The 288358-nt window shown below is 43.3% G+C and overlaps 1 protein-coding gene and 2 non-coding genes across 3 annotated transcripts; 2 read left to right on the top strand and 1 right to left on the bottom strand.

The window, feature by feature from the left end:
* The first annotated feature begins 72437 nt into the window (after positions 1-72437).
* Positions 72438-273961, top strand: klf12b (Kruppel-like factor 12b). The gene is made up of 6 exons (XM_041844004.2): positions 72438-72656; positions 153851-153932; positions 193858-194437; positions 230218-230353; positions 257123-257280; positions 271633-273961. Exons 2-6 carry the CDS (start codon positions 153867-153869, stop codon positions 271812-271814), a joined length of 1122 nt encoding a protein of 373 aa, XP_041699938.2. The 5' UTR covers positions 72438-72656; positions 153851-153866; the 3' UTR covers positions 271815-273961.
* Positions 171865-171937, bottom strand: trnaa-ugc. Its single transcript has one exon. It is a non-coding gene; the product is annotated as a tRNA-Ala (tRNA).
* On the top strand, positions 185222-185296 carry trnas-gga. Its single transcript has one exon. It is a non-coding gene; the product is annotated as a tRNA-Ser (tRNA).
* Positions 273962-288358: the final 14397 nt, after the last annotated feature.

The raw sequence follows: 288358 nt of genomic DNA, 5'->3' as shown, positions 1-288358 counted from the left end.
GCAACTGCTCGGCGTCCGACCGTAAGGCGCTACAGAGGGTAGTGCGTACGGCCCAGTACATCACTGGGGCCAAGCTTCTTGCCATCCAGGACTCCAAAGACTCCAGTCACGCAAGTCATAGACTGTTCTCTCTGCTACCGCACGGCAAGTGGTACCGGAGCGCCAATTCTAGGTCCAAAAGGCTCCTTAACAGCTTCTACCCCCAAGCCATAAGACTGCTGAACAATTAATCAAATGGCCACCCGGAATATTTACATTGATTTTTACACTGCTGCCACCCGCTGTTTATTATCTATACATAGTCACTTTACCCCTACCTACATGTACAAATTACCTCAACTAACCTGTACCCGCACACATTGACTCGGTACCGGTACCCCCTGTATATAGCCTCATTATTGTTATTTTGTTACTTTTTATTTTATTTTTTACTTTTGTTTATTTACTAAATATTTTCTTAACTCTATTTCTTGAACTGCATTGTTAGTTAAGGGCTTGTAAGTAAGCATTTCACGGTAAGGTCTACACCTGTTGTATTTGGCGCATGTGACAAATATAATTTGATTTGATTTGATTTTCCTCAACAGTTATTGCATGTTTATTTTTAACGTTTGTCGCTTTCATTTTTGTAGCTCTGGCTTTTGTTATATTTTTTCTTTTGTACAGGGCACACTGAAAGTTATTTTTGTGATTTTGATTGAGCATTCTCCATGCCTGCAGCTTGTTTATCCAACATCTCTTGTGCCCTGTGTCACGGTTTCGGCCGAGGCTGCTCCTCCTCCTGGTTCGAGCAGGCATCGGCGTTCGCCGTCCCCGGAGTACTAGCTGCCACCGTTGGATGTTTCGTGTGTGATTGCTTTTGTCTGTCATGCACACCTGTGTCTGTTTGTGTCTTGATTACCTGTCCTATTTAGTTTCCTGTTTTGTTTGAGTAGATTGTGTGTTGTTGTTCGCCTGTCGTTGTGCTGCGTGTTTTGTTTCTTGTTTACTGTTTTAGTGTTTTACGCAGTGTGCGTAAATGCTCGCCTCTGTATATTTTCGAGGTAGTTTGTTTACTGTTTCCTTGTTGGATTTTTTTGAGTAAACTCTGTTGGACTGAGCCTCGGTGTCCTGCGCCTGACTTCCACACCACATACACCTCACCTCATGACAGAACAACACACCGAAATGGAGTCAGCAGGAGCAGTGGCGGCACCCAGGTCGTTGGAGGAGAGGATAAACGACCAAGACACCATGATCCAGCGACTTGGGTCCGCCATGAATGAGGTGTCCAACATGCTGTGCCGGTTGATGACTAGGGAGGAGCCCACGCCTTCGCACACCATCCCATCACCAACGGCCAGTCCTCCTCTCTCAGCACCGGAACCCAGTGGTATTCGGCTCTCGCTCCCGAGGGCATATGACGGTTCTGCAGCCGGGTGTCAGGGATTTCTGCTACAGGTGGAACTTTACCTGGCTACTATACACCCGGCGCCCTCGGGATACGAGAGCGTCTCCGCCCTCATCTCCTGTCTATCCGGCAAGGCGTTGGAATGGGCCAACGCCGTATGGAGGGGAATAGACGCCGCAACCATCACCTACGCGGAGTTCTCCCGCCGCTTCAGGACTGTCTTTGATCATCCACCTGAGGGTAAAGCGGCGGGAGAGCGTCTGTTCCACCTCCGACAGGAGAAGAGGAGCGCCCAGGAGTTCGCACTGGAGTTCCGGACACTAGCAGCGGATGCGGGGTGGAATGAGAGGGCCCTCATCGACCACTACAGGTGTAGTCTACGAGAGGACGTTCGTCGTGAGCTGGCCTGCAGGGACACCAACTTGTCATTTGACCAGTTGGTGGACATTTCCATCCGTCTAGACACCCTGCTGGCTACCCGCGGACGTCCCGAGTGGGGGTCGTCCATTCCGCCCTCCAGCACCTCCGATCCGATTCCTATGGAGATCGGGGGTGCTGGCGCTAGAGAGAGGAGGAGAGGGAACCCGAGGGGAGCCATCCCCTGCACCACCTGCGGTCGTGGAGGGCACACCGCGGCCAGGTGCTGGGGAGGGTCTCTTGGGAGAGGTGACAACAGGCCACGCACTGGGGAGTCATTTCAGGTGAGCAGGCGCCCCACTTACCCAGAGCTTTCTGTTGGTCACATGAGTATTCCTGTGAGATTTCCACAGGTGGCACCTCATTCCCAGCATAAGGCGCTAGTAGATTCAGGCGCTGCTGGGAACTTTATTGATCGGGCATTTTGTAGTAGGTTAAGGATTCCCCTTCGGCCGGTAGAAACTCCATTTCCTGTCCACGCCTTAGACAGCCGGCCGTTGGGGTCGGGTCTGATCAGGGAGGTCACAGCACCACTGACGATGACAACGCAGGGGGGTCACGAGGAGATCATTCAGTTTTATCTGATTGACTCTCCTGCGTACCCTGTGGTGTTGGGACTTCCCTGGTTAAGCACCCATGATCCTACCATAGCGTGGCAACAGAGGGCTCTTATGGAGTGGTCTTCCCAGTGTGTAGGGAGATGTCTAGGTGTTTCCTTAGGGGCGACCTCGGTAGAGAGTCCGAACCAAGTGCCCGCACTGCGCATTCCCCCTGAGTATGAGGATTTAGCACTGGCGTTTAGTAAATCGAGGGCAGCACGGCTACCTCCTCATAGACAGGGGGACTGTGCGATAAATCTCCAAACAGGAGCGGCTCTGCCACGGAGTCATGTGTATCCCCTGTCTCAAGAGGAGACAGCGGCTATGGAGACGTACATAGCCGAGTCCTTGGCACAGGGATACATACGGCCTTCTACTTCCCCGGTCTCCTCGAGTTTCTTCTTTGTGAAGAAGAAGGATGGGGGATTGCGCCCGTGTATTGACTACCGTAGTCTCAATCAGATCACAGTTAAATACAGCTACCCACTTCCACTGATTGCGACGATGACGGAGTCATTACGCGCGCGCGCTTCTTCACAAAGTTAGATCTCAGGAGCGCGTATAATCTGGTGCGCATTAGGGGGGGGGATGAATGGAAGACAGCATTTAGCACAACCTCGGGTCATTACGAGTATCTCGTCATGCCATACGGGTTAATGAATGCTCCTTCAGTCTTCCAATCCTTCGTTGACGAGATTTTCCGGGACATGCATGGGCAGGGTGTAGTAGTTTACATCGACGACATTCTAGTGTACTCTGCTACACGAGCCGAGCATGTAGCCCAGGTGCGCCGAGTGTTGAGAAGACTGTTGGAGCATGACTTGTATGTCAAGGCAGAGAAATGCCTGTTCTTCCAGGAGTCCGTCTCCTTTTTGGGTTATCGGTTGTCCGCGTCTGGTGTGGAGATAGAGGTAGACCGGGTATCGGCCGTGCGTAATTGGCAAACTCCAACTACTGTAAAAGAGGTGCAGCGGTTCTTGGGTTTTGCTAATTACTACCGGAGGTTTATTCGGGGTTTTGGACAGGTTGCAGCTCCCATTACATCTCTACTAAAGGGGGGTCCGGTTCGTTTGCAGTGGTCGGCTGAGGCGGACAGGGCATTTGTTAAACTTAAGAACCTGTTCACCTCGGCTCCTGTGCTGGCGCACCCGGATCCCTCTTTACCCTTCCAAGTAGAGGTGGACGCGTCAGAGACCGGTATTGGGGCAGTCCTGTCACAACGGTCCGGCGCGCCACCTAAACTCCGCCCCTGTGCCTTCTACTCTAAGAAGCTCAGCTCGGCGGAGAGCAACTATGACGTTGGGGACAGGGAGCTGTTAGCCGTAGTCCAGGCTCTAAAGGTGTGGAGGCATTGGCTTGAGGGGGCTCAACACCCTTTCCTCATTCTGACAGATCACCGTAACCTGGAGTACATCCGGGCAGCTAGGAGATTGAACCCTCGTCAGGCTAGGTGGAACATGTTCCTAACCCGGTTTGTTTTCAAGATCACATACATCCCAGGGTCCCAGAATGCTAAGGCAGACGCCCTGTCCCGGCGGTATGACACAGAGGAGAGGTCCAACGAGCCTACTTCCATATTGCCGGAGTCTTGTTTGGTGGCTCCGGTGGTTTGGGAGGTCGATGCGGAAATCGAGCGGGCACTGCGTACCGACCCTACTCCCCCCGAGTGTCCTGTGGGGCGGACGTACGTTCCGCTCGAGGTTCGTGATCGACTTATTTATTGGGCTCATACATCACCCTCCTCTGGACATCCAGGCATTGGCCTGGATGTCTTAGCATGAAATACTGGTGGCCAACGTTAGCTAGGGATGTGAGGGTTTATGTCTCCTCCTGCTCGGTGTGTGCCCAGTGTAAGGCGCCTAGACATTTGCCCAGGGGTAAGCTACATCCCCTGCCTGTTCCACAACGACCATGGTCCCACCTCTCGGTAGATTTCGTTACCGATCTACCCCCCTCCCAGGGGAATACCACCATTTTGGTCGTTGTGGATCGGTTTTCTAAGGCCTGTCGTCTCCTTCCTATGCCGGGTCTCCCTTCTGCCCTACAAACCGCTGAGGCCCTGTTCACCCATGTGTTCCGGCACTATGGGGTCCCCGAGGATATAGTGTCTGACCGAGGTCCCCAGTTCACCTCCAGAGTTTGGGGGCGTTTATGGAACGGTTGGGGGTCTCGGTGAGCCTTACCTCGGGGTACCATCCAGAGAGCAATGGGCAGGTGGAACGTGTCAACCAGGATGTGGGTAGGTTTTTGAGGTCCTATTGCCGGGACCGGCCGGAGGAGTGGTCTAGGTTCCTTCCTGGGCAGAAATAGCCCAGAACTCTCTACGCCACTCCTCCACCAATTTAACACCTTTCCAGTGTATTCTAGGTTATCAGCCGGTCCTGGCACCTTGGCACGAGAGCCAGATCGAGGCCCCTGCTGTGGACGAGTGGATTCGGCGCTCGGAGGAGACGTTGGGACGCTGCCCATGTCCATCTGCAGCGTGCCATACGTCAACAAAAGGCGAGCGCCGATCGCCACCGCAGTGAGGGGCCGGTGTACGCACCGGGAGATCGAGTCTGGCTCTCGACTCGAAACCTGCCCCTCCGCCTGCCCTGCCGGAAGCTGGGTCGGCGGTTTGTGGGGCCCTTCAAAGTCCTGAGAAGATTGAACGAGGTGTGTTACAGGTTACAACTGCCTATAGAGTACAAAAATATTAACCCCTCGTTCCATGTGTCTCTTCTCAGGCCGGTGGTAGCTGGCCCACTCCAAGAAGTTGAGATAGGAGAGACCCCTCCGCCCCCTTTGGACATCGAGGGGGTCCCGGCGTACAGGGTCCGGACTATCTTGGACTCGAGGCGCCGGATGAGTGGTCTCCAGTATCTCGTGGAGTGGGAGGGGTACGGTCCGGAGGAACGGTGCTGGGTGCCCAGGAGGGACATTCTCGATCCATCCCTCCTGACGGAGTTCCACCGTGGGCATCCCACACGCCCGGGTCCGCGTCCTCCTGGCCGTCCCCGAGGCCGGGTCGGCGCACGGCTGGAGCCGCGCGTCAAGGGGGGTACTGTCACGGTTTCGGCCGAGGCTGCTCCTCCTCCTGGTTCGAGCAGGCATCGGCGTTCGCCGTCCCCCCGAGTACTAGCTGCCACCGTTGGATGTTTCGTGTGTGATTGCTTTTGTCTGTCATGCACACCTGTGTCTGTTTGTGTCTTGATTACCTGTCCTATTTAGTTTCCTGTTTTGTTTGAGTAGATTGTGTGTTGTTGTTCGTCTGTCGTTGTGCTGCGTGTTTTGTTTCTTGTTTACTGTTTTAGTGTTTTACGCAGTGTGCGTAAATGCTCGCCTCTGTATATTTTCGAGGTAGTTTGTTTACTGTTTCCTTGTTGGATTTTTTGAGTAAACTCTGTTGGACTGAGCCTCGGTGTCCTGCGCCTGACTTCCACACCACATACACCTCACCTCATGACACCCTGCCTGTATCAAGTAGTTGTTGGAGAGCCATTGAACCATCTTTTACCGCCATCCGGCGGAGGCGCGCAGAACTGCAGCTTAGTATTATCTGTGACTTGATTTCTCGCATGTGGATGCTAATTGCCTCAATCTTGTGTGGTAAGCATCCAAGGTTTCGTTTTCATTTTGTCTTGCTTGTCTGAAACGTAGGTTTCATATTCTGTGTTGACATTTGGACAGAAATATGCATTGTGCTTAGCTACAGCTGGTTCATAGTCATCAGCTGCTCCGGTATCTTGCAGTGTATCAAATATATCGTACACATCCGACCCTGCATAGAGTAACATTAAGCCCTTTTCTGGTGTTATCTGGGATGTCTAATGCCACTAGAAAGTTATTGAATCTGTTGATCCATTTTTTCCACCTCAAGCCAATTGAGCTGGGTCCTTTGTGCACATCAAACATCTGAAAGTTTGGTAAACAAGCCATCTTGGTAATGTACCGTAATGTGCGATGTTAGCTAGCTGATTCCGACGTTAGCTAGGCTGTTGTTGATATCTGCGTTTACACACATAGGCACGTAGTTCGTCTTGTAAATTGCATTCTTCTCTTGTGTGTTTCACTCGTTGCCAACTGTGACGTCCCACTGTTTAGATTGATTATGTTTATAGGAACTGAGGTCGGGGCGTTCATATACTTTAGTTTAACTTTACTCAGAAGTATGCTGGCATTACATGGTTCACATGGCATATCACTTCCACTGTCTGGCTACTGTATAACATGGTACTGGAATACCACGGTACGAATACACAGACATAACTATGACATAATGTTCGCTACATTACAGAGGGGAATTGTTTTAAGATGGTCAAACCATGGATCATTTAGCTATTTGATTTTAAACCCTTGTAGCACAGGAGGTTGGTGGCACCTTAATTCGGGAGGACGGGCTCGTTGGAATACCTGCAGCTGAATTAGTGGACTGGTATAAAATATGTCAAACACATGCTTTCCATGTGTTTGATGCCATTCCATTTATGTTCCAGCCATTTCTATGAGCCGTCCTCCCCTTAGCATCCTCCACTGCCTTGTAGGTATCAACATACAGTACCAGTTAAAATTTTGGACACACCTACTCATTCAAGGGTTTTTCCTTATTTTTCCTATTTTCTACATTGTAGAATAATAGTGAAGACATCAAAACTATGAAATAACACATATGGAATCATATAGTAACCAACAAAGTGTTAAACAAATCAAAATATATTTTATGTTTGAGATTCTTCAAATAGCCACCCTTTGCCTTGATGGCAGCTTTGCACACTCTTGGCATTCTCTCAACCAGCTTCCTGTTGTTTTCTAGCGCCGACGAAGATGGCGGCCTCGCGACTAGCTCTTTGCAGTATTTCGTTTTTTCATGTATTATTTTTTACATTATTAGCTCAGAAAGTGTTTGGTATCATTACATACAGCCGGGGAATACTATTGGATATCGGAGCGGCGGTAACTCACCAGCATTACGACCAGGAGGACGACTTTCCCGAAGCAGATCCTTTGTTTGCTCTCCCCAGGGCAACTGAACTGATTCTAGTGGCTGACCCAAAACATCGCAGGCGGAGAAGAGGCACTTGGAGCGGCCTGCTGGTTGAACTTAGGAGGCGCGCACACCACCCACCGCTTCCAAGTATACTACTCGCTAATGTTCAGTCTTTGGTTAACAAGATCGAACTCCACATTATCCACATCAACAGGACCGAAGTGGAGAAGGTGGAAAGCTTCAAGTTCCTTGGCGTACACATAACCGACAAACTGAAATGGTACACCCACGCAGACAGTGTGGTGAAGACGGCGCAACAGAGCCTCTTCAACCTCAGGAGGCTGAAGACATTCGGCTTGGCACCTAAAACCCTCACAAACTTTTACAGATGCACAATTGAGAGCATCCTGTTGGGCTGTATCACCACCTTATTATGGCAAGAACAGCTCAAATAAGCAAAGAGAAACTACAGTCCATCATTACTTTAAGACATGAAGGTCAGACAATACAGAACATTTCAAGAACTTTGAAAGTTTCTTCAAGTGCAGTCGCTAAAACCATGAAGCGTTATGATGAAACTGGCTCTCATGAGGACCGCCACAGGAATGGAAGACCCAGAGTTACCTTTGCTGCAGAGCATAAGTTCATTAGAGTTACCAGCTCAGAAATTGCAGCCTAAATAAATGCTTCACAGAGTTCAAGTAACAGACATATCTCAACATCAACTGTTCAGAGAGGACTGTGTGAATCAGGCCTTCATGGTCAAATTGCTGCAAAGAAACCACTACTAAAGGACACCAATAAGAAGAACAGACCTGTTTGGGTCAAGTAACACAAGCAATGGACATTAGACCGGTGGAAATGTGTCCTTTGGTCTGGAGTCGAAATTTGAGATTTTTGGTTCCAACTGCCATGGCTTTGTGAGATGCGGTGTGGGTGAACGGATGATCTCTGCATGTGTATTTCCCACCGTAAAGCATGGAGGAGGAGGTAATATGGTGTGGGGGTGCTTTGCTGGTGACACTGTCTGTGATTTATTTAGAATTCAATGCACACTTAACCAGCATTGCTACCACAGCACTCTACGTTGATACGCCATCCCATCTGGTTTGGGCTTAGTGTGACTAACTATTGTTTTTCAACAGGACAATATAATATAATAATAATAATAATATGCCATTTAGCAGACGCTTTTATCCAAAGCGACTTACAGTCATGTGTGCATACATTTTTATGTATGGGTGGTCCCGGGGATCGAACCCACTACCCTGGCATTACAAGCTACAGAGGACCACAACACACCACCAAGCTGTGTAAGGGCTATTTTACGAAGAAGGAGAGTGATGGAGCGCTGCATCAGATGACCTGGCCTCCACAATCCCCCAACCTCAACCCAATTGCGATGGTTTGGGATGAGTCGGACGGCAGAGTGAAGGAAAAGCAGCCAACAAGTGCTCAGCATTTGTGGGAACTCCTTCAAGACTGTTGGAAAAGCATTCCAGGTGAAGCTGGTTGAGAGAATGCCAAGAGTGTGCAAAGCTGTAATCAAGGCAAAGGGTGGCTATTTGAAAAATCTCAAATATAAAATATTTTTTGATTTGTTTAACACTTTTTTGTTTACTACATGATACCATATGTGTATTTCATAGTTTGATATCTTCACTATTATTCTAAAATGTAGAAAAATAGTAAAAATAAAGAAAAACCTTGAATGAGTAAGTGTGTCCAAACTTTTGTCTGGTACTGTATATATATATTTTTTAGGTATGTAATTGTTTTAATATGGTCATAGCATGGATCATCTAGCTATTTGATTTTAGGGCCCTTGTAGGTATGACCATATATATTTTGGGGGATAAAATATTGAATTTGGGCTTTACTAATATAGCTCATAGAAACGCATTGAATAACACATTCATAAAAGGAAAATCAGAAGGAATAAGGTTTTGAAGTGTCTGTCCTATATCTAGGAGATATAAGAAAGCTAAGGACAAAAGTATTTAACCCCTTTTTTTTGTTGCCACAAAACTACGTCCATAATTCCATTCATTTTTTTAAGCGGTACTGAGTTACTTTCAGACGAGTGCCATGACAGTTCTGGGGGTTGTAGAGCAAAACAGAAGACCATCATGTTCGTGAGAGTCTAATCTTTCCATAGAGTGGTCATATAAGTTAATAGGCCAAACTGTTCGAATGCTACAGACGTTTTCCTGGTCTGACAAACAGTGCTGTAGCTCTGCCACTTTCCACCGCAGATGCAGAAGTCCAACATCTCTCTACCTTAAACTGATTTTAAGGGATTTTTTAATGATGTTAATTAGATTGACGCATGGGTGCGTCAATATACTCTTAAGGATTTTAACTAGCCTGTCAAAGCACTTCATGATGACAGAAGTGTGTGCCACAGGGCATTTAGATCAGTTACCTTCGCTTTCTTGGGTACAGGAACAATGGAGGACACCTTGAAGCAAGTGGGGACAACAGACTGGGATATGGAGAGATTGAATATGTCCATAAACTCTCCAGCCAGTTGATCTGCACATGCTCTGAGGACCGGGATGGGAGGTCGTCTGGGCCGGCAACCTTGCAAGGGTTAACTTGATTAAATGACTTGCTCACGTCAGCCATGGAGAACGAGAGCACACAGTCCTCATGAACGTCGGGGGCTCACGTCGACGGCTCGATGTTGTTTTCCTTGAAGCAGGCGAAGAAGGAGTCAGTGTCCGTGACGTGGCTGGCTTTCCCTTTATAATCTGTTATTGTCTGGATACCCTGCCAAATACATCTTGTGTCTGAGCCGTTTAATTGCTACTCCACTTTGTCCCTGTACTGTCGTTTTGCCTATGTGATTGCCTTACAGAGGTCGTAGCTGGTCTGTGTGTACACGTCCATGTTACCAGTCACCTTGCCATGGTTAAATGCGATGGTTCGTACTTTCAGTTTGTGCGAATCTTGCCATTTATCCATGTTTTTTGGTATGGATAAGTTCTAATCGTCACAGTTGAAACAACATTCTCTATGCACTTCCTGATGAACCCAGTCAGGTAATGTGGTCGGCATTTGATGGTAAGGTATTCCAGATCAGGAGAACAAAGGGACTAGAGTTCCTGTGCGTTACCACAATCACACTGTGAATTGTTAATCATCAAATAAAATAAAAAGTTATTTGTCACATGAGCCGGATACAACAGGTGTAGACCTTACCGTGAAATGCTCACTTAGTTACACAATAAAATAACAATAACGAGGCTATATAGAGGGGGTACCGGTACCGAGTCAATGTGCGGGGCTACAGGTTAGTCGAGGTAATTTGTACATGTAGGAAGGGGTAAAGTTACTATGCAAAGATAATTAACAGCGAGTAGCAGCAGTGTAAAAACAAAGGTGGAGGGTCAATGCAAATAGTTCGGGTGGCCATTTTATTAATTGTTCAGCAGTCTTATGGCTTGGGGGTAGAAGCTGTTAAGGAGCCTTTTGGACCTAGACTTGGTGCTCCGGTACCGCTTGCAGTGTGGTAAGAGAGAGAACAGTCTATGACTTGGGTGACTGGAGTTGTTGAAAAAATGTTGGGCCTTCCTCTGACACTGCCTAGCATAGAGGGTCCTGGATGGCAGGAAGCTTGGCCCCAGTGATGTACTGGGCCGTACACACTACCCTCTGTTGTGCCTTACGGTCGGATGCCAAGCAGTTGCCATACCAGGCAGCGATGCTCTCGATGGTGCAGCTGTAGAACGTTTTGAGGATCTGTGGACCTATGCCAAATCTTTTCAGTCTCTTGAGGGGGAATAGGCGTTGTCGAACCCTCTTCACGACTGTCTTGGTGTGTTTGGACCATGATAGTTTGTTGGTGATTTGGACACCAAGGAACTTGAAGCTCTCTACCCGCTCCACTACAGCCCCGTCGATGTGAATGGGGGCATGTTTGGTCTTCCTTTTCCTGTAGTTCACGATCAGCTCCTTTGTCTTGCTCACGTAGAGGGAGAGGTTGGTGTCCTGGCACCGCAGTGCCAGGTCTCTGACCTCCTCCCTATAGGCTGTATCATCGTTGTCGGTGATCAGGCCTACCACCGTTTTGTCATCAGCAAACTTAATGTTGGTGTTGGAGTCGTGCTTGTCCCACGCAGTCGTGGGTGAACAGGGAGTACAGGAGGGGACTAAGCACGCAACCCTGAGGGGCCCCTGTGTTGTGGATCAGCGTGGCAGATGTGTTGTTGACTACCCTTTTACCACCTGGGGGCGGCCCGTCAGGAAGTCCAGGATCCAGTTGCAGAGGGAGGTGTTTAGTCCCAGGGTCCTTAGCTTAGTGATGAGCTTTGTGGGCATTATGGTGTTGAACGCTGAGCTGTAGCCAATGAATAGCATTCTCAGCATTCTCACATGAAATAAACTGCTCCGCCTTTGTATTTCCCTGAGAGTCACTTCTTCCTGTCCGCACAACGGATGGAGAACCCCACTGACGGAATGGATGGGTTACAATATATCCAGAGAGAGCCATGATTCCGTAAATCAGAGTATGTTACAGTCTCTGATGTTTCTCTGGAAAGAGACCCTCGCCCTGAGCCCGTCTACTTTATTGTCCAGGGACTGAACGTTAGCGAGTAATATTCTCGGAAACTGTGGATTGTATGCACGCTGCATGAGTCTGACTAGGACCCCACTCCTTCTACCTCTTCTCCGGAGTCTGCATTTTGGTGAATAGAGCTTCCTCGGGAAGTTCAAACAAAAGGATCCAGGTCAGGGAAGTCGAATTTCTGTTCTACTTTTTGGTCAGTGATCACCAATCTAATATCCGTTCGTAGGCAAAAATACAAGAAACATTATGAGCAAATAAATGGCAAATCAGCTCCAAATGATTTTTATGTGGGAAGTCTGTTCCAAAGTATTCCCACGCATAATAGACAGAGAGAGAGAGATACATGTATGTAATCATATACAAATGTTCAGTAAGCAAGGTTTTAAATAATTATGTTTTAGTCATATATTATATCTGTTTTGGCTTCTTGCGGTCAGTTGGCAGTCTACAAATTACTTGTAATTATGTTCTGGCCCCCTGACCAACCGCTCAAGAAATAAATTGGCCCGTGGCTGAATCTAGTTGATAATCCCTGCTCTAAACAGACAATACACGGTGGCAGACTATCTGACCACCACTAAAAAACTGAGAAAAACATAGACTATGTACAGACTCAGTGAGCACAGCCTGGCCATAGAAACCTTCTGTCACAGGCAGATCTGGCTACCCAGAGAGGGCAGGTTGTGCTCACTCTGCCCTCAGAGAGGTCAAGATAAAAAGCTGCATTTTCTCATACACTGAACAATGCAGACTTATGGGCAATTTTCATCCCCAAAATTGAAAACCAATACAAAGATTTGAAACAGAAAAGGAGAAAATCCAATATCTAACCCCTTTGTGCCATATTAGCTGCAAAATATGTAGCTTCCTGCCACACCCGTAGGGACAGCCAGAGGAACGACCAACCAGGACAATAACATTGCTACCTGTGTCTTTCTCACTATTTAATTATTGTCCTAATTAATTTCTTACTCTGTTGTCCTGTTAATTGTTATTACTCATTGAGTATTATTATTTTTCATATTATTATCCATCTGCGTCATCATTGATTTGATATGTGTCTAAAGGTTTGCTTTGTCAATGTATGTGGTACCACTTTCCATGCCAATAAAGCTTTTTGGATTCAATTGAATTAAGAGAACGAGAGAAACAAATAAAGATAAAGAATGAGAGATAGCGAGAGAGCGAGTGAGAGAGAGAAGAGAGAGAGAGTGTGTGAGGAGCCCTGCAATTCTCCACACTCCCTTTATTTCTAGCGAGCGAGGCCAGGGGAAGTGGCGGGCGAGAGAGAAGCTGCTGCCATGACTACCCGCTGGCAACTTCTCTCCCCGTGTGTTCCTAGAGCACTGGCTGTTCCCTCTCTACCCAACGCCTGGGAGTGAGGGAGGGGAGGTATGGAGTGAGGGAGGGGAGGAGTGGAGCTGCGAAGGGAACAAGGAGAGGTCTTTCTTCCACAAAACTGAAGGGTTGCCGGCTGGGGAAAGAGCAACAAAAGAGGAACAACAGGGGCTCCGATGTCAGATCAGCCCACGGCCCATACAGCCCAGCGTCCCCGGCAGACCCTGCCAGCCGAAGGGGGAGGAGGTGGTCGGAGGAGGTTGGGGAGTGACAGGGGATAATTGGTTCAATGCTGCTATAGGATTGAGGTGGCTGGTGGCTGGTGGCTCCGACGCTCTCAGAGAAATTCTTCAGTATTTGGTGCTTAGTTAGTTGAGAGATTGTAGGTGGTTGCCACTACATACAGTATATACATATTATCTATACACACAGGGTTGGGTAGTAACAGAAAAATGAAGTAATAGCCCAGATTACTTAAAAGGAATTGTAAACGGGATTACAGTTACATTCTTAAAAACAGCTGATTACATTTAGAATTTCTTCATCTAATATCAATAGAAACATTTGATAAAACTTTCCCACACCCTCAACACTTCTAACATGCTCTTAACACGGCAAGATTCTATTGTCCTGCTGATCGCCCATGAATGGCTTCTTTTGTATTCCAATTGTTTGAATGAATAGGTAAGTTAATTATTTTTGATATTGCTACTATGTTTATTTGTCACATGCACAGGATACAGAAGGTGTAAACGGTACAATGAAATGGTTACTTGCATAGTAGCAATATAAAAAATAGAATGTGTCCAGATAAAAATATTGTGTAAATATTTGATGATGCTTACCCAGACACACTTGTCTAAATTGATGGGTCATGTGAAAGAAATGCTATAACCACCCCCCAGCTAAGTGGATGTGTAAAAATATGTACCCATGTTTATGAAATACAATAGATGGCCGTAATCACCTTCATACACACCTGGCTAACTTGATCTGGTGAAGTGGAGTATTTTGTTTAGACATGTAGCTAGCTATCTAGCAGGCTAGCTAAACAATGAACCATAATCCCAACCCATAGCTACAGTACAAACGGATTGTCATAGCTAACCGCCATGCATGAAATGCTGTTGTATGAATCTGCAGGTAGCTAAAGCTAACCAACTAGGTTCAATTTTAGCTAGCTAGCTAACATTAGGCTATAACTAGCAATGCAAATGGTTTTCTGAGATACAAATAATATTACTGCACAGATCATATACGCAACATTCGCTAGCTAACAGTACGCTTTAACTTGCAATGAAAACAACTTCCTGATAAACTTTCAAACGTATAATGTCTGAACATTTAGCTAGACTCTTACCCGTATGCATGGATAAACGCTTGTTTGGCCCGTTGGGTCAAGTCACTCCGGTTCACACTGACCTTGTTCAAAAAGTAGTCCATCACAACTTTTTCCCACTGATCTTTGTCGATAGCGCCTGCTAAATTCAGGGCAGCAATGTTGTTGAGAGCAGTAGCAACAATTTTGCAGTTCTCCATGGCTAATGTTATATCTTTCAAAAAAGCAGTGGTAGCAAGGATTATCTACACATACTGAACAGCTCATGTTATAGACAGAAGCATGCTACATGGCAGACCAATCTGAACTCATCTCTCGGCATGTCCAGCCCATTCATTATCTCAGCCAATCATGGCTAGCGGGAAGGTTCCTGTCTTTTTCCGTGGCTAAACCAACCATGGCATATAAGTTTGTTATTAAGGCATATGAAAGTTCAGATGTTCCAGAATTTTGATTTAAAATAAATATATATATATTTACTTTCAAATGCCTCTCCTGTGAAGTAGTGACATGCGACATACGCCTAGGTTCCTGAAACGGGTCACATTTACACCTGGCCCACTGGTCAATCAGACAGTCGTCTGGACTCCATAGAGTTGCTGCTTGGTGCTCTGTAGCCTATTTACAGTTCACCTTCACTCTGTCTCTGAGTATAGGGAAAGAGAAAGCTTTTTGATTGCGGAACATTTTCGCAAACCGCGAATGCAGGAAAAACACTGTTTGGACACCGTTGTTAATGTTGAAAAGAAGAGGGTCCCAATTTTTCTGTAGGTCGACATTTTATTTCACAACTCAATAAATTGAGCGAAGGGCACTCACTTCGGCCAATCACAGTGAGTGCATAGGCCTAAACATTAAATGTACTTTTAGGCCTATCAATTACACAGCAAACTATCAGCAATAATTAGGCTATATTTAGAGTTGGCGAACTAACCACTTCCTCAATTGGAGAACTAGCACCACATGAATTAGCTTATCTTATGTGAAAGTAGTGCCCAAAACATATGTAGGCAAATGGATCTCTATATTGAAAAACAATCTGAACATTCTGGAACCCTATTTTGACTTGTATGACTATTGTCAAACCCAAAATTCATGACAATCACTGGTTAAGGTTGCACATCAAAGTATCTTGAATCATGCATTGCTGCTTGGACATGCCTGCTTGGAATCATACCATTTTAGTACTCTAATACACTTAGAATGAAACACTTTGAATGGGTTTAGATAAGATCGTTAGACTACTTATTTTTTCTATTGCCTGAACTTGCAACAAAATGTGCCACCAACTGAAAACGTTAGGAAAAGAAGTTAGTATGGAGCCCTATGTATGCTCTCATAATATAATATAAAATGTAAATTATAGGATCTGTATGCTTTCACACTAGTCCACAAATTGGACATAGTCATGTTACTAAATGAAATAATTAGTTGCATGTTTAAATTTTTTTTTAAACATATGCCTGGGTGTTAGAAGTGAAAGTCGGGCCTCCCGAGTGGCACAGTGGTCTAAGGCACTGCATCACAGTGCTTGAAGCGTTACTACAGCCTGGGGTTCGATCCCAGGCTGTGTCACAACCGGCCGTGACCGGGACTCCCATTGGGCAGCGCACAATTGGCCCAGCGTCGTCCGGGTTAGGGGAGGGTTTGGCCGGGGGGTTTTTACTTGACTCATTGCACTCTAGAGACTCCTTGTGGCGGGCCAGGCGCCTGCAGGCTGACTGCGGTAATCAGTTGAGTGTTTTTTAGAAGATACAACTGTCCTGTATAGCCTGATGAACATGCATGACATGAGCCGTCCTAGCGCTCTCTCCCAGAAAAACTGAAAGTTGTGGATAAAACCAGTCTATTAATGCCAAATAATACAGTCCGTCCACCCTCAAAGCAATAGCTTACTGTGGATTGTTTCATTATGCAGTGTAGCCTACTATCGATAGCAGTGGAGGCTGCTGAGGGGAAGACGGCTCATAATAATGGCTGGAACTGAGCAAATTAAATGGCATCAAACACATGGAAACCATGTGTTTGATGTATTTGATACCATTCCCCTATTCCGCTAAAGCCATTATTATGACCCCGTTCTCCCCAATTAAGGTGCCACCAACCTCCTGTGATCTATAGCTATATACAGTATTTAACTGCTATTTAGCTTTTATGAAAATTACAATCAAATAGCCTAACAATTAGGGAAAAAGGAGGATAAATTCAGCCACTATTTATTGTTTAACTCTGTTTTGTCTGACTAATAGCCTACATAAATGGGCTGCAATCAAGGTACATTTAATTAAATCCAACCTGAGAGACTCCCCTGGTCTTCTGAAGTCCTCCTTGCTGCTTCTCTCTCTGTGTCTCTTTTTCAATTTGTTCACTTAGAAACACTCTCTGTGTCTGTGCTTGTCTCTCTCTGTTTTTTCTATGTAGAGGCCTGCAGTAGCTACAGTATGTGTGGTGAATGACTGACGGAGTCAGGCGCAGAAGTAAAATAACCGGATGCAGATTTATTCCTTCCAGACATACAATGCGCCTACAACGGCAATCGAAACAGGTACAGGGGAAACAATCCTCCCTGACCAAACACAGTCTCAGAAAATACAATACATGTAATGACACAGGGGAAAATCAACCCTGGCAAAATAAATGAGAGAGTATCTCAACCGAGCTACTCTCCTCCCACATAGAACAATCACTCACAAAGACAAGGGGGCAGAGGGAACACTTAATAATAATAATAATAATATGCCATTTATCCAAAGCGACTTACAGTCATGCGTGCATACATTTTTTTTTGTGTATGGGTGGTCCTGGGGATCGAAGCCACTACCTTGGCATAACAAGCGCCGTGCTCTACCAGCTGAGCTACCAGCTGAGCTACAGAGGACCACTTATACACAGACTAATTAGGGGATGAGCACCAGGTGTGTGTGATTGACAAGACAAGACAAGTGGAGTGATGAGAATGGGAGGGGCAGTAGCTAGTAAGCCGGTGACGACGAACGCCGAAACCTGCCCGAACAAGGAGGGGAGGCAGCCTCGGCGGAAGTCGTGACAGTATCCCCCCCTTGATGCGCGGCTCCAGCAGCGCGCCGACCCCGGCCTCGGGGACGGTCAGGAGGACGCGGAGCAGGGCGAGCCGGATTGCGACGTTGGAAATCCCGCAACAGGGAGGGATCGAGTATGTCCCTCTACGGGACCCAGCACCTTTCCTCTGGACCGTACCCCTCCCACTCCACGAGGTACTGAAGGCCCCCCACCCGATGCCTCAAATCCAGGATGGAACGGACCAAGTACGCCGGGGCCCCCTCGATATCCAGAGGAGGTGGAGGGACCTCATGCACCTCAGACTCCTGGAGCGGACCAACCACCACCGGCCTGAGGAGAGACACATGAAACGAGGGGTTAATACGGTTATCAGGGGGAAGTAATAACCTGTATGTGATCTCGTTTATCCTCCTCAGGACTTTAAACGGCCCCACAAACCGCAGGCTCAGCTTCCGGCAGGGCAGGCGGAGGGGCAGATTCCGGGTCAAAAGCCAGACCCGATCCCTCGGTACGAAGACCGGGGCCTCCCTGCGGTGGCGGTCAGCATTGGCCTTCTGACGACGCACGGCGCGCTGGAGGTGAACGTGGGCAGCATCCCAAGTCTCCTCTGCGTGCCGAAACCAGTCATCCACCGCAGGAGCCTCGGTCTGGCTCTCGTGCCACGATGCCAGAACCGGTTCGTAACCTAAAACACATTGGAAGGGCGTTAGGTTAGTGGAGGAATGGCGGAGAGAGTTCTGAGCGTATTCTGCCCATGGCAAGAACACAGACCACTCCCCCGGCCGTTCCTGGCAGTAGGTCCGCAGGAACCTACCCACATCTTGATTAACCCTTTCCACCTGCCCATTACTCTCGGGGTGGAATCCAGAGGTCAGGCTGACCGAGACCCCCAGACATTCAATGAACGCCTTCACGACCCTAGACGTGAACTGGGGACCTCGGTCGGACACTATATCCTCTGGTACCCTGTAGTGCCGGAAGACGTGAGTAAACAGGGCCTCCACAGTTTGTAGGGCCGTGGGTAGACCGGGCAGAGGAAGGAGGCGGCAGGACTTCGTAAAGTGGTCCACAATGACTAGGATGGTAGTGTTACCTTGGGAGAGGGGAAGATCAATAAGAAAATCAATACTTAGATGAGACCATGGTAGTTGTGGAACTGGTAATGGTTGCAACTTACCTGCTGGGAGGTGCCTAGGTGCCTTTCTCTGGGTGCACACCGAGCAGGAGGAGACGTACACCCTCACGTCCTTAGCCAAGGTAGGCCACCAGTATTTATCGGTCAGTAAGCACACTGTACGACCGATACCTGGGTGACCAGAGGAGGGTGACGTGTGTGCCCAGTAGATCAAACGATCACGGAAAAGAGCAGGCACGTACTGCAGCCCAGCTGGACACTGAGGTGGAGATGGATCTGTGCGTAATGCCCGCTCTATATCCGCGTCCATCGCCCATACTACCGGCGCCACGATGCAGGAGGCCGGGAGTATGGGGGTGTTGTCTCTGGGCCTCTCCTCTGTGTCATACAGCCGGGACAGTGCGTCTACCTTTACGTTCTTCATACCCGGAATGTATGATAGTGTGAAATCAAACCGGGTGAAGAAGAGGGCCCACCTGGCCTGGCGAGGATAAAGCCTCCTCGCTGCCCGGATGTACTCCAGGTTACGGTGGTCTGTCCAGATGAGGAAAGGATGTTTCGCCCCTCTGAGCCAATGCCTCTACACGGTCAAAGCTCGGACAACAGCCAGCAGCTCCCGATCACCAACGCCGTAGTTCTGCTCCGTCGAGCTGAGCGTCTTAGAAAAGAAGACACAGGGGCGGAGCTTGGGTGGTGTGCCCGAGCGTTGAGACAGGACAGCGCCTATCCCTACCTCGGACGCATCCACCTCCACTACGAACGGTATTGATGGATCGGGGTGGGCCAGTACCGGGGCTGAGGTGAACAGACCCCGCAGTCTACTGAAGGCCAGGTCAGCCTCAGCAGACCAGCGGAGCCGGGACGGCCCACCCTTCAACAAGGAGGCAATGGAAGCTGCAACCTTGCCAAAGCCCCGGATAAACCTCAGATAGTAGTTGGCAAAGCCAAGGAAGCGCTGCACCTCCTTTACCGTGGTTGGAGTCGGCCAATTACGCACAGCTGAAATTCAATCTCCCTCCATCTCCACACCTGAGGTAGTAATGCGGTATCCGAGGAAAGAGACTGACTGTTGGAAAAACTCACACTTTTCTGCCTTGGCATAAAGGTCATTCTCCAGCAGTCGGACCAATACCTTGCGACCAGACACATGCTCGGCACGCGTAGCGGAATACACCAGGATGTCATCAATGTAGACCACCACACCGTGACCAAGCATGTCCCGAAACACCTCGTTCACAAAGGACTGGAAGACGGATGGAGCATTCATCAAACCGTAGGGCATCACCAGGTATTCATAATGCCCTGAGGTTGTGCTGAATGCTGTTTTCCACTCATCCCCTTCCCGAATATGCCCCAGGTTGTAGGCACTCCTGAGATCTAATTTGGTGAAGAAGCAGGCCCCATGCATTGACTCAATCACTGAAGGAATGAGGGGAAAAGATAACTAAATCGTATTGTCACCTTGTTCAGTGGTCGATAATCAATACACGGGCGTAAAACACCATCTTTCTTCTTCACAAAGAAGAAACTCGAGGAAGCAGGTGATGTGGAGGGACGTATATACCCCTGGCCCAGGGACTCGGTGACGTATGTCTCCATAGCCTCATTTCAGCCTGCGACAGGGGATACACATGACTCCTGGGAGGTACAACGTCTACCAGAAGGTTTATCGCGCAATGCTCCCGATGAGGTGGTAATTTAGTTGCCTGCGTCTTGGAAAACGCGAGCGCCAGATCATGGTATTCGGGGGGAATGCGCACGGTGAGGGTACCGTCTGGACTTTCCACTGTGGTTGCACCAATGGAAACACTTAGACACCTACCCCGGACACTCTCGCGAGGGGGTTGTGAAGGGCTAACCACGGGATACCTAATACTACAGGGTAAGCAGGAGATTCAATAATCAAAAAGGTGAATGCTCAAAATGAGTCTCTTGGGTGATCATGGTGACTGGTACAGTAGCCTCCTTAACTATCTCGGACCCTAATGGTTTACTATCAAGGGCTCTGATGGGGAGTGGAATGGATAGGGGAACCAATGAAATGCCTTGACGGCGTGCAAATGCCCATAAAGTTTCCAGCTGCGCCTGAATCGACTAGCGCCTTACACTGGGGAACTACCATGTGATCGGGAAAGGAGATAGATAGGGTACAGCTCCTCCTTCGTTACACACCGTGCTGGCCCACTCCAGGGCTTTCCCACAGAGGCAGGAAACGAGGACGGATACCTTCTCCCGCTCCAATGGCGCCGGCCTGATGCTGGAGAAATACAGCTCCAGTTGGAGAAGGAATCCTTTACAGCGCGCTGCCTTCCCATCAAACGCTGGTGGCCGGGATATCTGGATCCCTCCGGGTGCTGGGGTGTAGGTGGCTGGATCCGGTTGGCCAGCTGGTCTCGACAGGTCAGGTCCTCTCCTCTCCATGCGTTGGACGACCTGAAGAACCCGATCCATCGCTTCCCCCAAGCTGGCCAGCATCGTGGAATGCTTCTGGACCCTTGCCACGACTCCAGGCATGCAGTCTTCTCCTGCTGACTCCATATCAGTGGGTGAGTGATTCTGTGGTGAATGATGGAGTCAGGCGTAGGAGTAAAATAACCGGATGCAGATGTATTCCTTCCAGACATAAATTGCACCTACAACGGCAATCGAAACAGGTACAGGGGAAACAATCCTCCCTGACCAAACACAGTCTCAGAAAATACAATACATGTAATGACACAGGGGAAAATCAACTCAACCGAGCTACTCTCCTCCCACATAGAACAATCACTCACAAAGACAAGGGGGCAGAGGGACCACTTATACACAGACTAATTAGGGGATGAGCACCAGGTGTGTGTGATTGACAACACAAGACAAGTGGAGTGATGAGAATGGGAGCGGCAGTAGCTAGTAAGCCGGTGACAATGAACGCCGAAACCTGCCCGAACAAGGAGGGGAGGCAGCCTCGGAGGAAGTCGTGACAGTATGCGACTGCGTCGCCTTGCATTTTTGTGTGCAAATGTTTTCACCACAGCCTGTAGGTCCCGGTTGCGGGCCCGGCTGTTTTCTATATACTGATTATTGACAACCCAGACAGTTGCGCTGCACACAATTTCAACTTAGTCTTGAATGATGCATGCCAAGATAAACCAGAGATAAGGGACTGTTGATATTGAAACCACACAACTCAAACGCTGGTTCACCAATGTGAACAAAATTGCAAACTGCTTTTTTTGTTTGAGCCCTCAAGAAGAACTGTTGTCCACTAAAGATGATAATCTGCCTAGTGGGTACACACTGTTTGAACCAACGTGGAATAGATGTCTGTGCCCAGTGGGTGTTTGCATCTGCCAATTTATTGGCTGTCCAGTATACATGCGACATGTCAAAGAGCTTTCTATACATTTAATCTCTTTCCATAATGTGTTGTGGCCGGCAATTCAGGAGAATGCGAGAGGCTCAATTAAAGATGTTGCGGAACTGCTGTATTTGAAACACCACTCCCTTCTGCCCCGTTTCCCTGATGTTTGTGTTTGTATTTATTATGGATCCCCATTAATTGCTGCCAAGGCAACAGCTACTCTTCCTGGGGTCCAGCAAAATTAAGGCATTTGTACAATATTAAAAACATTTCAAATATTTCAAAAACTAAAAGCATTGCATTTGGGACAAATCGTTCACTAAACCCTAAACCTCAACTAAATCTTGTAATAAATAATGTGGAAATTGAGCAAGTTGATGTGACTAAACTGCTTGGAGTAACCCTGGCTTGTAAACTGTCATGGTCAAAACATATTGATACAACAGTAGCTAAGAAGGGGAGAAGTCTGTCCATAATAAAGCCCGGCTCTACCTTCTTAACAGCACTATCAACAAGACAGGTCCTACAGGCTCTAGTTTTGTCACACCTGGACTAGTGTTAAGTTGTGTGGTCAGGTGCCACAAAGAGGGACTTAGGAAAATTGCAATTGGCTCAGAACAGGGCAGCACGGCTGGCCCTTGGATGTACACAGAGAGCAAACATGAATAACATGCATGTCAATCTCTCCTGGCTCAAAGTGGAGGAGAGATTGACTTCATCACTACTTGTATTTGTGAGAGGTATTGACATGTTGAAAACACTGAGCTGTCTGTTTAAACGACTGGCACACAGCTCAGACACCGATGCATACCCTACAAGACATGCCACCAGATGTCTCTTCACAGTACCCAAGTCCAGAACAGACTATGGGAGGCGCACAGTACTACATAGAGCCATGACTACAAGGAACTCTATTCCACATCAGGTAACTGATGCAAGCAGTAGAATCAGATTTACAAAACAGATAGAAATACACCTTAGTGAACAGCGGGGACTGTGAAGCAACACAAACATAGGCACAGACACATGCATACACACACATGATAACATACACACTATACACACACGTACACATGGATTTTGTGTTGTAAATATGTGGTAGTGGAGTAGGGGCCTGAGGGCACACACTTAGTGTGTTGTGAAATCTGTTATGAATGTATTGTAATGTTTTAAAAATTGTATAACTGCCTTAATTTTGCCGGACCCCAGGAAGAGTAGCTGATGCCTTGGCAGCAGCTAATGGGAATCCATAATAAATACAAATACAAATACATGAAAGAACACCCTCTGTGTTCTGTTAGACAGGTAACGCTTAATCCACAATATAGCAGGGGGTGTAAAGCCATAACACCAGTGGAGGCTCGTCAGAGGAGGAACAGGAGGACCATCCTCATCAGCGAATTTCATAACAATTAAAATGGTAAAACATTTAAAAAGTTATACATTTTAGATAAAACTATACTAAATATGATCATGTCACCAAATAACTGATTAAAACACACTATTTTGCTAATAAGGTCTACAGTAGCCTCAACAGCACTCTGTAGTGCAGCACTATGGTGTAGCTGGAGGACAGCTAGCTTTCGTCCTCTTCTGGGTATATTGACTTCAATACAAAACCTAGGAACAAATTAATTTCTTCCAAAATGAAGGAGAAGCTAGCAAATGCAGCTACTTAGTTTAGCCTACTGAAACACCCTGCTCAGACAGAGGGATGCTATGTTAGCTAGCAGGCTATGACTTTCCAACACAACACTGGAACTCTTCCAAGTCAAGGTAAGCTTTTGTTATTATAAATGTATTGCCACCGGAGCCCGCTGGTGTAACTGCTAACTGACTGTACACTAACATTACTGCATGATTGTAGCGGGTTTACAAATGCATTAGTTCTATTAGCAATGCTGACTATGATGTTACTTTAGCTTATATGGTGAAAATAGTGTAGGCTATGTGTAGCGGTTTGGCTTGGAAAGGTTTTTTCACCTGGTCACATAGAGCTGATGTGTTGTGCATTGAAGTCCACAAGCGAAGGGAAGAGAAGGAATACAACGTGGCTGTTATGAGAGTGAACTCTGTTTACGCGTGATCAGGGGTGTATTCATTCCACCGATTCTATTGAAAAAGGTTTCTTAAACGGAAGCAAACGTAACAAAACAGGGATGAACATACCTGAATTTCTCCAACAGAAACTCTCGTTTGCAATTGTTGGACTAATGATTACACCCTACATCAGCTAGCAAGGAGGTATTGAATGTCACTGTCTGTCACCTTAAATTTGTCTCTCAACCTGTGTGCACCTACAATGTCAACATAGGGAACATTTGAGTATCATGTAGTAGCCTAAACCTATCGCTGTTGCATTGAACTGGGTGAATGGAATATGAATGAGAGTCATCCGATATGCTGTAATAGAAATAAGGCCATGCTCATGGAAAAAAAATAGCCTCCCTCATCTTAAACGACACTGACCGCCACTGCATAACACATACGTTTTTCCAGCAGCAGACTATGATTGATAATGTCAAAAGCCGCGCTGAAGTCTAACAAAACAGCCCCCCAATTTTTTTTATCATACATTTCTCTCAGTCAATCATCAGTCATTTGTGTAAGTACTGTGCTTGTTGAATGTCCTTCCCTATAACCGCGTTGAAAGTCTGTTGTCAATTTATTTACTGTAAAATAGCATTGTATCTGGTTGAGAACAGGCTGATTGGTAGACTATTTGAGCCAGTGAAGGGGGCTTTACTATTATTAGGTAGCGAAAATATTTTTGCTTCCCTCTAGGTGTGAGGGCACACGCTTTCTAGTAGGCTTAAATTGAAGATATGGCAAATAGGAGTGGCAATATCGTCCACTATTATCCTCAGTAATATTCCATCCAAGTTGTCAGACCCCGGTGGCTTGTCATTTTTGATAGACAACCAAATGTTTTTCACCTCTTCCACACTCACTTTACGGAATTCAAAATTACAATGCTTGTCTTTCCTAATTTGGTCAGATATACTTGCATGTGTAGTGTCAGCGTTTGTTGCTGGCATGTCATGCATAAGTTTGCTAAGTTTGCATAAGTTTGAGTGGAGTTTGCCTTTTTGCAGGCACTAGTTACAGTTTGAAGCTTTCTCTTGAGTGGGCAGCTTGATGAAAGCCAGTCAATATTTAAATCACCCAGAATATATACAGTGGGGAAAAAAGTATTTAGTCAGCCACCAATTGTGCATGTTCTCCCACTTAAAAAGATGAGAGAGGCCTGTAATTTTCATCATAGGTACACGTCAAATATGACAGACAAAATGAGGAAAAAAAATCCAGAAAATCACATTGTAGGATTTTTAATGAATTTATTTGCAAATTATGGTGGAAAATAAGTATTTGGTCAATAACAAAAGTTTCTCAATACTTTGTTATATACCCTTTGTTGGCAATGACACAGGTCAAACTTTTTCTGTAAGTCTTCACAAGGTTTTCACACACTGTTGCTGGTATTTTGGCCCATTCCTCCATGCAGATCTCCTCTAGAGCAGTGATGTTTTGGGGCTGTCGCTGGGCAACACGGACTTCCAACTTGTGATCTGGGGACTGGCTAGGCCACTCCAGGACCTTGAAATGCTTCTTACGAAGCCACTCCTTCGTTGCCCGGGCGGTGTGTTTCGGATCATTGTCATGCTGAAAGACCCAGCCACGTTTCATCTTCAATGCCCTTGCTGATGGAAGGAGGTTTTCACTCAAAATCTCACGATACATGGCCCCATTCATTCTTTCCTTTACACGGATCAGTCGTCCTGGTCCCTTTGCAGAAAAACAGCCCCAAAGCATGATGTTTCCACCCCCATGCTTCACAGTAGGTATGGTGTTCTTTGGATGCAACTCAGCATTCTTTGTCCTCCAAACACGACGAGTTGAGTTTTTACCAAAAAGTTATATTTTGGTTTCATCTGACCATATGACATTCTCCCAATCCTCTTCTGGATCATCCAAATGCACTCTAGCAAACTTCAGACGGGCCTGGACATAAGCAGGGGCACTGGCACTGCAGGATTTGAGTCCCTGGCGGCGTAGTGTGTTACTGATGGTAGGCTTTGTTACTTTGGTCCCAGCTCTCTGCAGGTCATTCACTAGGTCCCCCCGTGTGGTTCTGGGATTTTTGCTCACCGTTCTTGTGATCATTTTGACCCCACGGGGTGAGATCTTGCGTGGAGCCCCAGATCGAGGGAGATTATCAGTGGTCTTGTATGTCTTCCATTTCCTAATAATTGCTCCCACAGTTGATTTCTTCAAACCAAGCTGCTTACCTATTGCAGATTCAGTCTTCCCAGCCTGGTGCAGGTCTACAATTTTGTTTCTGGTGTCCTTTGACAGCTCTTTGGTCTTGGCCATAGTGGAGTTTGGAGTGTGACTGTTTGAGGTTGTGGACAGGTGTCTTTTATACTGATAACAAGTTCAAACAGGTGCCATTAATACAGGTAACGAGTGGAGGACAGAGGAGCCTCTTAAAGAAGAAGTTACAGGTCTGTGAGAGCCAGAAACCTTGCTTGTTTGTAGGTGACCAAATACTTATTTTCCACCATAATTTGCAAATAAATTCATTAAAAATCCTACAATGATATTTTCTGGAAAAAAAAATCTCAATTTGTCTGTCATAGTTGACGTGTACCTATGATGAAAATTACAGGCCTCTCTCATCTTTTTAAGTGGGAGAACTTGCACAATTGGTGGCTGACTAAATACTTTTTTCCCCACTGTACCTCTCTGTTGATATCACATACATTATCAAGCATTTAACACATGTTATCCAGATTCTGACTTTTAGCACTTGGTGGTCTATAGCAGCTTCCTACCAGAATGGGATTTAGGTGAGGCAGATGAACCTGTAGCCATATTACTTCAACAGTATTTGACATGAGATCCTCTCTAAGCTTTACAGGAATGTGGTTCTGAAATTAAACGGCCACACCTCCACCTTTGGCTTTTCTGTATTTTCTGTAGATCTTATAACCATGTATTGCTACCACTGTATCATCAAAGGCATTAGATAAGTGAGTTTCAGAGATTATCAGAACATGAATGTAATCTGTTACTAGCAAATTATTGATTTCATGAACCTTGTTTCTTAATTTAAATATGTTAACGTGGGCTATTCTTAGCACTTTTCTGGGATATTTTATTGTTTTTATTGCTTTACTGGGAAGCTTAGCAGAGGTAGACATGCTCAGGTTATTTATGTTAGTGCAGGGTGAGCTGCACACAGTGGACTTCCTGCTAGGGCACACCACCTCAGTGTTAACAGTATAACTCTGGTTCATAGGCACATGATTACTGCATACAATAGCTGTAGGAGTAGCAGAGGTATTCAGGGCAGTAAGAGGGACATACATTAGGTTACTTACATTGTGTCTTCCAACGCCCCTGGGATAATGTACATTTGCTGAAGCATTATGCCAACTCAGCGACACAATGGTAGGGATTAAATGAGCTGGGCTTGGGTCATTGATAAGTCATTGTCTCAATGCAGCCTTATAATGCTGTGAAAGGATCCAGGAACCCAAGTGATTTGGGTGGATCCCATCCTCCTTATAATACGAGCTTTGTTTCCAGAAGGTATCAAAATTGTCAATAAATGTTACACCTACAGAGCTGCAATAGTCACGTAGCCAGTTATGGAGAGCTAAAAGTCTGCTGAATCATTCAATGCCACGATCTAGGGGGGGCAGAGGGCCAGATATATGGTTGTGTGTTGGTGTCAAGTAGTGACCCCAATCAGTTCTTTAAAATCCATCTTCAGCTGCTCTGAGCTGCCCTTCATAATGTCATTGAATCCCACATGAACTATGATAGACTCAATTTCCTGATGCTGGTTTAAAATGTTTGGGAGCAGCTTATTGATGTCCTGTACTCGTGCTCCTGGATAGCACAACATTTTTGCTCCAGGGATTGAGACATTTCTCACCATTGAACTGCCCAATACAACGGTCGGAGAAGGGAATTGAGAAATCCACCCATTCCCACCCTTCACACAATTTTTTGAGCCTTTCATGGACCCACAAGAAGCAGGATAGTGTATGCCTGCTGCTCCCAGCAATAAGTCCAGACCTCCCAAAGCAGGCAGTGCCCTGTCAGATCCAGAGAGAGGGAAAGGAGCCGAACTCGACGACGAAGCTGCTGCTGGAGTCAGCGTAGTTGGAGTTAGCACCGCCGTCACAGACACAGGCAGTCCCAGCGATGAAGGTGCAGGTAGATCAGGCACCAGTGCAGTGAAGCCTTCCTTATGTCAATCTGCTCCGAACCTCTCGCAGTCACTCCCGTCCACTTAGCAGCATGCCGCTGCCTTCGGTTTCCACAACTTGTGACATGGGACCAGCGCTGTTTGGAACACTCTTCTTGCTGTTCTCTGTCTACTTCACTACAGGATGGACGAGGGGAAGCAGATGGAGATGACTTCCTTGGCAGGCAAGTTCCAGGTAGCACAGGACATTCGGATAGGGACAGATGACAAGGCGGGGAAACTAGCTGGCTAGTTGGGAGCAGGTGTTGACACAGGTATCCGAGTTCTTGAGTTCCGAAGTTTTCGTCGTTGAGTAGGAGTCTCTCAAATGCAGCTGGCGGGGAAACTGATCACAATTTAAAAACTCACTCACTCACACTCACTCACACACTGGAAATAAGCACTTTCTTTTAGCTAGTGCTATTGCGAGCGTTGTTTGGGTGTTTGAGGGTGAGGGTGTAGCCTAGTTAGCCTTCTGCAGTCATAAATCTATTATCTATTAGATAGATGGCTCTGAATCCATGATATGGCAGAGGTTGAAAAGCCATAACACATATGTTTTCTCAACAACTGGTTATGGTCAGTAATATCAAAGGCAGCACCGAAATCTAACAGTACAGCTCCCACAATCTTCTTATTATCCATTTCTTTCAACCAATCATCAGTCATTTGTGTCAGTCATTTATGTTGCTATGGCAATCAAGCTGTTTTTAACCATCCCTGTAACTGTCGCTTCTGCGGAGAGATCGTCTTCTAAACTAAAACTCAAAAAGAACTACTTAAGCTCTCGGTCTGATATGGACCTTTGAATACCTGAGTAAGCTCCACTCATTGCACTGCCGCAATAGTAGGCTTGACCACGGCATTATTAATTTTTCAAGGCCTGAGGCACTTTGATCAGTCACATTCTAGAAACACAATAAATAATTGCTTCGCTTCATAGTTAATTTGGAAAATAAAAAGGTTTATGAATGACTTTTTGGAGGGTTCCTGTCAAAATGATGCATTCAATTAAAAGAAATAGAAATCGATGACAGGCACATGGGCCCCCAGAGCTCGTAGGCCGCCCTCCTTGCAGGAGCTGCGGGGGTGTCCAGTACGCCAGTGGCTACACAGTAGTGAGATTCTAGTGGTACAATGTCTTTGAGTGATGCAATGTCTTTGAGTTTGAGAAGTGCTGTATTAATCCAAATCATTATTATCAGGTAACTCCACAGTTTGTTACTTTATTAACTTTTGAGGTTATGGTTGCACCCACATGATTGAGGAGAAAAAAGTTATGTTCACTCACTTTTTGCTGCTCCCATCAAGGGATGTTCTAATATTGGTGACACAGCTAACATGCACCCACAAGACTGACATCAACAATTCCCCTACTTCACCATTACTCCTTTATCAAGCCAGTATCATTTTTCACATTCCAAAGTGCCACTTACAGTAACTTGTAACTTGTACTCCATATGTCTCCTCTATTTCACGCTGGTTATTACCTTAACAATCAGAATGTAATGGTTTTGTTTCAATCCCCTGTAGCTTTTAATGTGACTCAGGTATTTCAGAATAACAGTGGGTGCGTGTGTAGGTAAGATGATCTAGGTAATGGATACAGGTGAAATGGACATAATACACCAGCCAACAGTTTTACAGTTCTGCTTATTATGATCCTAGCTGTCCATCTCCTCGTCTTAAATACTCAGTGTATAGTTTCTTTGTCTGCGAATCCACAGCATTTCTGAATCATTGTATTGGCCTTTTGTTCTGTTATATTATATGTGATAAGTGTGTGTGTGTGTGTGTGTGTGTGTGTGTGTGTGTGTGTGTGTGTGTGTGTGTGTGTGTGTGTGTGTGTGTGTGTGTGTGTGTGCGTGTGTGTGTGTGTGTGAACTGAATGTGTGTATGTGTGTGTGTGTTTGTGCGTGTATACATTTGTGTACAGTGCCTTTGGGAAAGTATTCAGACCCCTTGACATTTTCCACATTTTGATACGTTACAGCCTTATTCTAAAATTGATTAAATTGTTTTTTTTCTCATCCATCTACACACAATATCCCATAATGACAAATCAAAACATTTTTTTTTTTTAATGTTTGCTAATTTATAAAAAAAATACAAAATTGAAATATACCATTTACATACATATTCAGAACCTTTACTCAGTACTTTGTTGAAGCACCTTTGGCAACGATTACAGCATCGAGTCTTCTTGGGTATAACGCTACAAGCTTGGCACATCTGTATTTGGGGAGTTTCTCCCATTCTTCTCTGCAGATCCTTTCAAGCTCTGTCAGGTTGGATGGGGAGCGTCGCTGCACAGCTATTTTCAGGTCTCTCCAGAGATGTTCAATCGGGTTCAAGTCCGGGCTCTGGCTAGGCCACTCAAGGACATTCAGAGACTTGTTCCGAAGCCACTCCTGCGTTGTCTTGGCTGTGTGCTTAGGGTCGTTGTCCTGTTGGAAGGTGAACCTTCGCCCCAGTCTGAGGTCCAGAGCGCTCTGGAGCAGGTTTTCATCAAGGATCTCTCTGTACTTTGCTCCGTTCATCTTTGCCTCGATCCTGACTAGTCTCCCAGTCCCTGCCGCTGAAAAACATCCCCACAGCATGATGCTGCCACCACCATGCTTCACCGTAGGGATGGTGCCAGGTTTCCTCCAGACATAGTTAGATTGTAGTTAGGTATTGTAGGTAGTTATCGTGGGTTATTGTATGTAATTATTGTAGGTAAGTATTGTATTCGACTGAGCCCGGTGAAGCACGAGGCTAGCTAACCCACTACCTGGACTAGCTAGCGGGTAGCTACTGGTAACTATTAGCAACTGTGGATAGTTGTTTCACACCTGAGAGTACCTGTAATTACGCCAGCTAGCTGCCTACAATAATTACATACAATAATGCCTACCATTCAGCTGTTTTTCTAACCTCATTGTCTGAAGCGTTAACGTTAGGTAGTAAGTAGCTACTGTGCTTGAAATGTAGCTAGCTTGTTGCTACCTGGATAGTTACTAGACAATAGCTGGAACGACCTAGCGAACAGACGCGAACTGGCTGAATCGATTCAGTGGCTAGCTTTGCACTTGGCTTGCTAACAGTAGCTGCTAGGGGTAAGTTATAACCTACATTTGTGTTTTGTTTTTACATACTGGTAACCAGAGTCGTTCAAGGGAATTCGGGACATGGGTGACTAGTTAACGTTAGCTTGGCTCTCTCTGTGTGTTCGTGCCGTGGGAGGAGGGGTTTCTTCGTTGGCAGAAAGCAATGGCTAGCTATTTTGCTAACTATTCTAGCTAACTAACTGGCTGAATAAGTTGACGACGGACTCGCTCAAGCTGTCGGGACTAACCCACAACGTTAGACACCGACACGTATGATCTGCTTGGCATGTTGACACACTGGTGGTTTGTTGTGGCCGAGTATTGGTGCTAAACCGTGTTGTTGGAGGCTGGCATGCTAGTTGGCTGTGGCGTCATAGGACTAGGTGCCCTGGACGGTTTTCACTGAAGAATACTGTACCAAGTTAGCTAGCTGAATAAACTAAATTAGTCTATTCCTAGAAAACATTGAACCACTGCAGATTACAACAATTATAGTTTCTGAGGTGGAAGTTGGGAGAGTTATGTTTGGGTGTTTCAGTGAAATGTAAGTGAGGGAGGCCCCGCTCTCTCGCTTTCCCAGATGTTTAGTTCATTTCATTCCGATCTCTTTTGCATTATTGTAGCCATTTTCTGTAGCCTGTCAACTATGCCTCTGTCTATCCCTGTTCTCTCCTCTCCGCACAGGCTATAAAAACGCCTCACACCGCATGGCTGCTGCCTCTCTAACCTGGTGGTCCCTGCACGCATGACCCACATGGAGTTCCAGGTCTCAGGCAGCCTCTGGAACTGCCGTTCTGCGGCCAACAAGGCAGAGTTCATCTCAGCTTATGCTATCCTCCAGTCCCTCGACTTCTTGGCGCTGACGGAAACATGGATAACCACTGACAACACTGCTACTCCTACTGCTCTCTCCTCGTCTGATCATGTGTTCTCACATACCCCGAGAGCATCTGGTCAGCAGGGTGGTGGCACAGGAATCCTCATCTCTCCCAAGTGGATATTCTCTCTTTTTCTCCTGACCCATCTGTCTATCTCCTCATTTGAATTCCATGCTGTCACAGTCACTAGCCCATTCAAGCTTAACATCCTTGTCATTTCTCGCCCTCTAGGTTCCCTTGGAGAGTTCATCAATGAGCTTGATGCCTTGATAAGTTCCTTTCCTGAGGATGGCTCACCCCTCACAGTTCTGGGTGACTTTAACCTCCTTACGTCTACCTTTGACTAATTTCTCTCTGCCTCCTTCTTTCCACTCCTCTCCTCTTTTGACCTCACCCTCTCACCGTCCCCCCCTACTCACAAGGCAGGCAATATGCTTGACCTCATCTTTACTAGATGCTGTTCTTCTACTTATCTCACTGCAACTCCCCTCCATGTCTCCGACCACTACTTTGTATCCTTTTCTCTCTCGCTCTCCTCCAACACTACTCATTCTACCCCTACTCAGATGGTAATGCGCCGTCGCAACCTTCGCTCTCTCTCTGCCACTACTCTCTCCTCTTCTATCCTATCATCTCTTCCTTCTGCTCAATCCTTCTCCCTCCAATCTCTTGATTCTGCCTCCTCAACCCTCCTCTCCTCCCTTTCTGCATTCTTTGACTCTCTATGTCCCCTATCCTCCCGGCCGGCTCGGTCCTCCCCTCCTGCACCGTGGCTTGACGACTCATTGCGAGCTCACAGAACAGGGCTCCGGGCAGCCGAGCGGAAATGGAGGAATACTAGACTCCCTGCGGACCTGGCATCTTTTCACTCCCTCCTCTCTACATTTTCTTCCTCTGTTTCTGCTGCTAAAGCCACTTTCTACCACTCTAAATTCCAAGCATCTGCCTCTAACCCTAGGAAGCTCTTTGCCACCTTCTCCTCCCTGCTGAACCCACCCCCCTCCCTCTCTGTGGATGACTTCGTCAACCATTTTGAAAAGAAGGTTGATGACATCCGATCCTCGTTTGTTAAGTCATATGACACTGCTGGTCCTGCTCACACTGCCCTACCCTATGCTTTGACTTCTTTCTCCCCTCTCTCTCCAGATGAAATCTTGCGACTTGTGACGGCCGGCCACCCGACAACCTGCCCGCTTGACCCTATCCCCTCCTCTCTTCTCCAGACCATCTCCGGTGACCTTCTCCCTTACCTCACCTCACTCATCAACTCATCCTTGACCGCTGGCTATGTCCCTTCCGTCTTCAAGAGAGCGAGAGTTGCACCCCTTCTCAAAAAACCTACATTCGATCCCTCCGGTGTCAAGAACTACAGACCAGTATCCCTTCTTTCTTTTCTCTCCAAAACTCTTGAGCGTGCCGTCTTTAGCCAACTCTCTTGCTATCTCTCTCAGAATGACCTTCTTGATCCAAACCAGTCAGGTTTCAAGACTGGTCATTCAACTGAGACTGCTCTTCTCTGTGTCACGGAGGCTCTCGGCACTGCTAAAGCTAACTCTCTCTCCTCTGCTCTTGTCCTTCTAGACCTGTCTGCTGCCTTTGATACTGTGAACCATCAGATCATCCTCTCCACCCTCTCCGAGTTGGGCATCTCCGGCGCGGCTCACTCTTGGATTGCGTCCTACCTGACCGGTCGCTCCTACCAAGTAGCGTGGTGAGAATCTGTCTCCGCACCACGTGCTCTCACCACTGGTGTCCCCCAGGGCCCAGTTCTAGGCCCTCTCCTATTCTCGCTATAGACCAAGTCACTTGGCTCTGTCATATCCTCACATGGCCTCTCCTATCATTGCTACGCAGACGACACACAACTAATCTTCTCGATTGCCCCTTCTGATAACCAGGTGGCGAATTGCATCTCTGCATGTCTGGCAGACATATCAGTGTGGATGACGGATCACCACCTCAAGCTGAACCTCGGCAAGACCGAGCTGCTCTTCCTTTCGGGGAAGGACTGCCCGTTCCATGATCTCGCCATCACGGTTGACAACTCTGTTGTGTCCTCCTCCCAGAGTGCAAAGAGCCTTGGCGTGACCCTGGACAACAACCTGTCATTCTCCGCTAACATCAAGGCGGTGACCCGATCCTGTAGGTTCATGCTCTACAACATTCGGAGAGTGCGACCCTGCCTTACACAGGAAGCGGCACAGGTCCTAATCCAGGTACTTGTCATCTCCCGTCTGGATTACTGCAACTCGCTATTGGCTGGGCTCCCTGCCTGTGCCATCCAGAATGCCGCAGCCCGTCTGGTGTTCAACCGTCCCAAGTTCTCTCACGTCACCCCGCTCCTCCGCACACTCCACTGGCTTCCAGTTGAAGCTCACATCTGCTACAAGACCATGGTGCTTGCCTACGGAGCTGTGAGGGGAACGGCACCTCCGTACCTTCAGGCTCTGATCAGTCCCTACACCCAAACGAGGGCATTGCGTTCATCCACCTCTGGCCTGCTGGCCCCCCTACCGCTGCGGAAGCACAGTTCCCGCTCAGCCCAGTCAAAACTGTTCGCTGCTCTGGCACCCCAATGGTGGAACAAGCTCCCTCACGACGCCAGGACAGCGAGGTCACTCACCACCTTCCGGAGACACTTGAAACCCCACCTCTTTAAGGAATAACTGGGATATGATAAAGTAATCCTTCTACCCCCCTTACCCCACCCCAAAGAAAGAGAAAAATAAACATATTGTAAAGTGGTTATCCCACTGGCTATAAGGTGAATGCACCAATTTGTAAGTCGCTCTGGATAAGAGCGTCTGCTAAATGACATAAATGTAAACGTAAATGTAATGACGCTTGGCATTCAGGCCAAAGAGTTCAATCTTGGGTTCATCATACCAGATAATCTTGTTTCTTATGCTTTGAGAGTCTTTAGGTGCCTTTTGGCAAACTCCAAGTGGGCTGTCATGTGCCTTTTACTGAGGATTGGCTTCGTTCTGGCAACTCTATGATAAATGATTGATTGGTGGAGTGCTGCAGAGATGGTTGTCCTTCTGGAAGGTTCTCCCATCTCCACAGAGGAACTCTAGAGCTCTGTCAGAGTGACCATCGGGTTCTTGGTTACCTCCCTGACCAAGGCCTTCTCCCCCAATTGCTCAGTTTGGCTGGGCGGCCAGCTCTAGGAAGAGTATTGGTGGTTCCAAACTTCCATTTAAGAATTGATGGAGGCCACTCTGTTCTTGGGGACCTTCAATGCTGCAGACATTCTTTGGTACCCTTCCCCAGATCTGTGCCTCGACACAATCCTGTCTCGGACCTCTACGGAAAATTCCTTCGACCTCATGGCATGGTTTTTGCTCTGACATGCACTGTCAACTGTGGGACCTTATATAAACAGGTGTGTGCCTTTCCAAATCATGTCCAATCAATTGAATTTACCACAGGTGGACTCCAATGAAGTTGTAGAAACATTTTTGCAAACATTTCTACAAACCTGTTTTCGCTTTGTCTTTATGGGGTATTGTGTCTAGATTGCTGATTTTTATTATTTAATCCATTTTAGAATAAGTAACGTAACAAAATTTGGAAAAAATCAAGGGGTCTGAATACATTCCGAAGGCACTGTGTGTGTGCTGGCCTGTGAGTATGATTATTTGTCTATGAGTGGTCTACTCTCCACTTGCCTCTCTCTATGTGTCTGAAACGCTTTGCCTCTCCAGATGCAGTTGCTATTGGACACTGCACGCAGAGTCCCTGGTGGTCATGACTGAGCCTCCACCCCCACCTCCGCCCCCGCTCTTTCCCTCTCCAGCCACCAGCTAGAGGCTGACCTTGGCGGGGCCTGACAGGGGGGGGATCTCCACATCAGCCCACTGAGCCAACCTACTCACCCAGTGCAGGTTCACTGATGCCTGGAAACACACACACACACAGGACAGAAACACAGACACACACGTGTACACACAGACAGGCACACACACAGAACAGACACAGACACATAAGGCACATGCACACACACACGCACAGCCCTTGGACCAGCCCCCCCCGAGCTAGCAGATGTCCGGTCTCTCTCTCCCTCTCTCTCTGTTTCTCTTTTCTTTCTCTCTCTCTTAATTCCTCTTCCTCTCTTTCTCCATCTCTCACTGTTTTGTTCTCATCCCTTCCTCTCTCTCTCTTTCTGCGCCGATCTCTCTCTCTTTTCCTCCTCTTCTCTTCCCCTCTGTCTTTTTTCTTTCTTTCTCTGCAGGTCTTTGCCCTGCCTCTCCCTTTTTACTCACTGAAAACAAATTACATCTTTAGAACAGAGAACATAAGTTGAAGAATGGTCGAATCACGTATCATTTAGGTCTTGTGTTTTAATTGCAAGGACATTTCAAGTAAGTCTTTCAATATTCCTTAGGATAAATATTGAAGTGATATGGACTAAAAGAGGGTATGTATGCATACACTGAGTGTACATGACATTAAGAACACCTGATTTTTCATGACATAGACTGACAAGTGAATCCAGGTGAAAGATATGATCCCTTATTGATGTCACTTGTTAAATCCACTTCAATCAGTGTAGATGATGGGGAGGAGACAGGTTATAGAATGATTTTTAAGCCTTTAGACAATTGAGACATGGATTGTGTATGTGTGTCATTCAGAGGGTGAATTGGCAAGACACAAGATTTAAGTGACTTAAAATGGGGTATGGTAGTAGGTGCAAGGCGCACCGGTTTGTGTCAAGAACTGCAATGCTGCTGGGTTTTTCATGCTCAGCAGTTTCCTGTGTGTACAGTATCAAGAATGGTCCACCACCCTAAGGACAGCCAGCCAACTTTAAACAACTGTGGGAAGTATTGCAGTCAACATGGGCTAGCATCCCTGTGGAACGCTTTTGACATTTTGTAGAGTCCATGCCATGTAGAGTCCATGCCCCGACGAATTGAGGCTGTTCTGAGGGCAAAAGGGGCAGGTGCAAATCAATATTAGGAAGGTGTCCTTAATGTTTTGTACACTCAGCGTATATGATTACTATAGGCAATAACAGATGTACTTGCATAAGTACATATACCTATACTTACACTCTAGCTACTCATTAGGTAGAGCAGAGAACATTGTTGGAACTTCAATGGAAGTAATCCACTGGGGACTTCCCATACATCCGATAACCTGCCTAAAATACATAAATATAGTCCTAATAGAGTTATAGACACAAACCTTGGATAAGGAACGACATAGAGATACACCCAGCATTGAGCGAAGGTAAGTTATACAGCTGCACCATCGAGAGCATCCTGACTGGTTGTATCACTGCCTGGAATGGCAACTGCTCAGCCTCCGACTTCAAGGTACTACAGAGGATAGTGCGTACGGCCCAGTTCATCACTGGGGCCAAGCTTCCTGTGCCATCCAGGACCTCTACACCAGGCGGTGTCAGAGGAAGGCCTTAAAAATTGGCAAAGACTCCAGCCACCCTAGTCATAGACTGTTCTCTCTGCTACCGCATGGCAAGCGGTACCGGAGCGCCAAGTCTAGGTCCAAAAGGCTTCTTAACAGCTTCTACCCCCAAGCCATAAGATTCCTGAACAGCTAACCAAATGGCTACCCGGACTATTTGCATTGACCCCCCCATTTTTACGCTGCTGCTACTCTCTGTTTATTATCTATGCATTGTCACTTTACCTCTACCTACATGTACATATTACCTCAATTACCTCGACTAACCTGTAGCCCCGCACATTCACTCTGTACCGGTACCCGCTGTATATAGCCTCGTTACTGTTATTTTATTGTTGCTCTTTAATTATTTGTTATTTGTTCTTTTTGTTATTTACTTTATTTATTGTTTACTTCAGTTTATTTAGTAAATACTTTCACACTTATTTTTTTCTTAAAACTGTATTGTTGGTTAAGGGCTTGTAAGTAAACATTTCACTGTAAGGTCTACACCTGGTTTATTCGGCGCATGTGACAAATAAAATCTGATTTGATTTGGATGATTCCCTCATCCTAGGCCTGGACCAATCAATGAGTTGCCTCAAGTACGTAAATCTGGTCCATTGAAGTTCCAGACACAAACCTTGGATAAGGAACCACTTAGAGATACACCCAGCATGGAGTGAGATGATTTTATTGATTTATTTTTATTTTACCTTTATTTAACTAGGCAAGTCAGTTAAGAACAAATTCTTATTTACAATGACGGCCTACACCGGCCAAACCCAGACGACGCTGAGCCAATTGTGCGCCGCCCTATGGGACTCCCAATCACGGCCGGTTGTGATCCAGCCTGGAATTGAACCAGGGGGTCTGTAGTGACGCCTCAAGCACTGAGATGCAGTGCCTTAGACCGCTGCGCCACTCGGGAGCCCTAATGCCCATCATATCCCTTAATTAACTCAGGGGACTTCCTTGAGTCTTCCCTACACTCCAGAGAGGGACGTCATCGTTTATATAGATCCCCCTAATTGCTCATGTAAAATATATTTAATTAGTTGGAATTTGAGGTTGTTGCATCATATAAAGAATCATCCCACAGGATCAGCTGCAATTAAAGAGAAATATAAGTTATACTTTACATGGTTGAGGCTCACCAAAACTGTGTGAGGCTACAACATTTATCAGCATTGTTTTGTGTAAAGATATTATGAATTTTAACTAAATAATCACCCTATTACTTAGTGGACCTATTTGTGGTTACTTAAAGTGATTACATTAAATAAAAAATGTTGAGTAATGACATGTCTTAGTCGTCATGTCCGTGTGCTTTGAAAGTTGATAAACTTGTAACCCCACTTTTGAGAAAATTGACCCTTGAATGTTTTGGTACAGCTACTGGAGAGCTCTTCTTTGTCTACACCCATTCAGCATTGTTCACACCCTCTTAAGCCTTAGTCCCATCCATCTCTTTAAGGATTCACATGTTAGGCCATGTGCTAAACAGAGTGAGTAAGCTAGTGTAGTAAAAAACCAAAGATTTCAAGACTAAAAGTGGTGAAAGTAGTAGCAAAAATACACTATCTAGTCCTTGGCCTATATCCTAATATGACTTTGGTGCAGGTCATGTTGTTCTTCACATTACCGTCTCTAGTAAACACACACTATATCAAATAAAATCAATGTTTTAAACTGATTGTCATAGCTAGCCACCATGCATGAATCTGCAGGTAGCTAAAGCTAACCAACTAGGATCAATGTTAGCTAGCTAGCTAACATTAGGCTATAACAAGCAATGTAAATGGATTTCTGATATGAATAATATTACTACACAGATCCTACATGTAACGTTAGCTAGTGCGCCAGCAAGCTAACGTTCGCTAGCTAGTATGCTTTAACTTGCAATGAAACTTGCTTCAATCTGGTCACTCTACCATAAAGGCCTGAATGGTGGAGTGCTGCAGAGATGGTTGTCCTTCTGGAAAGTTCTCCCATCTCCACAGAGGAACTCTAGAGCTCTGTCAGAGTGACCATCGGGTTCTTGGTCACCTCCCTGACTAAGGCCCTTCTACCCCTATTGCTCAGTTTGACAGGCGGCCAGCTCTAGGAAGAGTCTTGGTGGTTCCTTCTTCCATTTAAGAATGATGGAGACCACTCTGTTCTTGGGGACCTTCAATGCTGCAGACATTCTTTGGTACCCTTCCCCAGATCTGTGCCTCGACACAATCCTGTCTCGGACCTCTACGGACAATTCCTTCGACCTCTTGGCTTGTTTTTTGCTCTGACATGCACTGTCAACTGTGGGACCTTATAGAGACAGGTGTGTGCCTTTCCAAATCATGTCCAATCAATTGAATTTACCACAGGTGGACTCCAATCAAGTTGTAGAAACATCTCAAGGATGATCAATGGAAACAGGATGCACCTGAGCTCAATTTCGGGTCTTAAAGCAAAGGGTCTGAATACTTATGTAAATAAATGTTTATGTTTATATATTTAATACATTTGTAAACATTTCTAAAAACCTGTTTACACTTTGTCATTATGGGGTATTGTGTGTAGATTGCTGAGGATTCTTTTTTTGAAGATCCATTTTAGAATAAGGCTGTAAAGTAACAAAATGTGGAAAAAGTCAATGGGTCTGAATACTTTCCGAAGGTACTGTATAACTACACTGAACAAAAATACAGACGCAATATGTAAAGTGTTGGTCCCATGTTTCATGAGCTAAAATAAAGGATCCCAGAAATGTTCCATTCACAAAAAAGCTTATTTCTCTAAAATTGTGTTCACAAATGTGTTTATACTGTGCCTGCCAAAAGTATTCATCCCCTTGGCATTTTTCCTATTTTGTTGCATTACAACCTGTAATTTAAATTGATTTTTATTTGGATTTCATGTAATGGACATACACAAAATAGTACAAATTGGTGAAGTGAAATGAAAAAAATAAATGTTTTCAAAAACATTTTAAAAATAAATAACGGAAAAGTGGTGTGTGCATATGTATTTGCTATGAAGCCCCTAAATGATTACAATTACCTTCAGAAGTCTCATAATTAGTTAAATAAAGTCCACCTGTGTGCAATCTAAGGGTCACATGATCTCAGTATATATACACCTGTTCTGAAAGGCCCCAAAGTCTGCAACACCAATAAGCAAGGGACACCACCAAGCAAGTGGCACCATGAAGACCAAGGAGCTCTCCAAACAGGTCAGGGACAAAGTTGTGGAAAAGTACAGATCAGGGTTGGGTTATAAAAAAATATCAGAAACTTTGAACATCCCACGGAGCACCATTAAATCCATTATTAAAAAATTAAAAGAATATGGCACCACAACAAACCTGCCAAGAGAGGGCCGCCTACCAAAACTCACGGACCAGGCAAAGAGGGCATTAATCAGAGAGGCAACAAAGAGACCAAACATAACCCTGAAGGAGCTGCAAAGCTCCACAGCGGAGATTGAAGTATCTGTCCATAGGACCACTTTAAGCCATACACTCCACATAGCTGGGCTTTATGGAAGAGTGGCCAGAAAAAAGCCATTGCTTAAAGAAAAAAATAAGCAAACACGTTTGGTGTTCGCCAAAAGTCATGTGGGAGACTCCCCAAACATATGGAAGAAGGTACTCTGGTCAGATGAGACTAAAATTGAGGTTTTTGGCCATCAAGGAAAACGCTATAACTGGCGTAAACCCAACACCTCTCATCACCCCAAGAACACCATCCCCACAGTGAAGTATGGTGGTGGCAGCATCATGCTGTGGGGATGTTTTTCATCGGCAGGGACTGGCAAACTGGACAGAATTGAAGGAATGATGGATGGCGCTAAATACAGGGAAATTCTTGAGGGAAACCTGTTTCAGTCTTCCAGAGATTTGAGACTGGGATGGAGGTTCACCTTCCAGCAGGAAGGAACATACTGCTAAAGCAACACTCAATTGGTTTAAGGGGAAACATTTAAATGTCTTGGAATGGCCTAGTCCAAGCCCTTAATCCAATTGAGAATATGTGGTACGACTTAAAGATTGCTGTACACCAGTGGAACCCTCCAACATCAAGGAGCTGGAGCAGTTTAGCCTTGAAGAATGGGCAACAATCCCAGTGGCTAGATGTGCCTAGCTTATAGAGACTTACCCCAAGAGACTTGCAGCTGTAATTGCTTCAAAAGGTGGCTCTACAAAGTATTGACTTTGGGGGAGGGGGGGGGGTTAGAAGTTTTCTGTTTTTTTGTCTTCTTTTTTGTTTGTTTCACAATAAAAAATATTTTGCATAATCAAAGTGGTAGGCATGTTGTGTAAATCAATTGATACAAACCCCCCCAAAATCCATTTTAATTCCGGGTTGTAAGGCAACAAAATAAGAAAAATGCCAATGGGGGTGAATACTTTCGCAAGCCGCTGTATGCCTGTTAGTGAGCATTTCTCCTTTGCCAAGAAAATCCATCCACCTGACCAATGTGGCATATCAAGAAGTTGTTTAAACGGCATGATCATTACACAGGTGCACCTTGTGCTGGGGAAAATAAAAGGCCACTCTAAAATGTGCAGTTTTCTCACTCAACACAATGCCACAGATGCTCAAGTTTTGAGGGAGCATGCAATTGGCTGTTGCCAGATAATTTAATGTTCATTTCTCTGCCATAAGCTGCCTCCAACGTATTTTTATAGAAGTTGGCAATACGTCCAACCAGCCTCACAACTGCAGACAACGTCTAACCACACCAGCCAAGGACCTCCACATCCGGCTTCTTCACCTGCGGGATCGTCTGAGACCAGCCACCCGGACAGCTGATGAAACTGTGGGCAAGCACAACCGAATAATTTCTGCACAAACTGTCATAAACCGTCTCAGGGAAGCTCATCTGCGTGCTCGTCATCCTCACCAGGGTCTTGACCTGACTGCAGTTTGGCGTCGTAACCGACATCAGTGGGCAAATGCTCACCTTCAATGGCCACTGGCACACTGGAGAAGTGTGCTCTTCATGGATGAATCCCGATTTCAACTGTACCTGGCAGATAGCAGACAGCATATATGACGTTGTGTGGGCGAGCGGTTTGCTGATGTCATCGTTGTGAACAGAGTGCCACATGGTGACGTTGGGTTTATGGCAGTGGTGGAAAAAGTACCCAATTTTCATACTTGGGTAAAAGTAAAGATACCTTAATAGAAAATGACTCAAGTAAAAGTGAAAGTCACCCAGTAAAATACTACTTGATTAAAAGTCTAAAAGTATTTGGTTTTAAAGATACTTAAGTATCAAAAGTAAATGTAATTGCTAAAATTTACTTAAGTATCAAAAGTAAAAGTAAAAGTATTTTCTAATTTTAAAATTCCTTACATAAAGCAAACCAGACGGCATAATTGTCCATTTTCTTTTACATTTACGGATAGCCAGGGGCATGCTCCAACACTCAGACATAATTTACAAACAAAGCCTGTGTTTAGTGAGTCCGCCAGATCATTGGCAGTAGGGATGACCAGGGATGTTCTCTTGATAAGTGTGTGAATTAGACAATTTTTCTGTCCTGCTAAGCATTCAAAATGTAACGAGTACTTTTGGGTGTCAAGGAAAATGTATGGAATACAAAGTACATAATTTTCTCCCAAAAAAACATTTCCACTGCATTTCAGCCCTGACACAAAAGGACCAGCTGCCATCATGTCAGTGATTCTCTCGTTAACACAGGTGAGAGTGTTGACGAGGACAAGCCTGGAGATCACTCTGTCACGCTGAAGCTTTGAAAGGAGGGTGGTGCTTGAAATCATTGTTCTTCCTCTGTTAACCATGGTTACCTGCAAGGAAACACGTGCCGTCATCATTGCTTTGCACAAAAAGGGCTTCACAGGCAAGGATATTGCTGCTAGTAAGATTGCACCTAAATCAACCATTTATCGGATCATCAAGAACTTCAAGGAGAGAGGTGCAATTGTTGTGAAGAAGGCTTCAGGGCGCCCAAGAAAGTCCAGCAAACGCCAGGACCGTCTCCTAAAGTTGATTCAGCTGCGGGATCGGGGCACCACCAGTGCAGAGCTTGCTCAGGAATGGCAGCAGGCAGATGTGAGTGCATCTGCACGCACAGTGAGGCAAAGACTTTTGGAGGATGGCCTGGTGTCAAGAAGGGCAGCAAAGAAGCCACTTCTCTCCAGGAAAAACATCAGGGACAGACTGATATCCTGCAAAAGGTACAGGGATTGGACTGCTGAGGACTGGGGTAAAGTTATTTTCTCTGATGAATCCCCTTTCCAATTGTTTGGGGCATCCGGAAAACACCTTGTCCGGAGAAGACAAGGTGAGCGCTACCATCAGTCCTGTGTCATGCCAACAGTAAAGCATCCTGAGACCATTCATGTGTGGGGTTGGTTCTCAGCCAAGGGAATGGGCTCACTCACATTTTTGCCTAAGAACACAGCCATGAATAAAGAACGGTACCAACACATCCTCTGAGAGCAACTTCTCCCAACCATCCAAGAACAGTATGGTGACGACCAATGCCTTTTCCATCATGATGGAGCACCTTGACATAAGGCAAAAGTGATAACTAAGTGGCTCGGGGAACAAAACATCGACATTTTGGGTCCATGTCCAGGAAACTCCCCAGACCTTAATCCCATTGAGAACGTGTGGTCGATCCTCAAGAGGCGGGTGGATAAACAAAAACCCACAAATTCTGACACTCCAAGCATTGATTATGCAAGAATGGGCTGCCATCAGTCAGGATGTGGCCCAGAAGTAAAATGACAGCATGCCAGGGCGGATTGCAGAGGTCTTGAAAAAGAAGGGTCAACGCTGCAAATATTGACTCTTTGCATAAACTTAATGTAATTGTCATTAAAAGCCTTTGACACTTATGGAATGCTTGTAATTATACTTCAGTATACCATAGTAACATCTGACAAAAATATCTCATAACACTGAAGCAGCGAACTTTGTGAAGACCAATATTTGTGTCATTCTCAAAACTTTTGACCACGACTGTAGATTTGCCATGGTAAATGAGGAAATATTTTATTTATATTGTATAGAATGTTTGTGAAATAGACTAATCGACCTTAGTCTGGTCAAAAGGACAAAGTTGTTCCGATGATAATACCAACCAGAGGGCGAACATATCTTGAAAGACTGGTTGCAAGCATCACTAAGGTACACAACCGGTCAAAAGTTTTAGAACACCTACTCATTCAAGGGTTTTCTTTATTTCTTACTGTTTTATACATTGAGGAATAACAGTGAAGTTTTTTTTTTAACCTTTATTTAACCAGGTAAACCAGTTGAGAACAAGTTATCATTTACAACTGCGACCTGGCCAAGATAAAGCAAAGCAGTGCGATAAAAAACAACACAGAGTTACATATGGGGTAAACAAAACATAAAGTCAAAAATACAACAGAAAATGTATAACACATATGGAATCATGTAGTAACCAAAAAAGTGTTAAACAAATCAAAATATATTTTATATTTTTTATTCTTCAAATAGCCACCCTTGATGACAGCTTTGCACATTCTTGGCATTCTCTCAACCAGCTTAACCTGGAATGCTTTTCCAACAGTCTTGAAGGAGTTCCCACATATGCTGAGCACTTATTGGCTGCTTTTCCTTCACTCTGGGTTCCGACTATTCCCAAACCATCTCAATTTGGTTGAGGTCAGGGGATTGTGGAGGCCATCTGATGCAGCACTCCACCACTCTCCTTCTTGGTAAAATAGCCTTTACACAGCCTGGAGGTGTGTTGGGTCATTGTCCTGTTGAAAAACAAATGATAGTCCCACTAAGACCAAACCAGATGGGATGGCGTATCGCTGCAGAATGATGTGGTAGCCATGCTGGTTAAGTTTGCCTTGAATTCTAAATAAATCACAGACAGTTTCACCAGCAAAGCACCCCAACACCATAAAACCTCCTACTCCATGCTTTACGGTGGGAAATACACATGTGGAGATCATCCGTTCACCCACACCGCGTCTCACAAAGCCACGGCAGTTGGAACCAAAAATCTTCAATTTGGACTCCAGACCAAAGGACACATTTCCACCGGTCTATTGTCCATTGCTCGTGTTTCTTGCAAGCAAGTCTCTTCTTCTTATTGGTGTCCTTTAGTAATGGTTTCTTTGCAGCAATTCGACCATGAAGGCCTGATTCACACAGTCTCCTCTGAACAGTTGATGTTGAGATGTGTCTGTTACTTGAACTCCGTGAAGCATTTATTTGGGCTGAAATTTCTGAGGCTGGTAACTCTAATGAACTTATCCTCTGCATCAGAGGTAACTCTGGGTCTTCCATTCCTGTGGCGGTCCTCATGAGAGCCAGTTTCATCATAGCGCTTGATTGTTTTTGTGACTGCACTCAAAGACACTTTCAAAGTTCTTGAAATGTTCTGTATTGACTGACCTTCATGTCTTGGCGTACACAACACTGACAAACTGAAATGGTCCACCCACGCAGACAGTGTGGTGAAAAAGGCGCAACAGAGCCTCTTTAACCTCAGGAGGCTGAATAAATCTGGCTTGGCACCTAAAACCCTCACAAAATTTTACAGATGCACAATTGAGAGCATCCTGTCGGGCTGTATCACCGCCTGTTATGGCAACTGCACCGCCCACAACCACAGGGCTCTCCAGAGGGTGGTGCTGTCTGCCGACCGCATTACCAGGGACAAACTACCCGCCCTCCAGGACACCTACAGCACCCGATGTCACAGGGACATCAACCACCCGAGCCACTGCCTGTTCACCCCGCTATCATCCAGAAGGCGAGGTCAGTGCAGGTGCATCAAAGATGGGACCGAGAGAATGAAAAACAGCTTCTATCTCAAGTCCATCAGACTATTAAATAGCCATAACTAGCACATTAGAGGCTGCTGCCTATTGAAATCACTGACCACTTTAAGAAATTGAACACTGGTCACTTTAATATTGTTTACATTACTCATCTCATATGTATATACTGTATTCTATAATATTCAACTGTATCTTTTATATAATTTATTTTTAGGGGGTCGATCAGCTTTGATATTTCAGATAGATTGTAACTTCCATCAATGTAATTGTCTGCATCACTTCCAATCCCCCATATGTTTTTTTTCTCGCAAATATATATATATACAGTGGGGAGAACAAGTATTTGATACACTGCCGATTTTGCAGGTTTTCCTACTTACAAAGCATGTAGAGGTCTGTAATTTTTTATCATAGGTACACTTCAACTGTGAGAAACAGAATCTAAAACAAAAATCCAGAAAATCACATTGTATGATTTTTAAGTAATTCATTTGCATTTTATTGCATGACATAAGTATTTGATCACCTACCAACCAGTAAGAATTCCGGCTCTCACATACCTGTTCGTTTTTGTTTAAGAAGCCCTCCTGTTCTCCACTCATTACCTGTATTAACTGCACCTGTTTGAACTCGTTACCTGTATAAAAGACACCTGTCCACACACTCAATCAAATAGACTCCAACCTCTCCACAATGGCCAAGACCAGAGAGCTGTGTAAGGACATCAGGGATAAAATTGTAGACCTGCACAAGGCTGGGATGGGCTACAGGACAATAGGCAAGCAGCTTGGTGAGAAGGCAACAACTGTTGGCGCAATTATTAGAAAAAGGAAGAAGTTCAAGATGACGGTCAATCACCCTCGGTCTGGGGCTCCATGCAAGATCTCACCTCGTGGGGCATCAATGATCATGAGGAAGGTCAGGGAACAGCCCAGAACTACACGGCAGGACCTGGTCAATGACCTGAAGAGAGCTGGGACCACAGTCTCAAAGAAAACCATTAGTAACACACTACGCCGTCATGGATTAAAATCCTGCAGCGCACGCAAGGTCCCCCTGCTCAAGCCAGCGCATGTCCAGGCCCATCTGAAGTTTGCCAATGACCATCTGGATGATCCAGAGGAGGAATGGGAGAAGGTCATGTGGTGTGATGAGACAAAAATAGAGCTTTTTGGTCTAAACTCCACTCGCCGTGTTTGGAGGAAGAAGAAGGATGAGTACAACCCCAAGAACACCATCCCAACCGTGAAGCATGGAGGTGGAAACCTCATTCTTTGGGGATGCTTTTCTGCAAAGGGGACAGGACGACTGCACCGTATTGAGGGGAGGATGGATGGGGCCATGTATCGCGAGATCTTGGCCAACAACCTTCTTCCCTCAGTAAGAGCATTGAAGATGGGTCGTGGCTGGGTCTACCAGCATGACAACGACCCGAAACACACAGCCAGGGCAACTAAGGAGTGGTTCCGTTAGAAGCATCTCAAGGTCCTGGAGTGGCCTAGCCAGTCTCCAGACCTGAACCCAATAGAAAATCTTTGGAGGGAGCTGAAAGTCCGTATTGCCCAGCGACAGCCCCGAAACCTGACGGATCTGGAGAAGGTCTGTATCGAGGAGTGGGCCAAAATACCTGCTGCAGTGTGTGCAAACCTGGTCAAGACCTACAGGAAACATATGATCTCTGTAATTGCAAACAAAGGTTTTTGTACCAAATATTAAGTTCTGCTTTTCTGATGTATCAAATACTTATGTCATGCAATAAAAATGCAAATTAATTACTTAAAAATCATACAATGTGATTTTATGGATTTTTGTTTTAGATTCTGTTTCTCACAGTTGAAGTGTACCTATGATAAAAATTACAGACCTCTACATGCTTTGTAAGTAGGAAAACCTGCAAAATCGGCAGTGTATCAAATACTTGTTCTCCCCACTGTACATACATACACACATATATACATATACACATACATACACACACACATATATACATACAGACATACATACAGTGGGGGAAAAAAGTATTTAGTCAGCCACCAATTGTGCAAGTTCTCCCACTTAAAAAGATGAGAGAGGCCTGTAATTTTCATCATAGGTACACGTCAACTATGACAGACAAAATGAGATTTTCTTTCTCCAGAAAATCACATTGTAGGATTTTTAATGAATTTATTTGCAAATGATCGTGGATTTTCTGTATATACATTAATCCATACACACACACATATCCTTTTAAAAATTATATTTCCCTTCAAAACAAATGATCTAATGATTCTCTCTTCGTAGCAAAATCTGCAGAGCTGGGAAGATTGTATCCCCCATATAAATAACATTCTATTGTTAGCAAGAATTGTATATAATAATTTAAATAAAAAAATTATAAGTTTTGATTCCGGCGTCGTTTTGCGTATCAATTCATAAACACTATGCCATGGAATCGGTACGTCAAAAATCTCTTCCCAAATATTTTGCAATCTATATGGGACGGCTGTCAATCCTTTGGTCCTTACATTAAACTGGTATACTTTTTTATTTATCAAAATTTTCTTTAACCAATTATATTATTTAATGCAAGGCCGACAGACGAGTTCCTTACTTTTTCCCCCTTCCACTTTCCTTTTCCATTTTTGCGGTAATGCTGCAATTATTTGGTTGTAAGTTTGGGTAGAGCAGACATTTTCATATGTTTTTGTTAGTTGCATGTGCGACATAACTCCACCAGTCCTACCAATAATATCATTTACAAAGATTATACCTTTTTTAAACATTTTGTCAAAAAATATAGTTTTTTTTATCAATTAGTATATTTGAGTTTAACCACAATATTTGTTGCATTATTTGTTCTGTCGTTTCTGGAGGATTAAATTGAAATTGCAACCAACTTTCTATGGCTTGTTTTAGAAATAGTGATATTTGGGAGATACTATAGGTAAACTGGGATAATACTAAAGACTTAATCAGGGTGATTTTTCCACAAATTGACAGGTATTTACCTTGCCATGGTAGCAAGATCTTATCTATTTTTGCTAACTTTCTATAAAAATGTATTGGAGTGAGATCATTTATTTCATTTGGGATATTTATTCAGAGTATATCCACATCACCATCAGACCATTTTATTGGTAAACTACATGGTAATGTAAAATTGTATTTTTTAGTGATCCAATACGTAATATAGTACATTTATCATAATTTGGTTGTAATCCAGAGAGGTTAGAAAATGTATCTAGATCCTCTATGAGGCTGTGGAGGGATTCAAGTTGTGCATTTAAAAGAAAACATGAATCATCAGCGTACAATGACACCTTTGTTTTTAAGCCCTGGATTTCTAATCCCTTGATATTATTGTTGGATCTGATTTTAATAGCTAAAATCTCGATGGCCATAATAAATAGATATGCTGACAGTGGACAACCTTGTTTCACTCCTCTTGACAGTTTAAAACTTTCAGAGAAATAGCCTTTATTTACTATTTTACACCTAGGTTTACTATACATGATTTCAACCCAATTTATAAGAGATTGTCCAAAATTGAAATGCTCCAGGCATTTGTATATAAACCCCAGTCGTACTTTTTTCAAATTTCCTTTTCTAAGTCTGCTATGAATAGTAGGCCTGGTTTCCCAGATTTTTCATAGTGTACTATTGTTTCCAGTACTTGCCTTGTATTATCTCCAATGTATCGCCCATATAAAAAACCTGTCTGATTAGAATGAATAATGTCCGACAATACCTTTTTAATTCTATGCGCTATACATTTTGCTAGAATTTTTGCATCACAACACTGAAGTGTAAGGGGCCTCCAATTTTTTTTATGGACTGGATCTTTATATTTTCCACTTGTATCCTGTTTCAGTAATAATGAAATCAGACCTTCTTCTTGAGTGTCTGATAATCTACCATTTACATAGGAGTGGTTAAAACATGCTAATAACGGTCCTCTGAGTATATCAAAAAAGGTTTGGTATACCTCGACTGGTATGTCATCCAACCCTGGAGTTTTCCCAGACTTAAAGTCTTTAATTGCATCCAGAAGTTCCTCCTCTGTAATTTCACCTTCAGATGAGTCTTTCTGCATGGCTGTTAATTTTACATTATCAATAGAAAAAAAATATTTGTTTCCTCCTTCAAAATATCATTTGGTGAATCATGGGTGACTCCGTCATTTCTAACCAGTTTCAATACATTCTTTTTGATAGCATTCCTATGTCCATATTCCATCCAGTTTGCTTTATTTTTATAAGATATTACACTTGATCTTTCTTGAATAAGTTTCTCAATTTATTTTTGTTTTTCCTCTAATTTATTCTGAGCCTCTATGTTACAGTTTCTATTGCTATCTATCTGTTCTGTTAGACCTTCTATTTCCTTTGTTAGTGTGGACTCTTTTGACCTAAATTGCTTTTGTTTTTGAGATGAGTACTGTATTGCATGGCCTCTAAAGGCACATTTAAAGATCTCCCATACAATAAGGGGATTAGCTGTACCTATGTACCTATGTTAATCAGTTATAAATTCCTCTGTCCTAGTTAAAAAACAAGTTATCATCCAATAGGCTTTGATTAAATTTCCAATATCCTCGCCCACGTGGAAATTCAGTAAGAGTAATGTATATGCCAATTATATGATGGTCTGACTGCATTCTGTCCCCTATCAACACTTTTTAACTTTTGGTGGTAACGAAAATGACATAAGAAAGAAGTCAAGACGACTAGCTTGATTGAGTCTCCGCCATGTATATCTCACTAGATCAGGATATTTAATCCTCCATATATCTACTAGTTCTAATGTATCCATGACATTCATGATTTCCTTAACAGCATGAGGGTGATTGTTTGTAGTGTGATTTCCTTTACGGTCCATTGAGCTATTTAAAACGGTATTATAATCTCCCACCATAATAATAGAGTCTTGAATTGCTTGCAGAGTTGATAATCTATCATACATATTGTCAAAGAAGTGTGGATCATTTTCTACTGTATATTAGTCCATGCCGCTCTGTCATTGCTTGTCCATATATGTATATATTCTTAAATTCCATTCCTTACTTAGATTTGTGTGTATTGGGTGTATGTTGTGAAATTGTTAGATATTACTGCACTGCTGGAGCTAGAAGCACAAGCATTTCGCTACACCCGTAATAACATCTGCTAAACACGTGTATGTGACAAATGATGGACTGTCGTTTCTCTTTGCTTATTTGAGCTGTTCTTGTCATAATATGGACTTGTTTTTTTACCAAATAGGGCTATCTTCTGTATACCCCCCTACCTTGTCACAACACAACTGATTAGCTCAAACGTATTAAAAAGGAAAGAAATTCCACAAATCAACTTTTAAGAAGGCACACCTATTAATTGAAATGCATTCCTCATGAAGCTGCTTGAGAGAATGCCAAGCATGTGCAAAGATGTCATCAAGGCAAATGGTGGCTATTTGAAGAATCTAAATTTTAAAATATATTTTGATTTGTGTAACACTTTTTTCATTACTACATGATTCCATATCTGTTATTTCAGAGTTTTGATGTCTTCACTATTATTCTACAATGTAAAAAATAGTAAAAATAAAGAAAAACCCTTGAATGAGTAGGTGTGTCCAAACTTTCGACTGGTACTGTAAATACATACACATTTCAATTGATTTTTATTTGGATTTCATGTAATGGATATACACAAAATAGTCCAAATTGGTGAAGTGAAATTAAAAAAAAAACGTATTTCAAAAAATTCTAGAAAATATATCTAAAACAAATAGCAGACCTTACATGATTATACCTGATTATTCCATTTGAAAACCTTGACTGTCCATTAGTGATACATATTGTCACTGAACAGTGTTGGAGAAATGGAGAATGTCCTTCCGGGGAGGAAAGGTAATTGGCTCTAATGTGCATCCCTGTCAAGTACCTCAATCATAGATTCTGCTCCCACTCTGTGACATTTTTCATCCATTACTACTGTTTCCTCTCTTTTGGTACTGTTGATCTCTGAGTTCTGCTCCTTCTCTCTCTCTCTCTCTCTCTCTCTCTCTCTCTCTCTCTCTCTCTCTCTCTCTCTCTCTCTCTCTCTCTCTCTCTCTCTCTCTCTCTCTCTCTCTCTCTCTCTCTCTCTCTCTCTCTCTCTCTCTCTCTGTATTTCTCATTGTCTATCACTGCCCCCTTTTCTGCCTGCCCTGGCCATATCCCTTTCTCTCAGGGCGTTGTGTAGGAATCTTGCCCAGTCGGAATTACCTCGGGAGGGGCCCTCGTGGCTGTGGTCTTTCATAAGCTCTGCTGGGGAGACAGGAAGAGTGCTCTGTCCCTGGCTCTGTTCCACAACCATCCCATCCCACCTCCCCCAGCCCCTGCCTGTAACCACTCCAGCCCCAAACCTCTCATCCTCCTATCCTCCCTCTATCTCATTCAACCTTCCCCATCCATCTCCCCTTCACCTCCACCCACCTCCTTTCCCCACCTCCCAATAGCACTTCCACCCTCTCCATTACCCACCTCCACACCTCCCCAAACTCCTTCCACCATCCCCCCTCCATCCCTTCCCACCTTCTACAACCTCTCATCCTCCCTCACCCCTCCCAACCTCTCCCTCAAACCTTGTCTCTGTCTCCTCCCTCATTCTCTTTCTGACTCCCTTTAACCACGTGCCAGGGGTTTGTTGTGTGTGTGTGTGTGTGAGTGTGTGTGTGTGTGCATGTGTGTGTGTGCAGTTTAAGTCTGGTCTCCTCCCCGGCATCTGACAGTGGCTTCCTCGATATGTCATTATTTTGTGAGATCACCAGCCATCATCGCGGCCACAGCTGCTTTACCGACCCTATAGAGAGGACCGTCAGACATCGTTAACTTTGGAGTCCCTCAGATCATACAATTTACCACCGGTATTATCACAGGAATAAATGATGGCACAAATATGGAATGGCACAAAGGTTTAAGTGTTAAGTGCTACATTATCTTGTAGATTATTTAGATATTGGAAGACCTGGTGATATTATTGTACATCCTCTTCGTGAACTCATTTATAGATGCATATTTCCACCCAATAATTTATTTGCATAGGGACAGATACAATAAAACATTGGCACATTGAATTCACAACAGTCAGATACATTGCACTATCTAGTCACTAGTGCTGAGCGATTAGTGCTTTATGAGATCGGTTCGGTTTCGATTCGATTACAACAAACGAATCAATATTAATTTTTTTACATTAAATGCACTATGCATTATGTGGGTTGAATGTTGTAACAACACAGAATAAAACAATTAATAAAAGTCCCATGATGATATTGACTGCCCATTACTGCTTATCACTTATTAAATCAAATCAAATCAAATTGTATTTGTCACATGCGCCGACCTTACTGTGAAATGCTTACTCACAAGCCCTTAACCAACAATGCAGTTTTAAGAAAATAGAGTTAAGAAAATATTTACTAAATAAACCGAATCAATGTGCGGTTACAAGGTTACAGGTTAGTCGAGGTAATTTGTACATGTAGGTAGTTGTAAAGTGACTATGCATACTGTAGATAATAAACAGCGAGCAGCAGCACTGTAAAAACAAAGCAGGGAGGTCCTGGATGGCAAGAAGCTTGGCCCCAGTGATGTACTTGTCACGATCGTCTGAAGAAGCGGACCAATACGCAGCGCGTGGAGTGAACATGATGACTTTATTTAATAAAGCAACCACGAAAAACAACAAATGACGATAGTGAAGTCCTCTGTAACACTGACAGAAACATGGAACATCTATCCACAAACACACAGTGAAACCACAACAGTTTAAATATGGCTCCCAATCAGAGATAACGAGCCGACAGCTGACACTCGTTACCTCCGATTGGGAGTCATTGACCAAACATAGAAAAAACAACCTAGACTAACCAACATAGAAATACACCCAAGTGAAATGAACAACCCTGGCTCAAAATCAAAGTCCATAGAGCCAGAGTGTCACAGTACCCCCCCCTAAAGGTGCGAACTCCGGGCGCACCAGCAAACAGTCTAGGGGAGGGTCTGGGTGGGCGTCTGTCTATGGTGGCGGCTCAGGCACTGGTCGTGGTCCCCACCCCACCATAGTCACTACCCGCTTGTGTAACCTCCTCCACATGACCACCCCCCAACTAAACCCCACAGGATTAAGGGGCAGCACTGGACCAAGAGGCATCACCGGACTCAGGGGCAGCACCGGACTAAGGGGCAGCACCGGGCTAAGGGGCAGCACCGGGCTAAGGGGCAGCACCGGACTAAGGGGCAGCACCGGGCTAAGGGGCAGCACCGGACTAAGGGGCAGCACCGGCCTAAGGGGCAGCACCGGACTAAGGGGCAGCACCGGGCTAAGGGGCAGCACCGGGCTAAGGAGCAGCACCGGGCTAAGGGGCAGCACCGGACTGAATGGCGGATCCTGGCTGGCTGGCTCTGGCGGATCCTGGCTGGACGGCTCTGGCGGATCCTTGCTGGATGGCTCTGGCGGATCCTGGCTGGACGGCTCTGGCGGATCCTGGCTGGACGGCTCATGGCTGGCTGACGGATCTGGCTGCTCATGGCTGGCTGACGGATCTGGCTGCTCATGGCTGGCTGACGGATCTGGCTGATCCTGTCTGGCGGAAGGCTCTGGCTGATCCTGTCTGGCGGAAGGCTCTGGCTGATCCTGTCTGGCGGAAGGCTCTGGCTGATCCTGTCTGGCGGAAGGCTCTGGCTGATCCTGTCTGGCGGAAGGCTCTGGCTGATCCTGTCTGGCGGAAGGCTCTAGCGGCTCCTGTCTGGCGGAAGGCTCTAGCGGCTCCGGTCTGGCGGACGGCTCTGAAGGCTCATGGCAGACGGGCGGCTTTGCAGGTTCAGTACAGACGGGCGGCTTTAGCGCCGTTGGGCAGACGGGCAGTCCAGGTGCCGTTGGGCAGACGGGCAGTTCAGGCGCCGTTGGTTAGACGGGCAGTTCAGGCGCCGTTGGGCAGACGGGCAGTTCAGGCGCCGTTGGGCAGACGGCAGACTCTGGCCGTCTGAGGCGCACCTTAGGCCTGGCGCGTAGTGCCGGAACTGGAGGTACCGGGCTGAGGACACGCATCTCAGGGCTAGTGCAGGGAGAAGGAACAGGCCGGACCGGGCTGGCGACGCGCCCCGTAGACTTGGTGCGGGTGGCAGGAACAGGCCGGGTCGGGCTGGCGACGCGCACCGTAGACTTGGTGCGGGTGGCAGGAACAGGCCGGGCCGGGCTGTCGACGCACACCGTATCCTTGGTGCGTGGAGCAGGAACAGGCCGGGCAGGGCTGTCGACGCACACCGTATCCTTGGTGCGTGGAGCAGGAACAGGCCGGGCAGGGCTGTCGACGCACACCGTATCCTTGGTGCGTGGAGCAGGAACAGGCCGGTCCGTACTGGCGACGCACACCATAGGGTCTGTGCGTGGAGCAGGAACAGGCCGGGCTGGGCTGGCGACGCACACCGTAGGTTCTGTGCGTGGAGCAGGAACAGGCCGGACTGGGCTGGCGACGCACACCGTAGGTTCTGTGCGTGGAGCAGGAACAGACCGGGCTGGGCTGGCGACGCACACCGCGGGCCTGGTGCGTGGAGCAGGAACAGGCCGGGCAGGGCTGTCGACGCACACCGTATCCTTGGTGCGTGGAGCAGGAACAGGCCGGGCTGGGCTGGCGACGCACACCGTAGGTTCTGTGCGTGGAGCAGGAACAGGCCGGGCTGGGCTGGCGACGCACACCGTGGGCTTGATGCGTGGAGTAGGAACAGGCCGGTCCGTACTGGGAACACACACCACTGGCTTTAACTGGGGATCAGGAACGGGCCGGACCGGACTGGTAACACACATCAGTCTCTCACGCCGTGCCGCAACAACTTCCCTTCCTCTACTCGCCAATGGCTCCCGTAATCCGATAGCCTTCTCTCCACGTCTCCCTGTAGCAGCCTCCTGCTGCCCAGCCGCCCAAGCCATGTGCCCCCCCCCCAAAAAACTTTTTGGGGTTGCCTCTCGTCCTTCCAACGATGATGGCCCTGCTGACGCCGTTGCTCCTCTCTCGCCAGGGCCTTGATCTTCCCCCAAGGTCCCTTGCCCCCGAGCATGTCCTCCCAGGACCACGATTTGCCCACCTGGGCCATCGCCAGCCTCTCGAGCTCCTTACCAGGCGCTTCCTCCCATGTCCAGCTGTCTTGCTCCTGGACACGCTGCTTGGTCCTTCTATGGTGGGTTTTTCTGTCACGATCGTCTGAGGAAGCGGACCAATACGCAGCGCGTTGAGTGAACATGATGACTTTATTTATTAAAGCAACCACGAAAAACAACAAATGACGATAGTGAAGTCCTCTGTAACACTGACAGAAACATGGAACATCTATCCACCAACACACAGTGAAACCACAACAGTTTAAATATGGCTCCCAATCAGAGATAACGAGCCGACAGCTGACACTCGTTACCTCCGATTGGGAGTCATTGACCAAACATAGAAAAAACAACCTAGACTAACCAACATAGAAATACACCCAAGTGAAATGAACAACCCTGGCTCAAAATCAAAGTCCATAGAGCCAGAGTGTCACAGTACTGGGCTGTACGCATTACCCTCTGTAGCACCTTACGGTCGGATGCCAAGCAGTTGCCATACCAGGCGGTGAATCGAATTAGCATAATAACAAAAAACCCATACAAATCTGTTAAGCTAGAGATACTGTATCTGTTTGTTTTTTTGCATTGGATGCATCTCAATACACCGCATGCGCCTTTGTAACACTTCAGCATCTGCGGTGAAAGGTGACAGAGCTAGAGCTGGGTCTTCTCACAAAATCGTCTGTAGCGTCTGAAAGGTTTGGCCTAGAAAACTATTATGACCCCTCTATGGAAAGCTGAGACTTTCACGAATACGATGGTTTGCTCCGTTTGTTTTGCTCTACGACCCCCACATGCGTCTTGGGACCCCCACATGCGTCTTGGGACCCCCACATGCGTCTCGGTACAGCCGATCTGCCAACATCTGTCTGTAGCGTCCGAACAGTTTGGGCTACACACATACTAACTTCCTTTAGAATGTTTTGGGGACTGTTGTTCCATGTAGTGAATGTGTAATTCAATGTGTTTGTATGGGCTAATAGCAGTAAGGACCAAACTATTTTTTTGTCAAATAATGTTTACACATATTTTTGGGATACTTCAAGGTGTCTTAAAAGTCCAAATCAAATAGCAAAATGATCCTGTATGACCTCCTTAAAACATTCCGTACAGCTTAGTAGTACCCCCCCACCTGCTTGGACAGGTCTTAGTCTCTTATGGGTTAACCATGATTTATTCACATTACTTTACTAAAATATTTGTTTTATTTGATGACTTTATTATTCATTCCAAGTCATCATCTCATCTCTATAGAGCTGCTACCTAATGTTGTCTGACAAAAATCATTATTTTAGTAGTTCTTCAAAGTAAATAAGGCAGGAAGATGGAGTGCAGGTCAAAACCGCTGGAAACCAGGTGCGGAGGCTGAGGCCTGAGCGAGGGGGGTTGAGACAGGGTGAGCAGGTCCGGAGGGGAATCCAAGGGAGTAGTAGAGTGGGGAATCCAGGACAGAGTAGCAGGATGACGAGACGTGGGACTGGAGACAGGGACCAGAGTCAGAGCGGGCAGAACTGTAGCGGAGAGGAAAACAGCGTAAGGCAAGGAAAACAGGCACAACAGGATCTGAATACTAACAAACGGCTAGAACCATAGACTGACTGAGATTACGATCTGGCAGTGTGGAAGTGGCAGGACTGAGTATTTGTAGAGGTCTTGATTATGGAACAGGTTGCAGCTGGTGGGGATCTGCTCTGACTCCAGCACACCTGTCTCCACACACACACACACACACACACACACACACACACACACACACACACACACACACACACACACACACACACACACACACACACACACACACACACACACACACACACACACACACACACACACAGAGAGAGAGAGAGGGAGAGAGTACTGGGGGAGTGGCGGCAGGTCAAGGAGACACTGGATGAGCAGTAGAGGGCGTTGCAGGAGCAGATGTGACAGTACCCCCCCGACGGGCACCAAACTGGAGGCTTATCTGGCTGTGAGGTATAGAAATTCCGTAAGAGGGAGGGGTTCAGAATGTGACGGCGGGGCACCCAGCAGCACTCCTCAGGCCCGTATCCCTCCCAGTCCACCAGGTACTGCCAGACACGACCCCGATGGTGCACGTCCAGAAGCCGCCGGACGGTATAAGCAGGATGGTCATCGATGAGCCGAGGGGATGGAGGAGCTGCTGCAGGAGGAGACCGGGGACTGGAGCAGACAGGTTTAATCAGGGATACATGGAAGGTAGGATGGATCCTGAGAGAGGCTGGGAGTTTCAGGCGCACCGCAGAGGGGTTAATGACACAGTCAATTTCAAAGGGACCAATGAATCGGGGGGGAAAGTTTATTGGATGCCACCTTCAATGGCAGGTCCTTCGATGAGAGCCATACCTTTTGACCCGGGGTGTAGACTGGAGCTGAGGCCCAGCGACGGTTGGCTTGGGACTGGGTCCTGTCGGAGGCACGAAGAAGGGCAGCCGGGCCTTCCTCCAGGTACGGTGACAACGGCGCTGATGGTCCTGGACAGAGGGAACCGCAACCTCAACCTCTTGGGCGGGGAACAAGGGGGGTTGGTAACCCAGAGCACACTTGAAGGGTGACATACCTGACGAGGCGTTGGTGAGGGTGTTGTGGGTATATTCAAACCAGGGTAGCTGAGCGCTCCAGGAGGAAGGGTTAGCAGAAGTCATCTCTTGGTTGGCCCGTTCGGTCTGGCCGAACTGACATTGAAACAAAGAGCTTGACAGAAGGATCTCCGTTCCTGGGAGGTAAACTGGGGTCCTCTGTCGGAAATGATGTCAGTGGGGATGCCATGCAGACGAAACACATGGGATACTAACAGGTCCACTGTCTCCCAGGAGGATGGTAGCTTGGAGAGGGGAATGAAGTAAGCCATTTTGGAAAACCTGTCAATAATGGTGAGGATGACGGAGTTACCGTTAGATGGGGGAAGGCCAGTGACGAAGTCCAGAGCTATGTGTGACCAGGGGCGACTGGGTATGGGAAGAGGGCGGAGCAGACCGGAAGTGGGTTTAGTGGAGGTTTTGTTCCGGGCACAAACCGAACAGGCTGAGACAAACTCCCGGACACTCTCCATGGTGGGCCACCAAAAGCGCTGACGCAGGAAGGTGAGGGTCCAGTTCATACCAGGGTGACATGTGAGGTGGGTAGAATGGCCCCACTGAAAAACATCAGAGCGAACACAATCTGGGACAAACAGAGCATTACTAAGACCATTACCCGGATCAGGCTGGTTCTGCTGAGCCTGGCGGATACGGGACTTGATCTTCCAGGTGACAGCGGCAACGATGGAGGTGGATGTCACAATGGCTTCTGGCTTGGTACCCATGTTGTCGGTGGTGAACTGGCGAGAGAGGGCATCAGGCTTGGTATTCTTCGAACTGGGACAATAAGTGAGAGTGAAATTGAATCTACTGAAGAACAAGGCCCACCTGGCTTGCCGGGACTTCAGACGTTTGGCGGTCTGGATGTAGGACAGATTTTTATGGTCTGTCCACATGATGAAGGGGGTTACAGAGCCCTCCAGCCAGTGACGCCATTCCTCCAGAGCCAGTTCCCGGTTTCCGATGTCAAAATTATTCTCTGCAGGTGAGAGCTTACGGGAAAAGAATGCACATGGGTGGACCTTGAGTAACGTTGAGACAGAACAGCACCTACCCCGGTGTCAGAGGCATCCACCTCCACAATGAACTGGAGTTCTGGGTCGGGCAGAGTTAGGACCGGAGCGGAGGTGAAGCGACGCTTGAGTTCCAGGAATGCTGCCTCTGCCTCAGGAGTCCAGTGGAATGGAGTGGAGGTGGAGGTGAGAGTGGTGAGAGGTGCTGCCAGAGGGCTGTAGTTGCAGATGAAAACCCCAAGAAACGCTGTAGCTGCTTCAGGTTGGAGGGCGCAGGCCACTCTGTGACTGCCATGACCTTGGCAGGGTCCATACGTAACTGTCCCTGTGCAATAATATAACCCAGGAAAGACTGTGGCAGCATGGAACTCACATTTTTCAGCTTTAACAAAAAGCTTATTCTCCAACAGCCGTTGAAGAACTTGGTGAACGTGTTGCTGGTGAGTCTCAGGGTCCTTGGGAAAAATCAGGATATCATCTAAATAGACAAAAACGAAGCGTCCAATCACATCCCTCAGCACGTCATTGACGAGGTTCTGGAAAACAGCAGGGGCATTAGTAAGACCAAAAGGCATGACCAAATACTCAAAGTGACCAAGTGGTGTGTTGAATGCAGTCTTCCACTCGTCCCCCTCTCTTATGCGGACAAGGTGGTAGGCATTCTGGAGGTCGAGTTTGGTAAACACCGTGGCACCATGGAGGGGGACAAAAGCAGAGCTGATGAGTGGAAATGGGTACTTGTTCTTAATTGTGATATTATTCAGACCACAGAAGTCTATGCACGGCCTCAGTGACCCATCCTTGTTCTTCACAAAGAAAAACCCAGCACCCACCGGGGAGGAAGATGGCTTGATAAGTCCTGCAGCCAGAAAATCCTGGATGTACCTTGCCATAGTCTCTTGCTCGGGACGAGGAGAGGTTAAACAACCGGCTACTGGGGAGAGGAGCGCCAGGCTGGAGGTCAATGGCGCAGTCATACGACCGATGAGGCGGCAGTGACCGGGCGTGGTGCTTGCTGAACACAAGAGCTAGATCGTGATACTCGGGAGGAACTGATGACCGATCCGGAAGTTCTGGAATGAACTGGGACACAGACAAGGCAGGGGGAAGGGCAGAATGTAAACAATTGTGTGACAAAATGAAGTGATTACCTTTCCGGCGGTCCAGTCAATCTGTGGGTTGTGTAGCTTTAATCATGGATGGCCAAGAACCAGGGGAGAGTAAGGACAGTCGATTATGTGGAAACTGATATTTTCCTGGTGATTTCCAGAGAGACGCAGGTTGACAGGGACAGTTCTCTCACAGACACGAGTGAGAAGCTGTCCATTGAGAGCGTTGGCATCGAGGGGTGAAGCGAGTGGGACAGTGTCCAGGCCCAACTGGGTAATGATACCTCGGTCCAGGAAGCTCTCGTCGGCGCCTGAATCGATGAGAGCAGACAGAGGAAAAGCCTTGCTCTGCCACACAAGGTTGCCTTCAAGCAGGGGTCTGGGGGAAGGCTCAACAGTAGATCCCCCACTACTGCCGAACCTCCTATTTTGCTGGACGCAGGGAAAAGTGGAGACGAAGTGACCAACCTGGCCCCAGTACAGGCAGCTCCTAGCACCGATTTGTCGTTGCCTCTCCTCTGGAGAGAGACAGGCCCGGCCGAGCTGCATGGGTTCAGGATCTGGACGAGCCTGGGGATGGGATGCATTCGGAGAAGGAGGACAAGGCACTGAAGCCGATGTTATGGGACATGCAACCCTACCTACCCTCTCCCTCCGACACTCACGGAGACGGTTGTCGATGCGGATAGCGAGAGAGATGAGTCCATCAAGCTCATCCCTGGACACCAACTCGTCCTTGAGGGTCTCAGTGAGCGCGTTCCGGAATGCTCCCTGAAGGGCCTCCTCCCTGAAGTGTTGTTGTAGGCTACATGTTGTAGGCTACATTTATCCAAGCAGCCCATGCAGCAGTAAACGCCTGTAATTATAACCCATTACAATTAACACAACTCACAGAGCGCATCCTACCTCTCCTCCCTTCCTTCTGTCCGTCCATCCCCTCTCCCTCCATCTGTCACCTCCTTCTATCCATCCCTTGACATCTCTCCTTGCACCTCTATCCTTCCATCAATCAATCTCTTCCCTCTTTCAATCCATCCTGCGTTTCCCTCCATCCAGCCTCATCCTTTCATCCATCCCCCATCCCTCCTTTCCCACCATTATTCCCCTCCTTCCATTTGCTGTATCCATCCATCCATTCCCTCTATTCATGTGGAGATCATTATTCAGTGACGAAGAGAGTGTTAAGTGAAAAGACCGTAAATCTACAGTAAAACATTTGGGATATTAAATACGGAGCAGGTGGGCCAAGCTCGCTACACTACTACATTACAATAATCTCTCTCTCTCTCTCACTACAGTGTATAATAATTTGTGTGTGTGTGTGGGCGTGTGTTTGTGTGTGTGTGTGTGTGTGGGCGTGTGTTTGTGTGTGTGTGTGTGTGTGTGTGTGTGTGCGCAAGTGTGTTTGTGAATCAGTGTGTGTGTGTATGAGTGTGTCTGTGTGTCTATGTTAGTGTCTGCGTGTTTGTGAATCATCAGAGTAGTCTGTGATCCTATAGCGCTAGCTAGCTCCAGGGTCTATCAGCCATGCAAATGAGCCCTGGTTCCTCTACCTTAATTAACAGTCCCAGGGGACAGGCTGAGTATGTTGAATACCATGAGCTCTCCTCCACTCTCCACTCTCCAGTCTCCACAGCACAGCACAGCACAGCACAACACAACACAATGTTTCATTCAGACTAAAAATTGTGGGGAGAAAACAGAGATGGGTATGTGGTGGTGATATTTGATAGTGGGTACCTAAATGCAGGGATATCTAACAGTGGATGGGCCAAATAACATTATGAGCATCAGAAAAAGAATACAAAAATACCATTTATACAAGTAAATACAATGATAAGGATTGTGTTACTTACTCCTGCAAATTTTCACAAAAATATAATCGGTATCCTACAACTACATGTTCTTGGTATCTCAGGAGCATAATTTATACTTTGATAAATTAATGATATTCCACATTTCCTACAGTATATCTCTTTTTGTATCACCTGTATACCTCATTATGCCTATTCTCTTTCCCCTTTGAATGTTCTTCCCCAGCACTGAGAGGCAGAAAGAGAGAGAGAGAGAGAGAAACAAATAAACCGAAATAAAAACAAAGTCTTCTCATACCTTGTTGATAAAAAAATAAGCTTTGACCCAATTTGGCATGAGGGTCTGCTATATAAATTTATGGAAAGCGGTGTTGGGGGAAAAACATATGACATTATAAAATCAACAGTTGAAGTCGGAAGTTTACATACACTTAGGTTGGACTCATTAAAATTCGTTTTTCAACCACTCCACAAATTTCTTGTTAACAAACTATAGTTTTGGCAAGTCCGTTAGGTACTTTGTGCATGACACAAGTAATTTTTCCAACAATTGTTTACAGACAGATTATTTCACTTATAATTCACTGTATCACAATTCCAGTGGGTCAGAAGTTTACAAACACTAAGTTAACTGTGCCTTTAAACAGCTTGGAAAATTCCAGAAAATGATGTCATGGCTTTAGAAGCTTCTGATAGGCTAACTGACATCATTTGAGTCAATTAGAGGTGTACCTGTGGATGTATTTCAAGGCCTACCTTCAAACTCAGCGCCTCTTTGCTTGACATCATGGGAAAATCAAAAGAAATCAGCCAAGACCTCAGAAAAAAGACTGTAGACCTTCACAAGTCTGGTTCATCCTTGGGAGCAATTTCCAAACGCCTGAAGGTACCACGTTCATCTGTACAAACAATAGTACGCAAGTATAAACACCATGGGAACACGCAGCCGTCATACCGCTCAGGAAGGAGATGCGTTCTGTCTCCAAGAGATGAACGTGCTTTGGTGCGAAAGTGCAAATCAATCCCAGAACAACAGCAAAGGACCATGTGAAGATACTGGAGGAAACAGGTACAAAAAGATCTATATCCACAGTAAAAAGAGTCCTATATCGACATAACCTGAAAGGCCGCTCAGCAAGGAAGAAGCCACTGCTCCAAAACCACCATAAAAAAGTCAGACTACGGTTTGCAACTGCACATGAGGACAAAGATCGTACTTTTTGGAGAAATGTCCTCTGGTCTGATGAAACAAAATTAGAACTGTTTGGCCATAATGACCATCGTTATGTTTGGAGGAAAAAGGGGGACGGCTTGCAAGCCGAAGAACACCATACCAACCGTGAAGCACGGGGGTGGCAGCATCATGCTGTGGGGGTGCTTTGCTGCAGGAGGGACTGGTGAACTTCACAAAATAGATGGCATCATAAGGAAGGAAAATTATGTGGATATAATGAAGCAACATCTCAAGACATCAGTCAGGAAGTTAAAGCTTGGTTGCAAATGGGTCTTCCAAATGGACAATGACCCCAAGCATACTTCCAAAGTTGTGGAAAAATGGCTTAAGGACAACAAAGTCAAGGTATTGGAGTGACCATCACAAATCCCTGACCTCAATCCTATAGAAAATTTGTGGGCAGAACTGTAAAAGCATGTGCGAGCAAGGAGGCCAACAAACCTGACTCAATTACACCAGCTCTGTCAGGAGGAATGGGCCAAAATTTACCCAACTTATTGTGGGAAGCTTGTGGAAGGCTACCCGAAACGTATGACTCAAGTAAAAAAAATTAAAGGCAATGCTACCAAATACTAATTGAGTGTATGTAAATTTCTGACCCAATGGGAATGTGATGAAAGAAATAAAAGCTGCAAGAAATCATTCTCTCTGTTATTATTCTGACATTTCAAATTCTTAAAATAAAGTGGTGATCCTAACTGACCTAAGACAGGGAATTTTTTCTACGATTAAATGTCAGGAATGGTGAAAAACTGAGTTTAAATGTATTTGGCTAAGGTGTATGTAAACTTTTGACTTCAACTGTATGTACACAAAGAAGAAATGTGCGGTTAAAATTAGCAAAAAACACACAGATTTATTTCCACAGGGCCGTTGGGTGAAACAGGGATGGAACTTGAGACACACCCTCTTCGACATACAGTGGCTTGCGAATTTATTCACCCCCTTGTCATTATTCTTATTTTGTTGCCTTACAACCTGGAATAAAAAAAAAAATAGGGTTTGTATCATTTGATTTACACGACATGCCTACCATTTTGAAGATGCAAAATATTTTTCTTGTGAAACAAACAAGAAATGAGACAAAAAAACTGAAAACTTGAGCGTGCATAACTATTCACCCCCCCAAAGTCAACACTTTGTAGAGCCACTTTTTGCAGCAATTACAGCTGCAAGTCTCTTGGGGTATGTCTGTATAAGCTTGGCACATCTAGCCACTGGGATTTTTGCCCATTCTTCAAGGCAAAACTGCTCCAGCTCCTACAAGTTGGATGGGTTCCGCTGGTGTACAGCAATCTTTAAGTCATACCACAGATTCTCAATTAGATTGAGGTCTGGGCTTTGACTAGGCCATTCCAAGACATTAAAATGTTTCCTCTTAAACCACTTGAGTGTTGCTTTAGCAGTATGCTTAGGGTCATTGTCCTGCTGGAAGGTGAACCTCCGTTCCAGTCTCAAATCTCTTGTTTCCCTTAAGAATTTCCCTGTATTTAGTGCCATCCATCATTCCTTCAATTCTGAACAGTTTCCCAGTCCCTGCCGAAGAAAAACATCCCCACAGCATAATGCTGCCACCACCATGCTTCACTGTGGGGATGGTGTTCTCGGGGTGATGAGAGGTGTTGGGTTTGCGCCAGACATAGCATTTTCCTTGATGGCCAAAAAGCTTAATTTGAGTCTCATCTGACCAGAGTACCTTCTTCCATATGTTTGGGGAGTCTCCCACATGCCTTTTGGCGAACACCAAAAGTGCTTATTTTTTTCGTGAAGCAATGGCTTTTTTCTGGCCAGTCTTCCGTAAAGCCCAGCTCTGTGGAGTGTATGGCTTAAAGTGGTCCTATGGACAGATACTCCAATCTCCGCTGTGGAGCTTTGCAGCTCCTTCAGGGTTATCTTTGGTCTCTTTGTTGCCTCTCTGATTAATGCCCTCTTTGCCTGGTCCATGAGTTTTGGTGGGCGGCCCTCTCTTGGCAGGTTTGTTGTGGTGCCATAGTCTTTCCATTTTTTAATAATGGATTTAATGTTGCTCCGTGGGATGTTCAAAGTTTCTGATATTTTTTTATAACCCAACCCTGATCTGTACTTCTCCACAACTTTGTCCCTGACCTGTTTGGAGAGCTCCTTGGTCTTCATGGTGCCGCTTGCTTGGTGGTGCCCCTTGCTTAGTGGTGTTGCAGACTCTGGGGCCTTTCAGAACAGGTGTATATATACTGAGCTCATGTGACACTTAGATTGCACACAGGTGGACTTTATTTAACTAATTATCAGACTTCTGAAGGTAATTGGTTGCACCAGATCTTATTTAGGGGCTTCATAGCAAAGGGGGTGAATACATATGCACACACCACTTTTCCGTTTTTTTTAATTTTTTTATTTCACCAATGTGGACTATTTTGTGTATGTCCATTATATGAAATCCAAATAAAAATCCATTTCAATTACAGGTTGTAATGCAACAAAATAGGAGAAACGCCAAGGGGGATAAATACTTTTGCAAGGCACTGTATACAGTATATTAATGAATTGGCAAAGGCACTAGAACAGTCATCACCCGGCCGCACCCTACTAGAATCTGAAGTCAAATGTCTACTGTTTGCTGATGACCTGGTGCTTCTGGGAGGGCATATAGCAGCACTTACAGTGAGGGAAAAAAGTATTTGATCCCCTGCTGATTTTGTACGTTTGCCCACTGACAAAGACATGATCAGTCTATAATTTTAATGGTAGGTTTATTTGAACAGTAAGAGACAGAATAACAACAAATAAAATCCAGAAAAACACATGTCAAAAATGTTATGAATTGATTTGCATTTTAATGAGGGAATTAAGTATTTGACCCCTCTGCAAAACATGACTTAGTACTTGGTGGCAAAACCCTTGTTGGCAATCACAGAGGTCAGACGTTTCTTGTAGTTGGCCACCAGGTTTGCACACATCTCAGGAGGGATTTTGTCCCACTCCTCTTTGCAGATCTTCTCCAAGTCATTAAGGTTTCGAGCCTGACATTTGGCAACTCGAACATTCAGCTCCCTCCACAGATTTTCTATGGGATTAAGGTCTGGAGACTGGCTAGGCCACTCCAGGACCTTAATGTGCTTCTTCTTGAGCCACTCCTTTGTTGCCTTGGCCGTATGTTTTGGGTCATTGTCATGCTGGAATACCTATCCACGACCCATTTTCAATGCCCTGGCTGAGGGAAGGAGGTTCTCACCCAAGATTTGACAGTACATGGCCCCGTCCATCGTCCCTTTGATGCGGTGAAGTTGTCCTGTCCCCTTAGCAGAAAAACACCCCCAAAGCATAATGATTCCACCTCCATGTTTGACGGTGGGGATGGCGTTCTTGGGGTCATAGGCAGCATTCCTCCTCCTCCAAACACGGCGAGTTGAATTGATGCCAAAGAGTTCGATTTTGGTCTCATCTGACCACAACACTTTCACCCAGTTCTCCTCTGAATCATTCAGATGTTCATTGGCAAACTTCAGACGGGCCTGTGTATGTGCTTTCTTGAGCAGGGGGACCTTGCGGGCGCTGCAGGATTTCAGTCCTTCACAGCGTAGTGTGTTACCAATTGTTTTCTTGGTGACTATGGTCCCAGCAGTTTTGAGATCATTGACAAGATCATCCCGTGTAGTTCTGGGCTGATTCCTCACCGTTCTCATGATCATTGCAACTCCACGAGGTGAGATCTTGCATGGAGCCCCAGGCCGAGGGAGATTGACAGTTCTTTTGTGTTTCTTCCATTTGCGAATAATCACACCAACTGTTGTCAACTTCTCACCAAGCTGCTTGGCGATGGTCTTGTAGCCCATTCCAGCCTTGTGTAGGTCTACAGTCTCGTCCCTGACATCCTTGGAGAGCTCTTTGGTCTTGGCCATGGTGGAGAGTTTGGAATCTGATTAATTGATTGCTTCTGTGGACAGGTGTCTTTTATACAGGTAACAAGCTGAGATTAGGAGCACTCCCTTTTAAGAGTGTGCTCCTAATCTCAGCTCGTTACCTGTATAAAAGACACCTGGGAGCCAGAAATCTTTCTGATTGAGAGGGGGTCAAATACTTATTTCCCTCATTAAAATGCAAAATCAATTTATAACATTTTTGACATGCGTTTTTCTGGATTTTTTTGTTGTTATTCTGTCTCCCACTGTTCAAATAAACCTACCATTAAAATTATAGACTGATCATTTCTTTGTCAGTGGGCAAACGTACAAAATCAGCAGGGGATCAAATACTTTTTTCTCTCACTGTATATATTCTGCACAGATTCTGTCAGACCTGGGCCATGACAGTGAATCTCAGTAAGACAAGAATAATGGTGTTCCAAAAAAGGTCCAGTTGCTAGGACCACAAATTAAAATTCCATCTAGACACCCTTGCCCTAGAGCACATAACAAACTATACCTACCTCGGCCTAAACATCAGCACAACAGGTAACTTCCACAAAGCTGTGAACAATCTGAGAGACAAGGCAAGAAGGGCCTTCTATGCCATCAAAAGGAACATAAAATTCGACTTCCCAATTAGGATCTGGCTAAAAAATACTTGAATCAGTTATAGAACCCATTGCCCTATATGGTTGTGAGGTCTGGGGTCGGCTTACCAACCAACAATTCACAAATTGGAACAAACAGTAAATTGAGACTCTGCATGCAGAATTTTGCAAAAACATATTCTGTGTACAACATAAAATATTGAATAATGCATGCAGAGCAGAATTAGGACAACACCCGCTAATGATCAAAATCCATAAAAGAGCCATTAAATTCTACAACCACCTAAAAGGAAGTGATTCCCAAACCTTCCATAACAAAGCCATCACCTACAGAGATATGAGCCTAGAAAAGAGTCCCCTCAGCAAGCTGGTCATGGGTCTCTGTTCACAAACACAAACAGACCCCACAGAGCCCCAGGACAGCAACACAGTTAGACCCAACTAAATCATGAGAAAACAAAAAGAGAATTACTTGACACATTTGAACAAATTTACCAAAAAAACTGACCAAACTGGAATGCTATTTGACCCTAAAGAGAGAGTACACAATGCCAGAATAGCTGACCACTGTGACTGACCCATAATTAACTTTGACTTTGATTATGTAGAGACTCAGTGAGCCTTGCTATTGAAAGAGGCCACCGTAGGCAGACCTGACAGTCGACAGAAAACAGGCTATGTGCACACTGCCTACAAAATGAGGTTGTAACTGAGCTGCACCTCCTAACCTCCAGCCAAATGTATGACCATATTGGTGACAAATAGAGTGCATTCGGAAAGTATTCAGACCCCTTGACTTTTCCCCATTTTGTTACGTTACACCCTTAATTCTAAAATTGATTTTAATTTAATAAAAATAATTTATAACTCTACAGTCGTGGTCAAAAGTTTTGAGAATGACACAAATATTAATTTTCACAAAGTCTGCTGCCTCAGTTTTTATGATGGCAATTTTCATGTACTCCAGAATGTTATGAAGAGTGATCAGATGAATTGCAATTAATTGCAAAGTCCCTGTTTGCCATGAAAATGAACTTAATCCCCCCAAAACATTTCTACTGCATTTCAGCCCTGCCACAAAAGGACCAGCTGCCATCATTCAGTGATTATCTTGTTAACACAGGTGAGAGTGTTGACGAGGACAAGGCTGGAGATCACTCTGTCATGCTGATTGAGTTAGAATAACAGACTGGAAGCTTTAAAAGGAGGGTGGTGCTTGAAATCATTGTTATTCTCTGTTAACCATGGTTACCTGCAAGGAAACACGTGCCGTCATTATTGCTTTGCACAAAAAGGGCTTCACAGGCAAGGATATTGCTGCTAGTAAGATTGCACCTAAATCAACCATTTATCGGATCATCAAGAACTTCAAGGAGTCCAAGAACAGTTTGGTGACGAACAATGCCTTTTCCAGCATGATGGAGCACCTTGCCATAAGGAAAAACTGATAACTAAGTGGCTCGGGGAACAAAACAACAAAATGTGAAAAACATTCCCACAGCATGATGTTGCCTCCACCATGCTTCATCGTAGGGATGGTGCCAGGTTTCCTCCAGACGTGATGCTTGGCATTCAGGCCAAATAGTTCAATCTTGGTTTCATCAGATCAGAGAATCTTGTTTCTCATGGTCTGAGAGTCTTTAAGTGCCTTTTGGCAAACTCCAAGCAGGCTGTCATGTGCCTTTTACTGAGGAGTGGCTTCCGTCTAGCCACTCTACCATAAAGGCCTGATTGGTGGAGTGCTGCAGGGATGATTGTCCTTCTGGAAGGTTCTCCCATCTCAGCAGAGGAACTCTGGAGCTCTGTCAGAGTGACCATCAGGTTCTTGGTCACGTCCCTGACCAAGGCCCTTCTCCCCCGATTGCTCACTTTGGCCGGGCGGCCAGCTCTAGGTAGAGTCTTGCTGGTTCCAAACTTCTTCCATTTAAGAATGATGGAGACCACTGTGTTCTTGGGGACCTTCAGTGCTGCAGAAACGTTTAGGTACCCTTCCTCAAATCTGTGTCTCGACACAATCCTGTCTCGGAGCTCTACGGACAATTCCTTCGACCTCATGGCTTGGTTTTTGATCTGACATGCACTGTCAACTGTGGGACCTTATATACAGGTGTGTGCCTTTCCAAATCATGTCCAATCAATTGAATGTACCACAGGTGGACTCCAGTCAAGTTGTAGAAACATCTTAAGGATGATCAATGGAAATAGGATGCACCTGAGCTCAATTTCAAGTCTCATAGCAAAGGGTCTGAATACTTATGTAAATAAGGTATTTCAGTTTTTTATCTGTAAACCTGCTTTCACTTTTGTCATAATGGGGTATTGTTTGTAGATGTGATGAGGAAAACGTTTCAATTTATCCATTTGAGAATAACGCTGTGAAATAACAAAATGTGAAAAAAGGGAAGAGGTCTGAATACTTTCCTATTGCACTGTATTTCCCTCAGATTACACAGACCCACAAAGAACTTGAAAACAAATCAAATTTTGATAAACTCCCATATCTATTAGGTGAAAAAACACAGTGTGCCATCACAGCACCAAGATGTATGACCTGTTGCCACAAGAAAAGGGCAACCAGTGAAGCACAAACACCATTGTAAATACAAACCATATTTATGTTTATTTATTTTCCCTTTTGTACTTAAACTATTTGCACATTTTTACAACGCTGTACATAGACATAATATCAAACAGCTCTCACAGTCTCACTGCAGAATTAGACGTTCATCAACGTTCTCCAAACGCCACATTTCTAATTTCTTCCAAAAGTCAAATTTCTAAGTGTATTTGTTGCCTCCTGCTGCTCTGTATCATTCCATTTCTCTAAACGTCAAATTTACAAAGTTAAGAGTTAAGTTTAGACAATCATTCCAAATGGTAAAGGTAAAGCTTAAAGTTTGGAATACGGTTATAACATTAAGTTTAGTCACTCAATTGGAATGGTTAAGGTAGGCTTAAGGTTTGGGATAGGGTTAAAACAAAAAATACAAAAGCAGTGTCCACGACTGGGATCGAACACACATCCTTCTGATCCAGAGTCATGGGATTACCCAAGCCTACTTGACGGTAATGGCACTCCCTGTTGCCCCTAGTGGCCGGTTTTTGAAGACATTTGCCGACGTCCTCAGGATATCCGTAGATGTCCAATTTCGACGTCAATCTTAAACGATCTCCCTGATTAATATATCATTTGAATTGTCTCTATTCTTTTCAAACGTTTGTGAGTGTAATGTGTATTTTTTATTTATTTTGTTTATTATCTATTTCACTTGCTTTGGCAATGTAAACATATGTTTCCCATGCCAATAAAGCCCTTTCAATGGAATTAAATTGAGAGAGAGAACGCTAGCTGCCTGAGTGGACCACGGAAGCGTCGGAAACCTCCCACGAGGGGCCCTGTGTAATTCGACGCATGCTGTTCAAGCTTAGAGTATATTGTCTTCCCATTGCTTATGAAGCCTCCACCCACTGGCCCACCCTACATTTAGCCGATCATGTGACACGGGCGGGCAGGCTAAGTCATTTGCAAGTAGCACAGTTCTCTGTGCAGCTCCCCATTCATTTCCTGAGAACTGCGAGAGCTCAGCAGCTGAGAGACAGAAGGGGAGGGAGCTGCGCACACAGAGAGAGAAAGAGAGCGAGCGAGAGAGAGAGGGAAGCGAGAGAGAGAGCGAGAGATAGGACTGGAGAAGAGAACTGTTTCCTACGGCTCTGCAGCTTCTGACAAGGTCTGTGCAAATTTTTCCTCCTGTTCTGCTCATGCTGTGGTTCTCATTTGTCATGTTTGTGAGATTGTGTATGTGTGTTTGTGTGTGTGGTTCAGCTGTCATGGCTGAACCACATATGACAACTCCTGGTCACCTAGGTACCTACCGCACACTGGCTGGCTGTCCGTGCATGCCATTGTGTTGGGTTGCAGTCAGAACGAAACTGACTAGGGACTGGACTTGTAACACCTATTTCGAACAAGCTGTAATAGCATGAAAGGATTATACTGAGGAGTACTGTAGACATTATCAGCATAGCTATAGCTTGTGGTGCCTTTAAAAACTGCTTACACCTCTGTCATGTTTTCTTGGCAATGCTTTAGCTTGTTTTAAGGCAAGAGTGGTGTATAGTTTGAAGTCATTGTTCTTTTGTCTTTGAGAAACAGTTTTTGCTAAATTAGTTGGTGAAGATTTGGGTATAGTAGGAATCTGTACGGGGGAAACAGTGCAGGATCCAAACTCCTCAGGAATAGCCCAAAAAGTTTGCTGGTTGTCACAGCTGTTTGTGGATGTGATAGCTGCTTGTGTGTTTCTGTGAGTGAGTGTGTTTGTGTGTGTGTATGACAGCCTTGTTTGCCACTGTAAAGAAGCAGCAGAGACACAGAGAGCGACAGGGCTGTTAGCAATGGGTTAAACATTCAGAAGCTCGGGTAGCAGAGGAAGGACACCGAGGGGGAGGTGTGTGCGTTAGTATGTGTGTGTGCATTTGTGTGTGTGTATATGCGTTGGGTGGGTGTTGCATGGCTGGTGTCTTGGATGTCATCGGCAGTGGCTCTGACTTCCAGAGGGGTAATAGTCATTGGTATTGATGGGTGTCTGTCACTGGGCTCAGAGGCTCAACTCAACCCAGGCAGGGCTACGGGAGGGTGGATGAGTGGGGGCTGTGTGGTGGGGGTGGCTGGGGGCTGGCCCTGGCCTGTTCTTTTCAATTACAGAGGACCGGGCCAGAGCTGTCAGCAAAGGCATTTGTACACCGGGGGTTGGGGGTCGGGGAGAGGCAGGGAGGGGAGGGGCCCCCCAGGGGACTGGGGAGGGTGGGAGGGAGGTGGAGACTCTGGCCCCTGTTCCTGGGTCTGATGTGGAAACTGAGTACTGACCTGCGTGACTTTACCCCTGTGCTGGAGAGAGGCCCCATCCCTGCCTTCAACACTGTGACAGCCACGGGGTGTGTGTGTGTGTGTGTGTGTGTGTGTGTTTGTGTGTGTGAGTGAGTGTGTGTGTGTATGCGCTGCTCAAGGGTGTTCATGGAGCCAGATTAGTGCTCATTTAAACTCTCACTTTAATTCCATTTACCATGGGCCCCTTTCCCTCAGCATTAGTACATTTTAGAAGGGGTCAATTATGTGCCTTAGCATTTACACTGAACATAATTCTCAAATTCATTAAAAGCCATATTTATACAATATACTGTTATTGCAAATATAAAAAACATTAATAGACAATGTAGTCTTGGGCAAAGATTTAGCCTAGTCCTGGACTAAAAAGCACGCCCAATGGAGATTTCCATTGAAATACCTTTTTAGTCCAGAAAATGGCTGAATCTCTGTCTGGGAAACTGGCCCAAAGTTATATATTTCACGTAGGTTACTGAATTTTATGGAAGAAAGACATAGATCACGTTCGATGATTTGGAGAAAACATATTGAAGATGATGAGAAAAGGTTGAAATTAGGTTTCTGACCAAGGTTGTAATCCCGCCATCAATCTATAACTTTCAGGACATTTCGATTTCCTTTCTAGGCAGCTATTAGTAGTTCCACACCAGATAGATATAGATCAGCCTAGATAGTCAATTACAAATGACCAATCAGTAACAAACACAGTCTATCTGTCTAATCAGCAATGGACCTAGTCTATCTGTCCAATCAATTAAAAAGTACCAATCAGCAATGGACACAGTCAAATCTAACCAATCAGCAGTCTACTTGTCCAGTCAGCAACAGACTTTTGCTGTGTTCACGTGCTATCAGAGTTATCGGGAGCGCTTACTTCCCAGTGGGACATGGGAAGTTTGGAGGGTCACTTGAATGACCCTCCAAAATCAGAATTACAAGTGGGAAACTCTTGAGTACATTTTGATACCAGAGTTGCGGTGTTGTGATGTTTCACCACTGACCTTTCACCTTTTCAACCAAAAGATGACAACAAATCGGTTTTTGACAATTACAACCTTATCAATATGGATAACATAGCTAGTCTGTTCGTATTGTCAATGTTAAGCAAGCTAGCAAAGCTTATCAAGCTTATCAAGCTAGCTAAAATGTTATTGGTTGAATAATTGTTCCATCTTCAAAAGCAGTTGAACACAATCCCTATGTCCCACTAGAACATGAAGCCAGCAACAGTGTACATGTCCACAGCGTTCATTCCAGTCCAATTATAGTTGCTCTACAGGATCCTGCCACCTATGGCATCATCTGCCTGACACAGTATAATAACAGCGACACAAATTGGAACAGTTGTTGACAGATGTAATCTTATGGAATGCGACACGTATTCTAAGAAAACATATACTGAACAAAAATATAAACGCAACAAGTACAGTGTTGGTCCCATATTTCATGAGCTGAAATAAAAGATCATAGACATTCTCCATACGCACAAAAAGCTTATTTCTCTCAAATGTGCACACATTTGCTTACATCCCTGTTAGTGAGCATTTCTCATTTGCCAAGATAATCCATCCACCTGACAGGTGTGGCATATCAAGAAGCTGATACAATGCCACAGATGTCTCAAGTTTTGAGGGAGTGTGCAATTGGCATACTGACTGCAGGAATGTCCACCAGAGCTGTTTCCAGAGAACTGAATGTTAATTTCTCTACGTTAAGCTGCCTCCAACATCGTTTTAGAGAATTTGGCATTACGTCCAACCGGCCACACAACCGCAAACCACGTGTAACCACGCCAGCCCAGGACCTCCACATTCAGCTTCTTCACCTGCGGGATCATCTGAGACCAGCCACCTGAACAGTTGATAAAACTGTGGGTTGGCACAACCAAATAGTTTCTGGACAAACTGTCAGAAACCGTCTCAGGGAAGCTTATCTGCGTGCTAGTCATCCTCACCAGGGTCTTGACCTGACTGCAGTTTGGAGTCGTAACCGACTTCAGTGGTCAAATGCTCACCTTCGATGGCCGCCATCACCTCATGTTCCAGCATGATCTGTACACAATTCCTGGAAGCTGAAAATGTCCCAGTTCTTCCATTGTGCATGTTTGGGATGTTTGGATTGACGTGTACGACAGCGTGTTCCAGTTCCCGCCAATATCCACCAACTTCGCACAGCTATTGAAGAGGAGTGAGACAATATTCCACACGCCACAATCAACAGCCGGATCAACTCTATGCGAAGGAGATGTGTCGCGCTACATGAGGCAAATGGTGGTCACACCAGATACTGACTGGTTTTCTGATCCACGCCCCTACCTTTTTTTAAGGTATATTTGACCAACAGATGCATATCTGTATTCCAGTCATGTAAAATACATGAATAAGGGCCTAATGAATGTATTTCAATATACTGATTTCCTTGTATGAACTGAAACTCAGTAAAATCTTTGTTGCATTTATATTTTTGTTCTGTGTACATTGTCATAATAGGCTGGACAGATTACGTTTTTTCTGATGAAAATTACTTATTTGCATCCGCCATGGAGTCCAGTTTCATAATATTACCATATGTTCCAGCTGCTTGCCATAGTTTTGAAGTAAAAGGGGAAACAGGCCTTATTTTAGGCAATTTTTCACCCTGTGGGTTCCTATTAGTTCTATTGAGCACCGTGGCACCAACTCTCCTTCCGAACGTTCTATTCCCAGCCCATTGTTCTGCATCACAATGCAAGCTTCACTGGTGTTAGCAATGAGCTCTACCCACCTAAACCCATGGGGTTACCTCAGGTAACTTGATATTAACAAGGTTACGGCTACTTGGTGAGCACCTCCTATGTGTGCACGCGCTTGCGTGGTCACAATTATTTTAATGAGTGTAATAGTAAAGAGTTTAATGAGTGTAATCGTGAGTTTCAAGTTTGGGGAAGCTTACAATTTATCCTACGATTTCTACCGATCTACATGCCAGTTCTGATTTATTTTTGACATTTTCATGGAACAGTTTCATTTCAATAATAATGTTTTTGTTTCTCAAAATCATTGTCAAGTGGTTAATCATACAAATCTGAAGTAAAATGATAAAAATCTCAAAGTTAAAATTCAACTATGGTGAGAGCACTAGCCTCTGCCATATGGACACATTGATACACTGTGATTCATTTGCGGCTAAAGAAATGAGAGCATAGAACTCAGATATAGCCTATAGGCCAATGCAGCAGTAGGCCTTCCATCATCAACTAAGTAAAATACATAGGCCTAAAGCTGACAAATAAAAACAGTAGAAAATATCCTGATGAAAATTAAGATTCTTTCAATCACATTGATTTCTCTTCTCCGCCTGTCTGCCTCCCTTTCTATCTGTCTTGACTTGAGCTATTGCTAGTGAAGTTCAACATTGTATCAAATCATCTCAGGGTTCGGACTGAAGCTATCGCTAATGAATTTGCAACATTGTATCAATTAGCCTGATCCGGGCCCTCAAAGTTTCCTGCGCCAGTGCGCTTGGGACAGTAAGCTTTTATGATGTTTCCACTGGATATATGGGATCATCAGATCATGATATTTTCCTCTTTTACACCGAGGCTTGGTGATTATCGAGGCCAGATTTTTTTATACTGAGGAACTATCATTTGCAATGGATGTTAAAAAAACAGACTTTGTTGACTTGTGTGAGGCGAAGAAAACATGAGTGGTGTACGTGGTGAGTTAAGACGATTAGAAATAAGACATTGACAAATGGGCATTTTCCTACATATGCATGGATTCTGGAGAGAGACGCACAATATCTTCGCCACACTCCCCTCCCCTTCTTCTTGATGCAACATTTTAAATTATACTCAAGACACATTATCTTCACACATATTTTAGACACTTTTCACTGACAGCCGCAACTCAGTCAGCTAGACCTATTGCCAGGCGCACTACCCAAATTGCGGGCTTCCCAAACACACTTGTGATTTGAAACAATCCACAGCTATTTTTTTTTAAAGAAGCTCATGCTCCCTGGTGAAGTATTTTGAATGATTCTATTTAGAGTAATTCTATAACTTTGGCGAAACATCAATTTACTTTCAGCCAATCCAGCATCCTAACAGTGAACTGTGCACCCGCCAACTTTCCTTTCCAATTCGCAAGAGGCTGAAACCAGAGATCTGTATATAATGATGAGATGCTCATGTCTCCGCCCTAACAATAGGAGTCTTTGTCCCAAAAGCGGGGAGGATTATTTCCATAGAGAAGCATTGGGCTTACACTAGACTGATTTTGGCGAGAGTGAGCCCTCTCGCTTCGTCTCTTCTTCTATGCTGAAACTATATCACCGGAGAGAAAGCATCCGAGCAAGCGAAACAGCGCCCCTCTATATGTAGCTCATTGATCTGATGCTGTCTGGACAGAAATAGTATGACATGCCATACTCTTTTGGTCCAGACAGCATCAGACACATGGTCTTGTGGTCCTCTGTAGCTCAGCTGGTAGAACACGGCACTTGTAACGCTAAGGTAGTGGGTTCGATCCCCGGGACCACCCATACAGAAAAAAATAAAACATATGTATGCACGCATGACTGTAAGTCGCTTTGGATAAAAGCGTCTGCTAAATTGCATATAAATAAATACATATAAAATAAATACATATACTGAGACAGAGGGGCGCTGTTTCGCTCGCTCGGATGCTTTTACAGAGATTTATGTTTATTTTTGTCGGCGCACGTCTCGGTCAAATAAATTATTAATATTTCAATATTTTATTTGGACAGGCAAGGAGGTTTGATAGGGCGGGCCATGTGAAAAATGTTCTGGTCGTGGTTGACAAATATTTTGGGGAAAAAGGTGTAAAACCTCATCAAAACGCATGTCACCGTCTTCTTTTTTTGCAAAGAAATACACTATCTTTACGATTTTGTTGTTTCTAAATGGCTGCTGGGTAATTTGATACGCGTGAAATCTGTACATTTGTAGGCTTTGAATTGAGCATATGCTGCACAGGTTCACTGAGTTGCAAACCACATGAATGGGTCTAGCTCATTGCTTAGCAGCTAATGGTGATTTGTAGATCTGACGCAGTTGCTACCTCAGATTATCAGCCAAGCAAGGTATGTAGTACCCGTACATGGCCACAGGGAGGCTCAAAAGAGCAGGAGAGTTATAAATCCATACTGTTTTTTTTTTCTCCAGAAAAACAAACAAACCTTCAACCCTAACCCTAGGTCCATCCCTTAAAAAAGTTAGTTCTAACCCCTATTTTAACCCTAACCCTGAACAGACAGTAATCCTAACCCTAATTCTTGGGTATGGTAGCTTACAAAACTTTTAGAAACTAGTATTTTTAGTAATAATGTTTTGTTGTATTAAATAGCATTTTCATTGTTATTTTTTTCTCAAAACCTATAACTATTTGCTGGTTTTTAAAATATGTTTTGTTTTATGGTATTTATTGTCGCAAGGCAGATCACTTCTGATAAACGAGCAACATTAAATTTTTAGTGATTTTATTATTTTATAGACTAATCTCTCTAATTAATAAGAAAAATATACTTTATTTCTCAGCTGCCTCTCCGATGTATTTAGTCTTCTGTGAATTAATAACTTTTCAATATTCACAGGTTCACTCCTCTGACGGCAGGCATTGCAGACAGCAAACAGATCAGCAGAAGCAAAGGCTATTTTTTGAGAATCCCCATATTTATTAAACAACTCATTTCCTGTGTCTGTTTATATGTTAAAGCTAGAATCCTTAGTTGCTACATACATTTTTGCAATTATAAATTCATGACGAATACCCATTGATCCCATAAAAAATTTAAGAATATAACCCCTTTAGAACCCAAAATACAAGCTTGTTTTACTCCAATGTTTGTAAATAATATACAGTACCAGTCAAAAGTTTGGACACATCTACTCATTCCAGGGTTTTTCTTATTTTTTAAAAAGTGGCGCAGTGGTCTAAGGCACTGCATCGCAGTGCTAACTGTGTCACTAGAGATCCTGGTTCGAATCCAGGCTCTGTCGCAGCCGGCCGCGACCGGGAGACTCATGGGTGGCGCACAATTGGCCCAGCGTCGTCCAGGGTAGGGTAGGGGAGGGGAGGGGAGGGAATGGCCGGCAGGGATATAGCTCAGTTGATAGAGCATGGCGTTTGCAACGCCAGGGTTGTGGGTTCGATTCCCACGGGGGGCCAGTATAAAAATGAAAAAATGTATTCACTAACTGTAAGTCGCTCTGGATAAGAGCGTCTGCTAAATGACTAAAATGTAAATGTAAAATGTAAAAACTATTTTCTACATTGTAGAATAATAGTGAAGACATCAAAACTATGAAATAGCATATGGAATCATGCAGTAACCAAAAAAGTGTTAAACAAATCAAAATATATTTTATATTTGAGATTCTTCAAATAGCCACCCTTTGCCTTGATGACAGCTTTGCAAACTCTTGGCATTCTCTCAACCAGCTTCACCTGGAATGCTTTTCCAACTGTCTTGAAGGAGTTCCCACATACTGTATGCTGAGCACTTGTTGGCTGCTTTTCCTTCACTCTGCGGTCCGACTCATCCCAAACCATCTCAATTGGGTTAAGGTCGGGGGATTGTGGAGGCCAGGTCATCTGATGCAGCACTCCATCACTCTCCTTCTTGGTAAAATAGCCCTTACACAGCCTGGAGGTGTGTTGGGTCCTTGTCCTGTTGAAAAACAAATGATAGTCCCACTAAGCCCAAACCAGATGGGATGGCGTATCGCTGTAGAATGCTGTGGTATCCATGCTGTTAAGTGTGCCTTGAATTCTAAATAAATCACAGACAGTGTCACCAGAAAAGCACCTCCACACCATAACACCTCCTCCTCCGTGCTTTACGGTGGGAACTACACATGCGGAGATCACCCGTTCACCCACACCGCGTCTCACAAAGACACAGCAGTTGGAACAAAAAATCTCACATTTGGACTCCAGACCAAAGGACAAATGTCCACCGGTCTAATGTCCATTGCGCATGTTTCTTGGCCCAAGCAAGTCTCTTCTTCTTATTGGTGTCCTTTAGTAGTGGTTTCTTAGCAGCAATTCGACCATGAAGGCCTGATTCACACAGTCCCCTCTGAACAGTTGATGTTGAGATGTGTCTGTGACTTGAACTCTGTGAAGAATTTATTTGGGCTTTAATTTCTAAGGCTGTTAACTCTAATGAACTTATCCTCTGCAGCAGAGGTAACTCTGGGTCTTCCATTCCTGTGGCAGTCCTCATGAGAGCCAGTTTTATCATAGCGCTTGATGGTTTTTGCTACTGCACCAATATGGAACAGTTCTTGAAATGTTCCATATTGACTGACCTTCTTGTCTTAAAGTAATGATGGACTGTCATTTCTCTTTGCTTATTTGAGCTGTTCTTGCCATAATACGGACTTGGTCTATTACCAAATAGGGCTATCCTCTGTATACCCCCCCTACCTTGTCACAAAACAACCATTTGGCTCAAACGCATTAAGAAGGAAAGAAATTCCACACATTTAACTTTTAAGAAGGCACAGCTGTTAATTGAAATGCATTCCAGGTGACTACCTCATGAAGCTGGTTGAGAGAATGCCAAGAGTGCAAAGCTGTCATCAAGGCGAAAGTTGGCTACTTTGAAGAATCTCAAATATTAAATATATTTTGATTTGTTTAACACCTTATTGGTTACTACATGATTCCACATGTGTTATTTCATTGTTTTGATGTCTTCACTATTATTCTACAATGTAGAAAATAGTAAAAATAAAGAAAAACCCTGGAATGAGTAGGTGTGTCCAAACTTTTGACTGGTAATGTATGACTACTATAGTTTTGATATCATGGATGGTCAGTCCTTGCATCCATAGCTCTGTCTATTAATTTGAGAGTGGTTGTCACGCCTGCTCCTATTCCCCCTCCCTGGCGCTCGAGGGCGATGGGCTGCCCACCATTACGGACACCTGTCATCGTCGTTACGCTCATCAGTGCTCATTGGACTCACCTGCACTCCTTCCCTTTGTTAATTAACTCCCCTACATCTGTCTGTTCCTCTGTTTGATCCCCGTGTCAGCATTGATGTTGTTTCGTTTCCCCTGTCCAGACGCTGTCCGTGTTTTGCTCCATGTCTTTTATTGATTAAATCATCACCCTGCACTTGCTTCCCGTCTCCCAGCGTTTGTCGAACCGAGATCGTCACAGAATGCAGACTCCAATATTGGAAGCATCAGGAAGTTTCTTTTTTGTTGGGTTTGGTGACGTCGGGTCCGGGTGCCGTGGCCGAAGGAACCGGGGGTGCCTCAGCCAGCTGGTTCATCGGGCTCCCGTGCCTTAGCTGGCTCGAAAGGTTTCCTTGCCTCGGTTGGCTCGGCAGGCTCCCATCCCACGTCACGCCTCAGCCGTCTCGTCAGGCTCCCACGCCTCGACCGGCCCGTCAGGCTCGACCAGGTGGGACGCCGGGTGGCGTCCCTAGAGTGGGGGGGGGTACTGTCACGCCTGCTCCCGCACCCCCTCCCTGGTGCACACCTGTCACCATCGTTACACGCATCAGCGCTCATTGGACTCACCTGGACTCATTCCCTTTGTTAATTAACTCCCCTATATCTGTATGTTCCTCTGTATGATCCCCATGTCAGCATTGATGTTGTATCGTTTCCCCTGGCCAGACGCTGTCCGTGTTTTGTTCCATGTCTTTTATTTATTAAATCAACACCCTGTACTTGCTTCCCGTCTCACAGCATCTGTCGAACCGAGATCGTCACAGTGGTTACATTTACCCCAGGCCCATCCTTCAGCTTTTTACCATCAAGAGATTACATCATGCAACCCTCGCGGCTAGCAAATTACGTCAACATGCCCTTCAATTGAGCAAGAAGGCTGAGTGCTCGCTGCCAGCACGAGCTTGTGGCGGGGCTTGTTTAGTTGGCTAACCGTGCCCTCTTGAAAGTGTCAACAATATGAGTCGCCTGCACATTACAGCATAGATAATATTGTAGCGTAGCGGATTTGCTCACATGACTCGTGATACTTACTTCACAAGTTCGGATCTTGCATGCAGCAGGCTTGCTTTTTCACATTTTAATCATTTTACATTGGATTTTTCAGGCAATGGCATACCCTTCCAATGTTATTGATGAAGTGAAATATATAAATTAGATCAGCACTCTATTTTCAGTAGCACGCATCTGAAATCTGGTTTCCACTACATAGCACAGCCATAAAGTAAATCTCAAGGAAACGTCAGAAAATGTCATTAGTTGTCTTGCTGCCAGTTTATGGTATAATTGATAATTGCAGTACCTGGTTGATGAATTTGTCAATTAATGTATTTACTAGGGAAATGCTTTTTCTTGACCAGAGGTAACTGAATTAACGTTCAGGATTATTGATAAAAGTTATTGAAATAGTAATCAAGTATAATTTCAAAATATGAGCATAAAAACAGGTAATAATAAACATGAATCATCATTATATTAATTCACAGTAATCTGTTAAAATACGCTTTTAAACACTTTCTGTAGCTGTGTAATATCTCAAATGTAACACACAAACACGTAATTGTCAAAGAAAAGTATGTTTAAGATTGTTGTACCTACACTGAGAGTACAAAACCCCTTCCTAATATTGTTGCATCCCCATTTGCCCTCAGAACAGCCTCAATTCGTTGGGTCATGGACTCTACAAGGTGTCAAAAGCATTCCACAGGGATGCTGGCCCATCTTGATACACACAAGAAACTGTTGAGCGTGAAAAACCCAGCAGCATTGCAGTTCTTGACACAAACCGTTGCGCCGTTCAATGGCACTTAAATCTTTTGTCTTGCCCATTCACCCTCTGAATGGCACACATACACAATCCATGTCTCAATTGTCTCAAGCCTTAAAAATCCTTCTTTAACCTGTCTCCTTCTCATCATCTGCACTGACTGAAGTGGATTTAACAAGTGAAATCAATAAGAGATTTTGGCTTGGATTCACCTGGATTCACGGTCAGTCTATGTCATGGAAAGAGCAGGTGTTCATAATGTTTTATACACTCATATTCTAGTGAAATATAATCACAAGAACAACACGTTTTTTGGTGCATTTTATTATAGCCCGCAGTAGAGATGGTGAGAGGCAGACATTCAAAACAATATACAAAGAAGCAAAGAATAATTCACCAATATTAACCATCATTAATTTGATGATTGCATATGCCCGATAGTGTCTCCCAATCCTGGCCCTGGGGGACCAGAAGGACACACACCCACATCCCCTTCGATTGGCTGACTCAAGTGTGTCAGTACTAGGACAGAAACACAAATGCAGTCCCCCTGGGCCCCCAGGACAAGAACTGGGAGACACCGGCCCAGTACAAATAGGCCTAATGTTATGGAACTGATTAGACTGTTACTGTTACGCTTTACTCGCTGGGCCTTTCTAATTGTTCTGTAACCTGACTACAGTACCTTGCAAAAGTATTCATCCCCCTTGGCGTTTTTCCTATTGTGTTGCATTACAACCTGTAATTGAAATGGATTTTTATTTAGATTTCATGCAATGGACATACACAAAATAGTCCAATACAGGGAAATTCTTGAGGGAAACCTGTTTCAGTCTTCCAGAGATTTGAGACTGGGACGGAGGTTCACCTTCCAGCAGGACAATGACCCTAAGCATACTGCTGAAGCAACACTCGAGTGGTTTTAAGGGGAAACATTTAAATGTCTTGGAATGGCCTAGTCAAAGCCCAGACCTCAATCCAATTGAGAATCTGTGGTATGACTTAAAGATTGCTGTACACAAGCGGAACCCATCCAACTTGAAGGAGCTGGAACAGTTTTGCCTTGAAGAATGGGCAAAAATCCCAGTGGCTAGATATGCCAAGCTTGTAGAGACATACCCCAAGAGACTTGCAGCTGTAATTGCTGCAAAAGGTAGGCATGTTGTGTAAATCAAATGATACAAACCCCCCAAAAATCAATTTTAATTCCAGGTTGTAAGGCAACAAAATAGGACAAATACCAAGGGGGATGAATACTTTCGCAAGGCACTGTACATGTGTGCATTAACGTGAAAGTATTAGTATGCAGTCCGTGTTGGGTGTACGTGTGGGAATGGAGTGTGTCTCACTAGCTGTGGCCTGACACCACTTACCTACCTATTACCTACACTACATACTATTCAAACCCCTGGACAGAATAACAGTAAGCTCCCCCGGAATGTGGTCGATAAGTCCTCTACAGATCTCCGAATGTCAAGAAGTCAATATCTGAAGAAAACTATAGAGGAGATAAAATTATGAATTTGTAGATACCAAATGATAGTTGTTAGATGGGATATAATTTTTGGTTTGAATGTGTTCAAAATACACTTTTTCATGGAATAGTTCATGCATCAAAAGTGTGCTGCCTGCCTGTCTGCCTGCCATGCCATCAGAGGAGTAGACCTGTGAATAATAAAAAGCTATGTTACTGCCACACTTTCACATAGAGGCGTAGTTCAAACCACAAAATGTAAACTACAAAAAAGGCCAATAAATAAGCCAAATTGTAGCAGAGAAATAGTAAGCTGGTTAAATAAAAGACTTCGAACTCTGAAGTCGTCCCATTGTTTCATATAGAGGAAATAGGGGTATGTCTATTTCGCCAAATATCTCAAAATGTGTGTCTTGATTTTTTTCAAGTCATACACCATTTTAATCAGGAGAATCTCCTCTTTCTAATGATGTAAGACTGGGCAGCGAGCTCTGCTGACATCAAATGCTAGCCTTTAAAATGTTCGAAATTACACATTACTATTGAACTCTGAAGCTGCCTCATTGTTTCCCCTATGTGGAAATCCTACACGGACGTCTGTCTATTTCGCAAAATATCTCACAATGTGTATATTTTTTCAAGTCGGACACCATTTTAATCAGGAAACTATCCTTTTTGTAATGATGTTAGGCTGGGCAGTGAGCTCTGTTGTGATCAAACGCTAGCCCCGAAATAGTCAGAAGTTGCCATTTATTCCCCTACTTCCTCGTTACGCAGATGGCAGCACACTTGACCACATCGAGTTGCGGATGTTTACTTTCTACACAAGTTGTAATTTTTCAGTTTCGTCCTATGAACAGATTGTAGTGGTAAAATAAAAAGGGATAAATGTTTTGGTGCCATTTAGGTGAAATGGAATGATAAGCATCACTCCAGTTAGCAGAGGCTCAGCGAAGGTTTGTTTCAATTAATTTGCTATGGCCTCGTGCTGGCTTTCCAGTTCAGCCAATGTTTTTGGCCGTTTTTCAGCCTTGGGTGAATTTGTACTCGTTCTATTGTTCAGCCTAGTCATAGTCTCGAAATATGGATTTCCCAGATAACAACACATAATTAGGTGGACTAGCTATTTTGTATTTTATCATCAATAATTTTTCAAACTAATATGGAATAATATTGAATAAACTGAGCAGGTCTGGAAAAAGGTTGTAAAATAATCAGTTGGATATAAAGCAACCTTTCGAGTGCTCAGAGGGCTTTTATATTGTAAAGGGGGTTCATTAACCTCATTCAATAGCAGACACCTGTCAATTAATGTAATCTGGATTAATTCATGATTGTATACTCTAGAGTACAGTATTTAGTCGATTATCTCATCTGCTGGTAGCAAGAATCCGGCAACTCTGAGCGGAGGGCAGAGGCATTAGGGGAGAGGCAAGAGGGGAGTGCTCCCCCCTCACGTAGGGTGCATTGTGGGATGGCCCTGGCCTGTTCCCATCTTGTGTATGTGATGGTAGAGGAAGGGGACAAAGTAGAGGGTCTGGTTATAGTTGTTGACACAGCCAGAAACATTAGTATCATCTGACACCATTGACAAACACTGTAAATAGCACATTGGACTTTCTTCTGATTCTCTTGTCAAAAAAGTATGAAATCCTCTAATTTTCTGGGCCCGTGTGTTAGCTATGAGCTATTGGACTGAGGAAGAGTGAGAGTGCTAGCCCACATTTTGTGCAATCAGACATAGATAAGCCTGTCTTTCTTGAGGAAAGACAGAAAATGCATCATGGAACTCTGCAGCAAAGTGACAATCAATGACAAACAACAGAGCATACATTGAGCGACAGTGCACACATTGTTGTTACCTCAGTCTAGCCATGGTGCATGGAATAAAAAGAAAACAACTTCTACAAAAGATATTCAGCCACTCTGAGAAAAACTGAATGACATAAAAAGGACTGCAGAACTACATAAAAAAGGACCTGGGTGAAAAACATAGCATATTACGTCCTCATTCATTCCCCAAAAATCTTCATGGTTTGGGTATAAAAGTTAGGGGCTTACTGCTTAATAAGGATCCTCGGCCTGGCCTGGGCCCGGTTTCCAAAAAGTTTTCCCAAACTAAGCCTGAAGATGCTTTTGGGAAACCTGTCCCTGTTTGATAACATGAGGTGACTCACTAGGAATGATGACACCCATGGAGCTATGGGACCTGGGCCGTGTTCCAATACTGTGGAAGTAATCACAGATGTTATCACAGATCTGACATGACTATATTGGTCAAAGTTATATGAATGGAACTCTTCCTTCAAAAAATAATATATATATATTATTATTTTATTTTACCCCCTTTTTTCTCCCCAATTTCATGATATCCAATTACAATCTTGTCTCATTGCTGCAACTCCCCAACGGGCTCGGGAGAGGCGAAGGTCGAGTCATGCGTGTTCCGAAACATGACCCACCAAACCGCGCTTCTTAACACCAGCCCGCTTAACGCTTTGATGCGTATGATCACGTATTTGTGATCATTGTACGCTGCAGGGACCACTCAACAATCTCAAATATGTGATTGGAACAGTAGCAACAGAACCTATGATGCAACAAACGCGTCTAAACAGCATTGCTGTCTGAACAGCATCTAAATATGTTTTTATAAAGCTCTTAAAATGTGTTCCTCAATTTGACCTTTTATTGTAAAAGATAAATGCGAACTTCATCATCCAAGCATCACACGGAACACAACAATCAGCCAAAGTCATTCCATAAACCAGTCTAAATAACAGGTTGCGCTGACAAAAAACAAAACATAAGTTAGAGACTTCACAGCTAGACTAGTTTACAATGTACCACATCTCTTGTGAGCACAAGAGACTAATGTAATGTTGTTTAGAAAATAAATGCGTGTCAGCTAAGCTAACAGCAGCTAAATTCTTTATGATGGCAGCCATGTTTGTTTATGTTTGACTTGGCGAAAACTCCCTAATCCCAGAATGCCATTCACTATAACATGCAAATAAACAAAGTCAAAGATGGCTGCTCTCATTGCCTGAGAAATATTAACTTAGTTTAGTCACTTTTCAGCATATTACATATCGTTGACGTACTTGTTACAGTGTACACAAGAACCAGAGCAAATAAAATGTTTTCACCTCACAGATCATCACACCAAATACAAGCCTACTGCCTAGCCTAACCATAGCGCGGAAGCTAAACAGTGATGAACCCATTTTAGGGGGGTTTGTGGGGGGGGTTCATTTCCTTTGTGGGGGGTTTTCAAGTCCATGGGGGGTAGAAATGGGGGAAGGTATCGTGGGGGGATATGATGCAGGAAATATCACTATGATGGGATTTATCAATAAATGGGGGGCAAACACAAAAGAAGTTCATACACAAAATAAAAATAAAACCCCTGGAAAGGGGGGTCTGAGTTGGCAACCCTGAGGTACCAAAATTACAATCTGATGCCGCGTTCAAAACAACTGGGAACTGGGAAATCTCCGACTTCAGTGCGTTCAACACAACTGGCAACTCGGAAAAAAACGAGCTCCGACAGGGAAAAATCGTTTTGGATGGTCATCCAACTCGGAATTCCAACTCGGGAACTCGGGCCTCTTTCTAGAGCTCCGACTTTCCAACCTGAAGATCATTCACATCATGATTTTAGCTAGTATTTTTCTGAGTTCACAGTTGTCTTGAAAGCACCATAAGTCAGTCAAGTGAACTATCCCTTGTTATAACATCTTTGGTCTGACAGACGTGACAATCAGAATGCATTGTATAATGTCAACAAACATAGCGCCACACATAGCCGGCAAATAGCTTAGCATTAGCTCATCATAATCAGTACAACATTCCAAAAAGTATTTTACACACATCATATGTGTCCATTACAATCTATGCAAGAATCGGAATGCATGATTTGTCACCAGTACTTGAACACATGTGAATAAAACAGTAAATACATTATGATCCATACATTCATACGGTGTGCTACAGCAGAAACAACAACACGATTTACAGAAAATAAGCCACTTACTTTGATAGGAACGCACACAATGCGGGCACCAGCCAGAAAATGTGCTGGAGGAAACGTTTGTGCAAGGCCTGTTCTGACTAGAGATGCGCAATGTCTTCATACTTGATCTGGGGAAACACTAGGGAAGTACTTGGGCTCTCATTGAAGAGAGAGTTTGTCCGGCTCAGTAAAGCCTCAAACATAAATTGTCTGCAACAGTGAAATGGGCTACTTGTTATGTGAATTACCGAGGAGGCGGAACACAGCTCAATTCAATTCTACTCAATTTGAAAATAAAACTTATTAGAAAATCATTTGAAATAGACAAGTTGAAACAGCCTATAGATAATTAGCAGGCAGCGTGCACTGGTTTGAGGGCAGCGCGGGTAACTGTCCTGTTGCGTAACAATCACATTTTGGAACAGTGAGAAATTCTGACATCACGCGCATGATAAAACTCACGCAGGGGCAACGGTTGGAGATATTTGGAACTCACGTGTGAGAAGGTTAACCCGGAAGCCAGCTGCACCAATGTGTCAGAAGAAACACTATTCACCTGACGACCGAGGTCAGCCTGCAGGCACCCGGCCCGCCACAAGGAGTCGCTAGAGCAGGGACGGACGGACGGACGGAGGGAGGGAGGGACCTTCATTTAGAAGATTATTCGAACAGGGCCTAGTTATTCACGTTCATTCTACGAAACTGCTTGTCACTCTGCTGTATTTTTCGGAAACCTAGGTACATACATACTGTACAGCTAGCTTCAGCAGCCTTGTGCGTACAGATCAGTGTGAACTTTGTTTCCAGTTGTAGGTCAAGCGTTAGGGGGGGAAATTATGCAAACAACATGTGGAATCCATTTGGAGGGCCTTTGGCATTCCAGAGCTTGTCGATCAAAAGTAGTGCACTATAAAGGGAATAGGGTACCATTTGGGACGTAGCCCTGGTTCAGTTTTAACAAGGCCACAGCCATGTTAATGTATGTTCACGTTATGGACCATAACTCCTTCAATTAGCTCGCTAAACCACAGCGCTTAGCAGAGACTGTATTAGCTGAAAACGAAATGAGAATAACAACGGTTAAAGAGAAGCTGTGTGTGTGTGTGTGGAGGGGCGAGGGAGAGGGGGAAAAAGCGGGAGTGAGCGAGAAAGAGAGTGAGATAACGAGAGAGAGAAAGAGTACAAAAGTAACTGAAGTAAACACAGCTGCTAGTTTTATTAAGTGGAGTATGAGTGCTGGAATGGGTCAAATTTAGGGGAAAATGATTTTTTCACCTTTTTAAAAATAGGCACAGTAAGATTTAATATAATGAGAGTCAGTGATTAGGAATGTTTTCCTTGGTACAGTATTGTCTGTTTTCATGCACTCAGTCAGTCTGAGTGTGTGTGTGCGTTAGAGTGAATGTGCTAACTTGAGTAAGCGTTTGAGTGTATGAGTCTGTTTGCATGTGTGTATACATACTTGAGCATGTGTTATTGTATACCAAGGTGATTATAGTTTTGTGCTTTTCTATTCATTTTTAGATTTGTATTAGAAATTCAGTTTACCTTCAGATAGTTTTCAGACTTGATTTACTCATTTTGATATAGTTTTAGTTTGATAATATATTTTCTATTTAAAAAAAATATATTATTTAATTTAAGTGTTAGTGACACTAATACATAAGGGGATGGGTCAGGTAATAGGTTTGGTTATGTTTAAATTATAAATCAATCTTAATGTGACTTGGATTTAAAATGATAATCGTCGGTGTCCAACTCAGATTAAGACATTTTTGACACGCAGTTGAACGCTATGGCCAGCTCAGGTTGTTATGGATGCCAAATCTGATGGAGGTTGAGCAACGCATGCTGTGCCTTGTTGGAGGAGGGGTGATAGAAGTAGGCTGATATGCCCATAAATGACGCAGTCCTTTCTTGCTCCATCCATCTACACACAGGGTTATTTTTCATGCCTCTTTCAGAATCTCCTTAACTTTCTGGGTTGCTGTATCCATCCATGGACATGCCAGACTGGATGAATAAATGAACCAGTGCTTCTTCTCTCTTTTATTTACTCATTTGAATTAGGTTGCCAACGGCTAAAGTTGGTTATCCTAATGTTGACGTGCAACTCCTACTTAATTTTTATGTCCTTATTTTTGCCAATCTTCATTCACTTTCCTTAACATCCTAAAGCTTCCCATTGTGACATCATCACTTCCAACTTCCATTCACTGTCAATTCAACAATACAACTTTTGACACAAATCAGCTACTTTCGGCAATTTTCTAACAACTTAGACAAAAGGTTAGAGGGTATGATATCTTGGTCTACTTCTCTGCTACAAAAATCAGAAAAAATTATAGAAATATCCGGTATGGATCTATCAATACAACTGTTTTATTAACCACATCAACAACATTTTCAGTAACTTTCTTTGCAAACAAATGTGGTGTTGACCACTACCACAACAAATTAGACAAAACGTTAGAGGGTATGCATCTTCGCCTACTTCTCTGCTATTCAAATCTGTTTGTGGAACCAAAATATCCGGTACGGATCTAACAATACAGCTGTTTTAGTAACCACATCAACAACATTTTCTGTAACTTTTTTGCAAACAACTACCGTTTTGACCACTCCCCCAACAAGTCAGAAAACATTTTAAAAAATTAAAAAACATTTAAGTCATTTAACAGACGCTCTTATCCAGTGCGACTTACAAATTGGTGCATTCAATTTAGGATAGCCAGTGGGACAACCACCCTTTTTCTTTTTTTTTCTTTTTTTATGGGGGGTGTAGAAGGATTACTGTTATACTATTCCAGGTATTCCTTAAAGAGGTAGGGTTTCAAGTGTCTCCGGAAGGTGGTCAGTGACTCCGCTGTCCTGGCGTCGTGGGGGAGCTTGTTCCACCATTGGGGTGCCAGAGCAGCGAATAGCTTTGACTGGGCTGAGTGGGAACTGTGCTTCCGTAGAGGTAGGGGGGCTAGCAGTCCAGAGGTGGATGAACGTAGTGCCCTTGTTTGGGTGTAAGTTCTGATCAGAACCTGAAGGTAAGGAGGTGCCGTTCCCCTCACAGCTCCGTAGACAAAAACAAATAGGGTACGAAATCTTCCTCTACTTCTCTGCTTTTCAAAACGGAATAGGAATAGCTTTTACCAATCAATAGAACAAGCTATTTTAGTAACCCATCAACTGCTCTGTTTCTAGATGCAGTAAGTAATGCCAGAAGCTAGCAGATTCAGTACTTACCAACAACAGCTGCAAATTCCAATAAAACTACATCACACTTTGAAGTTCACTTTCCTTGCTTTGTCTATCAACACTATCATGAATCTAGCAAATAGGTTTTGTGGGTCAGAGTGCAGTATTTCTTCAGATTCATAGAAAAACTTTTGTTGTTAGCATGGTTCTCACACTAGCTTTAGCCATAAGGGAGCAGTGTTGCCACGGCAACTGTTGCCTAGCAACGCTAGACTCATAGGGAGAGAATGTCTTCATAGCTCTACAAATTCCCATGATTTGTGAATCTGTTTCGGACCAAACAGCTAGAGTTACGATTTTGAATGCTTCCCTGGTCTGGACGAACTGGAATGATAAAGATAATATTTCTAATGCTCACTAAGTTTGTCCTCCTTCTCAGGATCATGCTTTGTGCTCTAAATAACTCAACTGTTTAGTTTGCCTGTCTCTAAAGAGAAGGGCAGGCGAATGCCTCTGATTGGATAGAGCAGATTAGAAATAGCTTCTACTAATAAAAAGGTTGTCGGAGTTTAGAGTGAGGAAAAGTGGCTAGCTAACGTAAGCTGCTGTGAAAGCATCAGCTACTCTTCCTGGGGTACACACAAAACATGTAATACTTTACGCTTTCTTGAATGTATTCTGGATTTGGGGACTGTGAAAAGACCCCTGGTGGCATGTCTGGTGGGGTAAGTGTGTCTCAGAGCTGTGTGTAAGTTGACTATGCAAACAATTAGGAATTTTCAACACATTAATGTTTCTTATGAAAAGAAGAAGTGATGCAGTCAGTCTCTCCTCAATTCTTAGCAAAGAGAGACTGGCATGCATAGTATTTATATTAGCCCTCTGATTACAATGAAGATCAAGATGTGATGCTCTGTTCTGGGCCAGCAGCAACTTAACTAGGTCTTTCTTTGCAGTACTTGACCACATAGCTGGACAATAATCAAGATAAGACAAAACTGCCTGCAGGTCTTGCATTTTGGAGTGTGGTGTCAAAAAAAAAAAGTAGAGCATCTCTTTATTATGGACAGACCTCTCCCCATCTTTACAACCATTTAATATATGTTTTGACCATGACAGTTTACAATCTAACATAACACCAAGTAATTTAACTTTTTCAACAGCCACACCATTATTTGAACAGTGAGAGACAGAATAACAACAAAAAAATCCAGAAAAACGCATGTCAAAAATGTTTTAAATTGATTTGCATTTTAATGAGGGAAATAAGTATTTGACCCCTCTGCAAAACATGACTTTGTACTTGGTGGCAAAACCCTTGTTGGCAATCACAGAGGTCAGACGTTTCTTGTAGTTGGCCACCAGGTTTGCACACATCTCAGGAGGGATTTTGTCCCACTCATCTTTGCAGATCTTCTCCAAGTCATTACGGTTTCGAGGCTGACGTTTGGCAACTCGAACCTTCAGCTCCCTCCACAGATGTTCTATTGGATTAAGGTCTGGGAACTGGCTAGGCCACTCCAGGACGTTAATGTGCTTCTTCTTGAGCCACTCCTTTGTTGCCTTGGCCGTGTGTTTTCGGTCATTGTCATGCTGGAATACCCATCCACGACCCATTTTCAATGGCCTGGCTGAGGGAATGAGTTTCCCACCCAAGATTTGACGGTACATGGCCCCGTCCATTGTCCCTTTGATGAGGTGAAGTTGTCTTGTCCCCTTAGCAGAAAAACACCCCCAAAGCATAATGTTTCCACCTCCATGTTTGACGGTGGGGATGGTGTTCTTGGGGTCATAGGCAGCATTCTTACTCCTCCAAACACGGCGAGTTTAGTTGATGCCAAAGAGCTCAATTTTGGTCTCATCTGACCACAACACTTTCACCCAGTTCTCCTCTGAATCATTCAGATGTTCATTGGCAAACTTCAGACGGGCCTGTATATGTGCTTTCTTGAGCAGGGGGACCTTGCGGGCGCTGCTGGATTTCAGTCCTTCACGGCGTAGTGTGTTACCAATTGTTTTCTTGGTGACTATGGTCCCAGCTGCCTTGAGATCATTGACAAGATCCTCCTGTGTAGTTCTGGGCTGATTCCTCACCGTTCTCATGATCATTGCAACTCCACGAGGTGAGATCTTGCATGGAGCCCCAGGCCGAGGGAGATTGACAGTTCTTTTGTGTTTCTTCCACTTGCGAATAATTGCACCAACTGTTGTCACCTTCTCACCAAGCTGCTTGGCGATGGTCTTGTAGCCCATTCCAGCTTTGTGTAGGTCTACAATCTTGTCCCTGACATCCCTGGAGAGCTCTTTGGTCTTGGCCATGGTGGAGAGTTTGGAATCTGATTGATTGATTGCTTCTGTGGACAGGTGTCTTTTTATACAGGTAACAAACTGAGATTAGGAGCACTTCCTTTAAGAGTGTGCTCCTAATCTCAGCTCGCTACCTGTATAAAAGACACCTGGGAACCAGAAATCTTTCTGATTGAGAGGGGGTCAAATACTTATTTCCCTCATTTAAAATGCAAATCAATTTATAACATTTTTGACATGCGTTTTTCTGGATTTTTTTGTTGTTGTTATTCTGTCTCTCACTGTTCAAATAACCCTACCATTAAAATTATAGACTGATCATTTCTTTGTCAGTGGGCAAACGTACAAAATCAGCAGGGGATCAAATTCTTTTTCCCCTCACTGTAGGTCTCCTGTTAGAACCAGTAAAGGCTGCTTTACCACTCTTGGGTAGCGGAATTACTTTGGCTTCCCTCCAGCCTTGAGGACAAATACCTTCCTCTAGACTAACGATATGACAGATAGGAGTGGCCAAAGAGTCAACTACCATCCTCAGTAGCGTTCCATCTAAGTTGTCAATGCCAGGAGGTTTGTCATTATTGATTAATAGCAATATTTGTTCCACCTATTCCACACTAACATTTACAAAATTCAAACTTACAATGCTTTTCTTTCATAATTTGTGTTTTTATGCATGAATATGATGGCTCACTGTTCATTGTTGGCATTTCCTGCGTAAGTTTGCCCACTTTGCTAACGAAGTAATCATTAAAATACACTACATGACAAAAAGTTTGTGGACACCTGCTCATCAAACATCTAATTCCAAAATCATGGGCATTAATATGGAGTTGGTCCCCCCTTTGCTGCTATAACAGCCTCCACTCTTCTGGGAAGGCGTTCCACTAGATGTTGGACATTGCTGCGGGGACTTGCTTCCATTCAGCCACAAGAGCATTAGTGAGGCCTGGCTTGCTGTCAGCGTTCCAATTCATCCCAAAGGTGTTCGATGCGGTTGAGGTAAGGGCTCTGTCCAGGCTAGTCAACTTCTTCTACACCGATCTCGACAAACCATTTCTGTATGGACCTCGCTTTGTGCATGGGGGCATTGGCATGCTGAAACAGGAAAGGACCTTCCCCAAACTGTTGCCACAAAGTTGTAAGCACAGAATCATCTAGAATGTCATTGTATGCTGTAATGTTAAGATTTCCCTTCACTGGAACTAAGGGGCCTAGCCCGAACCATGAAGAACAGCCCCAAATCCTAATCCCTCCTCCACAAAACTTTACAGTTGGCATTATGCATTTTTTTTATTTTATTTTTTTATTTAACCTTTATTTAACCAGGTAAACCAGTTGAGAACAAGTTCTCATTTACAACTGCGACCTGGCCAAGATAAAGCAAAGCAGTGCGATAAAAACAACACAGAGTTACATATGGGGTAAAACAAAACAAAGTCAAAAATACAACAGAAATACATATAATATACAGTGTGCAAATTTAGCAAGTTATGGTGGTAAGGCACCATAACTTGTTTTGTTTTGTAAGTCGCTCTGGATAAGAGCGTCTGCTAAATGACTAAAATGTAAAATGTAAATGTAATAAAATAGGCTATAGTGCAAAATAATTACAATTAGTATTAACACTGGAATGATAGATGTGCAAGAGATGATGTGCAAATAGAGATACTGGGGTACAAATGAGCAAAATAAATAACAATATAGGTAATTGGGCGGGCTAATTTCAGATGAGCTGTGTACAGGTGCAGTGATCGGTAAGGTGCTCTGACAACTGATGCTTAAAGTTAGTGAGGGAGATAAGTGTCTCCAGCTTCAGAGATTTTTGCAATTTGTTCCAGTCATTGGCAGCAGAGAACTGGAAGGAATGGCGGCCAAAGGAGGTGTTTGCTTTGGGGATGACCAGTGAGATATACCTGCTGGAGCGCAGACTACGGGTGGGTGTTGCTATGGTGACCAATGAGCTAAGATAAGGCGGGGATTTGCCTAGCAGTGATTTATAGATGGCCTGGAGCCAGTGGGTTTGGCGACGAATATGTAGTGAGGACCAGCCAACAAGAGCGTCACAGGTCACAGTGGTGGGTATTATATGGGGCTTTGGAGACAAAACGGATGGCACTGTGATAGACAACATCCAATTTGCTGAGTAGAGTGTTGGAGGCTATTTTGTAAATGACATCGCGAAGTCAAGGATCGGTAGGATAGTCAGTTTTACGAGGGCATGTTTGGCAGCATGAGTGAAGGAGGCTTTGTTGCGAAATAGGAAACCGATTCTAGATTTAACTTTGGATTGGAGATTCTTAATGTGAGTCTGGAAGGAGAGTTTACAGTCTAACCAGACACCTAGATATTTGTAGTTGTCCACATACTCTAGGTCAGACCTGTCGAGAGTAGTGATTCTAGTCGGGTGGGCGGGTGCAAGCAGCGTTCGGTTGAAGAGCATGCATTTAGTTTTACTAGTGTTTAAGAGCAGTTGGAGGCTACTGAAGGAGTGTTGTATGGAATTGAAGCTCGTTTGGAGGTTTGTTAACACAGTGTCCAATGAAGGGCCAGATGTATACAAAATGGTGTCGTCTGCGTAGAGGTGGATCTGAGAGTCACCAGCAGCAAGAGCGACGTCATTGATATACACAAAGAAAAGAGTCGGCCCAAGAATTGAACCCTGTGGCACCCCCATAGAGACTGCCATAGGTCCAGACAACAGGCCCTCCCGATTTGACACATTGAACTCTATCTGAGAAGTAGTTGGTGAACCAGGCGAGGCAGTCATTTGAGAAACCAAGGCTATTTAGTCTGCCAATAAGAATGCGGTGGTTGACAGAGTCGAAAGCCTTGGCCAGGTCAATGAAAACGGCTGCACAGTACTGTCTATTATCGATCGCGGTTATAATATCGTTTAGGACCTTGAGCGTGGCTGAAGTGCACCCATGACCAGCTCGGAAACCGGATTGCATAGCGGAGAAGGTACGGTGGGATTCGAAATGGTCGGTGATCTGTTTGTTGACTTGGCTTTCAAAAACTTTTGAAGGGCAGGATGGATATGGGTCTGTAACAGTTTGGATCTAGAGTGTCTCAGACGTTACGAAAGAGAGGTTGAACAGGCTAGTAATAGGGGTTGCGACAATTTCGGCGGCTAGTTTTAGAAAGAAAGGGTCCAGATTGTCTAGCCCAGATGATTTGTAGGGGTCCAGATTTTGCAGCTCTTTTAGAACATCAGCTGTCTGGATTTGTGTGAAGGAGAAGCGGGGGGGGCACGGGCAAGTTGCAGCGGAGGGTGCAGAGCTGGTGGCCGGGGTAGTGGTATGCAGGTGGAAAGCATGGCCAGCCGTAGCAAAATGATTGTTGAAATTCTCGATTATTGTAGATTTATCGGTGGTGATAGTGTTTCCTAGCCTCAGTGCAGTGGGCAGCTGGGAGGAAGTGCTCTTATTTTCCATGGACTTTACAGTGTCCCAAAACTTTTTGGAGTTAGTGCTACAGGATGCAAATTTCTGTTTGAAAAAGTTAGCCTTTGCTTTCCTAACTGCTTGTGTATATTGGTTCCTAACTTCCCTGAAAAATTGCATATCGCGGGGGCTATTTGATGCTAATGCAGTACGCCACAGGATGTTTTTGTGCTGGTCAAGGGCATTGGGGCAGGGAGCGTTCTGCCGGCATCCGCCAAACCCAGATTCATCCTTCGGATTGCCAGATGGTAAAGCGTGATTCATCACTCCAGAGAAAGCATTTCCAATGCTCCAGAGTCCAATGGAGGCGAGCTTTATACCACTCCAGCCGACGCTTAGCAATGCGCATGGTGATCTTAGGCTTGTGTGTGGCTGCTCGGCCATGGAATCCCAATTCATTAAGCTCCCGACTAACAGTTATTTTGCTGACGTTGCATCCAGAGGCAGTTTGTAACTCGATAGGGAGTGTTGCAAATGAGGACAGACGGTTTTTACGCAATACGCGGTTCAGCACTGGGTGGTACCGTTCTGTAAGCTTGTGTGGCCTACCACTTCGCAGCTGAGCCGTTCTTACTCCTAGACATTTCCACTTCACAATAACAGCACTTACAGTTGACCGGGGCAGCTCTAGCAGGGCAGAAATTTGACAAACTGACTTGTTGGAAAGGTGGCATCCAATGACGGTGCCACATTGAAAGTCACTGAGCTCTTCAGTAAGGCCATTCTACTGCCAATGTTTGTCTGTGGAGATTGCATGGCGGTGTGCTCGATTTTATACACCTGTCAGCAACGGGTGTGGCTGAAGTAGCTGAATCAACTAATTTGAAGGGGTGTCCACATACTTTTGTATATATAGTGTAATTTGCAACATCAAATGGTTTTGTGATAAATAAGCCATTGATTCAATGAGACTGAGTTTAATTTGTCTTTCTGCCCATCATTTCAATTAGAGTACTCCAAAGTTGTTTTCTATCATTCTTCATATCATTGATCTTGGCTTCATAATACAGTTTCTTCTTATTTTTGTTGAGTTTAGTGACATCATTTCTGAATTCGCAGTAAGTCAGATGTGCAGCCAGATTCATTAGCCACTCCTTTTAGCCCATCTCTTTCAACCATACAGATTTTCAATTCCTCATCAATCCATGGAGCCTTAACAGTTCTAATAGTTTCTTAACAGATGTATGATTATCAATAATTGGAAGAAGCAATTTCATAAATTCACCAAGTGCAGCGTCTGGATGCTCCTTATTAATCACATCACACCAACAAATGTTTTTTTAGCATCATCCACATAAGAGTCACAGCTAAACCTGATCACTTATACACTATTTTAGGCCCAGCCTTTGGAACTTTGTAATTCCTGGATATAGCCACTGTGATCACTGCATCCAATGGGTACAGATACAGCTTTAGAACAAAGTTCTACAGTATTAGTAAACATGTGATCAATACATGTGGATGATCTTGTTCCTTCATATTGTGACGTCACGAGAGGCTACACAGCTTTCAGCGGGATTGCTCAAGTAGTGCAAGGAGACAAGGTTCAAACAAAACAAGGATTTTATTATAGGTCTTGGGAAATTAACGAAAATATAACAAAATTCTGTTCTCTTGTGGCTCTTTAAGGGTTAACAGTTCAGGGATGTCTCTTCCACATCCAAAATCATAATTCTCACTCGCTCAGATAACTTTTCCCCAGCCTTACTGTAGTCCACGTTGCAGCTAGTGGCCAACCCAGCAAAAAGTCCTTCCAAATGTCTCTCACGTATTTCCACAGGTGCATATATCCAAAGGTGAGTATTTCCCAAAGGTAAGTATCTCCAAATCCTTATATTCCTCATGGAAGTGGACGTGCAGCACTCTTGTCCTCCAGAGAGCCCAGGTTGGAGACTGTGTCTCTTCCCTTCCCAAACCTTCAGCTCATCAGCTCCTCATTTGTTTCAGCTGCGTGGGAAGATTGGCCATAGAGGGGTGGAGTTCCCGACCATACCAGCAGATGGAGCCATAGCTGTCTGGGTTTGCAGCCACCTCAGGGGGATGTAACGTCCCTCCAGGACACAGCCTCTCGTGACATCACAATATATTACTTTTACAAGTAACAGATTAATATAACGAGTTACTATCTTCAAATATTGTAATATTATTAAAGTTGCTTTTTCAAGTAACCCTTGTATTACTTTTAAAAGCACATCTCTACCGGTGTGTTTATATACAGTTGAAGTTGGAAGTTTACATAAACTTAGGTTGGAGTCATTAAAACTCTTTTTTCAACCATTCCATGTTTCTTGTTAACAAGCTATAGTTTTGGCAAGTCGGTTAAGACATCTACTTTGTGCATGACACAAGTAATTTTTCCAACAATTGTTTACAGATTATTTCACTTATAATTCACTGTATCACAATTCCAGTGGGTCAGAAGTTTACATACACTAAGCCTTTAAAGAACTTGGAAAATTCCAGAAAATGATGTCATGGCTTTAGAAGCTTCTGATTGGCTAATTGACATAATTTGAGTAAATTGGAGGTGTAACTGTGGATGTATTTCAAGGCCTACCTTCAAACTCAGTGCCTTTTTGCTTGACATCATGGGAAGATCAAAAGAAATCAGCCAAGACCTCAGAAAAAAAATTGTAGAGCTCCACAACTCTGGTTCATCCTTGGGAGCAATTTCCAAATGCCTGAAGGTACCACGTTCAGCTGTACAAACAATAGTGCCCAAGTATAAACACCATGGGACCACGCAGCCGTCATACCGCTCAGGAATGAGACGCGTTTTGTCTCTTAGAGATTAACGTACTTTGGTGCGAAAAGTGCAAATCAATCCCAAAACAACAGCAAAGGACTTTGTGAAGATTAGCAAGGAAGAAGCCACTGCTCCAAAACCGCCATAAAAAACCCAGACTACAGTTTGCAACAGCACATGGGGACAAAGATCATACTTTTTGGAGAAATGTCCTCTGGTCTGATGAAACAAAAATAGAACTGTTTGGCCATAATGACCATCGTTATGTTTGGAGGAAAAAGGGGGCCGCTTGCAAGCCGAAGAACACCATCCCAACCGTGAAGCACGGGGGTGGCAGCATCATGCTGTGGGTGTGCTTTACTGCAGGAGGGACTGGTGAACTTCACAAAATAGATGGCATCATGAGGAAGGAAAATTATGTGGATATATTGAAACAACATCTCAAGACATCAGTAGGAAGTTAAAGCTTGGTCACAAATGTGTCTTCCAAATGGACAATGACCCCAAGCATACTTCAAAAGTTGTGGCAAAATGGCTTAAGGACAACAAAGTCAAGTTATTGGAGTGGCCATCACAAAGCCCTGACCTCAATCCTATAGAACATTTGTGGGCAGAACTGAAAAAGCATGTGCGAGCAAGGAGGCCTACAAACCTGACTCAGTTACACCAGCTCTGTCAGGAGGAATGGGCCAAAATACACCCAACTTATTGTGGGACGGCTGTGGAAGGCTACCCGAAACGTTTGACCCAAGTTAAACAATTTAAAGGCAATGCTACGAAATACTAATTGAGTGTATGTAAACTTCTGACCCACTGGGAATGTGATGAAAGAAATACAATATGAAATGAATCATTCTCTCTACTATTATTCTGACATTTCACATTCTTAAAATAAAGTGGTGATCCTAACTGACCTAAGACAGGGAATTTTTACTAGGATTTAATGTCAGGAATTGTGAAAAACTGAGTTTAAATGTATTTGGCTAAGGTGTATGTAAACTTCCGACTTCAACTGTGTATATATATATATATATATATATATATATATATATATATATATATATATATATATATATATATATATATATATATATAGCTATAGGCTAACGCGTTTCCAATATGCTATTGTAAACCCGAAAATCTAAGAAACATGGCAGCTGTGTTGTTACCCTGCTAACCTTTTCCTTGTGCAAATGCTCCCATTATTTTGAGTTAATCGAGAAAGAGAACAACATTTAGTCAAATGCAAACCCTGCAAAGGCAGCATTGATCTCGTCGTCCAGAAACACCACATCAAACCTGAAAAGCATCTGGAGGTTGTGCACAAAAGCACAAAGCTGGTAGCCAAATTTCCAGAAATGAGTGAAAGAGGAGAAATATATACACATTATGATAATAAACAAAGATGCATAAATATTAAATCCAATCGTTCTAACGAAATGTCCGTATAAACAATCAAAATCTCAGCTCTGTTAAAAGTACAATGAAGAAAATATTTTATTGATCATAGTGATTCAGGAGTATCATTAAAACAGGTTAACATGCCCCAACAATGTTAGACAAAGTACAGAAAGCGCTTAAGTTGCTGAAAAAAGTAAATCAAATAAATGATGAGAGAGTAGTCACATTAACTGATACCTGACATGGATATGGTGGCATAGCAGGAAGATCCGAGTACCGTAAACCTAGACCTTGTGAGTTCAAATCCCAGGTGATGACATGTTGAATAATAATTACTTTATAAATGAGCATGCACAACGTAATCATTTATTTCAAAGTGTATCAAATATTTAATCAGAAAAGTGTGTGTGTGTGTCCCTAACCTTGTCAACAGACAAAGAGCCACGAATGGATCAGTGGTTCACCAATCAGGGCCTTGATTGGTTCGGCAACGTGATGTGTAATACAAATATATGTGGACACACAAATGTTATTGCAACGTTTCCATGAAACGTGTCTACAACATGATTATCTTATGTCCTGAGAAAATGGCTACCATGTTCTCTGTATATTCGCTCGAATATTCTCCTAACCCACAGAAAACTGGATGCATGAATGTTCTTGCAACGTTCTCATTTAACATGTCTAGAACATGAATATCTTATCTTCTGAGAACATGGCAATCATATTATGTGTATGGTTGGTGAGATGTAGATGGAATATTCTCTTAACCCACAGAAAACTGGACACATGAATGTTCTTGCAACATTCCCATGATATGTCTAGAACATGAATATCTTACATTCTTAGAACATTGTTCTATTTAACATTAAGGGAATGGTCTCTTGGAAACTTTTCTTGCACATCATGGGAACATTCCTATGAAAACGTTAGTTATTGCCCTAATGAGACTTTTAAGGGCACGTTCTCTAAAGTTGTGGGAACGTTTGTTGTTAGCTGGGAACCACCCCTAAATGTAGAAACAGAACCTAAACCCCCTCCCACCCACATACATGTGGACAAAAACGAGCAATTTCGAATGTGAGGCAGTTCTACATATTGAAAACTGATTTACAGTTATCTTTTTTACCAAACGTAAAGAAGACATATGGCATTAATTTAGCACTGATAAATTGGTCGACATAGTCATCAAACTGGCCCCCCCAAAAATAAGAATTTTTCTATCATAAAAACAATTAACAATTCCAAATAATGTTAAACTGCAAGAAAACAACTAGGACGTTTGTCAAACCAAAAACACAGAGACCCTGTAAACCAGGAGACACATCTCATTTACCAACAGGCTAATATAAGAAGTTATTACGAAGGGGGAAATCCCTCTATATGACCAATGAGCTTGAAAAAATATAGGATGCAATCAATCCAAATTCATTTTGGGAATTAAGGACGAAATTAGATACCTGTTAAAAAGAAAGACCTCCCAATCAAAGATGGGAATATCTGGAAACAGCATTTTGAAATCCTCTATCAATTCCAAGAAAAATAACATTTTCACCCAAATAGCAGTAATAGAACAATTTTAAAATAATTAGAATTAACAGTAAAAAACCAACAAAACCAGCTGGACAATCCTATTAAATTGTCTAAACTAAATAATAAAGGTAAAGCCTGTGGGCCAGACAACATTCGAACAGAGATGTTGAAACCTAGCAGGGCAATTCCACGGAGACTCAGATTTCTCACATAAAATGTATGCCAAACAAAAACCATTGATTTCAAAGTTTAACAAACCATACAACTCTATGCACAAGGACTACTTTTAGCAATTAACACTGAACATTTTACAAAAATACTGTGCAGATGCAAAGTTTAGTAATACGTGGTAATATATCCTAAATAGGTACAAAAAGGTATAAATATGCAATATCCTCCTTTGCATATTTGGGTATTACTCTACACACTATTATTTTAATGAGCTCTGCCCCCAAACAAGACCAAATTTGGTTTGTCCGGACCAAATCTGAACCATTCATAGACATCTATGTTTCACAAGATTGGACATCAAAGTAGAGCTCAGTATAGTAGAGTAGAGTACAGTACAGCACAGAACAGAACAGTAGACTAGAGTTCAGTACAGTAAAGTAGAGCAGAGTTCAGTACGGTAGAGTTCAGTACAGTAAAGTAGAGCAGTGGTTCTCAACTGGTTTGCCTCGTGACCCAAATTGAACCAGGTTGTCTCAGTCTCGACCCAATACAATTCATAAACATAAATGATATCCGTACAAAAAAAACTAACTACTTGATAGGTCTACCTCCTACTTATTACTTCTGCGAACTTTCATTATCCTCCCTTCTCAAGAGAGAGACAAATTAGAAAATATTTAAAATTAATGTGACTCCAAAATGACACAATACATTATTTACCATTCATTTCTATTGGGCACAAAATAATCTGAAACACAACCAAAACGAACTGCAAATGCATCCAACAAGTTTGTAGTGTCACGAACTTGATGTAGTCATTGCGTGCTAGGAATATGGGACCAAATACCACACTTTTGACTACTTTATAAGAATCTGTGGGGGTGTCAATAATTTTGATCCCTACCTTTTTGAGAGAAAAAAATACTGTTACCTGTTAAACAAAATCTCTTTCTCTGAGCAATTGTATTAGTATAAAATGATATCATTTTCAAAGTTTGAACACACCTACTCATTCAAGGGTTTTTCTTTATTTTTACTAATTTCTACATTGTAGAATAATAGTGAAGACATCAAAACTATGAAATAACACATATGGAATTATGTAGTAACCAAAAAAGTGTTACACAAATAAACAGATATGTTATATTTTAGATTCTTCAAATTAGCCACCCTTTGCCTTGACAACAGCTTTGCACACTCTTGGCATTTTCTCAACCAGCTTCATGAAGAATGCTTTTCCAACAGTCTTGAAGGAGTTCCCACATATGCTGAGCACTTGTTGGCTGCTTTTCCTTCACTCTTCGGTCCAACTCATCCCAAACCATCTCAAATGGGTTGAGGTCGGGTGATGGTGGAGGCCAGGTCATCTGATGCAGCACTCCATCACTCTCCTTCTTGGTCAAATAGCCCTTACACAGCCTGGAGGTGTGTTGGGTCATTGTCCTGTTGAAAAACAAATGATAGTCCCCCTAAGCCCAAACCAGATGGGATGGCGTATCGCTGCAGAATGCTGTGGTAGCCATGCTGGTTAAGTGTGCCTTGAATTCTAAATACATCACCGACAGTGTCAGCAAAGCACCATCACACCTCCTCCTCCATGCTTCACGGTGGGAACCACACATGTGGAGATCATCCGTTCACCTACTCTGCGCCTCACAAAGACACAGCGGTTAGAACCAAAATCTCAAATTTGGGCTCATCAGACCAAAGGACAGATTTACACCGGTCTAATGTCCATTGCTCGTGTTTCTTGGCCCGAGCAAGTCTCTTCTTATTATTCTTGTCCTTTAGTAGAGTTTTTTTTGCAGCAATTCGACCATGAAGGCCTGATTCACGCAGTCTCCTCTGAACAGTTGATGTTGAGATGTGATACTTGAACTCTGTGAAGCATTTATTTGGGCTGCAATCTGAGGTGCAGTTAACTCTAATGATCTTATCCTTAATTTCCTGTGGCGGTCCTCATGAGAGCCAGTTTCATCATAGCACTTGATGGTTTTTGCGACTGCACTTGAAGAAACGTTCGAAAAGTTCTTGACATTTTCCGGATTGACTGACCTTCATGTCTTAAAGTAATGATGGACTGTCGTTTCTCTTTGCTTATATGAGCTATTCTTGCCATATTATGGATTTGGTCTTTTACCAAATAGGGCTATCTTCTGTATACCATCCCTACCTTGTCACTACACAACTGATTTGCTGAAATGCATTAAGAAGGAAATAAATTCCACAAATTAGCTTTTAACAAAGCACACCTGTTCATTGAAATGCATTCCAGGGAACACTTTTTTGGTTACTATTTGATTCCATGTGTGGTATTTCATAATTTTGATGTCTTCACTATTATTCTACAATGTAGAAAATAGTAAAAATAAAGAAAATCCCTTGAATGAGTAGGTGTGTCCAAACTTTTGACTGGTACTGTATATAATAAATACACAAGGAGTAACAATAACTTGGCTATATATACGGGGTACCAGTACCGAGTCGAGCTAATTGAGGTAGATACAGTATGTAAATAGGAACAGAGTAACTAGGCAACAGGATAGATAATAAACAGTAGCAGCAGTGTATGTGGTGAGTCAAAAAAGTTAGTGCAAAAGGGTCAATGCAGATACCCCGGGTAGATATTTGGTTAACTATTTAACTAACTATTTAGCAGTCTTATGGCTTTGGGGTAGAAGCTGTTCAGGGTCCTGATGCTTCCAGACTTGGTGCATCGGTACTGTTTGCTGTGCGGTAGCAGAGAGTACAGTCAGACATTTTTTAGGGCTTTCCTTTGACACCACTTGGTATAGAGGTCCTGGGTGGCAGGAAGCTTGGCCCAAGTGATGTACTGGGCCATATGCACTACCCTCTGTAGTGCCTTGCGGTCGGATACCAAGCAGTTGCCATACCAAGCGGTGATGAAACCAGTCAAGATACTCTCAATATAACTTTTTGAGGATCTGAAGGCCCATGCCAAATCATTTCAGCCTCCTGAGGGGGAAGAGGCATTGTCGTTTCCTCTTCACGACTCTGTTGGTGTGTGTGGGCCATGATAGATCCATAGTGATGTGGACACTGAGGAACTTGAAGCTCTCGACCTGCTCCACTACAGCCCTGTCGATGTGAATGGGGGTGTGCTCGGCCCTCCATTTCCTGTAGTCCACGTTCAGCTCCTTTGTCTTGCTCACGTTGAGGGAGGGGTTGTTTTCCTGGCACCACACTGCCAGGTCTCTGACCCCTCCCTATAGGCTGTCTCATCGGTTATCAGGCCTACCACCGTCGTGTCATTAGCAAACGTAATGATGGTGTTGGAGTCGTGCGCAGCGACGCAGTCGTGGGTGAACAGGGAGTAGAGGAGGGGACTAAGCACTCACTCCTGAGGGGCCCCGTGTTGATGGTCAGCGTGGCGGATGTGTTGTTGACTACCCTCACCACCTGGGGGTGGCCCGTCAGGAAGTCCAGGATCCAGCTGCCGAGGGAGATGTTCAGTCCCAGGGTCCTGAGCTTAGTGATGAGCTTGTAGGGCGCTATGGTCTTGAACGTTGAGCTATAGTCAATGCATTCTCACGTAGGTGTTCCTCTTGTCCAGGTGAGACAGGGCAGTGTGTGGAGTGCAATAGAGCTTGCATCATCTGTGGATCTGTTGGGGTGGTATGCGAATTGGAGTGGGTCCAGGACCAGCCTTTCAAAGCATTTCATGGCTACATTTGTGAGTGCTATGGGGCGATAGTCATTTAGACAGGTTACCTTGGCGTTCTTGGTTACAGGGACTATGGTGGTTGCTTGAAACAAGTAGGTATTACAGACTGGGTCAGGAAGAGGTTGAAATGTCAATGAAGACACTTTCTAGCTGGTCAGCGCATGCTCTGAGTACGCGTCCTGGTAATCCGTCTGGCCCTGTGGCCTTGTGAATGTTAACCTGTTTAAAAGTCTTACTAATATCGGCTACAGAGAGTGTGATCACACAGTCGTCCAGAACAGCTGGTGCTCTCATGCATGGTCATTGTTGCTTGCCTCAAAACGAGCATAGAAGGCATTTAGCACGTCTGGTAGGCTCGCATCACTGGGCAGCTCGTGGCTGGGTTCCCTTTGTAATCCGTGATAATTTGCAAGCCCTGCCACATCCAATGAGGGTCCGAGCCGGCATTGTAGGATTTGATCTTAGTCCTGTGTTGGCGCTTGCCTGTTTGATGGCTCGTCAGAGGTCGTAGCGGGATTTTTTATACGTTTCCAGATTAGTGTCCCCTCTTTAAAAGCGCCAGCTCTAGCCTTTAGTTCAGTGTGGATGATGCCTGTAATCCTTGGCTTCTGGCTGGGATTTGTACGTACAGTCACTGTGTGGACGAAAACAGTCCCGCTTCATCGGGCCACAGTTTTTGCTTGTAAGCTGGAATCATGAGGATAGAGTTATGTTCAGATTTGCCAAATGGAGGGTGAGGGAGAGCTTTTTATGCATCTCTGTGTGTGGAGTAAAGGTGGTCTAGAGTTTTTTTCCCTCTGGTTGCACATTTAACATGCTGGTAGAAATTAGGTAGAACGGATTTATGTTTCCCTGCATTAAAGTCCCCGGCCACTAGGAGCGCTGCCTCTGGATGAGCGTTTTCCTGTTCACTTATGGCCTTATACAGCTCATTCAGCGCAATCTTAATGCCAGCATTGGTTTGTGGTGGTAAATAGACAGCTATGAAAAATATAGATGAAAACTCTCTGGGTAAATAGGGTAGTCTACAGCTTATCATGAGATACTCTACCTCAGGCGAGCAAAACCTAGAGACTTCCTTGGTATTTGATTTTGTGCACCAGCTGTTGTTTACAAATATACACAGACCGCCACCCCTTGTCTTACCGTTCTATCCTCTTGATGTAGCGTATAGCCCGCTAGCTGTATGTTGTCCATGTCGTCATTCAGCCACGACTTGGTGAAACATAAGATATTACAGTTTTTAATGTACCGTTGGTAGGATAACCGTAATCTAACGTCATCTAATTTATTCTCAAATGATTGAACATTGGCTAATATGATTGATTGAAGTTTACTCGCGCGCCGTCGGATGCTTACAAGGCACCCCGACCTATGTCCACGATATCTCTGTCTCTTTCTCATGCGAATGACAGGGATTTGGGCCTTGTCGGGTGTCTGTAGGATATCCTTCGTGTCCGACTTGTTGAAGAAAAAATCTTCGTCCAATACGAGGTGAGTAATTGCTGTCCTGATATCCAGAAGCTCTTTTTGGTTATAAGAGACGATGGCAGAAACATTATGTACATTTACACATAATGTGTGTACAAACACACATAATAGTACAGTTGGTTAGAGGGCTGTAAAATGGCAGCCAACCTCTCCGGCGCCATTCTTTCCTAGAACCAGCGACTTTTCAGTTACTGGCACAACGCTCTTAACCACTAAGCTACCTGCCGCCCCATCACGTCACGTAGCCTAGTTTAGTTGTCTCTCTACTGAATTTGAATCGTGGTAAAGCCAAATAAAAAATTGATAAGTAAAGGCAATCGAGTTTGATATTTTTCAAGTCCAAAAATCCAGAGAAAGATGGTGAATCGAACCCAGAAAGAGCCAGAGAACTGTCAGTGCTGGAGGAGAGGAGAGAGGGGCAAACTGTTCCTGATGGTGATGCTAATCCCGCCAGTTCAGCATCACCACCGGCACCTAGTAGGCCTACTAGCGAGTCAGACTCAGCGGGAGAGGGAGATGGGGAGTTGGGGGAGGTGGGCAGTGCATCCACCTACGAAGTGCTCGGAGCAGGTACAATTTGCAGTTCAAGAACAAGCAAACGTATAACCCCTGGCTTGCCGTGTTGAATTCAAAGTTAGGCTGTACAACATGCAAAAAGGTTGGGAGCTTCAGTCTAGAAACGACTGGAGGGATTAAATTAGCAAAAGAGTGGGTGGAATGTACAGTAAATTAACATCCTATGCATCAGACGTAACTAAACAACAACAAAGAGCCCTCAGAAAAAGGTTTTTGAACATGCCTGAACTAGGTGCATTTGGTGGCAGCAAGCCTTGTAGACAAGGCTAAAGAGAATCCCCAGGTTAACACTCAGCCAAAGTCTTCAGAACAGCCTTAGAAGGAGGCTGAACATCACAGCCACATGCCCGCTCATGGCTTTGAGCAAGAAGTTGACTCTCAGGAGTTAAATGGACTTGACATGGGGAGAGTCATTGTGGGAGGTTTCGAAAACTAAGTAAGGATTTTTTGTTTCTTTACCTTCACATAACAGAACAAGTTTGTAATCTGAATATGTGCTTCATATTATCACATAGGAGGCCTATATATATTCTCATATGTGTGTTTTGCTGTAGCCTACATTGATTTATTTTATTTCAAGTTATATTCCGATATTGTGATATTTGTTCTACTGCTACATTGATGTTTTGAAAATATATATGAAATTCAGATCTTGTAAATTCGGGTCTGAGTATGTGTGCATATGGCGGGTGTTCTACAGTGTCGTCTAAAAATTTTGCTGTACATTGATGTCTAGAAAATTAAGCTATAAGAAATTCAGACTTAAGCCCCACAGCTATACTCAAGTATTGGGCATACTGTAGTGACGTCTAAAATGCATTGAATTAATTCGCACCTTGGAGAGTGCTGTCAATTTCACCACCATAGATAGTAGGCTACTTGGCTGCTACGTTGTGTTTGACACTTTTTTTCTCAATGTGCTCCGGATACCCAGATCTGAGGCACATGATGCAATCAGACATCAGGCTTCTACCTCTTTCAGGAGTGCTGTGTATGTGTGTGTGTCGGTGTGTTGAGAGTATTCACTTAGTGGTTAAACAGGAGTTTCCCATGGTGCTACTTGGTATGAGGTGTGTGTACAGCGTGTGTGTGTGTGTGTGTGTGTGTATGTGTGTGTTGAGCGTAGTGCACATTGTTCTACTCACCCAGGGGATCTCTGATGTCAAGAGACAGCAGCACGTATGTGTGTGAGTGCAGCACAGCGCAGGGCAGCACAGTGTGGGTGCAGGCAGAGGTCACAGGAGTGTGTGTATACTGTAGCAGACAGATTTAGATGGGGAACCGAAGATTGGGGCCCAGGAAGCCAGACTGACTTAACAAGAAGTGGGTAAAACCTACAACACATACATGTAGATGTAATTGAAATGCACGTACGCACTCTCACACACACTCACACACACTCACACACACACACTCACACACACTCACACACACACACTCACACACACACACACACACACACACACAGGACAGAAAAACACTTTACTCCTACTTTCACTCTGACTTTGTTGGGTCGTTCCACGAAATGGGTGCCCTTTGATATTTTAAGTAGAAATTATGAACCAACATTTAATTTTAAAAGCCTGTTATATTAAGTGAAGTGCACTTTCAGATAGACCACATGGAGTACTCAATAAATCCGATTTTTTTATCTTAAATATAGGCTTGCTAAAGTGCAAAAATGTTGAATTTTGTCTTGTCCCTGTGTCACTTCTAGGAAGATTTCAACCCACTTAATTAAAAAAATATTTAAGTTTCACCATCATTGTAAAAGCCTAGTTATTTTGCTACTTTGAAAAAGTCATTTCTGATTATTATTTATATTAATGTGATTAGTGATGCATTTATATCTGTCCTTCATTTTAAGGTCAACCCAGTTATGCAAACAATTTACCCCTTTCAAATAATGTACCATTCCACCAAGTTAAATGATTCACAGCATGTGACATCGTTTGGGACTTCTGAACATCTTTGACTGAGGTGGTGGAGCTCGACACGTCATCCCTGTTCGCTGAATTAATCTTTGGAAAACTTGAATTTGATTAAACTTTCATTGTGTGGTACATACTGTATGTATAATTCCTCATTTCATGAACACCATGTGGTCCCATGCTCTTCACCACGAGGAGTAATGGCCGATCTTCACTTAGAATCTCACCCCTGTTAGCGTCAAACATTTTAGAGGCCCAATAGTAACTTTATCTGTTTGATATTATACAGTATGTGTGTTTATTTGTACAAGGGATACTTAAACAATGAGAAAATGTTGTATTTATCTCAAACATGCTTTTAAATAATAGTTATGAATGGTTAACCCTAACCTTAACCCTAAACATATCCTCCATGCAATTGAATGTTGAAAGAAGAGATATTTTAATGTCAATTTCTTAAAAGTTTGCATGTCCAAAAGGCACCCATTTCATGGAACGACCCAGTTACCCTCAAATCTGAAGCGGAGTTCTCTATTTCCCACTGTTTGACAAGACATGAGAGGTAGAGGAGTTTGATATCCATAGCAGGCTGCACTGCTACTAAACACAGTCTGACCTTTGTAAGTGAAAGATAATTGTTGTTATTCTATTCTTACCGGGCACATAAGTGTTTTGATGCATGGATACCTTGTGTTGCAGACAGTAAAGGACTGAATATGGCTGAAAATACAGGGGTTGTTTGGGATGTTGTGAGTAGTAGCATATAATGAAAAGGCAATCAACATTTAAAAACAGCTTATAGATAACGTGTGGTTACATTCTGATGACAACATTACTAATGGCAACAGCAGACCCTTGGCTTGCACTGAGTAAGTTCTGTTTAGAAGTATGTGTGTGCTTGTGTGAGGTTGTGTGTCTGTCTGTGTGCACACTCATTGGACTTGAGCTGCATCCGGCGACCTCATCAACCCCATCCCGGCAGCATTACTGACACAGGATACCCCTTGCAGAAATAGACCAGGCGTTGAGGACATGAGCTTCTCTGTGTGTGTGTGTGCACATGTTTTTAGCATGCATGTGTGTATGTCTGTCTGTGTGTGTGTGTGTGTGTGCGTGCGTGCCCGCCCGCCCGCCCGCCTGCCCAATGAACTATCATGTCCTGCCTGTCAACAGTATGATCAAATCAGGCTGTTCTTCTTGGCTTTGGTGCATCTCTCATCATTTTACAGAAAATAACTTTCCTAGAACGTGGTTACCATGGGGTCACACTTTATTTGGACATTCCGGATTTTCCATCTGTAGATGCTCTACAGATGGTCATACTATCAACAGACTATCTGTTGATAAACAACTGCTTGCTAAGGTTACAGTTAGGGTTAGGTTTAGAATAAGGGTTAGGGTAAGGTTTAAGGTTAGGATTAGGGATAGGGTTACGGTAAGGGTTAAGTTTATGGTTAGGATAAGGGTTAAGGTTAGAGCTAGGGTTAGTAGATAGTTGAAATGTTATTAATAGTCTGTAGATAGTCCATCTGTAGATGCTCTATGGACTATCCAAATAAAGTGTTACCTTACCTTGTTCTCTAATTAGACATGTTTCATGGGACGTTGCAAGAAAATTCATGTGTCCAGTTTTCTGAGGATTTGCAGAATATTCCATCAACGTCACACCAAACATACACAGAACATGGTTGCCATGTTCTCAAAATATAAGATATTAATGTTCCAGACACATTTCATTGGAACATTGCAAGAACATTTCTGTTTCCAAGAACGTTTAAAACAGGACATTCTGTCATGGTCTCCTGGAGTTTTTTGTGTAGCTCCCGGCTTGTTCCGGGACATCCCTAAAGACGTTTTTAGGACGTCGCCTGATGAGCCCAAATAAATGTTCTCCATAAAATAAAACTTGTTTCATTACACATCACCCGTTGTTACTGTTGCCGAGCCCATAATTGGTGAACCAATGATCCATTCACAGCTCTTTGTGTGGTTTGCAAGCTTAGAGACACCCACACACAGTGCTTTTAACTTATATATCTGACACACTTTACTACATTGTGCATGTTCATTTATACAGTAATATTGTTCAACCTGACGTCCCTTGGGATTTGAACTCACAACCTCTTGGTTTACCGCATTCCAATCTTGCCGCTACACCACCATGTCTGTGTCGATGACTGATTTCACCTGTATTGCTACACTTTGCACTTCAAAGTAAATCTCAGCTCTGTTAAAAGGACACTCAAGAAAAACGTTTTTTTTGTTACCATAGTGATTAAGGAGTCACATTAAAACGGAGTAATATACCCCACCAACGTTATACACTATACAGAAACCCCTAACATTTATGAAACAAGTAAATCAAATCAATGATGAGAGAATAGTCAGGTTAACTGACACCGACATAGTGGGTCCACCTGAACCCAGATACCCGAGACCCGAGCGGGTCCAAAATTCCCTCTTTCCTGTTTGATTGTCATCGGTTCTTGGGTCTATGTAACTACAGCTAATAGACCCGTATGGACCCGACTACGGCTCTGCATAGCCTATAGCATATTTATTTTACGCCAATACAGCACATTTATTGACTTATAGAAGGCCTAGCCAACATGTAAGGACCTATTCGTTAACCGAAAGAGCTCAGGTCCAATCGGGGTCTGATTGTAGTCGGGTCAATTTGGGTTCGGGACTGATCGTTCTTGGGTCCGTTCGGGTCCGGATCACCCTTTTATTTTAATGATCGGATCCGTTCAGGTCCGGGTCTTATTGTCCTCGGGTCCATTCGGGTCCAACTTTTTGGACCCGAGAAGACCTCTAATGGTGGTGTAGCAGGAAGATTGGCATTCGGTGAACCAAGAGGTTGTGAGTTCAAATCCCAGGTGAGGACATGTTGAGTATTAATTACTGTATAAATGAATAAATGAACATGCAGAATGTAATCATGGGTGTCAAATATGTAAGTTGAAAACGTTGTATATTAGAAGCACTGTGTGTGGATGTCCCTAACATTGCCAACAGACAAACAGCTGTAAATAGATCAGTGGTACAACAATCACGGCCTTGATGGGCTCAGCAACAATAACAAGTGGTGGGGGGGGGGGACGTTTCTTTAGGGACGTCCTCGGAACATGCTGGGAAGTATAGAAAAACCTATGTTTTAAATGACATTGGACACAGGAATGTTTTTTGCAACGTTAACATGAAACGTGTCTAGAACATTAATATCTTATATTCTGAGAACATGGCAACCACGTTCTGTATATGTTTGGTGTGACGTTGATGGAATATTCTCCTAATAAATAGGTTTACAATAATAACAAGAATTAATAATAATAACAATAAATAATTGTAAGTTCCAAAATTGCATCCTACCTAAATAGCGAGTTGCACAGTAGCCTGCATTTGGCCACGCCAATGTTCTTCTTATCTTAGTCCACTACAATAATACAACTTATAATAAATTCCCCTGGTAGGCTTTTCAAGGCATACTCTTTTTCCTCTACTTCAATGAAAAAGGCCTCCATCTTCGCAATCAACAGTAGCCTAAGACAAGACTCCTCTCATGCGCTCTCTCTCCGCAACAGCAGGCACACCGGGAGTGAGAGAATGATGGTGCTGAAGCGCGAATTCAAGGTGTAGGCTATGATAGAGAGCCTCTCCTGGACAATTTGGCACACTACAATTTTATTTATCAGCTTTTCAATTTTTTATCAGCCAAAAGCTGGCAATTATCGCTAACGGAAACCCTGGCGCTTTTTCCCATCAGAGTTGTTTCCATCAAATTGACTTGTTGCAGATAAAAGTCTGTGCGTAAATAAGTAGTGCACATCAAAATAACTTCTGTGGTTAAATTCCAGTTAAATGGGTTTCCATCGGATTTTCAACTCTAGGGCTACTGATGTTTTTGTCACCCAAAATCTTTTGTAGGTATAGCGAATGTGCCCACTCTGGTATTGACACATGCTCTAGCCAACAGCTTGCAGATACAGTGCAGGTAAGCCTACTTACATGATTAAATTATTATGGACAAAAGTGCGAGAATTTTTATTTGTCAAATCAAATTAAAAATATGTCACCTGCGCTGAATACAACAGTCCTTTAACCAACAATGCAGTTTTAAGAAAAAATAAGTGTTAAGTAAACAATGCCAACAGTCCGGTTAGCCATTTGATTAGCTGTTCAGGAGTCTTACGGCTTGGGGGTAAAAGCTGTTAAGAAGGCTTTTGGACCTAGAATTGGCGCTCCGGTACCACTTGCCGTGCGGTAGCTGAGAGAATGGTCTGCATGATGTCACTATAGGCTATTGATGATTTGAGAAAGTCGCAAAAATATATTGCGCTCTGTTTCTTGTCTCAGGCTGCACAGCTGTTTTCTCATCAAGTGATCATATTTTCACCCATCAGACTATTCTCAATGCAAACTTGTCTTTACTAATATGTAAAATTAGTTTTGATGTAGAATGGCCCATTATCAAATGGGCAGGAACAAGGGCAGGGGAAAAATATGTCATCTGTATGAACTCCAATAGCAAATGGAGGCTGGGCACTTTCCCCCGGTCCATTTTTCAATTATGTGGGTAGGCTCCTTCAGTTTTATAGTGGAGCATGTGGTTAATATGAGCATCTGAGAAATAAAGAGCACTTATTTCACTCCACCATGCATCAACCACTGTTTGAGGAGCATGCTCTTGCTGTGCGACAGGTGATATTCCGCCCAAACTCTGTATGCCATGGGCTCGCCAACCCTGTTCCTGCAGCTACTCAGTGCTTAATTTGGGAAACCAAGTGAAATCTGTTCGGGAACATCGATAGTAAAATGTTCTCAACTAAACACATTTCACTAAACTGTTGACAGCCCCTCTGCACGCTCAATAAATAAATAAAGGAGCGAGAGGAGGAGCTGGAAATGCATGGTGGTGAGATTAGCTATAGCAGAATCTGTAACAATGACGTTGTGAGTCGAGAAGCAGGTGCAGGTGAAACGTTTAATAAAACAACAAACATGAAACGAGACAGCATAAACACAGGAACAATACTGACTGAGGGACATATAAAGGGGAGGTAATGAGGAAGGTAATGGAGTCCAGGTGTGAATCATAATGATCTGCAGGTACGCGTAATGATGGATGCAAGGTGTGCGTAATGATGAATCCCAGCACCAATGGTTAGTATTCCGGCGACGTCGCACGCCAGAGGGGAGGAGCAAGAGTAGACGTGACAGAATCAGCAGAATAAGGTAATGTGTCACCCAATTAATTGTGAAAATATAAAAAATGCCCTATTACTAGGCTATTCAAAATCAAATACTAATTCAATATAATTTTAGGCTAACTGTAAGCCACCCTGCACAATCAATGAACCAACAGCATCGCCTAGGGCTGTACGTTCTCTCCCAGACTCATGGATAGGCATTTTGGAGTGTAGCTTAAGGTAACCGTCCATCCAGTGTGCATAATAATACAGTCCACACTCAAAGGTGATTACTATAATTTGTTTAATTTTGGAGTATAGGCTAGACCAATTATGTACCAATGACATCTTAATTCAGTTTTGTTTGATGTTTTTCTGCCATGCGTAATATGCGGTAGGCTATGTCTTGTATAACAGCACATTCATAATTTTAACTCAGGTTTTTTTGTTTGGGCTTGGGCTCATAAATGCCTATGCATATGGGTGTTTTGAATTAATCATCACCTTAGAAAGCGCTTTCCTTGTGTTAGGCTTTGAAACAACATCCACAACGACCATGTTTTACACTCAGTTTCAACCTGCTGTTGAACTTCTTTCTTCAAATTGATCATCACAGTTTTGATGATACTGTAAGTGTTTGATGTGATTTACGATTGCATTTGCATTGATGTCAGAGTGGTTAGAGTGACAATAGAGCCCTGATGACTAGGCCATTAGGACCTGATGGTCGTTAGCAAGTTGGGTACTAACAAAGCATGTCCAGAGTGCATAAGAGGAGATTACCGTGACTCAACGGTTACGTGGAATTTTACTGCAGTCATGACTCATGACTGCCAGTGTGTTGGTAATATTGTCGCCGCAGCAGCCCTAGCTTTTCTTCAAATAACATTTTCACTGCAGCCTAGAGTAGAATGTTGTACATTTACATTTAAGTCATTTAGCAGTTAGTGCATACATTATATATATTTTTTCCCTGTGGGAATCGAACCCACAACCCTGGCGTTGCAAACGCCATGCTCTACCATCTGAGCTACATCCCTGCCAGCCGTCCCCTACCCTGGACCAATTGTGCACCGCCCCATGGGTCTCCCGGTCGCGGCCGGCTACGATAGAGCCTGGATTCGAACCAGGATCTCTAGTGGCACAGCTCGCACTGCGATGCAGTGCCTTAGACCACTGCGCCACTCGGGAGAACAGTCACTTGTACTCACTTGAAAACAATAATGCAATTATTAATTGCATTGTGGTGTAATAGGCTAGTCTAGGTAGGATAATTGTATTGTCCCTAAACAGGATCAATAGGGGAGCTTTTTGAGCTGTGTTTCTCATGTCTTCACTGTTATTTCATGCGCAATGATGCACCTGGCTACTCCGCTGCCTATCAGCTATTCCTATTAGTTATTCTGGATTCATATTGGAAATTGATGCAGCTTTGAATGCTTGTATGTGTGATATGATTGCTAGTTAGCCTATTGCAGATATTGTCACTATGAATGGTGGATAGAGGGAAGGACATATGTTAGACTGGTAGACTATATTGACCTGTGGTATAGTAAAAGTTAGCACACGGATAAGCGTAGTGCATAAGGGAAGTACCCTATATCAAGGTGTTTTGGTATGCTCATGCAAGCAGATGCATTTGGCTACGATGGAAGAAATTATATAGTAAAACCTGCAAAACAGCGAATGTAAACCAGGGAAAAAAACACTACCCTCCCCTGTGCCCGATAAAAAACCACACAACCCTCCCCAAAGCAAAAAAGAAAGTTTGACAACCCTATTTTGGACCACCCCTTCCCCCCAGTAAATTTTGATCTGTCCCTAAGTAGAATTTCTGAGTCTGAGTATTGAGCTATACTGTATGTTAATGTTTGTTCCTCTCACCCAGCAGTGCCCGCCCATTAGGGCGTTAGGGGCAGTGCCCCACTTGTGATTGGTAAAAAAACAAACACTAAAAATATTTGTATACAAATAAAATATATATATTATACAAATAATTAAGTATGTTTTAAATGCTCTTAAAAGTGTGGTAAATGTTACTTACTACTCTGCCCCTCAGTGACTGCCAGCAGCTCTGCCTCCACGGGCGCATAGGCCATTCGAACATTGCTTTGATTGTTTTGCCAGCCATTTGCTATGAGGGGAAACTGCCCCAATGAAATCTCAGGATTTCATAGCATAAATTATAACAGCACAAAGTAAAAGAACTGTCCTGGGGCGCTCAAATGTGCGTTCAGTCAGAACTTCTGGGTCTGCTCTAGTATCCCTCCCAATATGTCTCTCGCGCCAGACAGCTTACTTCTGCACGTGAGACTAGGTCTGCTCTATCAGGTACAGATGTCGCTAAAGCAAAAAGCAAATTGTAATTAACTTATGATAAATGATAAACCGGACATGATAAACCGGACATCTACATCCAACAAGAGTCGAAGGACAGAGGGATACACTAGCTAGAACCTTCTCATCGTGGATCTGGTAGGACAAACAAGCATGAAAAAACATTGAGAAATAGTTTTGGGTCAAATTAACCAGTTATCTGCCTTTGATAAGCAGCTAGCTAGCTATAGCTAGCTGGTAGCTTGCTAGAAAGTTAGCTCCCATGCCAATTTCAAGTCATTCTGACTAACTCGGAAATATTAACTGGCTATCGCATCATGCTTTGTGACATTATGTTAGCTAGGTATCCCCAGTTAGATAATGTGTTTTCACTTATTGCAACTGCATGCTTGTTGCGTTTTTCCTTGTGCACTCGTTCATTTGTGAGCTGGCTGTTCGTTCTAAATGGTATAATCTAATCTGTTCAAAACAGTGGCAGCATGTGCAGCAGTGGTCATTCGGTTTTTGACATGCAAAAGTGAAAGCTGTATTTATGCTCTTGCTCAAATGCACAGATCCCTTTATATATCTTCTCAAAGAGACGACATGCTGCTTTGTTGACAACTCCAACCACCTTGTGCCCCGGGTACTTAGCCAATCAGTGGCCGCCACTGCTCTCACCTTTGGCCTTTACCTCTCCCCTTGATCCAATTGTCTACTTTACCTGAGTTGTTGTTAATTATCAGTAAAAGCTCTCTCACACACCAGAGGAGGACGTAGGTGTGAAGAGTCTTTCTGATAGAGTGTAGATATGAATGTTTTTGATGCTTTTTGCTGATGGAGGCTGGGTAAGTTAGGATGACACTTGAAGTGAAATTACAGCACATTAAGCAGCCTGGCCTCAAAGACTAGAAGTAACATAGTAAATGTACATTTGTTTCCCTCCAGTTAGTATGATGTGTTAGTTTTGGTATGGTTACATAAGACATAAGGTTTTAAGCCAAAAACAAAAGGAGGGAGATCGGTCAAGGAGGATGGGATATAACGCGAACGTCTAGCAACCCGAAGGTTGCATGTTTGAATCACATCACGAACAACTTTAGCATTATAGCTAATTAGCAACTTAGCAACTACTTTTTAGCTACTTTGCAACTACTTAGCATGTTAGCTAACTCTTCCCCTAACCTAACCCCTAACCTTAACTCCTAACCCTAACCTTTAATAATAGTCGTTCTGACGGGGGGCAAAAATCTGTCTTTCTGTCTGTGGATTTGATTTGTGCTCTTTGACAAAGGCTGGATGTGGGTGTTTTGAGGTAAAGAAGACAGTTTGACAGTTTGAACCCTATGACGATCACTTTTATTGTTTTACTCAGACAGTGTACAGTTCAACAAATGATAACCAGCCAATTGTGAAATCATCCATTGAAAGCCGTACGCTAGGAGAGAAAATATTTGTTGATACCTGGTGATCCGTAACAGTTGTACGTACTACGTGTATACCATTATTGTATTATGTATCATGGATATGATTAATTTCATTACTATGGAATAAGAACTATGCATTGCAAATTGGGACTGTTGTTTTCTGCTCCTGACAACTGCTTTCATTGCATCAAGAAAAATCTGCAATGCGTGGTAAATGTTGTTTGTGCTCCTGAAATGGAAAAAAATAAATAAAAATGGTGCTGGGCACTGAGGTAGCAGCACTCTGCTTTCTTGAGTCCAGTTCAAAAATGTCCCAGAAGCATCCAAAAGACTTTGCCGGCCGCGCCTGCCAAGGAAAATACGCCTTATGAAATGGAAATTCTGAGGCCATTCACAGAGTGCCAGAAAATATTACACACCCCCCCACCCCCCCCACCCCCCGCTCCAAAAAAACGGTGTCCATCTGAGTACATCCAGGTCTGAGGAAAGAGTCCACACACACACACACTTACACACACACACACAGGTTGTTTAGAGTTCTGTTTTTTTTGTCAGTGTGAGAATGGAGGATAGAAAGAGAGCGCTTTTTGACAGCCATTTTTGGTGATGTTGATGTACTCCTGGAATATGATCATCGACAGGGAGCTAGTTAGATGGACACTCTAGGTTGGAATAAATACCAAGAGGGATAGATGAGGTCATTGCAGAGACATAGAACTATGACACAGGCCTTGTGTGGATACCCATACTTGCATTGTAAATATATGAGTTTGCTTTAAATGCAAACTTGTAGAATTTGCTGCACACTATTGAGGAAGATAATCATTTTTCCAGTCCCACGTGTGTTTTTCAACAGCTGAAAATCAGGTATGGGGCCAGCTGTCCCACAATGAATGAATGGCGGGGAACAAGCGTGATTGCACATTAGAAGACACCTTCTCAGAATGGATGATTTTTTTGCTTAGTGCAGATGTTTTTACTAAACAGTACATTCTAAATAGTGTGTAGTACAATTAGTACAGTAGTAGGCAAGACAGTTTTCGGACGTTGCCATACTTCCATTTAAAGTATTAGAAATTCATAATAACAGGTCTTCCATACAACTTCATGGTTTGTGTTAGTCAGTTAAGGGTCTAATGTCTTGTCTGCTGGTGGAGTGTCTGGATGTCTGTCTGTTTTCCTACCTGCCAGTCTGATTCTCTGTCCGTCCGCACGTCCATCACCCATCCGTCCGCATGTCTGTTCCGTCGTCTGTCTGTCTGAGCTTGCGGTGGCTGACTCGTCACATTGGTCTGTTCGAGGGCAGAGAAAAGGGAACTGAACGCAAGGGGGAAGAACGGCTATAGACATAATAGGAGCAGAACACAAGCAGCCCTCTGTCACGGTCGTCTATGTCGTCCAAGTATGACCAAGGCGCAACGTGTCCAAGAAACATGACTTTATTTAGCAAAGTAACCAAAATCCAAAACAAAAGACGACTCAATGAAGTCCACGGTACACAGACCGAAAACGGAACAAAAACCCACAAAAACAAGGTGAAAACACACAGTTTAAATATGGCTCCCAATCAGAGATAACGAGCCGACAGCTGACACTCGTTACCTCCGATTGGGAGTCATATGACTAATACAAACAAGGAAGACAACCACCTAGACACCCCAACCAAACAGCACACAACAAAACGAACATACCCTAAACCCAACCTAACCCACACAACACCCAACAATACAAACACACCCTGGTTCAATAACAACGTCCCGGAACCAGAGCGTGACAGTACCCCCCCCTAAAGGTGCGAACCCCGGGCGCACCAACATAAGGACTAGGGGAGGGTCTGGGTGGGCGTCTGTCCACGGTGGCGGCTCTGGCCCCGGTCGTGATCCCCACCCCACCACAGTCACAACCTGCTTCAGTAGCCTCCTCCCAATGACCACCCTCCAACTAACCCCACCTAGACTAAGGGGCAACACCGGACTAAGGGGCAGCACCGGACTAAGGGGCAGCACCGGGATAAGGGGCAGCACCGGGATAAGGGGCAGCACCGGGCTAAGGGACAGCACCGGACTAAGGGGCAGCACCGGGCTAAGGGACAGTACCTGACTAAGGGGCAGCACCGGACTGAGGGGCAGCTCCGGACTGAATGGCGGATCCTGGCTGGCTGGCTCTGGCGGATCCTGGCTGGCTGGCGGATCCGGGCTGGACGGCTCTGGCGGATCCTGGCTGGACGGCTCATGGCTGGCTGACGGATCTGGCTGCTCATGGCTGGCTGACGGATCTGGCTGCTCATGGCTGGCTGACGGATCTGGCTGCTCATGGCTGGCTGACGGATCTGGCTGCTCATGGCTGGCGGAAGGCTCTGGCTGATCCTGTCTGGCGGACGGCTCTGGCTGATCCTGTCTGGCGGAAGGCTCTGGCTGATCCTGTCTGGCGGAAGGCTCTGGCTGATCCTGTCTGGCGGAAGGCTCTGGCTGATCCTGTCTGGCGGAAGGCTCTGGCTGATCCTGTCTGGCGGAAGGCTCTGGCTGCTCCTGTCTGGCGGAAGGCTCTGGCTGCTCCTGTCTGGCGGAAGGCTCTAGCGGCTCCGGTCTGGCGGACGGCTCTGAAGGCTCATGGCAGACGGGCGGCTTTGCAGGCTCAGTACAGACGGGCGGCTTATGCAACGCTTGGCAGACGGGTAGTTCAGGCGCCATAGGGCAGACGGGCAGTTCAAGCGCCGTTGGGCAGACGGGCAGTTCAGGCGCCGTTGGGCAGACGGGCAGTTCAGGCGCCGTTGGGCAGACGGGCAGTTCAGGCGCCGTTGGGCAGACGGCAGACTCTGGCCGGCTGAGACGCACTGTAGGCCTGATGCGTGGTGCCGGAACTGGAGGTACCGGGCTGATGACACGCATCTCAGGGCTAGTGCGGGAAGCAGCAACAGGGCATGCTTGGCCCTGGGGACGCACCGTAGGCCTGATGCGTGGTGCCGGAACTGGAGGTACCGGGCTGAGGACACGCATCTCAGGGCTAGTGCGGGGAGCAGGAACAGGGCATACTGGACCCTGGGGGACGCACCGTAGGCCTGATGCGTGGTGCCGGAACTGGAGGTACCGGGCTGAGGACACGCATCTCAGGGCTAGTGCGGGAAGCAGGAACAGGACGCACAGGACTCGGGAACACACAGGAGGCTTAGTGCGTGGTGTAGGCACTGGTGGTACTGGACTGGAGACAGGAGGTGGCGCCGGAAATACCGGACCGTGCAGGCGTACTGGCTCCCTTGAGCACTGAGCCTGACCAACCTTACCTGGTTGTATGCTCCCCGTCGCCTGACCAGTACAGGGAGGTGGAATAACCCGCACCGGGCTATGTAGGCGAACCGGGGACACCATGCGTAAGGCTGGTGCCATGTAAGCCGGCCCGAGGAGACGCACTGGTGACCGGATGCGTGGGGCCGGCTTCATGACATCCGGCTCAACGCTCAAACTAGCCCGGCCGATACGTGGAGCTGGAATGTACCGAACCGGGCTATGCACGCGTACAGGAGACACCATGCGCTCTACTGCGTAACACGGTGTCTGCCCGTACTCTCGCTCTCCACGGTAAGTACAGGGAGTAGGCGCAGGTCTCCTACCTGACTTCGCCACACTCCCTTTTAGCCCCCCCCCAAGAAATTTTTGGGTAGTACTCTCGGGCTTCCAGCATTGCCTCCGTGCTGCCTCCTCATATCGCCGCCTCTCGGCTTTAGCTGCCTCCCGCTCTTCACGAGGACGGCAATATTCTCCCGGTTGATCCCAAGGCCCCTCACCATCCAGAATCTCCTCCCATGTCCATGAATCCTTTATGGGAGTCCATAAATCCTGTGTAGGTAGGTCCTGTTGCCGCTTGACACGCTGCTTGGTCTTTTTGTGGTGGGTTTTTCTGTCACGGTCGTCTATGTCGTCCAAGTATGACCAAGGCGCAACGTGTCCAAGAAACATGACTTTATTTAGCAAAGTAACCAAAATCCAAAACAAAAGACGACTCAATGAAGTCCACGGTACACAGACCGAAAACGGAACAAAAACCCACAAAAACAAGGTGAAAACACACAGTTTAAATATGGCTCCCAATCAGAGATAACGAGCCGACAGCTGACACTCGTTACCTCCGATTGGGAGTCATATGACTAATACAAACAAGGAAGACAACCACCTAGACACCCCAACCAAACAGCACACAACAAAACGAACATACCCTAAACCCAACCTAACCCACACAACACCCAACAATACAAACACACCCTGGTTCAATAACAACGTCCCGGAACCAGAGCGTGACACCCTCTATCTCTCTCTACTCACATCGCTACATAAGACCCCTCTGCTTCTCACAAGGACTGGCTGTTCTACTGTTGCATTCTCACATCATAAAACTTTTTTTATATATATACTTTCGGTTATTGTGTCATGATCACACATCAAATGGGGTTTCAACTATTTTAACACGTATGAATCATTCTTTTTGATACAGAAAAATGTGTAGTCAAGCACAGTTCGGCCAGGTTTTGCGTTTTCATTGGCAATATCAGCTGATGTGCTTCAATTTTCCATTAGTACTGATTGGTAATAAAGCTCATTTATATTTTATTTCACACAGTAATAGCTGAGGTTTTAATGACACATTAGTAGCTGAAATCTGTTGATACTGTAGATGTTAAAATACTGTTCATGTTGAGTGTATTTTTACTATTGTAGCAGTCTCGTAGCAGTCTCTCTGTCTCTCTCTTTCCCTATCTGCCCCCCCCCCCCCACCCCCTCTCTGTGGCTGTGGTGGTGGAGGGTCTGTTGGCATGCTTCTTCGCTGTGCTCTGAGCTAGGCTGGGCATTCGGCCCCCTCGTTCGCCCTCCTCTCTCCTACACCTCTCCGCTGTGCTTTCCCAACCACCCCCCTAGCAAACAGCTCCTCTGTTCTTCCCCTCATTCAACCCTCTGTCACCCTCCCTCACCCCCTTGTTCCTCTCTCTCTCTCTCTCTCTCTCACACACACATAGACATACGCACGCACACACACACACACACACACAGTTGCTCTGGGCGCTCGACATGGGAACAAAGCATTGGCGTTGTTGTTGTTTTGTTCGTTTTTTCCCCTTGCTTTGGCAATGTAAACACGTTTCCCATGCCAATAAAGCCACTTTGAATGGAATTGAATTGAGAGAGAGAGAGTGTGTGTGTTTACTCCTCTCCTGAAAATACAGTATAAGCAGATAACAGAAGAGAGCAGAGGAGAAAAGACTGTCCTCTCTGGTTTAAGATATATCATTCTATTCCAGTTCTAGGTCCCATATACGTCATTCCACATTTACATTTACATTTACATTTTAGTCATTTAGCAGACGCTCTTATCCAGAGCGACTTACAAATTGGTGCATTCACCCTATAGCCAGTGGGATAACCACTTTCCAATTTATTTATTTATTTATTTTTTTGGGGGGGTAGAAGGATTACTTTATCCTATCCCAGGTATTCCTTAAAGAGGTGGGGTTTCAAATGTCTCCGGAAGGTGGTGAGTGACTCCGCTGTCCTGGCGTCGTGAGGGAGCTTGTTCCACCATTGGGGTGCCAGAGCAGCGAACAGTTTTGACTGGGCTGAGCGGGAACTATGCTTCCGCAGAGGAAGGGAGCCAGCAGGCCAGAGGTGGATGAACGCAATGCCCTCGTTTGGGTGTAGGGACTGATCAGAGCCTGAAGGTACGGAGGTGCCGTTCCCCTCACTGCTCCATAGGCAAGCACCATGGTCTTGTAACGGATGCGAGCTTCAACTGGAAGCCAGTGGAGTGTGCGGAGGAGGGGGGTGACGTGAGAGAACTTGGGAAGGTTGAACACCAGACGGGCTGCGGCATTCTGGATGAGTTGTAGGGGTTTAATGGCACAGGCAGGGAGCCCAGCCAACAGCGAGTTGCAGTAATCCAGACGGGGAGATGACAAGTGCCTGGATTAGGACCTGTGCCGCTTCCTGTGTAAGGCAGGGTCGTACTCTCCGAATGTTGTAGAGCATGAACCTGCAGGATCGGGTCACCGCCTTGATGTTAGCGGAGAACGACAGGGTGTTGTCCAGGGTCACGCCAAGGCTCTTCGCACTCTGGGAGGAGGACACAACGGAGTTGTCAACCGTGATGGCGAGATCATGGAACGGGCAGTCCTTCCCCGGGGAGGAAGAGCAGCTCCGTCTTGCCAGGGTTCAGCTTGAGGTGGTGATCCGTCATCCATACTGATATGTCTGCCAGACATGCAGAGATGCGATTCGCCACCTGGTTATCAGAAGGGGGGAAAGGAGAAGATTAGTTGTGTATCGTCAGCGTAGCAATGATAGGAGAGGCCATGTGAGGATATGACAGAGCCAAGTGACTTGGTGTATAGGGAGAAAAGGAGAGGGCCTAGAACTGAGCCCTGGGGGACACCAGTGGTGAGAGCACGTGGTGCGGAGACAGCTTCTCGCCACGCCCCTTGGTAGGAGCGACCGGTCAGGTAGGACGCAATCCAGGAGTGAGCCGCGCCGGAGATGCCCAGCTCGGAGAGGGTGGAGAGGGAGGATCTGATGGTTCACAGTATCAAAGGCAGCAGACAGGTCTAGAAGGACAAGAGCAGAGGAGAGAGAGTTAGCTTTAGCAGTGCGGAGAGCCTCCGTGACACAGAGAAGAGCAGTCTCAGTTGAATGACCAGTCCTGAAACCTGACTGGTTTGGATCAAGAAGGTCATTCTGAGAGAGATAGCAAGAGAGTTGGCTAAAGACGGCACGCTCAATAGTTTGGGAAAGAAAAGAAAGAAGGGATACTGGTCTGTAGTTGTTGACATCAGTGGGATCGAGTGCTGGTTTTTTGAGAAGGGGTGCAACTCTCGCTCTCTTGAAGACTGAAGGGACATAGCCAGCGGTCAAGGATGAGTTGATCAGCGAGGTGAGGTAGGGGAGAAGGTCACCGGAGATGGTCTGGAGAAGAGAGGAGGGGATGGGGTCAAGCGGGCAGGTTGTTGGGCGGCCTGCAGTCACTAGTCGCAAGATTTTATCTGGAGAGAGAGGGGAGAAAGAAGTCAAAGCATAGGGTAGGGCAGTGTGAGCAGGACCAGCAGTGTCATTAGACTTAACAAACGAGGATCGGATGTCGTCAACCTTCTTTTCAAAGTGGTTGACGAAGTCATCCACAGAGAGGGAGGAGGGGGGAGGATTCAGCAGTGAGGAGAATGTGGCAAAGAGCTTCCCTAGGGTTAGAGGCAGATGCTTGGAATTTAGAGTGGTAGAAAGTGGCCTTAGCAGCAGAAACAGATGAAGAAAATGTAGAGAGGAGGGAGTGAAAAGATGCCAGGTCGGCAGGGAGTTTAGTTTTCTTCCATTTCCGCTCAGCTGCCCGGAGCTCTGTTCTGTGAGCTCGCAATGAGTCGTCAAGCCACGGAGCTGGAGGGGAGGACCGAGCCGGCCGGGAGGATAGGGGACACAGGGAGTCAAAGGATGCAGAAAGGGAGGAGAGGAGGGTTGAGGAGGCAGAATCAGGAGATTGGAGGGAGAAGGATTGAGCAGAGGGAAGAGATGATAGGATGGAAGAGGAGAGAGTAGTGGGAGAGAGAGAGCGAAGGTTGCGGCGGCGCGTTACCATCTGTGTAGGGGCAGAGTGAGTAGTGTTGGAGGAGAGCGAGAGAGAAAAGGATACAAAGTAGTGGTCGGAGACATGGAGGGGAGTTGCAGTGAGATTAGTAGAAGAGCAACATCTAGTAAAGATGAAGTCAAGCGTATTGCCTGCCTTGTGAGTAGGGGGGACGGTGAGAGGGTGAGGTCAAAAGAGGAGAGGAGTGGAAAGAAGGAGGCAGAGAGAAATGAGTCAAATGTAGACGTAGGGAGGTTGAAATCCCCCAAAACTGTGAAGGGTGAGCCATCCTCAGGAAAGGAACTTATCAAGGCGTCAAGCTCATTGATGAACTCTCCAAGGGAACCTGGAGGGCGATAGATGACAAGGATATTAAGCTTAAATGGGCTAGTGACTGTGACAGCGTGGAATTCAAATGAGGAGATAGACAGATGGGTTAGGGGAAAAATTGAGAATGACCACTTGGGAGAGATGAGGATTCCTGTGCCACCACCCCTCTGACCAGATGCTCTCGGGGTATGCGAGAACACATGGTTAGACGAGGAGAGAGCAGTAGGAGTAGCAGTGTTTTCAGTGGTAATCCATGTTTCAGTCAGCGCCAGGAAGTCGAGGGACTGGAGGGTAGCATAGGCTGGGATGAAGTCAGCCTTGTTGGCAGCAGAACGGCAGTTCCAGAGGCTGCCTGAGACCTGGAACTCCAGGTGTGTGGTGCATGCAGGGACCACCAGGTTAGAGAGGCAGCAGCCACGCGGTGTGAGGCGTTTGTGTAGCCTGTGCGGAGAGGAGAGAACAGGGATAGGCAGAGGCATAGTTGACAGGCTGTAGCAGATGGCTACAATAATGCAGAGGAGATCGGAATGAAATGAACTAAACATCTGGGAAAGGAGAGAGCAAGGCCTCCCTCACCAAAAAAAATATAACTCTCCCAACTTCCACCTCAGAAACTATAATTGTTTCACTGAACCACCCGAATAAAACTCTCCCAACTTCCACTTTAGAAATTAGAATAGTTGTAAACTACAGCGGTTCAATGTTTCAAGGACTAGACTCGACTTACTTTATTCAGCTAGCTAACTATGACGCCATAGCTACCTAGCATGCTAGCATCCAATAACACACAGTTTAGCACCAATACTTGGTTACAACAAACTACCAATAGTGTGTTAACACACTAAACAGATAATTCGTGTCCGTGTCTAGTTCTTTCATAACGCAGCAATGATTAAACGTTGGCTAGCTAGCACAAAGATATTGTATTTAGCTACCACAGTACAGCCAGCTGGTAGTGTTGGCTAGCTAGCAATGGCTGCTGTGTTGACTTTGTTTGAAAAACGGCGTCGCTGCGAACGAATGTAGCTGGCTAAAAGGATATTGTATTTAGTTGCTACCGTTGCTAATAGCTACTAGCCAGCTAGTCCAGGAGGTGAGTTAGCTAGCTAGCTTCGTGCTACACCCGGCACCGCCGAATACAAAAGTAACCTACAATAACTACATACAACAACTACCCACAACAGCCCACGATGCCTACCTATAATACCTAATAATATACAGCCCACGATGCCTACCTATAATACCTAACTACAATCTAAATACATAGTTTAAGCCTTACTCGACAAAGCCCAAGCTATGTATAAAGCCAAACTTACCCAACGCCAGCTAACTGGGTGGCAGACTGCAATCAGTAGCTGTAATTAAGTACAGCAGTTACCAACCACCTAACGTTAATGCCTCGGATAATGAGGTTAGAAAAACAGCTGAATGGTAGGTAGCTAGCTGGCTCAATTACAGGTACTCTTAAGCGTGAAATAACATTGGAAACAACTAACCACAGTTGCTAAAAGTTACCAGTAGCTACCCGCTAGCTAGCTAGCTTTGTTGGTCCAAGTAGTGGGTTAGCTAGCACTCGTGCTTCGTCGGGGTCCGCCGGCGAATCCACTAGATGTCAGAGCTCCCATTGTTCAAGTCTACGTAGCTACATTTTCCTACATTGTGATCTTTGAAAATATTTCCATTCTGACTATAATGCAGTAATGCACACACATGCACACGCTCACCCTCCAGCCAGGTCACCCGTGATACAAGTCCATATTCAACGTCCATCCATATCTAAGGACGTCGGGAGATGACGTGGAAATCGGCCACTAGGAGCAACAGTGAGCACTGTTGGCTTCAAATAGGTTTCGGTTTTGCTAGAGTATTGTGGATGGGGATGGTGGATGGCTGTAAGCATCTGATTCCAAATGTTGCAAGATCAAATCCATCGATACAGAGTTGTTATTGAGATTTTTTTTAAAGACTATCCCAAACCTTAACCATTTGGAGTTAATGCCTAACCTTAAGATTTCGAAGTTAATACCCTACCACACTACCATTGGATATGCACTGGAGTAGATTAACCCCCTAGTTACTTGACAAAAAAATCCCCATTAAAATCTGTCAGTTTAAGCTAGAGATAACTGTTTTTTGCATTGGATGCGTCTCAATCCACCGCATCCGCCAGTGTTGCACTTCAGCATCTGCGGTGAAAGGTGGGAGAGCTAGAGCGGTGTTTGGCACACCATGAGACATCCCGAAAATCGGTCTTCTCACGTAAACGTCTGTAGCGTCCGAATGGTTTGGCCTACTACTATGACCACTCTATGGAAAGGGGATACTCCCACGAACACGATGGCGTTCTCCGTTTTGCTCTACATCCCCCACAAGTGTCACAGGACTCGCCTGTAGGTAACCAGTACCGGTTTGAAAAAACTAATGGAAGTATGAAGGTAGTTTTGTGCCTACCCCAAAAAGGGATTAAATATGTGTACAATATATATATATATATATATATATATATATATATCCAGAGTTTTTTTTAAATATCTACTAGATTTAGGGCAGACACTTCAAATCCTTGTTTCTTATTATTTATTTTTTGACTGTCCTTTTTGCCATTTATGAATGTCATATTCAATGTGTTTCTATGGGCGTTAGTAGAAAAGGCCTAAATCAATATTTTATCCCCAACATTATTTTTTTTATATACATAAAGGGGTCCTAAAATTTTAAATCAAATAGCTGAATGAGCCATACTATGACCATCTTAAAACAATTCCATACAGTGCATTCGGAAAGTATTCAGACCCCTTGACTTTTTCCACATTTTGTTACGTAACAGCCTTATTCTAAAATGGATTCAATCGTTTTTTCCCTCATCAATCTACACACAATAACACATAATGCTGAAGCAAAAAACGTTTTTTGTTTAAAAAAAAAAAAAAAAAAAAAACTGAAATATCACATTTACATAAGTAATTCAGACCCTTTACTAAGTACTTTGTTGTAGCACCTTTGGCAGCGATTACAGCCTTGAGTCTTCTTGGGTGTGAGGCTACAATCTTGGCACACCTGCATTTGGGGAGTTTCTCCCATTCTTCTCTGCAGATCCTCTCAAGCTTAGTCAGGTTTGATGGGGAATGTCGCAACACAGCTTTTTTCAGGTCTCCCCAGAGATGTTAGATCGGGTTCAAGTCTGGGCTCTGGCTGGGCCACTCAAGGACATTCAGAGACTTGTCCTGAAGCCACTTCTGCATTGTCTTGGCTGTGTGCTTAGGGTTGTTGTCCTGTTGGAAGGTGAACCTTTGCCCCAGTCTGAGGTCCTGAGCACTCTGGAGCAGGTTTTCATCAAGGATCTCTCTGTACTTTGCTCCGTTCATCTTTCCCTCGATCCTGACTAGTCTCCTAGTCCCTGCTGCTGAAAAACATCCCAGCAGCATGATGCTGCCACCACCATGCTTCACTGTAGGGATGGTGCCAGGTTTCCTCCAGACGTGACGCTTGGCATTCAGGCCAAAGAGTTCAATCTTGGTTTCATCGGACCAGAGAATCTTGTTTCTCATGGACTGAGAGTCTTTCGGTGCCTTTTTGGCAAACTCCAAGTGGGCTGTCATGTGCCTTTTACTTAGGATTGGCTTCCGTTTGGCCACTCTACCATAAAGGCCTGATTGGTGGAGTGCTGCAGAGATGGCTGTCCTTCTGGAAGGTTCTCCCATCTCCACAGAGGAACTCTGGAGCTCTGTCAGAGTGACCATCGGGTTCTTGTTCACCTCCCTGACCAAGTCCCTTCTTCCCTGGTTGCTCATTTTGGCCGGGCGGCCAGCTATAGGAAGAGTCTTGGTGGTTCCAAACTTCTTCCATTTAAGAATGATGGAGGCCACTGTCTTCTTGGGGACCTTTAATGCTGCAGACATTTTTTGGTACCCTTCCCCAGATCTGTGCCTCGACACAATCCTGTCCCAGTGCTCTATGGACAATTCCGTCGACCTCATGGCTTGGTTTTTGCTCTGACATGCACTGTCAACTGTGGGACCTTATATACACAGGTGTGTGCCTTTCCAAATCATGTCCAATCAATTGAACCTACCACAGGTGGACTCCAACAAAGTTGTAGAAACATCTCAAGGATGATCAATGGAAACAGGATGCACCTGAGCTCAATTTCAAGTCTCATAGTAAACGGTCTGAATACTTATGAAAATAAGGTATTTCTGTTTTTTTACTTGTAATAAATTAGCAAACATTTCTAAAAACCTGTTTTCGCTTCGTCATTATGGGGTATTGTGTTTAGATTGATGAGGAAAATGTTTACCTAATCCATTTTAGAATAAGGCTGTAACGTAACAAAATGTGGAAAAAGAGGAGGGAGAGAAGGGGGAGGGGGTTGTAAAATGCCTCAACACTCCACGCTCCACAGCCCACCTCAACCCCCAACCCATTCTCCCTTACACCTGGGATGATCATTTCATTTTGGAGCAGAGCAAATGGAAATATGATCTTAATCTCCTCTCCTATCCCTCTCTCCCTCTCTTTCCATCTATCCCACATGCAAAGTTGTATATTGCTGATGGACACCACAGCACTGGCATACCTAGTCTGGAGATAGTAGCAAAAGCCATTGTGTATACACTGAGTATACCAAACATTAGGAATCCCCACCCCCTTTTGCCCTCAGAACTGCCTCAATTCGTTGGGGGATTGACTCTACAAGGTGTCGAAGGCGTCCCACAGGGATGCTGGCCCATGTTGACTCCAATGCTTCCCACAGTTGTGTCAAGTTGGCTGGATGTCCTTTGGGTAGTGGACCATTCTTGATACACACGGGAAACTGGTGAGCGGGAAAACACAGCAGCGTTGCAGTTCTTGACACAAACTATGATAGTTTGTTCAAAGGCACTTACATCTTTTATCTTCCCATTCACCCTCTGAATGGCACACATACACAATACATTGTCGCAACACTTAGAAATCCTTCTTTAACCTGTCTCATCCCCTTCATCTACACTGATTGAAATATATTTAATAAGTGACATCAATAAGGGATCATATCTTTCACCTTGATTCAACTGGTCAGTCTGTCATGGAAAGTGCAGGTGTTCTTAATGTTTTCTATTCTCAGTGTATATAGCTGCTATTTTCCTGATAACATCAATGAATACACCAACTCAGATTCATAAAAATATGATGTGATACCGATATTGTCTTTCAAAACTTACCAGAATCAAAAACCGTGGATTGATGGCAGCCTTGTAGGGAAACGTGCTTATGAACACGGCAACGTGACCAGGCCAATAGTATGGTTAAACAGTACAAATATCACCTTTGCAGATTGATCAAGATGGCAAAACACAAGTATAGGGACAAAGTGGAGGAGCAATTCAGCGGGTCGCACACGAGGCGTATGTGGCAGGGGCGGACACCAACGCCGCCCTACCGGATGAGCTAAACACTGTTTTCTCACGCTTCGAGCACAATGACCACTATGAGCGGCCGAGGAAAGCTCCTGAAGATAACGAGGGCTACGTACTCCAAGGAGGACCTAGTGTATGTATGCCATTCAAACGTGTTAACCCTCACCTAGCTGCTGGCCCAGGCGTCATCCCCAGCCGCACCCTCTGAGCTGGCTGTTGTGTTTTCTGACATTTTCATGTTTATCGACTACAGTTCAGAATTCAATACCATAGTGCCCTCTAAGCTCACCACAAAGCTCACGGCCCTGGGACTGAACTCCTCCTTATGCGTCTGGGTCCTGGACTTCCTGACGGGCCACCCCCAGATGGTGATGGTAGGCAACGTTACCTCCTCGACACTGATTCTCAACACAGGGGCCCCACAAGGGTGCGTCCTCAGTCCCCTCCTGTACTCCCTGTATACCCACGACTGCGTGGCCTCACACAGTTCCAGCTCTATCATCAAGTTCGCTGACGACACGACAGTAGTAGGCTGTCTGACGGCGTGGTGCCAGGTAAACAACCTCTCCATCAACGACAGCAAAACAAAGGAGCTGATTTTTGACTTCAGGAGGAACCAGGCTGGGCACGCCCCCATCCTCATCAACGGGGCCGCTGTGGAGACGGTCAAAAACATCAAGTTCCTCGCCATACACATCACCGAGGATCTGAAACGATCAAACCACACGGACACCGTGGTGAAGAAGGCATGACAGCGACTCTTCAACCTCAAGATGCTGAAGAAATACGGCCTGTCCACGAGGGCCCTCACAGTGTTCTACAGGAGCACCATCGAGAGCATACTGTCGGGGTGTATCACAGCCTGGTACAGAAACTCCACCGCCGCAGACCGCAAGGCTCTACCGAGGGTGGTACGCTCAGCCGAACGCACCATTGGGTGCACGCTGCCTGCCCTCCAGGACACCTACAACACCAGGTGTCGCAGGAAGGCCAAGAAGATCTTCAGGGACTCTAGCCACAAGAGCCATGGCCTGTTCTCCCTGTTTCCATCACTCAGATGCGGGCAGTATAGGAGCATCATGGGAAAAACTGTAAGACTGGTTAATATCTTCTACCCCCAGACAATCAGGCTGCTGAATAGCCACCACTAGTCAGCTACCTGCCCCCCCTCCCCACCTGCTGCTCCCCCTATGGACATTTTCCCTCCACACTTCAACTGACATTTTACCCTGCTCCCACCCCATCATTGCCACATTTGTTAATAATATGTATATATTATTATTTCTATTTTTTATTATTGTCTATTTTTATATTTGTATTGTTTTATTTCACTTTGTCCTGCATTGTTGGAACTCGGAGCTCAAGAATGTCACTGTACCCTGTCATTACATCTGTAACCCTGTACATGTGACTACTCAACTCTCAAATTTAATTATTTAGTCACATTTTGCGACCCTTTGATTTGGCTGCGCAAGTAAAAACAATTATTGGACCCATCGTTGCAGAGCTGCAAATTCTAGCTGATCACTTCAATCCAAACGTTCTATTTTTGGGGTGGTTAAAACCATGATTTTTTTACCTTAAGATACAGTGAAATGATGGTTTACGTTAAGTCGATATGTACCATCATCTTATGATCCATTCTGTCATTCGATCACACATAGGGAGAGAGCCTCAAAATTCATCCTACAAGTCTTTCTAAAGAAAAGAGCGAAATCAATCAACACAATCAAATCCAGTGAAAGTTTTCCGATGTGACCTCCTTTAGAGAGAGAGTCACTTCATTAGCTCATTACTCAGCGTTAACTCTCCCTCTCTGCTGTTAGCTGGGTGGTCATAGATAACCACTGGCCTGCAAAGCCCATTGATTTTCTATGGGGAAGCTGCTCTCTGACAGTTCATTAATGTAGCTGCTCTGAGACCACTGGATTAGCCTAAATACTGTCACTGTAAAAAAGCTACTGTAGAACATAAAAAAAATTAAAATAGAATGGGTTTTCCCATATTAGTTCTTTATATGGATGCTGTAATCAACTTTCTAGTCATTCCATTTATATGCTGTAGAATTGGTCCAGTGGATCAGAATGTGATCACTACTACCTGTCTGTAGAAATACTAAATTAATTAATTGTTGAATGTTAGTCACAGTTGCCGCCATTTCCATATAATCTAACAAAAAAGAATGTGTTTGGAAGGTGATCAGAATGCATATGCGTTTCCTCAAAAACTCAGTAGGATTATCTGTAATTTGTCTGCCAGCACTGTAACGTATCTACACTGTAAAAACATTTTACTCTTTGGATCAACCTAAAAAAATATATTCAACTTGTTACAAGTACATTTTTTTCAACCTCCAATAAGGTTTTCTCAATTGAAAAAAAGCTACATTTGTTGAAACCAAATAATATGATTTAATGCCAACTGTTTTATTTGATTAGTAACACACCTATATTTAAAGTTGCAACCTATTTCTTTCAACACTCAACTTACTTTACCCCTTTGGTTAAACCTAATAAATATAATACATGCAAACTAATATGTCATGTATATACAACTATTTCTTTTTTAAATGTTTCACTTTGGAATGACCTATCCAAATTTATTCAATTGGGTTACAAACACTTAAATCAATTCCCTGTAAATCAAGAAATTAAGTAGATTCAATAACATGTAATAATACATCCAAACACATTCTTTACATAAGACTTATAACATAACTATTGGTCACAACATTGTATTCAAATGGTGACTGTCTTAACAATGGAAACCTTAGCAGGCTCTTTAGTAGTACATGCACTTATGCAAGTATTATTACAGATTCAGTGCTGGCAGTGTACAAGTTTGACTTTGAATAATGAATACAACAGAACCGATTACCTGGAATGATATTCACTCTCACGGGTGGCCAAAAATGACAAACTGAAAGCCACACCCCCAATAAGCCACGCTTCCAACTCTTCTGATAGGCTGCAGCCGCTACATTGCCCCCGCTGCTATCCAATGCAAATGAAAAAGCTTTCCTTCAATTAAAAAAATCACATTGATCTGTCAAATTCGTTATTTGATTGCAGACAAATTGAATAGAATAGGCTGAACGAACCAAAACACAATTTTCGGTCATTCCAATCAAAAAAAGTACTTCAGAGAACAACAGCGCCGTCCCACTTTTTACATTGTAGAAGAGGATCACCTGAAGTCAGAATGTCACTGGAAGAAGACCTGAAATAGACAAGATGGCTGCGTACACATTGTAGGATTGCTTCATGGAACAAAAAAAAATATTTATTTTAATAACGGAGCATTTTCTAAATTCAAACGGACCCACTGCAACTAGACACAGACGTTTTATGAGACTGCTGTTTCCACAAATTGAGGGCAAAGACAGTATAACCAAGCTAAGGTTGGTTGAAAATTATCTGTGTTACACCAAACAGTACCTATCCTGTAATTCCCAGTAATGGATACCAAAAATCTTTGGTTCAATCACATTATCTGGTGTAACAATCTGTAGCTACAGTTCTCTGCACTTTCCTGAGACACACTCAGACACACTGAACTGTACTACACAGTTCATAATGTATATTTTTTAAATGTTACTTTTACCATTCTTGTTGAATACCCAGTTCTCTTTTTTAGTTAGCATTAAATAGTGTACACTCCCCTGTATTTTAGAATTTGACAAATAAACGTTATTTGGATATATCTGAATGTCTAACATCTGTTTGATGCTACAGAGCGCTGTACAGCTTATATAAATATCTTCTGTGAATCCATAAAGGCAGCCAAATTTCGAAGATTGATAGAAAATATCCATATTTATTTTATGGTGGTGAAAAACAAACGTCAAATAAAAAGTCTTGCCTAGAGAAATTCTGAGATGAATGTGTGTTGTTCATTCAAAGTAAACAACGCCATCCTCCAAGTCTACCTAGCGTGCGGTATCTGCATTCACTATGAGTGGTGGACTTTCTGCTTCACTATGAGCAAACTAATGCAAAGGAAGTCGAACCTTCATGTTTCTACCAGTGAAATGAAAATGTGCTCGTTATAGCTTGTGGTTGGGATAATTTTGATGTTTTTGACAAAAACGTAATGTTGTTAATATAGTAATGACTGTATGCCGTGGCAGAGCCAGGGTGATATTTGCCTTTAACACAAGAATCATTGGGCCTCGAGGGACCCCTCTTCAAGCTAATGAGCAGTCATTCTGACTGCAACATTCTAAAAGTTTAACATTTCTAATAGTTCTAATACATTTCATACAGTGGGGAAAGAAAGTATTTAGTCAGCCACCAATTGTGCAAGTTCTCCCACTTAAAAAGATGAAAGAGGCCTGTAATTTTCATCATAGGTACACGTCAACTATGACAGACAAATTGAGAAAAGAAAATCCAGAAAATCACATTGTAGGATTTTTTATGAATTTATTTGCAAATTATGGTGGAAAATAAGTATTTGGTCACCTACAAACAAGCAAGATTTATGGCTCTCACAGACCTGTAACTTCTTATTTAAGAGGCTCCTCTGTCCTCCACTCGTTACCAGTATTAATGGCACCTGTTTGAACTTGTTATCAGTATAAAAGACACCTGTCCACAACCTCAAACAGTCACACTCCAAACTCCACTATGGCCAAGACCAAAGAGCTGTCAGAGGACACCAGAAACACAATTGTAGACCTGCACCAGGCTGGGAAGACTGAATCTGCAATAGGTAAGCAGCTTGGTTTGAAGAAATCAACTGTGGGAGCAATTATTAGGAAATGGAAGACATACAAGACCACTGATAATCTCCCTCGATCTGGGGCGCCACGCAAGATCTCACCCCGTGGGGTCAAAATGATCACAAGAACGGTGAGCAAAAATCCCAGAACCACACGGGGGGACCTAGTGAATGACCTGCAGAGAGCTGGGACCAAAGTAACAAAGCTTACCATCAGTAACACACTACGCCGCCAGGGACTCAAATCCTGCAGTGCCAGACGTGTCCCCCTGCTTAAGCCAGTACATGTCCAGGCCCGTCTGAAGTTTGCTAGAGTGCATTTGGATGATCCAGAAGAGGATTGGGAGAATGTCATATGGTCAGATGAAACCAAAATAGAACTTTTTGGCAAAAACTCAACTCGTCGTGTTTGGAGGACAAAGAATGCTGAGTTGCATCCAAAGAACACCATACCTACTGTGAAGCATAGGGGTGGAAACATCATGCTTTGGGGCTGTTTTTCTGCAAAGGGACCAGGACGACTGATCTGTCTAAAGGAAAGAATGAATGGGGCCATGTATTGTGAGATTTTGAGTGAAAACCTCCTTCCATCAGCAAGGGCATTGAAGATGAAACGTGGCTGGGTCTTTCAGCATGACAATGATCCCAAACACACCGCCCGGGCAACGAAGGAGTGGCTTCGTAAGAATCATTTCAAGGTCATGGAGTGGCCTAGCCAGTCTCCAGATCTCAACCCCATAGAAAATCTTTGGAGGGAGTTGAAAGTCCGTGTTGCCCAGCGACAGCCCCAAAACATCACTGCATGGAGGAATGGGCCAAAATACCAAAGGGTATATAACAAAGTATTGAGAAACTTTTGTTATTGACCAAATACTTATTTTCCACCATAATTTGCAAATAAATTCATTAAAAAATCCTACAATGTGATTTTCTGGATTTTTTTCCTCATTTTGTCTGTCATAGTTGACGTGTACCTACGATGAAAATTACAGGCCTCTCTCATCTTTTTAAGTGGGAGAACTTGCACAATTGGTGGCTGACTAAATACTTTTTTCCCCCACTGTATATAGACTTATTTAGGAAAAGTCAAGAACGGAGGGGGGCATAACTTTAAAAATGGCAGAGTAATATACAGTGGGGATAACAAGTATTTGATACACTGCAGATTTTGCAGTTTTTCCTACTTACAAAGCATGTAGAGGTCTGTAATTTTTATCATAGGTACACTTCAACTGTGAGAGACAGAATCTAAAACAAAAATCCAGAAAATCACATTGTATGATTTTTAAGTAATTAATTTGCATTTTATTGCATGACATAAGTATTTGATACATCAGAAAAGCAAAACTTAATATTTGGTACACAAACCTTTGTTTGCAATTACAGAGATCATACGTTTCCAGTAGGTCTAGACCAGGTTTGCACACACTGCAGCAGGGATTTTGGCCCACTCCTCCATACAGACTTTCTCCAGATCCTTCAGGTTTCGGGGCTGTCGCTGGGCAATACGGAATTTCAGCTCCCTCCAAAGATGTTCTATTGGGTTCAGGTCTGGAGACTGGCTAGGCCACTCCAGGACCTTGAGGTGCTTCTTACGGAGCCACTCCTTAGTTGCCCTGGCTGTGTGTTTCGGGTCGTTGTCATGCTGGAAGACCCAGCCATGACCCATCTTCAATGCTCTTACTGAAGGAAGGAGGTTGTTGGCCAAGATCTCGCGATACATGGCCCCATCCATCCTCCCCTCAATACGGTGCAGTCATCCTGTTCCCTTTGCAGAAAAGCATCCCAAAAGAATGATGTTTCCACCTCCATGCTTCACGGTTGGGATGATGTTCTTGGGGTTGTACTCATCCTTCTTCTTCCTCCAAACACGGCGAGTGGAGTTTAGACCAAAAAGCTATATTTTTTCTCATCAGACCACATGACCTTCTCCCATTCCTCCTCTGGATCATCCAGATGGTCATTGGCAAACTTCAGACGGGCCTGGATATGTAATGGCTTGAGCAGGGGGACATTGCGTGTGCTGCAGGATTTTAATCCATGACGGCGTAGTGTGTTACTAATGGTTTTCTTTGAGACTGTGGTCCCAGCTCTCTTCAGGTCATTGACCAGGACCTGACGTGTAGTTCTGGGCTGATCCCTCACCTTCCTCATGATCATTGATTCCCCACGAGGTGAGATCTTGCATGGAGCCCTAGACCGAGGGTGATTGACCGTCATCTTGAACTTCTTCCATTTTCTAATAATTGCGCCAACAGTTGTTGCCTTCTCACCAAGCTGCTTGCCTATTGTCCTGTAGCCCATCCCAGCCTTTTGCAGGTCTACAATTTTATCCCTGATGTCCTTACACAGCTCTCTGGTCTTGGCCATTGTGGAGAGGTTGGAGTCTGTTTGATTGAGTGTGTGGACAGGTGTCTTTTATACAGGTAACGAGTTCAAACAGGTGCAGTTAATACAGGTAATGAGTGGAGAACAGGAGGGCTTCTTAAAGAAAAACTAACAGGTCTGTGAGAGCCGGAATTCTTACTGGTTGGAAGGTGATCAAATACTTATGTCATGCAATAAAATGCTAATTAATTACTTAAAAATCATACAATGTGATATTCTGGATTTTTGTTTTAGATTCTGTCTCTCACAGTTGAAGTGTACCTATGATAAAAATTACAGACCTCTACATGCTTTGTAAGTAGGAAAACCTGCAAAATCGGCAGTGTATCAAATACTTGTTCTCCCCACTGTATATATATATATATATATTTAATTAATGAGCAGTCAAAATGACTGCTTTAGCGGTTCTTGAGTTAAACATGATGTCTGTCTGTGAGGTGATCATTTGAAAGAAGAGAAAAAACCTCTCTCATGGTGCATTTCCACTAGGACATCCCCTCACACTAGGGTGTCGCCAGTGTTTTATGTTAATGTCAGCTCAAGTGTTATTGTGTTTCCATCAGGATCATCAAGACAGTTGCTTTGTGAGAAGGTGTTAAAGTTCACAGTTAGCAATTTATACAGTATGTAAATGCAGGCTGAAAATTACCAGTGGCCTGGGCTTGTCCCCAAGTTAGAGCAGGTCCACCGAAGCATGGCCCAGTAGATGGAAACATAAAAGTCTGAGCCTTTAGGCTTTTAGCCTGAATCCCCGGATTCATGCACGCATGTATGTGCACACACGCAAACGCACATGCATGGATGTGCACAAGCACACACACATAGCAGTTACGGAACCACGCTTCATACGCGATGAGTAACCTTGCCTGAGACATGAAGGCGTGTGTGTGTGTGTGAGAGAATATATCCCCCAAGTACTCCAGGCTGTGGAGCTATTGTATTGTTGTCCAGGATGTCCTTGGTGGGCCCAGAGAGCATTGCTATGGCAACCACAGGTGGAGCCTCACTCCAGGCTCTAGCAATGTGAGGAGGAAGAGAGGGTAGGAAAGGAGAGCTTTGATGGCACATTGGCACTACAAATTCACCCTGGTGTTTTACGCACAGACACGTCTTCGTACTCCTACTACTGAGGAGCTGCCCACATTATTGGATGAGTGTTCTTTGTGTATCTGTTAATGTGAGAAGTGTCTGTGAGGTAGAGGGATGACTGATTGGTGATATGGATATATGGTGTGTGTGTGTGTTTGTACTGTATGCTTATGTGACTGTGAAGGATATAGTAAGATTCCGATTTAGAATCACATACACAGTACTTTCTTCTTTCAAATATGTTTTAGGGAGTGAACATTATTGATAATAAGGGTTACATGGAGAAAATCTGTCACGATCGTCGGGAACAGAGGACCAAGGCGCAGCGTTGCAGGCAAACATACTCTTTATTTAGCGATATTACGACAACATAAACAAAACGATAACGTGACAGTTCACGGTCTAACACAAACCAACTAGAAACAAGATCCCACAACAACTGTGGGAAAACAGCCTGTATAAATATGGTTCCCAATCAGAGACAACCAGCACCAGCTGACACTCGTTGCCTCTGATTGGGAACCAATCTGGCCAACATAGAAATGCAACTACTAGATAAACAAATGAAACGCACACCCTGGCTCAACATACAAGTGTCCCCAGAGCCAGGGCGTGACAAAATCAGACCTCTCTGAAATATAAATGGATGGCCCTCCCTTTAGCAAAATATATTTTACCTAAACTCTCCCTGAATGCTTACAAAAATTATACCCAAAATAATAATGAAAACAAAGTGAATAGCAGAGAACATGTCTACAGTTTACCCTCACTTCTTGGACAGACCAGAGCCCTTCAGATAAGCAGTTTTAGAAACTGTTCTTCGTCCTGTAAGCATTACATGGCAACACAGGAATTCAGAAGGTTGTGGGTATCACAGACCTGTCACGCCCTGGCTCTGGGGACTCTTAATTGTTGAGCCAGGGTGTGGATTTTCTATGTTTAGTTTTCATTGGTTTTTGTTCTAGATCGTTTAGTTTCTATGTTGGCCATGGTGGTTCCCAATCAGAGACAGCTGTAGCTTGTTGTCTCTGATTGGGGACCATACTTAGGCAGCCTTTTGGCATGTTAGGTTGTGGGATCTTGTTCCGAAAGGTTTGTGTTATTAACCTAGGACTTCACGTTTCGTTTGTTGTTTTGTTTGTGTTAAGTACTGAATAAAGTATGTACGTTTATCACGCTGCGCCTTGGTCCGCTTCATCCGGTAACGATCGTGGCAGAAGATCCCACCACCAGAGGACCAAGCAGCGTGCCCAGGAGGAGAAGAGGGCGATGGCTCAGGTGGGCGAATGGTGGTCATGGGAGGAGATATTCGCGGGCAGAGGGCCATGGGCAAAGGTGTATTCCCAGGCAGGAGAGGAGACTGTGGAGGCACGCTACAGAGAGGAGCAGCGGCAACGCAGAGGGTACCGGCCGAGGAGAAATCCAGAGAGACAGCCCCAATATTTTTTTTGGGGGGGGCTAAAAGGGTACTTGGCGGAGCCACATACTGTGCCGCGAGTGTTCCGGCACAGTCCTGTACTAGCACCACGCACGTGTCGTGCTAAGGTGGGCATGCAGCCAGGACGGAGTGTGCCTGCTCAACGCTCGTGGCCTCCAGTACCCCTCCTCGGTCCCGTATATCCTGCGCCAGTGCCACGTGCTGTAGCGCCAGTACGAGTGCACAGCCCTGTACGTCCTGTGCTGATGCCTCACAGTTGTGTCAGCTCTCCGCTCCAGACCTCCAGTCCGCCTCCACAGTCCGGCCCGGCCCGTTCCGGCTCCCCGCACCAAGCCTATGGTGCGTGTTCCCAGTCCAGCCCGGCCTGTTCCTGCTCCCCACACCAAGCCAGTGCTGCGCGTCGTCAGCCCGGTCCGGCCCGTTCCTGCTCCCCGCACCAAGCCAGTGGTGCGCGTCGTCAGCCCGGTCCGGCCCGTTCCTGCTTCCCGCACCAAGCCAGTGGTGCGCGTCGTCAGTCCGGCACGGTCCGTGCCTGTTCCACCGGTGGCTGGTACGGCACCGGTCAGCTGCTCCACTCCGGAGCCAGAGCAATCCGCTCCACCGGTGTTCAGTCCAGCTCCGGCCAGCGGGGCCAGACCAGACCAGGGGCGCAACGGGGGGGTAGAGAGAGAGTGGTGGTCACGCCCGGAGCCGGATCTGCCTCCGAGGTGGAATGCCCACCCGGCCCCTACCCTGTTGTGTTGGTGTGGCGCGGTCGCAGTCCGCGCCTTTGGGGTACTGTCACGCCCTGGCTCTGGGGACTCTTAATTGTTGAGCCAGGGTGTGGATTTTCTATGTTTAGTTTTCATTGGTTTTTGTTCTAGATCGTTTAGTTTCTATGTTGGCCAGGGTGGTACCCAATCAGAGACAGCTGTAGCTCGTTGTCTCTGATTGGGGACCATACTTAGGCAGCCTTTTGGCATGTTAGGTTGTGGGATCTTGTTCCGAAAGGTTTGTGTTATTAACCTAGGACTTCACGTTTCGTTTGTTGTTTTGTTCGTGTTAAGTACTGAATAAAGTATGTACGTTTATCACGCTGCGCCTTGGTCCACTTCATCCGGTAACGATCGTGACAAGACATCCATGGACAAGAGTTGGGGTGGAAAGATATCCTTTATAGTAAAAGCATTGCATGAATCTATGATCGTATTTGCAGGTCAGAGAAAAAATTGCCTTTTTATAAACATTTCATACAATTCCACATCATTTCACATATTAGCAGAATCTTTGTTAATGCCATTCAAATTAGTGAAATTACAGGCTAAGAATGGACAGAGCTACGTTTTCATCTTAGCATATTTCTCCAATGCAAAATCTGTGTCTTGTTTGCAAACCAAACTGTCCCTGTTTGCAAATAACTAAATTAAAGTTAGGCCTACCTTTCCAGCCCAGACAGAGTAGGTCTACCGACGCAAAAAAATGTAAGCTTTAACTGCTGGCTACACTTCTTCCGTGGCTTAACCCAACGAGAGAAGGTCACAAGTGTTTCCCTAAAAGCTGTCTGGGTATAAACATTTTATTTTCTACAGAAAGTGAATAGCTTAACCAATTGATAGTTACAGAATTAGATTACTTCCTTAGCAGTCCTTTTTGGTCTCCTCTGCTATAGATGGAAGTAAGTAGCTCAGCCTCTGAATGTCAAAGAAAGGAAACAATGATATCCCCATATCGGAGTCACGTCTTTCCCGGGTATTTTACAGTTTTTTTCTAGCATAAAGTATCGCGGACCAAAGCGCTGTTATAGATCACTTTATATAATCGGATCCGTTTAAATTTCATAAAAATCTTAAGCTAATCAGGGGTAGGGCTGTGCTTTTTGCCATTTTCTTTAATAAAAGGTAGGCCTTTTGCATACTCTCTCATACCCCCTCAATTCGAGTCTTGGTTTTAATTTAACAGCACTTCACAGACATTTAAAGAGTGCATGATGGGTGGAGGAATTGACCGACAAATCTATGGATATAGTGGCTTATAGCCTAATTGTGTCTGTCAAACAGGTAGGCCTACCTCTTATTTCTTAAATAGGAAGAAATAGGCTCCAACACAAAGCCCTCTTGTTGTTAGTAAAGACTAATTAAAATGAAGATGGTTGAAATAAGTTATGCCTCCTCGAATTTGCCTACTTTCAGCCCCATGAGCTGTCCATTTCCAATTGATTGTGCCGCTGCTTCAAGTTTCAGCACCACAATGTAAGTTACTTGAATCTGGCTTATTGTCAATAACTCTGATAAATACTTCATGGGCAAGAAACATATTGTTTTTAATCAAATCAATTATAGTAGTAGCAAACTATCAAAGTTGACTCCGGTCCTCCTTCTCATCTTTGCACTCTCCTTCTCAAACGGAGCAGAACATAGCCTATAGCCTAGTCCGCGCTCAATCAAATCCACAATTATTTTCGGAAGAAGCCTTCGACTCTCCACCTGAACTGCCACCATAGGCCTACACAGCACAGCCATTGGTTAGGCAGCACACAAACACGTTTTTGATCAGCAAGAGAAGAGCAGGCCAGGGCTCACGGTTGGAATATCAATTTCTGTGTCATGCAGCCTAATTTTATTTATACCATCCCAGCAGCTATCTTAGACATACAGCTTTGCTCTGTGCTTCTCCGAGCATGCACTACGTAGCCTGTAGCCTATAGGTTATGGATCATTTGATTGACACCACACTAAATAGCCTGTAGGCGCACTTGATATTGCGCGCCCAGCAGTGAATCAGAGATGAGGGGTGACATCGGGCACACATCGATATATAGCCTAACATGCAACCAATTCTAAAACACTGAGAAATATAGACATTTCATCAATTACATATTACAGCTAACCATTCTGTAAATTTCGATCCTTATTTGGAAGCATACATCAAAATAAACGTTTACAACACAATTTGTGGCTCCTTTTTTAAATATAAGACAACAATAGCATGTATTTAAACAAAATGGACACAAGAAAGACAGCACAAAAAGTGGTTTTGTCAATATCACAATATTGTTTTTGTGCTAGTTGGCTGTACCTGCACCAAAACGTCAGTATTTTTCCTCCATAGCTTGTTCTCCACCTTCTTTTTAAATAGGGAGCCAATTTGTTTTCAGCACTTTTATTTCCATGACTGATCAAAACTCATTTTATCATGTCTCTCTCTTCTCCCTCTGCAGCAGACATATGATGAGCAATATGTTTGGCACATCGAATCGCAATAAAAACACAGTATCGAATAGTAATGCATATAGAATCGGGAGAATCGCAATACATATCATATTGGCACCTATGTATCATGATAATATTGCATAATGAGGTCCCTGGCAATTCCCAGCTCTACTAGCTACAGGTGGCAATAGTTACACTGTAGCACATTGCACATGAACATTCTCTTTCACTTTAAACACAATTACCTTTTCATATATTTAACTCTTACTAGCTTATGTTATTATTATTCATGTTATTTGCTGTGGTTAGGTTTGCTACATGAGCCAACATCTGTCTTCTCCCTGTTATATTATGCTGTGTTCGTAACCAAGTGGGAGCTGGGAATTTACCAGTTGTGAAGTCGTAAATACCAGTTGGATGCATTCACGTGCTTGGAACTTGTTGATAAACACTGATTGGTTAATGGCCAACAAGCTGCATAAACCATGAACTAAAAGTACAGCTGTTATGCTTGGAAACAAATTAATAGATTGTCTATTTATTTATTTATTTTGCATTTAGCTGTAGAAAATGCTGCTATTGTCGAGGTCATTTCCTTAGTAGGTGACGTCAGAGTTCAGCATGTGGGAGAAGCACTGACGTATAAAAGAACTAGTGACTCCGACCAAGATGGCCGACCATTGTTTTCAAAGGAACCTACTCACGTTCGCATACACCGATTTCATGGACCGTCTATATCCGGGTTGCATTAGGTTTACATGGCCCAACTTCACATAAACACTAGCAGTCAATGCGCACAAGGAGCAGTGCGAGCAGTAACGATGTCATCACGTCATCCAAAAACATGGCAGACATTGGGTGAAATAAAATGTTAATATCTTCAGCTGTGAGTTTAAAACAATTATCGGCCTCAGTGACAATTATTTCAATAATTCAATGGAGGTTTTGTGCACAAAGGTGATGACTAAAGTGTCTTATTAGGAATGTTAAAATCTGGCACTGTAGGTGCCGTCTATGGAAATAATCTTTCTGTGCCGGACGTCCGTTAAACTTCAGTACCGAAGCAAGACTGTAGGTGCAGTCGAAACCGTGACTCCAGACTGGAACCCTGGCCCCTTGGGCAGAAGTGGGAGCTCAGGATGATAGATGACTTTCCCACTAGTAATTACCAGTTGGAGGGCCGGTCAAGTGGATTTTTCCCAGTAGTAGGTGGTAAATTCCCACTTGGTTATGAAAGCAGCATTAGTCCAACTTTTCTTCTTCTAATTTCAGTGATATGATTATCTGGCCCAAGAGCTATAAACACATTTTAATTGGATCTCCAAAATGTCCATTAAGTTTCATCTATATGATTCGCTGACACAAATGGACAGTTTGCAGATCCAGTGAAAAGTTATTTAGAGCTCTTGTGTCAGCGAATAATATAGGTGAAATCGGAAGAGCAAGGATCAAGAGTGGGACATACCATCGTAACAACAATGACGACACATGACAAGGGAGATAATCAGCCCATGGCAAACCAACAGCAAAGAACATGAATAAGATAACGTTAGTAAGATTGAGTTAAACAACGTGCAATTGCATTTAAAGTGTAGCTATGTGAAAGAAAATGTATTGTGTGATGTGCTGCAGTCAGATTTATTATAGCTCTACCTAGCTAGCTAGCTATGCAGCGATGGGGGCACAGTGGGGCTGCTCGTGGCCCTACGGGTGAATGAAGGGCTAGCTAGCAATACTGTCAACTTACTGTCAAACAAAACACTATGTTTGGACTGTGTAGAACAGGGCTTTCCAACCCTGTTCCCGGAGAGCTACGTTGCAATTATTTAGTGAGCTAACTACCTGACTAACTACCCATTTATGTCATTGTTACTGTAGCCTGCACAACTTCCTTTTCTTCACAGCTGTCACAAATCCTGTTGTGCCCCAGAGCAGTTTGTTTCATTTGTTGTCAAAAAAAAAAAAAATAATCCTAAATACATCTGTGCTCCCATTTGCCCATGTTTCTTGGAGATCCTGAATGGTTTTGTGATACTCTCAACTCTGTGGTATTAATTGAATGTCACTTTACTTAAGGTGTCTGTGCACACTGTATAACGGCATATGAAATGGTTATGATGTCCATCAATCCATTAAATATAATAATGTGAGTTTAGTAAATGGTATGACGCCCTGATACAACATCTGGTATGTAGGCACTTATGCAGCATGTAATAACATACTGTATGACATAAGTTGTCATGCATTAGAGCAGATGACAACAGGATGAACAGTCATCTATAACAGCCGTTACTCATAACTATTTAAAACTACTGATGACAGCTTATGAAAAATGGTGTATTGTGTTATATAGCTCTTATAAATACTTTATGAATGCATGAATAAGGACACCTCAAATAAATTGTTACCAAACATTCCCCATATATCACGTTTCAGGAGAAGATACAGATGCAGACAGTGTCGAAGTAACAAAAGTTTATTACAAAAACAGGGGACAGGCAAACGACAGGTCCAGGGCAGGCAGAGTTCAGTATTCCAGATCAGAGTACAAAAGGTACAGAACGGCAGGTAGTCTCAGGGTCAGGGCAGGCAGAGGTCAATAATCCAGGGTGGTGTAACAAGGTACAGAACGGCAGGCAGTCTCAGGGTCAGGGCAGGCAGAATGGTCAAAACCATGAAAACTAGAAAACACGAACTTGAGAGACAGGAGCAAGGGGAAAAACGCAGATAGGCTTGATGAAATTAAACGAACTGGCAACAGACATTTACATTTACATTTTAGTCATTTAGGAGACGCTCTTATCCAGAGCGACTTACAGTTAGTGCATACATTATAAAAATACCCCTGTGGTAATCGAACCCACAACCCTGGCGTTGCAAACACCATACTCTACCAACTGAGCTACATACAAACAGAGAACACAGGTATAAATACACTGGGGATAATGGGGAAGATGGGCGACACCTGGAGGGGGGTGGAGACAATCACAAAGACAGGTGAAACAGATCAGGGAGTGACACCATAACATTCTTGGCACATGCAGGACATATATTGTACATCGTTGTGCTATTGTGTCTTTGTGTAATGCAATCATGATCATTATATACTACGTTGACAAGTAGCAAATAAAATGAAGCATGACATATAATGTCAATGAGTGTTTTGAGATGTGATTTGATTCCCTTGGATTGTACAATAAGCCTCCTGCTTGATGGAAACACTTCTCCTGGAGGACATACACAGAGTGGACAAAACATTAGGAATATCTTTCCATGACATGGACTGACCAGGTGAATCCAAGTGAAAGCTGTGATCCCTTATTGATGTCACTTGTTAAATCCACTTCAATCAGTGTACATGAAGGGGAGGAGACAGGTTAAAGAAGGATTTTTAAACCTTGAGACAATTGAGACATGGATTGTGTATGTGTGCCATTCAGAGGGTGAACAGGCAAAACAAAATATTTAAGTACATTTGAATGGGGTATGGTAGAAGGTGCCAGGTGCACCGGTTTGAGTGTGTCAAGAATTGCAACACTGCTGGGTTTTTCACGCTCAATGGTTTCCTGTGTGTATCAAGAATGGTCCACTACCCAAAGGACATCCAGCCAACTTAACACAACTGTGGGAAGCATTGGAGTCAACATGGGCCAGCATCCCTGTGGAACGCATTGTATTTATTATGGATCCCCATTAGCGGCTACTCTTCCTGGGGTCCAGCAAAATTAAGGTAGTTATATACAATTAAAAACATGACATTACATTTCACAACAGATTTCACAACACATTGTGTGCCCTCAGGCCGCTACTCTACTACCACATAATACACAAAATCCATATGTACGTGTGTGTATAGCGCGTATGTTATCGTGTGTGTGTGTATGCGTGTGTCTGTGCCTGTGTGTGTGTCTCTTCACAGTCCCCGCTGTTCCATAAGGTGTATTCTTATCTGTTTTTTAAATCTGATTTTACTGCTTGCATGAATTACTTGTAGAGGCCATGCCCAGACCAATTGAGGCTGTTCTGAGGGCAAAAGGGCTGCAACTCAATATTAGGAAGGTGTTCCTAATGTTTTGTACACTGTGTATATTGCTCTAGTCAAAAGTAGTGCACTATGTATGGGAGAGGGAGTTATTTGGGACGCATTCATATTGTGTGGTTGTGCCAATAGAAATGGACAGGATCACCGTGGTTGTGCATTAGTTTTATGGAAATATAGACATGGTCATTATAATGTATGTCTATTACACATTGATTATTTGTAAACATACCGGAACACTCATGTAGACAAGTGATGTCAGTGAACCAGTAGTTACAAACAGAAAGCTTGTTTAGACTGAGAGAGAGTGGGCTGTGTGTGTGTGTGTGTGTTCTTATATGTGACCGACCGGCTCGATTTGGTCTTGTGTAGCAAAATTTGAAATTGTGTTTTTTGCATTGGATAAAAGTAGAGACTCAGAGCTAGAAAATGGTATATCATACACTACAGTTGAGGAATAATGGGAAAGTAATTCTGCTTTGAAAGTTGATAAACCTGTAACCTCACTTTTGAGAAAATGGCCTTGAATGTTTTGATACACCTACTGGAGAGCCCTTCTTTGTCTACACCCATTCAGCATCGTTCACACCCTCTTAAGCTTTAGCCCCACCCATCTCTTTACGGATTCACATATGAGGCCATGTACTAAACAACCAAAGATTACAAGACTAAAGTCTGGTTTAAACTACGTGTTCGTAAATTTAATCTGGAGTGTCAGAGTGTGCTCTGGGCGTTGGAAAACTCAGAGCATTGTCAGATTGTCTGGCCGAGGAGTAGGGTTGATCCGAGCGTTCTGACTTAACAACATCAGTCAAGCACCCAAGCTAACTGGCTAAAGTTGGCTAGCTTGCTAGCTACTTCCAGACAAAAATGAGAGAACAGCTCACTGACCATTTTACTCGCCCTAGCAGAGTTGGTTAGGCTTTTTTATGTTATCCAGAGCGTTGGTGACTGCAACTGTGCTGCTGGCAACAATTTAATTACGCTTTTTTGCCAACGTTTACTGACACCGGCCATATTCAATGGGTGTTGAGCATTCGTCAGTTATTCTGCGCTCTGGCACATTCAGACGAGAGTGCTCTGAAATCGGAGTAGATAGCCAGACTTAATTTACCAGCTACGTCTGTCGACAGTTGTCGCAGTAACATAATGAACATTCTATTGAAATGGTTACTTGCATAGTGGAGTCTTTTGTTTAGACATGTAGCTAGCTAGCTAGCTAAACAATGAACCATAATCCCAACTCATAACGTTACTACCCTGCATGAAAAAAAAACGCATTTTGATTAAAAAAAATAAAGTTTACGTTCAAAAGGCTCTCCTGTAAAGTAGTGACGCTTTTTATATACGCCTAGTTTCCTGAAACGAGTCACATATGTGACTGTTTCTTTGTGTATGTGGTTGTGCTTAAGTTTGTGTTTGTCAGTGCACATACAGGATGTACAGTGCCTTCGGACCCCTTTACTTTTTCCACATTTTGTTACGTTACAGCCTTATTCTAAAATTGATTAAATGAACATTTTCCTCATCAATCTACACACAATATCCCATAATGACAAAACAAAAATTTATTAAAATAAAAAAACAGAAATACCTTATTTACATAAGAATTCAGACCGTTTGCTATGAGACTTGAAATTGAGCTCCAGTGCATCCTGTTTCCATTAATCATCCTAGAGAGGTTTCTACAACTTTATTGGAGTCCACTTGTGGTAGGTTCAATTGATTGGACATGATTTAGAAAGGGACACACCTGTCTATATAAGGTCCCACAGTTGACAGTGAATGTCAAAGCAAAAACCAAGCCATGAGGTCGAAGGAATTGTCCGTAGAGCTCTGAGACAGGATTGTGTTGAAGCACAAATCTAGGGAAGGGTACCAAAACATTTCTGCAGCATTGAAGGTCCACAAGAACACAGTTGCCTCCATCATTCTTAAATGGAAGAAGTTTGGAACGACCAAGACTCTTCCTAGAGCTGGCCGCCCGGCCAAACTGAGCAATCGGGGGAGAAGGGCCTTGGTCAGAACCCGATGGTCACTCTGACAGAGCTGTAGAGTTCCTCTGTGGAGATGGGAGAACTTTCCAGAAGGACAACCATCTCTGCATCATTCCAACAATCAGGCCTTTATGTTAGAGTGGCCAGACGGAAGACACTTCTCAGTAAAAGGCACATTACAGTCCGCTTGGAGTTTGCCAAAAGGCACCTAAAGATTCTTAAACCATGAGAAACAAGATTCTCTGGTCTAATGAAACCAAGATTGAGCTCTTTGGCCTGAATGCCAAGCGTCACGTCTGGAGGAAACCTGGCACCATCCCTACGGTGAACAATGGTGGTGGCAGCGTCATCCTGTGGGGATGCTTTTCAGCGGCAGGGACTGGGAGACTAGTCTGCATCGAGACAAAGATGAACGGAGCAAAGTACAGAGAGATCCTTGATGAACATCTGCTCTAGAACGCTCACGACCTCAGACGGGGGCGAAGGTTCACCTTCCAACAGGACAACGACCCTAAGCACACAGCCAAGACAATGCATGAGTGGCATCGGGACAAGTCTCTGAATGTCCTTGAGTGGCCCAGCCAGAGCCCGGACTTGAACCCGATCTAACATATTTGGAGAGACCTGAAAATAGCTGTGCAGCAACACTCCCTGTCCAACCTGACAGAGCTTGAGAGGATCTGCAGAGAAGAATGGGACAATCTCCCCAAATACAGGTGTGCCAAGCTTATAGTGTCATACCCAAGAAGACTCAATGCTGTAATCGCTGCCAATAAGGTGCTTCAACAAAGTACTGAGTAAAGGGTATGAATACTTATGTAAATGTGACATTTCAGGTTTGTATTTTTTTTTCTATTAACAAAAATGTGTAAATACCTGTTGATTGAAAAACGATTTAATCAATTTTAGAATAAGGCTGTAACGTAACAAAATGTGGAAAAGGTCAAGGGGTCTGAATACTCTCTGAAGGCACTGTACAGTACAATACCTGGCTATTTATTTAATTGTAAGCATTTAAGCCCTAAGCATGTGTATGTGTGTTTGTGCTTGTGTGTATTTCTATGTTGTAGAATTAGAACGCGCAACTACTTTATTTTTACTCAGTTTACTGTTCCGTTCGTTAGCCCCGTGCATCAGCTCATGCTTTTTACTTTTTCTTTGTGTGTCAAACTAAGATGCTTAGTCATGGTCAAACTCAGCATCCCCCTTCCTCTATTCCTCCACAGACGGCCCGAGAACAGGATGTTAATGCTTGATGGAATGCCTGCAGTCCGAGTCAAAGCCGAGCCCCTGGATTCGGAGCAAGGGGTAAGAGAGCAGTTGTTTTCAATTCCTTCTCCTTTCTTTTCTTTCCTCCTCCCGGAAATAGCCCTATAATTACTTCCAGGCTTGAGAGGGAGAGAACGAGGGAAGAGAGTCCAGGGGTTTGGAGGAGTGGTTGGAGAGCGTGGTGGTGAGGAGGAGAGGAGAGGGCCAAAGCAGCTGGGGTAGGAATGTATAGAATACTTACTGTGAGGTTGCTCAAGCCAGCACAGAGGCCATGTTGGGGGGCAGGGGGAAGATTGTAATTGCATACTCCTCGCTTCTTCTGTTCTCTCTCCTCGTCTCTCAAAACTCATTGGATGAGAAAGCCAGACGTCCCTCCCCTCTGACCTTCAGCTCCAATGGGTTTTGAGAAGGAGAGAGGAGAGAGGACGCAAGGGGTATGCAATTAAAGATTCTCCCAGAGTCACTGCTTCAGGGAGACACACAAGGAAAACTACAAAATGATGTATCTCTCTCTCTCTCTCTTGCTCTCTCTCTTTCTCCCTCTCTATGTCTCTCTCCAATTCAAAATCAAAACACCCACGCGCACACACACACACACACACACACCACAGTCTCAGCACTGGCGTACTAAAAACCCCGCAGCCCCACATGGCCCACGGGCTGTGGTCGCTGTAAACCTGCAACAATTTCTCTCAGCCTCAATGCAAAATGTGTAGAATTGCATGAGAGTAGCTGTAAAACGGCAAATTTTTCTCTCTGCCCAATGGTAATATGTGTAGAATTGCAGGACAAATTGCTTAGAAACAGCAACATTTTCTCTCAGCCTCATTGCAAAATGTTTAGAAAAGCAGGAAATTAGCTTTAAAAATGCTAAATTCTCTGCGTCATTGCAAAATGTGTAGAATAGTATGAAATTAGCTATAAAACTGCAAATGGTTCTCTCTGCCCCACGGCAATATGTGTAGAATTGCAGGAAGTTAGCTTTAAAACAGCAGCATTTTCTCTCAGCCTCATGGCAAAATATGTAGAATAGTATGAGATTAGCTATTAAACTGCACATTTTTCTCTTTGCCTTATGGCAAAACCACGAAACTGCGGTACGCCACTGAGCCTGTCTCTCCCTACAAGTCTCTTTCTCACCCTAATTTACTGTATGCTGGAATATGTATTTTTCTCAGCCCTATGCCTAAAACCAACCAACTCTGTCTTTCCTCTATACAAACACTCACTATCATCTCTCCATCTCTCCATCCGTCTCTCTCACACGCCTACACACAGTCTCTCTCACCCTTCTTTCTCTCCCACCCTGTCTCTCACTATACCCCTCAGACAGACTTTCAGTTTCACTCCTCTCTCACTTAAGTTCAATTCAAGACTGGCATGAAAAGTAAGCAAATGTAGCTATATAGTCAGAACAATTTTTAACAACTGCCTCAACAATTTTGTTAAACTGTAAGTATCGAACAATACGAGTCCTAGCAGAATAAGATGTGAAAAACAAAGAAAACTGTCTCTCTCACTCTCTCTCTGTCTCAATGATCTTAATACACTTCCTGTTACATGATGCTTTTGCCACCTGAGCATACCTTCCCTCCAAACTGTGTGACCACAATATGCACAATAACTGACACTTTTCATGGGGGTTTAGTCTGTTTCATCCTTTGCTTTTCCCTTCATTTTCATAATTAGTTACCTTTTTATTTAACCTTTATTTTGACAGGGAGTCAATGCTGAGACCAGATGAGGCCTGTATAGCACAACAATACACATTTAAAATACAATAAAGACATTAAACTACACATTCATATACACAGATCAAATACACTTTGTTATGCACCACAATACACGAAAAGCAAAACACAATCATAAAAGAACAGACACATTCTTCAGTAAAAAGGTCCCCTAACAACCATCTGAAATGCCCTAGAGGCACCAATTCCTCCAATTTTAAAGTGCATTGTAGATAATTCCACACACAAGGTGCAAAAAAAACTAAAAGAAGATCTAAGATGCCCTGCATGTAGTGTAGTAAGTGAAGTAATAATAATATGCCATTTAGCAGACGCTTTTATCCAAAGCGACTTACAGTCATGTGTGCATACATTTTTACGTATGGGTGGTCCCGGGGATCGAACCCACTACCCTGGCGTTACAAGCGCCATGCTCTACCAATTGAGCTACAGAGGACCTTGTACCATTCCTCTTTGCAGCGGGCATAGCAGTTTGTAATTTCGTCATTGCAATTAGTTTTGGCCGCTGGGTCAAGTCTTTGTGTACTATTACAGGAGTCCAACGTTATGCTATATTATTGTTTTTGCCCAAACATAAGTTAAATGCTCTTTGGTCGGAAAATGAGTCAGCTAGAGACATGAAGTGGTCTTCTGCTGTGCAGAAGCTGTTGCTAGGTTACGACAGAGCTTTGTGTAGCTGCTACAGCTGTGTGTATGTGCAGAAGAGTCCAGCCCATGTTTTATTTTTAGTGATGGCTGTCGTCATGATGTATAGTATATCCAGCTATGATCCAGCTATTGATTTTCGTTCATGTGTTGTCAATAACTTGTTGATTCTAATACATTTTGTAATAGCAGACATAATGTCCGTGATAGGCTTGGGGTCAATTCTGAATTGGGTTGCGAATTGGTCTTTAATTCCAATTCAATTCATTAATTTGAATTGGCCACACCCCACAAGAAGCAGAATTGGAATTGAATTTTAATTCAAGGAAGTAGAATTTGATTAAATTAATTGAAATTAAAATGGCTAATTTATTCCATACATTATTATGCACATGTCTATGGTTACATTTAACATGTTTGGAAAATGTTCAGTTTAAAAATGTATCCTCCTAAAAATTAGTTTTAAATAATTACAGTGGCCTGGAAATATTGTAAGATTATTTTGTAGGTTGTCTTTAATCATTTATAATTCACTTACATGTAATTAAATATTATGAAAAAATACATTTCCCAGAAAGCATTAGATCAAACACTACAGAATGGAAGGGAACAACCTAACCTATCATGACAAATATGCACACAAAATACTGTTTGACATCTTTGAGTTATAATCAAACTAATATTTGAAATGGTATCTGTATTCGTTAGAAAGAGGTGGCGGATGCTTTTGGCAAAATATTTGTGAAAAGAGTGAGACTCATATGTTTAATGTGTCAGTTGAATTTCTATGAAATGGTTTGAATTAAATTCTACTTTCTTCAGAAATTCTAAATTGACTCAAACCTTGGTGTGTGATATAAACTGTTGATTTTAAGGATTACTTCTGAGAAATTTACAATAAGCTTGATGATTAGAAGAAACACCTTTTTATTGACCTGTCTAAAGCCTTCGACACTGTGGACCACTCATTACTTATTCAGAGGCTTTCATCAATTGGTCTGGACCAGGCTGCGTGTAGGTTGCCATCTCTGTTCAGCTACACTCCTTGCCACTCCTGTCATTTGCCAAAGAGACAGGCCTTTCGGCAATCTTCAAATATGAACATTCTATCATTAATGAGATTGAGGAGATCAGGTGATTTGATCCTGATTCGATAACCCTCACAGCTATCATCCAATCACAATGTGGATGTAAATTAGACTGATAGGAAAATGTTCTAACTTCATTCATGAATTTGATTGGAAATATTCTAACATTGGGCATTCTGACGTAATACATTTCATTGTAAACATAAACATTAGGGGCGGGAGAACAGAGGATTTCCGTTTATTGCATTTTGACCACCAGCCAATGGGATCACATCACACTAGATAAGCTCTCTCCATTCAAACTTCCCAGCCAGTTCATTGCGAAGCCTGTAGCCTATTATATAGAGCAAGCAAGAGCAAGGTGCTTCTTTCCTCAAATATATACTGAAGAAAAATATATACGCAACATGCAACAATGGGTGAGTTACAGTTCATGTAAGGAAATCAGTCAATTGAAATTAATTCATTAGGCTCTATGGATTTCACATGGCTGCGCAGGGGTGCAGCCATGGGTGGGCCTGGGAGGGCATAGGCCCACCCACTGGGGAGCCAGGCCCAGCCAACCAGAATGAGTTTTTTTCCCACAAAAGGGCTTTATTACAGACATAATTACTCCTCAGTTTCATCAGCTGTCCAGGTGGCTGGTCTCAGACGATCCCGCAGGTGAAGAAGCTGGATGTGGAGGTCCTGGGCTGGTGTGATTACACGTGGTCTGCGGTTGTGAGGCTGGTTGGATGCACTGCCAAATTCTCTTAAACGACGTTGGAGGTGGAGAGAAATAAACATTAAATTATCTGGCAACAGCTCTGGTGGACATTCCTGCAGTCAGCATGCCAATTGCACACTCTCTCAAAATTTGAGACATCTGTAGCATTGTGTTGTGTGACAAAACTGCACATTTTAGAGTGGCCTTGTATTGTCCACAGCACAAGGTGCTCCTGTGTAATGATCAGCTTCTTGATATGCCACACCTATCAGGTGGATGGATTATCTTGGCAAAGGAGAAATGCTCACTAGCAGGGATGTAAACAAATGTATGCACAAAAATTGAGAGAAATAAGCTTTTTGTGCGTATGGAACATTTCTGGGATCTTTTATTTCAGCTCATGAAACATGGGACCAACACTTTACATGTTGTGTTTATATTTTGGTTCAGTATATATTTTTAATTGCTTCAAATAAGTGACCAAACTATATTGCTACTTCTGGGACACACATTGGGCTAGGCTACTGGTTCAAGAGCTATAAGAGGAATACAGAGAGGATGGAAGGGAGAGAGGCCAGTGAAGATGCCAGCAGAGATGCAAGAAGGGAACAGTTGCGCAAGAAGGAAATTGTGCAAGAAGGTGTAAATTAGAAGTTACTTAATAGTCTGGGCTATTAATCCACCATTCGTATGCTAGCCTATATATTAGGCCTAGCCTACTAGAGTGAATTAGGCGACCACTATGCAAGCCGCCAGAGACAAACAATTTGTTGAACATCGCAAAATGTGTCAATTAAATTAAATGTGCAATAAAAAAGTATAGTACCTAGGCCTATTTAATGAAACCTTGGCTGTTGATGTAGGCAACAGATCACAAAGCAGAGAATCCCCGATTCCCCACTGAGCTCCTTCTTGGAAAAGGCAAGTTCACTTTCTCATCAATAAACACATATCAAGTGCAAGTGCGCTGTCCAGCAGCTCACATCAGCAGGATGTGTCTTTTCATTAGGAGGGATGTCTAACGTGGATCGCAAAAAACATTATGGTCACATTTCCTCCATTTAAATATTAGACCTATGGGGACACCTATACATTTGGCAGCCAAGCACGAGTGATCATGGTAGCATTTTATCGTCTAGACATGATGTTGAAATATCTTCACTCCTAGAATAAAAACAACCAGGCTTCCGTCATAGACTCAATTGAATGAAAAGAATTAAGAATTACAGGGGGCAGTTTGGAAAAACAAATCCTGTGCATATCTTCCTCTGGAATAAGGCACTTGCTTGGACAATAATTACATAACCAACGTCTCTAGTAATACTATAGCTGTCTCCGTCTCCCCCCTTTAAACTTTCCTTGTCAATTAATTTGATAGGCTACATTATTTCTGCATCTCCGGTGGAAAATGGCAGAGCTACAGTGCTGTTTGTCAGACCATGAGACATCCCGAAAATAGGTATTCTCACGAAAACACGGTTTGGCCTAGTAACCACTATGGAAAGGGGAGACTCTCACAAACACAATGGTTTTCTCCGTTTTGCTCTACGACCCCCACAAGTGTCACGGGACTTGTCTGAAGGTAACCCATACATATTAATGGAAGTATGGAGGTAGTTTTGTGGCAACAAAAAAAGAGGTTAAATGTGTCCAAAAAATATAGATATATTTCCCGAGCTGTCTTATATCTCCTAGATATAGGTACTTCAAAACCTTATTCCTTATGATTTATTTTTGGACAGTATTTTTTTGCCATTTATGAATGTGTTATTCAATGCGTTTCTATGGGCTATAAAGTAAAGGTCAAATATTACACTTTTAGAGGTTAATAAGAGAGGACAAATAACATAACTGAACAAAATTGTAAAAATGTAAGCAAGACATGATGATCAACATATGTGTAAGGAATTACGACAGGTGCCAGTTTTGCATTTCTTTCTTCTCATTAATGGGATGTAACTGAAACAAACACGGCTCGATTTGAATCGTGTAGGCTAATATTTTCTGTATCATTTTTTTCTCTCTCTCATTATAGAGTTCTCTCTACCCACTTTGAACAATATGATCTTGCATTGACACTGCCTTCTCACGAGGAAATTAACGCAGCAGGTTGTAACTGTATTATTTTGTTCTTAAAACTCTATATTGTGCCAAATTTAAGCACACAACATGTTCCATAACGGTGTCATGGAAAATATAAATGTTGTTTCCAACTACCATTCAGCAACTAAGCAGTAAATCCGGCTGCATATTGAACGTTGAGATTGCCGAAAGACCAGTCTCTTTGGCAAATGACAGGAGTGGCAAGGAGTGGAATGCAGGGCATGTACTCAGACTATGCTGCGCGTAGCTGGTTTGAAAATGATTTAAAGGACAGAAAAGTGTGTATTTACTGATGGTGTTAAATCAGGTTTTTTGGACAAAACAAAGGGTGTCCCACAGGGATTTATTCTTGTTCCGGTTCTTTTCACTATTTTCATGAACAACGTTTTCCTGTAAAAATAATTAACTTTCACCTGTGGTGAAACATGAGACTGTGGTGAACACTACCGGTCAAAAGTTTTAGAACACCTACTCATTCAAGGGTTTTTCTTTATTTTTACTATTTTCTACATTGTAGAATAATAGTGAAGACATCAAAACTATGAAATAACCCATATGGAATCAAAGTGTTACACAAATCAAAATATATTTTATATCTGAGATTCTTAATAAATCCACCCTTTGCCTTGATGACAGCTTTGCACACTCTTGGCATTCTCTCAACCAGCTTCATGAGGTAGTCACCTGTAATGCATTTCAATTAACAGGTGTGCCTAATTAAAAGTTAATTTGTGGAATTTCTTTCCTTCTTAATGCATTTTAGCCAATCAGTTATGTTGTGACAAGGTAGGGGGGGTATACAGAAGATAACCCTATTTGGTAAAATACCAAGTCCGTAGAATGACAAGAACAGCTCAAATAAGCAAAGAGAAATGACAGTCCATCATTACTTTAAGACATGAAGGTCAGTCAATAAGGAACATTTCAAGAACTTTGAACGTTTCTTCAAGTGCAGTCGCAAAAACCATCAAGCTCTATGATGAAACTGGCTCTCATGAGGACCGCCTCAGGAATGGAAGACCCAGTTACATCTCCTGCAGAGGATACGTTCATTAGAATTACCAGCCCCAGAAATAGCAGCCCAAATAAATGCTTCACAGAGTTCAACATCAACTGTTCAGAGGAGACTGTGAATCAGGCCTTCATGGTCGAATTGATGCAAAGAAACCACTACTAAAGGACCAATAAGAAGAAGAGACGTGCTTGGGCCAAGAAACATGACCAATTAGACATTAGACTGCTGGATATGTGTCCAGTGTCGTTGTGAGACGCGGTCTGGGTGAACGGATGATCTCCGCATGTGTATATCCCCCCTGTAAAGCATGGGGGAGGAGGATTTATGGTGTGGTGGTGCTTTGCTGGTGATACGGTCTGTGATTTATTTAGAATTCAAGGTACACTTAACCAGCATGGCTACAACAGCATTCTGCAGCGATACGCCATCCCATCTGGTTTGGGCTTAGTGGGACTATCATTTGTTTTTCAACAGGACAATTACACAACACACCTCCAGGCTGTGTAAGGGCTATTTTACCAAGAAGGAGAGTGATGGAGTGCTGCATCAGATGACCTGGCCTCCACAATCCCCCGACCTCAACCAAATTGAGATGGTTTGGGATGAGTCGGGCCGCAGAGTGAAGGAAAAGCAGCCAACAAGTGCTCAGCATATGTGGGAACTCCTTCAAGACTGTTGGAAAAGCATTCCAGGTGAAGTTGGTTGAGAGAATGCCAAGTGTGTGCAAAGCTGTCAGTATAAAAAAAAAAAAAAATGATGTGTGCACTAACTGTAAGTCGCTCTGGATAAGAGCGTCTGCTAAATGACTAAAATGTAAATGTAAAATGTCCCACAGTTGACAGTGCATATCAGAGCAAAAACCAAGCCTTGAGGTCGAAGGAATTGTCGTAGAGCTCAGAGACAGGATTGTGTCGAGGCACAGATCTGGGGAAGGGTACCAAAACATTTCTGCAGCATTGAAGGTCCCCAAGAACACAATGGCCTCCATCATTCTTAAATGGAAGAAGTTTGGAATCACCAAGACTCTTCCTTGAGCTGGCCGCCCGGCCAAACTTAGCATTCGGGGGAGAAGGGCCTTGGTTAGGGAGGTGACCAAGAACCTGATGGTCACACTGACAGAGTTCCAGAGCTCCTCTGTGGAGATGGGAGAACCTTCCAGAAGGACAACCATCTCTGCAGCACTCCACCAATCAGGCCTTTATGGTACTCCTCAGTAAAAGGCACATGACAACCCGCTTGGAGTTTGCCAAAAGGCACCTAAAGGAGTCTCAGACCATGAGAAACAAGATTCTCTAGTCTGATGAAACCAAGATTGAACACGTTGGCCTGAATGCCAAGCGGCACTTCTGGAGGAAACATTCCACCATCGCTACGGTACAGCATGGTGGTGGTGGCAGCATGATGCTCTGGGGATGTTTTTCAGCGGCAGATACTGGGATACTAGTCAGTATCGAGGGAAAGATGAACAGATCAAAGTACAGAGAGATCCTTGATGAAAACCTGCTGCAGAGCGCCAAGACAATGCAGGAGTGGCTTCGAGACAAGTCTCTGAATGTCCTTGAGTGTCCCAGCCAGAGCCCGGACTTGAACACGATCGAACATCTCTGGAGAGACCTGAAAATAGCTGTGCAGCGATGCTCACCATCCAACCTGATAGAGCTTGAGAGGATCTGCAGAGAAGAGTGGGAGAAACTCCCCAAATGCAGGTGTGCCAAGCTTGTAGAGTCATACCCAATAAGACTTGAGGCTGTAATCGCCAATATTTGCAGTGTTGACCCTTCTTTTTCAAGACCTCTGCAATCCGCCCTGGCATGCTGTCAATTTACTTCTGGGCCACATCCTGACTGATGGCAGCCCATTCTTGCATAATCAATGCTTGGAGTTTGTCAGAATGTGTGGGTTTTTGTTTGTCCACCCACCTCTTGAGGATCGACCACAAGTTCTCAATGGGATTAAGATCTGGGGAGTTTCCTGGACATGGACCCAAAATGTTGATGTTTTGTACCCCGAGCCACTTAGTTCTCACTTTTGCCTTATGGCAAGGTGCTCCATCATGCTGGAGAAGGCATTGTTCGTCACGTTGACATTTTTTTACATTTACATTTAAGTAATTTAGCAGACGCTCTTATCCAGAGCGACTTACAAATTGGTGCATTCAACTTAGGATAGCCAGTGGGACAACCACTCTTCTTTTTATGGGGTGGTGGGGATAGTAGAAGGGTTACTGTTATACTATTCCATGGATTCCTTATAGAGGTAGGGTTTCAAGTGTCTCCGGAAGGTGGTCAGTGACTCCGCTATCCTGGCGTCATGGGAGCGGAATGACATGAGAGAACTTGGGAAGGTTGAACACCAGACGGGCTGCAGCATTCTGGATACGTTGTAAGGGTTTAATGGCACAGGCAGGGAGCCCAGCCAACAGCGAGTTGCAGTAATCCAGACGGGAGATGACAAGTGCCTGGATAAGGACCTATGCCGCTTTCTTTGTAAGGTAGGGTCGTACTCTGCGAATGTTGTAGAGCATGAACCTGCAGGATCGGGTCACCACTTTGATGTTAGTGGAGAACGACAGGGTGTTGTCCAGGGTCACGCCAAGGTTCTTTGCACTCTGGGAGGAGGACACAATGGAGTTGTCAACCATGATGGCGAGATCATGGAGCAGGCAGTCCTTCCCCGGGAGGAAGAGCAGCTCCGTCTTGCCGAGGTTCAGCTTGAGGTGGTGATCTGACATCCACACTGATATGTCTGCCAGACATGCAGAGATGCGATTCGCCACCTGGTTATCAGAAGGGGGAAAGGAGAAAATTAATTGTGTGTCGTCTGCGTAGCATTGATAGGAGGGACCATGTGAGGATATGACAGAGCCATGTGACTTGGTGTATAGAGAGAATAGGAGAGGGCCTAGAACTGAGCCCTGGGGGACACCAGTGGTGAGAGCACGTGGTGCGGAGCCAGATTCTCGCCACGCCACCTGGTAGGAGCGACCACTCCCTTGGCTGAGAAGCAACCCCACACATGAATGGTCTCAGGATGCTTTACTGTTGGCATGACACAGGACTGATGGTAGCGCTTACCTTGTCTTCTCCGGACAAGCTTTTTTCCGGATGCCCCAAACAATCGGAAAGGGGATTCATCAGAGAAAATGACTTTACCGCAGTCCTCAGCAGTCCAATCCCTGTACCTTTTGCAGAATATCAGTCTGTCCCTGATGTTTTTCCTGGAGAGAAGTAGCTTCCTCGCTGCCCTTCTTGACACCAGGCCATCCTCCAAAAGTCTTTGCCTCACTGTGCGTGCAGATGCACTCACACCTGCCTGCTGCTATTCCTGAGCAAGCTCTGTACTGGTGGTGCCCCGATCCCGCAGCTGAATCAACTTTAGGAGACGGTCCTGGCGCTTGCTGGACTTTCTTGGGCGCCCTGAAGCCTTCTTCACAACAATTGAACCTCTCTCCTTTAAGTTATTGATGATCCGATAAATTGTTGATTTAGGTGCAATCTTACTAGCAGCAATATGCTTGCCCGGGAAGCCCTTTTTGTGCAAAGCAATGATGACGGCACGTGTTTCCTTGCAGGTAACCATGGTTAACAGAGGAAGAACAATGATTTCAAGCACCACCCTCCTTTTAAAGCTTCCAGTCTGTTATTCTAACTCAATCAGCATGACAGAGTGATCTCCAGCCTTGTCCTCGTCAACACTCTCACCTGTGTTAACGAGAGAATCACTGACATAATGTCAGCTGGTCCTTTTGTGGCAGGGTTGAAATGGAGTGGAAATGTTTTTTGGGGAGTAAGTTCATTTTCATGGCATAGAGGGACTTAATTGCAATTATTTGCAATTCATCTGATCACTCTTCATAACATTCTGGAGTATATGCAAATTGCCATCATAAAAACTGAGGCAGCAGACTTTGTGAAAATTAATATTTGTGTCATTCTCAAAACTTTTTACCACAACTGTATAGCTTTCCTATAGGCTGCATCTCAATAGTCTGAAGTGGTTTCCTCTACTCATCTCCTTCCCTCCATCTACACTGACATTAGAAAGCACTTTGTAGTAGTAATCCACCATATTGCTTTCACCTGTGCTGTGTTTCCAGATCAGTGTAGATACACGAGATAAGAATAGGAAATGAAGCCACTTTAGACTATAGTGTCTGACCGTGAGAGAAATGGTGAACTCCCATCAGTAAAGATAAAGACTATTGAGATGCACCCTTTGTATCTGACCCTGACAGAGAGACAAAAAATGCAGGAAAAGGGGAAAGTCTTTAGCAGTCAGTGACAGCGAGGTCTTTATAGTCATAGTCTACAGTGGAGTGTCTGAGTGCACTTGTGCACATGTTCTGTTAGCTAATAGAGTGTGATTGAAGCTGTTATCCATACAGTACATGTAGTGATGTCAGTAGTGTCAGTCAGAGACAGGAGGTGAACAACCCACACTGGCTTTGAAGTGTTCTGAGATCTGATATCTCACCCTAACTGACTGAGCTTCCATATTAACACACAAACTCAATCATTCAGGCATACACACACACACACACACACACACACACACACACACACACACACACACACACACACACACACACACACACACACTCTCCACCCCAACCCAGACAAGCAGACAGACAGACAGACATGCAGGCAGGCAGGCAGACAATTTAGACTGCAGAAACGTGGTCTTGATTTGGGTGGCGGGGGGCCAAGGCTTTGCTGGAAATGGTCTGCCTCGTAAGAGAATTCACCCGCATGGGGCTGGAAAATCAGCCCTGCCTAACCAGTATCCCCTAATAAAGACAATGAGATTAGGACAGAGGCAGGCAAGCAGGTGGGTCCTGGTGGAGTGTGTTTGTGTGTTGTTTGTGTATGTATGTCTGTGGTAGAATACTAGTGTGTCTGTGTGTGGGTGTGTCTGTGTACGCATGCATGCATGCGTTTGTGAGTGCGCGTGCGTGTGCGACTATGCGCGTGTGTGTGTTCGACTGTGTGTTTTTGTGAGAGAAACTGGGGGTGGCTGAGGTTTTCAAACATTTTCCATCTCAGTTGGGTTGGGTTGAGATCCATACAAAAGCCTACATCAATATTTCAGTTTCTGTTTTTCACTTCTGTGTAACCTTATCCACTCTGTTATTTTGACCTTTTAAACCACAGCAATGTTTCCCCTTCTCTGGGTAATATGAAGGAACCTCTGTCATTGCCTTTTGACTGTAGTGACTATTGGTTTTCAGAACTCCAATGCAGACGTGGCTTCAAGTACTATTTAAAATCTTTCAAATACGTTTGCCTTAGTCTGCCAGGTTTGCCAGAGGGGCGGGGTTTGCAGTTTTGCAACTATTCTATTGGTTCTATCCATTGTGCCAGGCAATCTCAATCAATCCCATCTAAAGTAATGCTTTTAAATAGTATTTGAACCCAGGTCTCATTTTCAGTGCTCCAATGTTTATAAAGTGCATTGTTCTGACAGTAGTAAAGTACATTGCTTTGACAGTTTAAATTGCGTAATAATTATGCAAACCAAAACATGTCCTAATCATTTGAAATATAATATATTTGGCTATCTCACATTTTCATTTTGTCCTGCCACTCATAGGAAATATGGTAATATTGAAAGAAACAAAACAAGCAAAGCAAAGCCAATGCTTACAGTAGCCATCCAAAGCTAAATAGCTTGCATTGACAAAGAGAGGAGAGACAAGATTTCAAGTTCAGTCTCCTAGGGTCCGATGCCTCAGGGTAGTTTTTGGCGCTTTTTAACACTGTCCTCCTATACAGTCCACACAAACAGGCAGAGAACACACAACAAACATGTTGACCGTACTAGTCCAGCCTTCCACCAATCCCACGCACATGCATTTTTCATGACATCATTTTCAGATTATCCATCAAGTTTTCGATATCCTATCATTCAGAGAACACACAACAATAGCCCAAGGCGCTATACAGCGCATGGGGGGTTACTTGCATGGGTTCCGTCTCAATCCACTGAATCCGCTTATATGTGCTATAAGCTGCTGCGGTAAAAGGAGGTTGAGGTAGAGTGTTTTTTTCAAGATGAGGTAGGATCTTTAGCACTTGTTCTAACAAATTTGGCTATAAAGTCCGAATGATATGCGCTACAAGCTATTATGACGCCATTTAGAAAAGATAAGACTCTCCCCAACACGCACATTTTTTTCGCTGAACCTCCCAATACCTTTCTGATGGATTTCACACTTCAAACCAAAAGTACTTCAAATTGAAATGTGGTCTACCGGATTTGCCATACAGTGGGGAGAACAAGTATTTGATACACTGCTGATTTTGCAGGTTTTCCTACTTACAAAGCATGTAGAGGTCTGTAATTTTTATCATAGGTACACTTCAACTGTGAGAGACGGAATATAAAACAAAAATCCAGAAAATCACATTGTATGATTTTTAAGTAATTAATGTGCATTTTATTGCATGACATAAGTATTTGATCACCTACCAACCAGTAAGAATTCCGGCTCTCACAGACCTGTTAGTTTTTCTTTAAGAAGCCCTCCTGTTCTCCACTCATTACCTGTATTAACTGCACCTGTTTGAACTCGTTACCTGTATAAAAGACACCTGTCCACACACTCAATCAAACAGACTCCAACCTCTCCACAATGGCCAAGAACAGAGAGCTGTGTAAGGACATGAGGGATAAAATTGTAGACCTGCACAAGGCTGGGATGGGCTACAGGACAATAGGCAAGCAACTTGGTGAGAAGGCAACAACTGTTGGCGCAATTATTAGAAAATGGAAGAAGTTCAAGATGACGGTCAATCACCCTCGGTCTGGGGCTCCATGCAAGATCTCACCTTGTGGGGCATCAATGATCATGAGGAAGGTGAGGGATCAGCCCAGAACTACACGGCAGGACCTGGTCAATGACCTGAAGAGAGCTGGGACCACAGTCTCAAAGAAAACCATTAGTAACACACTACGCCAGCATGGAATAAAATCCTGCAGCGCACGCAAGGTCCCCCTGCTCAAGCCAGCGCATGTCCAGGCCCGTCTGAAGTTTGCCAATGACCATCTGGATGATCCAGAGGAGGAATGGGAGAAGGTCATGTGGTCTGATGAGACAAAAATATAGCTTTTTGGTCTAAACTCCACTCGCCGTGTTTGGAGGAAGAAAAAGGATGAGTACAACCCCAAGAGCACCATCCCAACCGTGAAGCATGGAGGTGGAAACATCATTCTTTGGGGATGCTTTTCTGCAAAGGGGACAGGACGACTGCACCGTATTGAGGGGAGGATGGATGGGGCCATGTATTGCGAGATCTTGGCCAACAACCTCCTTCCCTCAGTAAGAGCATTGAAGATGGGTCGTGGCTGGGTCTTCCAGCATGACAACGACCCGAAACACACAGCCAGGGCAACTAAGGAGTGGCTCCGTAAGAAGCATCTCAAGGTCCTGGAGTGGCCTAGCCAGTCTCCAGACCTGAACCCAATAGAAAATCTTTGGAGGGAGCTGAAAGTCCGTATTGCCCAGCGACAGCCCCGAAACCTGAAGGTCTGTATGGAGGAGTGGGCCAAAATCCCTGCTGCAGTGTGTGCAAACCTGGTCAAGACCTACAGGAAACGTATGATCTCTGTAATTGCAAACAAAGGTTTCTGTACCAAATATTAAGTTCTGCTTTTCTGATGTATCAAATACTTATGTCATGCAATAAAATGCACATTAATTACTTAAAAATCATACAATGTGATTTTCTGGATTTTTGTTCTATATTCCGTCTCTCACAGTTGAAGTGTACCTATGATAAAAATTACAGACCTCTACATGCTTTGTAAGTAGGAAAACCTGCAAAATCGGCAGTGTATCAAATACTTGTTCTCCCCACTGTATGTGTGTTATTAAGTGTGTAGATAATGGCAATAAGGCCAAATTCAAAAGTTTCAGTTTCATTTCAAGGTCATTTCAAATCTTTCTCTCGTGCCACCAGTTCTTGTTATACCGCACGTACTCGGACCCATAGAGATGTATAGAGGTCAAGAACTTGTTACTAGATGGTGAAGCCCTGTATTGGCTTTGCTATCACAGATGCGATCAATGGCAAAGATCAGTGGTGTGCCTTCTATACATTTTTATGGACAGCAGCTGTCATGACATTTCTCCAAACAGCCTTTCTCTGCTCGCTCGAGAACTAAATGAAGAAACAAGTTGAGATTGGATCATGGAAACAGGCGCCCGTTAGAGATATGATTCTGAAAGTAATGCACGCGGTACTTGACAAAGTAACTATAATTATAATACCCAGTTTTAAAAAGTTATGTGTTACATTACCAGTTACTCATAAAAAGTAATCTGATTGTGTAACACGTTACTTTTGTAACGCATTCCCCACACACTGCATTGGAGGCAATGAGGAACATTGGAATTGAATTGGAATTTCTGTTTACTTTCTGAATTGACTGAATTATAAAGGAATTGACCCAACCCTGATGGCCGTATTAGATATAGCTGTGTTATTGCTTGTCTCAAGGAAGAGAAAGGTGGACATAATGTTCCACAGTCATCAGTTAACGCATGTTTGACCTGCAGATATCTTTCTGTTATCCTACTAATCATATTCATAAAGTAAGATAATTTGTCAACTATAATCACAGTCAACTCCCTCTGTTAATTGGAAATTGCAATCTATCGACTTTGTCTTGTGGTGTAGGCAATATTCATGTAATGATTCACACAAGGTCAAGAACTTCCTGATAAGAATCGATGTCACGCCCTGGCTCTGGGGACTCTTGTATGTTGAGCCAGGGTGTTAGTTTCTTTGGTTAGTTTCTATGTGTTAGTTTCTGGGTGTTAGGTTCTAGGTTTCGTTTTTTATGTTCACGATCTAGTTTAAGTGTTTCTATGTTGGCCGGGGTGGTTCCCAATTAGAGACAGCTGTGTCTTGTTGCCTCTGATTGGGAACCATACTTAGGCAGCCTGTTGTGCACTTGTCTTTTGTGGGATCTTGTTCCGTGTAGGTTTGTGTTTTGTTAACCGAGGACTTCACGTATCTTTTGTTGTTTTGTTATTGTATCGTGTTGGAAAAGTACACTATTAAAGAAGATGTACGCATATCACGCTGCGCCTTGGTCCACTCATTATGACGATCGTGACAATCGATGCATCGACGTCGGTAAGTGATGTAATGCATTGTTTACAACGACGTCAAACTTTCATGCTCCCTATACACATTCCTTTCTGAATTGCTTGGTAGGCATTATGGTAATACACTAAGAAGTGTAGTCATCTCGCCCTGAACAATTGAACACTGACCTTACACCCCTGACCCCCAGCTGACCCCTGCCAGAGTTGAGAGGTCAGAGGCCAGCGTATCTCATGGCTCGGGGGAGGGTTGTTGTCTGACCCCAAGCTGAGTTTCACGGGGAAAAGCTCCTCTTTGCTGATGATTTACTAGGTTGTAATATTTTCTGTAGGACTGAAAATGATTGCACTTATTCTGGATTAAAAACACCCCCCCCCCCAAACAGTAATTCACTATAGATCCACACCATTACAAGTAGTGAAAGAAATGCAGTGAGGAGGAGCAACTCTTCCCTCAGACTTAATGAACTGTTTCTCCCTCTGATGGATTCGCTGAGTCCCAGCCAGAGACTCCTGACTGGAACACAATACTATTTGCTACCAGAGAGACTGGCTCTGTTGTTGTGTAGACTATATAGGACTCTGGTTGGTGTGTATGTTGCATAGACAAGCTACAGTATATTTACACACTACAGTAACACTATACATAAGCAAGTGCTGTTTTTAAGTATAAAAAAACAGTTTAATCATAACTGTCATGAATATGCATTTATACACAACTAATTTTATGAATTATAACATGGATCATTAACCCATTTAATCCCACCGGTCACAATAGTGAGAGAAAAAATAGTTGTACTTTACAGACTCTAGAGAAGTTAAAGTTGCACTTAACAAAAAATAAGTAATATACAGTATTCGGAGAAGTTTCATATGATTTCTGAAAATGGTCACAAGACCACAAGCATAAATCTCCAAGGTGTACTTTTACAGACGCATTTGGCAATGGAAGTCTGTATTCAACTGCTTAAAAAACAAATACGTTGTTGACATTTTTTAAATATTTTCTTTGTAAATGTAATGTTTAAAGGTTGTAGTTTAAACATGTGCCTTCATATGTCCCTTGAATCCATGATCCTCGTTGTTCATGAAAAAATCTTAGCGGTCACATTTGTGACCAATGGGAAAATACTGTGGCTCTAACTTATTATACAACTAACAACATCCAATAACAACAAGATAACTAATAATGTAAAGCATACTGTGTCCATAATAAGTATATAGGTTATAGGTTGAGAGCTTTTGTGAAAGAGCACAGTTAGGAAGATATGGCGTATAGAAGCAAACTGGATGGACATCATGAAAATGACCGGAGAGGTTGAGGGTAGAGGAAGTTCAGGAGTAAAAACAAACAAAATAGAATTATTGTGAAATTGACTGTGTCCATAAAATGTATAAGCTGGAAGTAGAGGCCTAAGCGTTGTTGTTCACTAGTTTACTCCAATTAGGGAAGGGGTGGTGGGGTTGGAAAGTAATTACATTTACATTTTAGTCATTTAGCAGACGCTCTTATCCAGAGCGACTTACAGTTAGTGAGTGCATACATTTTCATACTGCCCCCCGTGGGAATCGAACCCACAACCCTGGCGTTGCAAGCGCCATGCTCTACCAACTGAGCTACAGGGGTAATAAAAGGAAATATATATTTTTCAAGGATATGTGTATGTACAGTGGGGAGAACAAGTATTTGATACACTGCCGATTTTGCAGGTTTTCCTACTTACAAAGCATGTAGAGGTCTGTAATTTTTGTCATAGGTACACTTCAACTGTGAGAGATGGAATCTACAGAAAATCACATTGTATGATTTTTAAGTAATTAATTTGCATTTTATTGCATGACATAAGTATTTGATCACCTACCAACCAGTAAGAATTCCGGCTCTCACAGACCTGTTCGTTTTTCTTTAAGAAGCCCTCATGTTCTCCACTCATTACCTGTATTAACTGCACCTGTTTGAACTCGTTACCTGTATAAAAGACACCTGTCACACACACTCAATCAAACAGACTCCAACCTCTCCACAATGGCCAAGACCAGAGAGCTGTGTAAGGACATCAGGGATAAAATTGTAGACCTGCACAAGGCTGGGATGGGCTACAGGACAATAGGCAAGCAGCTTGGTGAGAAGGCAACAACTGTTGGCGCAATTATTAGAAAATGGAAGAAGTTCAAGATGATGGTCAATCACCCTCGGTCTGGGGCTCCATGCAAGATCTCACCTCGTGGGGCATCAATGATCATGAGGAAGGTGAGGGATCAGCCCAGAACTACATGGCAGGACCTGGTCAATGACCTGAAGAGAGCTGGGACCACAGTCTCAAAGAAAACCATTAGTAACACACTACGCCGTCATGGATTAAAATCCTGCAGTGCACGCAAGGTCCCCCTGCTCAAGCCAGCGCATGTCCAGGCCCGTCTGAAGTTTGCCAATGACCATCTGGATGATCCAGAGGAGGAATGGGAGAAGGTCATGTGGTCTGATGAGACAAAAATAGAGCTTTTTGGTCTAAACTCCACTCGCCGTGTTTGGAGGAAGAAGAAGGATGAGTACAACCCCAAGAACACCATCCCAACCGTGAAGCATGGAGGTGGAAACATCATTCTTTGGGGATGATTGTCTGCAAAGGGGACAGGACGACTGCACCGTATTGAGGGGAGGATGGATGGGGCCATGTATCGCGAGATCTTGGCCAACAACCCATTCCCTCAGTAAGAGCATTGAAGATGGGTCGTGGCTGGGTCATCCAGCATGACAACGACCCGAAACATACAGCCAGGGCAACTAATGAGTGGCTCCGTAAAAAGCATCTCAAGGTCCTGGAGTGGCCTAGCCAGTCTCCAGACCTGAACCCAATAGAACATCTTTGGAGGGAGCTGAAAGTCCGTATTGCCCAGCGACAGCCCCAAAACCTGAAGGATCTGGAGAAGGTCTGTATGGAGGAGTGGGCCAAAATCCCTGCTGCAGTGTGTGCAAACCTGGTCAAGACCTACAGGAAACATATGATCTCTGTAATTGCAAACAAAGGTTTCTGTACCAAATATTAAGTTCTGCTTTTCCGATGTATCAAATACTTATGTCATGCAATAAAATGCAAATTAATTACTTAAAAATCACACAATGTGATTTTCTGGATTTTTGTTTTATATTCCGTCTCTCACAGTTGAAGTGTACCTATGATAAAAAGTACAGACCTCTACATGCTTTGTAAGTAGGAAAACCTGCAAAATTGGCAGTGTATCAAATACTTGTTCTCCCCACTGTATGTATGTATGTATTATTTATTTATATATATATATATATATATATATATATATATTTTGAGAAAAAAAACATATGGGGGATTGGAAGTGATGCAGACAATTACAGTGATGGAAGTTACAATCTATCAGCAATATTAAAGCTGATCTACCCCCTAAAAAGAAAAAGTATTATACTGTATATTTAATCATAGCAGATTCTTAATTTTTTCAGTAGAAGTTGATTTGGGTTATGGATACACTTGATCAAGATGATCTTTACAGATGATTTGACCATTATCCATTAGCCTTTACCAGTGGTGATTTTAGCATGTAAATCTTGGTGGGGAAAATTATTTTCTTTTTTAGATGCATGGCAGCAAAGCCACTACACAACATGACACTAAACAATACATTAATTGTACTATAACGGTGACAAACGGTGCCCACAAACTGTTAGGGCCTACATAAAGCTCCCAACAGCAGTCCCAACACCTTACTACTGCTACACCTGGCTATCAGCGGAGCCTTGTCTGGCAGCGAAACAGTTCATTCAGCCTCATTACTGATTACATGAAGGTGGCGCGGTGGTCCTTCATGGGCAAATTTTGTCTACAAAATCTGGAATTCTCTGGATTTATGGTGCTTTCAAGACAACTAGGAACTCGGTCGAATCACGAGGCTCGAGTTCCTGACTTGCAATTCCGAGTTGGATGACTCGTTTGTTTCCTGAGTTCCCAGTTGTCTTGAACTCACTGAAGTCATTTCCCAGTTCTGAGTTTACAGTTGTTTTGGGCACGGCAGAAGTCATGCTGGATTGACAGCATGGCCAATGTTGAATGATTATCCTTTTAAACTTGGAAAAGAGAGCCTTAAACCCAGAAATGGAACCACAAACCCACTCCACTGAATAGCAGGCTAGTGATTACTTTGCAATGCTTGCAGGTAGCCACTAATTCTTTCCAAACCACTCATTGTTGAATTTGCGATTTCCAACTTGTTGTGTAATGTTTATGTCACCGATATATAATGTTTATGTCACCGTTTATGTCACTATAATTTCTCTTCATTATCTCTCTTCATATGACAAGGATTAAAAAGCATTTGCCAGTAGATTGTCGACTTGTTTCATGATGATGACTGCTAGCTTGCTAGCTAAGGTTATGAAAGTATGATGTTGACATGATCAGTCCAATCAAAGCTACTGTAGATATAACGTGATTTGACATCATTTTATCTGTGGCCAATGACCTTGAGCCTTCTTGGATTGGCACTTCTAATGTAACTCTATGGCAGCACCCAAGGGGCTTGAATTTTCGAGCTCTACCCTTAGATTTGGCGGTGACGTAGTGTCCCCATGAATGACAGAACACTGAGCCAATCACGGCGCAACTAGAGAACTTTACCCAATCACGGCGCAACTAGAGAACATTACCAACCCCTACTCTCCATATTTTCCGCTGAATAACGGGTCACCACTGGCCTTTACATATGTTTAAATCAATGATTTGGACTATAAAACATAGTATTTTATTATTTCAAGGGGAATTGGTCATAAACTGAATTAGTGTAATAACTTAACAAATGTTTAATGTCCATTGGTTTGTTTAGTGTCTCTTGCACAATGGTAGACCTGGTTTATGTGAGTTTTTCTGAATAGTCACAAGGGTAGACCTGGTTTATGTGAGTTTTTCTGAATAGTCACAAGGGTTTATCAGCGTATTGGAACATAGCCACAGGTGTAAACCTGGTTCGTATGGGTATCTGGTTTACAGTGAGGGAAAACAAGTATTTGATCCCCTGCTGATTTTGTACGTTTGCCCACTGACAAAGAAATGATCAGTCTATAATTTTAATGGTAGGTTTATTTGAACAGTGAGAGACAGAATAACAACAACAAAATCCAGAAAAACGCATGTCAAAAATTTTATAAATTGATTTATTTGCATTTTAGTATTTGACCTCCTCTTAATCAGAAAGATTTCTGGCTCCCAGGTGTCTTTGATACAGGTAACGAGCTGAGATTAGGAGCACACTCTTAAAGGGAGTGCTCCTAATCTCAGTATTTTACCTGTATAAAAGACACCTGTCCACAGAAGTAATCAATCAATCAGATTCCAAACTCTTCACCATGGCCAAGACCAAAGAGCTCTCCAAGGATGTCAGGGACAAGATTGTAGACCTACACAAGGCTGGAATGGGCTACAAGACCATCGCCAAGCAGCTTGGTGAGAAGGTGACAACAGTTGGTGCGATTATTCGCAAATGGAAGAAACAGAAAATAACTGTCAATCTCCCTCGGCCTGGGGCTCCATGCAAGATCTCACCTCATGGAGTTGCAATGATCATGAGAACGGTGAGGAATCAGCCCAGAACTACACGGGAGGATCTTGTCAATGATCTCAAGGCAGCTGGGACCATAGTCACCAAGAAAACAATTGGTAACACATTACACCGTGAAGGACTGAAATCCTGCAGCGCCCGCAAGGTCCCCCTGCTCAAGAAAGCACATATACAGGCCCGTCTGTTGTTTGCCAATGAACATCTGAATGATTCAGAGGAGAACTGGGTGAAAGTGTTGTGGTCAGATGAGACCAAAATTGAGCTATTTGGTATCAACTCAACTCGCCGTGTTTGGAGGAGGAGGAATGCTGCCTATGACCCCAAGAACACCATCCCCACCGTCAAACATGGAGGTGGAAACATTATACTTTGGGGGTGTTTTTCTGCTAAGGGGACAGGACAACTTCACCGCATCAAAGGGATGATGGACGGGGCCATGCACCGTCAAATCTTGGATGAGAACCTCCTTCCCTCAGCTAGGGCATTGACAATGGGTCATGGATGGGTATTCCAGCATGACAATGACCCAAAACACACGGCCAAGTCAACAAAGGAGTGGCTCAAGAAGAAGCACATTAAGGTCCTGGAGTGGCCTAACCAGTCTCCAGACCTTAATCCCATAGAAAATCTGTGGAGGGAGCTGAAGGTTCGAGTTGCCAAACGTCAGCCTCGAAACCTTAATGACTTGGAGAAGATCTGCAAAGAGGAGTGGGACAACATCCCTCCTGAGATGTGTGCAAACCTGGTTGCCAACTACAAGAAACGTCTGACCTCTGTGATTGCCAACAAGGGTTTTGCCACCAAGTACTAAGTAATGTTTTGCAGAGGGTTCAAATACTTATTTCCCTCATTAAAATGCAAATCAATTGATAACATTTTTGACATGTATTTTTCTGGCTTTATTTGTTGTTATTCTGTCTCTCACTGTTCAAATAAACCTACCATAAAAATTATAGACTGATCATGTCTTTGTCAGTGGGCAAACGTACAAAATCAAATACTTTTTTCCCTCACTGTATATTAGTATTGGGACTCAGTCAAAAGTGTAGACCTGGTTTGTAGGGTACTGGAGCTGAGGTGCCGGGGTAGACCTGGTTTACAATTTATGAGAATCCAGGCTTCGGCACATTTAGACCTGGCTTAGTTTACTAATTGGGATCAAGCACGGGTGCATACTTTGTAGCTATGTAATTTGGAGCTGAGGTACAGGTGTAGACCTGGTTTGTATGAATATTGGGGTTGAAATGCAGAAGTACATCTACTTTTATGACAATTGGGGCAGACATGTAGCAGTAAAACATTATTTCTGTATTTTTATTATCAATATTGGGTTAGACTTGCAGGTCTGGTCTGTAAGAATATTTGAGCTGAAGTACAAGTGTAGACCTGGTTTGTATGAATTTTGATGCTTGGCCACTGGGGTACACCTGTTTTATATGAGTATGCCCATGGATTTACCTGGTTTATTTGAGTAATGGGGAGTAGGGGTGCACAAGACTCATACAGGTAATTGGTCCTAGATGGACGTCTATTTCCCATTCAAATCCTTTCTGGCAACAAGTTTGTGGTAGGAAAAAAACACATGGGGCTGGGGCACATGTGTTATACTGCTGTACTATGAGTGTATCTATTAAATTATTTGTGTATACAGGTCAGAGGTCACAGGACTAAGATATGCAATTAACAGGGTTGGGGTGTGCAACAAATAGCTGGTTATAGGTTACTGTTGGTGACTTGAGGGATACAGGCCTAAGGATATCAGGGCTGAGATAGGCAAGGAACATGGATGAGGTGTATTGGCAAAGGAATAGGGCATTTAGGGCTAGGATATGGGTGTACTGGTACTTCATTTTGATCAATATTAGGGTATTGTCATGTGGGTGTTATGGTTAGGGGCTGGGGTATGTGGGTAATTGGGTTTAGGTGTGTTTGTAAGTGGGCTGATGTATATAGACATTTGGGCTGAGGAATAGGAATGTCTGTTAATTTTATTATAGGCACACCGGTCACAATTGTGACGGTAAATAAAAACATACTTTTATTTACATACTTTCCAATATATATTTTTAAAGCAATATGGATTACATGCATGAGATTTACATAGTGGCATGTCTCGGGAAAATTTGGGAACAAATGGGTAAATTATAAAAATAATATAAATAGCATTTATAACAGCTTGTTTGTTAAAGTTATTATACAGTGTAACCAAGTATACTTCTATACCAATGTACGTTATCCACACAAAGCTCTCATGTGGTCCTCTGTAGCTCAGCTGGTAGAGCACGGCGCTTGGAACGCCAAGGTAGTGGGTTCGATCCCTGGGACCACCCATACACAAAATAAATATGTATGCACGCATGACTGTAAATCACTTTGGATAAAAGTGTCTGCTAAATGGCTTATTATAATTATTATTATAAAGCCTAATTTATGTGGTAACTCTTTGCTGTAGGTGTCCTATGTTTGCACTCATAAAGCCTTTATCACACCTGCATAACTTGCCGTTGTTCATAACTATTTATAACTTACAATAACTGTTAATGACGGCTTATGGCGAAAGTTATAATGTTATGTAGCTGTTATAAAGCTTCTATGAATGTGTAAGGACACCTACAGTAAAGTGTAACCTTGTTGGTAACAGGTGACAGATAAATACAATGGATAGTCATTTATAAAATCCATAGATGAAAACCATCAACACGTGTTACGGGATTATTCATGAACATATTTTTTGGGTGGATTTATGGCTCCAAAGAGGGCCTTTCATGCAGTCAAATTCAGAGAGTATTGTCTATTGACAGTAGCAGGCTAACATTGGACAGCGGTATGTCCTGGATAGTTACGTTGAGATAGACAGTGTTATGAAATGCTTCTAGACCAACAGAACAGAGTGTCTTAGAGACCTGGGATGTGTTAAGTATGGGGTGCGTGGAGGGACACACTGAACCACCAGCATTGGCCTTAAGAGGCCTGTGACAGAGGGAAAGAGGGAGAGAGAGCGAGCAGGAAATTGGGCCCATATTATATTTTCCAACCATCCCAAAAGGAGCTTTAGGAGAGATATGAGAGGAGCCAAGAGAGCTGTGTTGCTGTGGGAGGGATAGATACCAGAAGGTAGAGCGAGAAGAGGGGGAGTGAGAGGGTCCAGAAGAGAGAATGAGAGATAATAAGCACAATAAGAGACGACAAGAGTCAGGGCAGAGAGAGAAAGTAACAAATGCCAGCAGAGAAAGAGAAGAGACCAAAAGTTCTCCATAATTTCCTCTATGTCTATGACATCGTTGTTACGGCAGATGAAACATTTTGGGAGTTGACGGCTTCCATGAGCCAGAGGATATTACTATGTTCACACACTTCACCCTTTCTAGTCTAGTAAATGTCAGTGCATACACGTCACTTACTTCATCATATCTCTATCATACATTGTCATCTTTACAGTAAAAACTGTGAATCTATGTATTCATGTTACCTATGTCTCACGGTCTGACAAACACCGCTCTAGCTCTGTCACCTTTCACCGCAGATGCGGAAGTGCGACATAGGCGGATGCGGTGGATTGAGACTCATCCAATGCAAAAAAAATAACATATCTCGGGCCTCCCAAGTGGCGCGGCAGTCTAAGGCACTGCATCGCAGTGCTAGAGGCGTCACTACATACCTGGGTTCGATCCCGGTCTGTATCACAACCGGCCGTGATCGGGAGTCCCATAGGGAGGCGCACAATTGGCCCAGCATCGTCTGGGTTAGGGGAGGGTTTGGCCGGGGGGGCTTTACTTTGTTCATCACGCTCTAGCGACTCCTTGTGGCGGGCTGGGGGAGCCTGCAAGCTGACTTCAGTCATCAGGTGAATGGTGTTTCCTCCGACACATTGGTGCGGGCGGGTGTTAAGAAGTGCGGTTGGCGGGTTATGTTTCGGAGGACGCATGACTCGAGCTTCGCCTCCCGAGCCTGATGGGGAGTTGCAGCAATGAGACAAGATCGAAAAAGGGGTAAAATAACACAACAACTAAAATATCTCTAGCTTAAACTGACAGATTTTTATGGGAATTTTTTCATTAAACTCAAGGGGCTTAACAAGTCACATACAGTTGAAGTCAGAAGTTTACATACACTTAGGTTGGAGTCATTAAAACTTGTTTTCAGTCGGTTAGGACATCTACTTTGTGCATGACACAAGTCATTTTTCCAACAATTGTTTACAGACAGATTATTTCACTTATAATTCACTGTATCACAATTCCAGTGGGTCAGAAGTTTACATACACTAAGTTGACTGTGCCTTTAAACAGCTTTGAAAATTCCAGAAAATGATGTCATGGTTTTAGAAGCTTCTGATAGGCAATTTTTTTTGAGTCAATTGGAGGTGTACCTGTGGATGTATTTCAAGGCCTACCTTCAAACTCAGTGCCTCTTTGCTTGACATCATGGGAAAATCAAAGGAAATCAGCCAAGACCTCAGAACAAATATTGTAGACCTCCACAAGTCTGGTTCATCCTTGGGAGCAATTTCCAAACGCCTGAAGGTACCACGTTCATCTGTGCAAACAATATTATGCAAGTATAAACACCATGGGACCACACAGCCTTCATACCGCTCAGGAAGGAGATGCGTTCTGTCTCCTAGAGATGAACGTACTTTGGTGCGAAAAATGCAAATCAATCCCAGAACAACAGCAAAGGACCTTGTGAAGATGCTGGAGGGAACAGGTACAAAAGTATCTATATCCACAGTAAAACGAGTCCTATATCGACATAACCTGAAAGGCCGCTCAGCAAGGAAGAAGCCGCTGCTCCAAAACCGCCATAAAAAATCCAGACTACGGTTTGCAACTGCACATGGGGACAAAGATCGTACTTTTTGGAGAAATGTCCTCTGGTCTGATGAAACAAAAATAGAACTGTTCAGCCATAATGACCATCGTTATGTTTGGAGGAAAAAGGGGGTGCTTGCAAGACAAAGAATACCATCCCAACCGTGAAGCACGGGGGTGGCGGCATCATGCTGTGGGGGTGCTTTGCTGCAGGAGGGACTGGTGCACTTCACAAAATAGATGGCATCATGAGGAAGGAAAATTATGTGGATTTATTTAAGCAACATCTCAAGATATCAGTCAGGATGTTAAAGCTTGGTCGTAAATGGGTCTTCCAAATGGACAATGACCCCAAGCATACTTCCAAAGTTGTGGCAAAATGGCTTAAGGACAACAAAGTCAAGGTATTGGAGTGGCCATCACAAAGCCCTGACCTCAATCCTATGGAAAATTTGTGGGCAGAACTGAAAAAGTGTGTGCGAGCAAGGAGGCCTACAAACCTGACTCAGTTACACCAGCTCTGTCAGGAGGAATGGGCCAAAATTCACCCAACTTATTGTGGGAAGCTTGTGGAAGGCTACCTGAAATGTTTGACCCAAGTTAAACAATTTAAAGGCAATGCTACCAAATACTAATTGAGTGTATGTAAACTTCTGACCCACTGGGAATGTGATGAAAGAAAAAAGCTGAAATAAATCATTCTCTCTACTATTATTCTGACATTTCACATTCTTAAAATAAAGTGTTGATCCTAACTGACCTAAGACAAGGTATTTTTACTGGGATTAAATGTCAGCAATTGTGAAAAACTGAGTTTTTAAATGTATTTGGCTAAGGTGTATGTAAACTTCCGACTTCAACTGTAAGTTGCACTGACTCACTCTGTGTGCAATAATAGTGTTTACCATGATTTTTTGAAAAACTACCTCCTGATCTCTGTACCCCTCATTCGAGCAGTGAATTTCAAACACAGATTCAACCACAAAGACCAGGGAGGTATTCCAATGACTCGCAAAGAAGGGCACCTATTGGTAGATGGGTAACAGTTTTAAAAGCGGACATTGAATATCCCTTTGAGCATGGTGAAGTTATTAATTACACTTTGGATGGTGTATCGATACAGCCAGTCCTTACAAAGATACAGGCGTCCTTCCTAACTCAGTTCCCGGAGCAGAAGGAAACCGCTCAGGGATTTCACCATGAGGCCAATGGGGACACTAAAACAGTTACAGAGTTTTGTTCCGCTTTAAATGACATTCAGCTTATAAAGGCTTCATAAAGCCTTCATAATACCTTCATAACCACAACATAAATATGTTACAATTTAAATAACTGTATATCATGCTTTATAAAGGGTTCATAAATGTGGCGTAACTGTTTGACATAATCGCCTAATGTCAAATGTGACATAACCCACTATGTCAAATATGATATAAAAATGTGCTTTACAAAGAGTGAAATATTGTGCTGAAGGATGGCATACGCTCTAAAGTGATGTCATGTTAGTCGCATTACACCTAATCTCGTTTCCAGACATTTCCGCCCAAATGCGCTGAAAGTCTGGTGGACCAACACATCAAACCTGGCCTTCATTAGTTAGGGTTAGGTTTCAAATAACATTTTAAGAAGATAAATTGTGGAAATGGGCAGGGTTTAGACATAATTATGACTTTTTGACTGTGTTAAGTAGTGATGATTACAAATACTTTACTCAGCAAGGTCACTTCTATAGAATTCTATGGTCACTTCAACTAAGGCCAACTTTGAATGGTTGATATCCCAGGCCTATATGTACTGTGTGTGCAATAGCCTGGGGACGACGTTACACCAAGAAACACTTACCTTGATGAAAGACCCCAACCTAAAGAAATTGAAAGTGTCTTTCTTCTGGAACCAAGTCACATGTTCCTCAGTACACAAAAACGCACACAACAAAAACGAGCCATACCGTGCGGTGCTGGGCCCAGTCAGGTCTTTGACACATTCACCCACTCACCCGCTGAAAGATCAGCCAAAAATGTTGGCACCATTGTAGTTTAGTTGAGCCTGCTAGCTAGCAAAATTTCAGCTAGCTAGCAATTTCTGTGAAGTCAAATTATTTGAAATAATGATTGAGGTAGCTACAGTATGTAATCTAACTCAAAACTTAACTACTACAATCTAATGAAAATTACAATAAATAAATGAATTACTTATTTTTCACTGTCCAGTGGCAGCACAAGTGGTCATTTGATTGATTTGCGAACTCATCACATGATCAGCGTCTCGTCAGCAACACAAAAAAACTACTTCGGGGTCACAGAATTTCAAAAAATTTCAAAATAACAGTCCCCCAAGTTATAGTAGAAAAGTGTCAATAACCATTCATGATGTATGAAAAATAATTGTGGTGCGTGCATATGTATTAACCCCCTTTGCTATGAAGACCCTAAATAAGATCTGGTGCAACCAATTACCTTCAGAAGTCACATAATTAGTTAGATCGCACACAGGTGGACTTATTTAAGTGTCACATGATATGTCACATGATCTCAGTATATATACACCTTTTCTGAAAGGCCCCAGAGTCTGCAACACCACTAAGCAAGGGTCACCACCAAGCAAGCGCCACCTTGAAGACCAAGGAGCTCTCCAAACAGGTCAGGGACAAAGTTGTGTAGAAGTACAGATCAGGGTTGGGTTATAAAAAAATATCAGAAACTTTGAACATCCCACGGAGCACCATTAAATACATTATTTAAAAATGGAAAGAATATGGCAACACAACAAACCTGCCAAGAGAGGGCCGCCCACCAAAATTCACAGACCAGGCAAGGAGGGCATTAATCAGAGAGGCAACCAATAGAGCAAAGATAACCCTTAAGGAGCTGAATAGTTATAAATGCTCAAGTTTTCAGTTTTTTAGTCGTATTTCTTGTTCGTTTCACAGTAAAAATATATTTAACATCTTCAAAGTGCTAGGCATGTTTTGTAAATCAAATGATACAAACCTCCAAAAAATCCATTTTAATTCCAGGTTATAAGGCAACAAAATAGTAAAAATGCCAAGGGGGGTGAATACTTTCGCAAGCCACTGTAGTTTCACTAGCCAATGCTAACTAGCATTAGCGCAGTGAGCAGTTAGCATGTTAGCTTTTCCAGTTCATCCGACTCTGGTGAAGTAGATAAAGGGATTTATTGCCAAAATCAATCCCTTTAATATGGAGGAAATTACAGTCATTGGCAATAATTAGAGGTTTTTTCTGTATGTAAAATTCTTAGGTGGGCCATCTAAGTGGTAATATTCAGGATGGAAAAACAGTTTCAATGTCAACTTAAACAACCAAAACCAGATATAAAACATGCAGAAAAGATATTGAACTATATATATATATATATATATATATATGTGTGTGTGTGTGTGTGTGTGTGTGTGTTTTAATAATACCATATTTGAGAACAAACAATCAAATAAAAACTAGACAGTCAGGGAGAATCAAAAATGTAAAAGCACGGGCATTCAGGGCACATGCCGATTGATTTTGTTAGAATGTTTGAGCAGAGGAGCACAGCATTAGCCATGGCAAAATGCATAAAATTGCTGGAAATTAGCTTAAAAACTGCAAAATTGTCTCTCAACTCCACACCAAGCAGACTAAAATTGCTGGAAATTAGCTTAAAAACTGCACAATTTTCTCTAAGTTTAATGAAAACGTGTAGAATTGCAGACCATTTGCTTTACAATAGCAACACTTTCTCGAAGACGCCAAGATACCTTGACCCTTTTCTAGCTAATAGACTGTTAGTTTACATTTCCTCTTACAACAAACTGTGGGGAGATCAAAATAATGCAACTGTCTGCCAAATATATTCATTTTAAAATGTTCACTACTTCTACTTGCCATTGTCATTCACCTGATGATTTTTTTTGTTGCTAACATATGATGGGGGTCCATGGGTAACATATGATAGGAGTCCCTGGGTCACCAGTTTGCCTGGACGGGGGTCCCTGGGCAAGAAACGTTTGAAAACCCCTGGTCTATATGAATGCAGCTGCCACTGTAATGAAGCCATTGGCTGCAGTTTATCATAGTGCATTATGCTTTATTACAGGCGATAGGTTCAGTACACATCATTGCATTTTGTATCAGAAAGTAGGCTGTCCGTCTTTGAAGTCTCGTAGATTGATGCATTGCGCTCTTTGTCTATAAAGCCCTCTTGCATAAACTTCTACCTTACCTCATTGTTAACCTTCAGACGTAAAAGTTGCCAAACCTGGACTCAGGGATGGCTAACCCTGGAGATCCCTTCAATCTCCACCGAGTTAGGTAAATCTGCTTTTAGTTTGTTTTTGTGGAATGATCTCCAAAACTCCTTAAAGTTGGTGGAGTTCGTGCCTCTAGCGCAATTCAGGTTGTTGCTAACATATGATGGGGGTCCAATGATTAACAACCAACTTGACAGTGCTTGAAGAATTTTTAAAAGAATAATGTACAAATATTCTACAATCCAGGTGTGCAAAGCTCTTAGAGGCGTAGTCCCCTGTAGCTCAGTTGGTAGAGCATGGTGCTGGAAACGCCAGGGTTGTGGGTTCATTTCCCACGGGGGGCCAGTATGAAAATGTATGCACTCACTAACTGTAAGTCGCTCTGGATAAGAGCGTCTGCAAAATAAAAAAATTTAAAATACCCCGAAAGACTCACAGCTGTAATCGCTGGCAAGGGTGATTCTAATATGTATTGACTCAGGGGTGTTAATACTTATGTAAATTAGACATTTCTGTATTTAATTTTCACTAAATTTGCTAACATTTCAAAAAACATGTTTTCACTTTGACATTATTTAATCAATTTTGAAATCAGGCTGTAACACAACTATGGATGTTAATGGTTAGTTGCAGAAAATCAATTTGACTGGTCATGCTTCTCGGCCTATAGGGTAATTTGCATAATTTTGTGGTATTAAATTGCCGTGTGTATATTCGTTAGTAATGCATCTTGTTTATCAGACGCGCACAGCATACAGAGCCTAGTTTGAGGAGCAGAATAGTTTACCACCTGTCAGAACGCATGAGAGTAGCTCCTCAAAAAGTCTGTAGGCTACTGGAGAGAAACCTGTTTTTCTAAGCCCAGTCATTGCGCAACAAATAAGAATTCTAAATGCAATCGCGTGTTAAAAACTTTGGTGGCCACGGTTAAAAGGAGCTATTTTTATTTCTCAATGTCCACTCGTAATTAAAGCACCTCCCATTCTTCATTCGGGTGTATAGGCTATAGCCTGCCTACCGTTGACAATCAGCGCGACCCCCATCACTTTGCAATATGAGCTTGGTGCAGTATAATTGTTTGAAACCTGAATATTCTGCCTTCTATTCTTTTGGCCAAGCACCTTTTGATTTGGTGCAATCCAGTGGCTGTTTTGTGTAGCCGCAGCTAATGCTGTGCTACTTCTTTGGTGGTGGTAAAACAGGAAATAGAAAATTATGCAGTTCAGCCTCTTTGTTGGAAAAGAGCGATATAATACTGCTGTTTATATTCTGCCATCCTTCTTGTTAAGTACAAATCATTTCTAAGATGTTCATCTTTTAGTATTGTAAGTCTTGTTTTAATTATGAGTTTTTTTGTAAATCAATTACATGTATTCCCTTGCTAGCCTAGCCTGCCTTTTAAGTGCTGATTTGCAGCTAGCTTCTCTCTACATGTGATTTCTCTTCACACTTAAGTTAGCTAACATGTTATTTAGAAACTAATCCTGTTTAGAACAATATTCAAGCAGGATACGTACGTTTTCTATGTACAGTGTTGGTCAAGTATTGTATTGTTCACTATGCGACTATGAAACATTGGTTAGACTGTTGTGCATTTATATTGCCTTCTGTCATGTTATGGTTGCATACAACTTAAGGAGGACAGTACAGTAAAAAGGCAAGCGACCAGTTGGCACAACTACTACAGCAGTGGATCCATACAAAGTACAACAGAACCTGCAACATGGAAGCTAAAGGAAAACAAGCTAAAAAATAAATGTCCTCTCACTGTCAACTGCGTTTATTTTCAGCAAACATAACATGTGTAAATATTTGTATGAACATAACAAGATTCAACAACTGAGACATAAACTGAACAGGTTCTACAGACATGTGACTAACAGAAATGGAATAATGTGTCCCTGAACAAAGGGGGGGTCAAAATCAAACGTAACAGTCAGTATCTGGTGTGGCCACCAGCTGCATTAAGTACTGCAGTGCATCTCCTCCTCATGGACTGCACCAGATTTGCCAGTTCTTGCTGTGAGATGTAACCTCACTCTTCCACCAAGGCACCTGCAAGTTTTTAGGGAAATGGCCCTAGCCCTCACCCTCCGATCCAACAGGTCCCAGATGTGCTCAATGGGATTGAGATCTGGGCTCTTCGCTGGCCATGGCCGAACACTGACATTCCTGTCTTGTAGGAAATCACACACAGAACGAGCAGTATGGCTGGTGGCATTGTCATGCTGGAGGGTCATGTCAGGATGAGCCTGCAGGAAGTGTACCACATGAGGGAGGAGAATGTCTTCCCTGTAATGCACAGCGTTGAGATTGCCTGCAATGACAACAAGCTCAGTCCGATGATGCTGTGACACACCGCCCCAGACCATGACGGACCCGCTCCAGAGAACAGGCCTCGGTGTAACGCTTATTCCTTCGACGATAAACGCGAATCCAACTATCACCCCTGGTGAGACAAAACAGCGACTCGTCAGTGAAGAGCACTTTTTGCCAGTCCTGTCTGGTCCAGCGACGGTGGGTTTGTGCCCATAGGCAACGTTGTTGCCGGTGATGTCTGGTGAGGACCTGCCTTACAACAGGCCTACAAGCCCTCAGTCCAGCCTCTCTCAGCCTATTCTGGACAGTCTGAGCACTTATGGAGGGATTGTGCGGTCCTGGTGTAACTCGGGCAGTTGTTGTTGCCATCCTGTACCTGTCCCGCAGGTGTGATGTTCGGATGTACCGATCCTGTGCAGGTGTTGTTACACGTGGTCTGCCACTGCGAAGATGATCAGCTGTCCGTCCTGTCTCCCTGTAGCGCTGTCTTAGGCTTCTCACAGTACGGACATTGCAATTTATTGCCCTGGCCACATCTGCAGTCCTCATGCCTCCTTGCAGCATGCCTAAGGCACGTTCACGCAGATGAGCAGAGACCCTAGGCATCTTTCTTTTGGTGTTTTTCAGAGTCAGTAGAAAGGCCTCTTTAGTGTCCTAAGTTTTCATAACTGTGACCTTAATTGCCTACCGTCTGTAAGCTGTTAGTGTCTTAATGACCGTTCCACAGGTGCATGTTCATTAATTGTTTATGGTTCATTGAACAAGCATAGGAAACAGTGTTTAAACCCTTTACAATAAAGATATGTGAAGTTATTTGGATTTTTACAAATTATCTTTGAAAGACAGGGTCCTTCCTTGCCAAGCCTAGAACCAGCATACGATGACAGTTGGTCGTCACCCAATCCTGGCGACACGCAAGCCACTTGGAAAACCCAAGGTTACGGCAACCCACTCACTCACTCTGAAGAACGTCACATCTCAATGCTCACAGAGAGACACTCACCACCCATTAACAATACAGGAGCCCCTGCTGCTAAGCCATCACAACCCAAAAGAGAACATGGCCAGCCATGGAACCCCATAGCTCAGCCCTACACCCCTCAGAAAAACACAACTCTAGGAGACCTGACTCAAGCTCTTAACCTGATAGTCTTTGCCAAATATCTAGCACGTGAGTTGGTAAACACAGGACTCACACAATTCGACGACCAACCTGAGGGTCCGCTCAGTGCACATCAACGACCCAAGTGCAGCCCTGAAAAGGCTTGGGACAGAGTGAACCAGTGTTACGTCTCATCAGTAGTCATAGAAACGACACTCTTCAAGAAGTTGGACAGCTTCCCCAGAATCTCGAACAAAGACAATTCCAAGCTAATGGAACTTGGAAATCTCCTGATGGAAGTTCAGTCTGCAAAAGAAGATGGAGACTTACCTGCCCTAACTTACCTGGACACCGCCAGTGGTATCAGCCCCATAGTGGAAAAACTGTCCCACAGGCTTCAGGAAAGATGGATTTTCCATGGTTCAAGATACAGAAACGAAAACAACCAGCGCTTTCCTCCATTCGCCTTTTTCACAATGTTCATATGCGATGAAGCAAGAACTAGAAACGTCCCAAGCTTTTCCCTTTCTAATAGTGGTGGCAGTGGACCTGCGAGAAGCGAGTACCCAGCCATGAGGAACACGAGAACCCCTATATCTGTTAACAAAACGGACGTCACCGCCACTGCTGACCCCAGCACAGTAACCACAGAAAAGAAAGAAGATTGCCCCATCCACAATAAACCACATCCGCTCAGAAAATGCAGAGGCTTCAGAGCCAAAACCATCGATGAGCGCAAGGCCTTTCTCAAAGAGAAGGGAATATGTTTCAAGTGCTGTACTTCATCCTCCCACCTGGAAAAAGACTGCACCATAGCATTGAAATGTAAAGAGTGTGAAAGCGAACGGCACAGCACAGCAATGCATCCAACCCCTGCCCCCTGGCTCTATGTCAGAGAACGGTGGGGAGGGGGAAGGAAACCCTACCACTGCACCCACAATCAGCTCCCAATGTACTGAGGTATGTGGTGAGGGTCTTACAGCCCGTTCATGCTCAAAGATTTGCCTAGTAAGATTATATCCCAAGGGGCAGCGTGAAAGTGCTGTCAAGCTGTACACTATACTAGACGACCAGAGCATCCGCTCATTGGCAAAATCAGACTTCTTCAATCTGTTCAGCATTCAGGGCAACCCAACTCCCTACTTTCTGAGGATCTGCGCTGGAGTCATGGAAACCGCAGGAAGAAAGGCGGACGGCTTCCAGATTGAGGCAGTGAATGGAGGCTTAAGCCCTTCACTCATCGAATGCAATGAGATCCTCAATAACAGATCAGAAATACCAACCCCAAGGGTAGCCCTTCACCACGCCCACCTGAAGTCTGTGGCCACCCACATTCCAGAGCTTGATCAAAGTGCCCAGATCCTTCTGTTGCTTGGGAGAGACATCGTCAGAGTGCATAAAGTGAGACGAATCAATGGACCACACAATGCCCCCTTTGCTCAGAGACTCGATTTAGGCTGGGTCCTAGTGGGCGAAGTACGCCTGGGAAATGCACACAAGCCATTCGTGAACAGCTTCAAAACAAATGTGTTGGAGAATGGACGGCCCTCCTTCTTCACTTCGTGTCAGAGCTACATTCATCTGAAAGAAAAGGTGAGCTACGGCGGGGAGCAACAGGATGGTTTGTCCCATATATTCAAGGAAAGCCCTATTCACAAAGCAGCTGAAGACTAACTCGGACACAGTGTTTGACAGGACAGAGAATGACAACAACATAGCTCTCTCCATTGAGGACACAGTATTTTGTTAAAGACTATGGACAAAGCGTTCTACAAAGACAAACACACAGCTGGGTAGCTCCTCTCCCCTTCAGAGTACCCAGGCCACCTCTCCTGAGCAACCGCACACAGGCGCTCACCCGTCTCACCTCTCTACGCCATAGCCTGGACAAGAAGCCTGAGATGAAAGAGCAGTTTGTCACCTTCATGGAGAAGATATTCGTAAACAACCATGCAGAGCCAGCACCCCCACTGAAAGATGGAGAAGAGTGTTGGTACCTCCCGACGTTCAGGGTCTACCATCCACAAAAGACGGGTCAGATCAGGGTGGTTTTCAACTCCAGCGCGCAGCAGTATGTTCTCTCCCTCAACAACGTGCTGCTCACAGGCCCAGACCTAAACAACAGTCTTCTGGGAGTTCTCACCCACTTCAGGAAAGAACCTGTAGCAGTAACGGCAGATATCCACAGATGTTTTGTTGTGAGTGAAAATTACAGACTCTACCTGACATTCTTATGGTACAGAGACAATGACATCACAAAAGACATAATCGAGTACAGGATGGAGGTCCATGTCTTTGGCAACAGCCCATCTCCTGCCGTCGCCATCTACGGGCTCAGGCGAGCTGCTCAAGAAGGTTAGCAACACCACGGCGCAGACACTTGACAGTTCGTGGAGAGACATTTCTATGTGGATGATGGGCTCAAGTCTCTGCCCACAGACACAAAGGCCATCGACCTGCTACGAGAACACAAGCATCACTCACGGAGTCAAACCTACGACTGCACCAGGTTGCATCAAACAGTGCGACTGTGATGGAGGCATTTCCCCAAGAAGACCATGCCAAGGTGTAAAATATTTAGGCCTCGGAGGAGAAACCACACCCATGCAACGCAGTCTTGATTTATGCTGGGAAATAGCAACAGACACCTTCATCTTCAGAGTATCAGTCGGCAGCAAACCATTCACACGACGTGGAGTCCTGTCAACGTTAAACAGCGCCTTCGACCCTCTCGGCCTGGTAGCTGCAGTAACCTTACAGGGCAGATGCCATACAGCGGGAACTCTCCTCAGACACTTGTGACTGGGATTCACCACTCCCCGAAGAAAAGCTGAAAGAATGGGAAGCATGGAGAGGCTCACTACAGGATCTGAAGTAGCATATCGCACGCACCTACACTAAGAACTGCCTCTCAAACGCAAAACGCACAGAGCTATGTATGTTTTCAGATGCTTCCAACAAAGCCATCGGTGCAGTGACGTACATCAGAGCTGCTGATGAAGATGAACAAAGTGAAGTGGGCTTTGTTTTGGGAAAAGCCAAGTTAACCCCTCAATCTGAGCCTACCCCATACCCCACCTCAAACTATGTGGAGCAGTGTTGGCAGTAGAAATGGCAGAGCTCATCCCAGACGAAATAGACCTCAAATCAGACATGGGTAACTTCTACTGCGACAGTAAAGTAGTCTTGGGATACATATACAATGAGACTAAGCGCTTCTACGTGTATGTGCACAACAGAGTCCAATGCATCCGTCAATCAACACGCCCAGAGCAGTGGCACTACGTGCCCACAGAAGACAATCCCTCCGAACTCGCCTCAAGGTTCACGGGACTAGCATTCCTGTACAAACCTAACCAAGTTCACACAGAGACGCAAGTTCCCTTCGAGCTGGTCAGTCCAGACTTGGATGGAGAAATTCGCCCCCAGGTGACAAGCTACATCACTCAAGTAAAAGACAAGCCACTTACCTCAGAGCGCTTCGAGCACTTCTCCACCTGGAAATCCCTACTGATAGCTATCGCATTCCTCATCCATGTTGCTCGATCTCTCAAGCCAGACCTGATGGGCCAGCCGAACAAATGCAGAGGTTGGCATCAGCGCAGGTGCGCAAAGTGGAACTCAAGATTACTGCTCAGGGGACCGCCAAGAAGTTCCTGAGATCCGTCTCAGAGGTCATACTCCTTTTAGCCAAAGAAGACTGAGTGTTTGCCAGTCTTTGAGGTATGTGTGTAACGTTAATTAATAGTGGCTTCTTTCTGCCTTCTATTCTTTTGGCCAAGCACCTTTTTATTTGGCGCCATCCAGTGGCTGTTTTGTTTAGCCGCAGCTAACTTGTACAATGCTGTGCTACTTCTTTGTTGGTGGTAAAACAGGAAATTATGCAGTTCAGCCTCTATGTTGGAAAAGAGTAGTGTAAAACTGCTGTTTATCTTCTGCCATCCTTCTTGTTAAGCCGTCGTAAAGCATTGCCTGTAAGTACAAATAATTTCTAAGATATTCATCTCTTAGTATTGTAAGTCTTTTCTGCAGGTTGGGTTTTAATTCTGAGTTTTTAAGTTAATCGATTACATGTACTCCCTTGCTAGCCTGCCTAGATTCTCTCTACAGGTGATTTCTCTTCTCACTTAAGTTAGCTTACATGTTATTTAGATGCTAATCCTGTTTAGAACAATATTCAAGCAGGATACATATGTTTTCTGTGTACAGTGTTGGTCAAGTATTGTATTGTTCACTATGTGACTATGAAACATCGGTTAGACTGTTGTGCATTTATATTGCCTTTTAGTCTGAGCTGCTCCAATAATTTCATTTTTCTGTATTGTTACAGTTTTACTCCGTTTCAACTATAAAACTGGAGGTTTATGGAAATCCCTGACTGGTTCCGTTCTTAATTGGAGTTTGGCTGGCTGTCAAATTATGGTTGCATACACCTTAAGGAGGACAGTACACTGAATGTTTTACCTTACTTCGAATAATGAGGCATGTCTTACCTTGCTTCAAAGTAGTCCATCCGTAGAAACATGGAGGCAATTATTTTATAAAACTTCCTCATGCCATTAACCAGCATTTCTCTCCTGTTCTATTGGTTTTCAAATCAACTTTCTATCTTAGTCCAGAAGGCAAAGGCACAATCTTAGTAATATTAGCAACCCATCATAGTTGTTGGTATTAGATTCCCCCTCTTTCAAAATTTCTAACAGAGATTTTAATCTCTGTCACAGCTGCTCGCATTAGGTTTAGAATGGTGTTGTCCGCGAATTGTATTTTGGCAAATGTTTGAAAATTACATTTTATTAGCTGCTTCATTACAGGAGTTGCATGTTCAATAATAGGCTATAGCCTTTTAAACTGTAAGATGATAGGCTTGCTATTGTTGCAGGTTTCCATTAAGCGGTTAGTGAAAAATGTCCAGTGCATGCATAGTATCAGAGAGGAAGAGGCAAAGCAAGAGGTTTCACTATCACCAAAATCTGTCCAAAATAAGCCCAATATATTTCTATGGGCTTATTTTGGGCCTAAGCTTGTCGCTTGCCTTCCCGCCTTGGGCCGACTCTCATTGTTAGGGTGGAAAAATAAGAGTTGTGTCATTATATACAGATCTCTAATAGTATTTTCTGTTGGTCACATCATATTACTGTTTGGAAAATATTTAACCGTTTGTTGACCGATTTAATGAGGGTCGGTTAGTCGGCAGCAAAATTGACTGAAATTTGCAATCCTTAACACAACAAAATGTGGAATAAGTCAACGTGGATAAATACTTTCTGAAGGCACTGCATTTAGACAAACAAATAATTATATGTAGATCATAGAGAACATGGATGTTTTGACACGTCTCTTTTCCTCCCTCAATCCCCCAAAGGCCAAAAGTGTGTCTCCCTTGGCAGGGTTTTGTGGGATGCATACCAAAGGCACAAACATCACATGACTAATATAGAGGTTGAGTCATTTGATCTGATTTGTGTCTCTCTTCTCCTCTCTAGTCCCCCAAAGTACACCGCTACCCCACGATGGACGCTGTCCCCCTCCTCCTGAGCAAAGTCAAACCTGAACCTCCTGAGGACCTGCTCTCCCACGACCCTCATTTCCAGACGCAGACCGAGCCTGTCGACCTGTCAATCAACAAACCCCGCCCCTCACCCCCCTCCATCACCTACACCGCTTCTCCTGTCACTTCTGCTTTCTCTCCGTCCTCCATTTCTTCTTTATCATCGTCATCCTCCTCTCCATCTGTCATCACATCCGCCTCGTCCGTGCTCACACCCGGGCCCCTGGTGGCCCCTGGAGCCGGTGTCCAGGGTCATCATCATCATCAGCAGCAGTTTTTGCACATCCTGCACCCTGTGCCGCAGCCACCCTCCAGCCCCCTGAACCTGGGAGGGGTACAGGGCATAGGAGGAGGAGTAGGGGGAAAGATGGGGGGCCACCACCTGCATCGTATCCCTGTGGTGGTACAGTCACTGCCCCTCATGTACACCACAGCCGTGCGCTCGCCCTCCAGCCTTCACAACAATGCCATCATGCTACCTCTGCTGGATAATCATAAGAGCCACCATAGCAAAGGTGAGACAAAAAGCAGGCTTGGTCTGTCTGTCTCTCTGTCTCTCTGTCTCTCTGTCTCTCTGTCTGTCTCTCTCTCTCTAAATATTTGAGTATATCTTTTCATGTGACAACACTGAAGAAATGACACTTTGCTACAATGTAAAGTAGTGAGTGTACAGCTTGTATAACAGTGTAAATTTGCTGTCCCCTCAAAATAACACAACACACAGCCATTCATGTCTAAACCGCTGGCAACAAAAGTGAGTACACCCCTAAGTGAAAATGTCAAAATTGAGGCCAAAGTGTCAATATTTTGTGTGGCCACTCCTTAGGTGTGTCCAAACTTTTGACTGGTACTATATATACAGTACCAGTCAAAAGTTTGGACACACCTACTCATTCAAGGGTTATTCCTTATTTTTACTATATATGTGTGTGTATATATATATATATATATATACATACATACATACATACATACATACATACAGTGGGGGAAAAAAGTATTTAGTCAGCCACCAATTGTGCAAGTTCTCCCACTTAAAAAGATGAGAGAGGCCTGTAATTTTCATCATAGGTACACGTCAACTATGACAGACAAATTGATAATTTTTTTTCCAGAAAATCACATTGTAGGATTTTTAATGAATTTATTTGCAAATGATGGTGGAAAATAAGTATTTGGTCACCTACAAACAAGCAAGATTTCTGGCTCTCACAGACCTGGAACTTCTTCTTTAAGAGGCTCCTCTGTCCTCCACTCGTTACCTGTGTTAATGGCACCTGTTTGAACTTGTTATCAGTATAAAAGACACCTGTCCACAACCTCAAACAGTCACACTCCAAACTCCACTTTGGCCAAGACCAAAGAGCTGTCAAAGGACACCAGAAACAAAATTGTAGACCTGCACCATTCTGGGAAGACTGAATCTGCAATAGGTAAGCAGCTTGGTTTGAAGAAATCAACTGTGGGAGCAATTATTAGGAAATGGAAGACATACAAGACCACTGATAATCTCCCTCGATCTGGGGCTCCACGCAAGATCTCACCCCGTGGGGTCAAAATGATCACAAGAACGGTGAGCAAAAATCCCAGAACCACACGGGGGGACCTAGTGAATGACCTGCAGAGAGCTGGGACCAAAGTAACAAAGCCTACCATCAGTAACAAACTACGCCGCCAGGGACTCAAATCCTGCAGTGCCAGACGTGTCCCCCTGCTTAAGCCAGTACATGTCCAGGCCCGTCTGAAGTTTGCTAGAGTGCATTTGGATGATCCAGAAGAGGATTGGGATAATGTCATATGGTCAGATGAAACCAAAATATAACTTTTTGGTAAAAACTCAACTCGTCGTGTTTGGAGGACAAAGAATGCTGAGTTGCATCCAAAGAACACCATACATACTGTGAAGCATGGGGGTGGAAACATCATGCTTTGGGGCTGTTTTTCTGCAAAGGGACCAGGACGACTGATCCGTGTAAAGGAAATAATGAATGGGGCCATGTATCGTGAGATTTTTAGTGAAAACCTCCTTCCATCAGCAAGGGCATTGAAGATGAAACGTGGCTGGGTCTTTCAGCATGACAATGATCCCAAACACACCGCCCGGGCAACGAAGGAGTGGCTTCGTAAGAAGCATTTCAAGGTCCTGGAGTGGCCTAGCCAGTCTCCAGATCTCAACCCCATAGAAAATCTTTGGAGGGAGTTGAAAGTCCGTGTTGCCCAGCGACAGCCCCAAAACATCACTGCTCTAGAGGAGATCTGCATGGAGGAATGGGCCAAAATACCAGCAACAGTGTGTGAAAACCTTGTGAAGACTTACAGAAAACATTTGACCTGTGTCATTGCCAACAAATGGTATATAACAAAGTATTGAGAAACTTTTGTTATTGACCAAATACTTATTTTCCACCATATAATTTGCAAATAAATTCTTTAAAAATCCTACAATGTCATTTTCTGGATTTTTTTCTTCTCATTTTGTCTGTCATAGTTGACGTGTACCTATGATGAAAATTACAGGCCTCTCTCATCTTTTTAAGTGGGAGAACTTGCACAATTGGTGGCTGACTAAATACTTTTTTTCCCCACTGTATGTATATATATATGTATGTATATATATGTATATATATATATATATATATATATATATATATATATATATATAAATTAATAACATTCCACTCATAAGGCCTCTAGGTCATTTGACTGCAGGAACGGACTACAGACAAGTACACTGAATTTAGACTGCCAAATGCTTATTTAGACACAATCACCATCTCTTCAAAGTAAGTTAATAAATATAGTCCAGTTTGTAACATTCTTTATTTAATTGGCTTTTAAATTAAGTGTTATTTAATGTAGGCTTTGAAATTACTGATATATGTCCATTTAAAGTGGTTAAAATTCATGAAAATGTTGATGGTAGTATGATAAACCAAAGAAAATATAAATTGTCATCAAGTTTTATACATTTGTTTACTTTTTGAAATTATTAATATTACTGAATAAATTTTTTTTTTATCAAAAAATTCATAGGTAGATACAAAAATTAGATTTTGGCCTTAAGAGCGCACAAGAGTTATGGGCTATGGGAGAGATACCCGGAGAGAGAAACAGGATATACAATATCATAGTACGGGACAGAAGGAAAATAAGTTTAACATATTCCTTACAGTAAGATTCCCCTCTTATTACTAAGAACAGCTACACCACAAATGGTGACAATGATTTAGTGGATTTAGTTTGAACCCTTACATTGTCTTTCATTAGTTTATTCTGACTAATTATGGAAACGTCAGCTAGCCACAAACTTTTCCAGCTAGCTATCAAGCTAAAAACATATTAGCCACAAACTGGGAGAAGTGGCTGAAATGTTAAGAAAATATCCTGTTAGCGTTGAACATCAAAGATCATGCATGGAAACGTGCCATGCTACTCCACTGTGGTGGGGAGCAACTTTTCGATATTTCACCAAGGAGAGTGCCCTGCAAATGGCCCTGGGTCTCACCCATAGTTGTAGTTCCCAAACCAAAGCAACCTGGCAAAATCAGAGTGTGTGTGGATATGAGACGTACAAATCAGGCTGTCAAACGTGAGAGGCACCTCACGCCAATGGTTGACGACATGATAGCAGACCTTAATAGTGCAAAAGTCTTCCCAAAACTCGACCAGACAGCGGGGTACCACCAACTTGAGCTGCATCCTCTACATCACCACTTTCACAACTCATGGTGGCCTGTGGCGCTACAAACACCTCAACTTTGGGATATCCTCAGCTGCGGAAATCTTTCAAAACACGATCCCAGGTGTTCTGAACATTAGCGATGACATACTGGTTTGTGGCTCAACTCAACTAGAACATGATGAGCGTTTAGAGAAAGTCCTCACACGGCTACGGAACTGCAACTTGACTGTCAATGCTGCCATGTGTGAGTTCAACAAAACAACAGTGCTATGTGTTTTCTGCAGACCCCAAAAGGTTGCAGCAATCAAACAGACCACAGCTCCTCAGAACCCTGAAGAAATCCAGAGCTTCTTAGGCCTTGTGACTAACTATGGGCTCTTCATTCCAGACCTGGCCACCAGGAAACAACCCCTCAGAGAACTCACAAAAAAAGACCAACTGGGATCATTTTAGGGTACTAAAAAATTTGCTGAAAAACAGACTCAGCAGTGTTATTCATTGACTACTTAGATCAAACAAAAGACACTGAAATCGTGGTGGATGCCAGCCCAGTGGGTCTTGGCGCAGTCTTAACCCAGACTGGTTCGGATGGAAAAATGCACACGTGGAGTGATGCTATTCACAGATGGAGAGGGAGGCACTGGGCATCATCTGGGGTTGCTTTCATCTTCAGCTCTACTTAGTGAGACACACCTTCACTGTCATTACTAGGCACAAGCAGCTTGTGCCTATCTTTCAACAAGCCCTCGTCCTCCCCTCCTCCAAGAATAGAACGATGGTTGCTGAAACTTCAAAACTTCACGTTCTCTGTTGTCTACAAGGCTGGATCTGGCAACCGAGCTGATAACTTCTCCAGACACCCAGTCCCAGAGCAGGGGCCCAACGACAATCATGCCTCAGAGCTAGCAGAAGCTCATGTCCGCTTTGTGGTCAAGCACAATGTTCTGCGTGCTATGACACTGGCTGAAATCCAAGCAGCAACACAGTCTGACCCATGTCTACTCAGTCATCAATGGTGTTAGAACAGGACAGTGGCACACACTTCTGGAACACACAGCTGACCTATCTCCAACCCAACAGTCTCAACTACGCTGCCTACACAATAAGAAATCTGAACTGACTGTAACCAATCTGCTGTTCAGGGGAAATACACTTGTCATAACAGCAGCACTACAGTGCCGGGTAATAGAGATTGCCCGTGAAGTCCATCAAAGGAGTTGTAAAGACAACAAAGCTCCTTCGTGAAAAAGTATGGTTTCCTAATATTGATCAGAGAGTTGAGGACTTCATCAAAACCTGTATTGCATGCCAGGCAGTGACCAACATGCCATTCCATGCACCTCTTCAAATGACTCCACTCCCAGCTGCCCCATGGACTGAAGTGAGTGTTGACTTCTGCTCCTTGTCAAATGGAGAGTACCTGCTTGTCATTAGCGGTGTGTGGGTAAAATCACTGGGGGAGCCAAGCCGGGCTTGTTGGATATAAAAAACTGTAAAAACACCAGCAAATCAGCTCAGTGATTTTAATTTTCAAAATATTTTCCAAAGTATTCCCACGCATATTAGAGAGATATACAGTATGTGATCGTATACAAATGTAAGCAAGGTTTGAAATGATTATGTTTTAGTCAAATATTATATCTGTTTGGGCTTCTTGCGGTCAATTTGCAGTCTACAAATGATTTGTAATTATGTTCCAGCCCCATGACATCCGCTCAAGAAAAACCGTTCCACGGCTGAATTTTGTTGATGATCCCTGACTTACTAAACTACTCATTTAGAACCACTGCGAGTTAAAGCAAATCAGCACAAAGAAAACATAAGTTAATTGACAGCATGCCAGGGCGGATTGCAGAGGTCTTGAAAAAGAAGGGTCAACACTGCAAATATTGACTCTTAGCGTAAACTTAATGTAATTGTCAATAAAAGCCTTTGACACTTATGGAATGCTTGTAATTATACTTCAGTATACCATAGTAACATCTGACCAAAATATCTAAAAACACTGAAGCAGCGAACTTTGTGAAGACCAATACTTGTCATTCTCAAAACTTTTGACCACGACTGTACAAGACTGAATGTTCTTCAGTAAAAAAAAAATTGCAACTGTTACTGCTGTTTTAACAAATGTTGTCTTCTAATTGTTTTGTCTTTGAGAAGTTAGGAGGAATGTTTTCAGGTTAAATGGGGTAAAGACAGAGCAAGAGAGAGAGAGAACGTTTGTGTGTAATTTATGTTCATGTGTGCGTGAGTGCATGAATGCCTGTGTGCATGCTTGTATGTGTGTGTGCAAGACTTGGCTGGTGTGGCCCTGACTGAACCTTCTGTTTTGGGTGTGGTTTTACAGTCGGCGTGTTTAAACCACCAGTGACTTTGGGTGTTTCTGTCAAGTGGACTGGAGCTGTATACTGGGGAGCAGATTGTTGTCAAAGAACCTTGTTTATCTGAGGTTGCTGTCTGTCACTCCCTCTCGGACCCTCCCATTTACACACACACACACACACACACACACATTGGGTAATTGGGAGGGTCCGCTGAGACGGACGTTTTAAACGCTGGGTGTCTGCTCTCTGGAAGAGGAGAGAGGACGAAGGAGAGGAAAAACAAGGCTTGCATAATAGGGTGGAGACCGATATTGAAAATGGCTGGCAGTGTACATTGAGAACACACTAACAGCAACATCAACAGCTCCACCCAGTGTGTGAGAAGAGATCAGTGGAATCGGGGTCAGCTTTGGGTGGGGCAGACACAGTCACTGTAGTGATACAGCCAGAACATGAGGCACACAGAGCATTGCATTGTACTGTACTGTCACTGTGTGTGTGTGTGTGTGTGTGTGTGTGTGTTTGTTTTATGCGTGATACAGACAGAACATTGCACTGTACTGTAGAGTCATTGGGTTTGGTAGTACTTATGCAATAGTCCCCTGTAGCTCAGTTGGTAGAGCATGGCACTTGCAACGCCAGGGTTGTGGGTTCGTTTCCCACGGGGGGCCAGTATGAAAATGTATGCACTCACTAACTGTAAGTCGCTCTGGATAAGAGCGTCTGGTAAATGACTAAAATGTAAACAAACTGTTTTTCTGGTTGGAAAAGCAATGCAGAGCGAGCCAAAGTACTGTACTGTCCTTTCACTACAGGCACACTAACACATAGTTGAACGCACACTCATGTACTGCTTTGTAGGATTACACAACCTGCCCCCTTAATAGACACACTATTGTTATATTTTTATGGAGAGTCACACTCGTTTTGTATTTTTATGCTTTGCTGACAGACAGATTAAAAACAGTGGGAGATAGATGAGGAAGAGACACAGCGCAACTGTAGATTGAACCCCGGTCTCCTGCAGGGGTCACACATGTGCATAGAGCCGGGAGTGTTACCACTGGACCACAGCTCCACACTATTGTGCTTCTTTGTAGAATGTGACATCCATTCTTTATGTATCTGCACTGTGTTGCAGACACGTAAGCGTCCCTAAGTGTCACTATATTAGGTGCAATTTGTTTCATTCATTATTAGTCTTGATCCTATTTGTATACATGTTGGTTTACAAGGTTTGGTTAGGCTCTTCAAGTTCGTAGATGGATGGGCTCAAGAAGTCATCTTCATAATGTCTCTTTGGGAATTGTTCCTGTATACGTTCTCTGAACTAGACTGTGTTGAAGTGTAGGATCAGCAGAATGATGGGAGAACAGCTGTCTCTCTCTCTGTGTCTCTGTCTGTCTGTCTCCCTCTCTCCCTCTCACACATGCACGCACGCATGCACACACACACACACACTCATGTTGGCCATCCTCTTTCAGAGAGAGGGGCGTGTACCCTTCCACTCTCAGCTCTGTCTCCGGCAGCAGGTTGCCATGGAAACTATGCTTGACTGGAAACAAAAGGCGAAACACGCTGGGGCTCTGCCCACCTCTCCACCATGCACTCCTCTTTTGTGTCAATTTCTCTCGCTCCAAATACACATTTTCAAAATAGCATCTCTACTAATCAGCCTGTGTAATTAGGGAGCTTGCTGTAAATGTAGATTATCAGTCTTGGGGGGAAGGAAGAACCTATAAAGGAAAGCCAGAGACAGAGTTGTAGTTTTAGTATTGGCTGTGTTTTCTTCCTGCTGTAATAGTCAGACCTGGGTTCAAATATTGACTGGAATCTTACAAAATTACTTTGAGCGTTTGCTTGAGTCTGTCAAATGGTTGGGGTTTGGCACTTTTGGTGACTATGCCATTGATTTAATTGTGCCAAGCAATCTCAATCAATCACAGTTAAAGGCATACTGGGACATTTTTAGATCAAGGTCATTTTTCTACTTACCCAGAGTCAGATGAACTCATGGATACCATTTGTATGTCTGCATGCAGTTTGGAAATAATTGAAGTTAGCATATCTTTAGCTTAGCGCAATTGCTGGAAGTCTCCAGGTACAGTAGCCAGCTCCTCTCAAAACCAGGGAAATAGACTTAACTACTCCAAAGTTGGGTGGTTGGTCAGTTATATTCATAGCTATATATAGTAATCAATCTTTTATAAATGTGTTAATTTTACTGAGAAACATAAGAAACGAGATTCTATCAACTGCCTCATTCTGTCCTGTTGTCTGGCCACTGTGTTGACTTGAGCCCACGGTGGATGAATGAAATGTGTACTTCTGAGAAAATCCTTCCAAGAGGAACTGCATTTAAAACAATTATAATCAAAATATTATAGGTTCATATATACTTGTCAACAATACATTATAGAAATTACAGACGCGATGATAGGTACGCGCACACACACAGGGCATTTGCATCCCTCGCCTTTGCAACCATGAAAATAATTTAATATGACAAATAGTTACACATAATACATGCATGTTTTCATTTATATTTAACTGTTTATCACTGATAAAGCATAAATAAAGTCCTTTACACTGCACAACTTTATTTTTATGCAGTGTTTAAAGTGCTTAGGGTAGACTTTCCCAAACTCGTCCTCGGGACCACAAGGGCTGAACGTTTTGGTTCTTACCCTATCACTACACCAGTGGTGGTCGGTGCCGTTTAAGATGAGGGAGGACAGCACATTCTTTTATGAGCATGGCCTTATTTCTATTACAGAATATTTGATGACTGTCATTCATATCCCATTCACCCAGCTCAATGTAACATTGATAGGTTTAGGCTACTACATGATACTCGAATTTTCCCTATACCCATCATGAGGTTGCTACAACCTAGCCTATGAATGACAGACATTGACATATTCAACACGCCCTTGCACACTCTTGCCTGCATCTAGCTGATCTAGGGTGTAATCATTAGTTACAAATGAGAATTTCTATTGGACAAATTCAGCTATGTTTATCCCCGTTTTGTTCCGTTTAAGAAAAAATGTTCAACAGAATCGGCGGAATTAATACACCCCTGATCCTACGCAAACACAGTTCACCTTCATAGCAGCCACATACATACAGCATCATCCTTTGATCTTTGTATAATTTATTCTCGCATCTACACACTCTCTTCCTCTCACCTTTTCCCTTCACTTGTGGCCCTGTGTAGCTCAGTTGGTAGAGCATGGCACTTGCAACGCCAGGGTTGTGGGTTCGTTTCCCACGGGGGGCCAGTATGAAAATGTATGCACTCACTAACTAAATGACTAAAATGTAAATATAAATGTCATCATTGCACAACACATCAGCTGTCTGTGACGGGGCGAAAAAACCTTTCCAAGCCAAACCTTCATATCATAACCGCTACACACAGCCTACTTTGTTGTCAACAATATTATAACATCATAGTCGACTAAGCTACTAGAACTAGCGTGTTAGTAAACCCGCTACAATCATACAGTACAGTAAAAATAGTTTAGCAGTTATAGTTGTATCTAAAAAGGATAACTTTTTAAATGTTTCACTATTTACATTTTTCTTCAATTTACGGAGGATGATCCTCCGCTTCCTCCCCTGAGGAACCTCCATTGCACTACACAGCTGAATCAAATTATCAAAGCTTGATGATTAGTTTATTATTTGAATCAGTTGTGTTGTGCTAGGGCAAAAAAACAAAACGTGCACCCCTTGGGGTCCAGAGGACCAAGTTTCAGAAACCCTGGCTTAGGGTAAGCACATTTTCTTGTCCCAGTAGTGATGAATTGAGTCGTAGTGACATGTTTCGGGATTTAAAGCTAGAATCCTAAATTCAAATAATGACAAAGCATTTTTCACTGCCAGTTTCGCTAAAAAGCTAAGTGATGGGGCTGGAGAAATGTAACCACTCAAATTCATAGATGTGTGTGTGTATATGTGTATGTGTATATATATATATATATATAGATAGATAGAGTGAGGGAAAAAAGTATTTGATCCCCTGCTGATTTTGAACGTTTGCCCACTGACAATGGAATGATCAGTCTATAATTTTAATGGTAGGTTTATTTGAGCAGTGAGAGACAGAATAACAACAAACAAATCCAGAAAAACGCATGTCAAAAATGTTATAAATTGATTTGCATTTTAATGAGGGAAATATGTATTTGACCCCTCTGCAAAACATGACTTAGTACTTGGTGACAAAACCCTTGTTGGCAATCACAGAGGTCAGACGTTTCTTGTAGTTTGCCACCAGGTTTGCACACATCTCAGGACGGATTTTGTCCCACTCCTCTTTGCAGATCTTCTCCAAGTCATTAAGGTTTCGAGGCTGATGTTTGGCGACTCGAACCTTCAGCTCCCTCCACAGATGTTCTATGGGATTAAGGTCTGGAGACTGGCTAGGCCACTCCAGGACCTTAATGTGCTTCTTCTTGAGCCACTCCTTTGTTGCCTTTTTCAATGCCCTGGCTGAGGGAAGGAGGTTCTCACCCAAGATTTGACGGTACATGGCCCCGTCCATCGTCCCTTTGATGCGGTGAGGTTGTCCTGTCCCCTTAGCAGAAAAACACCCCCAAAGCATAATGTTTCCACCTCCATGTTTGACGGTGGGAATGGTGTTCTTGGGGTCATAGGCAGCATTCCTCCTCCTCCAAACACGGCGAGTTGAGTTGATGCCAAAGAGCTCGATTTTGGTCTCATCTGACCACAACACTTTCACCCAGTTCTCCTCTGAATCATTCAGATGTTCATTGGCAAACTTCAGACAGGCATGTATATGTGCTTTCTTGAACAGGGGGACCTTGCGGGCGCTGCAGAATTTCAGTCCTTCACGGCGTAGTGTGTTACCTATTGTTTTCTTGGTGACTATGGTCCCAGCTGCCTTGAGATCATTGACAAGATCCTCCCGTGTACTTCTGGGCTGATTCCTTCTTTGTCAGTGGGCAAACAAACAAAATCAGCAGGGGATCAAATACTTTTTTCCCTCACTGTATAAAGTTGACGTCGAAAGTTTACATACACTTAGGTTGAAGTCATTAAAACTCGTTTTTCAACCACTCCACAAATTTATTTTGAACAAAATATATTAAAACTTGTTTTCAGTCGGTTAGGACATCTACTTTGTGCATGACGCAAGTAATTTTTCGAACAAATGTTTACAGACAGATTATTTCACTTATAATTCACTGTATCAAAATTCCAGTGGGTCAGAAGTTTACATACACTAAGTTGACTGTGCCTTTAAACAGCTTGGAAAATTCCAGAAAAAAATGTCATGGCTTTAGAAGCTTCTGATAGACTAATTGACATAATTTGAGTCAATTGGAGGTGTACCTGTGGAGGTATTTCAAGGCCTACCTTCAAACTCAGTGTCTCTTTGCTTGACATCATGGGAAAATCAAAAGAAATCAGCCAAGACCTCAGAAAACAAATTGTAGACCTCCACAAGTCTGGTTCATCCTTGGGAGGAATTTCCAAACATCTGAAGGTACCACGTTTAACTGTACAAACAATAGTATTCAAGTATAAACACCATGGGACCACGCAGCCGTCATACCGCTCTCCTAGAGATTAACGTACTTTGGTGCGATAAGTGCAAATCAATCCCAGAACAACAGCAAAGGACCTTGTGAAGATGCTGGAGGAAACAGGTACAAAAGTATCTATATCCACAGTAAAACGAGTCCTATATCAACATAACCTGTAAGGCGGCTCAGCAAGGAAGAAGCCACTGCTCCAAAACCCCCATAAAAAAGCCAGACTACGGTTTGCAACTGCACATGCGGACAAAGATCGTAGTTTTTGGAGAAATGTCCTCTGGTCTGATGAAACAAAAATAGAACTGTTTGGCCATAATGACCATCATTATGTTTGGAGGAAAAAGGGGGTATTTGCAAACCGAAGAACACCATCCCAACCGTGAAGCACGGGGGTGGCAGCATCATGCTGTGGGGGTGCTTTGCTGCAGGAGGGATTGGTGCACTTCACAAAATAGATGGCATCATGAGGAAGGAAAATTATGTGGATATATTAAAGCAACATCTCAAGACATCAGTCAGGAAGTTAAAGCTTGGTCGCAAATGGGTCTTCCAAATGGACAATGACCCCAAGCAGACTTCCAAAGTTGTGGCAAAATGGCTTAAGGACAACAAAGTCAAGGTATTGGAGTGGCCATCACAAAGCCCTGACCTCAATCCTATAGAACATTTGTGGGCAGAACTGAAAAAGCGTGTGCAAGCAAGGAGGCCTACAAACCTGACTCAGTTACACCAGCTCTGTCAGGAGGAATGGGCCAAAATTCACCCAACTTATTGTGGGAAGCTTGTGGAAGGCTACCCGAAACAAATAAGGCAATGCTACCAAATACTATGATTATATGTAAACTTCTGACCCACTGGGAATGTGATGAAATAAATAAAAGCTGAAATAAATAAACTATTATTCTGACATTTCACATTATTAAAATAAAGTGGTGATCCTAACTGACATAAGACAGGGAATGTTTACTAGGATTAAATGTCATGAATTGTGAAAAACTGAGTTAAATGTATTTGGCTAAGGTGTATGTAAACATCCGACTTCAACTTTAACTGTAAATCAACCATACACTAACACTATCTACAAACAATTAACAAACCAATCAGTAATTAGGAATGTAGCGAGTAGTGAAGCGGGTCACCTCCTCCAGAACCTTCTTAAAGCGTGCTCACATCTGGGGGTGTCGCATTGGAGGGAGATAAAGGCAGGTTTCCAGTAGAACATCATGCTATTACAATATTGAGAAAAGGGTAAATGTACAAAAAATATGTTATTCTGTACTTACTTTGATTGGGGTTGTACTGTACTTTCAAATGTATTGGCAGATTACAGGTGGATATTCTTGGTCTAGAAAATGTGGTAAAAAAAAAACATTAGCAGATCTACACTGAAACAAATAACGCTTTGTAAATGATAGACATTCAATCATAGGACTGGATGGTTTTAAATACTAACGTTAATTAGCTAGCTAGATAGTTATTCTACTCATCAAGGCCTTTTAAAATAGGAAGTCAACATGGCTGTTTACAACTAGCAGTAGACAACTAGCTAGGAATCGTAGCTAAGACTTGAATGTCTCTCTGGTTGATAACATTAACTAGATAGGAAAAAGAACAGTGCATTCAGATAAGTATTCAGACCCTTTGACTTTTCCCACATTTTGTTATGTTACAGCCTTATTCTAAAATAGATTAAATAAATAAAACATACTAATCAATCTACACACAATACCCCATAATGACAAAGCGAGAACAGGTTTTTATAAATTTTAGCAAATTAAAATTATAATTTACATAAGTATTCAGATCCTTTGCTATGAGACTCGAAATTGAGCTCAGATGCATCCTGTTACCATTGATCATCCTTGAGATGTTTCTACAACTTGATTGGAGTCCACATGTGGTAAATTCAATTGATTGAACATGATTTGGAAAGGCAAACACCTGTTGATCCCACAGTTGACAGTACATATCAGAGCAAAAACCAAGCCATGAGGTTGAAGGAATTGTCCATAGAGCCCCGAGACAGGATTGTGTCAAGGCACAGATCTGGGGAAGGGTACCAAAGAATGTCTGCAGCATTGAAGGTCCCCAATAAGAGTGACCTCCATCATTCTTAAATGGAAGAAGTTTAAACCACCAAGACTCTTCCTAGAGCTGACTGCCCGGCCAAACTGAGCACTTGGGGGAGAAGGGCCTTGGTCAGGGAGGTGACCAAGAACCCGATGGTCACTCTGACAGAGCTCCAGAGTTCCTCTGTGGAGATGGGAGAACTTTCCAGGAGGACAACCATCTCTGCAGCACTCCACCAATTAGCCCTTTATGGTAGCGTGGCCAGACGGATGCCACTCCTCAGTAAAAGGCACGACAGCCCGATTAGAGTTTGCCAAAAGGCACCTAAAGGACTCTCAGACAATGAGAAACAAGATTCTTTGGTCTGATGAAACAAAGATTGAACTCTTTGGCCTGAATGCCAAGTGTCACGTCTGGAGGAAATCGGGCATCATCCCTACGGTGAAGCATGGTGGTGGAAGCATCATGCCAAGAGTGTGCAAAGCTGTCATAAAGGCAAAGGGTGTCTACTCTTTTGGTTACTACTTGATTCCATATGTGTTATTTCATGGTTTTGATGTCTTCACTATTATTCTACAATGTAGAAAATAGTAAAAATAAAGAAAAACCCTTGAATAAGCAGGTGTGTCCAAACTTTTGGCTGGTACTGTAAATAACAAAAATCTTGCGGATCTTAATTTCCACAATTAACAAATAATATGCATAATAATTTAGGCAGTTCATGCGAAGGATTGTTACATATAACCAGGATTGCCATTATAAAAATTACATTTTTTGGCAAGCAATTATAGGTTTAGCAAACAATTATTGTGATTCATCCTATATTGTCCGTAACATCATTACCCTATAGCAACAGATGTGGGATACATAACACACACACACACACACACACACACACACACACACACACACACACACACACACACACACACACACACACACACAGACACTCATACACACTCCTCACCCTCCCCCCACAAACAACCACAAGCTCAGATGTTAAACATTTGTTCCATTCCCGAGACTAACTCAAGAAAGATCTTGATGTGCGAATGCATATACAGTTGTAGCTGTTTGAGAAGGCATGCAAAATTGAGCAAGAATGGGGAGATTTGATTAACCAATGTCAAGTCCTAGCTGATGGCGCTCAGATACACCCCCCTACCCTGAAACACATACACGCTGGTCCCCCTTTGTGACCATTTTCCCAAGCAGCTCTGTGCAGTCAGACCTTATTATTATTTAATTTGCCCCCTTTCTGTTTGTCAGAGTGTGACCCCGTCCCCAGTGCCAGCACTCCCACTACCTGGGTGGGGGCACCCCACCGGAATCCCCACCAGCTAAAGTTGTCAAGGTTCTCATTAGCAGCTTTGAGAAATTCCTTGTATATTATGCTTACCCATCGAGGGGCTTTGGCTTTGTAGGACCAACCCTGCCAGGCAGGCTCAGAATCTTGATTGGGCGGTGCTGCTTTAGTGTGTCTCTGACCGCATGTATCTTTCTGTTTTTGCTGCGTATAGGCTTCTTGCAGTAGGCCTATAAAGCACATAAGGACTTCTCCTTAGTGTACAGTGGGGAAAAAAGTATTTAGTCAGCCACCAATTGTGCAAGTTCTCCCACTTAAAAAGATTAGAGAGGCCTGTAATTTTCATCATAGGTACACGTCAACTATGACAGACAAAATGAGGAAAAAAGATACAGAAAATCACATTGTAGGATTTTTAATGAATTGATTTGCAAATTATGGTGGAAAATAAGTATTTGGTCAATAACAAAAGTTTCTCAATACTTTGTTATATACCCTTTGTTGGCAATGAAACAGGTCAAAAGTTTTCTGTAAGTCTTCACAAGGTTTTCACACACTGTTGCTGGTATTTTGGCCCATTCCTCCATGCAGATCTCCTCTAGAGCAGTGATGTTTTGGGGCTGTCGCTGGGCAACACAGACTTTCAACTCCCTCCAAAGATTTTCTATGGGGTTGAGATCTGGAGACTGGCTAGGCCACTCCAGGACCTTGAAATGCTTCTTACGAAGCCACTCCTTCGTTGCCCGGGCGGTGTGTTTGGAATCATTGTCATGCTGAAAGACCCAGCCACGTTTCATCTTCAATGCCCTTGCTGATGGAAGGAGGTTTTCACTAAAAATCTCACGATACATGGCCCCATTCATTATTTCCTTTACACGGATCAGTCGTCCTGGTCCCTTCGCAGAAAAACAGCCCCAAAGCATGATGTTTCCACCCCATGCTTCACAGTAGGTATGGTGTTCTTTGGATGCAACAAAGGATTCTTTGTCCTCCAAACACGACGAGTTGAGCTTTTACCAAAAAGTTCTATTTTGGTTTCATCTGACCATATGACATTCTCCCAATCCTCTTCTGGATCATCCAAATGCACTCTAGCAAACTTCAGACGGGCCTGGACATGTACTGGCTTAAGCAGGGGGACACGTCTGCCACTGCAGGATTTGAGTCCCTGGAGGCGTAGTGTGTTACTGATGGTAGGCTTTGTTACTTTGGTCCCAGCTCTCTGCAGGTCATTCACTAGGTCCCCCCGTGTGGTTCTGGGATTTTTGCTCACCGTTCTTGTGATCATTTTGACCCCACAGGGTGAGATCTTGCGTGGCACCCCAGATCGAGGGAGATTATCAGTGGTCTTGTATGTCTTCCATTTCCTAATATTGCTCCCACAGTTGATTTCTTCAAACCAAGCTGCTTACCTATTGCAGATTCAGTCTTCCCAGCCTGGTGCAGGTCTACAATTTTGTTTCTAGTGTCCTTTGACAGCTCTTTGGTCTTGGCCATAGTGGAGTTTGGAGTGTGACTGTTTGAGGTTGTGGACAGGTGTATTTTATACTGATAACAAGTTCAAACAGGTGCCATAATACAGGTAACGAGTGGAGGACAGAGGAGCCTCTTAAAGAAGAAGTTACAGGTCTGTGAGAGCCAGAAATCTTGCTTGTTTGTAGGTGACCAAATACTTATTTTCCACCATCATTTGCAAATAAATTCATAAAAAATCCTACAATGTGATTTTCTGGATTTTTTTTCATCTCAATTTGTCTGTCATAGTTGACGTGTACCTATGATGAAAATTACAGGCCTCTCTCATCTTTTTAAGTGGGATAACTTGCACAATTGGTGGCTGACTAAATACTTTTTTTCCCCACTGTATGTGGTCGCTCAGGTGGGTGTCTAGGGTATAGCGTTGGGGACCGTTCCATCATGATAGGACAATAAATAAATAAAATATATTTATTTTAAAATGTATATCCCATATCTGTACAGAATTGAATGCTCTCTCTGTCACAACTCCTGCTCGCAGACACACATGGGCTCTGGCATTAGCAAAGTTCTTTAATGTCCGTTTCAATCGTATTGACTGTACCTTTTAGCCTGTTTGTTTCTTTCTCCATTGTCGCAGCTTTTTCGTCTCATTCATCTCAAGCCTTCAACTCCATTATATCTTTACTGACTAGTTCAAGTGTGCCCAGTTTATCATTTATCGACTTTAGCAAGTCAGTTTCCACACTTACTATTCCCGGTGGTGAAATGCATAAATCGTCTGTGTCCATCGAGGAGTCGCGGAACTGACTTGTTGGAATGGTGGCATCCTATGACGGTGCCACGTTGAAAGTCACAGCTCTTCAGTAAGGACATTCTACTGCTAAGGTTTGTCTATGGAGATCGCATGGCTGTGCAATTTATTTTACACCTGTCAGCAACGGGTGTGGCTGAAATAGCTGAATCCACTAATTTGAAGGGATGTCCACTTACTTTTGCATATATACTGTAGTGTACTTTACAAACCATAATGAATGCAATTAATACAATGCAATTCTTAAGAATATAGTAATGACATGCATTGCTAAATTCTATTAAACAGCTTCAGAATACGCAAAGGTAGCAGCAGGTAGCCTTGCAGTTAGATCGTTGTGCCAGTAACCGAATGGTTACTTTTTAAAATCCATAAACCGACAAGGTGAAACATCTGTTGATGTGCCCTTGAGCAAGGCACTTAACCTTAATTGCTCCAGTTTGCTGTTAATAGTGGCAGACCCTGGCTGTGACCACACTGTCCGAGGGTGTCTCTGGGAGAGTTGGGACATGCAAAAAACACATTTTCAATTCACACATAAGTATTAATACACACCATGTGTGAAATAGGACAAATAAAAGCACCCAACATTTTTTAAATTAATTGTTTCATTATAAATAGCCTATTAATATCTGCATATAGTGAGAAAGCATGCCAAACCTATAGGCCCTGCAACACTCCAATGCTTTAAAAACTAGATTTTTGCCAAATGGCCCCGGTTGTGCTAGTGAGAAAAAAAGTTAGCGTTGGACCCTGTCATAGCCTATGAATAGGAGTTTTACCTGACCAGGTCATGACATCAGGAAAAACTCCAGGCCCAAGGAAAGACGCGTACACATTTTGCCACACCACTTTTTAACCTGTGGTGCCGCCTCTGCTTTAAATACTATAACTTATAAATGTCTCAAGAGCATAGCGTAACTGTCTTACCCTATCATAACCCAAAATATAAGGTTACATTACTCCATTGTTTATAACAGGAACAAAATCTATGTATAGCTTCAAAATATGTTCAAAAGCTGTCAACAACCTTGTCCATTTCCCATCTTATTAGGCTTATGTGTTAGCCTTGGACAAATGTAGGGTTAAGGAGTGGTTTCGAGGACACAGATTACACCTAGTCCTGGACTATAAATAATTTTGGCTGGAGATTTTCCATTGATCTTGGTTTTTAGTCCAGGACTAGGATTAATCTATATCCAGGAAAACCTCCACATAATGTTTAAATGAGTGAAATGGGATTATGTCTTACATGAAAAAACATGTTTACATGACCAAGTACATTAATGGGGTAAATCTACTCTAAGAGTAAGTATTAGGCTGTTTGAGAGAAGGTTTGAATCCTAATCAACACATACAATGTGAGTACATCTGTTGTTGAAGTACAGTAGATCAATAAAGATACAGTACTCTAGCACTAGTCAAGCTGCTTATGCTGAAAAGCCTTGTTATTGCATAGGTCAAATTAGCTTTTGAATTTCCTGTCTTTTTCGGTTTAAGACAAAAGCTAATATTTCACGTAAACCATCGTTTTTTTGTATTAATAGAGTACAAAGTGCTAACCACCCAACTTTGGAATAGCTAGAAGGTCTAGTTCTCTGGTTTTGAGAGGAGCTGGCTATTGTAGCTGCAGACTTCCAGCAAATTGCACTAAGCTAACAATATGCTAACTTCAATTATCTCCAAACTGCACGCCAAGACATAACATTTTTATCCATGAGTTAATCTGACTCTGGGTAAGTAGAAAAACGCTATCCCTTTAAAGTATTTGCAAGGGTTTGATTAATATTTGATCGCAGTTCAGGTACTAACACCATGTCTGTCTCCTGGCTCCAGACCTGTGTTATTAGAGACCATTATGGCCACTGTCTGATCTGCTCTGAGACAGCAGCTGAGCTAGTAGATTGGGTAGAGAGAGTAGCATCAAGATACAGTGCATTCGGAAAGTATTCAGACCCCTTGACTTTTTCCACATTTTGTTAAGTTACAGCCTTATTCAACAATGGATATATATTTTTTTTATCCTCATCAATCTACACACAATACCCCATAATGACGAAGCAAAAACAGGCTTTTAGAATTTTTGCAAATGTATTAAAAATAAAACAGATACCTTATTTACATAAGTGTTCAAAACCTTTGCTATCAGACAAAAAATTTAGCTCAGGTGCATCCTGTTTCCATTGATCATCCTGTTTCTACAACTTGATTGGAGTCCACCTGTGGTAAATTCAATTGATTGGACATGATTTGGAAAGGCACACACCTGTCTATATAAGGTCCCACAGTTGACAGTGTCAGCACAAAGACCAAGCCATGAGGTCGAAGGAATTGTTCGTAGAGCTCCGAGACAGGATTGTGTTGAGGCACAGATCTGGCAAAGGTCAACCCCACAGCATGATGCTGCCAACACTATGCTTCACCGTAGGGATGGTGCCAGGTTTCCTGCAGACGTGACGCTTGGCATTCAGGCCAAAGAGTTCAATCTTGGTTTCATCAGACCAGATTATCTTGTGTCTCATGGTCTGAGATTCTTTAGGTGCCTTTTGGCAAACTCCAAGCGGGCTTGTCATGTGCCTTTTACTGAGGAGTGGCTTCCGTTTGGCCACGCTACCATAAAGGCCTGATTGGTGGAGTGCTGCAGAGATTGTTGTCCTTCTGGAAGATTCTCCCGTCTCCACAGAGGAACTCTAGAAATCTGTCAGACTGACCATCGGGTTCTTGGTCACCTCCCTGACCAAGGCCAACTCTCCCGATTGCTCAGTTTGGCCGGGCGGCCAGCTCTAGGAAGAGTCTTGGTGGTTCCAAACTTCTTCCATTTAAGAATTATGGAGGCCACTGTGTTCTTGTGGACCTTCAATGCTGCAGACATTTTTTGGTACCCTTCCCCAGATCTGTGCCTCGACACAATCCTGTCTTAGATTCCTTTTCAAATCATGTCCAATCAATTGAATTTACCACAGGTGGACTCCAATCAAGTTGTAGAAACATCTCAAGGATGATCAATGGAAACAGGATGCACCTGAGCTCAATTTCGAGTCTCATAGCAAAGTGTCTGAATACTTAAGTAAAAATTTATAAAAACCTGTTTTCGCTTGATCATTATGGGGTATTATTTTGTGTACAGTCGTGGTCAAATGTTTTTGAGAATGACACAAGTATTGGTCTTCACAAAGTTCGCTGCTTCAGTGTTATGAGATATTTTTGTCAGATGTTGCTATGGTATACTGAAGTATAATTACAAGCATTCCATAAGTGTCAAATACTTTTATTTACAATTACATTAAGTTTATGCAAAGAGTCAATATTTGCAGTGTTGACCCTTCTTTTTCAAGACCTCTGCAATCTGCTCTGGCATGCTGTCAATTAACTTCTGGGCCACATCCTGACTGATGGCAGCCCATTCTTGCATAATCAATGCTTGGAGTTTGTCAGAATTTGTGGGTTTTTGTTTGTCCACCCGCTTCTTGAGGATCAACCACAAGTTCTCAATGGGATTAAGGTCTGGGGAGTTTCCTGGCCATGGACCCAAAATCTCGATGTTTTGTTCCCCGAGCCACTTAGTTATCACTTTTGCCTTATGGCAAGGTGCTCCATCATGCTGGAAAAGGCATTGGTCGTCACCAAACTGTTCTTGTATGATTGGGAGAAGTTGCTCTCAGACGATGTGTTGGTACCATTCTTTATTCATGGCTGTGTTCTTAGGCAAAATTGTGAGTGAGCCCACTCCCTTGGCTGAGAAGCAACCCCACACATGAATGGTCTCAGGATGCTTTACTGTTGGCATGACACAGGACTGATGGTAGCTCTCACCTTGTCTTTTCCGGATGCCCCAAACAATCGGAAAGGGGATTAATCAGAGAAAATGACTTTATCCCAGTCCTCAGCAGTCCAATCCCTGTACCTTTTGCAGAATATCAGTCTGTCCCTGATGTTTTTCCTGGAGAGAAGTGGCTTCTTTGCTGCCCTTCTTGACACCAGGCCATCCTCCAAAAATCTTTGCCTCACTGTGCGTGCAGTTGCACTCACACCTGCCCGCTGCCATTCCTGAGCAAGCTCTGCACTGGTGGTGTAACGATCCCGGCAGTCTGAGTCGGGTCCTGTCTGGTGACTAGTTTTTCTGTTCGTGATCTCCAGTTTCCCGAGGGTTCGGGAACGCTCCGGGGAGCTCTCTTGATTTCCGCACCTGCATCCCATCAGCAATCTGCACACCTGGTCCTGATCATCACCCTTCTTAGGCTCTGGCCCAACATCCAGTCCCTGCCGGATGGTAGCCATGAACATAGGTTTACCAGAGTACAGTCTTAGAGCCTAGCGTTAGTTTTGTTGTTTTTGCACCTTGTTGGTTGGTTGCTTACTTACCCCCGTTTTGTTCCATCTGCAGTCACCCGTCCGGAACCTTCATCCAACCTCTGCCTGGTGGTGGCGGCTGCCGACCCAGGATGGGATCAACCACTGCACCCCCCAACAACTAATCAACGCCGCCCGCTCTGTTCCCTGGATTATTCAGCATCACTCTTGAATTTGTAATAAACACTCACCTTCGTTTCAACTTACCTTGTCCTGGTCTGCTTCTGGGTTCTGGCTTAGCAACTCGTGACAGAACGATCCGGCCAGTAATGAACCCAGCGGACCTGGACTCTGTTCGCCATGCCATTACCCATCAGGAGAAGATGTTGGGCCATCATAGCACGGTACTACAGGAGATCGCGTTGTCAGTTCGGAACCTTTCTACCCGGTCTGACGGAGGTCCAGAACCAACGCAAGTTTCCGGTGGAGGATCCACTACCGGTTTCACCCATCTCGCCTGCCGCTTCTGGAGCTGTGTCCTTCCGTGAGCCCAAGGTTCCGACGCCGGATAGATATGAGGGGAGCTGGGAAGATGCCGTTCCTTCCTTATGCAGTGTGGATTAGTGTTCGATCTACAGCCCTACTCTTATGCCACAGACAAGGCTAGGATAGCCTTTGTGATTGCGTTGCTGCGTGGTCGAGCGCTGGAGTGGGCTTCAGCCGTTTGGGAACGACAAGACCCCTGCATGGCTTCATACCAGGGGTTCACGGCCGAGATGAGGAAGCTCTTCAACCATTCCGTCCGAGGGAGGGACGCAGCTAGGCGCCTGTTTTCGCTTCACCAAGGAACTCGCATGGCGTGGCCGACTTCGTGATCGAGTTCAAGACGTTGGCTGTGGAGAGTGGGTGGAACGAGGAGTCTCTGCAAGCGGCCTTTTACCAGGGTCTGTCGGAGCAGCTCAAGGATGAGTTGATCTCCTATCCGAGCCTAGTGACCTGGACAGCTTGGTAGCCTTGTCTATTCGGGTGGATAATCGAGTCCGAGAGCGAAGGAGGGAGAAGCAATGGGGTCCGTCCAATCGATCAGCTTCTCAGTTCCCAGTCGGGTCGGGTGGTGGACCAGAACACGTCGATCATTCTCCACCACAAAGGATTAGTGGAGAGGTCCTCTCTCCCGATTCTGAACCCATGCAAGTGGGGCGGCACGGGTTAACCAAGGAGGAGCGTCAACATAGACGTAAGACCAACTGCTGCCTCTACTGTGGTAGCTCGGGACATTACATCTCCACTTGTTCCCGGCGGTCGTCAAACTGCCCGGCTCGCTAAAGTTGGGAGGACTTTTAGCGAGCCAGTTTCAACCTCTCAGTACCTCTGTCAGACCCCGTTTCCCGGCTACCCTTGTGAACAGGAATCAGAGCTTAGCGATTAACGCTTTTATCGATTCAGGTGCCGATGGAAGCTTTCTTGATGCCGAGTTGGTGGAACAGCTGGGGCTTTCCAAGGAGCAATTGCCGGAAGCCATTGAGCGACCACTCTGAACGGCAGTAGTCTGGCACGTATCACGATGAGGACTGAACCCGGTTAAGATGCAGTTGTCGGGGAATCATTCTGAGATGATTTCATTCTTCATTCTGCCGTCTTCCCATGTTCCTCTGGTCCTTGGATACCCCTGGCTGAAGGAACACAATCCCACGTTCGATTGGGTGACGGGCAAGGTAACGAGTTGGAGCCTTGATTGTCATGCTAACTGTCTCAAGACTGCCTGCCCCCATTCGGTTCCCAGTCAGGTGATTGAGGCTAAACCCCCAGATTTGTCCCTGGTTCCCGAGACATATCACGATTTGGGGGAAGTTTTCAGTAAGCAGAAGGCTCTGTCACTCCTCCCCACCGACCATATGATTGTGCCATCAACCTGTTCCCTGGAGCTGTCTACCCCAAGGGAAGGTTATACAGTATCTCCCGACCTGAACGTGAGGCTTTGGAGACCTACATCAAGGAGTCCCTAGCTGCTGGTCTCGTTCGTCCCTCGTCATCACCCCTGGGGGCAGGATTCTTCTTTGTGGGTAAGAAGGATGGCTCTCTTCGACCGTGTATTGATTATCGGGGGTTGAATGACATCACGGTCAAGAACAAGTATCCCCTGCCCTTGATGAGTTCTGCCTTCGACTCCTTACAGGGTGCTACGGTGTTCACCAAGCTAGACCTACGCAATCGTATCACATGGTCCGGATCAGAGAGGGGGACGAGTGGTTGACGGGTTTCAATACACCCGATGGGTCACTCGAGTATCAGGTGATGCCGTTTGGACTGACCAATGCTCCAGCGGTATTCCAGAGTATGGTGAACGCACGTCCTGAGAGATATGATCGGTCTCTTTGTGTTTGTTTACCTGGATGACATTCTGATCTTCTCGAAGGAACCTTCCGACCACGTCCAGCATGTCCGGCAGGTTCTGCAGCGATTGTTGGAGAATCGCCTGTTCGTGAAGGCCGAGAAGTGCGAGTTTCACGCCCACACGACATCCTTTCTCGGTACATCATCTCCAGGGGAGAGATTAGGATGGACCAGGAGAAGGTTAGAGCGGTTCTGGAATGGGCCCAGCCCGGTACGAGATTGCAGCTCCAGAGATTTTTGGGGTTTGCGAATTTCTACCGCAGATTCATCCGGGATTACAGCCGTGTGGCCGCTCCGTTAACTGCCTTGACTTCCAGTATCAGGACCTTCAAGTGGAATCCGGAGGCGGATCGAGCGTTTCTGGATTTGAAGAGGCGATTCACCAACGCACCGATTCTCTCTCAACCGGACACGGCCCGTCAGTTCGTCGTTGAAGTGGACGCGTCTGATGTGGGAGTTGGCGCCATCCTGTCGCAGCGATGCTCCACGGACAGTAAACTCCATCCCTGCGCCTACTACTCTCGTCGCCTTTCGCCTGCGGAGAGGAATTACGATGTGGGTAACCGGGAGCTTCTCGCGGTGAAACTTGCCTTGGAGGAGTGGCGCCACTGGTTGGAGGGGGCGGAGCAACCGTTTATTGTCTGGACTGACCACAAGAATCTTGCTTACGTGCAATCGGCTAAACGTCTCAACTCCCGTCCAGGCCAGGTGGGCGTTGTTTTTCGGACGATTCAAGTTTTCCCCTGACGTTCGACCTGGATCTAAGAACGGCAAGGCGGACGCCTTTTGTCCCGGATGTTCTCCAAGACGGAGGAGAGTGGGTCCAAGACCGAGACAATTCTCCCCGGAACTGCGTCGGTGGGAGCAGTTATGTGGAAGATTGAGGAGGAGGTGCTGGCGGCCCTTCGGACTCAGCCCGGTCCCGGTAACGGTCCACCCGGTCGGTTGTTTGTGCCTGAGTCGGTTCGTCCTGCTGTCCTCAAATGGTCCCACGCCAGCAAGATGGCTTGTCACCCTGGCGTGGCTCGGACAATGGCGTTTCTTCGCAGACGTTTTTGGTGGCCTGCCATGGCCGAGGATACTCGGGGTTTTGTTGCTGCCTGTCCAGTGTGTGCACAGAATAAGAGTACCAATCGGCCCAGCTCTGGACTACTTCACCCCCCTTCCTATTCCCCGGCGACCATGGTCGCATCTGGCCCTGGACTTCGTCACTGGGTTGCCCGCTTCTGAGGGGAACACGGTCGTTCTGACTATCGTGGACAGATTCAGCAAGTTCGCCCACTTTGTGCCAATTGCCAAGCTTCCCTCTGCCTCGGAGACGTCCGAGATCCTGGTTAGGGAGGTTTTCAGGGTCCACGGTTTGCCCAGTGATATCGTTTCCGACCGTGGCCCTCAGTTTACCTCTGCTGTCTGGAAGTCCTTCTGTTTGGCCATTGGAGCTACAGTCAGTCTCACATCTGGTTTTCACCCCCAATCCAATGGTCAGGCGGAGAGAGCCAACCAGAAGATGGAATCCACGCTACGCTGTCTGGTCTCTTCCAACCCCACCTCCTGGGTCTCTCAGTTGCCTTGGGTTGAGTATGCCCACAATACTCTCCCTACATCTGCCACTGGGATGTCTCCCTTCCAGTGCCTGTATGGCTACCAACCTCCCCTGTTCCCTTCTCAGGAGAGGGAGCTCTCAGTGCCTTCTGTTCAGGCCCATATTCGTCGTTGCCACCGGACCTGGCATCGGGCCAGAAAGGCACTCCTTAGAGTTTCGGACCGGTATCAGCTCCAGGCGAATCGTCGCCGGATCCCCGCTTCCACCTATACCATCGGAGATAGGGTTTGGTTGGCCACACGGGATCTTCCGTTACGGACTGAGTCTAGGAAGTTGTTGCCGAAGTTCATTGGTCCGTTTGTGGTGGAGAAGGTGATCAATCCAGTGGCAGTTCGACTCAAACTACCGAGGACGCTCAGAGTCCATTCCACCTTTCATGTCTCCTGCCTCAAGCCTGTCTTCCTCAGTCCTCTGTTGCCTCCTCCGCCTCCTCCTCCTCCTCCTCGGATGATCGGAGGTGGTCCTGCCTACACGGTGCGTCGCATCATGGATTCCAGACGGCGGGGCCGGGGTTTCAGTATCTCGTGGACTGGGAGGGGTATGGTCCTGAAGAGAGGAGTTGGATTCGCGGCGACAGGTCCTAGATGCTGACCTCATCAGTGACTTCTACCGCCTCCATCCTGGCGCTCCGGGAGTCCGCCCGGTGGCGTTCGTCGGAGGGGGGTACTGTAACGATCCCGGCAGTCTGAGTCGGGTCCTGTCTGGTGACTAGTTTTTCTGTTCGTGATCTCCAGTTTCCCGAGGGTTCGGGAACGCTCCGGGGAGCTCTCTTGATTTCCGCACCTGCATCCCATCAGCAATCTGCACACCTGGTCCTGATCATCACCCTTCTTAGGCTCTGGCCTAACATCCAGTCCCTGCCGGATCGTTAGCCATGAACAGTAGGTTTACCAGAGTATCAGTCTTAGAGCCTAGCGTTAGTTTTGTTGTTTTTGCACCTTGTTGGTTGGTTGCTTACTTACCCCCGTTTTGTTCCATCTGCAGTCACCCGTCCGGAACCTTCATCCAACCTCTGCCTGGTGGTCGGCGGCTGCCGACCCAGGATGGGATCAACCACTGCACCCCCAACAACTAATCAACGCCGCCCGCTCTGTTCCCTGGATTATTCAGCATCACTCTTGAATTTGTAATAAACACTCACCTTCGTTTCAACTTACCTTGTCCTGGTCTGCTTCTGGGTTCTGGCTTAGCAACTCGTGACAGGTGGTGCCCTGATCCCGCAGCTGAATCAACTTTAGGAGACGGTCCTGGCGCTTGCTGGACTTTCTTGGGTGCCCTGACGCCTTCTTCACAACAATTGAGCCTCTCTCCTTGAAGTTCTTGATGATCCGATAAATTGTTGATTTAGGTGCAATCTTACTAGCAGCAATATCATTGCCTGTGAAGCCCTGCAATGATGACGGCACGTGTTTCCTTGCAGGTAACCATGGTTAACAGAGGAAGAACAATGATTTCAAGCACCACCCTCCTTTTAAAGCTTCCAGTCTGTTATTCTAAGTCAATCAGCATGACAGAGTGATCTCCAGCCTTGTCCTCGTCAACACTCTCACCTGTGTTAACGAGAGAATGACTGACATGATGGCAGCTGGTCCTTTTGTGGCAGGGCTGAAATGCAGTGGAAATATTTTTGGGGGATTAAGTTCATTTTCATGGCAAAGAGGGACTTTGCAATTAATTGCAATTCATCTGATCACTCTTCATGACATTCTGGAGTATATGCAAATTGCCATCATCAAAACTGAGGCAGCAGACTTTGTGAAAATTAGTATTTGTGTCATTCTCAAAACTTTTGACCACGACTGTAGATTGTTGAGGATTTGTATTTATTTAATCCATTTTAGAATAAGGCTGTAACGTAACAAAATGTGGAAAATGTCAAGGGGTCTGAATACTTTCCGAAGGCACTGTATGTGTGTGAACAACAGGCACAGCTCCGATATGAAGTTTTTTGTTGTTGTTGTTTCCGAAATGCCACGTGTGTCCACTTATGTCAGTGCATTCGTAATAACCAAACCATCACTAAACTTCAAATTAACCTTATGTAGCAAATTAGCAATTACATTTTTTGTTGACCAAATTCGACACTCTCTCATTGATTTCTTTGGACATATTTCGGGTGGAGTAAACCCTCTCGCTTCGCGTCTACCTCTATGGTACTATGCTTAGCTAGAGAATGGGCAATGAAAAGAGATTTCACAGGTAGAATTGAGCTTTGTAACTGAGGGAAGTTAAACTGTGGATAATCAGGGATGGACAACTTAATTCCTATTGTGGGGAGTGCAGGCTTTTGTTCCAGCCCAGCACTAAAACAACTATCCGTGGTCTAGAATGAAGACCATGCACACACTGTGTTCCCTGTTACCCACCGCAGGATTACACAGTGAGAAAAGCTCCGTTTTCAAAAGTATGCCTGTGTTCTTTTGTTAAATAGCAGAAAACAAATAATTCAGTCAAAATTAATTCTGGTTATTGACTATGGCAATATCATCTATAGGAATGCAGCTGCCACTGTATTGAAGCCATTGGACACCGTTTATCATAGCGCATTGCACTTTATTACGGGCGATAGGTTCAGTACACATCATTGCATTTTGTATCAGAAAGTAGGCTGTCTGTCTTTGAAGTCTCGTAGATCGATGCATTGCGCTCTTTTGTCTATAAAGCCCTCTTGCATAAACTTCCGGCATACCTTACCTCATTGTTAACCTTCAGACTTATAAGTTACCAGACCCGGACTCAGGGATGGCTAACCCTGGAGATCCCTCCAATCTTCACCGAGTTAGGTAAATCTTCTTTGAGTTTTTTTGCTCCTCTCATGTGGAATTGTCTCCAAAACTCCTTAAAATCTTGGGCAATTCAGGTGGATGTTAGAGGGCCTTTTGTACTGAAGAATGTGTTTGTTTGATATGATTGTGTTTTGCTTTTTGTGTTTTATGTTTGCTTTTCATGTGTAATGGATGAGTATACCAAACATTAGGAACCCCTTCCTAATATTCAGTTGCACCCCGTGTGTATCAAGAATGGTGGTGGACCATTCTTGATACACCGGAACTGATACACACGGGAAACTGTTGAGCATTAAAACACCTACTACCATACCCTGTTCAAAGGCACTTCAATCTTTTGTCTTGCCCATTCACCCTCTGAATGGCACACATACACAATCCATGTCTCAATTGTCTCAAGGCTCAACATTTTTATTTAACCTGTCTCCTCCCCTTCATCTACACTGATTGAAATGGATTTAACAAGTGACATCAATAATGGATCATAGCTTTCACCTGGTAAGTCTATGTCATGGAAAGTATGTTTTGTATACTCAGTGTAGCTATGGATAGTGTCATTGTTGTTTATTGATGTGTTCATGCAGAGTGAAGAGACCGTAGTCTCAACATGACTCCCTGCTTAAATAAAGGTTAAATCCAATATTTTCATACCTCACAGATACGCGATATGCAAAAAAACGTAATATTTTGTTTCAATCTTTAAATTTTTTGAGAGATGCCTACTGTAGGAGAGATAGACAGTGTTTTTTATTTTATTTTTATCTAAAGCTCATCCAACATGTACCGTAGACACACCATAGAGATAGATGGAGGACTCAACTTGGATGTAACCTGTTTTAGTATGGAAATTGTCATTGAGGGCTTCCACCATTTTAAAGTAGTCAACTGGGTGGGATTCCTATGGGTTGGGACGGAGAGGAAGAGGCGAATTGAGAGGATTTACTCCGGCCAAAATCTGTCCGTGAGAGAGAAGCCCTTTTTTGTATGGAGGTCTATGAGACAGTATGGAATTACACCAGGCTTATTTGATCAAATATAAGTTTAGTAATGTTTAGGGCTGTTACAAATGTACTGATATAAGTGGATGCACGTGGCATTCCGGCAACTTTGATAAAAACAACTTAGTGATGAGACCTGTTATGCACACGCTTATCTGCCTTCTCATTGGCAAGAATGGTCCCACCTGACCTCACTTGCCTTCACTCATTGAGTGTATTTCCATTGTTAGAGAGTTGCTTGGCTATCTTGTCAATGTAATAGATCACTGGCGTAGACAGACATTAATTGGTGGGTGGGCCTGCAGAAAATGGGTGGGAAAGTAGCTAACGTCCTGCAATTTTGCCATAGTGCAAAGAGATAAATGTGCGGTTTTATAACTAATTTTATGCTATTCTCATTTTGCCATGACGCTGAGAGAAAATATTCCTGTTTCAAAGCAGATTTCCTGCAATTCTACACATTTTGCCATGGGGCAGAGGAAAATGTGCAGTTTGATAGCTCATCTCATGCTATTCTACACATCTCGCCATGAGTCTGAAAGAACATTTTGCATTTTTAAAGCTAATTAAAGCTAAAAGATAGGTGTGTGATAAAGGCACTGGATTATAAACTGTCTTTTTTGCTGAATGAATAAATGAAATAGGCAATGGCATGGTGCATATAGCCATAGAAGCACAGTGACATATGCCTTAATACAGTCATATTCGTGACATATTGGGTGTGTGGCTTTCAGTTAGTTCTTTTTGGCAAACCATCCCGTGAGACTGAATGTCATTCCAGTTCATCTGTTCTGTTACATTTCATCAAATCTGACTAACCCAGTCCACTGCTTGCTATGAATTCTATCTGATGGTGTTTGCATGTTTAGGTAAAAAGACACATAATGTCCCGTTTATAACACTGACAAGTATTACAAATAAAAATATGTTTTGCTCAATCTGATTGGGTGGGCCTGGCTCCTGTGCCTATGACCCTGTAATAGATCATCGTTGGTTGTCTTCTTTTTCAAATTGGGTGCTTTGGTTTGTAAATGGCTTTAACACCGCCATCTATTGGCCACAATAACTGAGTGAAACAAAGTGAAACAGGTGGCTGTAAATCACCATCATAAGCTTTACACTTTTTTCAAACACAAAAGAAGTTGACTACTTTAAAATGGAGAATGGCACTGCCCATGCTGTCAGACGCCATAATAGCACAAATGCAATGATGAGACCTCTTTCCATCTCTATAATACACACACAAACACACGTACCACAGGAGGTTGGTGGCATATTAATTGGGGAAGACGGGCATGTGGTAATGGCTGGAGCGGAATAAGTGTAAAGGTATCAACATCATCAAACACATGGTTTCCATATTATGAGCCATCCTCCCCTCAGCCGCCTCCACTGACACATACACACACTTGACGGGCTATCATTATCAAGACGTGCCCCACCCACTGCTCAGAGACAACAACAACGCCAAAATACACTGCACCACCCAGCTTCTTATCTACAGGGCGAGGGCGATAGTGGCTGATAACGTGTGTGTGTGTGTGTGTGTCTGCATATGCATATTTGTGTGTGTGTGTCTGCACATGTGTGTTTGTGGGTGTCTCTGGGGTGGGCCCATCCTCACTGTAGACCCGGCAGGCACTTCCTGTCAGGAGCTGTCAATCAAACCGGACAACTGGCCTGAGGGCAGGACAGCTTGTAGCATGGTATGAGCAGTGTCACTCTGGTTGAATAAAGATCCATAAATGTATAATTCTTTGTGAAATTCGTATCTATAGGCTACATTGAGGTTTTTCTTTCATTATTTTTATCTGATGTTAGTGAGTAGCCTAAGCTTTAGGGCCTGAGCCAATGAGGCAAAAAGGACAATGTCGGGAGTTTAATTCAATAAGAGAAAAGCTGTGAAATGGAGAGTTGAAAATAAAGAGAAGGGAGGGCCAGAACAGTAGTCTAATGTCTGGGAAAGATTTGGTGAAGTAGTAAAAGAGGATTAGGATGTTATGTGTGACGACTGTGAGACACTATACAATTTCGACAGTCACAAGACGGGGACTTCAAAATGGCACGTCAAGGGAACTGTACTGTTCAGATGGGTTAAATGAAATAGTAGCCTGACTGAAATCTGGACACTAACTGTAGGTCTATAACCTTTACAATATTAACTCCTGCAGAATTAAGCATTTCTTGCAGTAAAATGATACACCAAATTTTTACTCGGGAACAGGAGTGGAGAAATATGATTTATTTCTTTCAGCATCTTGAGAGAATGAATGCACGGTTAGGGACCGTCTGTAAAAGTGCTATCTTAATTATAATAATAATAATAATAATAATAATAATAATAATATGCCATTTAGCAGACGCTTTTATCCAAAGTGACTTACAGTCATGTGTGCATAAAGTTTTACGTATGGGTGGTCCCGGGGATGGAACCCACTACCCTGGCGTTACAAGCGCCATGCTCTACCAATTGAGCTACAGAGGACCACAAAATCATAAAAGCTGATAGTATGTAAACCACATAAAATATACATCCAAGCCAAACTGAAATCTTATTAAAACCATGTTGGGTCGTTTTAGCAGCTTTTAATTTCCTTAAAACGATCAAACTGATGTAATTTGGAAATGTTGCATGGAAATTCTTTCCAGTTTTTTTTTGTTATTGCATTTTCTCCCCGGTCCCTAAACGTCTTTACATTTACATTTAAGTCATTACTGTGCGAGAGAGGCAGAGATGAGGAAAGATAAAACAAACTTTAACGATGTCAACTAGATTGAAGCATTCATTCTATTGATTTATGACATTATAAGGGTTTATTTAGTCTGTTGGTCAAAAAGAAGTAGGGGTGTGGATCAAAAAAACAGTCAGTATCTGGTGTGACTACCATTTGCGTCATGCAGCGTGACACATCTCCATCGCAAAGAGTTGATCAGGCTGTCCCACTCCGCTTCAATGGCTGTGCGAATGTGCTGGATATTGACGGGAACTGGAACACGCTGTCGTACACATCGATCCAGGGCACCCCAAACTTGCTCAATGGGTGACATGTCAGGTGAGTATACAGGCCATGGATGAACAGGGACACTTTCAGCTTCCAGAAATTGTGTTAGACCCTGACGACAAGGGGCCGTGCATTATCATGCTGAAACATGAAACATACATGTGTGGCATTGTGTTGTGTGACAAAACTGCACATTTTAGAGTGGCCTTTTATTGTCCCCAGCACAAGGTTAATCTGTGTAATGATCATGCTGTTTAATCAGCTTCTTGATATGCCAAACCTGTCAGGTAGATGGATTATCTTGGAAAATGAGAAATGCTCACTAACAGGGATGTAAACAAATTTGTGCACAACATTTTAGAGAAATAATATTTTTGTGCATATGGAAAATTTCTGGAATCTTTTATTTCAGCTCATGAAAAATGGGACCAACACTTTACATGTTGCGTTTATATTTTTGTTCAGTGTAATTATAGAAAAGTTGACTAACAAATAGCCTACTAAAATGTCTGAATTTATAAGCAGAAACACAGGCCTAAAAAGGCCTGTCAATAAAACGTTCCACCATCTCTGACTGTGCAGCACATTTCCTATATTTGCGGGTTAGGGTCAGGTGTGGAACTCAGATTTTCACTATATTACATATAGTTGGGTGGTTACGGAGGGGTATTTAGCAATTGGGGGCGGGTGCGGGTGAACAAACAGCTGACCCGCGCATCACTACCACACACAACACACACACACGGACATAAGCATGGAAAAACACATGTACACACACACAGGGGTTCACACAGTGTCTACCCTACAGGATGTACTGGATGTTTTCAGATTCTATTGTGGTCTGCAGACAGGGTGGCGGGCAAGAGGGCTGTAGCTTTGATTGCTGTTCGATGCAGAGGAGAGAAAACACAGCTAGTATTCAGACTGAAAAACATCAGATTTTCTATGAAGTGAAGTGACGTGACCTTGATCATAGCTTTTCTTTAAATTAAAATCAATTAATGGAATTTAATGTATTGAATATGAGTATGAATGAAATTCAAAGAAAGTACAGTGGAGTCTGAAATTATTGACACCCTTGATAAAGATGAGTAATAATGACTGTATAAAATATATAATTCAAATAATGAGGTGTATTGTATGCAAAAAAAGAAGGGAAATTGATAATATTTTACACTAATACAATTGCCCAGAGAAAGATATATAAGTAATATATTTTTTTCTCAAAAAGGTAGGGGTCAAAATGATTGACACCCCTAAAGATTCTTATAAATAAAGTAGTCAAAAGTTTAGTATTTGGTCCCATGTTCCTAGCACACAATGACTACATCAAGTTTGTTACTCTACAAACTTGTTGGATGCATTTGCAGTTTGTTTTGGTTGTGTTTCAGATTATTTTGTGACCAAAATGAATTAATGGTAAATAATGTGTCATTTTGCAGTCACTTCTATTGTAAATAAGAATAAAATATGTTTCTAAACCCTTCTACATTAATGTGATTACGAATAATCCTGAATGAATTGTGAATAATGATGAGTGAGAAAGATAGAGAGATCATACCCCAAAGACATTATAACCTCTCACCATAACCAATAACAGGAAATTTTGACCCCTACCTTTTCAAGAAAAAAAATATATTACTTGTTAAACTAAATATCTTTCTCTGAGCAATTGTATTATAAAATATAATTTCCCAAATTTTTTGAGCATACAATATAGATCAGTATTTTAATTATTTATTTTATACAGTCATTATTGCTCATCTTTATCAAGGGTGTCAATCATTTCGAACCCCACTTTATGTCAGAGCAATAAGACTAGGACTGAGACATCGGTCTCAGACAGGTTAGGTGGTTTGAAGAACTTGGTTGACACCGAGAGGAAAAAAGGGCTACAGCTGATGAGGAGCACTTCAGTATTCTGTGAAGCCATATTATTTGAATAATACCAAAATAGCAACATATAGGGACTTTATTTTTACTCCCAGTAACTGGAAACCATGTACACTAAGAACAAATTATATTACAGAAAACAAAGAGAGTCTGTCTGATATGTTGGACTGTTATTAGATACTGTACATACAGTAGAATCATTTGATATTTACTATGATATATATATTTATATATTTTAAGGAGTGGTTGTTGATAGACAAAGTTTGTATCATTAAGTTTTTTGGCTTGTAATGTGTATTGTCTGTATGGTACAGTATATACTGTAATACGGGACTTCTGTCTTTGTCTTCTGTGTTTGTGTCTAATGGCAGCACACATAAACCTTATCATACAGTGGGGGAAAAAGTATTTAGTCAGCCACCAATTGTGCAAGTTCTCCAACTTAAAAAGATGAGAGGCCTGTAATTTTCATCATAGGTACACGTCAACTATGACAGACAAAATGAGGAAAAATTATCCAGAAAATCACATTGTAGGATTTGTAATGAATTTATTTGCAAATTATGGTGGAAAATAAGTATTTGGTCAATAACAAAAGTTTCTCAATACTTTGTTATATACCCTTTGTTGGCAATGACACAGGTCAAACGTTTTCTGTAAGTCTTCACAAGGTTTTCACACACTGTTGCTGGTATTTTGGCCCATTCCTCCATGCAGATCTCCTCTAGAGCAGTGATGTTTTGGGGCTGTCGCTGGGCAACACAGACTTTCAACTCCCTCCAAAGATTTTCTATGGGGTTGAGATCTGGAGACTGGATAGGCCACTCCAGGACCTTGAAATGCTTCTTACGAAGCCACTCCTTCATTGCCCGGGCGGTGTGTTTGGGATCATTGTCATGCTGAAAGACCCAGCCACATTTCATCTTCAATGCCCTTGCTGATGGAAGGAGGTTTTCACTCAAAATCTCACGATACATGGCCCCCATTCATTCTTTCCTTTACACGGATCAGTCGTCCTGGTCCCTTTGCAGAAAAACAGCCCCAAAGCATGATGTTTCCACACCCATGCTTCACAGTAGGTATGGTGTTCTTTGGATGCAACTCAGCATTCTTTGTCCTCCAAACACGTCGAGGTTAGTTTTTACCAAAAAGTTATATTTTGGTTTCATCTGACCATATGACATTCTCCAAATCCTCTTCTGGATCATCCAAATGCACTCTAGCAAACTTCAGACGGGCCTGGACATGTACTGGCTTAAGCAGGGGGACACGTGTTGCACTGCAGGATTTGAGTCCCTGGCGGCGTAGTGTGTTACTGATGGTAGGCTTTGTTACTTTGGTCCCAGCTCTCTGCAGGTCATTCACTAGGTCCCCCCCGTGTGGTTCTGGGATTTTTGCTCACCGTTCTTGTGATCATTTTGACCCCACGGGGTGAGATCTTGCGTGGAGCCCCAGATCGAGGGAGATTATCAGTGGTCTTGTATGTCTTCCATTTCCTAATAATTGCTCCCACATTTGATTTCTTCAAACCAAGCTGCTTACCTATTGCAGATTCAGTCTTCCCAGCCTAGTGCAGGTCTACAATTTTGTTTCTGGTGTCCTTTGACAGCTATTTGGTCTTGGCCATAGTGGAGTTTGGAGTGTGACTGTTTGAGGTTGTGGACAGGTGTCTTTTTATACTGATAACAAGTTCAAACAGGTGCCATTAATACAGGTAACGAGTGGAGGACAGAGGAGCCTCTTAAATAAGAAGTTACAGGTCTGTGAGAGCCAGAAATCTTGCTTGTTTGTAGGTGACCAAATACTTATTATCCACCATAATTTGCAAATAAATTCATAACAAATCCTACAATGTGATCTTCTGGAGAAAAAAAATCTCAATTTGTCTGTCATAGTTGACGTGTACCTATGATGAAAATTACAGGCCTCTCTCATCTTTTTAAGTGGGAGAACTTGCACAATTGGTGGCTGACTAAATACTTTTTTCCCCCACTGTATGTCTAACTTATGTAACCTTACAACAGTATCACATGTTACACCATAGAATATATAATATGGGACTAACTCTTTGTCTGTCTCCATGGCAGCATACACAGACCACAACGGCTTGTCGCCGCGGCACATCAAGAGTGACAGTGACGATGATGACTTGCCCAACGTAACCCTGGACAGTGTCATCGAGACCGGATCTACCGCTCTGTCTATAGCACGCGCCGTACAGGAGTAAGTACTACTGTGTGTGTGTGTGTGTGTGTGTGTGTGTGTGTGTGTGTGTGTGTGTGTGATCTACCGCTCTGTCTTTAACACATGCCATACAGAAGTAAGTACCAGCGTGTGTTGTGTGTTCTGTGTGTGTGTGTTTTGTGTGTTCTGTGTGTGCGCGTTTGTGTGTGTGTTTATGTATTATGTGTCCCTCTGTATAGCCTTATACCACCCTCTTTATGTGTCTAGTCCATCTGTGTATAATAAGATGAGTCAGGGCTTCCCCATCCATCCTAGCCCAGTCTGATAATCAGAACCAGGCTTTCAGTTTTGATTGGGTTATTTTGCCTAAAAACCTTTAGGCCTACCTATAAAAAAAACTCTGCATCTCTGCCCAGCCTGGCAAGAGTGGCCAAAAGGGTGTTTAGCATCCCCAGTGGCTCTGCAAGTATGGAGAGGATATTCTCCGCAGCTGGCCTGCTCTCCAGGCACCATCGCATGAGCCTGAAGCCACAGATTGGCCAGAATCCTGTTTCTAAAAATGAACTCAAAGGCATTTTTCGTTGAATTTGTATTTAATTCTAAGTAAGTCACAGCCTATGTGCGCAATTTATAGACTATAATGATTTAATATAACAAAATGTTGTTTAAATACTGAGAGCTTTATGTCCCTACCAGCCTATTGTGTAGCACTTGCAAATCCTTCACAATGTATTTCTTTGTAGGCCTTGAAATAATTGAAATAATATATCCTAAATAATTCATTTTCGTTCCTTATTAGGATCCCTGTCTGTCTCATGACCTATTTAGAGTGTTTATATGCTGTTTAAAATGACATATAGCCTATTTCATTCTATAGCTAGAGGACTCCTGATATCTCCAGGAGTGAGAAGTATCATTTTTTTGTCTTTATTTGTTGTATTTTTGCTAGCTAGGGCCATCTACTTTAAGTGCTGCCTGTTTTTCCAGTGGCCTACTTGGTGTGTGAACTGCTGACTGCTCATAATTTGCAGATAGTTGTTGACAGATCAACCAGGATCAAGGGGCAGGGCAATTTGTGACTTGTTTAGGTAATCAGTGGCTGGATTGGTGGGGAGTGGTTTCACCTCTCCTAGGCAATCAGGAATTATTGTTAGTTCTTCAATCTCCCCTGGTTTCTTAGCGGCAGCTGTAAGTGGCGGTCGTGTCAGTGGCGGTTTTGTCGCAAAACTAAGACCATCGCCGAAACAAAGACTGTTCTGCCGAGTTGTTCTGCAGAGTTGTTCTGCCGAGTTGTTCTGCTCCACACCACTCTCTCGCTCGAGTATCTTACCTAGTTATTTACAGATGATCTCATTTTGCTCTTTTGTAGCTTCGTCAACTATGTGTATGTTTTCTATGCCTGTTCACACCTCTCCCTGTAGGCTTTACAGACGCTCCCCACCCCTTTAATGCAACCCTTCTAATTTAGTGTACACTGCGCGCACAACCCATGTGGAATTCCGGGTCTCTGGCATCGTTTAGATTCTGCCGATCTGCGGTCAAGAACGCTGAGTTCATCTCAGCCTATGCTGCCCTTCTGTCCCTTTACTTTTTGGCCCTGACGGAGACATGGATCACCTCAGAGAATACTGCTACTCCAGCTGCTCTTTCTTCATCTGACTATGTTTTCTCTCAAAGTTTGAGAGCATCTGGTCATCGCAGTGGTGGCACAGGTCTACTAAATTTCAATTTTCTCCATCTCTCACCTGTCCATCTCCTCATTTTAAATCCATGCTGTTGTAACCGGTTCTGTACCCGTGCCGTTCTGCGTTGCGTTCTGGTGAGGTGTAGGTGGAAGGGAAGGCTCTGGACACAATTTTGCCGGTTGTCTCTCTTTTAATGAGTTCATGGAATGGATACAAATGCAAGGCAAACGTTAATGCTGCCGTCTGGACTCTCGTACACAAGTATATTTGCCTGATAAAAGACAAAAGACAGTGCAGAATGCCCATGAGAAAATCTTCAGAAAACTCATGCTGTCTGCACCTGAAAGAGCCCCTTCCCGCAAACAAAGCTAACGGTAGCTAGGCTAGCCTTGTAAAGTTGCAATCAAAGTTGCACTCGAAAATGATCCCCATTCACGCTAATCTATATTCCTGCAGACAGTAGTTCAACAACACTAAATCAATGACGATATAATTTTTGCTCGTCTTTTTGTGAATTTGTGAACATTTGTGAACATGTGCATTCCAAAAACACTCTTGAAAGTAGTGTACATAAAGTATATTTTACCTGTAACATTCACCCCTCCTGAAATTCACAAAATTCCTGAATGCATATCAAACAGGATATAGAGCACAAGGGACAACAAACTCTACTGTCACTACTGACAAGTGAACACCAAGATCTCATCTTCGGTCTCTGCTATACAAGCCATCTGCTGGGGAGATTCAGAGGAATGTAAGGTTGATCAGGCCCGAGAACCTCCTGACTGCACGGAGATGATTGGGAAAAATGGTTACAATGGGGGACCAGAGTGTTTGTATTTCAGGGGAAGAGGGTGGATCTGACCTCCATCACCTAGGACTTGACATAGGTTTATCAAATCTCACATTTTTGTCAATTTTTGCTCAATCTTGCATGCTTTCTCAAACAGCTGTAACTGTATATGCATTCGTAAATCAGGTCCTTTATTGAGTTGGGCTCTGGGATGTAACAACCGTTGAGCATCTGAGCTTATGGTTGATTGTGGAGGAAAGGGGTTGAGTGTGATAGAGTATGTGCGTATGTGTGTGTGTGTGTATCCCACATCTGTTGCAAGGGGGTAAGATTGTTAGGGAGAATATAGGATGAACCACAATAATTGTTTGCTAAAATAATAATTTCTTGACAAAAATTTAATGTAATACAATGGCAATCCGGGTTATAGGTAACAATTCTTTGCATGAACTGCCGACATTATTACGCATATAAATTGATAATGATGGAAATTATGATATGCAAGATATTTGAATAGATATATATTTTATATACGTATATGTTGAGGTGAGAGCATTGGAAATGCTTTTAGCAGTTGACCTGCTTCTGTTTTGTGGGTGGCACTGTGTGCTGTTTTCGAAGGATGGGTCCTGGCCTCTCGGGGGGCCTAGGGATCCGGGGGGACGGGGGTGGTATGCCGATCACTGGGATGACAACCCAACTTTGGATGGGGAGGGGCTTTAGTGGGGGGAATAGTGGAGAACATTTGGAGGGTTACTTAGCAGCAATGCAAATATCATGGTACAGCTATATGGACACTCAATCACTATAATTTATTGGTAAATATACAAACATATATTATGATAAATAGATTTGAAACTTGTATCTCATTATGGTAAGTGGTGAAATAAGTATAGCCAGTTATAATTGTAATGGCTTAGCAGTTAATAACAAAAGAAGAACAATATTTACATGGCTCAACAATATTTACATGGCTCAAAGAGAAGGAATATAATATCTATTGTTTACAGCAAACTCATTCAACAATTCTAGTTGAAGTTGTGTGGAAGAGGGACTGGGGGGGGGGGCGAAATATACTTCTCCCATGGGCAAAGAAACTCATAAGGGGCGATGATATTAATTAACAGTAATTTTGATCCGAATGTGCAAATTGTCCAAACAGATCCGCAAGGTAGATGGATGATTTTAAATATGTTATTGGACCATAAACAGATATGGCTCATTAACCTTTACGGACCAAATAATGATGATCCACACTTCTTTGACAATATATATAATACATTATCAACCCTGCAAGCAATACAAGACTCTTTTATTATGGTGGGAGATCATAATACTGTTTTAAATAGCTCAATGGACCGTAAAGGAAATCACACTACAAACTATCACCCTCATGCTCTTAAGGAAATCATGAATGTCATGGATACATTAGAACTAGTAGATATATAGAGGCTTAAATATCCTGACCTAGTGAGATACACATGGCAGAGACTCAATCAAGCTAGTCGTCTTGACTTCTTTCTTATGTCATTCTCGTTGGCACCAAAAGTTTAAAAAGTGTTGATAGGGGACAGAATGCAGTCGGACCATCATATAATTGGCATATACATTACTCTTACTGAATTTCCACGTGGGCGAGGATATTGGAAATTTAATCAAAGCCTATTGGATGATAACTTGATTTTAACTAGGACAGAGGAATTTATGACTGATTTTTTCCGACATAACATAGGTACAGCAAATCCCCTTATTGTATGGGATACTTTTAAATGAGCCTTTAGAGGCCATGCAATTCAGTACTCATCTCGAAAACAAAAGCAATTTAGGTCAAAATAGTCCATACTAACAAAGGAAATAGAAGGTCTAACAGAACAGATAGATAGCAATACAAACTGTAACATAGAGGCTCAGAATAAATTAGAGGAAAAACAAAAAGAAATGGAGAAACTTATTCAAGAAAGATCAAGTGTAATATATTATAATAAATAAAGCGAACTGGATGGAATATGGGGAAAACTGCACCAAATTATTTTTTCATCTTCAACAAACTGGTTACAAATGACGGAGTCACCCATGATTCATCAAATGATATTTTGAAGGAGGAAGCAATGTACTTTAAGCATATGTTTTCGTTTCAGTCGCCTCCATCTCCTCTAACTGAAGCTAATTGTAGGGATTTTTTTCTATTGATAATGTAAAATTAACAGTAATACAGAAGACTCATGTGAAGGTGAAATTCTGGATGCAATTAAATACTTTAAGTCCGAGAAAACTTACCGGTCGAGGTATACCAAACCTTTTTTGATATACTCAGAGGACCGTTATTAGCATGTTTTAACCACTCCTATGTAAATGGTCGATTATTAGACGCTCAAGAAGTAGGTCTGATTTCTTTATTACTGAAACAGGATACAAGTGGGAAATATAAAGATCCAGTCCATTAAAAAAATTGGAGGCCCCTTACACTTCAGTGTTGTGATGCAAAAATTCTAGCAAAATGTATAGCGCTTAGAATTAAAAAGGTATTGTCTGACATTATTCATTCTAATCAGACAGAATTTTTACATGGACGATACATTGGAGATAATATAAGGCAAGTACTGGAAACAATAGAACTAGGAAACCAGGACTGCTATTCATAGCAGACTTTGAAAAGGCATTTGATAAAGTACAACTGGAGTTTATATATAAATGCCTGGAGCATTTCAATTTTGGAGAATCTCTTATAAAATGGGTTAAAATCATGTATAGTAACCCTAGGTGTAAAATAGTAAATAATGGCTATTTCTCAGAAAGTTTTAAACTGTCAAGAGGAGTATAACAAGGTTGTCCAATATCGGCATATCTATTTATTATGGCCATCGAAATGTTAGCTATTAAAATCAGATCCAACAATAATATCAAGGGAATACAAATCCATGGCTTAAAAACAAAGGTTTGTACGCTGGTCATTGTACGCTGATGATGCATGTTTTCTTTTAAATCCACAACTTGAATCCCTCCACAGCCTCACAGAGGATATAACTACATTTTCTAACCTCTGGATTACAACCAAATTATGATAAATGTACTTACTATATTACGTATTGGATCACTAAAAATTTTTACATTACCATGTAGTTTACCATTAAAATGGTCTGATGGTGATGTGGATATACTCGGTATACATATCCCAAATGAAATAAATGATCTCACTCCAATAAATGTTAATAGAAAGTTAGCAAAAATAGATAAGATCTTGCTGCCATGGAAAGGTAAATACCTGTCTATTTGTGGAAAAATCACCCTGATTAACTCTTTAGTATTATCTCAGTTTACCTATTTGCTTATGGTCTTGCCTACAGTTTTTTTTAAATTATATGAGACATTTCTTTTCCATTTTATTTGGAACGGCAAGCCAGACAAAATAAAATGGGCCTATTTATATAATGAATATGAATTCGGAGGACAGAAATTATTAAATACTAACGCATTAGACTTATCACTAAAAGCTTCAGTCATACAAAAGTTATACTTAAATCCGAACTGGTACTCTAGCATATTAGTAAATTCAAGAATGGCCTTTTCCCCTTTATTCAGATTACAATCTCTCACTTTCAGTTATTTGAAAAGGAAATAATATCACTATTTCTAAAACAAGCCATAGAATGTTGGTAGCAATTTCAATTTAATCCTCCAGAAACGACAGAACAAATAATGCAACAAATATTGTGGTTAAACTCAATTATACTAATTGATAAAAAAAACATTATTTTTTGACAAAATATTTAAAAAAGGTATAATCTTCGTAAATGATATCATAGGTTGGACTGGTGGAGTTATGTCGCACATGCAACTAACAAAAACATATGGAAATGTCTGCTCTACCCAAAATTACAACCAAATAATTGCAGCATTACCGCAACAATGGAAGAGGAAAGTGGAAGGTGGAAAAAGTAAGGAACATGTCTGTCGGCCTTGCATTAAAGAACATAATTGGTTAAAGAAAATTGTAATAAATCTGGTTCTTGGCTTTGTATTTGGATTGCATATCTTAGACATCCTTTTGCAAAACTATAAATACAAATGGCATAGGTGAATACAACATTCACTGATAAGTGTTTTGTTTTCAGACTATTAACACATTGTTTTCATCAGAAGATAAAGGTGTGCAAATGTGTTCACTGTTTCCAGCAATCAGTAAATACTAGTGCACAAAATTCTAAATCACTCCACCAGTGCTATATCATGTACAATATAGGGGAAGATCTAGGCAATGGGGATTGTCAAATGTTTATGATTAGGGCTAACCTGTAGCAGACACACACACACACACTAACCTAACATAGCAGGCATAAAAGAGCTTCATTTCTTTCTTTCTGGGACTGACGAGAGAAAAAAAAAACTATTGTGGGAGGTTCACTTCTGCACTGTTCAACCAATCCATTAAATGTGGAGGACTAGATAAGATGGAGTGTCGCCTTGTTAATGTCCAAAAGCGGAAGTCTTTTTCCATTTCCCCTGAAAACCGGATGCTTCCGGTTGTTGCCAGCCCAGCTGAGGTTGCGCACACGCAAACACACACACGATTTATCTTAATGAATTTATTCCGACTAATATCTCAAAACTACCCATTTTTGATTTTGTTCATTTTAAGACATATTGTTTGGAACAATATACTCTACAAGTACATCACATTTCCAGAGTGGGCTCTCTGCTAATTCTGAAGGGATGATCAATTTTATGAGCACCACTGACACAGTGAATGGGAAAATTGATTCACAAAGGGAACTCTCTCTGCTGGTGACTTGCTGAATGTGCAATCCTAAAGGAGGGCTGTGATTGGTTAATGACCTATAGTTTCAATTTCTAGGTATAAAATGGGTCATATCATTAAAAGTACCAGACAGCCCACTCCTGAAATTTGACGTGTTTGGAGAGTAAATTGTTACAAACAATATGTCTAAAAATAAGTAAAACCAAAATGGGTAGTTTTGAGATATTTAATATTATTAACATATTAAATAAATGAATAAATTAACAGCTGATCTGCCAACTTCTGTCTGTAGCGTCCGAACACTACACACTAATATGACTCTCACGAACACGTACATGTTGGTTATGTTGCTCTAGGACACCCACAGGCCTCACAAGACTCATCTGAAGGTCCCCCGGTACCAGTTGAAAAAATGAATGGAAGTACAGTATATATAGATAATAGTGCCGGCTTAGACAGTTATGGGTTAATATGAATAAAATGTTGAATAAATACATTTGTACATTTGTATTTCAGAGAATAGACATACTCCATATTTGAGAGAACACTATAAGGAGTATAATGAAACCAAGATTTTGTCTGTATCATGTACGGTTCACAGATCTTAGGGTCCTAATCTAAAAACGGCATACAGTGCGTTGCAAAAGTATTCATCCCCCTTGGCGTTTTTCCTATTTTGTTGCATTACAACCTATAATTTAAATAGATTTTTATTTGGATTTCATGTAATGGACATAAACAAAATAGTCAAATTGGTGAAGTGAAATGAAAAAAATAACTTACGGAAAAGTGGTGCGTGCATATGTATTCACCCCCTTTGCTATGAAGCCCCTAAATAAGATCTGGTGCAACCAATTACCTTCAGAAGTCACATAATTAGTTAAATAACGTCCACCTGTGTGCAATCTAAGTGTCACCTGATCTGTCATATGATCTCAGTATAGACACTGTCCTGAAAGGCCCCAGTGTCTGCAACACCACTAAGCAAGGGGCACCAGCAAGCAAGCTGCACCATGAAGACCAAGGAGCTCTCCAAACAGGTCAGGGACAAAGTTGTGGAGAAGTACAGATCAGTGTTGGGTTATAAAAAAAGATCAGAAACTTTGAACATCCCACAGAGCACCATTAAATCCATTATAAAAAATTTTGAAAGAATATGGCACCACAATAAACCTGCCAAGAGAGGGCCGCCCACCAAAACTCACGGACCAGACAAGGAGGGCATTAATCAAAGGCAACAAAGAGACCAAAGATAACCCTGAAGGAGCTGCAAAGCTCCACAGCGGAGATTGGAGTATCTGTCAATAGGACCACTTTAAGCTGTATACTCCACAGACATGGGCTTTACGGAAGAGTGGCCAGAAAAAAGCCATTGCTTAAAGAAAAAAAAAAAGCAAACAGGTTTGGTGTTCGCCAAAAGGGATGTGGGAGACTCCCCAAACATATGGAAGAAGGTACTCTGATCAGATGAGACTAAAATTGAGCTTTTTGGCATCAAGGAAAACGCTATGTCTGGCGCAAACCCAACACCTCTCATCACCCCAAGAACACCATCCCCACAGTGAAGCATGGTGGTGGCAGCATCATGCTGTGGGGATGTTTTTCATCGGCAGGGACTGGGAAACCGGTCAGAATTGAAGGAATGATGGATGGCGCTAAATAAAGGGAAATTCTTGAGGGAAACCTGTTTCAGTTCCAGAGATTTGAGACTGGGACAGAGGTTCACCTTCCAGCAGGACAATGACCCTAAGCATACTGCTAAAGCAACACTCGAGTGGTTTAAGGGGAAACATTTAAATGTCTTGGAATGACCTAGTCAAACCCCAGACCTCAATCCAATTGAGAATCTGTGGTATGACTTAAAGATTGCTGTACACCAGCGGAACCCATCCAACTTGAAAGAGCTGGAGCAGTTTTGCCTTGAAGAATGGGCAAAAATCCCAGTCGCTAGATGTGCCAAGCTTATAGAGACATACCCCATGAGACTTGCAGCTGTAATTGCTGCAAAAGGTGGCTCTACAAAGTATTGATTTTGGCGGGGTGAATAGTTATGCACGCTCAAGTTTTCAGTTTTTGTGTCTTATTTCTTGTTTGGTTCACAATAAAAAATATTTGACATCTTCAAAGTGGTAGGCATGTTGTGTAAATCAAATGATACAAACCCATTTTGATTCCAGGTTTTAAGGAAAAAAAATAGGAAAAATGCCAATACTTTCGCAAGCTGCTGTAAAATGGCAAATGTCATTGTGATTTTCAAAAAAATGCTTTGTGATACAAATTCAAAAAGCATGCTAAACATCCTTCCTCCCAATGAAGTTCCTATGTGAGAATTGCTAGAACAGTCTGAGATACCATAAATATTCGCAATGTCACTCCCACTGCCGTGGAGTCGCCTTAATGTATTTTAATGGGAAATGGCTTGTTGAAAAAGTGGATGTTATTGTTGATAGTGGATTTACTGTACAGGCTGTAATCTGGTTGCCTATTCAGTATACAGTATAGATGCATAAAGGATTATATAGCTTGTTCTAGCCATACTGTTCAGTCTGTGAGTACCAACAGTAGAGGTGAAGGATGGGAGAGAGACGGTCAGTGAGAGTGGAGAGCCTGCAGTTGAGCTGAGTGCCAGGTATCCACATAAATACATGAGGAGAGAGAGAGAGAGAAATAAAGAGGGCTAGAGGGAGGGAAAGAGGAAGAGTGGGGGGAAAAGGAAGAGTGGGGGGAAAATGGAGAAAGAGCATGGATAAGTAATGGGCTTCTTGGCCAGCCTCCTCTATATTCATGATTTTCCTTGGGGAAACGGTGGATGGGCTATTGTGGGAAAGAGAGAATGAGGGAGAGATTGACAGAGGGAAAGAGGGAGGTGGAGTATGAAGGGGAGAGAGGGGGGAAGGTAGGGAGAGGCTCTGGTGATTTCTGACCGGTCCCCAAGGGCCTGAGGCCGCAGAGCAGGTGAAGGGAGAGAGGGGAAGTGTGTGCGTGGGGAGACAGGGTTTGTGTGTGTGTGTGCGTGTGTCCGTACGCAGGCACAGAGGTGCCCCTTGGGCTTTTGGAATGTATGCTTGAATGCTTGCGTTTGTGTTCCTATGCCTCCATTCCATATGAGGGCTTGTTGTGTGTCTCCTGTGTCTTCTTAGTCCCGTTTCCTCTTAGAGATTCAGAGCCAGATGAATGCACAGCCTCTGTCCTGTACAGATAGTGTTCCGCAGAAAGCCCCTGTTGCAGGTGACAAACACACACAAATGCAGGAATGCACAAACATGCACACACACATTACCCCCCTCACCTCAACGCCCAACCCCCACACACATACATACGGACGGATGAAGGGAAAAGAAGAGACAATGGAACAAAAACAGAGAGCTGAGAGTTGAAACAGATCTCAGCTGTAACGTTTCCTCTCTTTCAGTGTGTTGGTTTGGGAGAGACAAACCGAGTCTTTCACACAGGCTGTGATGGCAGGGTTACACCGGGTTCAAGGCTGCCGCTCTGCCACGGCTCTCAGGAGATATTACTGCTACATCTATTATTACTACTTCCACAAATATGTCTATTATTACTCTGATACGTGTAGGGGTAGAGTAGTAGTAATGGTATACATGTCTTCATGCTGTTTAGTCAGTAAAAATGCACATTTAGTAAAGGATGTGCTTTTGTAACAGAAGGATCTCGCTAAGCCTTGCTTGTGTGACGAGTAGTGGTGGGCACCAATATCGATAATTTGATATGATGCCGATATCGTTTGATATTGATATGAGCAAGGTATATAGTGAAATCGGTTTATCCTTGCTGTTAACCTACAGTATTATGTAAAAGATCAAACATGACTGTTCTTGCAGGCACAAAACGCTCTTACAGGCTCTCAACAGATCATACTTAACTGCCTGCTGATGGGTCAACAATGGGCTTTCCATTGTATTCAAACTGTCCCAATGGGCAATAAGCAAACAGCGGCCTGAACTTTTGCAATGTTATTCATTTAGTTGCAATGTTATTCATTCAAACCGATATGATATCGATATTGGTTAGAACAAATTGAATTAGATTTTCCATATCGGTGCCCATCACTAGTGACGAGTAATATTGCCTTAGAGTAAAAAAGTCTAAATAATGACCCGGGTTTAATCCAGTTGGTCACATCTACTACTACTTGAACATCTACTGGCATTACAGTTTTTCTTTTACTGCTTTGGTGCTATTTTCACATGTACAGTACCAGTCAAAAGATTGGACACACCTACTCATTCAAGGGTTTTTCTTAATTTTTACTATTTTCTACATTGTAGAATAATAGTGAAGACATCAAAACTATGAAATAACACATATGGAATCATGTAGTAACCAAAAGTGTTAAACAAATCAAAATATATTTTATATTTGAGATTCTTCAAAGTAGCCACCCTTTGCCTTGATGACAGCTTTGCACACTCTTGGCATTTTCTCAACCAGCTTCATGAGGTAGTCACCTGGAATGCATTTCAATTAACAGGTGTGCCTTGTTAAAAGTTAATTTGTGGAATTTCTAATTTGTGGAAGTCCATATTATGGCAAGAACAGCTCAAATAAGCAAAGAGAAACGACAGTCCATCATTACTTTAAGACATGAAGGTCAAACTTTGAAAGTTTATTCAAGTTCAGTTGCAAAAACCATCAACGCTATGATGAAACTGGCTCTCATGAGGACCGCCACAGGAATGGAACACCCAGAGTTACCTCTGCTGCAGAGAATAAGTTAATTCGAGTTAAATGCACCTCAGATTGCAGTCCAAATAAATGCTTCACGGAGTTCAAGTAACAGACACATCTCAACATCAACTGTTCAGAGGAGACTGTATGAATCAGGCCTTCATGGTCGAATTGCTGAAAAGAAACCACTACTAAAGGACACCAATAACAAGAAGAGACTTACTTTGGCCAAGAAACACGAGCAATGGACATTACACCGGTGGAAATCTCTCCTTTGATCTGATGAGTCCAAATTTGAGATTTTTGGTTCCAACCGCCGTGTCTTTGTGAGACGCAGAGTAGTTGAATGGATGATCACCGCATGTGTGGTTCCCACAGGGAAGCATGGAGGAGGAGGTGTGATGGTGTGGAGGTGCTTTGCTGATGACACTGTCGTGATTTATTTAGAATTCAAGGCACACTTAACCAGCATGGCTACCACAGCATTCTGCAGCGATACGCCATCCCATCTGGTTTGCGCTTAGTGGGACTATCATTTGTTTTTCAACAGGACAATGACCCAACACACCTCTAGGCTGTGTAAGGGCTATTTGACCAAGGAGAGTGATGGAATGCTGCATCAGATGAGCTGGCCTCCACAATCACCCGACCTCAACCCAATTGAGATGGTTTGAGATGAGTTGGACTGAAGAGTAAAGGACATGCAGCCAACAAGTGCTCAGCATATGTGGGAACTTCTTCAAGACCGTTGGAAAAGCATTCCTCATGAAGCTGGTTGAGAGAATGCAAAGAGTGTGCAAAGCTGTCATAAAGGCAAATGGTGGCTATTTGAAGAATCTCAAATATTTGTTTAACACTTTTTTGGTTACTACATGATTCCATATGTGTTATTTCATGAGTAGGTGTGTCCAAACTTTTGACTGGTACTGTATGTGCAGAAATTTCTAAATGCTTAGTACTAAAATCTCCAAACTGGTTACACTTATAACTCAGCAAGTCTCATATTCAAAAACGTTGTATTGTGCATTAATTTTGTTTGAGGACATCTTTCATCACACAACCATTGATGTATTGTGTAATTGATGTGTATATTGATATGTATAGTGTAATTTATAATATCATTATGTTGTGTTTTGGTGATTACATCAATGTATTTCACTGAACTTTAATATATTTAATTTAACCTTTATTTAAGGAGGGAGTCATGCTGGTTACATTTATAACAGATGAGACCTGCATGAACACAATTTAGTTATTTAGTTATTTTCTCAATTAGTTAATCCAATAGCAAAAAATGCAAGATACATGTTTCAAAATTGCCCTTTGAATGTGATATGCCACAGTACTGTAAATAACATTGTTTTCACATTAGGCAATAATACACTTGCACTACCCATTAAAATTTACTGAACATTACATTTCCATAACTTATATCCCATGTGTGATCAAAGGTGATCATTGAAGACATCTTTCACAATCATTGATGCAAAAAATAAAGGAGTGGCTCCTAATCTGTGACCGGATCTTTTATTTCTGAGTGCACAAATTCTCGGAGTATCTCGCAGGAATTTAGGACTTCACTAATTTTCTCATGCCAAAACCAGATGAAATACATACCGGTAGTTAAGTCACAGTTGCGTGCCAAAAATATGATATTTGCAATGTTACTAAGCAAAAAACAAACAAACAAAACATCAATAGCCACTACAATGTCAAAACATGATTTTGTCATCAATTCAGTACCATTTGCTTGATTTTACGAACCCACGACTATGGTGTATCAACATTAGCAAGCTAACTTTAGCATGCTAGCGACGCTAGTCAGCATAGGCTGCTACATGATAATCAGCTTGCGTTAGCTAGCTAGCGTTAGCTACCTAGATAGCCAGACTAACTAGCTCTAGTCCAATAGAAACCGATGCAACCCTGCTGGCTACATGGCTAGCTAGATGACCAGTGGTGACAGTGAGATTCAAGGCTTTAATAAGTGCCATAGTGCAGAAATAATAAATAAAATATTGGTTGATAAGCTAACTAAGTTAGCTAGCAAGATAGCTATGACAGTTACCAGTGTGCATGCACAAATGCATGACGACACATTGTATAGAAGTAAAGAAGGCATGCAGAACGGACTGCCTCTCTGCGAATGGACTGCCCCATCTAGCTAGCTAGTAGAGGGGTACAAAAATGCCGGTACACAGATGCATAGCTCATACAATTCTAGTCAATGACAATACAGTGGGGGGAAAAAAGTATTTAGTCAGCCACCAATTGTGCAAGTCCTCCCACTTAAAAAGATAAGAGAGGCCTGTAATTTTCATCATAGGTACACGTCAACTATGACAGACAAATTGAGATTTTTTTTCTCCAGAAAATCACATTGTAGGATTTTTTATGAATTTATTTGCAAATTATGGTGGAAAATAAGTATTTGGTCATCTACAAACAAGCAAGATTTCTGGCTCTCACAGACCTGTAACTTCTTCTTTAAGAGGCTCCTCTGTCCTCCATTCGTTACCTGTATTAATGGCACCTGTTTGAACTTGTTATCAGTATAAAAGACACCTGTCCACAACCTCAAACAGTCACACTCCAAACTCCACTATGGCCAAGACCAAAGAGCTGTCAAAGGACACCAGAAACAAAATTGTAGACCTGCACCAGGCTGGGAAGACTGAATCTGCAATAGGTAAGCAGTTTGGTTTGAAGAAATCAACTGTGGGAGCAATTATTAGGAAATGGAAGACATACAAGACCACTGATAATCTCCCTCGATCTGGGGCTCCACTTAAGATCTCACCCCGTCGGGTCAAAATGTTCACAAGAACAGTGATCAAAAATCCCAGAACCACACGGGGGGACCTAGTGAATGACCTGCAGAGAGCTGGGACCAAAGTAACAAAGCCTACCATCAGTAACACACTACGCCGCCAGGGACTCAAATCCTGCAGTGACAGACGTGTCCCCCTGCTTAAGGTAGTACATGTCCAGGCCCGTCTGAAGTTTGCTAAAGTGCATTTGGATGATCCAGAAGAGGATTGGGAGAATGTCATATGGTCAGATGAAACCAAAATAGAACTTTTTGGTAAAAAATCAACTCGTTGTGTTTGGAGGACAAAGAATGCTGAGTTGCATCCAAAGAACACCATACCTACTGTGAAGCATGGGGGTGGAAACATCATGCTTTGGGGCTGTTTTTCTGCAAAGGGACCAGGACGACTGATCCGTGTAAAGGAAAGAATGAATGGGGCCATGTATCGTGAGATTTTGAGTGAAAACCTCCTTAAGTGAAAACCTCCAAGGGCATTGAAGATGAAACGTGGCTGGGTCTTTCAGCATGACAATGATCCCAAACACACCACAACGAAGGAGTGGCTTCGTAAGAAGCATTTCAAGGTCCTGGAGTGGACTAGCCAGTCTCCAGATCTCAACCCCATAGAAAATCTTTGGAGGGAGTTGAAAGTCCATGTTGCCCAGCGACAGCCCCAAAACATCACTGCTCTAGAGGAGATCTGCATGGAGGAATGGGCCAAAATACCAGCAACAGTGTGTGAAAACCTTGTGAAGACTTACAGAAAACGTTTGACCTGTGTCATTGCCAACAAAGGGTATATAACAAAGTATTGAGAAACTTTTGTTATTGACCAAATACTTATTTTCTACCATAATTTGCAAATAAATTCATTAAAAATCCTACAATGTGATTTTCTGGATTTCTTTTTCTCATTTTGTCTGTCATAGTTGACGTGTACCTATGATGAAAATTACAGGCCTCTCTCATCTTTTTAAGTGGGAGAATTTGCACAATTGGTGGCTGACTAAATACTTTTTTTCCCCACTGTACATGTTTCAAAGTAAATACTTGTGTCAAATACAAATCTAGTTGTGTTTTTTTGCATAGGAAAGGGGATTCACCCAACATCAAGCTTGAAAACTGGGGATACACATTTATGATAGTTAGCGACTGAGGATGAAAAACCCGGCGACCACTAGATGTCCTCATATACCCAGACCCGGCGCCAGGATAAAGTGACTAAGTGGGCAGTTGAAATCGGCCAGGGGGCAAAATGTCTTTTTTTTTCTTCTTCTTCTTGCATTGGAATTGTATAGAATTCTGCTTACATAATTACGCTATACCACAATAAATGTGCGAGTGACACTAAACTCAGCTTCCACCAAATCTGTTTTGCTTAGATCCAGCAGTGGTATCACCTTCTTCACATCTTGAAAGTCATAGCTCTCTGGGTCAAGGGCACACAGGGCCTCACCAATCGTCCTGAAATTTCACCAATGAAAGCATCCAACGTGCTGAAGAACAGTCATTTACACTTAGTCTGTTCTCCTGCTGGCCTACTGTACTGTCCAACACGTATTGCTGGAGATTTGTACTTACATAACGTCGTTGTTTGCTTGGAGCTGGTGGTGGTGGTGCGTCAGTGCCACTGGAACTGCACTGTGCCCAAATGGCTTCAAACTCGATGTCACAGCTCAGCTTCTCGATGCACTCCAACGCACTGTGAACCACTTTGACTCCAGTGTAAAGATCCGTTGCTTTTGGGTGAAGGCCTTGTCTGCGTTAGCACTGGACCCAACACAGAACTTTCGATATGGGAAACAAAATCCAACCACTCTCTTCCTATGAACCAGTTGCTATTAAATGAACGTTTTTAAACAGAAAACCTATGGCTTGGGTAGGATTCTAGTCTAACCTGGGCTGGCACCGCTATTCCAAGATCATCAGGAACAGTCGGAGGTGGAGGCTGCTGTGGAGCCATTATTCTGGCGGCGCTTGTAGAAGGGTGGGTAGGCTCTGCACACGAAACTAGCTGGAGCTCGGCAGCATCATCGCTGTTGGGCGGCGGCCTCAGTGGTTTGATGCTGCTGCTGCTGCTGCTGCTGCTCATCGCTCTCCTTTGTTTGGGTACTTTGGCAAAGCCAATTTCTGATATCCATCATGACAGATAAGCTGGTTCGAGCTAGCTAAATAGGCTGAGGCTAAAAACATGAACGCTTTTTACAGCTAGCTAGCTAAGAGTAAAGCAGCTTTAACGGTAAACTTGAACCTTTTAAATCAAAATCAAATATTACAGGTATATCACGTTATTCACTTAGCCTACCACAGAGATGAGAAGTGTTTTTCCCACTTTTTAAGGAAACCCAAAGGAGTCAAACCTAACCGCCCAGTGACTTTCCATAGCCCCCCTACACACACCGCAGCGTGCCCTATCCATTGTGCTGACACAGCGCAGCGGAGATACATTTGTTTTGCACCAACCTGTCACTCGATCATTTAAACTTTTTTCTATTTTTATATAGGGTCATTAAAATAAAACTGAGGGGGCTAAAGTTTGAACTGAGGGGGCTAAGCCTATACCCAAATGCACTTCATTTTTCATCAGTACTGTGTGAATGACTAAACTGTCATGGATGAAACATATTGAAACAACAGTAGCTAAGATGGGGAGATGTCTGCTCATAATAAAGTGCGGCTCTGCCTTCTTAACAAAGCTATCATCAAGGCAGGTCCTACAGACCCTTGTTTTGTCACTCCTGGACTACTGTCCAGTCATGTGGTCAGGTGCCACAAAGAGGGACTCAGGAAAATTGCAATTGGCTCAGAACAGGGCAGCACGGCTGGCCCTTGGATGTACACAGAGAGCTAACAATAATAATAATATGCATGTAAATCTCTACTGGCTCAAAGTAGAGGAGAGATTGACTTCATCACTACTTGTATTTGTGAGAAGTATTGACATGTTGAATGCACCAAGCTGTCTGTTTAAAGTACTAGCACACAGCTCGGACACCCATGTATACCCCACAAGACATGCCACCAGAGGTCTCTTCACAGTCCCCAAGTCCAGAACAGACTATGGGAGGCGCACAGTACTACATAGAGCCATGACTACATGGAACTCTATTCCACATCACTTAACTAATGCAAGCAGTAGAATCAGATTAAAGAGACACAGACACGTGCATAGACACACACAATAACATACACACTCTACAAACATGTACACATTACATTTGTGTTGTAGATATACGGTAGTAGAGTAGTGGCCTGAGGGCACACACTTAATGTGTTGTGAAATCTGTTGTGAAATGTATTGTAATGTTTTAAAATTGTATAACTGCTTTAATTATGCTGGATCCCAGGAAGAGTAGCTGCTGCCAAGAAGGCAGCAGCTAATAAGGATCCATAATAAATACAAATACGAATACAAATGATAAGCCCATTCAATCTATTTTGGGGTATCTGTAATAATCTTTATTTTTTATACTAGAGGCCTACATATTTCAGATCATTTGTCTTCATGAATGGTTTCATGTGAGCGTGGTTGCATCCCCTATCTTAAAGTGTAAGAAGGCATTTGATATCACAAAGTATGCTGTATTTCCATTTCTCCTGGTTTCCCATTTCTCATTTCGAGACACAGCTAGTTACTTTACAACATAAACGCTCCTAGCTATGTGAATTTATGTGTACTGACTGTTATTAACTATCATTGCATTGCACGAGAGCTGCATCTGTGTATGTGCCAGCGTTTTTGTGTCCCATTTGACAGTCCGTCCTGGTTGTAATGTTGACATTACCAGAGACAGTCTACTATCTTTGACAACACTGGTACTGCCATGCATGTAAAGCTAGCTAGCATCCTCTTTGATAACTGGTATACCTTGCTAGCTAACTCAGCTAGCCTCATTGTCACCACTAGCAACACGCCACGTAGCCAACAGGCTTGCATCGGTTTCCGTTGGACTAGACTAAAGCTTGCTAGCTAGGTAGCTAACTATGGCTAGCTAACACTAGCGTCACTAGCATGCTAACGTTAGCTAGCTAGCTAATGACTATACACCATAGTCGTGGGTCCGCAAAATCAAGCAAATGGAACTGAACTCATGACAAAATCATGTTTTGACATTCTATTGGCTATTGCTGTTTTGGTTGTTTGTTTTTTGCTTAGTGACATTAGGAATATAATCTTTTTGGCTTTTAACTCTGATTTAACTAGCTATGTATCTAATCCGGTTTTGGCATGAGAAAATTAGTTTAGTCCCAAATTCTGTGAGAATTTGCGCATTCATGGATATGGAGCCTCAGAAATAAAGCATCTGGTCACGGATTATGAGCCACTCCGAAAAAAATATATGTATTCTTCAGATATAGTTACAACATAAGTGTACTGTAATCAAATGAAAGAAATGAAAGAAACATAACGTTTAGCAGGCACTAGTTTGTATCAAGCCTGTCTTGTGCATTTAGCCATAGGTTCTCATCGACATCACAGTATTTTGTATTTGTATTTATTAAGGATCCCCTTCAGCTGCTGCCAAGGCAGAAGCTATTCTTCCTGGGGCCCTGCAATATTAAGGCAGTTATATAGAATTACAGATATTACAAGACATTCCATTTCAAAACACTTTTCATAACACATTAAGTGTGTGCCCTCAGCCCACTACTCTACTACCACATTCAGAAGTTTACATACACCTTAGCCAAGTACATTTAAACTGTTTTTCACAATTCCTGACATTTAATCCTAGTAAAAATTCCCTGTCTTAGGTGAGTTAGGATCACCACTTTATTTTAAGAATGTGAAATGTCAGAATAATAGTAGAGAGAATGATTTCTTTCAGCTTTTATTTCTTTCATCACATTCCCAGTGGGTCAGAAGTTTACATACACTCAATTAGTATTTGGTAGCACTGCCTTTAAATTGTTTAACTTGGGTGAAACGTTTCGGGTAGCCTTCCACAAGCTTCCCACAATAAATTGGGTGAATTCTGGCCCATTCCTCCTGACAGCGATGGTGTAACTGAGTCAGGTTTGTAGGCCTCCTTGCTCGCACACGCTTTTTCAGTTCTGCCCACACATTTTCTATAGGATTGAGGTCAGGGCTTTCTGATGGCCACTCCAATACCTTGACTTTGTTGTCCTTAAGCCATTTTGCCACGACTTCGGAAGTATGATTGGGGTCATTGTCCATTTGGAAGACCCATTTGCAACCAAGCTTTAACTTCCTGACTGATGTCTTGAGATGTTGCTTCAATATATCCACATAATTTTCCTTCCTCATGATGCCGTCTATTTTGTGAAGTGCACCAGTCCCTCCTGCAGCAAAGCACCCCCACAGCATGATGCTGCCACCCCCGTGCTTCACGGTTGGGATGGTGTTCTTCGGCTTGCAAGCAACCCCCTTTTTCCTCCAAACATAACAATGGTCATTATGGCCAAACAGTTTTGTTTCATCAGACCAGAGGACATTTCTCCAAAAAGTACGATCTTTGTCCCCATGTGCAAACCGTAGTCTGACTTTTTTTGGGCGGTTTTGGAGCAGTGGCTTCTTCCTTGCTGAGCGGCCTTTCAGGTTATGTCGATATAGGACTCGTTTTACTGTGGATATAGATACTTTTGTACCCGTTTCCTCCTGCATCTTCACAAGGTCCTTTGCTGTTGTTCTGGGATTGATTTGCACTTTTCGCACCAAAGTACGTTCATCTCTAGGAGACAGAACGCGTCTCCTTCCTGACCGGTATGACGGCTGCGTGGTCCCATGGTGTTTATACTTGCGTACTATTGTTTGTACAGATGAACGTGGTACATTCAGGCGTTTGGAAATTGCTTCAAAGGATGAACCAGACTTGTGGAGGTCTTCAAATGTTTTCTGAGGTCTTGGCTGATTTCTTTTGATTTTCCCATGATGTCAAGCAAAGAGGCACTGAGTTTGAAGGTAGGCCTTGAAATACATCCACAGGTACACCTCCAATTGACTCAAATGATGTAAATTAGCCTATCAGAAGCTTCTAAAGCCATGACATCATTTTCTGGATTTTTCCAAGCTGTTAAAGGCACAGTCAACTTAGTGTATGTAAACTTCTGACCCACTGGAATTGTGATACAGTGAATTATAAGTGAAATAATCTGTCTGTAAACAATTGTTGGAAAAATTACTTCTGTCATGCACAAAGTAGATGTCCTAACCGACTTGCCAAAACTATAGTTTGTTATCAAGACATTTGTGGAGTGGTTGAAAAACGAGTTTTAATGACTCCAACCTAAGTGTATGTAAACTTCCGACTTCAACTGTATCTACAATACAAAATCCATGTGTACGTGTGTGTAGAGTGCGTGTGTTATCATGTGTATGTGTATGCGTGTGTTTGTGCCTGTGTGTGTGTCTCTTCACAGTCCCCGCAGTAAATATCCTTATTGTTCATGCACTTGGGGAAAAACCTTTTGGCAAGGCGAATCCAGGCCTGACATACAGTAGTTCTGGATTGATGTCACTGCATGCCTCATCCATGATGTGAAGGAGGGTGGGATGGGGATAATGGAGATGGCAATCATACATCTTCCAACTGTATTGTAATCATCATGTATTGTATTATACAGTATTGTATGTACCTGTCCTGTATGTGACTCAGTTTGTATGGCACTAGCAACACCAGAGTTGTGGGTTCGATTCCCACTGGGGTCACATTCGAAAATGTGTGGACTCAGTGTTAATAATGGATGCTGATTGGACGAGCAGCGTTCCAAGCCGTGCTGTGTTGGCCGTCACAGACACACCTGCTAACAGTTCCTTCTGAAAATGATCACTGCGCCTCCATAAGAATATCATGTTCATGTTGCTGTCCGAATCATCTCATGATTTACCCTTGCTTCCAGCCTAGCATTTAGTTTGGTACAGCATGGTTAATATAAGCCTCGCTGTCTGTCTGTCCGACCTCAGAAACACTGTTTCACTTTAGAATTTCGACCTCTGAGTGAACAGTGCCCAGACAAGACGAGACAACTTTTTCTGAGCCAGTCGAAATCATGCATCAACGTCATTATCATGGACATATCCAAGAAAATACCAACAGAAGAAAAGCTCAAACAAACGAAAATGCAGCTAGTGTACTGTCATTCCAGATTCAATGTTTGATGTGACTGAGAGCTGAAGTTGGCTAGCTAGCTAGCAAGTGACAAGAACGTTATCCAGGCTGCATATCAACCATTTTGTTTAGAAAGACCAGTATTTTTGCATAGCAACTTTGTGGGTCGTGTCTGTAATATAATAATATTAATATGCCATTTAGCAGACGCTTTTATCCAAAGCGACTTACAGTCATGTGCGCATACATTTTTACGTATGGGTGGTCCCGGGGATCGAACCCACTACCCTGGCGTTACAAGCGCCATGCTCTACCAATTGAGCTACAGAGGACCAAAATATTTGTCCAGACTATATATTTTGGTGGAAGAATGAAATTGTATGAAATTATCAAAATAACGTTTTAATGAAAATATGTAATTCATTGTTATTTTAATATGTTGGTAACTGTTTTATAAAAGCAATAAGGCACGCGAGGCAGTTCTGTATCATGAATACAGTCACAGGTAAATGGGTTAACTGGCCAGATGCGATACAGCACTGCCTCTTGTGCCTTATTGCTTAATTACAGTATATATCATACTTTATATGTTTCTACTTTACATACATGTTCATGATGTAATTCCCAAAATCTGTAGTAGACAAACTAGTTTAAAATCTATAGGTTTACCAAATGGTTAAGTGATAATCAATTAAGAGATGTCTGGTTAAGTAATAGTAAAATGTATTTTAACAAATTAGAAGAGAATCATATCAAAAGTAATGTGAGCAATGCATTGTGAAAGGCAATTACTTTATATGAACAATAGCAATGTGAAACATGTATTTCTAGATGAAACACTGATTAAGTTTGGTGAAAAAGTGTATGATTGTGTGTGTTATACTTAGTCAATTGAAAATGTGCTTAGAGTTTTGAAACAACTGCCTTGTTGATCTGTTTTTGAGTTTTGTACTAAGAGTTGTGAAAATGTACCACATACTTGTGAAAATTGCACCAAAGCGATTGAAAAAAACCCTGTAATACAAGACTAAAAGTAACAGTAACAGTAATAATTGAAGGAAGTAGCAGCAGCAGTAGGGCTACGAAAGCCACCACAAAATCTGTAATCTAAACAAAATTACGATCAACCTGAAACCTTCATCCTTTGTTTTTAAGTCTGTCTGATTCATAGTGTCCTAAATTATATCATAATCATGGAGTCACTTTGGGAAGAAGTACACATCCTCCTCCACTCTCCTGCTGGATGTCTCTGAGCTCAGTGTTTGCACTGTAAATCCTCTTCGCTTCTCTTCTTACCTCTCAATCCTAGATCACCATTCCCTTTCCCCACTCAGGTATATTTTCTGGATGTGTTAGTTGCTGTCATTTTACAGTAGGCTTCTCACTTTTCCTTTAGGTAGCTCATATACACTGAGTATACAAAACACTTGGAACACCTTCCTAATATTGAGTTGCACCCCTCCCTTTTGCCCTCTGAACAGCCTCAATTTGTCGGGGCATTGACTCTACAGTGTCAAAAGCGTTCCACAGTGATGCTGGCCCATGTTAACTCCAATGCTTCCCACAGTTGTGTCAAGTTGGCTGGATGTCCTTTGGGTGGTGGACCATTCTTGATACACACGGGAAACTTGATACAGCAGCGTTGCAGTTTTTGACACAGACCAGTGCACCTGGCACCTACTGCCATACCCCATTCAAAGGCACATAAATATATTGTCTTGCCCATTCGCCCTCTGAATGGCACACATACACAATCCATGACTTAATTGTCTCAGTGCTTAAAAATAATGATTTAATCTGTCTCCTCCCCTTCATCTACACTGATTGAAGTGGATTTAACAAGTGACATCAATAAGGGATCATAGCTTTCACCTGGATTCACCTGGTCAGTCTATGTCATGGAAGGAGCAGGCTTTCTTAATGTTTAGTATACTCAGTATACAGTACATTTTGAGTAGGTTAATCAGTTTCGGCTGAGTATATGTTGACTATGTTTATATACTGTACAGTTTATATACAGTCCCTTGCAAAAGTATTCATCCCCCTTTGCGTTTTGTTGCATTACAACCTGTAATTTAAATGGATTTTGATTTCATGTAATGGACATAAACAAAATAAATAGTCCAAATTGGTGAAGTGAAATGAAAATAATAACAAGTTTCCAAAAATTCTAAAAGATAAATAATGGAAAAGTGGTGCGTGAATATGTGTTCACACCCTTTGCTATGAAGCCCCTAAATAAGATCTGGTGCAACCAATTACCTTCAGAAATCACATAATTAGTTAAATAAAGTCCACCCGTGTGCAATATAAGTGTCACAGGATCTCAGTATATATACACCTGTTCTGAAAGGCCCCAGAGTCTGCAACACGACTAAGCAAGGGGCACCACCAAGCAAGCGGCACCATGAAGACCAAGGAGCTCTCCAAACAGGTCATGGACAAAGTTGTGGAGAAGTACAGATCAGGGTTGGGTTATAAAATAATATCCGGAACTTTGAACATCCCACGGAGCAGCATTAAATCCATTATTAAAACATGGAAAGAATGTGGCACCACAACAAACCTGCCAAGAGAGACCCGCCCACTAAAACTCACAGACCAGGCAAGGAGGGCATTAATCAGAGAGGCAACAAAGAGACCAAAGATAACCCTGAAGGAGCTGCAAAGCTCCACGGCGGAGATTGGAGTATCTGTCCATAGGACAACTTTAAGCCGTAAACTCCACAGAGCTGGACTTTATAGAAGAGTGGCCAGAAAAAAGCCATTGCTTAAAGAAAAAAATAAGCAAACACGTTTGGTGTTCGCCAAAAGGCATGTGGGAGACTCCCCAAACATATGGAAGAAGGTACTCTGGTCAGATGTGACTAAAATTGAGCTTTTTGGCCATCCTGGAAAATGCTATGTCTGGTGCAAACCCAACACCTCTCATCACCCCGAGAACACAGGATCATGCTGTGGGGATGTTTTTCATCGGCAGGGACAGGAAAACTGGACAGAATTGAAGGAATGATGGATGGCGCTAAATACAGCGAAATTCTTGAGGGAAACCTGTTTCAGTCTTCCAGAGATTTGAGACTGGGACGGAGGTTCACCTTCCAGCAGGACAATGACCCTAAGCATACTGCTAAAGCAACACTTGAGTGGTTTAAGGGGTAACATTTAAATGTCTTGGAATGGCCTAGTCAAAGCCCAGATCTCAATCCAATTGAGAATCTGTGGTATGACTTAAAGATTGCTGTACACCAGCGGAACCCATCCAACTTGAAGGAGCTGGAGCAGTTTTGCCTTGAAGAATGGGCAAAAATCCCAGTGGCTAGATGTGCCAAGCTTATAGAGACATACCCCAAGATACTTGCAGCTGTAATTGCTGCAAAAGGTGGCTCTACAAAGTATGGCGGAGTGAATAGTTATGCATGCTCAAGTTTTCTGTTTTTTTGTCTTATTTCTTGTTTGTTTCACAATAAAACATGTTTTGCATCTTCAAAGTGGTAGGCATGTTGTGTAAATCAAATGATACAAATCCCCCCAAAATCAATTTTGGTTGTAAGGCAACAAAATAGGAAACATGCCAAGGGGGGTGAATACTTTCGCAAGCCACTGTATTGTACAGTATGTTTGCCAATAGTTTCGACCTTAATTGTGCCAATAGTTGTCCTGTTGTGTGGTACACTGAGTTTCCTCTTTGCTCATAAGAAGTGTACATTTGGGGGAGAAAGAGAGAGGGGGAAGAACTAACGTGAGAAATAGAGAGAGGGGAAGTTAGTTTGAGCTACTGTGGTTGAGAGAGAGAATGAGAAAGAAAGGTGTAGAGCGAGAGAGAGGGGAGCTGAAGTTCAGTCTCATATCTGACCCATGCGCTCATTTCCTGTTCAGCCCCACGGCCCCAGCGTGGCAGCTAGCCAAGAGCAACAGGTGATCCCTGTGTGTGTGTGTGTGTGTGTGTGTGGGTGGATCAGCGAGACAGGAAGTGGGCTGCGGGTGGTTGAGACAGTTCACTGGAGTGCCTGTCTGGCCACGACTGCTGCTCCCCTCTCTCTCCTCCCCTCTCTCTTCTGTCTGCACCCCATAACCTCTTCTCATTTCACTGGAGTACCTGTCTGGCCACGACCGCTGCTCCCCTCTCTCTCCTCCCCTCTCTCTTCTGTCTGCACCCCATAACCTCTTCTCCTTTCCACCTCTCCAGAAAAACCAGACCCCACCAAGACTGCTCTTTTTGTTCCTTTTCTCCTTCCTTTTCCTAGCCCCCAAATAGACATTGGCTGCTCCTCATTTTCCTGCATCCCCCCCTCCCCCGTTGTACTACTAATTTGAAATGTCATGGTCAATTCTATTGATACAATATAAACAACTCAACAGTCATTATGTTTATTGAACTGCATGGAGAAAATAATTATGACATTGTCTTCCGATGATGGATAAATCTATGGGAATGGAAAAAATAACCGTTTTACCTCATCCAGTTTCCTGTGCCTTGTAGGGGTTTCTACCTAGGTGCTAGAGCACCATCTAAAGGCCATTTGAATGCTTTCACAATATCTCAGAATGAACATGTCATAACATGTTGTGAGATCTTGAGTGTATTTCCTAGTATTTCCAGTGAATGACTTGGAGCTTGGGTGATGTTGAAATGTGTAATACGTTACATAATTACATTACATAAGAAGTACAAAGCTTTTGTAGTATAAATGATGAAGCCTACAAGACGAAGAAGAAAAATCTAAATATGATTTTTAGTGATTTTCATACTTCAAAAGATGTTTGAGTCCACATTCTCCACCATAGGTTGAGTATATACTCCTAAATGTATTAGAAGAAATCTTAATATACATGAATGACACCATTGATGGAATTATAGTAGTCAATGCATACACAGTCTCATGTTGGGTTTTGCTCATTAAAAATACAGTTGTTGATATCCAAACTAATAATGTAAATGACGGATGCTGAAAATGCTAAGAATGCTAAATTCTAATGAGCCACCTCTTCCTCTCCTGTTGCAGTTCCATGTCACCATTCAGTATTGAGAGCATACGGCACCCCCAGAGGTCAGAGTCGCCAGACTCCAAGAAGAGACGCATCCACAGGTGTGACTTTGAGGGCTGCAATAAGGTCTACACCAAGAGCTCCCATCTAAAAGCACACCGGAGGACACACACAGGTCAGTGTGTGTGTGGCTTCACCAACTCAATACAGTTTTCTCTGTGTGTGTGTGTGTGTGTGTGTGTGTGTGTGTGTGTGTGTGTGGCTTCACCAACTCATTACAGTTGTCTTCATCAATTAAAGGCTACGTCTCACTCTCTTCCTGAATAAAATTATTTCCCTCGCGCTAATACGCATGGAAAGTGAATACACATGGAAGGTTCTTCACAATCAACAAGATCACACGGTCTGACTGCAGTATTCGACGTTTGTCCATAAACGTTGAATTTTGACAGTTAAGTTTAGGCATTAATTCCGAATAGTTAAGGTAAGGTTTGGGATAGGGTTAAAACAGAAAGAAGTCAATGGTTAAGTTTCGGCATTAACTCCGAATGGTTAAAGTAAGGGTTAAGAAAACGAGTGCCTAGCTCTGGGATTGAACCCGCGATTCTCGGAGCTGGAGCTTATGCCCATCTACCATCCCCGTCCACGACGCCCTAGCAAGCCGCGAGCCTACTTGATGGCAATAGCGCTCACCGACGTCCAGCGGACCTGGACGAACGTTGAATATCGCCTTGGATCTGGTGTGACCTTGCTGGTCACAATAGCACATTTTTGGAGACATGTTATTGACACGGCAGCACAAACTCTATTCACACACACACACTTACACTGTCACTCTTGCGCACACACACATACACACACACATGTTGACTCCACACATACATACACAAACCATCACACATGCACACACACATATTTAACTATACACGCTGCTGCTTCCTATTGTTATTTTATACATTCACAAAAACAATTATTCACTTGGTTAAATAACTCAAGCATAGATTGGTAATGTTTTTACTAATTTGGCACACAGAAGCTAGATGCCATGAGTAACTTGGTCAAAAGGAATGGCACAGATTGGCCACTTAAACCCTCATATTCGTTGCACCGTTTGACCTAGTGACTTGTAGGTGTCTTTCCTCATGCTGAACAAATTTGACTCAAGGACCCATTAGGTCCGTCAGGATAGATTTTCCTCAATCTTGTTAATTTTGGAAAAGCTTTGAAAAATGTCAAAATAAGACCACATCCGGTATGTAGACCCATGGTACATATCTTAACTTAGTTTGAGAAAAGCTAAGGGATTGGTTAAAAGATGGCTCTGTTATTGGTAAATCAGGAAATCAGATTTTACGTGTCCATTTAAATCCTTTGTAAATCCACTCCATAGTGGCCTATCAACTTGAAACCTTTTGGGGTCATCAAATACATTACCATTATGTACTATGTTAAGTTTGGCATTGATATCTTTAAAAAATACTTTATACAACGGGTGGGTCTAATCCTGAATGCTGATTGGTTAAAAGCGCATTTCAGCCGGTGTCTATTCCACAAGTTACCACCTGCTAAATCTATGACATTAAAATACCTATTTACTCTGTTCCATCTGACTGCGCAATTCACTGTCTCATCAACCCAGCCAGGAAAATTATAAACTAGCATCTAGACATTATCTCACATTTCTTTAAGAATAACATTTCGTTTTCAACAGCGGGGATTTATATAAACCTTGCTGTCTGTCTCTCCGACATTTGCAACATTGTTTCAATATTCAAATTCGATCTCCAGCTGTCCCATAGTAATGAACTTGTAGGGGTCGGGTGTCTGGACGAGACAGACAGTCAGGCAGCGTTTCTCAGCCAGTCGTATTCATGAATCAGCTGGCATAATTTTTATGGATATATACAAAGAAATGTTAATAGAAAAAAGGTAAAACGAAACAAAGTGCAGTTAGTTTGCAGTCTTTACAGCTTCAGTGTTTGAAGTTATTGTATTAGCTGTGTTGTTGGCTAGCTCCTCTGAACAACAGTGTCCTGACGAGAGAGCACATTTTCTATGCCAGGCGAAATCGCGCCTCATTAGCTCATTGTTACAGATGTATCCAAATAAATGTCCCTAGAAAACAGCTTAAACAAATGCAAATGCAGCTACTGTTGTTATTCTTTTTTTACGTTTAATGTGGCTGTAAGTTAGCCGTAGTTGGCTAGCTAGCAAGTAAGGGATAAGAAAGTTGACTGGGTCGCGTCCATAGATACAGAACAAAGAGACTGAGTGACTGGGTTGCGTCTCTGGCAACCGAACCAATAGAACGAACGACCAGCCGGCTTGGGTAGCAACCCTAGATTTGTGTCGGGACTATATTACATTTTACATTTTAGTCATTTAGCAGACGCTCTTATCCAGAGCGACTTACAGTTAGTGAGTGCATACATTTTTCATACTGGCCCCCTGTGGGAATCGAACCCACAACCCTGGCGTTGCAAGCGCCTATCTTGTGGAAGGATGAAATAGCATGAATAAATAAATCAAAATAATGTTTTTAATGAAAATAAACTCAGCAAAAAAGAAACGTCCCTTTTTCAGGACACTGTCTTTCAAAGATAATTTGTAAAAATCCAAATAACTTCACAGATCTTAATTGGAAAGGGTTTAAACACTGTTTCCCATGCTTGTTCAATGAACCATAAACAATTAATGAACATGCACCTGTGGATCGGTCGTTAAGACACAATCACCTTACAAACGGTAGACAATTAAGGTCACAGTTATGATAACTTAGGACACTAAAGAGGCCTTTCTACTGACTCTGAAAAACACCAAAAGAAAGATGCCCAGGGTCCCTGCTCATCTGCGTGAACGTGCCTTAGGCATGCTGCAAGGAGGCATGAGGACTGCAGATGTGGCCAGGGCAATAAATTGCAATGTCCGTACTGTGAGACGCCTAAGACAGCGCTACAGGGAGACAGGACGGACAGCTGATCGTCCTCGCAGTGGCAGACCACGTGTAACAACACCTGCACAGGATCGGTACATCCGAACATCACACCTGCGGGACAGGTACAGGATGGCAACAACAACTGCCCAAGTTACACCAGGAACGCACAATCCCTCCATCAGTGCTCAGACTGTCCGCAATAGGCTGAGAGAGGCTGGACTGAGGGCTTGTAGGCCTGTTGTAAGGCAGGTCCTGACCAGACATCACCGGCAACAATATTGCCTAAGGGCACAAACCCACCGTCGCTGGACCAGACAGGACTAGCAAAAAGTGCTCTTCACTGAAGAGTCGCGGTTTTTTCTCACCTGGGGTGATGGTCGGATTCGCATTTATCTCAATGCTGTGAGTTACAGGGTAGACATCCTCCTCCCTCATGTGGTACCCTTCCTGCAGGCTCATCCTGACCTGACCCTCCAGCATGACAATGCCACAAGCCATACTGCTCGTTCTGTGCGTGATTTCCTGCAAGACAGGAATGTCAGTGTTCTGCCATGGCCAGCGAAGAGCCCAAATCTCAATCCCATTGAGCACGTCTGGGACCTGTTGGATCGGAGGGTGAGGGCTAGGGCCATTCCCACCAGAAATGTCCGGGAACTTGCAGGTGCCTTGGTGGAAGAGTGGGGTAACATCTCACAGCAAGAACTGGCAAATCTGGTGCAGTCCATGAGGAGGAGATGCACTGCAGTACTTAATGCAGCTGCTGGCCACACCAGATACTGACTGTTACTTTTGATTTTGACCCTCCCCCCCTTTGTTCAGGGACACATTATTACATTTCTGATAGTCACATGTCTGTGGAACTTGTTCAGTTTATGTCTCAGTTGTTGAATGTTGTTATGTTCTATAAATATTTACACATGTTAAGTTTGCTGAAAATAAATGCAGTTGACAGTGAGAGGACGTTTCTTTTTTTGCAGAGTTTATGTCAATCCTTATTTAAGTGATAATGCCCTCGAAGCCGGTGTTTGGAGGATATATTGGCACGGTTTGCCAATATAACAACACCCATGCCAATATATCCTCCAAACACAGGCTTATCGGGCATTATCACTTAAATATACAATTAACTTTTTTGACTATGTAACTAATGCTTAAAATAATCATAGAAAATATTATTCTCATGGACTAAAAGTCAGATTCACTCCAAATGTGGTCTTTGCATTCATCACAATAGTCCCTAAAGAGTTTGAAAAAATAATGTTGATCCATTCAAAGATGGCCATGCTATACCAGTAGATTCACATATGCTAATATGCTAAAATATGCTATAAATACTTTACAAATCTTCTTCTCATGAACCATAAGACCAAATTATACATTGTTTTACTTAGTTTCAGAAAATCTAAGGGATTGGTCAAAAGATGGCTGAGTTATTGACAAATCAAAAATCTGATTTCACATGTCCATTTAAAACACTGTAAATGTGAAACTTGTCATCGCTATGATGAACGTCCCTAAGATGAACCACACTGAATTTGGCATTGATATAAAAAACAAGGAAACTATTAACAACTCATTCTTTGCATATGTAATGTTATTTCTCAAAATCATCGGCAATCATTCTCCTCATCAGATTAACTACAGATTTTGTATTTTAGACTGATTACATTAGCAAGCATGACATGCCAGCAACAAACGCCGACCCTACACATCCAATTATAACTGACCAAATTATGAAAGACAAGCATTGTAATTTTGAATTCCGTAAAGTGAGTGTGGAAGAGGTGAAAAAAATATATTGTTGTCTATCAACAATGGCAAGCCACCTGGGTCTGACAACTTGGAAGGAAAATGACTGAGGATCATAACGGACGATATTGTCACTCCTATTTGCCATATCTTCAATCTAAGCCTACAAGAAAGTGTGTGCCCTCAGGCCTGGAGGGAAGCAAAAGTAATTCCGCTACCTAAGAATAGTAAAGCGCCCTTTACTGGCTCAAATAGCTGACCAATCAGCCTGTTACCAACCCTTAGTAAACTTTAGGGGAAAAAATGGTTTGACCATATACAATGCTATTTTACATTAAACAAATTGACAACAGACTTTCAGCACACTTACAGTATAGGGAAAGGCATTCAACATGTAAAGCACTTACACAAATTACTGATGGTTGGCTGAGATACATTTTATGGGAGCTGTTTTGTTAGACTTCAGTGCGGCTTTTGACATTATCGATCATAGTCTGCTGATAGAAAAATGTATGTGTTATGGCTGTACACCCCTGCTATATTGTGGATAAGGAGTTACTTGTCTAACAGAGAGTGTTCTTTAATGGAAGCGTCTCTAACATAATACAGGTATAATTAGGCATTCCCCAGGGCAGCTGTCTAGGCCTCTTTCTTTTTTCAATCTTTACTAATGACCTGCCACTGGCTATGAGTAAAGCCAGTGTGTCTATGTACAGTGCCTTGCAAAAGTATTCATCACCCTTGGCATTTTCCTATTTTGTTGCATTACAACCTGTAATTTAAATGTATTTTTATTTGGATTTCATGTAATGGACATACACAAAATAGTCCAAATTGGTGAAGTGAAATGAAAAAAATTACTTGTTTCAAAAACGTCTAAACTATAAATAACGGAAAAGTGGTGCGTGCATATGTATACACCCCCTTTGCTATGAATCCCCTAAATAAGATCTGGTGCAACCAATTACCTTCAGAAGTCACATAATTAGTTAAATAAAGTCCACCTGTGTGCAATCTAAGTGTCACATGATCTCAGTATATATACACCTGTTCTGAAAGGCCCCAGAGTCTGCAACACCACTAAGCAAGGGGCACCACCAAGCAAGCAGCACCATGAAGACCAAGGAGCTCTCCAAACAGGTCAGGGACAAAGTTGTGGAGAAGTACAGATCAGGGTTGGGTTATAAAAAAATATCAGAAACTTTGAACATCCCACAGAGCACCATTAAATCCATTATAAAAAAATTTAAAGAATATGGCACCACAACAAACCTGCCAAGAGAGGGCCGCCCACCAAAACTCACGGACCAGGCAAGGAGGGCATTAATCAGAGAGGCAACAAAGAGACCAAAGATAACCCTGAAGGAGCTGCTAAGCTCCACAGCGGAGATTGGAGTATCTGTCCATAGGACCACTTTAAGCCGTACACTCCACAGAGCTGGGCTTTACAGAAGAATGGCCAGAAAAAAAGCCATTGCTTAAAGAAAGAAATAAGCAAACACGTTTGATGTTCGCCAAAAGGCATGTGGCAGACTCCCCAAACATATGGAAGAAGGTACTCTGGTCAGATGATACTAAAATTGAGCTTTTTGGCCATCAAGGAAAATGTCTGGCGCAAACCCAACACCTCTCATCACCCCGAGAACATCATCCCCACAGCATGATGTTTTTCATCGGCAGGGACAGGAAAACTGGACAGAACTGAAGGAATGATGGATGGCGCGAAATACAGCGAAATTCTTGAGGGAAACCTGTTTCAGTCTTCCAGAGATTTGAGACTGGGACGGAAGTTCACTTTCCAGCAGGACAATGACCCTAAGCATACTGCTAAAGCAACACTTGAGTGATTTAAGGGGAAACATTTAAATGTATAGGAATGGCCTAGTCAAAGCCCAGACCTCAATCCAATTGAGAATCTGTGGTATGACTTAAAGATTGCTGTACACCAGCAGAACCCATCCAACTTGAAGGAGCTGGAGCAGTTTTGCCTTGAAGAATGGGCAAAAATCCCAGTGGCTAGATGTGCAAAGCTTATAGAGACATACCCCAAGAGACTTGCAGCTGTAATTGCTGCAAAAGGTGGCTCTACAAAGTATTGACTTTGGGGGGGGGGTTGTCTGTTTTTTTTGGGTCCTATTTCTTCTTTGTTTCACAATAAAACATATTTTGCATCTTCAAAGTTGTAGGCATGTTGTCTAAATCAAATGATACAAACCCCCCAAAAATCCATTTTAATTCCAGGTTGTAAGGCAACAAAATAGGAAAATTGCCAAGGGGGTGAATACTTTCGCAAGCCACTGTATGCAGATGACTCAACTATACCTGGACTAATGTCCAGTTGTGTGGTCAAGTGCCACAAATGGGCTCAGAACAGGGCAGGACAGCTGGCCCTTAAATGTACAGTGGGGAAAAAAAGTATTTAGTCAGCCACCAATTGTGCAAGTTCTCCCACTTAAAAAGATGAGAGAGAACTGTAATTTGCATCATAGGTACACGTCAACTATGACAGACAAATTGAGAGAGAAAAAATTCCAGAAAATCACATTGTAGGATTTTTTATGAATTTATTTGCAAATTATGGTGGAAAATAAGTATTTGGTCACCTACAAACAAGCAAGATTTCTGGCTCTCACAAACCTGTAACTTCTTCTTTAAGAGGCTCCTCTGTCCTCCACTCGTTGCCTGTATTAATGGCACCTGTTTGAACTTGTTATCAGTATAAAAGACACCTGTCCACAACCTCAAACAGTCACACTCCAAACTCCACTATGGCCAAGAACAAAGAGCTGTCAAAGGACACCAGAAACAAAATTGTAGACCTGCACCAGGCTGGGAAGACTGAATCTGCAATAGGTAAGCAGCTTGGTTTGAAGAAATCAACTGTGGGAGCAATTATTAGGAAATGGAAGACATACAAGACCACTGATAATCTCCCTCGATCTGGGGCTCCACGCAAGATCTCACCCCGTGGGGTCAAAATGATCACAAGAACGGTGAGCAAAAATCCCAGAACCACACGGGGGGACCTAGTGAATGACCTGCAGAGAGCTGGGACCAAAGTAACAAAGCCTACCATCAATAACACACTACGCTGCCAGGGACTCAAATCCTGCAGTGCGAGACGTGTCCCCCTGCTTAAGCCAGTACATGTCCAGGCCCGTCTGAAGTTTGCTAGAGTGCATTTGGATGATCCAGAAGAGGATTGGGAGAATGTCATATGGTCAGATGAAACCAAAATATAACTTTTTGGTAAAAACTCAACTCGTCGTGTTTGGAGGACAAAGAATGCTGAGTTGCATCCAAAGAACACCATACCTACTGCGAAGCATGGGGGTGGAAACATCATGCTTTGGGGCTGTTTTTCTGCAAAGGGACCAGGACGACTGATCCGTGTAAAGGAAATAATGAATGGGGCCATGTTTCGTGAGATTTTGAGTGAAAACCTCCTTCCATCAGCAAGGGCATTGAAGATGAAACGTGGCTGGATCTTTCAGCATGACAATGATCGCAAACACACCGCCCGCGCAACGAAGGAGTGGCTTCGTAAGAAGCATTTCAAGGTCCTGGAGTGGCCTAGCCAGTCTCCAGATCTCAACCCCATAGAAAATCTTTGGAGGGAGTTGAAAGTCCGTGTTGCCCAGCGACAGCCCCAAAACATCACTGCTCTAGAGGAGATCTGCATGGAGGAATGGGCCAAAATACCAGCAACAGTGTGTGAAAACCTTGTGAAGACTTACAGAAAACGTTTGACCTGTGTCATTGCCAACAAAGGGTATATAACAAAGTATTGAGAAACTTTTGTTATTGACCAAATACTAATTTTCCACCATAATTTGCAAATAAATTCATTAAAAATCCTACAATGTGATTTTCTGGATTTTTTTTTCTCGTTTTGTCTGTCATAGTTGACGTGTACCTATGATGAAAATTACAGGCCTCTCTCATCTTTTTAAGTGGGAGAACTTGCACAATTGGTGGCTGACTAAATACTTTTTTCCCCCACTGTACATGGAGAGCTAACATTAATAATATGCCTGTCAATCTCTCATGGCTCAAAGTAGAGGAGAGATTGACTTCATCACTACTTGTTTTTGTAAGAAATATAAACATGTTGAATGCACCGAGCTGTCTGTTTAAACTACTAGCACACAGCTCGGACACCCATGCATACTCCACAAGACATGGCACCAGAGGTCTCTTCACAGTCCCCAAGTCCAGAACAGACTATGGGAGGCGCACAGTACTACATAGAGCCATGGCTACATTGAACTCTATTCCACATCAGGTAACTAATGCAAGCAGTATAATCAGATTTTAAACACAGATAAAAATACACCTTATGGAACAGCGGGGACTGTAAAGAGACACACACACAGGCACAGACACACGCATACACATACGCATGCTAACACTTGCACTCTACACACACGTACACATGGATTTTGTATTTTAGGTATATGGTAGTAGTAGTAGTGGCATCCACTTAATGTTTTGTGAAAAGTGTTATGAAATGTAATGTCATATAATATTTTGTTGCTGCATTCAAATATGGCTAATTCTAAAAAATACTTTACAAATCTTCTGCTCATGAATCATAAATCAGACTGACTCCAGATTGGGCTTCTAGACTCAATTAATTAACCTCTAAATCATTTGAGAATGATTAGTTGCTGCATTCAAAGTCTGCCAAGCTACACCACTGGATGGCACCATATCACACCAATGCTATAAGAACTGAACCAATGGACATGTGGCCATGACATTTGGTATGTATATGTCCTTAGAAACTGTGTGAATATAAAGTCACTACAACCTTAGATGGCTGCACCAGAACAGTTGGTGGCACTATAGATGTCATTGGCACCAGTGGCATAGGACACTACAGCAATAACTATTGATCAAGTGGACTTTGTCCAGAGGTGGGTAGAGTAGCCAAAAATTGTACTCAAGTAAAAGTACTGTTACTTCAGAATAATATGACTCAAGTAAAAGTAAAAAGTAGTCATCCAAATAATTACTTGAGTAAGAGTAAAAAAGTACTTGGTGAAAAAACTACTCAAGTACTGAGTAACTGTTGAGTAACGTCTGATTTATTTTTTAACACAAGACAACAATCAGACAGACAAAAATACAAAATAATCATCTTTAATGAATTACAAAATAGCTTAAATTAAAATAATTCAGGTAAATTCAAGTATTAAAAAATAAAATAATAATAAATAAAAAATAAATAAGCACAAGTAACACAAATTTCCAAACCTTTATACTTTTTTTACCAGGCAGAACTAGAACGAGGCAGCCCATAAACTCTCATAAACTGTGTGTGTGTGTCTCCACAGTGACAGAACAACAGAAGGAAACACACAAACATTTCATACCAGGCATGCTGAACAGAAAACTGCACACCAGAAGGAAGTGGTCAACGTAAAATAATCAATAGGTGTTGATTAGGCCTACTCAGTACCTTTGTATTGCATGGCAAGCAACAGCCCTTTTTCTGTGTGCCTAGAAATGAATACTCTGATCTGTGATTAGGCCACACTGCACATCTCACTGAGCAGAGGAAAAGAGCAGCAGTACACATCAACTGAAAAAGCACCAGTCCATGATAGATGGCCAAATAAAACAATATTGCAGGCCTAGTATCCCAGAACACAAATTAAGCTGAATGCATGTTCTCTAAAAGGCATTAGAGGAGAGTGATGTAGTTGTAGATCGGGCATTATGTTTACTTCCAGTTCCAATATCTAACAAGAAAAGTCAGCAAAAAAAAGTCACACTAACTATATTGCCACCCTGTGGTTTGTCACTGACACACTATAATCCTAAATGACAGTAACATTATACAGAGTTATATAGGTCAATGTCTACTGGTTCACATTTGAATTGATAAACAAGTATATTTACCAGCATTTAAGATGTTCTCCTCTGTGGTCCAGGATGTTCTGAATCTTGGTAGGAGTATTGCTGCTGCAATCAGCTCAGGCTCTTTCATGACGTCTCCAAAACGTTTCTGGATCCCTTGCTGCAGGGCGTGAACAAGAGGTGTACACATTTTGCAAGTTGACTCCAACTTCTTCAGCTTGTCCCGCAACTGGTAAAGTGTTGGCAGCAGGAGGCCCATATGCACAGATGATTCCCCTTGGAGGATATTAAGGGCCATGGCAACAGGCTTCATCACAGCAGCATACTCGACCAAAAACCCATTTTCAGCTGGATTGAACCTATAAAAGATGTAACGATAAAACAATTACTTATAGCTATTTCTGGTACAATGTCTTTATTATGCATTGTACATGTTAAATACAAAAAATATATATATATATATATACATATATATTTCATTCAAGTCATCCACAATTGTCACACCACCATGCAAAGAAAACTTAGTTACTTGAGACAAGTGGATTCACCCATTAATCAGCAAGGCTTATTTACTTTTATTATTCTTTAAAAACAAAATATACATTTTGTCAACTTACATCTTTATCTTTAATGCTGTGCAGACATTGCGAATTGCTTGTTCTCCTTGCTCTCGGTGAATGCGCACAATCCTTTCTACAGCGAGGAACAGGGAGCTCCAGCGTGTCTGATTGGGTCGGAGAAACTGCAGCTTGCATTCACGTTCCACTGTTTCATGAGCCATGGTTGACCTGCTGGTTTTATTCCAAAGAGCATGACATTTTGCAAAAGCAGACCGAGACAGCCTCTGTAGGTTTCGTTTGCAGCTCCTCCTGCAGCAGTGGCATCAACTGTGGATATAAGATTGAGGAGATGGCATGCACACTTTTGGTGCCTTGGAAGTTGGTACTCAAGGCCTGTGTTGTCATCCAGAATTGCAGACATCTTGATACTCCACCTCTGACTCACTCTGATCTTCTGTTGCATCATCAAGGGTGGAGTCACTCTCCTCTTGTACATTGATGGCTTCCTCCTCTTTCTCCTCACCATATAATCGAAAGGAAGTTTGAGCCACTGTCTGTTGTCGTCCTGGTCACTTTTTCCCTGATGTGGTACTCAGAATGTATTTCCTCTAATGCAGCAGCAAGGACATCAAACGTGTGCGAGCCTTTGACAGGTCTACAAGCCAATGTGGAGTGCCTCTCCAGTGAGGTGTTGTCTATCCAGTGACAGGTGACACCTAAGTAGCTACGTTAGCAACATAGTTCACAGCACTCAGCTTTTTTATGATTATGCTCTTCTTGTGTTTTGCAGCTTCTTGTATTCTTGTGCATAACGTTTTCCTTGTCATTACTGTATGAGGTTGCAAGGTTTATATCAAAGTATTGAAGGATGGCGTCTCAACCACAGAAAATGGTTGGTTGGCCTCACATACAAAATTTAGCATCAGCTTGTCAAGCGTTGCTTGTGTTACCCGCCCTGGGGCAGCAAAGGCTGTGATTTTTGCATTTTTCACAAGAGTATCACTGGAAGAGGAGGACTTACGCTTTCTGTGGTTCTCTAGTAAGTCTGTGTACTTTGCCAGTTTGTTGGGGTGAATCCTCTGTGGACAAAAAAAAAATCTGTGAGGCTACAGGGAGATCAAGACATTAAAAGAGACTTATTATCACATCAAATGTGGATATATATATATATATATATATATATATATATAGAAAATGTTTAAAACATATGTAACCTAAAAGACAAACATTCGCCTATCCACAGCAAAAAAAAACGAATTTAGGAAACTTACCGCTACATGTTTCCTCAAGTTAGATGTTGAGTTCTTGAATGCTGAAATGTCCGTTTGTTTTGGTAGACACAGAAGACACCGCATAATGTAGCTGTTCTTTCGCACTTTTACTAAGGTAAACATGCTTTCAATATGAGGCCAGGGGTGCGGGTGTTCCTCCTCGTCTGTGTCTGCATTGCCGACGGCTAATTCTGACATTTTTGTGTTGCTATGACTGTAAAGCCAACCCCGTCCCGCCACTGAGATTGAGTATGGTAAAGTGACGAGACTGCACAACTACGTTTGATTGGTGAAACACAGTCACGTGGTAGAGCCTTAGCGGAAGTCTCTCTCTCTCTGTCAAAATAAAACATTAAAATAAGGCATATGCGGGGGGATAAAGACAATGACGCGTAGAATACCAAAGAGGTAAAAAGAAAAGTAACGACCTCATTGTAGCCTAATGTAGCGGAGTAAGAGTACAGTTTCTTCTTCACAAATCTACTCAAGTAAAAGTAAAAAGTATAGTGATTTAAAACTACTCCTAGAAGTATAATTTTTTCAAAAACGTACTCAAATAAATGTAACGGAGTAAATGTAACTCGTTACTACCCACCTCTGACTTTGTCTCATGCAAATTCATGTTAGATTTCAATTATGCAGACAAACAATGTGAAATATCGTGAAAATAACAGAGAAAATATTTCTTAAAATAAACCATTAGTCAAATTAACCCCAGAATTGGTATATAAACTCAGTACATTAAGTAATTACTTTAAATACCTTCCCACAGCACTAGACTAAACTCCACTTGCATTATCGTTGTGGTATTGAGAGGTAAACTTGGTAATGCTTTCACTGATTGCACATAAAGGAAGATTGTTCCTACATTATAGTGCTTGCTTTGTAATCCAACTGATCTTGTGATAATGCATTGATATATAGCTAGCTAGCTTGCTGAAATGATAACAGAGAGAACAAAGAATATAGCTATTTGATTATGTCCGTGTGCATGTCCAAATATTAATGACGTCTGGAATCCGACACGGTTTCACTGGAATAATCAAACAGCAAGAGTCAGACAAACGTCAACCCTCAACATGTCAACAGCTCGTATAGAAACAGTTTAGCTGAGACTCATCTCTTGACAAGTAGGCTGATAGTCTTTTTCTGAAATAATTATTTTCACCTGATTTACAGTATGCCTGTATTAACTTGAAGGGTGCTAACATAACTTGCATTAGCTAGCCAAGGTTAGCATGCTAGCTAGTTACACAGACAACTGTCAGTCAGTTCCCTATTTGTTGTTATTTCTCTGCTCAATGTGAAAATCACCACAACATTCCCACCCCCAAATCCTGAATATGTATTAGCAGCCTGTGTCAGTCTTCGAGATGGAACCTTAACGAGAATTTCCTCTCTTGGACAGGAATTACTCGAAATAGGTGCGGCAACTTCCTCTGAGGTGGGAAGTAGTCCAGTGATTTTGTTGTATACATTTAGAAAGTTTGCATAGAAAATAGATATCACAATTGACTGCTACATTTTCACATGCCAGCGTATCACCGCAGTCCTTTCCATGGTGAAACTTGCACTCCTGTAGATCTGAAATAATTGGATGGTGAAACTTTCATCCAGCCAACCAGAAAAGCAAAGTCAGGACAATCCTTATCCTGCAAAGATATTGCTATTTAGCAAGAAGTAGCATTTATAATTAAATGTGGAGTGGAGCTTTATTTACGTGATGACATAAAAGTACCTTCAAAATTATTCAGAAATTATTATTTTTTCGAAAACACAATTTCCGTCATGATTTGTCGCTATAAAGAAAGATAGACAAAAGAAAAACCCACTCCTGTCCAACAGATAAAATTGTTGTCGATCTTTAGAATATCTGCTACAGCTGCCGTTTCCATTACTTGTCGCAATGTTGTTGTTTTGTAATGTGCTTTTGTTGAATAAACCTGGGTCAATGGGAACCTGCCAAATGTCTCCAAAACTGTTTACTTTTTTATGCTTGTGATGTCTCCACTTTCCAAGCATATTATATAAGACCGTTTTAGTAGAAAATAGCGAAATCATTAGCCAATACAATAGGGAATGCACATGAATTGTATGTTGTGAATGTCACTGTTTCACCAAGTCTTTGTTTGTGTTGACCTGTCCAGGTGAGAAGCCATACAAATGCACCTGGGACGGCTGCACGTGGAAGTTCGCCCGCTCTGATGAGCTGACGCGCCACTACCGGAAACACACAGGCATCAAGCCCTTCAAGTGTGGAGACTGTGACCGCAGCTTCTCCCGCTCGGACCACCTGGCCCTGCATCGACGGAGACACATGTTGGTGTGAGACAGTTGCAGGGTGATGATGTCATCAGACGAAGCAGAAACACACACTTACACACACACATCGCCGCCGGGGGGAGCGGGGTCTCTCCCTCAATGTGGTTCAGCTGGACTGGACACACTCCATTGTTTGTCCGTGAGGCGGTGGGAAGAGAGGAGTGAAATGCACAGAAAGGTGTCTGTCTGTCCACAGAGCAAAAAAAAACAAAGTCGGTTCTGGATCCTCACTGACTGAGGAGGGTTGGAACCGGAGAAGGCTCTTTTGTTGTCATTTTGGAGTTTGGAGTTTTTACGACAATCTGTCTTTTTTCCTAGCACTGTTCTTAAATGGTTTCACTTCTGAGTTTTTTTTGTAGAGCTGTTCTTCGTTCATTTGGAAGGAAACTTGAATCCCAAACGTTTTCTTCTTGGTGTCTTTGTTTTGGTTATATTGTTCAAAATGGCTGCTTTTCTCGCGTCTATAATGTGAAAGAACTCTGCGGATTGGATGGCTGGATGAATGGATGGAAGGGCTGTGTGCATGTGTTTTGAAGTATAGGGCAGACCTTGGCCTTGGATTGGACAATGAAATAAACAGACACAGATTCCGATTCGCCTATGGAAAGTATTGTTGCACAGTTCCCTCCCTATAGCAGCTTCCTGCATCTCTGTGTTTCAGGACAACCGGCACCAGAGGACGCCATCCACACATAGATTGTACCTATAGAAACTGGTTTAAGTGTTCTAGAATCAGTATTCTAGAATAAGTTCTAATACCAGTGTTCTAGAATCAGAAGCATCAGGAGCATCCCAATGGACCAGTGATATAGATGTGGAGTTGTTTTTGCTATTTGTTTTGTTTTTCATTCAATGGATCTTGTTAGCACACGAGATCGACTCAACCACATTGCGGTTCATCACTTTTTCTTTTAAAAAAGTAACTTTATTGGTGCATTTTGTGCTGTGATTAGCAATCAGTAAAGTGCAATCTCTTTGGGCAAATATAGTTTTAATATGGAGACTTTTATTGTTTCTAGTTTATTATATATTGCTGTGTATGCCTGCTTTTGATACATTTCACAAAGAAACATCAATCCACACCCCAATGTACAATGAAAAATCGAATGAACATATCCGGTATGTGAAAACAACTTTGAAGCACCTTACAGATTCACACCTATGATGATTCCATAATATTCAAGGATTTTGTTTCATATCCCTGGTATTTTCAGTGAAAGGGATTGGCATTGGCATTGTGATCATTTGTGTGTTAGTAGTCTAGAGCTAAAGCATATTGGCTTTAGTTCAGAGGGCTAACCCGGCGCTCGGTTACTTTAGTTCAATTGGAAAGCAATACATTCAGAACAGGGAAATGTTGTTGTATCCTGTTCCGGTTGCTGATACCCGAAATTACCCGAAATTCCTCTGTTACACATATATTTCTACAAGTGCCACTTTGTACTCTATACTACAAATTTCTATATTTCTACTGGATTTGTAGCTACAGCACAAGGTTATAGGCAAGCTCACTGTAAACTGTTTGGAAAATGTCACATTCATTATGGGTGGTTGAGGAGACCTACATGTTTGTCAAACTTGGAAAAATATCCCCTTCTCTTTTCTACATACTGTAGTACACGATGCACACAGACAGTTGGCCCTGTAGCTTTGTCTGGCGGGTTGAGAGAGAGCAGTGTCTTTTTTAGTCACACATACACAAAACATGATGTGAGGTCTTCAGATCCAGCATCAGGTCTACCTTTTCTTGCAGTTTGTCTTGCATGTCCCTCAATGACAGATATCCATATTACGGTCTCTACTGTCTCATCTACCATATCTCAGAGTAAAGGTTTATTCAACACACTAAAACCACATTTTGAGCAGTCTCTGTACATTGATCAAAAATAGATTTACGGCTATATAGAGATTTTTATATAACCATAAATAGATTTACAACTATAATGCCTTCCAAACGTATTCAGACCCCTTGGATTTCTTCACATTTTATTGTGTTACAAAGTGGGATTAAAATGGATTTAATTGTAATTTTCTGTCAACCATATACATAAAAAACTCTTATGTAAAACATTTTATTAATACAATAAAATATAGTAATTGCATAAGTATTCAGCCCCTTTTGTTTAGGCAAGCCTAAATTAGTTCAGGCGTAAAATGTGGCTTAACAAATCACATAAACATGTACATGGACTCACTATGTATGAAATAATAGGGGTTGACATGATTTCTAAATGACTAACCCTTCCTCTGTCCCCCATTCATACAACATCTGTAAGGTCCCTCAGACAAGTATTGAATTTCAAGCACATATTCAACTACAAAGACCAGGGAGCTTTTCGAAAGCCTCATAAAAAAGGGCATTGATTTGTAGGTGGGTAATAATAACAAATCAGACATGGACTATCTCTTTAAGCATGGTCTAGTTAATAATTATGCTGTTCATTATGTATTAAACCACCTAGACACCTCGCAGATACAGTCGTTCTTCTGAACTGAGCTGCTGGACAGGAATGAAACTGCTCAGGGAAGTTACCATCAGGCCATTGGGGATTTTAAAACAGCTACAGAGTTCAATGGCTGTGATGGGAGAGAACTGAGGATGGATCAAATCAAATCAAATGCTATTGGTCACATACACATATTTAGCAGATAATCAATAACATTGTAGTGACTCCACAATAATGACCTAAACGACAGAGTGAATGGAACACAAATATACAAAATAATATAATACTGCAAAAAAACATGGCAAATGAATACACTTTTTGGCCTAAATGCAAAGCCCTATGTTTGGGGTAACTGTCTCCTTATTTTCAAGCTTGGTGGTGGCTGAATCATGGATGCTTGACATCGGCAAATACTGGGGAGTTTTTCAGGATAAAAATAAATGGGATAGGGCTAAACACTGACAAAATCCTAGAGCAAAACCTGCTTCAGTCTGCTTTACACCAGACACTGGAAGAGGAATTCACCTTTCAGCAGGACAATAACCTACAACACAAGGCCAAATCTACACTGGAGTTGCTTACCAAGAAAATAGTGTATGTTCTTAAGTGGCCAAGTTACAGTTTTGACTTTAATCTGCTTGAAACACTATGGCATGACTTGAAAATGGCTGACTAGCCATGATCCCGAGTGGGCGTAGCGGTCTAAGGCACTGCATCTCAGTGCATCTCAGTGCTAGAGGCGTCACTACAGACTCTGGTTCGATTCCAGTCTTTATCACAATCCGGCCGTGATTGGAAGTCCCACAGGGCGGCGCACAATTGGCCCAGCGTCGTCCGGGTTTGGCCGGGGTAGGCCGTCATCATAAATAAGAATTTGTTCTTAACTGACTTGCCTAGTTAAATGAAGGTTAAATAAAAATAAATCCCCAACATCTTGACAGAGCTTGAAGAACTTTGAAAATAATAATTGGCAAATATTGCACAATCCAGGTGTGCAAAGTTCTTAGAGACTTACCCAAGAAGACTCACAGCTGTAATTGCTGCCAAAGGTATGGACTCTGGGAGCTGAATACGTACGCAATGACTATATTTTATTTATGTATTTGTAAGAATAAAGAAATATATATATCTTCCACTTTGACATTAGTGTATTTTGTGTAGATTGTTGAGAAAAGAAAATACAATTAAATCTATTTTAATCCCACTTTGTAACACAATAAAATGTGAAGAAATCCAAGGGGTCTGAATACTTTTACAAGGCACTGCAACTGGGGTATTAAAACATATATATGGCTCAACTTCCATTCATTCTTAGCTATGACATCAACCACTTCTGTTTTGCAGGTTGTTTGACATCAACTGCAAATTACCAATTAATCCAGCCGGTTGGAAAGAGATGCCTATGGACATACAAATAACACTACATACATTTTTCTGAGCTACATGAAAGCAATATTGTAAACCTTTCCTATCAGCGAAGTTATCAGATTTCACTTTTTACAACTATGTGACATACACTACCGTTCAAAAGTTTGGGGTCACTTAGAAATGTCCTTGTTTTCGAAAGAAAAGCAATTTCTTGGCCATTAAAATAACATCAAATTGATCAGAAATACAGTGTAGACATTGTTAATGTTGTAAATGGCTATTGTAGCTGGAAACGGCTGATTTTTTTATGGAATATCTACATAGGCGTACAGAGGCCCATTATCAGCAACCATCAGTCCTGTGTTCCAAAGGCACGTTGTGTTTGCTAATCTAAGTTTATCATTTTAAAAGGCTAATTGATCATTAGAAAACCCTTTTGCAATTATGTTAGCACAGCTGAAAACTGTTGTGCTGATTAAAGAAGCAATAAATCTGGCCTTCTTGAGACTAGTTGAGTATCTGGAACATCAGCAATTGTGGGTTTGATTACAGGATCAAAATGGCCAGAAACAAAGAACATTCTTCTGAAACTCGTCAGTCTATTCTTGTTCTGAGAAAGGAAGGCTATTCCATGCGAGAAATTGCCAAGAAACTGAAGATCTCGTACAACGCTGTGTACTACTCTCTTCACAGAACAGCGCAAACTGGCTCTAACCAGAATAGAAAGAGGAGTGGGAGGCCCCGGTGCACAACTGAGCAAGAGGACAAATACATTAGAGTGTCTAGTTTGAGAAACAGACGCCTCACAGGTCCTCAACTGGCAGCTTTATTAAATAGTACCCGCAAAACACCAGTCTCAATGTCAACAGTGAAGAGGCGACTCCGGGATGCTGACCTTATAGGCAGAGTTGCAAGAAAAAGCCATATCTCAGACTGGCCAATAAAAAGAAAAGATTAAGATGGGCAAAAGAACACAGACACTGGATAGAGGAAGATTGGAAAAAGTGTTATGGACAGACAAATCGAAGTTTGAGGTGTTCGGATCACAAAGAAGAACATTTGTGAGACGCAGACCAAATTAAATGATGCTGGAGGAGTGCTTGATGCCATCTGTCAAGCATGGTGGAGGCAATGTGACGGTCTGGGGGTGCTTTGGTGGTGGTAAAGTTGGAGATTTGTACAGGGTAAAAGGGATCTTGAAGAAGGAAGGCTATTACTCCATTTTGCAGCGCCATGCCCTACCCTGTGGATGGCACTTGATTGGAGCCAATTTCCTCCTACAACAGGACAATGACCCAAAGCACAGCTCAAAACTATGCAAGAACTATTTAGGGAAAAAGCAGTCAGCTGGTATTCTGTCTATAATGGAGTGGCCAGTACAGTCACCGGATCTTAACCCTATTGAGCTGTTGTGGGAGCAGCTTGACCGTATAGTACGTAAGAAGTGCCCATCAAGCCAATCCAACTTGTGGGAGGTGCTTCAGGAAGCATGGGGTGAAATCCCTTCAGATTACCTCAACAAATTGACAACTAGAATGCCAAAGGTCTGCAAGGCTGTAATTGCTCCAAATGTGGAGGATTCTTTAACGAATGCAAAGTTTGAAGGACACAATTATTATTTCTAACCTTGTCAATGACTAAATTTCCTATTCGTTTTGCTATATTTCCTATTCAAACTCATTTCATGTATGTTTTCATGGATAAGTGACTTTTGAACGGTAGTGTAGATCTGATGGTGTTCATCATTATCAAAGCCATTCATAACAGAATCCCACATGTATGATAATTGCATTTGTTCAAAGTATTTTTGTAGTGCAGTACAACTTGCATTTTATACACAGAGGTTAGAGTATGCTGGATCCCTGCTAACAGTTTCAGGAGCACATTTCAGAAGGACAGTAAATTAAGATTTTGTTGAGTCACATTCATTTGGACACAGAGATTGCAGCATATGCTCAGTGACTTAATAATACACACAGACACACCAGTGTAGTGGTCCTGTACTAGAATTAAAAACCACATCCTTACCTGAAACAAAAATGTATTTTGCCGAAACATGCCCAATTCGTCTCTCTCCCTTTTGGTATTATGAAGTATTATAATATATGTCATATTATGTTGCTACAGTATATGTTGTTTGTGTACATGTGAATATTTCCAATTGTATTGCCTTTTTTTGCTCAAGCATATCATCAGCACCTTGTTTGTTATGAAGTAGAATTTTTAAATGAATTCATTAAAAAAATTCAAAGTCCATTGATACATATTAATAATTATCAGCATATTTTATTATTCATATACTGTACTTTTCTGAAATGAGGGGCACTTCATCTTGCATATAACAATTTTCTGTAAAAATATATATATATTTTGAAATGTTGTAATATATGTGTTAGTGGAAATAAATAAATAAATATAACTCAGTTCTACAGTCTGTATATACATTTAAAAAATTGGGATTTTAATTATTAGATACGAGGAAATACATTTATACATGTAAAGTCTTTTTCAGAGACACTCATTTATCTGGTTTGATATACAGTACAATGGGGCTATTGATGATAAACAGTTTTGTTATCTAAAATACTTGATGAAATGTGATGTCAGAAAAATGCCATTTAGCATTTTGGTTTGTGATTGTCTTCTTTCTCAAAACAAGAGAAGGTTTCCATATAAATACTGTCAAACATTTTATCAGATAATTGCTGTTATAGATTGATCAAATCCAAATACGTAATTCTCCACCCAGCCATGTTCAGTAGAAGAATCTTACAAGTAGAAGTACAGATTCATATCAACAATATATAAAACTATTTTATTCAGGTGTTCATTCACATTAGCGTTGTTATTTTATTTAATCTCTTAAGGATTGGACCCTTTTTTTTCCATTTTTGGCTAAAATGACATACCCAAATGTAACTGCTTGTAGCTCAGGACCTGAAGCAAGGATATGCATATTCTTGATACCATTTGAAAGGAAACACTTTGAAGTTTGTGGAAATGTGAAATTAATGTAGGAGAATATAATACATTAGATCTGGTAAAAGATAATACAAACAAAAAAACATACGTTTTCTATGTATTTTTTTGTTCCATCTTTGAAATGCAAGAGAAAGGCCACAATTTAATATTGCAGTTTAGGCGCAATTTAGGTTTTGGCCACTAGATGGTAGCAGTGTGTGTGTGCAAAGTTTCAGATTGATCCAGTGAAGCATTGCAGTACTGGACTATTTTGTATCAAGTCTGCCCAAATGTGCCAAATTGGTCAATTGATACATTTTCAAGTACATAAAATGTATTTCCACAAACTTCAAAGTGTTTCCTTTCAAGTGGTATCTAGAATATGCATATCCTTGCTTCAGGTCCTGAGCTACAGGCAGTTAGATTTGGGTATGTAATTTTATTCAAAAATTGAAAAAAGGGTCAGATCCTTAAGAGGTTAACTTCACTTGAAAGTTAACTAACATTTTGCATGTGTACACAGAGGCCTATTGTATGCATGCATTACCACTCCCCTTTAGCATTATCAAAACTTTTTACAAGCATAATTTTGTAATGGTAAGCAGGGTCAAAGTTATGCAATAATGAATAGTGCCTCCTATCACAGTGAATCTCTGAAAAGCATCAACATAAACTATTTCACAACTAACATGTATCATATAAATTCAAATATAGACCTTTGAGTTGATACTCAGCCAGAGAAGTATTCGTAAAAAATTAAAAACAAAAGCACATCAACTCTGAAACCATTATGCAAACACACCACCTCCCATTTTTCAGTTTATTTTCAATGCACTGAGCCTTACCACATTGTTTTAATACAGTATCCTCATACCAGCCTTTCACATGGTGTATGAATCTCCCATGGAAGCTGAATATGATTTGTATGGATGTATTTACAACATAAATTTAGCGTAAATAATTTAATTATTTTATCGTTATCGTCTCATTTGGGTTTTGACCTCTCCGATACTGCTGATTTGTGCAACTACTTTCCTTTTTTCATAATCAGCCAGCTATTGCAGCATGCATAAGCACAGAAGAGTGACAGCCATTTGATATTACTGATTTTACACAGTGTTGAATGTATTGTGGTTCACAGGGAAAGCTCTATTTAATGTGTAAAAGCCGGAATACCAACCCTTGGGGAGCACCCTGTGAAATAATTTTGATTACACTTATATCTGTATCCGTTCAATATTAATTTAATTTCTGTTAAAATTCTGTGTGTCTTTTATCTCTGCTTTTGAATAATTATTTAGTGACGCCAATGCCTTTGTTTCAAGTTCACTGCTATTACGTACAGTAATTGTTGTTCCTGTATTTATGTATAGTGCCTGTATTGTAAATATATTCAGAGCTTTTCATTCTTACCGTAACATTGTGATATTGCCCCACAATGTTTCAAAGGGAGACCCTAGCTCAAGGAATTCTGCGAACTGATACGGAATCCCAATGTTTTTCAAAGGTAGTAATAACAAGTGTTTTTCATATTCTTCTTCTGCTCTTTCTTTTCTGTTCTTCAAAAGTTGTCTAAATATTCTGTCAATATTCTTCATATGGATGGAGCTGTGAAATGAAACTGAGTTCAAACATATACATGTATACTAATATGAATGGAGGCATGAAGGTTAATAAAGTTACATTTTGTATGTAACACTGTCGTATCAGAACTAATTTAGACGTGGGTGTTGTGGTTGGCATGTGGTGTTGATTTCACTAGGACATTTGAGTGCTATACTCACATTCGTTGACATTCAGAAACCTAAGTTTAGTATTAGGGGAGTCATTCCGAATGATAGCTATACAAAGTTGTGCACAGCTATCAGAGCTAATTTGATCACCGTAATTGTAATACAGTATGTCCTTGAATGTAATGATCAAATGGGCCATGTTCTTTGATGGGCATTCAATCATCTCTCCAAGTGTCCATACAGGCAGGTGTATTCAAAGTCTGGGTCGAGGCAGGATTGCAGTGGTATCGCCAAATATAATAATAAAAATATATATATACAAAATTATACCAAAAATTAACAGTACATATTATTGTATGGGACAATATAGAAATGTTTTGGAGAAAGATCATTTAAACTAGAAAAGTACATTTCCTGAAGAAAATGTGTTGTAGTTGCTAGCTTGTTAAAAATCAATTGATTTATAGAATACAATAACACGTGAAAGTTGGTTTGGTGTCTCTAGCTTGAACAGTTCAAGAGTTACTGTTGCTGGGATATTGTATGCTAATGTTTGCTAATTTATATAGTTATAGTTGATAAAAGTTTTAAAGAATTTGAAGTTAGGGTAGCCTGAAGATGTGAAAGTTGGTTTGGTGCCTATAGCATTAACGGTTCAATACTTACTGGTGGTGGGTTATTTTATGCAAATGTTAGGTACAGTTGAAGTCGGAAGTTTACATACACTTATGTTGGAGTCATTAAAACTGGTTTTTCAACCACTCCACAAATGTCTTTTTAACAAACTAAAGTTTTGGCAAGTCGGTTAGGACATCTACTTTGTGCATGACACAAGTAATTTTTCCAACAATTGTTTACAGACAGATTATTTCACTTATAATTCACTGTATCACAATTCCAGTGGGTCAGACGTTTACATACACTAAATTGACTGTGCCTTTAAACAGCTTGGGAAATTCTAGAAAATGATGTCATGGCTTTAGAAGCTTCTGATAGGCCAATTGACATCATTTGAGTCAATTGGAGGTGTACCTGTGGATGTATTTCAAGGCCTGCCTTCAAACTCAGTGTCTCTTTGCTTGACATCATGGGAAAATCAAAATAAATCAGCCAAGACCTCAGAATTTTTTTTGGGACCTCCACAAGTCTGGTTCATCCTTGGGAGCAATTTCCAAATGCCTGAAGGTACCAAGTTCATCTGTACAAACAATAGTATGCAAGTATAAACACCATGGGACCACGCAGCCGTCATACCGCTCAGGAAGGAGACGCGTTCTGTCTCCTAGAGATAAACGTATTTTGGTGCGAAAAGTGCAAATCAATCCCAGAACAACAGCAAAGGACCTTGTGAAGATGCTGGAGGAAACAGGTACAAAAGTATCTATATCCACAGTAAAGGGAGTCCTATATCAACATAACCTGAAAGGCCGCTCAGCAAGGAAGAAGCAACTGGGTCTTCCAAATGGACAATGACCCCAAGCATACTTCCAGAGTTGTGGCAAAATGGCTTAAGGACAACAAAGTTGTCACGCCCTGGCTCTGGGGACTCTTATATGTTGAGCCAGATTGTGTAGGTTTCATTGTTTAGTTTTCTAGGTTTGTGTTCTAGTTCGTATATATTTCTATGTTGGCCAGGGTGGTTCCCAATCAGAGGCAGCTGTAGCTTGTTGTCTCTGATTGGGGACCATACTTAGGCAGCCTGTTTGGCACTGTTTATTGTGGGATCTTGTTCCGGAAGGTTTGTGTTCAACCCAGGACTTCACGTATCGTTTGTTTTGTTGTTTTGGTTGGTGTTGTGTACTGCAATAAAATAATGTACGCATATCACGCTGCGCCTTGGTCCGCTTCATCTAACGACGATCGTGAAAGAAGATCCCACCATAAAAGGACCAAGCAGCGTGCCCAGGAGGAGAAGCTGGCGATGGCTCAGGTGGGCGAATGGTGGTCATGGGAGGACATATTCGTGGGCAGAGGGCCCTGGGCAAAGGTACAGGCCCTGGCAAGAGTAGAGAAACGGCACCAACCGTGCCGACGACGGACACGCGAGAGGCAACTCCAATTAATTTTTTTGGGGGGGCACACGGCGTGGACGACGGGGCTGCTGGAGGCAGCTACAGGGCGCATCGCCGATTTAGGAGAGAAGGCCACCAGGTTTGGGGGGCTGGAAGGGTGGTTGGCGGAGCCTAGAGGTAGAGCAGAGCCAACTCCCCGTACTCAGGCTAGGCAGCGTGAGACTGGGCAGGTCCGAGTTATGCGGAGCTACGTACTGTGCCGTGAGTGTTCCGGCACAGTCCTGTACGTCCTGGGCTAGCACCACGCACGTGTCGTGCTAAGGTGGGCATGCAGCCAGGACGGAGTGTGCCGGCTCAACGCTCGTGGTCTCCAGTACCCCTCCTCGGTCCCGGATATCCTGCGCCAGTGCCACGTGCTGTAGTGTCAGTACGAGTGCACAGCCCTGTACGTCCTGTGCTGATGCCTCACACAGAGTGTGTGGAAATAGGCATTCAGCCAGGACGGGTTGTGTCAGCTCTCCGTTCCAGACCTCCAGTCCGTCTCGACAGTCCAGCCCGGCCTGTTCCTGTCCCTCGCACCAAGCCTGTGGTGCGCGTCGCCAGCCCGGTCCGGCCCGTTCCTGCTCCCCGCACCAAGCCAGTTGTGCGCGTCGTCAGCCCGGTCCGGCCTGTTCCTGTCCCTCGCACCAAGCCTGTGGTGCGCGTCGCCAGCCCGGTCCGGCCCGTTCCTGCTCCCCACACCAAGACAGTGGTGCGCGTCGCCGGTCCGGCCTGTTCCTGCCCTCCGCACCAAGCCAGTGGTGCGCGTCGTCAGCCCGGTCCGGCCCGTTCCTGCTCCCCGCACCAAGCCAGTGGTGCGCGTCGTCAGCCCGGTCCGGCCTGTTCCTGTCCCTCGCACCAAACCAGTGGTGCACGTCATCAGCCCGGTCCGGTCCGTTCCTGCTCCCCGCACCAAGCCAGTGGTGCGTGTCGTCAGCCCGGTCCGGCCCGTTCCTGCTCCCCGCACCAAGCCAGTGGTGCGCGTCGCCAGCCCAGTCCGGCCTGTTCCTGCTCCCCGCACCAAGCCAGTGGTGCGCGTAGTCAGTCCGGCACGGTCCGTGCCTGTTCCACCGGTGCCTGGTCCGGCACCGGTCAGCTGCTCCATACCGGAGCCAGAGCTATCCGCTCCACCGGTGTCCAGTCCAGCTCCGGCCAGCGAGGCCAGACCAGACCAGGGGCGCTACGGGGGGGTAGAAAGAGAGTGGTGATCACGCCCGGAGCCGGATCCGCCTCCGAGGCGGAATGCCCACCCGGCCCCTACCCTCTTGTGTTTGGTTGGCGCGGTCGCAGTCCGCGCCTTTGGGGGGGTGGGGGGGTACTGTCACGCCCTGGCTCTGGGGACTCTTATATGTTGAGCCAGGGTGTGTAGGTTTCATTGTTTAGTTTTCTAGGTTTGTGTTCTAGTTCGTATATTTCTATGTTGGGCAGGGTGGTTCCCAATCAGAGGCAGCTGTAGCTTGTTGTCTCTGATTGGGGACCATACTTAGGCAGCCTGTTTGGCACTGTTTATTGTGGGATCTTGTTCCGGAAGGTTTGTGTTCAACCCAGGACTTCACGTATCGTTTGTTTTGTTGTTTTGGTTCGTGTTGTGTACTGCAATAAAATAATGTACGCATATCACGCTGCGCCTTGGTCCGCTTCATCTAACGACGATCGTGACAAAAGTCAAGGTATTTTGAGTGGCCATCACAAAGCCCTGACCTCAATCCTATAGAAAATGTGTGGGCAGAACTGAAAAAGTGTGTGCGAAAAAGGAGGCCTACAAACCTGACTCAGTTACACCAGCTCTGTCAGGAGGAATGGGCCAAAATTCACCCAACTTATTGTGGGAAGCTTGTGGGAAGCTACCCGAAACGTTTGACCCAATTTAAAGGCAATGCTATCAAATACTAATTGAGCGTATGTAAGCTTCTGATCCACTGGGAATTTGATGACAGAAATAAAAGCTGAAATAAATAATTATCTCTACTATTATTCTGACATTTCACATTCTTAAAATAAGGTGGTGATCCTAACTGACCTAAGACAGGGAATATTTAATAGTATTAAATGTCAGGAATTGTGAAAAACTGAGTTTAAATGTATTTGGCTAAGGTGTATGTAAACGTCCGACTTCAACTGTACCAGTCAAAGGTTTGGACACATCAGTTGTGTTGTGACAAGGTAGGGGTGATATACAGAAGATAGCCCTATTTGGTAAAATACCAAGTCCATATTATGGCAAGAACAGCTCAAATAAGCAAAGAGAAATGACAGTCCATCATTACTTTAAGACATGAAGGTTAGTCAATCCGGGAAAAGTTCAAGAACTTTGAATGTTTCTTCAGGTGAGGTTGCAAAAACCATCAACGCTATGATGAAACTGGCTCTCATGAGGACCGCCACAGGAAAGGAAGACCCAGAGTTACCTCTGCTGCAGAGGATAAGTTCATTAGAGTTAACTGCACCTTAGATTGCAGCCCAAATAAATGCTTTACAGAGTTCAAGTAACAGACACATCTCAACATCAGCTGTTCAGAGGAGACTACGTGAATCAGGCCTTCATGGTCGAATTGCTGCAAAGAAACCACTACTAAAGGACACCAATAAGAAGAAGAGACTTGCTTGGACCAAGAAACACGAGCAATGGACATTAGACCGGTGGAAATCTGTCCTTTGATCTGATGAGTCCAAATTTTAGATTTTTGGTTCCATCCGCCGTGTCTTTGTGAGACGCAGAGTATGTGAACTGATGATCTCCGCATATGTGGTTCCCACCGTGAAGCATGGAGGAGGAGGTGTGATGGTGTGGGGGTAACTTGCTGGTGACACTGTCAGTGATTTATTTAGAATTCAAGGCACACTTAACCAGCATGGCTACCACAGCATTCTGCAGCGATACACCATCCCATCAGGTTTGCTCTTAACAGGACAATGATCCAACACACCTCCAGGCTGTGTAAGGGCTATTTGACCAAGAAAGAGAGTGATGGAGTGCTGCATCAGATGACCTGGCCTCCACAATCACCCGACCTCAACTCAATTGAGATGGTTTGGGATGAGTTGGACTTCAGAGTGAAGGAAAAGCAGCCAACAAGTGCTCAGCATATGTGGGAACTCCTTCAAGACTGTTGGAAAAGCATTCCTCATGAAGCTGGTTGAGAGAATGGCAAGAGTGCACAAAGCTGTCATCAAGGCAAATGGTGGCTACTTTGAAGAATGTAAAATATAAAATATATTTGGATTTGTTTAACACTTTTTTGGTTACTACGTGATTCCATATGTGTTTTTTCATAGTTTTGATGTCTTCACTATTATTCTACAATGTAGAAAATAGTAAAAATAAAGAAAAACCCTTGAATGAGTAGGTGTGTCCAAACTTTGAACGGGTACTGTATATAGTGAACAAAAATATAAACACAACATATAAAGTGATGGTCCCATGTTTCATGAGCTGAAATTAAAGATCCCCTAATTCTTCCATATGCACAAAAAGCGTATTTCTCAAAAATGTTGTGCACAAATTTGCTTACATTCCTGTTAGTGAGCATTTCTCCTTTCCCAAGATAATCCATTCATCTGACAGGCGTGGCATATCAAGAAACTGATTAAACAGCATGATCATTACACAGGTGCACCTTATGCTAGGGACAATAAAAAGCCTCTCTAAAATGTGCAGTTTTGTCACACAACACAATGCCTAGGTGCCTTACTCTGGGCGCACACTGAGCAGGAGGAAACATACACCCGCACGTCTTTAGCCAAGGTAGGCCACCAGTACTTTTCGGTCAGGCAGCGCCCTGTACGACCGATACCTGGGTGACCAGAGGAGGGTGACGTGTGTGCCCAGTAGATCAGACGATCACAGATAAGCGCAGGCACGTACTGCAGCCCAGCTGGACACTGCGGTGGAGATGGATCTGTGCGTAATGCCTGCGCTATATCCGCGTCCATCGCCCATACTACCGGCACCACAATGCATGAGTCTGGCAGTATGGGGGTATTGTCTCTGGGCCTCTCCTCTGTATCATACAGCCGGGACAGTGCGTCTGCCTTCACGTTCTTCGTACCCGGAATGTATGACAGTGTGAAATCAAACCGGGTGAAGAATAGGGCCCACCTGGCCTGGCGAGGGTTCAGCCTCCTCGCTGCCCGGATGTACTCCAGGTTACGGTGGTCCGTCCAGACGAGGAATGGGTGTTTCGCCCCCTCGAGCCAATGTCTCCACACGGTCAGAGCTCGAACAACAGCCAACAGCTCCCGATCACCAACGTCGTAGTTCTGCTCCGCCGGGCTGAGCTTCTTTGAGAAGAATGCACAGGGGCGGAGCTTGGGTGGCGTGCCCGAGCGTTGAGACAGGACTGCTCCCATCCCAACCTCGGACGCATCCACCTCCACTACGAACGGTAGTGATGGATCGGGGTGGGCCAGTACCGGGGCTGAGGTGAACAATTTCCTCAGGTTACTGAAGGCCCTGTCAGCCTCAGCAGACCAGCGGAGCCGGGAGCTAAGACCTTGCCAAAGCCCCGGATAAACCTCAGATAATAGTTGGCGAAGCCAAGGAAGCGCTGCACCTCCTTGGTTGGAGTCGGCCAATTACGCATGGCTGCAATGCGATCGCCCTCCATCTCCACACCTGTGGTAGAAATGCGGTATCCGAGGAAGGAGACGACTGCTGGAAAAACATACACTTTTCTGCCTTAGCATGAAGGTCATTTTCCAACAGTCGGGCCAGTACTTTGCGAACCAGGGACACATGCTCGGCGCGCATAGCGGAATACACCAAGATGTCATCGATGTAGACCACTACACCGCGACCAAGCATGTCCCGAAACACCTGGTTCACAAAGGACTGGAAGACTGTGGGAGCATTCATCAAACCATAGGGCATCACCAGGTATTCATAATGCCCCGTGGTTATGCTGAATGCTGTCTTCCACTCATCTCCCTCTCGGATACGCACCAGGTTGTACGCACTCCTGAGATCTAATTTAGTGAAGAAGTGCGCTCCATGCAATGACTCAACCACTGACGGAATGAGGGGGAGAGGATAACGAAATCTAATTGTCTCCTTGTTCAGTGGTCGATAGTCAATGCACGGGCGCAGACCGCCGTCTTTCTTCTTCACAAAAAAGAAGCTTGAGGAGGCAGGTGAAGTGGAGGGACGTATGTAACCCTGGCGCAGGGACTCGGTGACGTATGTCTCCATAGCCTCCGCCTGCGACAGGGGATACAAATGACTCCTGGGAGGTACAGCGTCTACCCGAAGGTTTATTGCACTATCCCCCACCTGATGAGGTGGCAATTTAGTTGCTTTATTCTTGGAGAAAACTTGTACCAGATCATAGTATTCGGGGGGAATATGCACGGTGGAGGCACCGTCTGGACTTTCCACTGTGGTTGCACCAATGGAAACATCCAGACAACTACCCTGACACTCTCGCAACCACCCCATGAGAACCCTCTGCGGCCATGAGAAAGTGGGGTTGTGGAGTGCTAGCCACGGAATACCTAACACCACAGGGAAAGCAGGAGAGTCAATGATGGAAAATGTGACCTGCTCACAATGCGTCTCCTGTGTGATCATGGTGACTGGTACCATGACTATCAAGTGCTCTGATGGGGCGTGGAATGGATAGGGGCACTAATGAAATGCCCTGGCGGCGTGCGAAAGTTTTATCCATAAAGTTCCCAGCGCCTTACACTTGGGAAGTATATGTATATGGGTATACTGTATATGGGTATGGTACAGTGCGCAGCAGAGGGCTCTGAACAAGTGTGGGTGCTCAATACCTGGGGTGATGCGAGAGTGCCCTGCCGGCCGCCTCCTGACCCAAAAGAGCGCTGACGACAACGTGAGGTGGAATGTCCCTTCGTGCCATCCGATTGGCACTGGCGCTGTCGTCTTCCGCTCTCTCTGTGCGCGGTACCACCCAGCTCCATGAGCTCTGGATCGGCGTTGGTCGGGAACGGGCAGACCTCCTCCAGGACGTCCTCTGGTTGCCAGCAGGT

This window comes from Coregonus clupeaformis, chromosome 23 (genome assembly GCF_020615455.1).
Source record: "Coregonus clupeaformis isolate EN_2021a chromosome 23, ASM2061545v1, whole genome shotgun sequence".
Lineage (NCBI taxonomy): Eukaryota > Metazoa > Chordata > Actinopteri > Salmoniformes > Salmonidae > Coregonus > Coregonus clupeaformis.
Note: the sequence above shows the minus strand (reverse complement) of the source record. Positions and strands in the feature narration are given on the sequence as shown.

Coding starts and splice junctions, on each gene's coding strand:
- klf12b (XM_041844004.2), top strand. CDS start 153,867: ATGTTAATGCTTGATGGAATGCCTGCAGTCCGAGTCAAAGCCGAGCCC. Junction 194,438..230,217: donor TAAGAGCCACCATAGCAAAG/GTGAGACAAAAA, acceptor TCTCCATGGCAG/CATACACAGACCACAACGGC. Junction 230,354..257,122: donor ATAGCACGCGCCGTACAGGA/GTAAGTACTACT, acceptor CTCCTGTTGCAG/TTCCATGTCACCATTCAGTA.